The sequence below is a fragment of the Narcine bancroftii genome, chromosome 4 (genome assembly GCF_036971445.1).
Source record: "Narcine bancroftii isolate sNarBan1 chromosome 4, sNarBan1.hap1, whole genome shotgun sequence".
Lineage (NCBI taxonomy): Eukaryota > Metazoa > Chordata > Chondrichthyes > Torpediniformes > Narcinidae > Narcine > Narcine bancroftii.
In genome coordinates this window covers 250,379,469-250,667,826 of record NC_091472.1, presented here as the reverse complement: position 1 = coordinate 250,667,826, position 288,358 = coordinate 250,379,469, and the positions used below count along the sequence as shown (strand labels likewise).

At 39.5% G+C, this 288,358-nt stretch overlaps 4 protein-coding genes and 1 long non-coding RNA gene across 12 annotated transcripts; 3 read left to right on the top strand and 2 right to left on the bottom strand.

Moving 5' to 3' along the window:
- Positions 1–17,499: 17,499 nt before the first annotated feature.
- Positions 17,500–63,945, bottom strand: slc40a1 (solute carrier family 40 member 1). Of its 3 annotated transcripts, XM_069934725.1 has the most exons (9): positions 63,469–63,945; positions 63,226–63,293; positions 44,168–44,327; positions 36,336–36,451; positions 34,144–34,270; positions 28,508–28,564; positions 25,683–25,928; positions 23,322–23,984; positions 17,500–19,365 (listed from the first exon to the last, which is right to left on the bottom strand). In XM_069934725.1, exons 1-9 carry the CDS (start codon positions 63,512–63,514, stop codon positions 19,031–19,033), a joined length of 1,818 nt encoding a protein of 605 aa, XP_069790826.1. In that variant the 5' UTR covers positions 63,515–63,945; the 3' UTR covers positions 17,500–19,030. The 3 variants fall into 3 exon arrangements, with proteins under 3 accessions (XP_069790826.1, XP_069790827.1, XP_069790828.1); XM_069934726.1 differs by lacking the exon at positions 28,508–28,564 and having other exon boundaries at positions 63,469–63,940; XM_069934727.1 differs by lacking the exons at positions 63,226–63,293; positions 63,469–63,945 and adding an exon at positions 60,748–60,835.
- Positions 63,946–104,934: 40,989 nt separating this feature from the next.
- On the top strand, positions 104,935–135,637 carry LOC138760093 (uncharacterized). Its single transcript, XR_011355395.1, has 5 exons — positions 104,935–105,029; positions 107,093–107,184; positions 126,678–126,785; positions 131,888–132,872; positions 135,078–135,637. It is a non-coding gene; the product is annotated as an uncharacterized lncRNA (long non-coding RNA).
- Positions 135,638–142,386: 6,749 nt separating this feature from the next.
- On the top strand, positions 142,387–160,853 carry asnsd1 (asparagine synthetase domain containing 1). Of its 2 annotated transcripts, XM_069934724.1 has the most exons (6): positions 142,387–142,483; positions 146,020–146,073; positions 149,988–150,063; positions 154,965–155,572; positions 156,537–156,718; positions 157,909–160,853. In XM_069934724.1, the coding sequence occupies exons 1-6, from the start codon at positions 142,448–142,450 to the stop codon at positions 158,162–158,164; spliced, it is 1,212 nt and encodes a 403-aa protein (XP_069790825.1). In that variant the 5' UTR covers positions 142,387–142,447; the 3' UTR covers positions 158,165–160,853. The 2 variants fall into 2 exon arrangements, with proteins under 2 accessions (XP_069790825.1, XP_069790823.1); XM_069934722.1 differs by lacking the exons at positions 142,387–142,483; positions 146,020–146,073 and having other exon boundaries at positions 154,047–155,572.
- Positions 160,854–163,701: 2,848 nt separating this feature from the next.
- Positions 163,702–172,368, bottom strand: LOC138761849 (glucose-1-phosphate adenylyltransferase). Of its 3 annotated transcripts, none has more exons than XM_069934720.1 (9): positions 172,226–172,368; positions 171,507–171,715; positions 169,996–170,085; positions 167,257–167,336; positions 164,968–165,083; positions 164,787–164,887; positions 164,497–164,565; positions 163,983–164,041; positions 163,702–163,912 (listed from the first exon to the last, which is right to left on the bottom strand). In XM_069934720.1, exons 2-9 carry the CDS (start codon positions 171,696–171,698, stop codon positions 163,819–163,821), a joined length of 801 nt encoding a protein of 266 aa, XP_069790821.1. In that variant the 5' UTR covers positions 171,699–171,715; positions 172,226–172,368; the 3' UTR covers positions 163,702–163,818. The 3 variants fall into 3 exon arrangements, with proteins under 3 accessions (XP_069790821.1, XP_069790820.1, XP_069790822.1); XM_069934719.1 differs by lacking the exon at positions 172,226–172,368 and adding an exon at positions 171,914–172,219; XM_069934721.1 differs by lacking the exon at positions 172,226–172,368 and adding an exon at positions 171,914–172,219 and having other exon boundaries at positions 164,787–164,884.
- Positions 172,277–281,689, top strand: ankar (ankyrin and armadillo repeat containing). Of its 3 annotated transcripts, XM_069934716.1 has the most exons (24): positions 172,277–172,627; positions 173,337–173,388; positions 179,887–180,499; positions 186,344–186,781; positions 190,505–190,668; positions 197,826–197,941; positions 206,574–206,751; positions 215,172–215,394; positions 224,073–224,274; positions 225,140–225,348; positions 235,447–235,551; positions 238,794–239,038; positions 240,803–240,971; positions 248,672–248,913; positions 252,291–252,444; positions 253,782–253,943; positions 258,450–258,556; positions 262,653–262,775; positions 263,709–263,867; positions 266,017–266,134; positions 267,876–267,985; positions 279,320–279,516; positions 279,621–279,670; positions 281,351–281,689. In XM_069934716.1, the coding sequence occupies exons 3-24, from the start codon at positions 179,983–179,985 to the stop codon at positions 281,425–281,427; spliced, it is 4,065 nt and encodes a 1,354-aa protein (XP_069790817.1). In that variant the 5' UTR covers positions 172,277–172,627; positions 173,337–173,388; positions 179,887–179,982; the 3' UTR covers positions 281,428–281,689. The 3 variants fall into 3 exon arrangements, with proteins under 3 accessions (XP_069790817.1, XP_069790819.1, XP_069790818.1); XM_069934718.1 differs by lacking the exons at positions 172,277–172,627; positions 173,337–173,388; positions 179,887–180,499; positions 186,344–186,781; positions 190,505–190,668 and adding an exon at positions 191,057–191,328 and having other exon boundaries at positions 206,594–206,751; XM_069934717.1 differs by lacking the exons at positions 172,277–172,627; positions 173,337–173,388; positions 179,887–180,499; positions 186,344–186,781; positions 190,505–190,668 and adding an exon at positions 191,058–191,328.
- The last annotated feature ends 6,669 nt before the right edge of the window (positions 281,690–288,358 follow it).

Here is a 288,358-nt window from a genome sequence, read left to right as displayed (position 1 = left end):
CATAAGAGAAATGTAGCCCTTTTTAGGCATAGAAGAAATCAAAGACTCGAACTCCGACAATACGGGTAAAATCATCTCTCTACCATACTTTTTTTTCACCAGCGACCGAAGTTGATAATAAACAAATAAAGAAGCTTCAGCAATATCAAAACACTCTTTCAATTGAGTAAAAAAAAGAAATTGACCTATAAAAGAATCCTGCAATATTTTTATACCCTTAAAGTCCCAATTCTTTAAATGACTATTAAATAATGAAAAAGGAATAAGCTGATTATTATATAATGGCATTAAAATAGATAATTTATCTTTTGGTCCTATAATTTTATTCTTTTTTGTCCATAACATCAATAGATGTTTTAATATCAGCACATTATACTTCTGTAATAAATCTATATTCCACAAAAATATAAATTGATGTACTACAGTTTCAGAAATACATGCCTTCTCAACTTTAGCCTAGCTTGGAGGTTGATCCAAATCCATCAAACCACTAATAAATTGAAGTTGGGCTGCTTCATAATAATTCTGAAAATTAGGTCATTGCAATCCACCTAATGCATACTTCCAAGTAAGCTTATTTAATGCTAATTTACCTTTCCATAAAAATTCCCTAGTGACTTTATTTAAATCCTGGAAAAAGTTTCTTGTAAGAAAACATGTTATTGATTGAAACAAATACTGGATACGTGGAAATATATTCATTTTAATACAATTAACCTGGCCAATTAAAGTTAATGGAAGGTCTTTCCACTTAATTAAGTCTGCTTTTATCTTTTTCAACAATGGTACATAATGTAATTTATATAAAGATTGATACTTAGTATTCACAATTATTCCTAAATATTTAATTTTATCCGTCCATTTCAAATTAATAACATTTTTATAAACTAAATAATCTCATTCACCTACCGGTAAAATTTCACTTTTATCCCAATTAACTTTATACCCAGATAATGATCCATACTATAATAAACATTCCTGTAAAGGCAGCAAAGATTGTTCCAGATTTGTTAAATATATCAAAACATCATCTGCAAATAAATTAATCTTGTACTCTTCGTCCAGAACTCTCATCCTTTGTATCTGCTTATTTTGCCGTATTAATTGAGCTAACAGTTCAATAACCAACGCAAACAGGGCTGGTGACAATGGACAACCCTGTTGAGTAGAAAGTGTTAATTTAAATGACGATGAAACCTGTCCATTTGTCACCACCCTTGCAGTCAGGTTTGTCTATAAAGCTTTAACCCAGCCAATAAAAAAGGGGCCAAATTTAAACTTTTCCAAGACCTTAAATAAAAAATTCAATTCGACCCTATGAAAAGCTTTTTCCGCATCAAGTGCAACCACCATTGGATGGTTGGGCTGTCGTCAGTATGCATTGATAAAACGAATTAATTGAAGAATGTTATCTGAAGCGTGTCTATTTTTAATAAAACTTGTTTGATCTACATATATCAATTTAGGTAAATATTTAGTAAGCCGATTTGCTAATAATTTAGCTATTATTTTATAGTCCACATTCAACAAAGAAATAGATCTATACGAAGACACCTTTAGTGGATCTCTATCTTTCTTTGGAATTACAGTAATTAAAGCACTAAAACAAAATTCTGGTAACTCATAATGTTCAGTCACTTGTTGTAATACCTCCCCAAACACCGAGGATAAATCTTCATAAAAAACTTTATAAAATTCCACCGAAAACCCGTTATCGCCTGACCACGTAGATCCGGTAACGAATTAGCAAAAACCAATGCATCATGGTCATTCTCAAAAAACGGAGTGATAATTGCCATAAAAAACCTTCAACACTGCAGGGTATCGAAAAGCAAATTTATATCCTTTCCACCACAGCTCATCCTTAGGCGAATTAAACTCACGCTGACGTCTGAAAATTTCTTGACTCAAATCAGCATAGAAGAAAACTCTATTATTCTGAATAATCATTAGGGCTTGATTTTGTCTTGCCTCTGTAACACCAACCACAAAATCGTTTCTCTATCCTGATAATTCAAGCACCGAATTAAAACTGCTCATGATGGTTGATCCAGTAACGGTTTCCTCCTCAACGCTCCATGTGCCCTTTCCAATACCAAACGACCCGGAAAGACTCTTTAACCAACATCTCAGCAATTCAATCCTTAAAAAATTTTATTGGATCCGCACCTTACATATCTTCCGGAAGGCCCACAATTTTCACGTTACTTCTCCGGCTTTGATTTTCCAATGAATCAATTTTTTTTTTAAACTTTATTTAAAATTTTATGACATGAATAAAATAAAAATTACATTTAAAGAAACAATAAAAAATAAGATAATAAAAATTAGAATACTACATCATTAAACTGCACAAATTAACCCCCCCCCCAATAACTATAACACAACATTAATCATCTAATTTAAAATTAGTCCAACCCTCCCCCCAAAATAAAGAGTGAAGAATTAATTAACAATGTTGTAAATAAAATAGAAAAAACCCAACTTACAAAAAAAGGATAAAACTTAACAACAAAAAATTACTAGCAACAAAAAAAATATCGATACTAAAATAATACCCTTAAACATATATTTAAATCAAACATAATACATGTATTTAACAAATGAAATCCACTTTAAAACTAAGTTCAAATATTAAAATCATATATCAACCACATATCTGTTATACAAAAAATCATAATTAATAATACATAAATACAGAATTTCCATTAATACCAAGTTTTCTTTATAATTCATCGAGAGAACAAAAACATCCCTTAGAAAAACAATCAGATAAACTTTTTATTCCCTTCCCCTCCCCTTATATAAAAAAAAGAAAAAAAATGTTCAAACATAAAATTCTCCATATTCTTCATTTATAACATCTTCAAAATTCTCTATTGAAATTAAGTTAATTTTATTAAACTCTTCTCCCTCAATGTATTTGAACTTAATTTTCTTCTTTTTCTTCTTATCACCTTCCCCTCATCTTCCTCTTCATCTAATTCAACATCCTCAATTTTTGACTTATTATCTTCTGTGACATCATCCTCTTAAAAAAGAAAGAAAAAAGAGAAAAAAAACCCCAAAAAAGAGAAAAAAAAACCTTCTAATTCCCTCTCAATTACAATCAGAAAACAAAAAGAGTTAAAAAAAATTATTTATTTAAAAAAAAATAATTTAAAAAAAAACCTTCACTTCTTAACCCAAAAATTAAAAAGAAAAAAAAACAGGTCAGAGGTCACAACTACCTCCTCCTGTTTAAACTGCCCAAAGCGGTAACTCCCCCAAAATATTGGGTGTGAGATAACTCACAAGTAGCTGATGACTTCTGGAAACTAGTGCCCACCCAGTTCCCTTTCCCAACTCCCATTTCATTAAACTATCATCATTATTTAAACTATTTAAACTCTTCTAAAAAAAAAAGATAAAAGATTTATTTTTTTAAATCAACGTTACCACTTCGGTCACCATTGCTTCCATTTCTTTTAAAAATCTGGATCCCACCTTACATCTCTACTCTCTTTGGAGACCTTGAAGGACTACATCGTTCCTGAAACTGCATGATTGGTAGAGACTGAGCAAAGTCCATAACCTCTTTAGGATTGTCAAAGAACTTTGGCTAATTTCCATCCTAAAAAATCTTCAGTACCGCAGAATACCTGAATGTTGCCTTATGTCTTTTTTTCCACAACCGTTCTTTCACAGAATTAAATTTGCGTCATTGAAACATAATTTCTTGACTCAAATCTTGATAGAAGAAAACAGGATTATTCTGAACCATCAAAGGAGATCTATTTTGCTGGGCATTTCTAGTAACCGTACCTAAAATTGTCTCTCTGTCACAATAGTTTAAACAACGGATCAAAACAGATCTTGGATTCTGTCCTGAAAAAGATTTTCTTCTTAAAACTCTATAAGCACATTCCAGTATTAAATCTTCAGGGAATTTATCCTGTCCTAACACTCGTGGAATCCATTCAGTAAAAAATTTTCTTGGATCTGGTCCTTCTATGCCTTCTGGCAAACCAACAATTTTCACGTTCCGTCTAGATTGATTCTCCAAATAATCAACCTTTTTTGCTAATTTTTTATTTTGGATCTGCAATGTTTCAATTATTCTATTTTCATCTTGCAGTTGATCCTGTGCATCGACTAAACCTTGATCACACATTTCAAATCTTTCAATGGTTTCAAGCTTAAAAGCTCCATTAATGACTTCCGCCATCGCATTAGTCTTGGAAATAAACAGGTTCACAAAATTAGCTAAGTGACTCGATACAGAATATATCTTATCTTCAAGATCCTTAACAGACATTTCAACAGAAGTAGATTCAGGCATAATGGGGTCTTGCTGTTCCTTGGAGACCACAGGATCTTCTGTCCCTTCCCTTAATTTAGTATCTTTTCTAGCAGTTTGACTTCGTATAAAAATCCCTCTCAAAGTCCCCCCCAGCAATGCCAGGAGACTGAAGATCAGTTATCTTTAAGCCAAATCTCTTTAATCATCTTCACTGAATCGATGTCTGGAAAAACCGTTGTAATTGAAGATGCATTTTGCAGCGCCACCACTGTAGCAGTCGAATGACAGCTCTTTAACTCTCCAGCTGGTGGCGCCCCAGCTGATTCAACTGTCAAAGACTGAGTAACAGCACTCACAGTGGCCGTTGTGTGAAATACTGGCACCCGTCCAGCTCCTTGGTCTGAAAGCTGTTGAATGCGACCTTCAAAGAGCCTCACCGGCTTAAAACAGAGCTTCAATGCCAAACTCTGCACGTCCTCCTCTGGATCCATTCTGCGCTGAGTCCTGGCTTCTTGTAAACAAGTAGGCTCAGACAATTTTGGAAAATGTAGTTTTTTAACAGTCTGTTGATATTTTCTTTTACCTCATTTTTTGCATATAAACCATTAGGCACTAATCCAACACCTCTTATTATTTATAAACTTTTAAAAGAACTTTAACGGGCACTTAAAGACAAAACAATAAATCAGAGTCAGGAGAGGTCTGGAAGGCACGTCTGTTCCCTACGCCATCTTGCCACGCCCTCCCCCCCATGAATCAATTTTTAAAAATAATTCTCTCTTCTGAATTTGCCAATCCACAAACGAATTTTCCACTTTTTCTATTTTTTCTTTATTACGTTGAACTTGCTCTTTACATTCAAAAAAAGCTGTCTCAATTTTTTTTAAATTCTCCTGTACCATATTGACTGAATTAAGGCATTTATTAACATCTCTCTTAAGCATAGATAAATCTTCAGACATTGTAGATTGCATATGGGTCATTTGATGAGACATAGTATCCATATAATAGGCAATCCCTTCCAGCACAGTAAAAATAGAGTTCAGTCCGGATTCCAATTCCACATCTTGAGACCCACCTTCTACAGGCTCCTCCTCCAGTTGTTCCTAGGAACTAGCTGTGTAAGGTAAGTCCTCTTCTTGCTCCCTCATTGTCAAGACTTGCCCCGTGCGACTGCGGGTTTGGACGCCCGACGACGGCACCCTGACCACATCGTGGCACCCCACCCCCCCAAACAGACCATACACGTTCCATCAGATCACGGACCCTGGAAGCACCGCGCATGCCCGGCAGAGCCAGGGGCTGCACAGATGTAGTCTCCAGCATCTTCCTGCGTGCCCCCGACTCCCCAGTTGGCAGTGCTCTTTGTTCTTTCAGATCACCTGCGTGCCCAACTTCGCGAATGCATGGGTCATCAGTTGGTTTCTTCAACAAGCCGGCACCATCTTGCGGGGAAAAGACAAGCGCCGGCGTAATATTCAACCTGGCTGGAGTTCTCTGTGGCTTGGAGGCACCCGACGGCAGCTCTGTGGTTCCATCTGGACAGGTAGGCCTCAGTTCTTCAGTAATTTTAAAAAGTAGTTTTTTCTGTAGTTGAACCTTAGGTTTTTTAATATTAGCCGCCATTATAGACAACTAATATACTTAAAAACAGAATTAAAGCGTTTATATACTTAATTTAAAGTTTAAAAACAGGTACTTAAAAAAACTGGCTGGGGAGGATTAGGATCGCACATCTGTCCTCTACGCCATCTTGCCACACACCCCATCTTTGAGATTTTTGTAATGTGTGAGGCTGGAGACAGCAGATGAGATTTATTGAAAAGGAGAGATGTGACGATATGTGACATTATCTTTGCAACCTGGGATTTATGTGGCAAAAGTGGTAATTTTTAGATTATTCTTTTATCACCCAGCTACCATTGCATGCAGTGGTGATAGCTGGGCTGTGGTTCCCAACTCAGCCACTTCTGTTAATTCATCCAAATAGAAGTGCTGGCGATTACTGGAACACACACAGATAACTTTGCTGCAGAAAGGTTTACATGCAAAGTGTTTTCCTCTGATAGACACAATAAAACACAGAATGTTTGCTGGACTTTTGCAGAATGCTTTTTTCAAAGAGAGCAACAAAGTTGCAGAATACAACTTGCCTGGGAGAGCATGTGATTTTTGCGGGCAGGAACAGAACAGCTTTGCTCTCAGAGAGGGAGGGAGTGACACAGAGAGAGAAGGAGTCACAGAAATCAGTTCCAAAGGGACAAGCTGGCAAACTTTGCCTGGTCAAAGGAGAAGACTGGCGATCAGAAAGGTGACCTGAAAGAAAGAGGATCATCAGGAGAACCCAGAAGGGGGCAAGTTTCATCAGCAAGTCTGATTGAGAAGAAATCAGTTGTGGATGTCCTGGAAAAGGAATCTCTCTCTCTGAAAGCCAACAAGAACCCTCTTGAGTGGTAACCATTTGCCTGTTAAACACCAAAGCCTGGTGAACTTCATTAATGCTAACTTCTGTGTACAGTGCAAGAATTGCCTGCAACCAGTGAGATTGGACTGTGATCCAAAGAACTTTTCTAATCTTAAATATACATTACACACACCTGCACTTAGTATTAGAGGGGGATTAAGTAGGTTAAGTAATAAGTTAAAGTTTAATTCTGTTTTCTTGTTCAAATATAATTAAAAACTACTTTTGTTTAAGTAACCCTGTGTTGTGGTGCATATCTATTGCTGTTGCTTTTTGGGGTCCTCTGGACTCAATAACAATACACCAGGCAGGTTCCAGGAATAGTCAGTTTGCTGAAATCAAATCGGCTTGAGGTGCTGTGGCCCTGCACTCATGGACAGAGCTGAAACAAATAAAAATAGGGCATTAAATTGTAAAACTGAGTCCATCTCATCCTTGTATCTGCATTACACAGGCCACAGACAGGTAGAAACTTCAACTCCACATTCCATTTTACACCTGATGGCCTTCCCACCGACTGGTTTTTAAACTGGAGGAATTAATCCTCTGATCCATAAACTGAAAGTAGATGCAATGAAATAACCTTTATTATAATTTTATTCTCCTATATTTTTGTAGAGATGTTTCTTGCAAGGGAGGTTTGTGGTTATAAGACATTTACCTATCTGTTAAGATGTAATGGCTCTTGTTGCCTCACACTGTTCAAAATTTACTGGGGGTGTAGGTTAATTGGGTGTAAATTGGGCCGCAAAGACTTGAGGGCTGAAATGGCTTGTTACCGTGCTGTATGTATGGCTAAAAAAAAAATTTAAGTGGCCTTATGCATTCCAAGCTGGTGAAGAATTGTATTTGTTTTTAGCACATGACTGCAACATTATTTGGCTGTGCACAAAGGTCAAAACTGTCCATTTATCTCCCCAAGTGTGTAAACAGAAAGACTTGGAAAAACCAAATATTACAGCTGAATACATAGCCACTCTCTGCAAGAACATGAGTTTCATTTTGTAATAAATTCTCAAATACTGCTGTAGAAATTGGGCTTTTAAATCATCAGTATTCAAATACCTAGGTGTCAATACCAGTGTAAAGATAATTCACCTAAGTAAAATCAGTTCATACGGCGATGTCTGTTGTCTGCATGACTCAGCTCATTGCAATTTTTCCTCGTGATTGTTTTGTGATGATTTTTTTTAAGGTCAGAACTTCTGTTTCCTTCTGCAAATTCATATTTAGATTTATTGCTCCGCATGACAGTTTATTAAAGCTGAAAAATCTTACTTTCTTAAATTGAAAAGAGTTTTTCTGTAGCTTAAAATATTTATTTTTTATAGACAACTGAACCACGTTCCATCACTTTCTTGGTGTCTTCAGGACTGAAAATTGGTTTTCATTGTGTTGCAACAATGCAGAAATTGGATTTTTTTATAATGTAAGGAGGATGTGAAAGATAAATTGCAACACTAATCTCTGACATGATTTCTACACTAGTGGAATCCATTTTTTAAGTTCCTAATTTTTGAAATAATAAGAAATGCAACTGATTGTTCTTGAAAAATGCAAGTTCCAAGGCCTGAGAACAGGGCCAATAGAAGATTATCTTTCATCAACATTATAAGAACACTTTGAACTTAGTACCACTGCAATTTAGCTTTGATGCAATGTCTCAAACTTGTTCTGGCACTAAGATGGCTTTTCTTTATTTGGCTAAATATGAACTAAGATACAATAACACAATTCACACAAGAATTATTATATTGAAAACATTTTTTTTTCCAAGGTCTTAAACGTTAGTTATGTATCTTTATGTTTGCTATTTAAAGTATGCTGTGTGACCTGCTGAGTTTCTCCAGCATTGTATTTTTACTACGTCTATTTGAATTGAAAATCATTGTGTGCCATTATCGTATTTAATGTAGTGGAAGTTGGAAGAAACTGTGAGAGAGGGAAGCCAAATTTTCCGAGGTGACAGTGGAAGCTTTGGCCAGAGGGGAGGGGGAGATGGTCATTCATTGGACAATTCTCACCTCTCAACAAGTGCCTCACAGGCTGCACCTACTGCTTTGCGCTATGTGAGCATCTGAATCGGGAGCAGGAGTAGGCCACTTGGCTCCTTGAGCTACTTCACCATTTAATAAGATTGTGGCTGCTTTGTTTACCTTCAACTTCATATTCTAGTGCGCACCTCATAACCTTTCACCTTACCTTGCTTATCCAGCATCTGTCTATCCCTGCCTTTAAAGTATTCAGAGACTGCTTTCACTTGCTCTTGAGGATGAATGTTCCACAGCCCTAACGACTCTCTTGGAGCAAGAAAATCCCTTTTGCTCTGTCTTAAATGGGAAGTCTGTTATTTTTAAACTGTGACCTGGGTTCTAGATTCTCCCTTGATAGGAACTACATTTTCTCTCCATCCCACACCCCTTGGAATTTATATATTTCAGCCCATTTTCTCTTGTTCTGAGCAGTGGGATAAACCTAGGCTCTCCAACCTCTCATCATAAAACACACCAATTGCAGATATTAGTCTAACAAATCTCTCAACTGCTTCCACTGTACAACATTCTTTCTTACAAGAGGGAAACTTTTTTTTAATTAGGAGATACAGCATGGTAACAGGCCCTTCTGGCCCATAAGCCCATCCTGCTCAACTGCACCCAATTAACCTACCATTCATGTGCATCTTTGGAAGGTGGGAGTAAACTGTAGCGCCCAGGAAAAACCCATGCAGTCAAGGATAAAATGTACAAACTTACAGACAACGTCGGATTTGAACCTGGATCACTGGTGCTGTATAGCGTTTCACTAATTACTTTGCTAATCGTATGTGGAATATTCCAGACAGATTCTTATCAAATACCATAAATAACAGCCATAACCTCCCTTATTTCAAGATTCCTTCATTGTCATGCAATAAATGCACAAAATTTGTCAACCTTTGCTTGCAATTCAAACACACAAAGAGGCATCACCAGCTTAGCCCAGGCTCCCAATTCTGAATCTCCAATACAATCAGTAAGCTGTCAGCACCCAAATCCTGGTCCAGATATCTGGTTCCCTCAGTCGTCAGTATCCAGTAGCCCTGAGTGGGTCATTCAGCCGCTGAGTCCCTCACTGGTCACATTCACTGTAGGCCAGTCCCAGACTTCTCCTCACAATCCCATGTCTGTTGGTAAGCATAGACACTGCAATTTTGGGGTATGGACCTCTGTGGTTTCACAGATTTTAAAAAAAATACCATCTACCCCCTTCTATGGGCTGTTTAAAACCTGTATGGGGGCATCAGCATAACAACTGGGCAGTAGGATCCTGGGGAGAGAGCACTGAGACTTCACTCCCCACTCTCCCGGGTACACACCAGGGGCAGCGCTTCCATTACAGCAGTTCCAGTAAAACTTTTTTTTAAGTCTTATTTTCAATCCCCTCAACAATAAATGATAACATTCTGTTAGTTTTCCTAGTTACTTGCTTCCTGCTTGTAAATCATGGACTCATCAAGCAACAGTGTCCTTCAGTTATCACTCCTTCTGAGCATTCATATGTCTCACCAGTCTCAACACCCAAACCTCACCCACATTTCACAACTTCCCCTGACTGCCAACTATTAAACTGCAGAAAGTGCATCACTAACAATTACTAACTTGCTGCTCTTGTGCTTTCAGGGGAAAATTGTTCAAAGTTGGCATTATGTGTAAAGTTGGCCTGATAGAATATATTACTGTTTTAAACATGGTTTGGAAATTTGATTCAATTTGATCTTTTATTTATGTACTCTGGTCAAATCTATTCTAACACAGAAGGGAGATGAAGGCATATGGGGAAAAGGCAGGTAAGTGGAGATGACCCTATCATCAGATCAGCCATGATCTCACTGGATGGCCGAGCAGGCTGGATGACCTCTTCCTGCTCCTATTGCTTATGTTCTAATGGGTGTGAGAAAGGGAAAATTTAGATTGCTGTGGAACAGATTTACATAGGTTGGCAGAACGTCAAGGGCTGAAGGGCCTATAGCGGGTTGGCCAAACCGCGGCTCGCAGGCCACATGCGGCTCTTTGACCTCACTGCTGGTCTCCCCCCATTCGACCGCCCGACTCGCGCTGCCAGTCTCTCCCCCCTTGCCCACCCGACTCGCGCTGCCGGTCTCCTGCGCTCGCCCGCCCGACTCGCGCTGCCAGTTTCTCCCCCTCGCCTGCCTGACTCGCGTCTTTAATAGCCTGATATTTGTAGTATTGTATTTTAGTCATAAAAATATGATTATAATAAGACTAATTTTGTAAGGTGAAATCTGATTAAAATATATCTATTTTTTAACATATTTGTGCCTTTGTGATTACTGAAACTAATACAAATTAACAGTTTAAAAACTGCATGCATTAATAAAATTCATGAATATCCATTTCTTAAAATTTATATAATTTTTTTGTTACAAAATGTGTATGTAACAATAAAAACGTATGGGTGAATTTTGTTCTTGTCCTGCAGCTCTCAAGCATCTGAGCTTTATCATTTGTGGCTCTTACCTTAAGCAAGTTTGGCCACCCCTGGCCTATACACAGTGTTGTAATTATGTAAGATTCAAATTGGAATGATGAGCAACTTGGAGGAAAACTTGTGTTGGCGTACCAATGTCAATGATCCTCTGGTTGCAAGTCAGGAGGCTTTGGTGAGATATTGCTGTCCTTTCTGTAGATGGTATGCACTGCACCCAAGAAAGTGATGGAGCTGCAGCCTGCAGGTGGGTGATAAGAATTTTTTTGAAGTCTTTATGAATTGTGAAAAGGATTGGAATTAATTGGTTTATTCGCAGGGTGGAAGAGTGGTGTAAGCAATAAAACAGTGGCCTCACAGCACTAAAGGCACAGGTTCAATCCTGTCCACGGGTACTTGCACATTCTCTCTGTGAATACGAGGGTTTCCTCCAGGTATTGTGGTTTCCTCCCGTGTTCCAGATATATGGATCAGGAGGTGAATTGATCACTGTAAATTGTCCCTAGTTTGCAGTTGAGTGGGAAGATCTGATAATGTGTGGAGGATGAATGTAAGTATATGGTTGATGCCTGATTCTATGCTGTATCTCTCTACTTGTTAGATAATAGCCAATCCCTGACTTGCTCTTGTGGCCGCAGTGTTTATGTGGCTGGTCCAGTTAACTTTCTGGTCAATGGAAGACCTCAGGAGAATGTCAGGATCTATAATGTTGGAGACCCTCTGTGATGTAGATGAGGGAAAACACAAGAGAAGTAAAAATAATCTGCTGGAGGAACTCAGCAGGATGAGCAACATAGGAAGTAGGAACAGGAGTAGGCCAAAAATGGCCCATCGAGCCTGCTCCGCCATTCAATACGATCATGGCTGATCTAATTTATGACCTAACTCCACCTACCTGCCTTCTCCCCATCTCCCCTAATTCATCAGTGGGAGAAAAAGAATGATCAAATTTAGGGCCAGAACCCTTTATCAAGACTGAGAGTGATAGCCAATATAATGAAGACTGAGTGGATGGGGTTGGACAGGGGTCAGTACGGATTGGTGAATCAGGGAGGGGTGAAAGGTAATGGACAGATGGTGAGGTGGAGACAGTTGATTGGCAGGTGCCAGACAAAGAGAGGAGGTAAGGGAAAAAAAGGAGTCATGTGAAGGATGATGAGTCATTCAGAGTGGAATAGAACATGACTGGGGGCAGTGACAAGTGAAAGTTAACAGTGCTAGTTACTGTAAATAAGAAAATCTGCAGTTGCTGGGGTTGAGTGCAATACCTGTACACAGAAGCTGCAGAAACACAGCATCCATGGGAAGTAAAGGGTAATCAATGTTTCAGGCTTGACCCCTTCCTCAGGAATGTGTAAAAACAGGCAGATAACTGAATTGAAAAAAGAAGAGGAGGAAGGATGGGGGGGGGGGGGGGGTGCACAGGCTAAAAAAAACAAAGAAAATTGGTGGATACAGATGGAAGGATAGAAGGGAAAGCTGAAAAGTGATGGGGAAAAGGCTAAGAAGGGTAGGCCTCTTCCCCTCCCCTATCACTTCTCAACTTCTTTGTCTTCTCTCCTCCCACTTGTATCTACATAGTACCTCTTACCTATTAGCTGGTTCTCCCTTCCCCTCCTCTTCTCCTCTCACACCTCCATAACCCCCCCCCCCCACCCCCCCCCACCACCACCTTTTTGTTCTGTTGTCTACCTGCTTTTCCACATTCCAGAGTAAGGAGTCAGGCCCAAAATATTGTTTATCTTTCATGTCTGATGGATGCTACGTGACCTACTGAGTTTCTCCACCACTTTTGTATAATGCACCGACAGTGCTGGAATCTGATAAACAGAGCGACAATGTTTGTATGATGGAAGGCATTAGAATAGAGGCGAAGGACAGATGGTACCGGTGGATCCAAATGTTGGGGGGAGTTCTTCTTGGTGAAATATGGGTGGCTGAGGTTGAAACCAGTGAGGGAGGGGAATGAGTCTAGTGTGAGCAAATAGGGAAGTGGACAAAAATGAGGGATGGAGGGAAAAGAGAAGTAACTTAGAAGAAGAGAAAGGGATTTGTTACCTGAAAAAACACATGAGAGACATCTGCAGTGTCTCGTGTGCCTGGTCTGGAGAGCATTAGTCAAGTTTGCTATACTCTTTCTTGTGGAAGCACTCATTGTTTTGGGACTATAATGAGGTGAATGTCACTTGCCACTAATCAGGCTAAGTCTGAATGCTCTGTGTATTGCTGCATGTGGACACTGGTGAGATCTGCCCTGCCTTCCCTTCACTGAAATTGTAGTGCAACCTGCCTCTTGTTGACTGTGTGACTGGAAAGACCATCTCACTGTTTTCCTACTACTTTTCCCACTCTTGCCATCCACCTTCTTCTCACAAGCAGCTTTACCATTCAACTCAACCCTAATCTTTGGCAGCAAGTTGCACATTCTCACTCTTCAATTAGTAGAGAAGTCACCATGGAATTCCTGGTTGTGATAGTACAGATTCTATCACCAATGTGTACAGATAGTAGTGTAGGATGACTGTGATTGGCTGAGAGTGTAGCCACACCTACTGGCAGGTCTTAAAGGATTGCTCCTAGCCAGACCAGGTCATTCTGGACTGGTCGACCTACTTGTGATATGCTCCAGTCTTTTAGTTAATAAAAGCCTTGGTTTGGATCAACAAGTCTTTGGTTCTTTTGATGCGCTCTACACTGGTGCCATCTCATTATGCCAGTGCATCATTTCTCTACCAATGATATCCACAATGAATTAGGAATCCAAATGAATTAGGATTCCCATCCTATGTTGGTTCAGAGGCAGATATTCCAGTGAAATACTGGGAAATTCTAGCCCTTTCCTGCTCCTGGGTGTGGCAAAGTACTTTAATGATCATGTATGTCTGAGATTAAATTCATGATCATGAAGGGTATAGAACAGATTATATAAGTAAATAGCAGGGAACATTTAGTAGAAAATTAGATGGATATAGGTTGACTGACCTCTGTCGATAATCTTTCTCATCGGAAGACCACAGACGGTTTGAATTGGAAACAATCTCTCCTCCTCACTGACTATCAATACAGGTGCACCTCAAGGATGAATGCTTAGTCCACTGCTCCATCCACTCTACACCCATAATTGTCTGGTGAGGCACAATTCTAATGCTATCTGCAAATTTGTCTATGACCCCACTGTTGTTGACAGAATCACAGACGTCAATGAGAAAGTGTACAGGAGGGAGATAGATTAGTTAGTTGAGTGGTGTCACAACAACCTTGCACTCAATGTTAGCAAAACCAAGGAGATGAATATAGACTTCAGGAGGAAATCAGAAGAACATGGATCAGTCCTCATCAAGGGAGAACTTCAAATTCCTGGGTGTCCTCATCTTTGAGGATCTGTCCTGGAGCCTCCATGTCGATGCCATCATGAAGAAGTCTCGGCAGTGGCTATACTTTGCGAGGAGCTTCAATATGTCACCAAAGAACTCTCGAAAACCTCTATAGGTGTATCGTGGAGAGACAGAGCATTCTGACTGGTTGCATTACTGTCCGGAACGGAGGTGCCAGCAATCAGGACAGGAAAAAAAAACTTCAGAGGGTCGTTAAATCGGTCTGCAACATCACAGGCTTCGCTCCGTAGAGGACATCTACAAGAGCTCGTGTCTGAAGAAAGCAGCGTCCATCTTCATGGTCCTCTTCACTCTGCTACCATTGGGGGAATAAAAGGTACAGGAGCCTAAAGCCAAGCACCCAGCAGCACAAGGACAGCTTTTTCCCCTCTGCCATCAGATTCCCTAATGAACCATAGACACTGCCTTACTTTGACTGCTTCTTTCTCTTGCCCTATTTTATCATTTTGTCAGGTGCTTTAAAGAAAATATTTGCACAATGAGAACACTGCTGCAAAACACTGAATTTCATGATATGTTTCATGACAATAAATTCTGATTCTAATTTGGACCAAGAAATTGAACTGTAGGTTTAGGGTCACCTCTGCATATTATTTTCTTGCCTGGTTCTTTGTAGTAGATGTGCTGGCTATACTCCAGTTGGCATTTTGCAACAACTGTAATTGATTCTTGCCCAGGAACTTCATGTGAGCTGCTGTAATTTTGCCAGAAATGTGTCCAAAACCCAATGTAAACCCGCAACTGAGTATCCCCCATCAATCTGAAATCCTCAACGGACATTCCTGGAGTGCTTTTGTTGGGTATAATGAGTTAAAATACCGTCTTTTAATTTCTGGGACCAGGTCAGGTTGATGAAATAAAAGAAAGTTTTGTCTTTGGTGACGAATTTGGTGCTATTCTTGGTGATAAATGACAAGAGTTCAGTCAGGTTCATGAAAATTCCTGGTAGACAAGTCAACAGCATAATATTGCCCAAGATTCAATATTTTTATTCATTGCATAAGGTAGTAAAACCCTGATGAAATTTACGGTGCACGTCAGCTGGAGAGCTTGCTTCTCGCTCCGAGATCTGGTGCAATCCAGAATATTGACTGAGCTGGCTGTTCTCTGCTGAGAAAGCATCAGAAGTACTTCAACTGAGTTCAGTGTGCCTGTGATAGGAAGGCAAAAATACATCCACCAGATTCACACGGTGATTGCTATCGAATGGCTTCTGCTGGACCCTTGATGAATGTGTATTTACTGCCCACATTTACATGATTTTGAGAGCCTGGTAACATTCACCATTCCTGTCTACTCTGAAAGAGTGGTCATGGGGTTGAGGAACTCGATATCCAGCAACACCCTTGGAAATGTATCCAAGTATGTTAATGTCAGCAAAGAGAGGAGATTGCAGTGTAAAATCATAAATATTTCCAAAACCCATCATACTTTAGTGAAAGGCACAGCTGCTTTTTCTTTCTGGCATTATTTTCCTTGCTGATGGAGTCAGAGTTATAGAGCTACACTGCATGGGAACAGATCCTTTGGCCAACTCAATAATGCTGATTGTGACATGAATGGTTATACCAATTGCCTTCATTTATTTCCAATGCAAATAGCTATCTAAAGGTAGTATCTCATTGGCGGAGACGTCGCCGCGACCAAAACGTGGCTTGCGTTCTCACCAAGGCATTGTCTCCATCAGTTACGGCAACTAATCTTGTCCATGACTGGGGAGACGTCTCCGCGACCTCTCTGCAGCATTGCCGCGACCTCTCCTCGGTCTCCAGCAGGTCATGGTGACGTCACGGAGAGGTTGCGGATATGTCGCGGAGACATCTCCCCAGTCGCGGACAACATTAGTCACCGCAACTGATGGAGACGTCACGGAGACTTGCTGGAGACTGGAAAAAGTCTCCAGAAAAAATTGAACATGTTCCATTTTCCGGCGACTCCCCGGAGACCCGGCTAGTCTCCAGGAGACGTCACGGAGACTCGAGTCGCCAGCAGGTCTCCACCTAGTCTCCAGGCCAGTGAGATATGCCCTTTTGTGCCTTTTAAACACTTCATGTTTCTGGCTCTATCACTTCCTCTTGCAGCTCTTTCCATACAACTACCACTCTCTAGGCAGGAACCCCTACTGCTCAGATCTTCTTTAATGTTCTCACCTCTCCGAAACAACCTCTCCTTGTAACTAAAACCCTACATTCCAGGCAACACACTGACAAGTCTCTTCCACACCATTCTACTGCTATCACATTCTTCCAGTATTGTGTAACCAGAACTGCACACAAAAGAGTTAGCTCTCAATCTACTTTTGTAGCTTTTAAAACCACTGATTTCAGATGAAATTCTGGCATTCAAAAACAATAAATATTAAACAGTTAATATAGTTTAATAAAAATAAGTTGTAGCAGTTAAAACCTCTTCACTTTGCTAGTGGGGAAACAGATACAGGAGCCGCATGACGAGCACTCAATGGCCCAAGGGCAGCTTCTTCCCCTCTGCCATCAGATTCCTGAATGAACCGGAGACACTGACCTTTTCTTGCATTATTTTCACTTATTTTGCAAGTTGATTTATATAAATATTTGCTACTGCAAAACAACAAATTTCATGGCATGTTCATGACAATCAATTCTGCTTCTGATTCTGACCTCAAAAATGCTAAAAAAAACAATTGAAAGTGTTTATTTAATCAGCTGTGAAGAGCAACAAGTAACGGAATTCCAAGTGTGACCCAAAAAGGTAAATCTATTGGACCTACTGATGAGAATTGCTCTCACTTTTCCACATGAACTCACCAGTCTGTTGCTGTTCCACACAAGATAGGGAATTTATTTTTGTTAAATTTAACAGGAAAACTGCAAAAATAACCACCACCAAAAAAATTTGTTATTTTAGCAACATTTATTTAGCAGCACTTTAAATTTTAGATACTAAGACTTTGGAGTGTTTATTTTCATAATTTTTACAATTTTCAACCAGACTGATAAAAGAATTACAAATGGATTTTATAATCCATAAATTGTATTTCAAACTTTAATAAAACATAAATATTAAGCATAAAGATTTTTCTAAAAGTATATAATAAAAATTAGGAGACCCAAGTTCAAATCCATTGGCAATGATTAAGTTCTCACGGTTCACATCAAATGATTACAATTGCAACTGTTCCCTGTTCTTTGCATCGCAGGCTTGATGTTAATTTCTTACATCTAGATTAGCCTGCACTAATGTTAAAATATCCACCTTCAAACAAGGAAAAATGTAGTTTTTTTTTGCCATTTACATATTGTGACCTTCAATACTTCAAACTTCCATTGGACTAGTTAATATGCTACGGCTGAGTGCTGTGTCTAGTATTCCACAGTCATAAGTGATATTATTCTGTTCACTGCGCAGTGACATTCTTCTTTACAATTCCTTATGTAATAATGACTAGAGGGCACCCTGTTGAACATAATGCCATGTGAAAAACAGAACAATCCTCCTCCTGCCTTGACCAACACCAAGGTTCCACAAGGTCATGTCGCTGCCTGATTAACAATTTCATAAATATAAAATGCCTGTTTTCCAATCGTTCCAATGACTTCTAATCTATGTCATGAGAAGATGTTAAAATATGGAACAACATTTCTTGGAAATGCACAATTATTTCTACCCTTTTGTTAATCAAGGAAAGTGGGGTTATTAAACACGCTTTCCAGCCAACAGATTTTATTATCATATGTTGATCAAGTTCCTATTCCCTGCACATTTCAAACCTCACTCCCATCTATTTATTTACAGTATGATAGTATTTGCTTATTTCAGCATTTTATAAATTTAATGTCAAGGCACAATTTAGTGGGAAATGCTCCTTTTTATCGAGATGTCTATTACAATGTTATTTGCAGATTGGCAAACAGTTCCTTTAATAATATTAGCAGGAAGGAGGAGAAAATATACTGGAGAAGATCAAATATACTGGTAATACCATTCTCGAGCTTAAAATTATAAAGAGACAATATCCCCTTTGTTAGTAGCTATTTGATGAAACAGCATTTAAAAGTTAACCTCATCTACATCTCATCTAACATATGGTAATATGAGTACAACCGTGCAGCATTTTTACTTAAAACCTTTGTATTACTTTTTTTTCTGACCCAACTAACATCAGCTACTGCACTAATTCAATGATGCCACAATGTTCCCTGACCCATAATGCAAATGACTCCATTAAGATTTGAATAAATCAATTGGAGATCTCCAATTGAGCCATACTTGCAAAATTTTTGTTTGAGTATGAAGCAGAAAAAAATATGCAGGCACTAAAAATGTGGCCTATTTTATATAATATTACTATTTGAGATGTCCAAGCTACTTGAAAAATACATATCTTAAAAATGTAAAGTATAGGTTAGAATTAGGATTACTTCTTTAGTCATTACTTGTGCTAACTGACACACAATCAGATATTTTGGGATTGTTGACCTGAGTTTCGGAGTCTTTGGAGCCACAGGCAAAGAGTTGACTTCCCAATAAGTTGTAAGCATACTTGAAATACATCAAGTGCCCCATGGCAACAAAGGAGGTTGAAATTATTACGAGAACACCAAATGCTTCTGGATTTGGAGCTAATATTACCATGATGAAATGCAATAGGTCGAGAAGATAATTCATGGAATTCTGTACACCGTTAATCTTGCCCCGTTCTGATTCATCCACATTTTCTTGAATGAGTTGCGTGACAGTTAAATCAAATGACCAGAGCCCTAAGGGAAGATAATTGAATGTCACAGTTAGTTTGACTAAACAAAGTAGGTGGTCAAATCTACACAAAGGAGCTTGGTAGGTTGTGGAAAGGTTATGCAACTTAAGTTTCAGCTCAGCAGACAACATGTAGCTTCTACAGTTGATAACACTGAATCAATTATCACCTATTTTCTATCTACAATTCACTCATAAACCTATCCAAAGAATTGGTTCCAGATGATATCACTGCCTTTGGGTAACTGGGTGACGCCTGGCATTTATTCAATGTAACACATTCACATAGTGACATCACTACTCCACAGGACGCACGGTTCCACAATTACCAACTTAAAAGTGCTCCTGAAAGGTGGGACTATGACCTTTGTGGAACAATCACAAATGAAAACAAGGAGCACTTCGTGCTGAATTCCAAATGGTTCATGAAAATTCTGCTGTGCCTGCAGGAAAAAGGAATCTCAGGGTTGTAGGTGATGTCATGTGTGTACTCTGACAATAAATCTGAAAATGGGTTTCCATTTTGAGTTTGACATACTAATCAAAACATCAGTATACAAAATCATGAGACGAATAGACCAAGTGAACGCAGAGGGTTTTGCTCAGAGTAGAGGAATTGGTAACCAGAGTTCATGAGTCTAAGGTAAGGGGAGTTAGTGGGGGGGGGGGGGGGGAAGAAGAGATTTAACAAGAACCTGATGGCTAACTCTTTTTATACAGAGGATGGTGGGTGTATGGAACAGGCTGCCAGAGAAGGTGAATGAAACAGATACTGAGGGCAATATATGATTTAAAAATTGACAGATACATTGATGGAATGGGTTGAGAGGGATATGGGCAAATGAAGGAAGGTGGGACTAGTGTTGGTGTAACAATTTGGTTAGCTTGGGCAAGTTGGGCTGTAGGGCCTGTTACACACTGTATGTCTCGATCTGCTTGTCACATTCTCCGTGGGTCAAAATATTTTCCCAATCATTTTTCCTTGTTCGTCGTCTTTTAATCATACCCTCTCCCAGGTATCATGTCATGATCTCTGACTCACTGATCATCCAGAATCCTTTTGACAGTGCAGGGCCGCTTTTGCCACTGGACTATCAAGACACTGGATGGTGGGAACTGGAATTGATGATAATCAATACATCCCTTCTTCACCTCATTTTCCTTCAGCAGGTATGTAGCTGCTGTGGGAATAGGTGTGTTTAGCTCTGAGCCCTGACAACCCTGCCTTTGCACTGCTCCCCAAAGACACAGGGATGGTAATGCACCTTTGCAGCTCAACCTGCCAGTGGCACAAGCTCTGTTTCACCGGCACTCTCAGAACGTGATCAACTACCCTGTTTCCACAAGCTCTGTTTCACTGGGCACTCTCAGAACGTGATCAACTACCCTGTTTCCACAAGCTCTGTTTCACTGGGCACTCTCAGAACGTGATCAACTACCCTGTTTCCACAAGCTCTGTTTCACTGGGCACTCTCAGAACGTGATCAACTACCCTGTTTCCACAAGCTCTGTTTCACTGGGCACTCTCAGAACGTGATCAACTACCCTGTTTCCACAAGCTCTGTTTCACTGGGCACTCTCAGAACGTGATCAACTACCCTGTTTCCACAAGCTCTGTTTCACTGGGCACTCTCAGAACGTGATCAACTACCCTGTTTCCAGTTTCATTTTGGCCATTTTGTTTTACAGGAGAAATTAGCACAGTGATGTTAAACTGAGAATAGGTGAATGCCAACCTTTAGATTTACACATTCATACAGCTTCTCTTTGTCAATATTTTCTATCCATTCTGATTAAATTGTTATTCAACAAGGACAATTTTATTTGTTCTATGAAAATCTGAAATAAAATTATAGTCACACAACAGAAAAAGACAGAAGAAATGTGCTGGGGGTTGTAGGTTAATTGGGTGTATTTGAGCAGCACAGTCTTGTGGCCCAGAAGGGCCTGTTACTGTGCTGTATGTCTAAATTTTACATGTAAATTTAAGCCAGTTGACCTTGCTTCTCACTATAACTTGGCTTTTGTCAACCTACCTCACAGACTTTTTGTACAGATGCATTTGAACATGTCATCATTTCAACTACATTTCCAGAAAAGTTGTTCCAGAACTCCTAATATTTTAGTTTAAGAGAGTTCTATGGCACCTAAACCCTTCAACTTACTGTATCAAGTTTCTCAGTTCCCCTCAGTCAAATTGCCTGAGACGTGTTAATGCAGGGGTTAATTTACTGGACCACTAATCAAAAGGCTGAATTAGCAGTCCAAACACTTGAGTTCAAAATTTAAATCCAGATCATTAAATAATGTGAATTTAAAGAAAATTAATCTAATTAATGGTGATCACAAGCTATTGTTTTGTCATAAAAACTGACCTAATTTACTGACACATTTCAAGCATGCTAAATTGGATTTTCATATCTGTTTATGTTAAGTATCAGGAAGCAAATCAATGCTAAGGAATATTAAGGCTTGTTTTGAACAATATTTTGTACTCCTATTTAGTACTCAGGGTTATTTTGATCCATCATTCCCAAATTTATAGAGATCCATTATTTTGCACATGTTCATATTGCATCTGCCACTGGCATTGCCAGATGGAATATTTAAATCCATCTGAATATGGATGTATTTTTCTTTCTCGCTTTATTATGACAATCTGAAATAATGCTGCATATTGGAAGGCTAAGATGAAACTTTGTTACAAGTATTTCTTGACAGTAAGCTATAAAGTTTGAATTTTTCCTTCTATTTCTTAATGAAGGTTGCTTGTCTCAGGTAGTTGAGTTCCAAGTTCTCATTTAGTGCCAATTCATTGCATGAAATCGCACCTTAAAACAATGTTACAAAGGAGTTTTGCACCAATTTAAAGCAAAACTCAGATTCAACTGCACAAGCTCCATTATCTGATAGAATAGAAGCACAAAATATACCATTATAGAGATTAATGTGGAGGTCAGAGGGAGATTAGTGGGAAAAATGAAAGGTGAGGATGTGGTAGGAAATATTCCCTAGGGGAGCATGGTTCTCAACCTTTTTTTTCCCACTCACATGCCACCTTAAGTAATCCATTGTCATAGGTGCTCTGTAGTTAATAAGGCATTGTTAAGGTGGTATGTGAGTGAGAAAAAAGGTGGAGAGGATGAAGAACTGTAATGATTAGGAGGATTAGGGGTTAGAGGATGAAGGGAGTGTGAAGATAGGCACCCAGACCACTTGCCAGTGATCTGAATAGAGTCAGCTCCATTAGTTAATACCAAAGCTAGCCTCAAATACAATCTGCATCAATGTCCATTGTTATGATGCACAGTGGAATTTGCTACAAAGGTTGCTAATTGAACAATATATGCTGACTCATTGACCTCTGTGCATCATATGGATTAACATTCCTGAAGTGTGGGATACACTCAAAGGACTCAAGTATATTTTATTGGGTTTTGATAAAATGTATTTATCTAGTGCAGTGGTTCTCAACCTTTTTCTTTCCACTTACATACCACCTTAAGTAATCCCTTACTAACCAAAGAGCACCTATGGCATCTAAGAATAAGTTGCAGGGTTTCAGGGAAATGAGAAGAGGACTGATGGGATTGCTGTGATAGGAATTTGCATGACCCACTGGGCATGACCCCATAATGCCATGGGTGCTCTGTGGTAAGGGATCACTTAGAGTGGTATGGGAGTGGAAAAAAAGATTGAAAACCACTAATCTAGTGCATACAAATGTTTAATCCAGTGCCATAGGTGCTCTGTGGTCATTACGGGATTACTTGAACCACTGGTTTAATCACAAAGAAAACTGATCCAACCTATGTTAGTTTCTTTTCTCTGAATACAGTGCAAACCCTAAAATGTCCCCAGTTTCGATGCCCACAGTATCCTCAGGCATGTTAAAAGGACGATCAGTTTGATAAGTTTTTGATAAGCTCTTGATAAGTTTTGATCTGAGTTTAACACTTACCGATTCTTGCAGCAATGATGCCAGCAAAGAGCAGACTAACGGAGATGTAAGATTTTGGTTGAAATTCCTCACTATCTGTGGATTCAGTCGTTGAATTGTATCCAAATGTGGTGATTAGCTGTGGTTCTGATGTTGGTAAAACAGGTTTCATCAAGGAATTTTGTCCCATAAATCTGCTGGTGATCTCCGTAAAAGGGGATACGGATAGATCCAAAGAACTTCCAGGCATGAACACAGAAATCACGCACAAAATCAGACATGAAAACTGAGTTGTACCAGAAATGAAACCTGCACGAATCAGGCCACACTTTCGGCGAATTTGCGTAAAGGCAATAGTGCCCAGAATTCCAGCGATAGCAGAGGCCCCCATCAGCAAGCTCAACAGAGACCCACTCAAACCTTGGGTGTAAGCATATCCTGTTGTAATGCAGTCAAAGCCCAGCACGGTCATGTAGAGGAATGCCAGGCCCATGCCAGCCCAGAATATAGGCTGGTTGTAATAAGCTACCCATCCATCCCTTAATGTGATGATAGGCTCAAGAATTTTATTACAGCAATTTTGCTTTTTCTCTTTTTCCAATTCCACATTCATTAGATGTACACCTTCGGATGCTTGACCCAATCCTGATTTTTCTCCAGTCTTTGATTGGCCATCCTCAATATCTGGAAACACATAACATCACCAATCAATAGCCAGATGCATTACCACAGCAACTAATTCATTTTCTAAAGGTACTTTTGGGAAATCCTTAACAGGATGCAAAATCCACCACATAAATACACATCTTCTTTGTTATTTTAGTAATCGTTACAGACATCTTTTCCTCTGGTTATGCATACCAACATCTTTTGAACAATGACATTTAATGGTCCAAACGATATCAAGAGCAGTACCTCAGGCTTTTCACTGATTTAACTTGCTTGTTAAGACACAGGAAGAAACCATTCAGCCCAGTGGATCATGCAAATTTCCATCAGAGCAATCCCATCAGTCCTCATTTCCCTGAAACCCTACAACGTATTCTTAGATGGCCATCAACTCTCCTTTGATTTTTTTTTCACTGCTGTAGTTCACTGGAGTTAATTAATTTATCAGAATGTTCGGGTGGAATTCAAACCACCTAGGGAAGACCACACTATCACATAGTAATATGTGTAAACTGCTGAGAGAATGCCTGATGTCAGGATCAACCTGTGTGGGTTGCCTGACCTTAGTTTTCTTTCAAGTGCAATCTTGATTCCAAAACAATCCTAAATGATTTTTATATGAAGGAAGGGTCTTATCTAACATTGCCATCCATTGGGTGAATTTGAACAAGACCAGTCCACAGCACAGCTGAAAAGCTTTGACTGGCAAACCATTTTTGGACATTTACACAGAAGTCCCTGACTTGCTGAACTACGGGGTGGAGGGGGTGAGACGGTGTTGGCTACATGCCTGTTATTCAACACAGAACTGCTGGGATTTCTCAGTTTCAGCCCAATAAATGTATACATGAACATGAAGCACGGTGAGATTTCAGGAAATTTTTACAGCATACAGCATTTACATTCCAATATAATTTCTCAGGATTAGAAATCCCTTGAGTAAACAAAGAGAAGATGGAGGAACTCAGCAGGTCAGATAGCACCTACAGTTAGTCAGTTTCAGGTTGGGATCCTTTATCTTGTGTTTCTCTCACTGTTATAAATTACTCTGTTTATGTTAACCCACTGAGAATATACAACTGCTAATAGCTAATTGGAGGATGAATTTGTTTCCGAAAAGGTAATTATACCTTTGTATGACAAATGTAATCAAAAAAATTGCCATACTTGCAAATAAAATAATTAAAATCAATCAAATCAATAAAGGACGGATTCTTAGTTGTACATCTATGATGTTAAATGTTTCTCTTTCAGATTTTCTTTCATTTGGGGAGAACCAACATAATATAACAAATATGCCACTCGGCCCCGAGGAAGATCAGACAGGATTTGAATGGCTGAGACTCATTAATGCAGGAACACTTTTCACAAAGTCATTACTTATGACATTTCAGAGATCATCCTTGTGTTTTGTATAATTAAGAGTTGGGGGTCACCCTTTACATATTTTACACATTTTTATATATTGATTTCAAGACTAATAATCTAATAATTCCCATCTTAAAAATGTTAATTTAAACAACTTAAATTGGAACTACTTTCTTTTTATATCATTTGTAACATAAATGACTAGGACTGAACAATGGATTGGAGCTTCGTGTGAATAAAATAAATTAGCTTGGGTTAGTGCATATTCTGCTTGCCCCCAAAGCAGAGTTGAATGTTGTCTGACAAGCTAACTGGTCACTAGTCACAGGCAAAGTTGTTGAATACCTTTTTGTTTGTTCAGTGGCTTCATTTCCTGGTCGTCCACCTTCTGACTTGCTTTGATTGCCAGTGCAGGTGTTCTTTGGTAGATTTTAAACAGCATATAATATTCAAAGCACATGGAGAAAAGGTTCCAACCAGAGATAAAACCACAACCAACTACAGAGGAGCCAAATGTCATTATTTGTCCAACTGCCATTGGAGCTAAAATATTTGTCACCTGATCAATTCTGCGAACTGTCGCATTCATATCTGTAGAGACAGAGAAAACATGGTGAATGTAATTTCTGGACTAATTGTACACTTAACTCATTTATAACAAAAAGATAAGATATTTGTTTGTTGAAAGTAATGTTAATGAAGCCATTCATAATCATATTTGACAACATTATTTCTGCCGATTATGAGAAATTGAACTTTATAAATGCTATTAACTAATAGCATTGGTTTGGTGTTGCTCAAGAATAACTGTACAGTTATGAATCTGTATAAAACTTTTTAATAAGGAAGCCTTTTGTGACAACACCATGAATTTTATTACCATAGATACTTAAATTATAGTAGCAGCCATCTAACTTGAGAATATAAAAATAATTTTACCATAATTAACCCATATTTTAGAAAACAAAGGGATTTTATTGATTTTAAACTAGAGTTTGTGTGCTGACCTTAAGCCTGTGAAATATGTTAGAAGTTAAAATATTTACTTCTCATACCAAAAATTTTCATTTTCTCACAGTATCACAGATAAGATTGTGACCAAAATAAATGTGAACTTTAACTATCCAGGGTCCCATTCTCAACCCTTGAAGACCATGATCACGTAACAGACCTCACTCTTCCACCCCTTAGCCAACATCAAATGCACGAAAATAATCCAGCAAACTGGATGAAAATTAACTGCAACACATGACCTTCAAAACTGCTTCTTGACACCAGTATAGATAGGTTAGTGTACAGACTTTCACATATTTGGGCAACACCATTAGGCAAAGGAAAAAAAAACTGTTCTTCAACCTAGAGATCCTATACCTCCTGCCTGAAGGTAGCAGCAAGAAGAGAGCATGGCCAGGATGATCGGGATACTTTATTCTGTTGGCAGCACCTCCTGTACATGTTTTCAGTGGATGAGAGGTCAATGCACTTAATTAGATTTGCCACTTTCTGCAACCTCTTGCCTTCCAGGGCACTCAAGTTTCCAAACCAGACAGTATGTTTACAGAAGTCCAGTAGAGTATTCAACAAGGTGCCAAATCTCCTCAGACTTCTTAGAAGGTAGAGGAATTGGAATACTTCCTTCACAGTTGCATCAATGTGCTGGCTCTAGGAGAGGGCCTCCAATATGTGAATGCTCTGGAACTGACCCTCCATCACCGTCCTGCCAACGAAGAAAAGTATAAGGTCGACTGATCTCCCCTTCCGACATCCACAATGAGCTCCTTGTCCTTGGTCTTGCTGACATTGAAAGCAAGATTGTTGTTCTAGCACCACACAAGCAAATTCTTGATCTCTATCCTAAATTCTGACTAATTGTTACCTGTTATTCTGCCAACTCTTTCTGTGTGAAAAACTTGCTCCTCGGGTCCATTTTAAGTCTTGCCTCTCCCCGTTAACTTCTGCCCTCCAGTTTTAAACTCAATTTGTAACATTACTGAGGGACACAAATGCTTGGGAAAATTGGAGTTCAGAGAAAAGGGGTGATGAAAGATGCACAGGAATCACAAGAGTGTTGGTAAGCGCGACAAACAAAAACTGGCAAGTGGAAGACAAGGATGTAGGCCATCCTCAGCAGTCAACACAGGATTTAAATGCACACGGCAGAAACAAAATGTTACAAAATAGCTGATATCCCAGGAAACAGGAAACCTTATGTTTATTCTTGTTTACGAGAAGGAATTGCTGAAAGGGAACACAATGAAAGACCGATCAAAATATGCAGTTATTTCACCTGAAACATCTTGTTCATCTGTCAAAGATGATGCAACCAGGGCTGAGAGTGGTTGGATTACACCATCCGCAGCTAACACGTGAGTTTTTTTTTAAACATAAATAAACATTTTGAGGTATTCCAGATGGACTGAACATTCTCTTGAAATTCTTACCTTCACTTTGCTGACTTTTAATGTGAGAACCAGTTTTATGTTTGGCACCGTTTTATTGAACTTTCCTGTGATATTTCAACCCCGTACACAAACATAGTTGAGTCATTCTCTCAAAGGTCTCTCAATAAACCACGCATTCAAATAGGACTCCTGTTATTGATGATATGTCCATTAACTAAGAAACTTCATCTATGGCTAACTGTTTATGATTGGAATATTTACAACTTTTATGGCAGCTACATTCCCTTGCAATGCAATTCTATCCTGTTGCAAAGAAACGCCGATCATTGAGGAAATAGTGAGCTTACTCAAATATGAAGGAATCACCCTGTAGGAGAAGCTTGGCATCCTTCCCTCTCAATTATGGTTGTCTCCAAAAAACAATAATAGGCAGATTGAGTTAAATTCAATCAGTCGTAAGCTCAAGAATTAGGAGCTCACAAAAATGATGTGCATCTCATCTTGATCAACAGCTTTGGAGGAAACCTCCACTGAAATTTATTTTTTTAACTTAAGGTGAAATTATTTGAGCTGCCTCCATGTGCTCTCTACTTTGAAAGAAAACAATACTCTGGGAATGCCTTTGAAGCTGCAAGCAGCTTCACACTTAAGCGGTAGTATGCAGTGCTCTCTGGTATATTTGCCACAGCAAGAGGTTTTCATTGGGCAGATTCTAAGCTAACATTAGTTCTGAGGGGTAAGTGCCAGAAACCTCAATTCAATCCTGACCTTGAGTGCTGTCTGTGCGGAGTTTGCATGTTCTTCCCATGGCTGCATAAATTTCTTCTGTAAAGTTGAAAGTTGGAGACCATGGCATTACAATGAATTGTTTTAAAAACAGATGCTAATTAATATGATATAAATATCAACTGGTGACATTCTGTTGGTGGCTGAAGCTGTATTGGGCTTAACTAATATTTTAACAGTTCTTACAGTTGATTAGAAGGAGATCAGCCCTGAGACACTAGAAGCTGATTATCTGGTAGAGGACAACAGAACAAGGCTTCTTCAGCGGCTCTGCCTCAACCCTGAACCTCTATCATCCATAACAAAGCATTAAAATCTCCATGTCCTTTCCAAATCAACACATCATCCTGTCTGGTAAATACACTGCATTTCCTTTGTAAATGGAGAGTCAAATTCCTGAGACACCCTACCTGTCAGAGAGTCTCACTGCACAAAGCACAACAATCCAAGAAGTTGGTTGGCCACCACATTCACAAGAGAAATATAACATGGCTTCAGAAATGAAAAACAATGCCCTCATTTTACAATTAAATAAAGAAAATGAAACTAGTATATTTAAAATGTATTTGGCTGACTACTTCATAGTCCTTAGCTTGAAAGGCTGCAAATCATAATTTATAAAGTGGGATTCGACTCAATGGCTCATTCTTGACCAGCATGAGCACAATGAGATGAACAGCTTCTTCTGGAAATTCATTAGATAGTGTTGCAAAGAAATGAAATTATATTTATTTTATCTTGATTGTCCCTAAGAGTTTTTTGCCATGAGACAGAACAAAATGTAGCTGAGCCACAGATTTGTTACAGGGGAGAAAGAAGTGATTGGTTGACTCCATTGTACAAACTTGCTTGTATGTTGGACCCAAATGGGATGAGCTAACCATATTGTTAAAAGCCCAGAGGACCCATAACCCAGCAGCAATAGATATTCACTAAGATAAATAGTTACTTAAATAAAAGTTTATTTTAATTATCTTTAAACATGAAAACAGAATTACACTTTAACTTATCACTATTAACTTACTTTATCTAATAACCCCCTTCTAATTCTAAGCATGTGTATGTAATGTGTGTGTAAGTTCAGAAAAGTTCCTTGGTTCACAGTCCGATCTCACTTCTCATTCCTCCAAGTTCACTGGTTGCAGGCAATTCTTATACTGTGCACAGAATTTAACATATATAAAGTTCATCAGACTTTGGTGTTCAAAAGGTAAATGGTTACCACTCAGGAAGTTTCTTGTTGGTTTTCAAAGAGAGATGCATTGTTCCAGGACATCCACAACTGATGTACTTCCATCAGTCACCTCAGTGTCTTGCTGACAAAACTTGCCCCATGGTTCTCTGGATGATAACCTCTTTCTTTCAGGTCACCACAAAGCTCCTTTATGTTTCTCTTATTTGAAGTAAAACATTAGACAGCCAGTTCTCTCCTCTTGCATGAATCACAAGGGCTTCCAAAAGCTTGGCCTGTTTCAGTCCCAGCAACATCTGCTGGCTGACACTGTCAATTGATCTCTGCTTTTCTCTCTCTCACACACTGAGACTGAGAGAAAGTCTGTTTGACTCTCTCTGCTTGCAAAACCACATTAGCCTCTTACAACAGCAAAACTCTCCTGCAGACAATAGTGGCTCCAGCCTGCTCTTTCATCTGTTGCCTTGATAAACAATAATCCATTAGTGACATCTCTGGAGCACTCTTCAAATCTCTTGCAAAAAGGTGCGAGAAGCCACTATGTCTCCAGTATTTCAAATAAGATCTGTTTTAAAGTGTTTGCATGCGACCGACTCTAACAAACCTTTCCCAATTTATTTCCCAAAAACATTTCTATATACTCCGTTACAATATCAACAAACAGACGCTAAGATTCTCCTTGTTCAAAACTGAAGTTTAACATGGCCTCAGTGTCCTCCATGGTCAATGTTTAGATTGGGACTCTAACATCACTTTACCCATGTTAATTTTATTTTGTGTGATATTCAACAGACTACCAATCACAGATTCATACGGTCACATGTTCATCAAATTATACAGTGTAGAAAGAGGATTTCACCCATTGAGCCTGTCCTAATCATAAAGCACTTGTTTCCGCTGATCTCATTTTTATTCTTTCTATTGTCCCATTAATTCCTCCCCCCTATTCTGCCATTCTCCCACTCACAATGGACAATTTACAGTTGCCAATTAACCTGCCAACTCACGTCTTTGGAATGAGGGAGGAAACTCCGGCAGTCACGTGGAGAGTGTGCAAACTCCACACAGACAGTACCAGAGATCAGGATTGAAGTCAAGTAGCTGAGGCCTTGCAGCAGCATCACTACTTGCTGCATCATTGCACACCTGAAATTTAACTTGCCATCATTCAATGACACCAGGCAGCTGATAGACGCCCTTAAGCTGTCTATGTGGAGATCTTTCAGGTCATTTCTGTGTCATATAAGAACACCAACTCCATGGATACAGATGTGTCATCATACAGTCTTTCATCTCTTGTTAATGGCTATCTGAAGGGGTCACAACTGAAAGAGAACCTTCTATTCAGTCTTTCTCTCCTCTCAAACAATGATGTAACATAAAGGTATATTAAATTCTGTCAGGACACCCTGTGTACCAGCTGGCACATTCAGTTTCAGGTCGGATACACAAGACTAGGATTAAGCAAAGATCTCTCTGGCCTATAGAGGAACAATCTGAAGGCTGGCATTCTTTAATCTGACATTCACCTTTGCATTTTCCTAAATGTATCTTAAATGTAAGACAATAAAGCTGGAGTAGGTCATCAGGACCTTTGACTGTGCCCTAGCAATTAATATGATCATGGCTGATCTATACTGGCCTTTCCTGTGTTACTTCTCCACACCCTTCTATTCTTATATTTTTAAAATATTTATCGACATTCATTTTAGTTCTTCTAATGATCCAGCCTCCACCACACATTGAGGCTGAGAATTTCAGAGATGCATCAACCGCAGTGAGAAGAAATCTCAATGTCCTCAATTTTAAAGATGGACTCCAAATCGTGTCATCTTCGTCAAGACTGGGACTAGTTAGGTTTAAAGGATTATCAGATTTCTTTTATCTATTTAGCTTTAGCTGTGGCCAAGAAATGTATAGCACTTACTTGGAAAGATAGAAATATATTAAATTTAGATAGGTGGCATTTGGAGATGAAATCCTGTTTGACTATGGAAAGGAGATCTTTTTCAATTCAGGATAGGATGTCTTTTTATAGGTTGAAGTGGACTCCGTTTGCTAAATATATGCATTTAAGTTTGCTTTAAATATGTTTTTAAGTGTGATATTTTAGTATTGATAACTTTTTTTTGTTAGTATCTTTACTTGTTATGTTTTATCTTTTTTTTTGTAAGTGGGCTTTTTTTTCTCTTATATATAATATTGTTCATTTTATTAACTCTTCACTCTTTATTTTGGGGGGTTAGACTAATTTTAAGTTAGGTTATTAATGTTGTGTCATAATCATTGCGGGGGATTAGTTTATTTAGTTCACTGATGTGGTACTGTAATTTTATTATCTTACTTTTATTCTTTTATTTTATTCATGTTATAAAATCTTAAATAAAGTTTTTAAAAAAAAGACTGGGACTAGTAAAAATGTTGGCCAAGTATTGCCTCAATCCTGATTCATAAGACTGTAGGAAACTGATCTCTCTCTCAACACTTGCTCTTCCTGTATTTCTGTATTAAAGAAGGACCTACACTGCTAAATGTGTGGCAACAACTTATGACTTCACTTATGTTACAGTAAAATATAGGTATTTTGTAAAGTTGGAAACTTTTAAACTCAAGAAAACTCAATTTATAACTAATTTGCCAATTACTGTCTGTTTCCCTCCCTTCATTTCTGACAATGCCAACTTTTCCTGTGCAACGGGATATGGCAGTTCCAGGATATTTATCAGAACTGAATCCTGCCTTACGGACAATAAAATCCATTTTATCAGAAATTCAAGTAACCAGCAGCCTCAAGCAACTGCCAGAAAGATAGTAGAAAATAAATAGGTAAAAAAATATGGAAGTTTAAAATTGGTGCAGTCAGTTCACCAATCCACACAACACAATCTCAAGCAACCAGCAAATTCACGTATCCAGCATCTAACAATCTCCATAGCTACTGGATACTGAGGGTTTTACTCTCTATACAAGTAGATAACACCAACTGTGATAGTACAGATTCAATCACCAATGTGTATATGTACAGATAGTAGTGTAGGATGACTGATTTGCTGAGAGTGTAGCCACACCTACTGGGAGGTCTTAAAGGATTGCTCCTAGCCAGACCACGTCATTCTGGACTGGTCGACCTACTTGTGATATGCTCCAGTCTTTTAGTTAATAAAAGCATTGGTTTGGATCAACAAGTCTTTGGTTCTTTCGACACGCACTATGTACAAAACCAACAATCACAACCAAATTTTATCATCCTTAGCCCAAGAGCAGTAAAACCAATTTAGCTGCTATTTCAGCTACCAGATTAATCAGGATGAAATTTTTTTTTTAATTATTTAACGGGCTTTTTCGGTCCATGAGTCTGTGGCACCCAATTAACCTACAACATCTGGAATGTTTTGAACAATGGGAGGAAACCGGAGACCTCTGAGAAAACCCATGCAGGCACAGGAGAACATACAAATTCCTCACAGACAATGTGGGCTCGAACCCAGGTCCTGATTGCTAGAGCTATAACAGCATTGTGATAACTGCTAGACCAACCATGCCGCCTCTCTGTGACCTGTGAAAGTTCTTTACATTTGGACTTGCCCCATCTGAGTATTGCAGAGTTGAAGTGGTTAAAAGTGGTCTGTCCTATAACTATCATCTCCCAAACAAATAAATCAATGGCCTTTTTTGTACATTGTATACATAGGACACCTGATACAACAAGCTGACACTTTTAACAAATCTAGAAATAAATTCATTAATGATTATCCTTGAGTAAATCTATTGGGAAAGCATAAGGCCTTGACATGCAGTCCAACACTGTTTGATTCTTACCAAAGGGTGCAAGATAAAAAGTAGAAGGGCCTTAAAAAGAACATGATATCAGAGTGCTGCACGTAACTTTTTTTTTTGCATAAGGATCGGTTACTTATTAACAAATGATCAGATATATATTCATTGCAAAAATATATTCTGTTAGCATTAAAATAATTGTCCAATTCATGTGCACTAAATTAGCAAATTTTTTTTTTTAATTTAGACATTTTGGCCCAAAAGTCCATGCCGCCAAATGTACACCCAATTAAACTACATCTCAGTATGTTTAAAACAGTAGGAGGAAACCAAAGCCCCTGGGGAAAATCTATGCAGACATGGGGGGAACGTACCAACTCCTTACAGACAGCACAGGATTCAAATCCCCATCCTGCTACGCCAACTGTACCGTTGACCTTTATTTGTCATTTGATATGTATAGGACAGAGTACCATGATCTGCCCACATGCTGCAATATAACCTGGAAAGTAGTTCTCACACCACATCAGTCAAGATTCTAGGCAAAGAATGCATTAATCAACAGATTAATCAGAAATTATCAACTGATTCTGTGCTGATCTGGGCTGAATACTCTACAACAGGATTGGAATATAACATTGATTTGTACCTGCCAGTTTACTTCGGTCTTCCCCTGCAACAACAATAATCCAATCTCTCTGAATTGAGATTCCCATAGCAGTGCTTGCCAGATTTGCAATGTTTGCGAAGGTGATGACCAAAATATAGCAGCCAGTCTACAAAAAAGTTCAACAAAGATAACTCTTTAGAAGCAGTTGAATGAAAGAGCCATATTAATATTTTTAAAAAGGTATCAATATTATATTTTGGTTTACTTCATGGGATGATAACTTGGTTTAAATGAATGAATGGTGCATGGTTAAGATCCTGTGAGAATGGGAAAGATTAATTCAGAAAATTTCATGCAACTCAGATAAGTGCCTCTATGTAAATTAATCTGAGCTGACAAAACCCAGTCTTGGGTAAGCTACTTCAGTCAGGTCAGACTGATGGCCAATGTCTGCAATCCCATCCAGCAATAAACTGGGGATTCTCCCCTGCAATCCTACTCTTGTTAAATCTAATAAAGGATTAGAATTTCCATCAGGAGGTTAAAAGATATTTATTTTGATTTAGTTTAATGTTTTTTTTATATAATTTAGCACCATTTCAATGTGTAACCATATTTTTGTTTTTCATATTTGTAAGTTTTTAAAAAATTATAACAATTGTATTTTTTTTAATATACATGTCTGATAGTCCTTTTAAAAACTCCAACTCTCAGCTTTGTTTCCTATCGAGGGCTGCATTTCAGGGGTGGGGCCTCAGCAAAACAGAACTCTGCATGTTAGGCCCAGTTAAAGTGCCCACTTGCTATCTCTTGTAATGGCCTTGCTACCGTCTCTCTGACAATTGGCCCCAGTTTAGAAGGCTGCATGTCATCCTAAAGAATGGCATCAAAAAGTCTGATCTATTAGATTAGATCTGCTCAGTTAAAGAAACCAGCCTAGGTTCAGATGAATAAAAACAAAACAATGTTTGTGTTATAATTTTCTTCCAAAGCTCATCATACCTTGTTTCCTCCTCCCATTCTTACAACCCTACCTGCATAATTTGAAAATATCCCCAAAAATAATCTGACAATGTATAATCTAAAATTCGAACAAAGCAAACTGGGCTGACTCTTGTATGTGAATATAACTTCTTTCATGATCTCTGTAACAGCATTTTGTAATTACTTAGAAAAGTGCTTAATTGCTATAATTCTGGACAATGGGTAATAAATCCACAGGGCAATAAATGCTCTCCTGTGCTTGAATTTACTATATTGTTAAGCAATACAATGGATGTTATTTCAAAAACAGAAAAGAAAAAAAGCACTTTGGAAATTACCTGAAAATTTTACTTCCATCTCTGAATAGCAATGGAAGCAAAAATGATGGGCCCCATTTTATTACAAGTCACCACAACTCATGAGATCGTATTCAAAGCTGGTGGTGATGGGATGGAGGCCATGGGACACAAAAATGAATCACACCACTGTAGATCCAATCAAACCAGTCTCAATACGTTGGGTGACAGTGGGGATTTTTACAGCAATTTCTGGCCTACAAGTCCGCACTGCCCAATTATACCATATGACTAATTAATCTACTCACTCCCGCCACCGTAGATCTTTGGTACATGGTAGGAAACCGGAGCTCCCAGAGAAAACCCATGCAGCAAACAAGGGGAGAACATTCAAACTCCTTACAGATAGTGATGGATTCAAATCCTGGTTACTGGTGATATAATAGTATTGCGCTAACCAGCGCATTAGCCATACCACCATGGTTTGAGTTTGCTACAATATGGTGGGATGAGGGGAACTGAATTAAAGTTTTATGGGAATAATAGTGTACCACTAGTCCATAAGAAAATGTTCACACAAAATTTTCAGCAGAATCTGGCAACTTCTGGACTAAGCCCAGTTCATACAATCTTGAGTGAAATTTTCATCAGGGCAGGAATTACATCAGAGAAGGATGACCCTCTCTAAAACACAGGATTTAAAATGGTGAGTGGGGAGGTGAGGTGGACATTATGTGCAAATACCATGGGAAAGCAGCAGGTAGCCATTTTTTTTTTTAAAACCGCCTTTCCAGTGTCATTCCTGTTCAACTGGTGTTATGTCGTCAAGCCTTGCATTGTCTGACACAGCATTTTGATAAACGTTCCATATTCACATAATTACAGGCATGGTGTAACTGAATCAAAAAATCCAAATCAGAACCACTGAAAAGCTAATAAATGATGACTTACGAGTGTCCATCCTTTGAGCATAGTGCTAAGAGAAGGTTTAAACAGATAAACCATCATCAAGATGACACCACAAATGATGACAGAGACATTCTGAACAATCAAGGATATTTGGGCAACTATCATGGGAGAGAGAAAATAATTAGTTATATTGAAATGAACCACAATTATTTTCAAAATATTTTCACAACTAAAAGAAAATAGATAAGTTTGATAATGCTGTTCACAATTTACATTAGTTATTATATGTCCAATATTTTACAATTTTTAGACATCAACAAGTTTAAATATGATAGGTCTTCAGAAGGAATGCCACATCCAAACTCTGGAAGTGAAGAGCCACTGGTAATAATTTTACTGGAAAAGCTTGAAACAGAATGGAATTTCAGTCAAATTATCAGCAGGTGGAATTTTGTCTCAAATAGGATTATTTGCACTACAGTTAACTGAAATCATGCAGCCAGAAGATGTTAGAATATCCCAACCTGGCAGAATATCATTCAGCCTCCTCAAGGCCAGATTTGCACTCATGAATCAATGTTGACAATTCATTGATGTGCATTTCAAGTAGGTGAGGTTCTTTTCAAGCAGGTCAATCTAAGTTAGGTTTTGTTTATCCTTTTTCTCTTTCAACTATACGGCATGTAGTATCACATTTTTTTTAAATTTTTTTTATGTAACAAAAATGTTTAAATGTTATTTTGTCAACTGGGAGATAGTGGGTTCATGAAAGACAAATGTAGCCATGTAACAAAATGCAGAGCTTGATTTGAAATTTTACAGTGCAGAGAATTGCCATTCCCAGAGAGGCTTCCTCAACCAATTTCTATTGATTGACTTATAGACATCATGTTCTTATCTTCTAAATTCCAAATGTCATAGACCCTCTAATGATTCAACTGGAATAATACATCCTTTCAGTTTCTGCCATATATCCTTCTGCTCTCTGGACTCAAAGTTCAGGAATACTCTCTCCTTATCTACCCTTCTATATCCCTAAGCTGCATTCATTTGAGCTGTGCTTAAGCCATAGAATTTTAGAATACTGGAGTAACAGGCCATTAAGACCATTTAGACCACATGGATCTATTTTGCACCTAGTCCTATTGATCTGCACCCAGATCATAGTCCACCATACCCTATCCATCCATGTACCTATCCCAATTTCTTTAAAATGTTGAAATCAAAACTACCTCCATAAATTATGCTGGCAACTCGTTCCAACCTCTGAGTGAAAAATGTCCCCCTAAGATTCTTCTTACACATTTCACTTTTTACCCTAAAACCATGGTCTATAGTTCTTGTCTCAACTAGCCATCAGTAGAAAAAGCCTGCTTGTATTTACCCTGTTTCCACCCTCAATTTTGTATGGCTCTATCAAATCACCCTTCATTCTCCAATGCTCCAGGGAATAAAATCCCAACTATTCAACCTCAGTTCCACGTCCCACCAATGTCCTTATAAAGTTTCTCTGCATTCTTTTCAAACTTATTGATATCTTTCCTCTCGATAAATGACCAAAACTACATATTTAGCTTCACCAATATCTTATGCAAGTTCAAAATAACATCCAAACTTCTGTACTAAGTACTTTGATTTTATAAAGGCAATATGCTGAAAGCTCCCTTTATGACCATATCCACATGTAATGCCACTTTCAGGGAATTATGTATCAGTGTTCTCATATTCCCCCTGTTCTATCGCACTCCAAAGTGGCCTACCATTTATTATGTAAGTACTACCCTGGTTCATCCTCCTAAAGAGCAACACCTCACACTTGGCCACATTAAATTCCATCTGCCATTTTCCAGTCCTTTTTTTTTCCCCCCAGGTAGTAGAGATCCCGCTACAAGCTTTGAAAGCCTTCTTCCCTGTCCACTACATCCCCAATCTTAGGTCATCTGCAAATTTGATAATTTGCCACATTATTATCCTGATCATTGATATGGATGACAAACACCAGTTCAGCCAGCACCAAACCCTGATGCATACCACTAGTCTCAGACCTCCAGTCAGAGAGGCAATCATCCACTACCACTCTCTGGCTTTTTCCACAGAGTTAATGTCTAATCCAGTTTACTACCTCATCCCAGATACTGAACAAATGAGCCTTCTCGACAAATCTCCTATGAGGTACATTGTCAAAAACCTGTCTAAAGTCCACGTAGACAACATCCACTGCCCTTCCTTTATCAACTATTCTAGTCATCTCCTCAAACTCTATTAGATTTGTTTTGCATGACCTATCATCTATAAAGCCTAATTGACTATCCCTGATCAGACCCTGACTATCAAAATATTAATACATCCAGTCCCTTAAGATACCTTCTAATAACTTACCTCTTACTGATGTCAGGCTCACCGGCCTATAACTATTATTATTAATTATTCTTAGAGTCTTTCTTAAATAACAACAATATTGGCACCTCACCTATGGCTCAGGATGTAGGACCTCTGCAAATTGTAAACTATCCTCCCTCAATGTCTGAGGGAATATATTATCAGGCTCTTCAGATTTCTCCACCATTAAGACAGCAAAAACCTCCTCCTCTGTAATTTGTATAGGGTCCATGACTGTTATTTTGCCTCACTTTAATAGACTCTGTGTAAATACAGATGCAAAATCCTTCCCCTACCAGCCCCCCCCCCCCCCCCATCTCTTTTGGCTCCATGCATAATTGAATACGATCAATTTTGTCCCTTGCTATGCTTTTCCTCTTTGCATATCTGTGGAAGCCCTTGGAATTATCCATCACAATGTCTTCAAGAGCCACCTCATGCCTCCCCCCCCCCCACTTCTGATTTTCTGCTTAAGTGTTTTCTTGCATCTCTTATATTTCCTTTCTAGCATCTCCTTGGGTGTGTCTGTCTTAAATTATATTTACACACTCCAATACTATGATAAAGAAACCATGTAAATAAGTAAATTATAAATGTTTTAAGAAAACAAAAAACCTCATATTCGATTGGGCAAGTACCATAAAAGAAAATAAGAAAAAACAAATTCAAGGAAGAGAATCAAAGCAAAAGAGACTCTGAGGTCAAACAGGAAAGAGATCTCAAGTGACAGGGAATTAGAGGAAGAGAAATTTTAAAGATCCAAAATAGTTATAGTATTTAGAATTTAAATAGGAACTAAACTATTTTATTCTCTACTTTTTGAACTCTTGAATACATTACTTTGCACACAACAAGGCCCCACAAACAATGAAGTTGCGACCACATTATCTATTGTAGTTGGTTTGAAAGGCACATATTGGCCAGATCATTTGGGGAGTATTTCCCTGGTGTTTTCTGAAACATTAACATTGGATCTTTAAAGCCTTTACTACTTTACGGCCTGAATTTAAAGTTTTGTTCAAAAGGTATCTTTGTCAGTGCAGAATTTCATGTGACTTCACCATAGAATCTGTTAACTGTGAATGCTACTCCCTCTGCTACAGATACTATTTAGCTTGGGTTTTATTGAGCCATCTCATGGTTTGACTGATCTGATCTTGTGATGTGAACAGCACCAATCTCCAGTTGTCTTGTGGAAGTTGCATTGGACCATAAATTTCCTACAATATGTGGGTGATGGCCACCGCAAAATGGTGGGCTCTCAAAGCTTGAACTAAGATTCTCAGCACTCTCAATATCTACTTCTAACAGCACAATTCACAGGAGCTGTAAAGCAATCATGTCACAAGAGTTGGTGTCTTCAATTAAGAAAGGCTTGCATTTATTTTGCCTCACATCCTTAGCAGATCCCAAGGCTCTGGAATAGCCAATGAATCTTTATATAAATGTAATAAATGTTGCAGACAGACACAGAAACTGATAAATTTTTAAAAATTCATTCACAGGTTGTGGGTATTACTATCAACAATGATATTTATTGTCTGTACACAATGGTTGGTGAAGGAGGCTGTCAACCATATTGGACAAATTGGGCAAGGACAGTCAATGTCTATCCTAAGGACATTAGTTAACCTGATGGGGTTTTTCATCATTCTTATGCTTACGCAATTATGATTATTGAAGATGTTTTAAAAACTCTAAATTTATTTATTTGTCTATAAATTGGTGAGATTTGACCCTATATCTCCTGCTGTTGGCCCTGCAACAATCCTGAGTGTTTGAACTCGAATTCATGATCAGCAGTGATGGTGGAAACACTCAGGGCTTCAGAGAAGGAAATGGACAGATGCACGCAGAGTTATGGAGAAAGTGCAGGGAAGTGAGATTTATGGGATAGCTCTACATTGAGCTTGGACAAATTCAATCAAACACCTCCTTCTCTGTCATAATGATTTATTCTATACCGTGAAGTTTAACCCTGTCAGCTTTCAACCTAGAGCTGAGAGCTCCACAACCGAGTTGCAGTGTCATTTCAAATTTATTGTCAGAGTACGTACATGGCATCACATACAACCCTGAGATTTTTTTTTCCTATGGGCAAGGCAGAATTGCCACTTATTTAAAGTGCAAAAATAATGTACACATGTAAACAAATAAAGAAATGTAAACAAATGACTGTGTAATACAGAGAGGAAAAAAAGTACACAAGTAAGAGTCCTTAAATGGGTCCCTGATTGAGTTCATTGTTGAGAAGTCTGATGGTGGAGGGGGAGCAGCTGTTCCTGAACCTGGTGGCGCAAGTCTTGTGGCACCTATACCTCTTTCCTGATGGTAGCAGCGAGGTACAGGTGCCACAAGACTCGCACTATTAGACTCCTCAGTTGGTTGAATGATTGTTTATTAGGTTGGAAAAGTCCAGTTAAAAATAAATTTAGACATCTAGGAATGAATTTAAGTGAAAGTCTGGTAAACTTTTTATCATCCTCTAACCCTATCCAATCCAAGTCCTCAATTCCTGCAATATTTCTTTAAAGCCACAGCACAGCATATAAAATACAGACTTAAAACCAAGAATGTGAAATTTTTCACAAAACTCTCATGTTATGTTTGGATTTGCCAAACACATTAACATCAGCAAGTCTTTTAAGATGTACCAAACCTAATAGGAAATTGAGGAACATGTTAATCTTCTGGCAATGAACATTTGTTTTTATTCATTCAAAGGATGTGGGTTTTCCAGGCCAAGACAGTATTTAATTGCTTGCCCTAATTCCCCTTGAGAAGATGCTATGAACCTTTGCAGTCTTTGAAGAGTAGGTACACTCACAAGGCTGCATGGGAGAGATTTCCAGGATTTTGACCCATTAATGGTGAAGGAAGGGCCACATATTTCCAGGTCAAGATGGTGTGTGATATCAATTTACAGTGCAATAATGCATTTAATTCATCTGTTAACTAAAGCACACTGGGGAATTTTATCTCCATTAAGACTGACCTGTCTAACTATAAAGGCAAACTAAAGAAATAAATAGAGAAGTCAAAAGTTGGTTCACTGAAGATGAAGACGAAAATAAGAGAAAAAAAATAAATGGAGGGCACACAAGAGAATGGCAGCAATTATGAGGTAATGATATGTTTATCTTCCGAGTTAGCTATCACATTTCGTACATGGTTCCAATACCATTGCTCTCTCTGCCAAATACAACAGGTATGCTGGTACCAGATAAAAATCACAAACATTCTTACGATTTTTGAGTTCTTGGTTAAGAATAATGCATCAAACCATGAACTCCTATAAAGCAAGATAGCACAACTGGTTGTGATGAATTTGAATCTTCTTGTCGTAGAAATTTCACATTCTTGTGAACATTGCAGAAGGATGTCACACAGGTTGATAGGCTAGTTAAGAAGGCCTATGGGATGCTGAGCTTCATTAATTGGGGGATTGAGTTCAAGAGGTCATGTTACAACTCTACAAATCTCTGGTGAGACCAGTTAAAATATTGTGTTCAGTTTTGGTCACCTCATTACAGGAAGGATGTGGAAGTTATGGAGAGGGTGCAGAAGAGATTTACCAGGACGTTACCTGGATTGGAAAACATGTCTTATGAGGCAGGTTAGCAGAGTTGGGACTTTTCTCTTTGGAGCTTAGAAGGATGAGAGGACACTTTAATAGAGATCTATAAGATTATGAGTGGTGTAGATAAGATGGACAGCCAGCCCCTGTTTTCCAGGGCAAGAATAGAAAACACCAGAGAACATATGTACAAAGTGAAGGGAAGGAAGTTTAGGGGAGGCATCAGGGATAAGTTTTTTTAAAATGTACAAGGAGTTGTGGGTGCATGGAATGCCTTAGCGGTGAAGGATGAAACATTAGGGGCATTTAAGAGACTTTTACACAGTCACATGAATGAAATAAAAATAGAGGGTTACAGGGTGGGGGGGTTTAAGGGCCTGTACTGTGCTGTAGTGTTCTATCTTTTAAGCTGACTAACTAAAAGAGATTGTTAAACATACATGTAACGCATGCCATTATTGAACATGCTGGATAATCTCCTAGCATATGATGGACATTTTAATTAATGATTTTGTTTAATAATTAAACAATACAATTGTTAAGTTAAAATATGAGAATGAACAGTAATAATTTTTGAGATCTTAATAAAGAGATCTTTAATCCTCACAAAATAAATTGGTTTACAAGTAAGAGGTGACCAACTTCAAATCCTTCATGATAAAAGATTTAGAGATAATTTGCAAGTTTGGCATTGTTAACTATCCAAGACTCAAAGACAGGTCCTAAATTAAAAGATGCACATTTTGCACAAGACCAAATAATGGTAAAGGCCTTGAAGCTTGTACTTGAAACAACTGCACATAGTGATTACCACTTAAATGCCCATTAAGGGGACCACACAGCATTAAGGTGGCTAGTATGAATCAACTGCCCTCTCCCAACAGTGACCTATTGACATGGTAATGAGTATCCCCTTTTCTATTCACACCATACAAAAGAGGATATTTATAATTTTATTTGGTGCTGGAGTTGAGAAAAGGGCATTAAGTATATTGGGAGATTGTCTGGTCAATACTTCAACACTTGAGCAATGGAAACTGGGACAAAAATGAATATCTGATTTTAACTCATTTACAATATAAAATCCTTTAACCCACCACCACTCAGGAACCATGGAGGAGAAAAAGCAATTTAAGTGCCCAGATACTAAAAATCGCCAAAAAGCCAGTAGACAGATACAAAAAAAATGTGGGGCTTTATCTCAATGGGATTGGACAAGTGTTGTGCAGAAGTATGGTCAGACACCCCCGGAGGACTTGTTCCAGATACAGGAATACAGGGAAAACTTACAAAGATGAGGTGAGTCTGGGTTTGCTTAAAGCATTAAAACATGACAGGTTTCATAAAGTTGCCTTGCATTTTTTAAATTAGATGGTTGGAGTTTAATTCAACAGAGTTTCTAAAATGTTGATGACATTTTAAATAATAGATTATCCAAAGGAAAGCCATTGGCATAATTTCAGATTTAGGGCATTTTGGAGTGAATTTGGGGATTTCTTTTCCATCACAGAACTGATGGAAAATAAATCCCCAAATTTCATCACATAAGTGTTGCAATAATCTGTATTCTGTACCTGACACCTCCAACCATAAACTGTTGGTGCAGTTGAAAGATGAAATCATTACATTTTGATTGAGGAAGGTTTGATCGAGGAAGGGAGTGAATGGAAGTAGACAAGAAAGCTAAAGCACTATTCAGCTATTTTATTTATGAATAGAGGAGCTGTTCCAATGGACTGAATGTCCTACACATATTTCTGTGTCTGTAACAGAATAGTAGGTGTTTATTTAAAGTTATCTGCTTTGTTGTAAAGCTTGCAAAGCACATTCCCATTGTAATTAAGTTTTTGTTCTTTTCAACCTTGTATATATAACGGGTTTGTACACAGAGGTAAACCTGCAGCACGCTAGCTCAGACCTTTAAGTCTAGGAGTTCTGTCCACCCAATCACCAATGATAGCTCCCAGCAAGAGGACGGACCCTGCCACGACCAATCCATAGACAGCCGTAAGAAGCAGATTGTTTCCATAAAGATCCACGAGAAATACTGACACAGCAAAGTGCCACATTCTGTCTCCCTGTAACAAAAACCAAATTCCATTTAGAACATATGAAAAATTAAAGTGTATGCATTTTAATTTTTTTAAAAATTAACTGCTGTATAAGTTGCACTAGACTGAAGATAGGCTGCAAGCAAACAATTTGTTCAGGCCATATAGTCAACCAGCCTCCATCATTTATGACGCACAGAGTTGGAGGAAATGAGGCCAGATCATTTAGAATGGTAGTATTTCCACTAAACTCAGTCTGGACTTGCAAGGGATGTACTAGTTCAAGTGCACTCCTTTCTGCATTTCAGTGTTAACACCAATGGGTAAACAAAAGTGCCTTTTTTTTTAAAAAAAAACATTATTTATTGAATTTACTACAGTTCTTTTAAATACTATGTTTCAAAGTAATGTTAAAGGCTACTAAATAAATAAAAGCTGTTAAATGGGGATTCAAATGGCAGCCTTCTGATGAAGAAAGCATTGCAGTATAATTGATTAAATCAAATGATAAACTTCCTTAAATAATAATCCCATTGGCCTTTAAGTGAGCAAGTTGAATTGTAAATCGAAAAGCAGAAACACCTCTGCCTTATTCACTGATAGTTGATTTAATTATTTTGATTAGAAATGGGATAGATTAAGTACTGATGGAATGATATCAATTATGATTAATGATCTCACAGGTACAGCAACTCTTCTCAGAGACTGTTTTTTGATACAACTTCTGGAAAGAAGCAAATATAAAAGTGTGGTTCCCAAAACCTTTGAATTACACATGCAGAATTTTGGTCAACATATCAACAGTCCACTTTTTCACTTCTTCTAAGTGCCAGCTTGGTATATAATTAGTGAATAAAAATAAGACTACACCATTTAGCTTCTTTAACCTGTTCTGCTACTCATTGAAATCATGGCTGATAAGAGATATCATCCCAAATGTCACCTTTAGTTAACAAAAGTTTTAGTTGTAATGTTAACAACTAACCAAGCATTAGATGTCATTTGTACAAAGGAGCTCCAGACTTTGTCCATGTAAAAGTATTCCCTGACTTTTCATTAAAGATTCCACCCCTAAACTATAAACAAAGTGCCTACAACATAGATCCAACAATGAAAGGCTGACCAATTAACCAATATACATGCTAGGTGTTTCAGCTCTTTCTTTCCAGTGTCACAGTTCTGCTGTCCACATACATTGCACATATTACTCGCTCATATTAGAAAATGGAGTTTTGTTCATGGCCTTTTACACAGTGAAGAATCTTTATCAATGCACACAATTCATGGGATTTTTTTTTTAAATGAACAAATCCAAATCCCAAACTGTTTTTCAGCATCTTTCATATCTCTTAATACTTTCGGCTAATTTAATTTTGAATCTGAAGGAAGCTTCAGCTTATCAGACTGGCCTGGATCCAACTCAGACGCAACTTTGTAAAACATGTGGTTAGCCATCTAGACTTGAGTAGTCATTTGACCACAATGAAAACTTGGTTTCGCAAACCTCGCTTATGATTACTACCTCCCACTTGTGAGACCTTAACTTCCTAAGGGAGCCGAAAACAAACAATGCTTGTTTTGCTTGAATTTGCATTTTTTTCACTAGTGTTGCAGAAACACCTTTGATTTAACCACTTCTCTTCAGAGACAACCATAACTAGCTTTTCTAACACAAAGGGAAGAAATAGAAATGTAGTGTAATGCATGGACATACTTGTTCTATAGAATGTGTGTGGGCATTCAAGAGGACAGCAGTGGAAGTAAAGTTTTGATGAAAAAAGCTCAAGTGCATTCTCAATCTTCCTAACATAGAATTCTGCAAATGTATATTGTAGGGTAGTTTTCAAAGATGCTTGCACTTCAGAAAGAAATTAGCCAGCTGATGCTTCATGCTGAGGTATGGCTCTCCCTTAACATTTGCTTCTTGAATGCCTCCTCATCTATTCTGACTGGCTGCTCAGTTGCTCCATTTGAAGCAAATTGATTTGAAGAAACAAGACTATGTTTTATTCTATTACATGAAGTTTGCAAATAGATCTATTGTCATTTAAAGGCATTGTCAAAAACAAGTTTGTTGGGAAAACAATGATACATACATATAAACCTTTTGACTCATTTACAGCATGTTCAGTAGTGATATATTAAGCCACATTTTTTTAAACCTAATCTGAGTTCTTATCAATTATTATCAGAAAACTATTATATCCCTTTATTCATAAACACTCTCTTTAATGGTACTGTATCATAATTGCTGAGATTACTTTGAAAGCTTGTTCTAGTGTTTTGACAAATACTGCATTTGCTTCATAATTTAAGGCTGGTTCATGAAAGTTTATTTCATTCTCTTTCTGTGTGAAGTATGGTTTTCACTTTTCAACTGCTCACATGGCAACTTGATTTCAGATCTTGCTGCAAATGGTTCATTTCTGTCCATCCATGTGATGACAGTTCCTGGACCCTTTTCAACATTTTAGTCTTTGGAGATTTCTTTCAGTGATTTCAACCTGATCACTGTAAAATCCTTATTGGACACATTTAGCATGTAGATTCCACTTCAAAAAGAGGTGTCATACTGTATCTCCTTCAGAGAATCCACAATGATATTCTACTTGGATCTCCAGTGCTCAACTGCACAGAGATACAGTTGAGTACTACCCACTTTTGCATCCTTGATACCACCATAATATTTTCTTCCAATTTGGTACACAATATCAGCAATAGAGCTCATGATCTATTACTTGAGCAAAACCTATGGAATGTTTGGATACCACACACTATTCCAAGGGCTTCTTTCCTGGTAAGCATAATTGCACGCTCCTTATGGAGAGTAATGCGTGAAAGCAATGGATTTCACTTGCCGATTAGTCATCATGTGACTTATTATGACATCTAAACTTGGTACATTTCACGCTAACTTTAGCACATGTGTAGTATTGTAATGAACAAGAACAGTTTCTCTTGTCTAACTCTTCTTACATTCATGATATGACTGCTTGTTCCATATGAGTAAAGATGCGAGCATCATCCCAAAATCTCAAAGGAGCGTGCATAGTCTAATTATCACCTTTTGTCTGTTGATCTGTGCTCCTCCCCCTGCCTTTTCTTGCTTTCTCCCCAGTATTTTCATTCAGGTGCCTGCCTGCTTTTTGCTCATACTTTGAAAAAGGGCTCAGACCTGAAACATCAGTTATACTATACATCTTTACCTCTGATGGATGCTGCTGAATTCCTCAAGTATTTTTCTGTGTTTTCACTGCAATCACAGTATCTGCAGACTTTTGTGTTTCACTTCATAGATCTGCATCTTCCCAGATAAAATCTTAGCTCTAATCTATAGTAGCGCTTTGGCACACGGCGATGACTTCAAGGATTGTAGTGTGTCCATCAAACCGAGGAACACTGCTTCTCATTGTGAAAATGCATGCTTACTTTGTTTCAATTTTGCATCATGGTAATTTATTTTCTTCTGCACCAATCATTCTGATTACACACAATCTGCTCCTTGCAAGATCCATTGTGGCCATGAAAAATTTGGGTGGAGACTTGACTCCATAGGGTAACCTCATCTATGTCCCTTTGTACACTGAATCAATTCCCAATAAGACTGGACAACAATTTTTTTTTCCCCCCAAAAGGTTTGCTTCCTGAAAAGAAATTGGGGATTATGATAGACAACTTCAAACTGAACATAAATAGAATTTCAGATTTGATTTATCACGTAGGAAGTTGGAGAAACATTAGTTACTGAATTTAGCATGTTTAATCAGAAAATGATGCCGACACATTGCATTAATGCAACTGACCAAAAAATGTTTTTCTTCTTATTTTCATTTGTACTCAGCATCTAAAGCCTCTCGTGTCCATAATCTAACAATAGTCAGCCAGTATTGATGGAGTTCAGTTGCCCTGATACCGCTTTTCCATGGTCACAATGTCCTGGTGAAACCCTTCACCGTGTTCGTCATTGACTGCACCAAGATCAGCAGAAAAGAAGTCCAAGTGTGAATGCAAAAAAAGAATTTTCAATGGTGTGTTGTGTTTCATGGTTTTGTATGATTGAAGCATGCCATCAATAAGCTGGATGTAGTTTGGTGCTCTGTGGTTGCCAAGAAATCTACATCTATCCTGAATAAGCATGCCCAGGCTTAAGACTGTAACGGTTTTGATTTACCACAGCTTACAAATAAAGAAAATACACTCACTCATTTCTTTCAGCACACCGTGAAACATTAAAGTTATTGAATTTAGCATGTTTAATCGCAAAACGATGTGCGGGTGTGTTAAGCGTCAGTATAGGGGTGGTGGATTTCGGATGTAGGAAGAAGAGAGTGAGAGCATCAGGATCAACTGTGTGGCTAATGAGAAAGTCAGAGGAGTTTGGCTGAGTGGTGTTTGAGAAATTGAAGAATGGAATGTTGTGTCTAGGGAATAATAATGTGCATCATTTTGTGATTAAATATGCTAAATTCAAAAGGACCATTGTAAACGGGCTGAAGTGGTGAGCAAACAGCATCATGCTGAAGGAACACATGAACACAGTGTTGTAAATCATTCGGCACATACAATGAAAGTGATGCTTGCTGCATAAGAGAAGGTCTGGGTAACCTCATATTTTCCCATAGATGATCAACATAACTAGCTTGATCATAGAGAGTTGTGCTTGGACTTGGATTCACAAACTCACCTGGCAAGGTTAACGTGCTAGCTCTGCCACTGAACTTCCAAGATTTGCCTTGACTGGAGAACTGTGGGCAAACGTTCACTTCACATGTATGCATCATCACCTGCTGTTAATGCTGCCTTCAATTGTCGCTGAAAACGCTCAATGAGGCCATTAGCCTTTGGATGGTAAGCCGTAGTGCGAATATGGGTAGTGCCCAGAAGATCAATGAGAACTCAGAACACGCGGACTTGAACAGAGTCCCTTGATCTGTTGTAATAATGACTGGAACACCGCTCCTGATAAAAGTAAGTATGTGAACGCAACAACATTTGCATAGCACCTGCACTGAGTGCATGCCCAGGCATGTTAAAGCTGACCAAAACAACATGCTTTGTGGGCAATATACTGGCAGACTTAAAATATGACAGGAAATCACAAAAATAGGTTATACCTAAAAATGGTAGGAGATGGGAAAATGTTAAGGCAATTTTTGTGACCGGCAGCCCAAAATACATAAAATATACCGAAAAGTTTTCAGGAAGCAAAATCTTTGTTGTCCAGCGTAATCCTTGTTAACATTCAGTTGTGTGCAAGTGTAGATAAAGGTCCAACTTTGATCCTGCTAATTCCATGTACAAAGTAGGTAATGGATATTACTCATCATCTGCAGCATGGTTTAGAGAGACTTTTTGTGATCTCGATATAGTCACATAGTTTCATCTGTTTCAAGCACAAACACTATAAGTAAATTACTAGCATTTCACAAACACACCACTCTGTTTAATTCATTCAGTTCCTACTTCATTTGATTCTGAGAAAGACATGGGACTGTTCTCAGTTAGCAATAGGATGACTTTGTATCTGGACAGATGCAAATGCGCACATTCAATCCTATTACACAATTGGCTTAGATGGCTCTTAGCTGTCAAGACTGAGAAGGCTATGCTGAGCAACAGCCACATCAACAATGGCTTCAGATTGATGTGATCTCACTAGTAGGCGTCTTGAGTGTAAAATGCAGCTTTTCTAGTTTCTTGTATCGAAAATGGTTTTCAGCATTCTTGCATTCCATTTCCAGAACAACTTCTCATGCAAGTTCAAATATCAACCATTACACGCTTAGCACTGAATTCCAACAAAACAAAAATATTATAGGGGAGATAGGTTAAAGTCTTACAAACACAGAGAGGAAGGGAGGAAATTTTTTTTTAAAATTTGCTTTATGATTTGCAACCAAATGAGGGTGATCAACTAAACATGACATCAAAAAATGAGAACAGAAATTATGTAAAATCATTTAAAATAGAGGAGGAAAAAAAATTACATTTTGCATATAAGTAATATAAAGTCCAAATGACTTCATTGCACTCATAAAAAGAATAGATGAATTAGCAGCCAAGTGCCAGAGTGCAGGTGATTAGTTGATGTGATAATCATTTAAAGGAGAAAATAAAAAATACTTTGGCTTCAGCACAAGGAAAAATAATAGAATCCCTGGCAAAGGAGGAAATAAAAACAAAACATCTTTTAGAAGAAAAAGCTTATTTGAACAACGAGATTTATGCTAAGAGGTGCAGAGATCAAAGAGGGACCTGACAAATGTAAGGTAAAACATCATGAGATGGGAATGTGTAGGGAGTTACCCTGTACAGGGCAGTAACAAGAAGGGGAGGTGTCCTTGTACTCCTGTTAGGTAAAACATCATGAGATGGGACCGGAGAAGGAGTCACCCAGTACTAAGGAGTAACAGAATGCATCCTTGTACTTACAAGATAAGAGAGACATTGATGGATTGAGAGGCAGGAAGCTAGCAGGGAAAGGAAAGCAACAGTTTAAGAGAGACATTGATGGATTGAGAGGCAGGAAGCTAGCAGGGAAAGGATAGCAACAGTTTTAGTCATTGGACAAGTAATGATATGATGATGTTCTAAGCATGTATCCAAGGGTATAAAGAATCACCATTTTGCTGATAACGGCAGAATGCATTCTCCGGCTAACATCGTTAGTCGCAAGTGTTACAATCCGGTAATAAAGAACAAAGAACCCTGATTTCGACTCAGCCTGGTGTTTGTCTCACTCATTCATGAACAAAGCAGACCTAACAATTTGGTGACCCCGACGTGATGGGTGAGTGAACACTGGACGACGGTTTCTGTTTTTTCTGACAATCATCTCAGCCGGCTGATAAAAAGGTCCAGAGAAGCCTGTTTTAACAAAATTCTCTTTTTTTTTTTAAAATCTTTATGATTGTCAGTAAGAACTGGAGATCGGACAAATTAGACGACCACAATTGAAGGTCGCATGCCAGGATTGTAACACGTAAGTGATTACAGACAAGATAAAAGTCCTTAAGGTGTTTGAATGACATTTATTAAGTGCTTCGCAAGAAACTACTAGAGTTTAAAAGTCTTTATTGTGTCGTTGCAAAGTCCAATAGAGTGAGAAGGTGGTCTATAAACAATTGAGGACCTGAGTTTTCTGCCCTAAACTGGTTATTAAGAGGAGAAATCTCCCACGTGAAGGTTGGGCTTTGAAAGAAAACAAAGGTTCAGGCTTATTGGCCTCAATTGTATCTGAGAGACTGACTTATAAATGTCCGGTAGGTATGATAATGTCTGTACACTTGAGAAGTTAAGAATTTATTTCCCCAATTCGCCGTGGTGGAATACCACAGCAGACACTAGAGACCTTGAGACAACAAAAAAAGTACTCTGGGACGCCTGCCTGGTGAACAAGAACGACGACAGAAGGCTGCGACAGCTGTGTCCGGATCAGGTAGGAGATATTAATGAAAAAGTTGACAAACTCCTAAGAGACACCCAGTTTATTCGAAATACTTTTGATAAGTTAAATGAGGGTATTCCCAACATCACCAAGGAGATAAAGTTACGTAAATTCATAGATTGGTACAGGGAAACAGGACAAAAGTATAGCCCAAATATTTGGTTTTCTAGTTGTAATTTAACTTTCAGACCCCTTTGGGAAAACAGAGAGTGGAAAACGAGCAATCAGAGTATACAGGACAGTCTGAAGTCAATTGGAGGACAAGACTTAGAGACTGTTCTTTTAAAAGATATTAGTCATCCAGCTTGCAAGGAGACATTTTTAAAAGCAATTTTCGTTGACATAGATCCCCTAAACGGACAAGAACCTAAATTAAAACAGGCATTAGAAAGCGGTCCCGCAGCTATGGCTGTACAGTTGCCTGCTAAGACTTTTGACCAAGTTATTAAGGAAATTAATCAGGAATTAGAGGAGCGAAATACCAGTAATGCGGCATTGGAAAAACAAAAAATGCTCCGAAAATGTGTAGACCGCTGGAGGAAGAGGGGTTGGTTACCCGGGGGCACTGAGATGTTCCTGACAGGTGAGGAAAAAAATTTTAAAACGTAGAGGCTTAGATAAGCTGGAAGAAACAAAACACAGAAGGGAAAGGAAAAGTGCCTGTTTCCAGTTTCCAGCCACGAAGTGTCCGGGTTTGCTCTCTCCCTCCCTCCTTTCACCCTCCCCCCTCTCTCTTCTCTCCCCCTCTCTCTCTTCTCCCCCCCCCTCCTCTCTCACCCACTCCCCCTCCCAATCCCAATCTGTGGTGGTGCTGCCCTGAAATCCCCAGGTTGGGCAGGGCGGAGAAATACAATTTGGTTTTAATTTTGTGCCCACAATTCCAGCTCCGCATCAAATGGGATCCTGTTTTATCCTCTCTCCCTCCCTTTTTCCCGCACCCCCACCATTGCGGGATCAGGGCAGACATTGTGGGCTGACGTGTAGCTCACTCGAGGTGGGAGGGAAGGAAGGAGTGATAGTTTCCAGTGGTGGGAGACCCAATCTGATCCAGACCAGTGATCACAGGATGAGAACCTTTTAAAACCTTTGAAACGAAAGTGTTAATCTGAAGACTTTTCTCCCAGTGGGGCCAGTGCAAGGCATTTTCTCTCTCTATCTCTTGTGCTCTGTGTATCTGCCTCTCTATCTCTTTCTCTCGCTATGCTCTCTCTCTCTCTCTCTCTCTGGCACCCCAGATGGGATCCTGGAGTCACGTCCCTTATATCCAGATATTGAGACACTGGGGTGTGACAAGAACCTCGGGAATAGGGACACATCAGACGAGGTACAGGCCCCTTTAATAAAAATAGAAGGGGGAGTAATAGATGTAGAGACCCCTCTGGAGTCCAAGAAAATAGAAAAGGAGTTAGAGATACAGAAATGGAACATGAAAAAGGTTCAGGATAACATTAAAAACTTAAACAGAGATATTAATGTGCTGGGGCAGATCAGTGAGGATCAAAAAGAATTAATGGTAGGTGTATTGAAGGAAGTGGAAAATATAACTACAACACTGTCAGGAGAAATTAAAGCTGAAGGAATGGTAATAGGAGTAAAGGACGAAAAGTGTAGTACAGATGAGGAAACGAGATACGATCCACCATGGGAGGAAAGTAAAAGGAAAAGACTCGGGAGGGAGAAAAATAGACATGCCTACCTGGACATAGTTAGGACAAAAGAGAAAGATGTGAAACAACTAAACTATGGCCGAAAAGATTATCTTAGAGATGAACGTGACCAATATACCTTTGACCCTGAGACATTGGAAACTGATAGGGACAGTGACAGTGACGAAGAAGAGTCAGAACAAGGTGGGATAAATAAATGCATGCCAAGAGTAAAGAAGGAGCAGAAATCCCCAAAATTGAGATATCAATGCCCATTACTGATCACGGGACGGGGAACTCAAAAATATGTACCCTGGTCACGAATGGACTTAGAGAGTTTAATGAAAAAACTACCTCCGTTGAGTAATGGGGCTAGTCCATGGATTTCTTGTTTTGAGCGAGAAACCTGCCAAGAACAATTAGCACTCGCAGATGTCAGAACTATCATGATAAAATTAAAGGCAGAAGGGGCCCTGAAGCAAATAGAGAAAATTGTAAGAAGCAGTAAATTGGGGGATGAAATAGAATTTAACCCACTTCGGAATAAATTTTGGGAAGCACTTAGAGAAACATTTCCTACACCCTATAGTTTGGATGCCTTGGTAACCCTTCAACTAAGGAAGGAGAGACTGCACACGAGTATTTCACTCGAGCATGGGACTTATGGGAAACAGGGACTGGAGAAAGACCCGACCACAGCCCCTTAGGAAGGGCTCACTTTCGTAATGGGATAATAAACGGACTACCTGCTACGGTTCAAGCAAAATTAAGGGACATTGTGGGATTAGAGACAATGTCAGAGGATTTGTGGAAAAGACACCTGACACATGCAATCAAACGACATCGTCAATCAGAGCATGCTAAGTCAGAAAGTGCGTCCCAGAAGGAGGTGGACAAAACAACCGATAAATTGGTGAGAGCCATAGAACATATAGGGGTTAAATTAGCGGCCCAACAGATAGTCCCACAGGTCATGGGGCCAGTGATAAATCCGGGACCCCAAGTAAGAAATGGTTGGGAAAGACAGCTAGGTACAATGTATAGAGGGGAACATGCAGTATGCTGGTACTGCCAAAATCCTGGACACTACCAGCGGAACTGTCCGGAGGCTGGGAGAGCAAGGGGAAAAAGATTACCCTCTATGAGAGGCTATCGGGGAAGAGGAGGAAACTTAAGAGGACAAGCAAGGGGTAGGGATGGACACATTGATGGGCCCCAGAGAATCGGGGGGTGGCAGAGTGATCAACAAGTCCAGGCACCTCAGTGTAATGACTATATTGAGGAAGGTGCTGAATTTGATTATTGACGGTGCCCAGGAGAATCAAAAATCACGCCTCCCTGGGAGCCACCAAAAATTTGGGGGATGGTAAATGGAGAAAAAATTGAATTTATGGTTGACACAGGGGCAGCAGTTACGACAGTGATTAAAAAACCCCCAGGGAGCACATTTTCGGGCAAAACATTATCTACAATAGGATTCTCCGGGATAAGGGAAACACAGCCCTATACAGATAACATCGACATGACATTTGGACGACAAAGGGTTAAAACGCCTGTCCTGGTTGTGCCAAGTTGCCCCATTAATTTATTAGCAAGGGACATTCTTACCAAACTAGGAATAACCATACAATGTTCTGAGAAGGGCCTTCGGTTAACATACCCAGGGGATACAATAAGAAGGGGAGGACAGTTTATAGTAATGACCCCATCTAACGCTTCAGAAGACTCTGTGGAGGTTAGTATTTTCTGGAGTCGGCTACTGTATGATGAACCAGGCCCAGGGCTGATTAAACAGTTTTTTGAGTGGAGGGCCAGTATTCCTCGGTATGGGGATTACCTTTATCCACTAGATCCTATGCATGTTACATTAAACTACACCATCCACCCGGACCAGGAATATGAGGAGAGGTGGGACTCTCTAAAAGAAGGGAAGACAGAAACGATACATTGTCCATTTATCTTTGTAGGTAAGGAGGGAATAGCTGCTATGGTTGTCATGACAGAAGAACAAATGGAGTGGTTCTGCTTAGGAGTAGAAAGTGTGCCTCATGTGACCTTGGGTATTGCCAAAGATCATCACGCTCGACAGCTGGGTCCGATGGTAAAGGAAGCGATAGGGTGTGAATACAGGCAGACAGAAATCCCGGGATATTCCACCTCGGAGGGAGGAAAATTTGTCAGACTGAATATTGAAGCATGGGACCAGGTTGTGAATGAGAAAGTAGAAAGAGACCGAGCCATAGAAGGAGAAAATATTGATCACAGAGACTCAGACAAATATCTTTCTAATCTGAGTCCACATATATGGACAACGGGGCCCTATGATGTGGGAGTAATAAAAGGAGAGGTATTTCTAGAATTGGCCAACCCCGGGCAGAAACCAATATGGAGAAAACAATACCGCTTGTCGCCCAGTCAGGAGGAGGGTATTAAAGGAACGATAGAAGGGTTAATGGAGTCAGGGGTTTTTAGGGCGGCACCTGACAGTATGTGGAACACGCCCATCATGCCTGTTCCCAAACAGGGTAGAAAAGACTGGAGGATGGTACACGACCTCCGGGAGATTAACTTGGCTACCAAGACCATCGGGAGACCAGTCCCAGACCCATATGTAGCACTTAGGGCTCTGAGTCCGGAGCACGAATACTATACTGTCATTGATCTGGCAAACGCATTCTTCTGCTTGAAATTAGCTGAGGAATGCCAAGACTGGTTCACTTTCACTTACCAAGCACATCGGTACACATACACTAGATTACCTCAGGGTTATAAGGACAGTCCAGGACTGTTCAATCAGGCCCTTAGCGAAATCCTAATGAAATTAAAGCTCCCGGAAGATGTTACACTGATTCAGTATGTAGACGACCTACTATTAGCAGGGAAAACGCCACATGGGTGCCTGACAGGGCAGCCAAACAGGTTACTGGTTATCATGAACATATACAGGGGATGATTTTGAGGTCCCATAACAAAAAAAATGAATCTGAAACTAAGGAGACTTGTAGCAGATTGAATGACTACACAGATGAGTTTTGTGGAGGAAGAGTGCTGTACAACTGGCTCCCTGCTAACTGGGATGGTCGGTGTGCTCTAGTAACCCTTAATGCGCCAGTGCTGATTGTCAAAAGGCAGGAGGGAGACGAGGATTCCCTAGAATTGCGCCACACAGAGAGTTGGCTGTGGAGAAAAAGGAGGAGTGTTGGACTCTTGGGGCCGGGAGGAAGGAACCCTGATGGGGTATGGATTGATGCCATTGGCCAAGCCCGGAATATTCCGGACGAATTTAAATTAGCCGATGAGATTGCAGCTGGGTTTGAAAGCTTTCCTGTTTTTAGTGCAATATTTCCCATCACTGTAAATAAGAATATTAATAGGATCAACCTTATTCACTATAATGTCCAGCGCCTTGCAAATTTGACCAGGGACGTTGTTGAGGCAATACATCAACAACTGTCAGAAACTTCCCTTATGACACTTCAGAATAGGATAGCGATTGATATGGTCCTGGCAGAGAAAGGTGGAGTGTGTGCTATGTTTGGAGATCTATGCTGCACTTCTATCTCTAATAACACAGGGCCAGATGGATCACTCACTAAGGGGTTAACGAAACTTAGGGCATTGGCGAAAGAATTAAAAGCCCAGTCTGGAGTCTCCAATCCTGTTTTATCCTGGTTACAGGGAGTGTTTGGGAGATGGAGCACATTGTTAGGACAACTTTTGCTGGGTTTGTTCATTTCTGTATCAATTTTTATCACTTGTGGCTGTTGTTGTATTCCATGCATTCGAACGCTGGTCACGAGGACCATAGAGACAGCCCTTGCTGACCGTGATGAACTGCCTCCGAAATATCAAGCTGTGCAGGCTGTGGAGCAAGACTATCTCACATTACAGGAGACGGAGAAAGTTGCTGAGATCGATCTGGAGTCTGAAGGGGAATGTGATGGGAAGGAGGGATTGTGAATTAGATTGTTACACATATAATTTTAACCTTGCTTGTAACCTAAATATTATAACCTTGATTGTAGAACAAATATTATAACATTGATTGTAACACAAACATTATTAATCAGATTGTAGAACAAGTATTATGAATTAGATTGTAGACCATATGTTAACTTGGGAATTTACTAATGTACGGGGGGTTAGCTAGTTTTTTGCTTGGGGGCAAATGGGATGAAACTTGTAAACGGGCAATGGGATCGGGGTGACGGATGGGGGGTGTACGCAAAGGAGGGTTGGGGGAGCCCTCGCCCACCAGCCGAACTACCCTGTGAACAGAACCCGTATAGAGCTTGGCAATAATAGGCGAAATAATGTAACGCGGTGGTAGCATAGTCAGGGCGAGATTGTCCTCTAAAGAGGACAAAGGAGGGATTGTAAGGTAAAACATCATGAGATGGGAATGTGTAGGGAGTTACCCTGTACAGGGCAGTAACAAGAAGGGGAGGTGTCCTTGTACTCCTGTTAGGTAAAACATCATGAGATGGGACCGGAGAAGGAGTCACCCAGTACTAAGGAGTAACAGAATGCATCCTTGTACTTACAAGATAAGAGAGACATTGATGGATTGAGAGGCAGGAAGCTAGCAGGGAAAGGATAGCAACAGTTTAAGAGAGACATTGATGGATTGAGAGGCAGGAAGCTAGCAGGGAAAGGATAGCAACAGTTTTAGTCATTGGACAAGTAATGATATGATGATGTTCTAAGCATGTATCCAAGGGTATAAAGAATCACCATTTTGCTGATAACGGCAGAATGCATTCTCCGGCTAACATCGTTAGTCGCAAGTGTTACAATCCGGTAATAAAGAACAAAGAACCCTGATTTCGACTCAGCCTGGTGTTTGTCTCACTCATTCATGAACAAAGCAGACCTAACACAAATGAATGACCATCAGTCCCTGAACACAGCAGGATAAATAGATGCAAAGGGATGAATTTGGCTGAAACTTAATGGTCTTTTAGTGAAATAAATGTCCAAAAGGGAATGATGCCACCTGGAAGGGGCATCTGGTGAAAAGGGCCTCCCTGTCAGATCCTTCCTATACATCAAAATTTTGCCCTCAGTACATACTTTTGTCAAGATGGTTGTGATGAAGATAAGGCAATTGTCCACCTCTTCACGGACTGTAATTTGACAATAGAAGTCCGGAAAAGGATGCAATGGTCCTTGTCCAGATTCATCCCAAGCAGCTGCATAACAAGGGACTCTTTCATCTCTAGACTGTTCTCTAGATCTCTAGACGGAGACAAATATCATGTAGCTCAATTTCATGAAAATCACACTTTAGTCTGCTTGAAGTTTGTTGGCCTTCCAGCATAAGGAGATATCAGGAAGCAAATACCACCCAATTGACATAGTCCAAGGACCTGGAATACATGCTGAGGGAGGCATTGAACCTTGGTATAGCCACTGCAATGATTCATTGAGGAAAGACCAGTGTTTCAGATTCTATCATCTATTGATGCAGAAGGTCTGGGCCCTGAGAAGAAACCTCTCAAATGCTTCATGAGAGCATTCTCCAAGGAGGAAAATTAAGTGGAGTTAATACATTACAAGAGAATGTAATGAATTGATAGTACAATGAAGACATTATATTCATTGTATTTTTATTAATAATGTATATTTTTGGTGGAAAAATGGATATGAGATTGTTTCTTATGCTGGATGAAGGTGCATAATTTGAAAGCATGGAGATTTTCCTAGGCTTGTGTAAAACATCAATCATACCACAGTTTAGGTACTCCATCCAGTTTTAGTCACCACTTCAGGGGATGGATATGAAACCACAAAACTGGACATTTCTTTTGTATTTATTGTCTCTTTTTAATTCATTTAAGCATACTACTGTATAGTAGCTGCTTTTATTCAACAAAGTACCTGTTTGGCTGCAGAAAGCAGGAATTTTGGTACCTATTTTACAATGTATATTAGATTTTCAAAGATTGTTTGTAAGGTAACATATAATAAATGGAAGGAGAGCATAGAGAGTCAATAGGCTGTTCAAAAGAAATGAAGCAGAGAGCCAAGGTAACTGATCTCCGTACAGAGTAGAGGAGAATGTGAATGGGACTGTGCGTGGATCAGGCCCAATAAAATAAAAGTATGTTTTCTATGGAGGCAGATTTCAAGAAAAGAATTGAAGATGCGCATTTAAAACAAGATAGCAAAAAGCCTTAGTCTCCCGATTTGTAAATTTGTGGATGAAAGCAGAAGTACGGGGAGGTGGAGGTGACAGGGAAGGTCAACATGGAAGAACTACAACAAATGACAGGAACCAAAGTTAAACTTAGAGAAGCAGCATTTGACGGGCCAATTAAGTTCAATGCTGGTTAAATGCGCTTTGGTATGAATATTAACAGTGTCTTACTTTGAAAATAATCTAAATTATTTAGATTTGCAAAGAAATCTGAGAGTACAAATATGCAACCCAATAAAAGCTGTAAGACAGTTCAGGATAGCCATAGAAATGGACCCCATTTGTTAAACTACACATAGAGAAAACAAAAGACAGAAGCAGTAGTTGGCCTGTAATCAGTCTTTTAGTGAAATAAATGTCCAAAAGACTGATACTTCTCTGCCCATTAATAAATTCACAGCTGATCATGCACCCAAGTCCATTTTCTGTTCCAAAACTCGTAATTTCTGATTCTCCTAATGTTCAAAATTCCATTGCTCTCAGCACGGAAAATACCATTTGACTGACCTTAGAACCCTATAGTAGAAAATTATAATCTTCGCTTTTGTCATAAATTTTGATCCTTTATCCTGGGAGAACATAGGGAGACTTCTTTATCCAAGAAATGAGAACAGCATTTGCCCTCATCACTCTGCAGAAAATAGAAACATCCACGCAGAACCTGGCCTGCCAATCCCCGTCAGTGTGATCATTTCTCATACTTCTAAACTCCAATTAATTCCATTTCTACTTTCTCTCCTCAAAGAACAATCATCCCAACCCAAGAATCAATCTCATCAATCTGCACTGGACTCTCTCCTTTGTATTCAGAGCCCAGATCTCCTAATTACCACTGTGCAACCTCAGCACATTTTCTTTGCTTTTGTACTCCAACCTCCTTGAAATAAAGGTCAACGTGCCATTTGTCTTCCTAATCACCGGATACCTGCTTGTTTATAATCCATAATGTCCTGGTTGATATTAATTGCTCAATCAATTATTTTAAAACAGAATGTTTGCATAATATTTAGACTTTAACACAAATAAGAAAGCTAAATATTCATGCCATTATCTTATTAATGATTATTGATATCAAGACTAAGCAAAAAATATATAATTTGAATACCATTACATTATTACAGTAAAATATATACTTTAGTCAGAAATACTCCTCACAGAGTCATGAATTTTGCTTCCAGGGCCGAGAAGTCAGGTATTCTGGAAGTTATGCTTCACTGGCGACACAGAGAAGCAAAATGGTTATTCTCCTTAAGTAAACCAGAAGACTGTTAGTCCTGAGAGATTAGGCTCATTTTTTTTTTAAAACAGACTAGAACACATGAATGCCTAAACCCAAAAATGTAACATCCAGAACACTCTTGGACCACAAATGGTGTGAATTGTCTCTCATGTGAATTTAAAGTCTAACAAGAGTACCACCAAACATCTGCAATTGCAAAACTTTCTGAGCAAGAGTCCAACTAGTTACATAGCACAGACAACAGTTTTAATCAAAAGCCCACCATACAGTCTTTGGGGAGAAAGGGAACACACAACTTATTTCAATAGAATTAAAAGCTTTTCTCTTGCTCTCCAAGGCTAATTTTATCCTCTATAATGTGCCTACAGCACAAAAAAGACTGCAATTTTTCCCAGCACGACCAAACCATCTCCAGGTAACTAAAGAGGCAGAAATAAACTGTGCCAAACAGCCAGAAGACTTGAAATTCAGCAAAAATAAGATCAAAGTAAAATCAGGATAAAGAAGCAAAATATTTAAGGGAGAAATTATATTGAATCACAACTCAAAATTATCTGAAATCAGAAGAAACTGGAAATAGTTTTGATAAAAATGAAAGGCAAACTTGAGGGAGTCTTTGATGTGACATGTGTTTTTTTCTATGCCTTACCTTTAAGGTTTGATTATAGAATTAAAATACCTGAGTGTCTACAAAGGCAAATAATTTTTTCCTTCAGTATAATAACTTGAAATAACATGGACTTTTTCTTGTCCAGGAATTCCCAAAATTCTTTAAAATTATATTTGCAATTTGCTCTCAGCTGTTATACATGTAAATACAGTAACCACTTTAAGCACTGCTGAATTCTACAAATAGCAATAAAATAAATAGCCTATTGAACTTATTATAGGCACGTTAATAGAATGAGGAATGTTGTCCAGGATGTGAGTATTTGCTGCACTTTAAAAAATTTATTTATTGTCACATGTACTGAAGGAGAGTGAAAAACAATGTTTTGTATGCTATTCCAGGTTAGTTTACTTGTGTAACAGGTAGAGCTGACATCAAAGAAAAGTGCAGAGTATAATTCATGAGATCAAAAAGCTCCCTTTTACTCATGAGAAGTTCATTCACTTGTCTGAAAGCAGCAGAAATAAAACTGTCCTTGAGAGTATCCCTGAGAGTGTGTGTTTTCAAACTCATGCATGTTCTGGTGGGAGGGTGAAAAAAGTGTGCGACCAGGATGGGATGTCTGTTGATATATTGGCTGCTTTACTAAATACGATGCTTTGTGCGAGCCCAAGCCAATAATTGTTGGAGTGCATAAAAATTGCTGAGTAGGTGGAGTGTGGTAGACTGCCTGGGGAGCTTTCAAGAAGAGAGACTGCCCTGCTAAGATGGATGGGCCAGGCTGAGACTTGCCTACCCGGTTCTTGTGTGAAAAAGAGAGAGAAAAGCAGTCTTACTGGCCTGACCCAGGCCATTACTGCTGTTCCTGCTCACGGATCAGTGCTCACTAAGGAAGATTGTGAAGGACACCACAGTTTCACATCATGGACCATCGAGCCACATCATTATAAACAAGCATTATAATGCATAGATGAAAATAGCGAGGACCCTGCCAGATCTGCTGAAATGGCAGCACTGCCACTGGTGTGGAACCACAGGGAGCAGAGTCATAGCGCTTTTGCGGGGTCCATCCGCCTCATCTGACTACTGTCAGCTCCATACTGGCTTTAAATGGCCAGCTGCCTGACAGTGTGGTATGGTGGCTGCAGAAAAATGGATTGGAGGTCAATCTACAGGACCATAAGAGTGACATCAAGGATCACTGGCGTCTCCTTCTCACCACCAACCCCCCACCCCATTAAATGTGATCTACTGGGATGGTTGTCTGAAGAGGGCACACAAACTCATTGAGGACTTCTTCCACCCTGCACACAGCATCTTTCAGCTGTTCCTGTCAGGAAAGGCATACAGGAGTATCAGAGCCAGGCTGAGGAACAGCTTCTTCCCGCGGGCAGTGAGAATGCTGATCAACCAAAGGAACTGCTCACACTAACCAGCTGTGGCTCGCATATTCATTAAGAAATATTTATTTATTTGTATCTATCTGCAAACTTGTCCTGGATCTGTATGTGTGCTCTGTCTGGTAGTGTGCAAGCTTCGCCCTGAGGACGAGAGAACTCTGTTTCATCAGGTTATACTTGTGTAGACAATGAACTTGACAACGACAATTTATTCAACAGGGCATCCTCTTGACACAATTTCAGACACCGTTTCCAAAATAAGCACATTGTCTGGCAGTGGAAACTTCAACCAAATCTGGGGCTGAGGAATGACAGATGAATCCCAACCCGGGTCACATGAGAAGAGAGCACCACAGGAGTTGGAGCTTCAGAGCCTCACTTACCCATGAAGACAGTCCGTGACACAGATAAATGAGAAAGCGAGTGGTCTTGAAGAAACCCACAAAAGACGCTGCAATTTAAAGAACGAAAGATTATTTTCAAATGACATCAACTGAACAGACATCACTCGTATCGCCAAAGCAATATTGAGGCTTAAGGATTGAATATATTAAATTATATTACAAAACCATAAGTGGTTTTCGAGACAGAAGTCTGAGAGTGCCCAAATGTGGGTGCGAACTTACCACAGCACCCCTTCTTGTTTCTATCCCCTCTTTCCGGCTTCTCCATGTTTAAAGGTAGGTTATGATTTTTGTCCCTTTATTTGCAGTCTGATTCCAGCGGGTTTTCACACACACACATTAAAAAACAATTTAAATTTAAAAAAAGACACCTCTCCACAAATAAAAGGACAGTTTTCTGGAAAATAAAGCGGGCGTCCGGCTCCTTTGGTTTCCAGACTTAGCTAGCACTGTAGCTGAAGTCTGAAAAGATTCGCGGCTAAACGAGGAGGATGAGTCCGAGCGCCTCCACTCTCATCAGACCAGTTGCACCGTCCGGCTCCCGAATCCGCGACGTTCACATCATTTGGTCGTTTTGAGAGCTTTGATCAGAGGGGTTTTTTTCCCCCTGAGGGGGGGAACGTCCGGCCCCCTGACGTACTGAAAACCTCCGCTCGGTCAGGAAACGAGGGCCGCCCACAGCGCGAAGCAAGTCCGACGTGCGGCCAACGTATCGGATTCGCTCCGCCCCGAGCGGAGACCCAACCTCCCCGCTCCGCCCCGAGCGGAGACCCAACCTCCCCGCTCCGCCCCGAGCGGAGACCCAACCTCCCCGCTCCGCCCCGTGCGGAGACCCAACCTCCCCGCTCCGCCCCGAGCGGAGACCCAACCTCCCCGCTCCGCCCCGAGCGGAGACCCAACCTCCCCGCTCCGCCCCGTGCGGAGACCCAACCTCCCCGCTCCGCCCCGTGCGGAGACCCAACCTCCCCGCTCCGCCCCGAGCGGAGACCCAACCTCCCCGCTCCGCCCCGAGCGGAGACCCAACCTCCCCGCTCCGCCCCGAGCGGAGACCCAACCTCCCCGCTCCGCCCCGTGCGGAGACCCAACCTCCCCGCTCCGCCCCGAGCGGAGACCCAACCTCCCCGCTCCTCTCCATATGCCACTGTTTTGTTTTCTCCCCTCACCCCAGAATAAAAAAAAATAAACAGGATTAACAATTCCTATAGTTGAGCGCATCGAGGTATAAATAATCGTTCAGGGAATGAGGAGGTGGGAAATATCATAATCCCCTCTAACCGATTCAAAGAAGCCACCGCATTTGCTGCTGTGAGGAACATTCAGGAGAAATCCCCTGTTTGAAAGGTCCATCTTTGGAGAAAGGTCTGAAAGGTGAATTCTCCACATCCTTCCCGGGGCCGCTCGAACACCCAGCTCCAGGGCGATGGAGTGAAGGGGTGCCCGTCATTTGCACGGCCCTCTCCAAGTCGCCTTTCCTTCCTTCCTTCCTTCCGTCTTGGCCAAAGTCCTGGAATTCCCCAGAGGTTCTTCTGTGGGGCTGGACAGTGAAGCGATCAACAAGATGGTTCTGAGGTGGGAAATACAAAAGTCTGCAGGCGCCCACTGTAAATGCTGGAGGAACTCCGCCAGTCCATAGGAGGTAAGGATATATTACCCACGTTTCAGGCCTGAGCCCTTCTTCAAGGTAGAAGAAAAAGCAAGCAGGCATCTTCATTAAAGACTGGAGAGCAAAGGGGAGGAATAGTAGTGGGAGGAGTCCAGACCAACAGCCAAATGGTGTTGTCTGGGTATGATAAGGAGAAAGGTGAGAATTAATTTTGGCTCTGTGAAAGGGCCACAGAGAGAAACAGAACTAAAGTGAAGGAGATGCGGAAAGGGTGGGGGAGGAGGTTCTTATTGGAAACCAGAGAAGTTGCTGTTAATGTCATCCAGCTGGAGAGTGCCCAGACCAAAGATGAAGTATTGATGAAATTTGCAGGCAGTCTCGCTCTGGTAGAGCATGAGACCATCGACACTCATGACAGCAAGGGAATGGGGCAGGGAATTAAAATGGGTGGCTACTGAGAGATCCACGCTATTGCAGCAGACAGAGCTGAGGTGCTCCATGAAGTGATCTCCCGGTCTGCGCCCAGTCTCTCCAATAGAGAGGAGACCACAACAGAAACATCGGATACTGTGGTGACACCCGCAAATTCACAAGTAAAATGTTGCTTTACTTGGAAAGACTGTTTGGGGCCCCGAATGGTGATGAGGGAGGAATTATGGATGTAAGTGAAATATCTCCTGCAATCACAGGGTTAGGTGCCAAGGGGACCAATAGTGGGCAGGGAGGACAAGTAAGTCATGAAGGGAGTGGTCCCTGTGGAAGGTGGAGAGGGAAAAATGTGTCTAGCGGTGGGATCATGTAGTAGATGGTGGAAATGGTGGAGGAGGAATATGTTGAACACAGAGGCTGGTGGGGTGTTAGGTGAGGACAAGGGGAATCGTGCCCTTGTTGCACATGGGGCCAGAGGGGGCCAGAGCATATGTGCGGATAATAGAGCATTTACAGTTGAGGGCTGAGTTGATGGTGGAAGATTTGAAGGGGATCTTCTGCATAAGTTTTTTCCACCAAGATCAGTTGATATCCAGAATGAACTGCTGGAGGAGATGGTGGAATCAGTTACAATCACTATGTTCAAGAGGCTTTTAACAGATTCTTAAATAGGAAAGGTATAGGATACACTCTCATGTGGACAAATGAGATTAGTGTAGATGGGCAAAATGGTCAGCATGGATGCAGTGGGCTGTGCTGTGCAACTCTATAACCCTATTACTTAATGCATTATTTAACTAAATATTCTTTATTGAAGTGATTGGTATAATGTTGTATCAAAAGTAATTCCACTCAATGACTTTTGGCATGGTTGTTGAAAGATAGGTTCATAATCAATATACATTAAACCTGATAATCCAGCACCCTTCGGAATTTGGTGTGATTGGAACAGCAGATTTTCCAGATTTATTTAATATTAAATTCTATTAATACCGAACCTCTTGAGGTTTTATAAGGCACTGGTGAGACCTCACTAGGATTATTGTGAGCAGTTTTGAGCTCCTCATTTAAGAAAGGATTTGCTGATGTTGGAGAGGGTTCAGAGGAGGTGTACGAGGATGATTTCAAGGAATGAAAGGATTTTCATAGGAGAAGTGTTTGACGGCTCTTGGCATGCAGCAATTGCAATTTAGAAGAATGAGGAGGGATCTCATTGAAACATTTCAAATGTTGAAAGGCATGAACAGATTAGATGTAGAAAACCACTGGTGGGAGACTAGGACAAGATGGTGCAGCTTCAGGATGGAAAGGTATCTGTTTAGAAGAGAGATGTGGAGGACTTTCTTTAGCAAAAGGGTAGTAAATGTGTGGAATTTGTTGCCACAGAAGGTTGTGGAAGCCAAGTCATTGGGTGTATTTAAGGCAAAGACTGATAGGTTCTTGATTAGCCAGGCCATCAAAGGTTATGAGGAGAAGCTGGGCATAGGGGCTGAGTGAGAAAAAGGATCGGCTCATTATTAAATGGTGGGGCAGATTCAATGGGCTGAATAACCTATTGTTGCTCTGTGTATTCTGGTATTATGGCCTTTATAATTCACCTTTAAATGTTCAAGTTATTATCATTCAATTGTACAAGTACAACCCAATGAAACTGCATTCTCTGGTCCTTGGTGCAAAAACATACGAACACCCATTCATACAAATGATACACATGCAGTATGTACATACATATATAAAAATAAATATTAATAATTGTTATGAACAATCCATTGCCCATGGAAAGAAGTTGTTTCTCAGCCTGGTGTTTCTAGCACTTTTATTCCTGTATCTCTTTCCAGATGGAAGTATCTGAAAGATGCTCTGTGCAAGGGTGCCCCATCGATTTTGTGCATGCTCTTCAAAGATATATCTTGTCGATGGGAGGGAGGGAGATCCTCTCTGCCGCTCTTATGATCCTGTGGATTATCCTCCATCCTCCTGTGATGCAGCCAGCCAGAATGCTCTTAATAGAGTTCCCGCAAAAGGTTGACATGATGGTGGCTGGTAGCCTTGCTCTCCTCAGTCAGCTGTTGCATCCTCCTGACAAGTGAGGAGATGTTGTATGGCCAGGATAAGATGCTTCTTAAGTGGACTCTGAGAAAAAACATTATACAGTATGAATTTCTAAATGAATACTGTGAGTTTAAAGGGACCAGAGGAAACTTTATCATGATCAATAAGAGAAATAGAGCTTCATTGAATTAAATGGGAGCACAGGAATTGGTGCCGTGGTTAGGGTTAGGTTTCAAAGGAAGCACAAGATCAGGAAGTGCGGTTAGGATGTTTAAAGGGAGTGTAGGAACCAGGGCCCCAGTAAGTAGAAAGGTGTATGGAAACTCCTTGGGCCCCAGTGAGTGAAATGAAGTGGAAAGGAGAGGAGAGGGAGTAGAAGGCATAAAGCAGGGGAAAGGAAGTAGGAGGGAGGGGAGAGAGAGGGTGGGGGGAGGGGTGGAGAGGGACCCTAGCAAGTTAAAAGAGAATGTGGGACCCTCACAATTTAAAAGGGAGTGTGGGTGTTGTGATGAAACTAGTGGAGATGAAGCACAGGAACCAGTTCCCCAGTGAGCAGGATGGGAATTAAGGAACATGGGGCCTTGGTGAATGGAACATATGTGTGGGAACTGGAGCCCCAGTGAATGTGAATCAGGGCCTTGAGTGGAAAGGTAACATAGGATCTGGAGCCTAGCAAGTCAGAAAGAGCATCACGTAGTTTACCTGGTAAGCTGGAGACAGATCCATCAGAAATTTTGGATAGTGTGATAGCAGATTATTGGAAATTTACTCCACACTGAAGGAACATCTTCACTGGAAGATCACAATAGTTCAAGAGACAGTTCACCATTGTCTTCTCAAGAAAAATTAAAGTCCAATTACGATGTTCTGTGTCAGTAATGCTCAAGTCCTGGAGAATTGCCATTTGAAATAGCCCTAGAATGTTGAAAACCCCTAGAATGTTCCACTGATTACAAAATCTGCCACCTACAGTGTTTTGCTTTTGTGTTTTTCAAACTACAGCTGAAGCCTAAAATAGGAGTTTGACATGACAAATACGTTATCATTTCTGACACACCGTGTTGTCTGTCCTCTTGGAAAGAAGTAAAGAGATCACTCTGGACTTCAGAGAGAAGCAGGGGTGTTCTCCTCAGTTCTCAACATAGATAACCAAGCTAGTGAAATATTTTTCTGTTTGAAGAGAAAAGTATGTTCACAAGAATTATATATGAGGCAGGCTGAAAGGTTTAGAGTGACACTGTTCAACATTCATAAACTAATATCTAGTTCCACTTTGAATGTTCATAATTGAACAGTACAGCACACGAGCAGACCTTTTGGCCCATGATGGCTCTGCTAACCATGAAACTAAAATAATCCTACCACCTTGCACCTCAAGTCAAGTCGAGTCACCTTTATTTGTCGTTCATACCATTGAAGCACGATCATTACACAAAGACTGAAGTTACTGAGACTGAAGGCTTTTATTTACAAGAGATGGACAGCATCCCTGTGTTGGTCGCTCACACTGACCCGGACTTGAACTGGGGGCAGGCTTGTGGCATGACTGCTTTTATGGAGAAGAAAGGGGGAGGAGACATGAGCTGGCCAGTTAGAGCAAGGTCAATCAGGAAAGGTCATGACATTTACATTTGGCAAATAAATACAATAGTCTTTTCGTCACATTCAGCCGCTCTTTTTAAAAAGAACATCCTGGGGGAGTGGGGTATGGTATGGTATGGTTAACCGCCCCTCATAAATTCAGTCTGTTGGGCGGTCTTCTTTGGTGTTGTGACCGGCTAGCCCCCATCCAAGTGTCCATGGAGGTCTCTGCTGGTTTTGGTTGGTCCATCCTGGTTGGCCTGGCTGGAATGCTTGGCTGGGTTGAAGGGGTGGGGGTGTGTGCATCAATCGTCAGCTTGACAGGAGTGGTGAGCTTTGGGAAGGTAGGCCCTGGAGAGCTGGGTGGGGGGGGGGGGGGTATACCTGTCAGCTGGTTGGGAGGGGGCCAGATACTCCTGCATGTACCAGGTCATGGATAGACACTGTGTCCTCATGCCAGTCTGGGAATGCCACGTAGGTGCACTGTGGTTTGCGTGGAGCAACTGGTCCTTCTCGACCAGAGAGTCGAACTTGTATGTCCTCATGTGCCTACAGAGTAATACTGGCCCAGGGGAAGTCAGCCAGATAGGTAAGGTGGTTCCTGTCGCCAATCTCTGGGGGGAATGTAAACAGTCTCTCATGAGGTATCTCGTTGGTGGCCGTACACAGGAGGGACTGGATAGCATGGAGCACCTCTGTGAGAACCTTTTGTCAGTGGGGAATGGGGAGGCCCTTGGACTTTAAGACAGTGGTACTGTCTTCCAGTCCGTGCTGTTCTCCTGCTCCACCTGGCCATTCCCTTTGGGGTTATAGCTGGTGGTCTGGCTAGAGGCAATGTCCTTGGACTGCAAATATTTACGCAGCTCATCGCTCATGAAGGATGAACCCCTATCACTGTGGACATAGCAGGGGTATCTGAAAATGGTGAACAGATTGTTCAGAGCCTTTATGATGGTAGCAGGGATGGCAAAGGGGAACCTCGAGTTATCATTGATGATGTTGATTAAGTACACATTGTGGTTCATGGAGGGTAGGGGTTATTTTAAGTCCATGCTTACACATTAAAAGGGTGAGTGGCCTTAATCAGGTATGACCAGTCAGGCTGGTAGAACTACGGTTTGCACTCCGCGCAGATCAGGCAATTTCTGGTCACTGTCCTGACGTCCTCAATGGAGTAGGGGAGAATACGGGCTTTGATGAAATTTTAAAAAAACAGGTGATCCCAGGGTGGCAGAGGCCATCGTGCAGTGCCTGCAGGTGGTCCATCTGTGCACTGGCACGTCCTCCAAGACAGGGCATCTGAAGGCTCGTTGAGCTTTCCGGGCAAGTACAGAATATTGTAATTTTAGATGGAGAACTCAATTCTCCATCTCAGGATTTTATCATTGTTGATTTTATCCTGCTGCTGATTGTTGAACATGAAAGTGACTGTTGTTGGTCAGTCAGCAGGGTAAAATACTTACTAGTGAGATATTGTCTCCAGTGCTGTATTGCTTCAACAATAGCCTGGGCCTCTTTCTCATTGAAGGAGTGCCAGATCTCAGGGCCCTGGAGGGTGCATGAAAAAAATGCTACGGGCCTGCCCGCCTGGTTAAGTGTGGTAGCCAGGGCAAAGTCGGACGCATCACTCTCCACCTGGAACGGGATGATTTGTCCACTGCGTGCATTGCGGCCTTTGCAATGTTGGCTTTGATAAGGTCAAATGTCTCGTGGGCTTCTGTTGACGGGGAAAAGAGTGGCCCTATGAAGGGTCGAGCCTTCAACTCTTAGCTGGAGACCCACTAAGCGAAATAAAAGAAAAAGCCCAGGCACCTTTTTAAGGCCTTGAGGCAGTGGGGTGGGGTGGGGGATGGGAGTTCTATCAGAGGACACATGCAGTCAGGTCAGGGCTGATTACTCCATTCTCCACAACACAGCCCAGTATAACTAGGCGACGTGTGCTGAAGACACATTTTCCTGTGTTATACATCAGATTTAGACATGTTGCAGTAAATTGAGGAATTTCTGAAGGTTCCTAACATGGTTCTGCTCGTTGTGGCCTCAGATGGTGACATTGTCAAGGTATGGGAAAGTGATCTGCAGGGTGTTCACCCACCATCCGATCCATTTTGATCTGAAAGACTGAAACTCCATTCGTGACTCCAAGGGGACCCTCAGGAAGTGGTAAAGCTAGCCATCTGTCTCAAAGGTGGTATACTAGCAGTCTTCAGGTCGAATGAGTTGCTGGAGGTAGGTGGATTTAAGGTCTATGATGGAGAACACCTTGTACTGTGCGATCTGGTTCACCATGTCGGCTATGCGGGGCAGGGGGTATTGCATCCAGCCGGGTTAACCTATTGATGGTCTGGGAGTAATCAATGACCATCCAGTGTTTCTCCACACTCTTCACCACCACTACCACTCTCTAAGGGTTCATATTCTGTTCTATAACCCCCTCAGTGAGGAGGTGTCTCACTTCTGACTTAGTAAATGTCCTGTCCCTGGCATTATATCACCGACCTTTAGTGGGTGAGGTTGGTGAAGGGGGTGGGGGATAGATCCAGAGCATAGAAAGACCGCATGTTGAATGCGATGATTGGGTTTGGGACTGATGGTCAGCCATGTGCTGAGAGGATGGCAGGCAGTTTAAAAACTGTGCATTGAAGACTGTGAAGGAGAGGGATAGAGCCTGTCATACTCCATGGTGATGCTCTTCGCGTTACACTGGAAGTCTAATCCAAGTAGGATGGGTGGGTGCACAAAGCTATGGTAGTATGAGGAGTTTAAGTCCCAGTATACTATGCCCTGGACAGTCAGTGTTAATGTGCAACTGCCATGAATCTCTGCCAAGTGAGATTTGGATGCCATGGAGATATGGTGGCTCACAGACTTCACCCCAAGGAAGTAGCGCTGTACAGTGTCCAGGTAAATGAAGCTTTCAGTGCTTCCATTGTTGAATAGGCAAGCAGTGGGATGGCGGTTTACCTGGTTGTGCATCATGGACTTGGAGAGTTGATGGGGTCTGTCCTGATTGAGGGTTACTGATGCCAGTGTCAACTCATCGTCTGAGGAGTTCCGTTGGCTGCGGGCGGTCTGGTTAGATGGCACCCAAGATAGTGCCCCCCCCACCCATGGTGCACAGGTGGCCCCGTCATAGTTTACTGGAAGAGAAGGGAAGAAGGTGAAGGTGACAGCATTGAAGATGGTGGTCTCCTTGGTGCATGTGTGTGGCTGTCCCATGTCCCCGAAAGTGATGGTATTGAAATTGGCTGACCTCACTCGCATGCAGCGCTGATGGAGCTCAGAATTGGTTTGGACTTACAAACCTTTGCGAAGTATCCTTTCTTCTCGCAGCTGGAGCAGACAGCATCCTTGGCAGGGCAGTGTTTCCTCAGATGCTTAGCCTGTCTGCAGAAGTAGCACTTCGGGTGGTTGCTAATGGCAGCAACGGCCAGTTCAGAGCGGGAGGTGGCTTGCAATGCTACCTCCCAGATGGCAGCCCCTGTGTTCCCCAGGAGGCGGCTGTGTGTTTGCTGGAGAATGATTCAACATTGTGGATGTCTACCTCAAGAGTGTTTGCCATTTCGATAGTCTGAGGTAAGCTTAACCATCTCGGTTCAAGTAGCCTCTGCCTCACGTAGTCGGAGCAGATGCCTATTACGCAGGCATCTCTGTTCAGCAGCTATGTGTGCTGTTCTGGACTCACAGCCTGGCATTTACAGTCCCTTGCAAGCTTCTGAAGAGCTCTGACGAAGTCGTTGAAGGTTTCTTCTGGTTGCTGCCTGCATGAGTGGAGTACATGCCGGGCATAGACCTCGTTCACCTGAACGTTATACTGGTCCTTCAGGATGTCCATTGCGGCTCCATATGCCTGGCAGTCCCGGACCATCCTGTAGACCCGGAACTGTCCTTTGCCATCTTGGATAGCAGCTGCAGAGGGTGTGAAGAGCATTTTGAAGCAGTGGCGCCAGAGTGCAAACTTGTTGGCTGTCTCGGGTTCTCTCAGGTCATTTTCCAGGTGATTCAAATTCATGTACTTGTCCATGTTTTTAAAAAAAATCTTGTAAATAAAAGTGAAGCACGATCAATTACTCAAAGACTGAAGTTGTCGAGACTGAAGGCTTTTATTTACAAGAGATGGACAGCATCCCTGTGTTGGACGCTCACACTGACCCAGACTCAAATTGGGGGCAGGCTTGTGGCATGACAGCCTTTATGGGGAAGCAAGGGGGAGGAGTCAGGAGCGAGTGAGAGCAGGGTCAACCAGAAAAAGTCATGATATTTACATATGGCAAATAAATACAATAATGGTTTCGCCCCAACCATGCATTGCACTGTAAAGACAAGATAGCATTTCTCCAGGACCACAGAGCAGATGATGCAATTGCTCAGAATGCTCTCAATACAGCCTCTGTAGAATGTAGTGAGGATAGAGGGTAGGAGATGAACTTTTCTCAGCCTTCACAGGATGTAGAGCCACTACTGGGCTTTCTTGGATATGGACCTGGTGTTAAGAAACCAGGTGAGATTCTCCACCAAGTGCACTCCAAGGAACTTGATAACCTCAATATCTGTCTGTCCCCTGCCTGTTTATGTGCATGTCTCAATGCCTCTTAATATTTTGCATACACCATTATGCAGATCCATCTTGCTGTATTAAATTAAAAGTTATTTTTCATATTTATCCATGAAATTTGCTAAGAAAATATATGGAGAAGTTATGTGGCTTCTTTATGAAATATTAAAGTTGTGCCTCAAAATTTAAACATTGGGTCAAATTTTCAATTGAATGGAAAAAAGAATACAGTACATAACATCTGGCCGGCATCTTGGGATTGATGATGTAGGCCAATTTAGTATGTTACAGAAGAAGCTTTGGAGGATTTTCACTTGTCTGTTAATGCAATGCCTGATTGCTTATGAAGACGGAAAGTCTCTGTAGTAATGAGATGGCTTAGTTATAGAAAAGATAGGGTTTAGTAAAGAGAGGGTTTTGGAGCTTCTAGGGTCAGTAAAAGTGGATAAGTCTCCTGGTCCTGATGGGTTTTTCCCCAGGACCTTAAGGGAGGTCAGGGAGCAAATAGCGGAGGCACTGTCAGTGATTTTTCAATGATAACTGGAAGAGGGTGTGTGGCCGCAGGATTGGAGGATAGCTAATGTTCTGCTGTTTTAAAAAGGCATGAGGTGTTGGCCAAGTAATTATAGGCCTGTAAGTTTGACTTTGGTGGTAGGGAAAGTTACAGAGGGTATTCTTAGAGATGGTGTATATGAATATCTAGATAAGCAGGGATTGATCAGGAGCACCCAGCATGGGTTTGTGAAGAAGTCATGTTTGACGAACCTTGTTGAGTTTTTCAAAGAAGTGACAAGAAAGGTGGATGAAGGTAGAGCAGTTGATGTAGTCTATCTGGATTTTAGCAAAACTTTTGATAAGGTTCCACATGAAAGGTTAGTAAGGAAGGTTCAGTCATTAGGGATTAATAGAGAAATAGTAAGATGGGTTCAGAGGTGGCTGGAGGAGAGACAGCAGAGGGTCATGGTTGACAATGGTGTGTCAAGATGGAAGCCTGTGACGAGGGGCATGCTAGGTCCGCTTTTGTTCATAATTTATATTAACGATTTATAGGAAGGATATAGATAAGGTGGAAAGGGTGCAGACAAAATTTACAAGGATGTTGCCTGGCTTAAAATACCTAGAGTACAGAGAAAGATTGAAGAGGTTAGGACCTTATTCCTTGGAACGTAGACGGTTGAGAGGGGATTTGATAGAGGTGTTTAAACTTATGAAGGGAATAGATAGACTAGATGCAAGTAGACTCTTCCCCCTGAGAGCAGGGAAGGTTGAAATAAGAGAACACAAGTTGAGGGTAAGGGGGCAAAATTTTAGGAGAAAAATTAGAGGTTGCTACTTCACTCAGAGAGTGGTGGCTGAATGGAATAATCTTCCGGAGGAAATAGTTGAGGCAGAGTCAATTCTGTCATTTAAGAGGAGGCTGGATATATAAATGGATAAGAGGGGGTTAGAGGGTTATGGGCAGAGAATAGGCAGGGGGATCTAGCGGAGTTGTTTGAGTGAATCGGTGTGGACTTGTAGGGCTAAGATGGTCTGTTTCCATGCCATAAATGGTTATATATGGTTAAGCATCCACTCTGCTTTTAGGACGAGACTGCTCAGAGTAACAATGGGCAGAATAACACTGGAAAGGGCAGAAAGAATTTCTTGCTCACAACTATATTTGAGAAGATCATCTAGAACATTATTGAGCAAAAATATTGAGAAAATAAATGGGAGAGGATTCTTCGTGGAATGAATTAAAACCATCCTGATCTGAATGTCTCTGTTCCTTTTTTACATCCCATTGCAGGGAATAAATTAAATATATTTTGCAAAAACTCATGGAAGGTGTTTTTTGGAGGTAACCTATAATATATGTTGCCTTTCTGAATACATGAACCAATAAAATACAGCAGGGTTTAATCATTATGCATGAATAAAAGGCACATGGTAACTAGGCATTTCCAGGTAATGTGAGCACAGGTTCAGATTTATTGTCAGAGTACGTACATGATATCACATGCAACCCTAAGATTCCTTTTTTCCTGTGGGCACAGCAGAATTATCACTAACGGTAGTGTAAAAATAAACAAATAAAAGAACTGTAAACAGATGACAAATGTGCAATACAGAGAGAACAAAAGAAAATCAATTAAGTGCACAAGAGTCCTTAAATGAATCTCTGATTGAGTTTGTCATTGAGGAGTCTGATGGTGATGGTAGCAGCTGTTCCTGAACCTGGTGGTGTGAGTCTTGTGGCACCTATACCTCTTTGCTGATGGTAGCAATGAGGACAGAGCATGTGCTGGGTCGGGTGGGTCTTTGATGATTGCTAGTGTCCACCGACAGCAGTGTTCCCTGTGGATGTACTCAATAGTGGGGAGGGTTTTTCCTGTTATGTCTTGGGCTGTGTCCACTATCGTTTGGAGGGCTTCACATTCAGAGGTATTGGTGTGCCCATACTAGACCATGATGGAGCCAGTCAGCACACTTCCACCATTCTTCTGCAGAAATTTGCCAGGGTTTCTGGTGTCATACCAAACCTCTATAAACTCCTGAGGAAGTAGAGGTGATGACATTCTTTCTTCACAATGCCATTGGTGTGTTCAATCCAGGAAAGATACTCCAAGATAGTGATTCCCAAGAACCTAAATGTGCTCACCCTTTCCACCTCTGATCCCCCAATGATCGCTGGATTGTATACCTCTGGCTTTCCTTTCCTGTAGTCAACAATCAGCTCCTTAATTTTTGTGACATTGAGTGCAAGGTTGTTGTTGGTGCACCATTCAGCCAAGTTTTCAATCTCCATGCTGTATGCTGATTCATTCCCTTCCTTGATACAACCCACTATTGTTGTACAGAGCTACACAGTCGTAGATGTAAAGTGAGTAGAGCAGGGGTCTAAGAACACAGCCCTGTGGTGATCCAGTACTGATGGAGATTGTGGAGGAGAAGTTCTTTCAAAATGTGGTGGTACTCCACCGGCCTACTGCAGGGGGCAATCTCTGTACCTGCAGGAGTGTTTTTTTTCCAAACTTTATATAAAAGATAACAGAAACATAACATACAATATAAAAATAGTCAAGGAAGATTTTTCATTAATACCCATACCCCCTCCCACCCCTACAGCCAGTTCCCTAAAGGGGAGAAAAAAAATATTGATTATATATATTAAAAAATTATAAATGTTAACAACATTTCAAAGTATATCTAAATGCATATATTTCAAATAAGGAGACCACTTACTCACAAAAGAAGAATAACAATCATGTAAAGTATAAGTAATTTTTTTCCATAACAACACAATTTCAATTCATTATGCCAATGTGCTATATTAATTTCAGTATCATCTTTCCAAGTACTAGCCACACATTTACATGCTAGTGATAACACCAAAAATACAAAAGCAATTTAAATTTTATCCAATCCCATTCCCCTTAACAAATATATATTTCCCAACAAGAAAATCGTTGGATCTAACGGTAGTATAAAATTTCTCCAAAACTACTTTAATTCCTTGCCAAAATGATTGAACTTTAACACAATTCCATACAGCATGTGAAAAAGTTCCAATACATGAACCACATCTAAAACAAGAATCCGAATTACTAAACCCATATTTTTTTTAAACTTTTCTGGCGTCAAATATAATTGATATAAAAAATTATAATTAACCATTCCATATCGCACATTAGTCAATTTAATTATATTGTCTTGACACATATTCACCCAATCTTCTTCAGGGAAAATAAATACTAAATCACTCTCCCATTTAAATCTAGATTTCTCCCAATCTGGTTTATCCATACTTCTTCTTTGGCTTGGCTTCGTGGATGAAGATTTATGGAGGGGTATGTCCACGTCTGCTGCAGGCTCGTTGGTGACTGACAAGTCCGATGTGGGACAGGCAGGCATGGTTGCAAGGGAAAATTGGTTGGTTGGGGTTGGGTTTTTCCTCCTTTGTCTTTTGTCAGTGAGGTGGGCTCTGCGGTCTTCTTCAAAGGAGATTGCAGCCCACTGAACTGTGAGGCGCCAAGATGCACAGTTGGAGGCGATATCAGCCCACTGGCAGTGGTCAATGTGGCAGGCACCAAGAGATTTCTTTAAGCAATCCTTGTACCTTTTCTTTGGTGCACCTCTGTCTCAGTGGCCAGTGGAGAGCTCGCCATAGAACACAATCTTGGGAAGGTATTAGTCCTCCATTGACCCACCCAGCGCAGTTATCCTTATCCATACTATCTTGTAACAAATTAACAAAATATAACCCTTTTTTGGTATAGAGGAAATCAAAGATTCAAATCTCGACAAAGTAGGTAAAATCATCTCTCTACCATAATTATCTTTTATCAAAGCCCTAAGTTGATAATACGCAAGCAAAGAATTTACAGGTATATCAAATTTTTCTCTCAATTGGTTAAAAGAACGAAATTTCCCCTCTACAAAACAATCTTGTATTGTCTTTATACCTTTAGAATCCCAAATTTTTAAATGATTATTAAACATTGAAAAAGGAATAAGCTGATTGTTATACAATGAGTTAAAATAGATAATTTATCCTTCGACCCTAAAACCCTATTTTTTTTAAACCAAATCTTTAATAAATGCTTCAATATCATCATATTGCTGTAACAAATTCAAATTCCAACAAAATATAAATTCACGTATTTCAACCCTAGGAATACACACCATCTCCACTTTAGCCCAGCTGGGAGGCTGACCCAAGTCCATCAATCTACTAATAAACTTCAACTGGGCTGCTTCATAATTTTGAAAATGTGGTAGTTGTAGACCACTCAACGTATACTTCCATGTAAGTCTATGCAATGCCATTTGAGCTAATCTACCTTTCCATAAAATCTCTGCACTGCTTTATTCAAATCTTGAAAAAAGCCCTTAGAAAGTAAACAAGGTAGTGACTGGAATAAATATTGAATTCGAAGAAAAATATTCATTTTAATACAATTAACCCGTCCAATCAAAGTTAATGGAAGATCTTTCCACTTAATCAAATCTGCTTTAATCCATCTTAATATAGGTACATAATTTAATTGATATAATGATTGATAATTCATATCCATAAACACACCTAAATATTTAATTTTACTTGTCCACCTTAATTTTGTAATGGTTTTAAATTCAGAATAATCTCCCACTCTAACTGGGAGAATTTCACTTTTATTTTAATTAACTTTATATCCCGATAATTCTCCAAATTTCAACAAACACTCTTGCAATTATTTCAACAACCATTCCGGTTCCGTCAAATATACCAACACATCGTCCGCAAACAAATTAATTTTATATTCTTCATTCTTAACCCTCATCCCTCTAATTTCATCATTTTGTCTAATAACCTGAGCCAACGGTTCAATAACCAGTGCAAATAGGGCTGGTGATAATGGGCAGCCCTGTCAAGTTGAATGAGCTAATTTAAATAGTAAAGAAATCTGCTCATTTGTCATCACCCTAGCAATCGGGTTCATATATAAAGCCTTAATCCAACCAATTAAAAAAAGGGCCAAATTTAAATTTCTCTAACACTTTAAATTTAAAAAAAAATCCCACTCAACCCTATCAAAAGTTTTTTCTGCATCTAATGCAACCTAATGGTTAGGTTGCTTTCGACATGCTTTGACCGAAGTAATTAATCGAGATATATTGTCTGATGCATTTCTATTCTTAATAAAACCTGTTTGATCAATATGTACCAATTTAGGCAAATATTTAGCAAGTCTGTTAGCTAATACTTTCACTATAATTTTATAATCCACATTTAATAAAGAAATAGGTCTATTCGAAGACACTTTAAATGGATTTTTTTTGGAATGACAGTTATTAAAGCACTGGAACATGATTCTGGTAACTTCTGATCTTCAGTAACTTGATTCAACACTTCTCCAAATTCATTAGAAAAATCATCATTAAAATGTATATAAAATTCCACAGGGAATCCATCGTCCCCTGGGGTCTTTCTGTTTGGCATTTCCTGAATAGCTTCCTTAATTTCAAAATTCATAAATGGAAATTCCAATTCCTGAACATCATTTCCATCTAATACCAGTAAATTTAATTTAGATAAGTAAGAATCAATAGAACCATTATCCTGTTTCCCCTCAGAAGAATATAATTTTTGATAAAATTAATAAAACTAGTCATTAATTTCCTGAGGCTTATGTTATTATTGAATTCTTCTTAACAGCATTAAAGGTCTGAGACACTTGTTCAGCTTTCAATTGCCAAGCAAGTATCTTATGAGCTCTTTCCCCGAACTCATAATAACATTGTTTAGATTGATTAATTAAGCGCTCAAACTGATAAGTTTGTAAAGTATTATAATGCAATTTCCACTTCTCTAATGCAATTTTTTAAATCTTCTGTTACACCTTTCTGAAAATCCTTCTCTAACTCAACAATCTTATTTTCTAACTCTAAACTTTCTGCCATATATTGTTTCTTAACTTTTGTAGAATAACTAATGATCTGCCCTCTCAAATAAGCTTTTAAAGCATCCATATTACAAAATGACTATTCACAGAATTAACATTTTCAGTCAAAAATATAGAAATCTGCTCTTTAACAAAAGTAACAAACTCTGGTTTCTTCAATAACATTACATTAAACCTCCAAACGATGAACAAACTATCTCCGAACTTCCGCAAGAAAAAAGTAATAGTGAATGATCTGATATAACTCTACTTTTATATTCAGCTCATAATACTCTACTTTGTAAATGTACTGATACCAAAAATAAATCAATTCTAGAAAATGAATCATGTCTCAAAGAATAAAAAGAAAAATCTTTCTCTGTAGGGTTAACTTTTCTCCAAGTATCCACCAAATTTAAATCTTTAATTAACACATTAATTTGTGTTGCCATCTTTGATTTCCTTATACCTTTTGGATTTCTATCCAATAATGGGTCAAGAACACAGTTAAAATCACCACCAACTAAAACATTTTCATTAGCTTGAGTTAACAATAAAAAAGCTTCTGAAATAAACCACTCATCATCTATATTAGGGGCATAAAGATTCAACAAAGTCCACAATTCAGCAAAAATTTTACAATTCACTCTTAATACTCTGCCAGCATACCCCTCTGAAGATTTCAATTCAAAGGGTAAATTTGAAAGAATCAAAATCACTACTCCTCTTGCCTTAGAATTAAAAGAAAAAGAAAACAAACATGACCAACCCAATCCCTTTTCAATTTCAAATGTTCTTTCTCAGTCAAATGTGTTTCGTATAAAAAAGCAATATCAATTTTAATTTTTTTATTTATTTAAGCCAATATTCTTTTTCTCTTAATTGGATTATTTAACCCCTGCACATTAAAAGTTGCAAAATTCAATTGAGACATCTTTTTAACTACACACTATAAAATAATGCTCCCCTCTACAATTCTTTTATCTGTGTGTGACCTACACTAAGAAACCTGCTACAATTTATCTCCTTTAAAACATATCTATATACAACATAAAATATAACATAATCTGTCACAATACACTTATCTACTACTTTTTCAGTACTATCCAGTATCCCCCATTCCAACGAATGGAGCCAAAGGATCTATTCTTGTTCTAGCTCATGTAAGGTTAAGCAGCCAGATTCAGTGTTTCAATTTAGTCCATCAATTCAGGATAAATGAAGTCTGATGGAGGTCTGAAAAGAGTTGACCTATGGTGAGGATATCACCAGTGGTAAAACACAGGATTCTGTTGATCATTTACCAGCAGTAGTGAGGAAACATGGCACAGCCCATTATTTGTTAAAATTTATTGAACAGGAGTTGAATCCACAAAGCCCAAGTTTGGAGGCAAGATTGCCACCAATGAGCAAAGGCAGACTTCTCTGAGAGAAACATATGTTTAGCATTAAAAATCTCAAGAAAAATTGTCGAAAAGAGATAAATTTGTGAACTAATGGACAAGAGGGAATTGATTCAAATCAATTTGCAACCAGCTTAGAACCAAGTTTTATGACCCAGAAACAGGCCCTTTGTTCCAACTTTTCATGCCAACCAAGTTGTCCACCTGAGCTCATCTCATATGCCTGTGTTTGTCTCATATCCCTCAAACCCTTTCATATCCATGTACCTGTACAAATATCTTTTAAATGTAGTAAATGTACACTCCTCTACTGCTTCCTCTTGCAGCTCATTCCATGTACACACCACTCTCTGTATGGAAAAACTTGTGCCTCAGATCCTTTTTAAATCTTTCCTTTCACCTTAAACCTATGACCTCTTGTTTTAGACTCCTCTAGCCTGGAGAGAAAAAAAGATGACCTTGTCTATTTATGCTTTATGGTTTTTAAACCTTGATAAGTTCACCCCTCAGCCTCCTACACTGCAAGGAAAAAAATCCCATCTTATCTAAGTTCTCCTAATAACTCAAACCTTTCTGCCCCAGTAACATGCTTGGGAATCTTGTTTTTGCATTCTTTCAACTTCACTGATGTCCTGCCTTTAACAGGGTGACAAGAACTGCAGACAATATTCCCAGATCAAAGGTAATAGACATAGAGGGATAGGCCTTTCCCATCTCTGGCATTTTTCTGGGAATGAAATTAACGTAATGGGAAAGGGCAGCAAGGCTAGCACAAAGGGTTCAATCATTTCTTCATCGACTTAATAAATTTTTGTTTCAGTGTTTATGAGATTAGGGTTCATTTCATAATAAAAGCAGTTTAATAATTTTATTATGATATTAATCCCAAGCTAATAAACACCATCAAGAAGATGAATAAATTATTTACTGGTTTTATGATTATGTATTAACTTCTCAGTACATACTCAACCAATGATAAGATTTTCCATGATCTCACTTAACACTGATCCTTGAACTTTCCACCAGTTCCTGGTAATGTCTACAAATTTCTTGAACTCAAGTGTGTGCTTTCAGGTTCCTGTTCCTCCTTCCTGATGGTAGCAGTGAGAAAAGGGTAGTGAGCGTTCTTGATGATAGAAACTGTTTTCTTGAGGCATCACCTCTTAAAACCCTTTGTAAGATTGGCACCTCCACACCAGAAAGGCACTGCCTTACTTTTTGTGCACTATTATTTTTATTTATATTTATTTTTGTAAGATGGTTTATTATATGCTGCATACACCGAATTTCATGACTGTGGAATAACAGCCGGAGAAGTGAACAAAGAACATGACCTGCTCGTATGAGAAATCATATGACTTCCTAAGCACTCTAAATAAGGCAATGTGTCTTTTCTTCACTTCCTTGATAAAATTATTGCCGAATCATCTTACGTTGCTATTTCTTATTGCTTCATACTGAATCCAGCTGACATTACAAAAAGAATGTGGTGTACGAAAGCCATAACATAGCATCCCTGGAAGAAGATGTCAATAATCTTTTAGTTTTTTTGTGGAAATATTTGGGTTGAGTGGCCTTTTATACACCAGGTGCCACTGGTGTATAAATGATGAAGGCGCTCAACAGCTGGTTCGAGGATTCTTTGTTCAAAGTTCAGATTTATTGACAGAGTACATGCCAGTTCCTGATATTCTTTTTCCTGCAGGCCTGGCAGAATTTCTTATCGGTTGTGCAAAAAACTGTACCTCAATATATACTGTTTATATAAAAGAGGTAAACAAAATTATTGTAATACAGAACAAAACCAAATATTCAGCAATAAATAAGGTGCAAAGTAAGAGTCCTTAAATCAGTTAAATTTAAATTTAGATTTAAAAAATTAAATTAAATTTATATTTAGACATTGAAGTGCCAGTTGATGAAGTAGACAAAGATGATGTGGTAAAACAATAATCATGGCTTTTATTAGCAGAAACTCATGGTACAATAATGAAAGACAATAGATGCATATAGGTTTATATCCAAGGGGAGTGTCCTTAACAGTAGAGATAATGCACAGCCAATGTTAGTACAGCAAGGCTCGCCAGAGTGGTGGGGAGACAGGCAGCTTGGCAGACATTCACCACAGTCTCCTGCCGGCAGAAGGAGGGGTTAAAATCAAAAGGACAGCTGCTAGGAAAGTCTGAAGCAAGCAATACATGGATACCATGTTTGGCCTTGAGATACTCTAACAGCCAAAATACCCCATTATCTAGCAAGCAATTGAAATATACTGAGATGTTTTATGAATATGTTAGCCTATCAGGTTGTTTATGAATTCTGGTGCTTCATCTCAAAACAGGAGGCTCCTTTGCAACCTTGGGAACGGGTACAGGTCCTGGGTCTGTCGTGTGGGAAGGACTGGCTTCTGGACCCACTCCAGAATCACCAGCATGAGGCAGTGGAGCCTCAGCATGGCCATCTGAAAGCTTACTAGGGGTCACAGGCTGGTGGGGGGGGGGTGATTCCAACCTCTCAGCCTCACTCTGAGTAGGGGTGCGAGGAAGGGGCGAACCAGGCGAGGCCAGATCTCTTTGGGGGTACAGTGTCAGTACTCCCATCTGGGAATTTAACATGAGCGTAGTTGGGGTTAGTGTGCAGTAGCTGAACTGGTTGGACTAGGGGGTCTGTTTTACATGCCCGAGCGTGGCTCTTCAGCAGCACGGTTCCAGGCTCAGATAACAAGGTGGCCAGTCCATCACAGTTCCTGATTTCCTAGGAAAGGCAAACATATGTTCATGAGGTGTTTGATTTGTTGCAGTACACAATAAAGACTGGATAGAATGTAATGCCTCAGGCAGCACCTCCTGCCACAAGGTAACAGGGTAACCATGTGTTTTTAAAGCAAGATTAACAGTCTTCCAGACTGTAGCATTAGCCCTTTCAACCTGCCCATTGCCCTGCGGGTTGTAGCTCGTGGTACGGCTGGTGGCAATCCCCTCTCGTAGCAGGCCTCGCCGCAGTTCAGCGCTCATGAATGCTGAGCCTCTATCGATATGAATGTAATTGGGAAAACCAAAATGCTGAAAATTCTGTCAAGTGACTTAATGACAGACGCTGAAGAGATGTCAGGGCATCGCAAGGGGAAACCTGGAATATTCATCGATTACAGTAAGGAAATATACATTTTTGTTGTTGGAAGGTAACGGCCCTTTAAAATCTAAGCTAATCCTTTCAAAAGATCGGGTTGCCTTGATTAGAGTGGCCTCTGGAGCTTTGAAGTATTGCAGTTTGCATTCTGCGCAAACAGGACAGCTTTTAGTCAGTTTCCGGACTTCTTCCAGAGAGTAAGGAAGGTTGTTAGCCCTTATGTAGTGGAAGAATCTCGTGACTCCTGGGTGGCACAGTCTGCTGTGGATCTCTTTTAGCCCCTCCAGCTGAGCACCAGCAGCAGATCGTGACAATGCCTCAGAGGAATCATTTAATCTTCCCGGTCTGTACTGGATCTCAATTATAAGTTGAGAGTTCCATTCGCCAGCGTGTCATCTTATCGTTCTTGATTTTACTTTTGTGTTTAGTACTGAACATGTAGGCTACAGATTTCTGATCAGTGACAAGAGTAAATTTTCTGCCAGCTAGAAAGTGTCTCCAGTAACAAACAGCTTCATTAATAGCCTGGGTTTCTTTTTCAATGGCAGGATGTTTAAGTTCAGGTCTGCGTAACGTGTGGGAGAAGAATGCCACAGGTCTGCTCTTTTGATTAAGAGTTCCTGCCAAGGCACAATCTGAAGCATCATTTTCCACTTGGAATGGGACATCTTCATCAATGGACGAGAGTGCATTTGGCAATATCAGCTTTAATTCTCTCGAAAGCCTTCAAGGCCATTGGAGAGAGAGGAAAAGATTTAGTGTCAAACAGAGGGCGTGCCTTCGTTGCATAGTCCCAAACTTATTTGCAGTAGTAGGAAAAGAATCCCATACACCTTTTAAGGGCTTTTGCTGAGTTTGGGGGGGTGATAACTTTTTAAGGGGGGCCATTCTTTCTGGGTCGGGGCGGATTTCGCCCTTGCGGACAATGAAGCCCAAAATGGGTAGCTCTGTCGTGTTGAACACATATTTGCCCTCGTTAAATGTAAGGTTGAGTTCTTTAGCTGTTGCTAAAAATTTCTTTAAGTTGTTGTTGTGCTCAGCCTCTTTTCACCTTACATGCTTTAGCAAAGTGGCCAAGTTTCCCACAATAGCTGCAGGTAGCAAATCGAGCCGGGCACTTCTATCTGGGGTGCCAGCTCTTATCACAGAAGTAGCACTTTTCAGGAGTTTGCTTTTTTCTTTCTTTCAGGGTTCCAGCACTCCTGGATGTTTCCTTTTCGGTTTCTAGCATTTCACTGGACTAAATGGCACTTCTTAGTGTTTTGAGTAGAGTGACTGCCCAGTCGTAGGTTAAGGGCTCCATCTCCAGCAACCTCTGTCAGATGTAACTGAAGTCAATCCCATTGAATAAAGCATCCAACTTCAAGGCATTGCAGTGTTGTTGCACATTGACTGCCCTGACATCACATTCATTTGCCAGTGCATAGACAGCATCACTTTCCCCGGGTTTCTGGTGTCTAGTCAGCAACTGGTATCGAGCAAGCACCACTTTCCGTGGCGCTGCATAGTAACCAGTCAGAAGTTCCTGGGCTATAGCCAGAGTGGTAGCTCCTTGCGTTACAGTGAAAGGGACCTCACTCAGCAGAGAGTTCAGATGGCCCCACTGTATCACTTCATCGACCACGTTGTTTTGAGCCATGTAGTAATCGAAATAAGCAATCCAGTGGTTGAAAATTTCTCTGGCCCTCAGGGCAGACTGGTCGATTATCAGCCGCTCTGGCTTGAGTGCTGCATCCATTTCTGCTAATAAAATTGAAGTGCCAGTTGATGAAGTAGACAAAGACGACGTGGTCAAACAATAATCATGGCTTTTATTAGTAGAAACTCGTGGTACAATAATGAAAGACAATAGATGCATGTACAATTATATCCAAGGGGAGAGTGTCCTGAACAGTAGAGATAATGCACAGCCCATGTTAGTACAGCAAGGCTCACTAGAGTGGTGGGGGGGGGGAAGGAGAGAGACAGGCAGCTTGACAGACATACAGTGCGGTATCAGGCCATTTCAGCCCGTGTGTCCATGCCACCCAATTTACACCAAATTAACCTATGCTCCTGGTACGTTTCAAATGGTGGGAGGAAACTGGAGCCCAAGCAGACATGGGGAGAATGTATGAACTCCTTAAAGACAGCACAGGATTCGAACCCCAGTCTCGATCACTGGTGCATAAAGGCATTGCACTAACCACTATGCCAACCATAATGCCCTGCCTCTGAAGTCACTGAATTTGTTGTTTCAGAGTGGAGGGGTAGCAACTCTTCCTGGACCTGATGGAACAAGTCTTGTGGCACCAAAACCTCTACCGATGGCAGCAGCAAGAACAGACCATGTCCTGGGCGGAGTGGATCCTTGACAATTGCTGCTGCTCACCAACAGCAGCATTCATATTTTCTTGATGGTGGGGAGAGTTTTGCCTGTGATGTAGTGGGCTGTGTCACCGAAGACTCTCATAAGCTTCTACAGATGTACCGTGGAGAGCATTCTGGCTGCTTGCATCGCTGCCTGGTATAGAGGCACCAACTCTTAGGACAAGAACAAACTTCAGAGGGTTGTTAACTCAGCCTGCAACACCACAAGCATCAGACTTCATTCCACTGAAGATATCTAAATGAGGTAGTGTCTTAAAAAAGCAGCCTCTATCCTCAAAGACCCCCACCGCCCAGCCATGCCCTCCTCACTCTGCTACTATTGGGGAAAAGGTACAGGACTCTAAATATGACCACTCAGTGGCTCAGCTTCTTCCCCTCTGCTATCAGATTCCTGAATAATTAATGAACCAAAGACACTTCCTTACTCTTCATGCACCATTATTATTATTCTTTTTAAAATTAGTAATGCTGTAAGAGGGTTTTAATATGAACATTTCCCCTATAATGAGGCTGCTGCAAAACACTTGAATTTCATTACTTATTCATGACTATAAATCCTAATTCTGTTTTTTATATCTCCAGAAAAAAAACCCAGAATTTTCAGTTTTTAAGTCATTGTGGGAAAATTTTGTCAACCTTTTAAAATAAAAAAATATGGATTGCATATTAACCCATATTTTTCAGCGCATCAGGAGGCCATTGCATGGAAACCTGGCTCCCAAAAAGTTCTTTGGCAAAGGTTCTATTTTCCTACAGCGCCACCTATGGAGCATCTGCAGTATCCAATAACCATGAAGTAACCAGACTCTGAACAAACAGCCCATTGCACTGATGAATTCTAATTGCTGGTAAACCAAAAAAATGAAGAATGTGAAAATTGTTTAGCTCTTTAAACAGTTTCTATAAATTGAAATAAATATTAAGGGCATTAAAGTAGAAGCTAAAGTGTCATAAATAAATAAAGTTTCACTATTTCTAAAACCATAGAATGTGAATGTTATTCAAAGGAATCAAGAAATTTACATATATTAAGTTTTTTTTTCATCAGGAGAGGTATTTTATCAGTAATTTTATTTTCATAAGCTATTAAATATTCTGTTAGACAGGTTGATTCTGGAAGCAAAGGGAATTGTATGTTAAGTGAGATGTAATAGCCTGGAACTATACTCATTGGAGATTAGACACATGGGGTGGTGGGGGGGAGGGTGGACGTCTTAAAGAAACATAAAATTATGAAAGAAATAGATGTTAGAAGCAGGTGAGACTACACTCGAGGATATATTCTCAAGATAAGTGGGAATATCTTAAGACGAAGATGAGTAAGAACTGCTTCTCCCAGAAAGCAGTGGAATTCTCTGCCCATTGAAGCAGTGGAGCTGCCTCATCAATTCTATTTAAGAAACAGATAAATACATATTAAAATAACAGGAATTAAAGTAAAGAGTAGTAGGTTGAGCCCACAGCCATATTAACCATGATCTTATTGAATGGCAGAGCAGATTCTATGGCCAAATGGCATGCTCCCACTTCTAACCCTTATGTTATAACCATTGTACATAGCAGCACAGAAACAGGCCTTTGGCCCACCTAACTATAATTCAACAGAGTCCCATCAACCTGCAAATGGACCATTTCCCTCCATACTCCTCCCATTCAGGTACCTATCCAAATTTCTCCTAAATATTGAAATTAAACCCACATCCACCACTTTCACTGACAGCTAGTTCCACATTCTCACTACCCTCTAACTGAAGAAATTCCCCTAACTTTCTGTTCCTAGTGTCTCTTGCATTTTTAGTAGGGTCTTTCGATTCCTCCTAAGTATTTGACCTTCCTCTATTCTGACATGGTAGGATCTTGGATTTACCTCCTCCAGAACAGTGGCCTTTTTGTTCCAAGTCTCACAGTGTCATATTGTGTCAGTGGCCCTAACTTTCTAGCTGATGTCATCATTTGCTTTTTGTCTCCCTTGCAGGTACTTTTATTTTCCTTTGATTTCTTGGACATCTCTTGTTTGGGTCTGCAGAGTAGGGAAGTTTGGTGCATAGTCTATGTCCCCTCAGAAGCTCAGCAGGTGACATGTTACATACCAGACCAGTAGCAATAGAAATTCACCAAGACAATGGTATCTTCAAAACAGTAGGTTTTATTAAAAATAGAAGATTTCTTATTTAAATCTAACTGTGTGGGTGTGGCTGTGGGGGTGGTGGGGGATCCCAAAACTATTTCAGTGCAGGCAATTTTTAAAGTTCAGTCAGTTTTGTGTTGAACCTCTGATTCTTTAAATTGATGTTCAAAAGTAATTATGGAGTAGGTACAAGTCTGACAAAGTATCCATCACAATGGTTATGATCCAGAAACAAGAATGATCTTGCTTTCTTTTACCCAGAATTGGGTCAGTCACAAGTGACTATTTAAAATGCCACTACAGCACTGCTCCCTCTCTGGACCAAGAGAAGCAGCAGAGGCCATCCTTTCCGAAGCCACTGCAACTCTGTGTTCCTCCCTTGACAAGGAGAACACAAGCAATTCTTTCCTCACAGAATGTTACTGCATTTCTGACCTCAGATGAAAACTATTGTAATATTAAAGACATCTCCTTGAAGTGACTTCAATATCATGACATCACCTCACTGCTGATTTTGTTAGAAGTTCATTCAAGCCAATTCAAAATTATAATTCAAAAGCAAATGACTCCCCATATGCTGGCCACTGAATCAAAAGTAGTCTTTGTGTACCCAGGTGCTTCTCCTTAGCAAACACTATTGTCTTCAACATTTCAATGGACTAGCATTTCAGGCTTTAAGGCTGTTTACACAGCTTCAGCCAACAATGGTTTAGCAGACATTTTGACTTTCAAAATTATTTCTGTACGTAAGGGTCTGTGGGCCTGTCCACTCACAAAATACCTTTACTAAGAAATATAATAATTAAAGATTAATAACACAATTCTGTCATACATGGCATATTCAAGTGAAGCTCTGTAAATCAATAGAGCTACACAGATCTGAGCCATGTTCTTGAGCAACTGTTTAATTGTGTGAACTCCTTTTTCTGCTTTACCATTTCACTGTGAATGCAGTGGGCTTGAAGTCACATGTTGAAAATTATACTCTTCTGCAAAGTTCTGGAATTCTTTTCTGTCCATTGTCACTGTGGACAATTTGAGAAATTCCATGTCTTGCAAAGATCAATTTCATATATTTGATCACATAAGCAGCAGACATATCAAGCAGCAGCATAATCTCTGGATGGTTTGATAGATAATCAATAACCAGCAAGTAATTCTTTCCTTCCATGTGGAACAGATCAGTCCCAACTTTCTGCCATGGTTCTGCAGTTATTATCATTGAAACCACACAAAACAGACAAAGGAACCAAACAGGTCTCACAGCTTTCAACCATCCTGTCAATGTCAGTATTTAATAAATAGCAGTTCTAGCAAGGTACTCCTCATGCACCAGTTTCAGCATCTCTTGTCACAGTGATTGAGGAATGACAATTCTGCTCTGCCTGAGTAGAAGCCCATTGACAACACTCAGCTCAGATCTTGTAGTATGGATGACATTCACCTGTCGGCCATCCTTCATTCAGATTCTTGATAATCTTCTGTAGAACTGTGTCCTTTTCAGTTTCAGCTGTGATCTGCTTGGATTTCATATCAGACACAGGAAGAGATTCAGTGATCAGATTCATGTGGAGATTCACATCCATCTCTGTGGAACTCTCATTGTGTGCTTCACTCTGCATCATTGCCCTGGATAACACATCAGCTAACACAATAAGTTTCCCTGGTGTGTACACCAATTCAAAGTCATAATATTGTAGCTTCATCATCGGTCTTTGGATTCACACTGACATTTCACTGAGATTTTTCTTGATTTTCACTATTAATGGCTTTTGGTCCGTCTCTGCCACAAATGTTGCACATAACTGTGGAATTTCTCAAGTCCATAGACCAGACCTAGATACTCATTCTCAGTTTGTGCATATTGACATTCAGATGTTGATATTATCCTTGATGCATATGCTACTGGCCTCCAATCTTCTTCTACAGCCTATAGTGTGACACTTATTCCATCTTTTGAAGCGTCTGTACCTATTTTCATTCTTCTGGATGTGTAAAAGAACATCAAAAGTACTGGTTCTGTAATTAGAATTGTCTTCAGTCATCCCCATTCTTCCTCATGGTTGGCTTGAATTCACATGTGTCCTGTATCAAATTCTTTAGGTATATTGTTTTGGAAGACAGGTTTGGCATGAATTTACCAATGATATTGATAATACCCAGCACTCTCTATATGCCTTTTTTGTCAGTGTGTCTGGGCATCTCTGGAATTGCTTTCATTTGCTCTTGTCTGGCTCCACATCTGCCTGACAGTTTATCTCCCAGAAAGGTGATTTCCTTCACACCAAACTGGTATTTTTCTCTGGTTAACTTTAATCCATGTTTCTGGAAACATTGTATCACTTTGATGAGCCTTTTGTGTTCTTGTGTGGATTCCCATAGGATCATGACATCCATATACACACATGCCCCACTTTTGTCTTCTATGATGTGCTCCATTGTCCTGTGAACACTTCTGGAGCTGAGGAAATTCCAAAAAGTGTCCTCAGACAGGATTAAATGTATAGTATTTTGTGCTATCATGATGCAGTTTTCTTTGCCAGAAGCCCTGGGAATAATCCAATTTAGTGAAAAACTTTGCACCAGCTATCTCGCTTGTAATTTCATTGTTTGGTCAGAATCTGATAATGCGCCTTTTTTATATTAGCATTTGAGTCTTTTGGATTCATGAACACATGTAGGTAACTGTTCATTTTGACACACACCCTTTCTGTGGGCTCCTCTACTTTCTTTATGACTCCTACTGATTTCTCCTGTTTCAGCTTTTCTTTTAGTGATGCTGGAACCTGCCTTGGGGCAGCACTACTGGCTGTGCCTTCTCTTTTAACTGCATCTTATAGGTGAATAATAGAACTCCAAACCCCTTGAAGATGTCTGGAAATTGATCCAGTATTTCCCCTATGCTGTTCTGTGCATGCTCACTGATAATGTGATACACCCTCTTGACTAGGTTAAGTTTTCACATGCTTTGTCACCAACCAGTGATTAATATCTATCTGGGACTTCTGTGAACATGAGGTGGTGTTCTTTATCTTTCACCTTGAGTTTACATGTACCTTTTGTGTCAAGGCTCTGTCCATTGTATGCTTTAAGCAGTACAGGATTTGCATGGATGTATGGCTTTATCTTCATTGCCCTGATGTCAGACTCACAGATAAAATTGACACTTGCCCGTGTCCAGCTTGAAAGGAATATTTCTTCCATTTGTATGTAAATGACACAGTCCACTTATCCTACTCAACTCTTTTCATGCTTGTCTGTTGGTTTATAATCTTCCTGGACGACCACGCCAATGAAAGGTGTATCAGTAAGGGCAGTTTCTTCTATAGTGTGCACATTTTCACTTCTGTTTTGTTTCCCTTTGGAAAAACATTGTCTAGTAATTCTGCCCTTTGCACTTACTACAGACTTTTCCATAGGCTGGGCATCATTTTGGTGCATATTGAGTGCCACATCATTTGTAATTGAAAGTCTCTCCATCTTTTAGTTGTTTCCTATATCTCTTTTGTTTTTGGTGTGTGTGTCCTGACATTGTGGCTATGACTATGTCTTCATTTTCACCAGCTTTTGCACTCTCACTGAGCTTTTTCACATGCTTCAGAGCTAATTCACTGCCATGGCATATCTTCACAGCTCTAGCTAAGCTCTGTCTCTCACAGCAACATCTCTTCCACTTGCTTATCAATAATCCTGAACACAATTTGATCATGGATCATTGAATCTTGCAGTGATCTAAAATTGCATGTTCTTGCTTTTAATTTCAAGTCTTTTACAAAAGTATCAAAGCTCCCTCCCTGCAGCTGCGTGCATGAGTGAAATGTACCTCTCGAATGTTTCATTTTTCTCTGGTGAACAGTATTCATCAAATATCTCGATAACCTTGTCAAACTTGCCCTGGTCAGCTGCCTTGGCAAAAATGAATGTGCTTGAGTTCCTATCACAGTAAGCAGCAGCAAACCAGATGCATGTAAGATTGCACTATCGAGCCCAATGGCTTGCAGATACTATGTCAATCGTTGCTTAAACAACCGCCACTTGTGGTTGATGTTCTCAGTCCAATTCACAGCATCAAGAGTCTTCACACTCTCCACATTTCATGCTGATTGATACACACTCCTGGTACCACATGATGTTTATTTTAAGCAATAAAGAAACTTAGGTTCTTTTATATTAACAATATTGTATTAACAACTCATGACCACATGGTGCAGTTATTTTTTGTATCTAACCTGATGTGCAGCATTCATCTCCGACTCCCTCTAGTGGTCAGGAGTATCACTAGCACTATCACCACAAACATGACCCATATGTCTTGTTCCTCTATTCACAGTTGTCTGACTCACGCATGTCAATGGTTGTGTGATTATGTGTTGGTAACAACGGATCCAAAATGACAGGGCTGCTGTCAAATCAACATGGCATACTTCTTAACCTCAGTCTGCTTGGTCTGTATCTTTCCAGCTAGCATTGGTGTTGGAAATACTATTATCCATCCTCAATTATTTTGTTGCACTTTTGACTCCAATCTGGAACTGAAGCCCTTGGAAAATGCACTCAATACATTTGTTTTTTGCAACCGGCATTAGCATGAAGAATGTCAGATTAGCATGCAATCCATGAACACCGACAATGAGTTTTTAGACACTCCACTGTAACTTCTTCATTTGTCGCTTTAATACTAATATTACTGAATAATCATTGTTTTTATAATTACATAATGACAGAAAATGATTAAGCCCTTTTTCTTCAATCAGATTCCAAGAACTGATACACAACTTTAAAAATGCACTGCCATAGCCCATGAGCAGGTTCTGTGGAGCCCCTTCCCATTCAGCACCACTTGCTTCAAACCCCCACCATCTCCTGCCACACTATACCCACACCTAACACCATTTTACCAGGTACATGTTTCAATATTAATATTAATAAGAAATCTACAGCTTATTACAAAAATGTCAATGAACCTTGATCTTTATGTCTACACAAAATAATTGAGGTATCTTGTTCAACTATAATGAACTACTCATTTAGAAGCTTCACAGAAATCACATACATGCTGTTGTCATTTCATATCTGCTAAATAACTGAGTACATAAATCCAGGCTGACATTGCTAGTGTGACGATCGAGGGAGTGTTCTATTGTCATGTTTCATGTTAAAAGTTAAAGTGAGCCCCCGTCAATTCTCTAAAATGGACCATGGTCATGTCTCAAAGCAAGATCTTAAATTATGTCTATTGTCCTGTTGAATATTTATTTCCCAACTAATGTCATTAAAACCTGATATCTGATTCTACAAGTTTGATAAATGTTGAAACTTGTTCAGCACCAAGTGGCTATTATGTTCTATGCAGCACAACAGGCACTCCACCATAACATAACTTGAGATGTGGTGAAAAGTGGATTAAAAAGTGCTGTTATTTAGCATTTTATCCCCAGTGCTCGATGTGCTGTTCTACCTCCATGGATTTTTGTAGGAATGAATATTGGCAGCAGTCTACAACCCTCTTCCACTATCAGAAACCATGTTCAACCCAGGCTGAATTTATAAGTAACATTAAGTCAGCCTGACTTACCTTGTTTTTTTTTTAAATATTATTCTAATTTTCTTCTTTCTTTCTGTGATTACAAGCACCAATCATGATTTTCCAGCAGAAATTATCAACTTATTGCCAGCCTATGAAATATAGATAATGGAAGAAACTGTAGCCAGAATATAGCATACTGAAAAATTCATCAGCATGAAGGGTATAATGCACTCGGATACTTACCATAGGACACTGCTCTTTATTAAGAACATCTTGAGTTTGTTAATATAAAGCTAACGATACCAGATTGTAATTGCAATTAAAACCGTCTTATACTCCCACTGCTGATGTGGTTATTGTCAGTACAATTTAATAAACTAATATGTACACTAAGAGGTCTTGTCTCTGCAAGACGAACCTGGAAGGCTAGACCGTAGCTCTGGACTGTTTTATATACAAGGTCACTGGGATGACCCCTGTGACCTAGTGGTGTATTTACACATCACCTTTTACCTCTTACTTGTTAGCCTATGCTCCCACTTCTCCTTCCTCCCCCTTCCCTCACATTTTTATTCAGGGGTCTGTCTGATTTTTGACATTCCTGAGGAAAGGCTCAAGTACAAAACATTGATGGCCTTTTACTTCTATGGATCCTGCATGACTTGTTGAGTATTTTGTGTATTTTGATTCAGCTCAATCACAATCTGGATTGATCAATATAATTTCTTGAAATCATCTTAAATTCCATTGTATCAGATTAATTTGAATCCTAATTTAAAGATCAAAAACAAAATGACAATATTATAATCTGGATTTGTCATCCATGTTCAAGTATAATTGGTTCCTTGTGAAATATGCAATTAAAATGTGATTATATTGAGTTATTCCTATTTTCATGCAAGGAAACACTGGTTGGGGGGGGGGGTCAATCGATACCACCATTTCTTTGTCATTTTTATGAGTTAGATAAAAACAGCAAGGTAAATGGAAGTTGAGCCTGTCATGATAATGAATATGTATGAGATGTACCGGAAGTCAGGTGGTATGAGAGAGATAAGAACACAAGCAGGAGAACAAAGGAAAACTGGAGAATAAAGACACTCAGAAGTTTACCTGATAAGACTTGTGTTTAATGTTTTATTAACTTCACATTTCAGGCCACAAATGTGACATTGGCGACGAGGATGGAAGAAGCTTGAAGAAAATTAAAGACTAAACAAGATTACAGAGGATTACAGACAACTTCAAGGTGATAAGAATTTTCTCTGTGGCTCAGTACTTTTGGGGCTGAAATATTTCCTCATGGCTGGTGCAAACAGTGACTTTCTAACACATAGTGGAATTGCTCATTTTGACCCGACTGGTGATGCAAGCACTGTAAGTGTGAAGTGGAAAGCATGGCTGGAAGAATTTGAATCCTACGCCGACAGTCGTGGCCTATTTCTAGATACCGGTACAGTTGAACAAAAAGCGCAGAGAAGGGCGTTACTTCTTTTCACTGCAGGACCCTCAGTTCGGGAAACATTTAAGACACTTTTGAATACTGGAAGAAAGGATGAGTACCGGAAAGCGGTAGATGCATTAAATGCACACTATGTAGTGACACCGAATGCTACATTTCAACGCCATTTGTTTCGGAGAACGAGACAAGAAGATGGCCAGACAATTGCTCAGTACGTGACGAGACTACGCCAGCTAGCTGTTGGATGCAATTACATGCCAGCTGATTTGGACAACCAATTATTGGATCAAGTCGTACAGCACTGCAGATCAGATAAATTCAGAAAACGTCTACTGGAAAGAGGGAGTGAGTTGGAACTCACTGATGCTTTAACCATTGCTGCTGCATTAGAGGCTGTTGAAGGGCAATTTCATACCATGACCCTGAAAGACAACTGAAGCCAGCAAATTAAGAGGCTCTCACATCACCATAATCAGCCAAGATATACGCCGACACATGACGTGGAGTGTTATCGATGTGGAAACCGAGGTCACTTTGGAAAAGACCCATATTGCCCGGCCAAAGGCAAAGTTTGCAGAAAGTGTGGAGGCAAGGACCACTTTGCAAAGAAGTGCAAAAGCAAGTCCAATGCAGACCAGAAGAGGAAGAGTACAACTTCCAAAGGCAAAGCTTGGGGGAAAGGAAAGTATCCTGAAAAGAAAGATACCATTCGCCAGATAGACGGTGACGATGCTAATACCCAGGAGGAACAGAGTTGTTACCAATTTACGTTGAATGAAGGACATCATGAGAAGGTCCCAGTGATCATTGGTGGAGTGACAGTGCAGGTCATTGTAGACTCAGGCAGTGACAGTAATGTGATTGATCGACATTTATGGGAGAAGTTGAAAAGGAAAAAGATCATCTGTACCTCAAAGAAGTGTTCCAAGAAACTGTATCCATACACAGCAACAAAGCCATTGCAGACCATTGGATGTTTTACTGCAACTGTTGAAGCTGGAGATAAGTACACCGAAGCAGAGTTTATGGTCATAGAAGAGAGGGGAGAACCATTGTTGAGTAGAAGCACAGCGCAAGACCTGGCAATACTTCATATTGGAGCTTGTGTCAATTCAATTCAGTCATATGAGGATATGAAGCATGAATTCCCCGCAATCTTCCAAGGAGTAGGAAAGCTGAAAGGTCGACAATTGAAGCTAGCGGTAGACGAAACGGTCAAACCCAAGGCACAACCAATGCGCCGAACTCCGTTTGGACTTCGTGGGAAAGTCGAAGCCAAAATTAAAGAATTGATCGAACAAGACATTATTGAACCGGTGGAACATTCGACACAATGGGTCAGTCCAGTAGTGATTGTGCCCAAACCAAAGGGTGACATAAGACTATGTGTTGACATGAGAATGGCCAATGAAGCTATAATTAGAGAACGACATCCTATACCAACAGTGGAGGAAATACTTCAAGAACTAACTACCAGCAAGGTATTCTCAAAAATTCATCTGAAATGGGACTATCATCAATTAGAGCTGGATCCAGGTTCCCGAGATGTAACTACATTTGTGACTCACTGTGGATTGTATCGTTACAAGAGACTATCATTTGGAATTAATGCAGCTTCGGAGATCTACCAGTATGAAATCCATCGAGTGATTCAAGGCATTCCTGGAGTTGCCAACATTTCTGACGACATCATAGTCCATGCACCAACGAAGGAAGAGCATGACAAACAGTTGAGGCGTGTACTATCTAGACTACAGGAGGCAGGCCTTACCATGAATGGAAACAAGTGCTAGTTCAGTGTGTCAGAAATGGACTTCATGGGACACAGACTTACACGGGAAGGACTAAACCCTGCAGAGGCCAAGGTGAAAGCTATTGCAGAGGCACGTGCACCTCAGAACGCAACAGAGGTGAGGAGTTTCCTGGGATTGGTCAATTTTTGTGCAAAGTTCATTCCTAATCTCGCTACAGTGGCAGAACCACTAAGGAAACTAACCAGGAAAGGTGTACCATTTCATTTTGGATCTGAGCAGAAGAAAGCGTTCACAGCGCTGAAGCAAAGCCTGACAGATGCAAAAACTCTTGGATATTACGATCCGGCGGCATCAACCAAAGTCATAGCGGATGCCAGCCCGGTTGGTTTAGGAGCCGTGTTGGTCCAGATGCATGATGGAGGACCAAGAATCATTGCCTATGCCAGCAGATCGTTATCAGATGTGGAAAGAAGATACTCTCAGACAGAGAAAGAAGCACTCGGACTTGTATGGGCCTGTGAGAGGTTCCATGCATATTTATACGGCATTGAATTTGAACTCATCACAGATCATAAGCCATTAAAGGTGATCTATGCACCTAGATCCAAACCATGTGCCAGAATAGAGAGATGGGTACTCAAACTACAACCCTACAAATATAAAGTAACCCACATTGCAGGGAAAGCAAACATTGCAGATCCGCTGTCCAGATTGGTGAAGGTTAGTGGTCCACAATCCAAGTCAGAATTGGGAACAGAAACAGAGAGCTTTGTACGCTTCGTAGCTATTCAGGCGACACCGAAAGCTGTGACTACGAAGGAGGTCGAGAGAGAATCCGAACGTGATCCAGAACTCAGGGAAGTAAGAGAATGCATACAGAGTGGACAATGGGACAAGTGTACTCACAAGGCTTACATTCCCATTAGAGACGAACTTTGTTGCATCGGACAGTGTGTATTAAGAGGTTGCAGATTGGTGATACCACAAAGATTGAGACCGAAGATCATATCCTTAGCGCATGAAGGACACCTAGGCATTGTTGGTACCAAGCAAAACCTCAGGACCACAGGTATCCACCATCATAAAGTAACTCCAAAATGGCCGCAAGCCAATGGAGAAGTAGAGAGACAAAATCAATCCATTGAAAAACGATTGAGGATTGCACACGCAGAAGGACAAAATTGGCGAGAAGCATTGCTATCTTATGTGGCTGTCTATCGAGCAACGCCTCAAGCAACCACTGGAAAAAGTCCTGGAGAAGCATTTTTTGGGAGAAAAATCCGCAGAAAAATGCCAGAAATAAAGGAAATCCAAGACGACCAGGAGATGAGGGACCACGATGCTGAAAAGAAAGGTGCAGCAAAGCTGTACACAGATTCGAAACGTGGAGTCAAGTACTCAGACATCATGCCAGGAGATAATGTTCTAGTGAGGCATGAAACTGGTGGTAAGCTAGACACACCTTATTACCATCAACCCTATACTGTCGTATCCAGAAGTGGCAGTATGGTGACAGTCAAGTCTCCGACTGGAGTCCTGTATAAGAGAAATGTATCAAGTGTAAAAAGGTACCAGTCCAGAGATACATCGAGCGAAGAGGTTGAAAGACCAATACGAGATGCTGAAACTGAGAGACATGATGATGTTCCAGAGGCAGTTACCAGCACTCCTGATGAAGTGACTAGAGCGCCAGAAACACCCGAAGCCGTGGCAAGCAGTATTTCCGACGCTGAGAGTGAACAACCGAGAAGCGACGACAATATCGCAGGCAGGCCGAAACGAAACCGGAAAGTGCCCAAACGATACGAAGACTTTGTGCCATAGTTTTGATAAGAACTTTGGGACAGTATTTTAATCTTATATCATAAAGTACATGTATGAGTGCTGTAGGAAGTAAATTTTATGTAGTTGAGTTATAGTATTACCATTAGTTACGATGTTTGTAGGTTTCCGAGGGATATTGGTAAGTGAAGGTAAAGTTTATTTCTGATTAAAGGAGGGATGTCATGATAATGAATATGTATGAGATGTACCGGAAGTCACGTGGTATGAGAGAGATAAGAACACAAGCAGGAGAACAAAGGAAAACCGGAGAATAAAGACACTCAGAAGTTTACCTAATAAGACTTGTGTTTAATGTTTTATTAACTTCACATTTCGGGCCACAAATGTGACAGAGCCTGACTGTGACCTTGATTTTCATAGTTAAACATTCAGATATTTACCTGAAGGAGCTACCTAGGCTGCAGATGCAAAGACTTGAAATCACAGGCTGCCAAGTCATGGGAATCAAAGATCAAAGACTAGTTTGGGATCATTTTATCATTGCTGCTTCTATGGCTTTAAATTGTTCCCCCCCCCCCCCCACACCAAAAAAAACATTCGTATATGAAGAGCAGTAGGGTTATCAGAGCTGTTAGCACAATGCTGTTACAACACCATAGGTTCAAATCCAGCACTCTCTGCAAGGAATTTGTATGTTCTCCCCATGTCTGCCCAAGTTTCCTCCAGGTGCTCCAGTTTCCTCCCACCATTCAAAATGATCCAGGGTTGTAGGTAAATTGGGTGTAATTGGGCAGCATGGGCTCATGGCCTGAAAGGCCCTGTCACCATGCTGTATGTAACATGAATGATTGTTCTCCTGATGCTGACCCACTAGGCAATGGTTCCATAGTAGGAGCACAGAGGTTGAGTGCTTGCAATATATGGTATAATGTTCACCCTCATTTCTATCCATTCAAAAACACTTAAAAGCACTGAAAACCATTCGTAAACACTCTAGGAGTGCAAACCTCTCCCCTCCAGCACCGCCACTGCACCCCTCCTCTCCAGCATCACAGCCAACAACCCTCTTTCCCCCCAATGCCCTCATCCCCTCCCCATCTTTATTTGTAAGCTGATCATTACTTTACCTTTTTCCCCCTCTTAATGATGTGAAGTGACCATTGTCTCACCCTGAACCTCTTTTCAAAATTTTCATAAAAACTATGATTTTTTTTTTAATTTTTATTTTTCACACTATGAACCATACTGACCAAAATACACATAGACATTTCCCTCTTGGATATACACAGTGTCTTTTTCCCCCCTCCCTTCACTCCCTCCTTCACCCCCCCCCCTCCCCACTCACTCAATGTTCAACATATATGATACATTAAACCCATTAGACAATCTCGTCACACAATGAAAATAAACAAGAAATTTGTGTCTTCAACTTTTACATACTGGGTCAGTTCATTTCATCTTCTCCTTGTGTCATTTTAGGTGGTGGAGATCCACGGTAGGACTTCTCTATTGTGTTCCATGTACGGTTCCCAAATTTGTTCGAATACTGTGATGTTATTTCTTAAATTATGTTATTTTTTCCAATGGAATACATTTATTCATTTCTATGTACCATTGCTGTATTCTCAGGCTATCTTCTAATTTCCAGGTTGACATAATACATTTTTTTGCTTCAGCTAAGGCTATCATAATAATTTTTTTTGTGCTCCATCGAAATCGAGTCCAAGTTCTTTACTTATATTATTTAGAAGAAAGATCTCTGGGTTTTTTGGTATGTTGCTTTTTGTGATTTTATTTAATACCTGGTTTAGATCTTCCCAAAACTTTTCCACTTTCTCACATGCCCAAATTGCATGTACTGTTGTTCCTGTTTTCTTCTTACAGCGAAAACATCTGTCTGATACTGTTGGGTCCCATTTATTTAATTTTTGGGGCGTGTTGTATAGCCTGTGTAACCAATTATATTGTATCATGCGTAACCTCGTGTTTATTGTATTTCTCATAGTTCTGGAGCATAGCTTTTCCCATGTTTTATTCTTTATCTTTATGTTTAGATCTTGTTCCCATTTTTGTTTAGGTTTACAGCTTGTTTCCTCGTTCTCTTTCTCTTGCAGTTTGATGTACATGTTTGTTATAAATCTTTTAATTATCATTGTGTCTGTAATCACATATTCAAAATTGCTTCCTTCTGGTAACCTCAGTCTGCTTCCCAATTTGTCCTTCAAGTAGGTTTTCAGTTGGTGGTATGCAAACATTGTACCGTGAGTTATACCATATTTGTCCTTCATTTGTTCAAAAGATAATAATTTATTTCCCAAAAAACAATTTTCTATTCTTTTGATCCCTTTTCTCTCCCATTCTCTTAAGGTTATCTATTGTGAAAGGGATTAGTTGATTTTGCGCAATATTAATTTTGGTAGTTGACAATTTGTTTTATTCCTTTCTACGTGAATCTTCTTCCAAATGTTGAGCAGATGGTGCAGTACTGGTGAATTCCTATGTTGCACCAGCTTTTCATCCCACTTATATAGTATATGTTCAGGTACCTTCTCCCCTATTTTATCTAGCTCTAATCTGATCCAATCTGGTTTTTCCCTTGTTTGATAAAAATCTGATAGGTATCTTAATTGTGCTGCTCTATAATAATTCTTAAAGTTTGGTAGCTGTAAGCCCCCTTGTTTGTATCATTCTGTTAATTTATCTAGTGCTATCCTCGGTTTCCCCACTTTCAATAAGAATTTCCTTATTATTTTCTTTAGCTCCGTGAAGAATTTCTCTGTTAGGTGAATTGGTAATGATTGAAATAGGTATTGTATCCTTGGGAAGATATTCATTTTAATACAATTTACCCTTCATATCAGTGTTAGTGGTAAGTCTTTCCAATGCTCTAAGTCATCTTGTAATTTCTTCATTAATGGCTGATAATTTAGTTTGTATAGATGGCCTAGATTATTATCTAGTTGTATACCTGGGTATCGAATTGCTTGTGTTTGTGATCTAAGTGGTGATTCTTTCTTAAACTTTGTGAAATCCGCATTATTCATTGGCATTGCTTCACTTTTATTTGCATTGATCTTGTACCCCGATACTTCTCCATATTCCTTCAATTTCTTATGTAATTCTTTTATTGATATTTCTGGTTCTGTTAAGTATACTATGACATCATCTGCAAATAGACTGATTTTATATTCCTTCTCTTTTATTTTTATCCCTCATTTTATTTTCTGTTTTTATCAGTTCTGCCAGTGGTTCTATAGCTAACACGAACAGTGAGGGAGATCGTGGATATCCCTGCCTAGTTGATCTGCTTAATTTAAATTGGTTTGATATGTATCCATTCACTGTCACCTTTGCCAATGGTCCCTTATATAATGCTGTAATCCAATTAATATATTTCTCTGGTAGGTTGAACCTCTGTAGTACTTTGAATAAATAATTCCATTCTACTCTGTCAAAGGCTTTTGCCACTGTTGGTGTCTTGTTTCCTTGTACTGCATGGATTAAGTTAATGAACTTACAGATATTGTCCGTTGTTCGTCTTTTCTTAATAAATCCAGTTTTACTATTTTTGGTACACAGTCGGCCAATCTGTTTGCTAATAGTTTAGCTATTATCTTATAATCTGTGTTAAGTAGAGATATTGGTCTATACGATGCTGGTGTTAGTGGATCTTTCCCCGTCTTTGATATTACTGTAATTATTGCTGTTTTGCATGAATCTGGCATGTTTTGTGTTTCTTCAATCTGGTTCATTACTTCCAAGAGAGAAGGAATTAATAAGTCTTTCAATGTTTCATAGAATTCTATAGGGACTCCATCCTTTCCTGGCGTTTTATTGTTCGGTAGTTTTTTCTTAATATATCCTGTATTTCCTCTATTTCAAATGGTTTTATTAATTTATTTTGCTCCTCTTCTTGCAATTTCAGTATTCAATTTTAGCTAGAAATTCATCTATTTTGTCTTCTTTCCCTTAGTTCTCAGTTCAATATAGTTGCTTGTAGAATTCCTTGAAGTTTTCATTGATCTCCGTTGGGTTATATGTAATTTGTTTGTCCTTTTTCCTTGATGCCAATACCTTCTTTTAGTTTGTTCTGTCTTAAGCTGCCAAGCTAGTATTTTGTGTGTTTTTTCTCCTAGCTCATAATACTTCTGTTTTGTCTTCATTATGTTCTTCTCCACCTTATATGTTTGTAGTGTTTCATATTTTATTTTTTGTCTGCCAATTCTCTTCTTTTTGTTGTATCTTCCCTTTTTGCTAATTCTTTTTCTGTACTTACTATTTCCCTTTCCAACTGTTCTATTTCCAGATTGTAGTCCTTCTTCATCTTAGTTACATAACTTGTTATCTGCCCTCTGATGAATGCTTTCATTGCATCTCATAGTATAAACAAAACCATGATCTTTAGTTGTGAGTTTCTCAGATCAGCATTGTTGGATTTCCTGTGCAAGTCCATATTTGTGTGAGACTTAATGGTAGCCACCCAAATGATCAATTGCAAGATCTTGCAGCTGTTGGGACATGGCCTGGCAGCTGCAGTCTCAGCACCAATCCTTGTCAGACCACATGAATATCACAGGCAGCCCTAGTGGAGAGCACTCCAGCTTCAAGCAATGGAAAGAAGGAACGAGAAAGGAAATGGTGTTCCAAGATGTATCAAGTGGATGGGAGATCCGAGCCTGTGATGGACCTGGCAATGTTTGCTATCTTCTGCCGCCTTGTATTCCTGATCATTTGAATTACCAAATCAGGCTGTGATATACCCAGTAAGTATATTTTCCACAGTATAAAATATATATTAGAAGTTGATAGAGTATTTGATCCAATGCCAAATATGCTCAGACTCCTTTGCTTTCTTCATGGTTGTCTCATTGTACTAATTACAAGAGAGATCTGAAAGATGGACACCCAGGAATTTGAAGTTTCTCACCCTCTCTACCTCCATCCCATAAATGAGGATAGGTGCACGGCCCCCTTCCTAAAAATCAATAAGCTCCTGGGTTTTAATGTTGTTGAGAGCAAGATTATTGTTCTGGAACCACATAGACAGATTCTCCTTCCCCACACTGTATTTTGACCCAATTTCTAGCAACTCATCCAACAACAGTAGTGTCATTGGTACATTTGTAAACTGAGTGGTCTCAATGAGTGCAATTTCAACTGTGCTGTAATGGATTATTTTCATTCAAGACAATGCAGCCAACTAGAATGCTCTCCCCATCAACCAGCATGAAACTATAAACTCATGGTCAAATCCATAAGTTTCTAGTGTGTGCCATCTATAAAATTTCTGGTACCATTTCACCAAAGCTTCATCAGCAGCATCTAGTAAACTTGTGATCTCTATCAAGCTGAAGAAATGACATTAATAGCATTTACAGGGTAGTTGTCTCCAAATCACACACCATTCTATCTTGGAAATAATGCCAAATGTCCTCAGAGCAACATAGTTCACAATGGTACTGATCCTCTATCATTAATCATCTTATTGTCTGCTTATTACAGAATGAACATCAAGCACAATAACTAAATGTAGCAATGAATCAAAATTACCCTAGAACCAGGGAATGAGCTGCTCGGAGGATCACAAACATTTTTTGGATGGTAAATTGCTTTAAATTTAAAATTTAAATTGTTGGTTATTTGGAAATTAACCCTTTGTCTACTGAATGTGATCATTTATCAATTTCACATAAATGAAAACAAAATCTCTTCCGGGTCATTTAGGTTGGAGTTCCAGGACCTTAAAGCAAGTTGCACGCAAAAATCCTCGCACATCTGTGGTATAACCAAATCCCAGTGCAGAGACAAATCTTGAAAGTTTGATTGGAGGCCTGGCAATTCCTTTTTAAAATTGGAAGAGTGTCAATAAAAGTCTACTTATTCCTTGAAGAAAGGTACAAGCCCAAAACATGAGTAATATACTTTTTTCTCCTACGGATGCTAAAAGACCAGCAGAGTTCCTCCAGCATTTCAGTGTGTTTTACAATAAAAGTCATGGGTTAGGCTTCAGGAGACAGGTTGGGTAGTTGGCTTGCTGAATCACAGGGCCAAGATGAAGATTGATAGGTTAGTAGGGCTGAATACTACATTGGGTAAGGGATGGGGGGGGGGGGGGGGGAAGGGCATGAAGAGGTCAAGAGGAATAGAAGGAGCTTAACTAACAGATATCCCAGTCCCACACTGCATTTGTAAAACATGGTTGACTCAGGAGTTCCTGCCATTGCCAGGGCAACTCAGACCAAGATCTCCCACAATACTCTGGAATTAGCATTGCATAAGTAATAATATCACCCATGCATGGTTGAGTTGGAATCAGCTAGTGGAATCAATGAATGGATCAGTCACTCAAGGCTATTTCATCACTCTGGTTAAAGTCAATTTTTAATTACCCAATGTTGATAAGAGAGATTATCATTATTGCATTCCACCCACATAAAGTAAATTTCCAATTGTGCTATGATGACAAGAATGGATTGAATTTTTATATATCATGGTGTTTTCAATAGACAGAGTCAGAGAGACATGCAGTATAGAAACAGGTCATTTGGCCCATCATATTCACACTAATCCCATCTCCCAGCAATTGGCCCACACTTTCTATGCTTCAGTAATTCCATTACTCACCTGGAGACTTCTTAAATATCCTCAGTGATGCTGAGACCTCTGCAACCTTTCTCTCCAGCAGTGGATTCCAGGTACTCACCACTCCCTGCATGAGAGATTCCGTTCATATACCTTCTGAATCTCTTCCCCCTTATCCTAAATCTCAGTACTCTCTGCATAAAACCAATTGCCTTAATTTCCCCTCTGAATCTCTTCACTTTTATCCTAAAATCTAGGTCCCCACCTCTGATTATGGGGTAAATCATCATTAATTAATGAGCATTAATCAAAATGCTGATCACCTGAACCGACAATATTCTTCTCTGTTCCTGAGCCAATAAGCAAAGCAGTGACCATACTACTCTGGTCTTCCAGTCTTTATTTATATAGGATGGTCTAAGTATGCAAACAAGTGGTTAACCCATTTCAAGGTTTTTTTTTACAGCTACAAAACAAATATCTTTGGTTTTTCTCAGGGAGACTAGTTTATGCTGAAACTGTTAAACAGTAGCTCATGCTGGATTAGGAAAATGGCACAAGCTTTTAATTTCTCTCTAATTAGCTGTACAACTGTAACTCACAATGAACTAAATCTCTACTCTGAGATTTATTTTGGATTATTAATGTGGAACCTTAGGATTTCAGGAATGTGTAAGTACATATAAAATCTTTCCTTACCACACAGGTTTAGATAAATATACTACGTATTTGCTGCCTTGAAAGAAAATTAAGACAGTATTTTTAGAGAATTAAAATGAATTATTTCTGATACATTGTTATGATGTGGGCATTGTTGGCAGAACCTCAATTCATTGACCAGATGCTCTTCAGAAGTCAGTAGAGAGCCATGCATCGTTCATTGAGATAGGAGTAGACATCGGGCTGAATCAAGCAGAGACTACTCCCACATCCTCACCCCAATAAATATTGCACCTGAAACACACAAGTGTAAGAGTAAAAGTGTTCAACAGCTCCATTTCAAATATGTCCCCAAAACTAATCAAATTTAAATTCCTGTGAAAGCTCTTGATCAATTCAGATACTTTTTGCGTCACCTCCAGGGGCAGCGAAGAATAAGCCGCATTCCTATGGATTTGAAGTTGCATGTAGACCAGAAAAGTAAAGATGACAAGTTTTACTTTGGAAATGGCATGTGAGTCAAGTAAACTTTAAGATATTTATTGCTTTCATGACAACAACCACTGATATCAGTATTTCATTCCAGATTTAACTAATGAACTATATCCATTTTTGCCAACTGTGAATGGATTTTAACTCATTTCTCAAAGACCGTTAAACCAGGTTTCTGGATTACTCTCATTATCTTATAACCACTATTCTATCATAACCCCAAGCATAATTGTAAAATAATTTATTAAATGTGTTGGTTTGATGAGCCTTTACTTATTTAAAGTTAACTGTATAGCTCCCCAGTGATTAAGTTTCTAAAATTGATTACTGTACCATACACATCAGAAATGTTTCAGCATCATTCACTTCTTCGTGTTAAGCGCTTAACGCTGCTCAAGATAGTTAAGTTTAAGATAGTTTGCTCTAGTGCAATAAAATGGCTGAAGCTTTTCTTTCTCAATACTCAATCTTCTGCTTGATGATAAAAAGTGATTAATAATTAAGTTACCACAAAGTGTTAGTTATAGATTCACATAGGAGCATCAGAATTTATTGGAAGTTGTTTTTAAACATCTTAAGGTTGCTAAGTTCTTCTAAAGTGTAGCCCTAATTGTCATGTGTAATTTGATGCATTCACATTTGTACTGTATAATCTCCCACAATAATATGATAATAAACAGTTAATTTGTTTTGGTGAAGTTGAATTAACAATTAAATATTGTCTGGGTCACTGGAGATGATTCTTCTCCCCTCTTTCAAATTGAGTCATAGAATTTCTTGTCCTCAGCTGAGCATGTAGAAGAGCCTCATTCAAAAGACAAGCGAACCTTCAATGTTGCACTCGAATGTTCAGCTACACCTTAATACTAAGTTTTGGGAATCACGATTGAATTTACATTCTTCTGACTCGGAGATGAAAAGTCTCAGTGGTGCAGAGGATAGACATTCTGAATCTTTTTCCAATATCAGATAATCAAGATGATGCGATTATTGTCATATGCATTGTATAACGTAGATATTATTTGCTGCAGCAGAACGGGGTGGGGGGGGGGGTGTAACTCATAAAGACAATCTATAACAGTAAACTAATTGAATCACATTAAAAGAGATAATAAATACATAACCAAGATAGATTTTACATATTCACAGTAATCCTTGGGTTAAAAAAAAAGTGACTTGCAATAGTGCAGACAGTCATTTTGGGTCTGACAGCTGTTAGAAATAAACTGTTCTTGAACCGAGAGATGCTGGTTTTCAGGCTACTGCACTGTATCTTCTGCCCAAAGGTAGAAGTTTAAGTCAAAAGGGGTGCAGCTGAAAGGAGATGTGCAGGGGCATTTTTTTTTGACACTGACAAATGTGGGCCTGAAACATAGAGCACATTGGAGGTAGACATGATTATAAACATTTAAGAAGCTTTTAATTAGAGACATAATATGCAGGGAATGGAGGAATATGGATCATGTGCAGGCAAAAGAGATTTGGTTTAATTTGACATCATGTTTCGTGCAGACATCATGGGCTGAAGTGTTGTACTGCTCCATGTTCTGGATTCTATTTAAAGTGAGACAGTCTACACCAGCTACTCTCACCCTTTGTTTAGTTATCGGCCCATTTGGATTCTGCTCAAAGTTTATGGGCCCCCTTCCCTGTGAAGCTGTTAAGTTTAGTTGGTTTCTTCTATACTTCTCTCCCTCTGAAGGGCATTAGAACAAAAGAGGAAAAATACGTGGAAGGCAATTCATAGCTGAAGCTGCTTCCATGTCATTCAAACCTAATCACATTGAAACAAACAACACTGAAAACATTGTTAATTTTTTTGCACTTATCCAGGTCATTCAAGGCTGTCTCCAAATTTCTCCGAACTTGGAAAAAAAATCTTGCATTGCTTGGCAACTATATAGCAAAGCTTAGCAGCAAAGTCCTTTCCTTCCTCCAAAATATTTAATCTATTCAGTTTCCAAGCCTTGCTATATATCTTAGGCAACTGTGGAAGTGAGGTTGTTGGGTATTTTTAAGGCAGAGATTATTAAGGATTTCAGTCCATGGCACCCCTTAATTGTGCTGCGATATGGCCCCCATTGAGAATGGCTGATCTACATCATAGCTGTGACACAGATCACAAATGTCCAGAAAAGGTTCCCTTTGTTCCTACTCTCTGTTTCCTGTGATCAACCAATACTCTACCCATGCAAGTATCTTCCCTTAATTCCAAGGGGTCTCTTTTTTTTAATAGCCTTATGTGTGGCACCTTGTCAAAGGCCCTTTCAAACTCCAAATACACAACATCTTAATAGACATCACATAAATACATCAGAACATTTGTGACTCCACCGTGGCAATGGGTATGCATTTTCCTGCTGTGGTGGGGCTACAGGCATCTTCTGCCAGATGGGAACAAGGTATTTCTATTTCTGCAAGCCTTCCTTCTCTACCCATCCATGGTGAGCCATTGGGATCAGCGCTGAGCAGAGCTGGAAACGCAGAGCAGACTTTCTCACTCACTAACTGCATCAGTAAGACTGGCTAGTCTGCCTGTATCTGCTCCCAGATGTCACAGATGTTTCTGTGGTCCTCTCCCACTCACTATTTTGTTTATTTCTGACTGAGAACTGTTTGGGTTATGAACAGTTCTCAGGAATAAAACTGTTGAGCCTGTGGACTTCCATTGGGTCCGAATCAGAGTAAGATAGATTATGTTTTTCATTGATTAGTTTGCTGACACCTGCTATTGTCATCAAAAGTGTTTCATGAGGTTATAGGTCAGGCTTCATAAAACAGTGTAACAAATATTTTGGATCAATCTTCATTGTGGAATATATTAGTAGCAAATTAGACTCTCAAGGTGCTCTCTGAAGAAAAGTGAATTCAGTCAAGACCACAAGAGAAAAGGTAATTGGAAAGCTAAATGGGCAAAGGGTAGATAAGTCTCCCGGACCAGATGGAATGCACCCTTGGGTTCTGAAGGAGGTAACTGTAGAAATTGTGGAGGTATTGGTTATGGTCTTCCAGGAATCAATGGATTCTGGCATGGTTCTGGTGAACTGGAGGGTTGTGAATGTCACTCCACTGTTTAAGAAGAAAGCGAGGCAGCAGAAAGGAACTTATAGACCTATTAGCCTGACATTGGTGGTTGGGAAGCTGTTGGAATATTTTGTCAAGGAAAAGGTTATGGAATATCCAGAGGTGCTTGAAAAGATAGGCCCAAGTCATTATGGTTTCCTTAAAGGAAAATCATGCCTGATAAATCTGTTGCAGGTTTTCAAAGAGATTACAAGCAGTATAGACAGGGGAGGTTCAGTGGATGTTGTGTATTTGGAGTTTGAAAAGGCCTTTGACAAGGTGCCACACATAAGGTTATTTAAAAAAAAAAGATGAGAGCCCTTGGAATTAAGGGAAGATACTTGCATGGGTAGAGTATTGGTTGATCACAGGAAACAGAGAGTAGGAACAAAGGGAACCTTTTCTGGTTGGCTATCGCTTATCTGTGTTGTTCTGCAGGGGTCGGTGTAGGGGCTGATCCTTTTTAAATTGTATATAAATGATTTTGTTATGAAATAGATGGCTTTGTGGCTAAATTTGCAGGTGATATCCTTATAGGTGATAGGGCGGGTGGTAGGAGGATTTTGAAAGGCTGCAGAGAGACTTGGATAGATTAGGAGAATAGGAAAAGAGGTGGCAGATGAAATACAATGTTTGAAAGTGTACAATCATGCATTTTGGTAGAAGAAATAGATGGGCAGACTATTATTTAGATGGGGAGAAAATTCAAAATTCTGAGATGCAAAGGTACTTGGGAGTCCTCATGCAGGATACCCTAAATGTTAACCTCCAGGTGGTGAAGAAAGCCAATGTAATGTTGGCAGTCATTTCTAGAGGAATAGCATACAAGAGGAAGAATGTAATGTCGAGACTCTAAAAAGCACTGGTGAGCCCTCACTTGGAATACTGATATAGGTTTAAGTGCCTTATTTGAGAAAAGACACACTGGCATTGGAGAGGATTGATAGAAGATTTAAAGAATGAATCCAGGAATGAAAGGATTAGCATATGAGGAACATTTGAGGGCTCTTGGGCTGTACTTGTTGGAGTACAGAAGAATGAGGGGGGAACCTCATAGAGGCATTTCGAATGCTGAAAGGCCTGGACAGAGAAGATGTGGCAAGGATGTTTCCCATGGTAGGGGATTTGAGGACAAGAGGGCATAAATTCAGGATAAAAGGACATTTCTTTAAATGTGGAAAATGTTCTTGTCAGAGGGTCGTGTGTCTGTAGTTCTTGTTGCCACAGGCGACTGTGGAAGCGAGGTTGTTGGGTATTTTTAAGGCAGAGATTGACAAATATTTGATTAGTCAGGGCATCAAGGGTTACAGGGAGAAAGCTGGGGAGTGGTGCTGAGTGGAAGGATTGATCAGCTTCTGATTAGAATGGTGGAACAGACTCAGTGGGCCTCCTACTGCTCTTAAATCTTGTGATCTTGTGTTAGTGGTCAGGAATTTCATTGGTTGAAGGACAGCCCTAAGTAAACGTGTAGGCAAGAGGGCAAAAGTGACTTAACACTAAAACTTTGTATTGGAATGATATTTAGGTTAAATCTGTGCAATATTCCAATACACTGCAAAGTAGTGTAAAGCCCCTGGTATCCAGAATTCAATCAACCCACAGCTTCAAGCAACCAGCAAAAAAAGCAAGGAAATTAATTTTTAATAAATAAATAAATAGATAGATAAATAGAAATAACAGGTTAAAAAATATGTATGTTTAAAATTGTTAAATGTTCTCTGAAGTAACACATGAACTTTTGGCAAAGATGGGAGCAAATATTCAACCAGTGAAGTGTCCTGGTCATTCTTTGCTTATACCACCTGTTTGAATAAAGTTGTGTGAAATAGCAATGGTGTCACCCAAGATGAAGAGCTGGTTGATGGGTGTCTTAAAGTGTCTCCTTTTCCCTGCTTATTAAGAGTCACCCCAGTCAGAGGCTTTATCTGTAAACTCGGGGGAAAGAGGGTTAATTATCTATAATGTTATTATTTGTCTTTTGTATGGCTCTGTGGAGGGGGAAGAACTTGCAGATGCAGTGACAGTTAAATGTTTTCAAAGACTGAAAATAAAGTAAAATGTTTTAAGGTTTATGTATTCATGCAAGTGAAATTTGTTCAGTCTAAGTATTTTTATTTTTTAAACTGTTTATTCTTAATGCAGGTGGATTAGGCATTGAAGAGTAAGTGTCAAATATCCAGAAAATGCACTTATCTGGTATTAACCAATCTCCATAGTTACCAGGGTACAGTACATCTTTGGTAAACTGTGTTAGCAGAGAGGTCTGCACAGAGAGCATTTCAGCACAGTACCGTCTCTTGTACCCACAAAGTTGTGCAAGCAACATAAACCTACTCCACAATCTAAACCTTCCCTACCTCACACCTATAACCCTGTAGCAGATGATGTTTGTGCCCATAAGCCATCATGTTGAAATAACAAGACCCCATCTGAAGTTGTCAGGCAGTGAAGAGAGAAGCATTTATTACAGTGTTATCAGGCTTAATATAGACACACAACATGTGACCTGGCGTCATTGACATCTGAAGTGCTAACGACTTCATGACTTAGCTATATTGAGTAGGTCAGGGCTTCTCAGTAAACCTACGAGTGCTACTGAGTCACTATTGCCTCGTAGCTGTAGTGGCTAGTTGCCAGTAGATAGGAGGCTGTTGTGTCTAGTTGTCACAGGACAGGAGCTGTTAGCACTGGTTCTGCCCACTCCCTCCAAGCGTACCACTACACAGCTCCCCCCAGAACCAGAGGTAAGTGACCAACTGGCTCAGCAGTTCCAAATTAGTGCAGACGTTCCACCATTAGAACCGAGCAGGGAGAGCGAAATTGACCTGCCATTCGTGGTGCTGTGCCGGAGCATCGTGTATGAAGGCTGCAGGGGGAGGAAGTGATAGGTACTGTACATCCTAACAGGGCTTAATCAGATTGAAAGCCACAAACAATTATTGACAACATAAATAAATACAGTAGGAATCATGTGAGGCACTTAACATATGCAAAAGGTAATCAGACAGTTGCAAAAAGAACTGATTACAGATAATTACAGTTAAAGCACATGAGAAATCCAGAACAGTATGAAACATTTGAGATGCATTACCAAAACTGAAAGTCCATACTGTAAGCAGGTTGTTGGTGATTGTGAGAGTCTATAGTTCTAATCTCAAAGTCTGGTAGGAAAGGGATAACTGTAGAAAGTCAAGTAGCAGCTAGCGTCTGCAATGACACACAGGAGCAGGTAGGCAGCGCTCTGCAGAGCGACTATCCATTGATGCTTAATGTCTGTCGTGTCATACAGGAGTTGACAGGTGGCGCTGTGCTGAGTGACTGTTCATTGCTGCTGAAAGTCTGCTTGCTGGCCACTAAGCTGTGCTCTACTGAGCAGTGTTGGGCTGGGACTAAAAAACCTGTACTGTCTACCTGGTCGGCAGGAAAAGTCCTCAGCAGCATCAACGACAGACAATGTTGTACTGAGCGAGTGACTGAAAATCTATCACAATCTGCCATTTCAGCGGGAAAAGGTCTCAGTGGCATCATCGACAGGCGGCTTTTTTTAAATATATGCTTTAGCTCGCAGGTTAATACCTGGGTCACAGAATCTTTCATCAGGCGAGGGGGGGGTGGCTGGCTGTCCCCTGGATTGCATGATCTTGCCTCGTGGGAGTAAGTGGTCATCCCCTAGATCGTGGACCTCTCTCGAGGAGAGGTTGTTGGTCATTCCCAGGTCGAGTGGCCTTCTTTGGGGGAGGTTGGTGAAACGTGGGGGATGTTCCCTCCGGTCACAGCTGCTGAGATGCAATCCTCCTGCAGATTGAACAAGTTTTAAATTTCTGTGCTTCCGGCTGCAGACAACTTGCTCATAAACAACCACTTCAGCGTAATGGAGTGTGGGGTGCGGTGTGTGGTAACATTCTGGAAAAATTGAGACTCTAATGCTATGCTGTGTCAAGCAAAAACACGCAGCCTTTTGATGTCTGCAAACAGTTTAAAATTTTGCTGATAAGCATTCCCCTGTGACCTTTCAACTTCTTGGCCAGACTTTTTGAGCAGTTCATGAAGCACACAAAACAACTGCTCGGCCTACTCTGAGTCACCCAAGTGAGTGAGTAGGTTGTAAAACAGTCTTTCAAACAGTTACCTTCTACGGCGCCCCATGCTGTTCATTCAGTCAACCGTGAAGGGAAGAACAACCGGCCTCCTGGTCATTTACTTGCTGACCTATGATATGACACTGATTGATTTGCAGTCATTCATAGCTACAGTTGACTGGAGCAATGCAAAGTAGGTTCAGCTAGGTCAAGCGGTCCATTATTTGTTCCTTGCTCATTGGAGGGTTAATGCAAGCAAGCTGCTTGTTGCTGCAAGTGATTTGAGCTTGGCCTTGCAGAGTGTCCGTCAAGCGTGTCCGTTATTTATTGTTGGCTCGTTGGTGTAGCAAATTAATTTGAGTTTGGTCGCTGAGTGAGTCCATTATTTAAGGCTGACTCGTTGGCGTGTTGCTGTTGAGCATCCGTTGGTGTCACCAATGTGGTGGACAATGTTTGTCCTCACATCATCATGTTGAAATAATGAGAGCACACCTGAAGTTGTCTGACAGTGAAGAGAGAAGCATTTATTAAAGTGTTATCAGGCTTAATATAGATGCATGACATCTGAAGTGCTAATGACCTCATAACATAGCTTCTCATTAGCCCTACGGGTGCTGCTGAGTCACTATGCCTCATGGCTGTAGTGATTAGTTGCCAGTAGATAGGAGGCTGTTGTGTCCATCTGTCACAAGACAGGAGGTGTTAGCACTGGTTCTGCTCACTCCCTCCAAGGTACCACGACAGCCCTCTAATTTGTTTGCATCCATATGCCTGGATTAAGATTCTTCTAAATATCCTTATTTTACCAGTTTTCACCTTCGCCCTTGGCAATGAATTCCAGGAACCCACTAAACTATTTGTATCAAAACTTACCCCTGACATCTCCTATAAAGATTCCTCCCCTCACCTATGGATGTTGTTGTGTTGAGAAGAGTATCATGTTCGGTGGGATCTCAGAGAGATGAGTCTGGACACGTGTGTTACAATCACACATACCTTTTATTAACACAAGGGAATCAAACAGGAGAGAATTAATTGGTACACAATTACTAATTCATGTAAGCGATGATACAGACATTCACTTCAGACATTAGTTAGACTCCAACAATGGTAAACCTATATTTGACCCTGCTCACACACAACACACACTGTTTCACTTAAGTGGCAATATAGACATTGACTTCAGACATCAGTTGGACTCTGACAACAGTACCTATATTCAACCCTGCTCACAGACTATTAAAAAAACTCTTACACATGCTCCCAGTTACCTGATTAACAGTGGTGTGGCTCTATTGCAAGTACTGATCTATAGCAGTACTACAGCTCAGCTTCAGTTTAGTGCACACCTGACCCACGACTCTTTCAACAACCCTTCCAGTAGTGATCTGGCTTGGAACAGTGTCCAGGGTTTGGACCATGAGGCAGAGAGAGCTCTGTGTTGGTGCTGAATCCTGTGCTAATCTGTGCTGCAAGCCAATGATGACCGTAGGTGATTTAAATTGGCCAATGGCAAGGGGTGCACTAATTAGTGGCCAGAGTCCAACCTTGACTGACAGGTGATATGACTTCTTAAATACTTTTATTGAGTTTAACGTATAAACGGATGCAAGATTTTAAGGAAAACACATAACAAATCTTGTTAAAAATGGATGGAACTACATTAGACAGTTTCTTGATCCACATAAGAAATAAGAAACAAGAAACGTTATTGAATTAATCTATGATAACCATGTTAAACCTATATTTGCCAAGTTAAGCCAAATAAAATTGATAAAAAGAAAAAGAAAACAAAAAATAACCTAAAACCTAAATCTACTCTATGCCCTCCCTCTAATCAAGGTTACATTGTTTTTAAAAAAAGGGAAATTGTGGATCTGATAGCGACCTCCAGACATGGGACGGAGAATCTCTGGAACATTCAAAATCCTTAATCCTTCCAATCATGATAGTATTCTATGAATGGGCCCCACATCTTTACAAATTGAAACTTTCTATCTTTAATGTTGTATCTAATTTTCTCCAAGCTTAAATAGGACATTTCATGTGTATGACTAGGTGGAAAGTTATCTTTCCATTGCTCATCTGGCTATCAACATGGTAAAGGATAAAACTTTCTTATGAGCTTCAGACAAAAGGATGTCTGGTTTACGTGAAAAACCAAACAAAACAATTAATGGACAAGGTTCAATATTAATCTTAAAAATCGTTGATCAAGTTTGGAAAATGTCTTTCCAAAATCTCTCTAAATTTGGGCACTCCCAAAACATATGACTCAATAAAGCTTCAAAAATTTTACACTTCTCACATTGTGGATCAATATCTGCATAAAAATGAGTTAATTTCAGTTTGGACATATGTGTTCTATGTTCGACCTTAAATGTGACTTCTGAACAAGTTTCAGACAGGGAGGTCACATAACCATCCACAATACACACATTTCAGACAGGCAGGGAGGCCATGCTTCCTCCACACACAACAGATGTCCTCCAGTGTTTGGTACTCTTGCCCTGGTGAAAAGGTGCTGGCTGTCCACCCTAACTATGCCTCAGGTATCTTGTAGACCTCAATTAAGTCATCTCTCCAAAGAGAAAAGCCCTAACTTGCCTCATAATTCACATTATCTAATAAAGGCAACATCCAGGTAAATCTCCTCTGCCACCCCTCCAAAGCTTTCACATCCTTGTAATGAGGTAACCAGAACTGATCACAGTATTTCAAGTGTGGTCTAACCAGAGTTTTGCTGAGCTGCAACATTTCCTCATGACTCTTGAACTGAATCCCCTGACTAATGAAGGCCAGCACACCATAACCCTTCTTAAAAACCCCCATCAACCTGCGTAGCAACCTTAAGAGATAAATGGATTTGGATCCCAAGGTTCCTCTGTTCTTCCACTGTTAAGAATCCTGCCATTAAACATGTAAGGTCAAGTTTGACCTTTAAAAATGCATCACCTCACATGTATTTGGTTTGAACTCCATCTGCCATTTTTCTTCCCAACTCTGAACCTGTCATAACCAAAGAGAACTTTCTATACTATCCACAGCACTTCCAACCTTGGTGTCATTACAAACTTGCTGACCTATCCCCTGCTTCTTCATCCAGATCATTGATAAAACTCATAAAAAGCAGGGTCCCAGAACAGATCCCTGCGGAAAACCACTAGTTACTGACCTCCAGGCGGAATACGTTGCATATATCACTACCCCCTGCTTTCTGCAGGCATCAATTCTGAATCCATACAGCCAAGGTTCCATGAATCCCAGACCTCATGAGTTTTTGAATAAGTCGAAATGGGGGACCTTGTCGAATGCTTTGCTAAAAACCATACACACCTGCCTTCACCAATTTCTTTTGTTGCTTTTGCAAAAAAAAAATCAATTAGGCTTGTGAGGCACAACCTTGCCCTCACGAATCCATGCTGACTATACCTGATAAGACTACTCCAAATCCTCATAAATCCTGATGCTAAGAATCCTTTCCAATAGTTTTCCCACCACTGACACAAGATTGACTGGTCGATAATTCCCAGGATTCTCCCTATTACCTTTTTAAAACAAGGGGCTACATTTGCTGTTCTCCAACACTTTGGTACCTCCCCTTTGGCCAGGGAGGATACAAAGATCATTGCCAATGCCCCAGCAATCTCTTTCCTTGCTTCCTGTAGTGACCTGGAGTATGCAAGCAAACCCCGCTTTACACGATTAATTCATTCCAATTTTACTCGTGTAAGATTAATTCGCGTTAAGCGATTAATAGAATCAATGGGAATAATTACAATGAATCCCTGTCCTTTCAGATCATCCATCAAGACATAAAAATGTGTTTTAAAAACAACTTGTAATGCCAAAACTGTTAAGGTTAATAAAAACTAATTATGATACTTTCATTAATATCACAATTACATCATAACTTTCTTCTTTGGCTTGGCCTCGCGGACGAAGATTTATGGAGGGGGTAAAAGTCCACGTCAGCTGCAGGCTCGTTTGTGGCTGACAAGTCCGATGCGGGACAGGCAGACACGGTTGCAGCGGCTGCAGGGGAAAATTGGTTGGTTGGGGTTGGGTGTTGGGTTTTTCCTCCTTTGCCTTTTGTCAGTGAGGTGGGCTCTGCGGTCTTCTTCAAAGGAGGTTGCTGCCCGCCGAACTGTGAGGTGCCAAGATGCACGGTTTGAAGCGATATCAGCCCACTGGCGGTGGTCAATGTGGCAGGCACCAAGAGATTTTTTAGGCAGTCCTTGTACCTTTTCTTTGGTGCACCTCTGTCACGGTGGCCAGTGGAGAGCTCGCCATATAACACGATCTTGGGAAGGCGATGGTCCTCCATTCTGGAGACGTGACCCACCCAGCGCAGCTGGATCTTCAGCAGCGTGGACTCGATGCTGTCGACCTCTGCCATCTCGAGTACTTCGACGTTAGGGATGAAAGCGCTCCAATGGATGTTGAGGATGGAGCGGAGACAACGCTGGTGGAAGCGTTCTAGGAGCCGTAGGTGATGCCGGTAGAGGACTAAACTAATATTTGTCCAATGGCATTGATACCAATATAGTTTTCAATATTTTTTATTGGTTTTTATAATAAATACAGTGCAAAGAAGAAAACTGAAAATACAATATCACATATGTATATTTATCTAGATAAAACTTCAAACAGTATAAACTTGGTTCCCCCCCCCCCCCCCCCCACTGCACTGGATGAAGACACAAAAGACACCAAAAATATTATATATTATAAAAACCACCTAACTTACTCTATTAAAAAAAAATCTAGCCAAAAGAAAACACCTGACCAGCTTATCCTGAGGATTACACATATTTTGTAGCTTTTAATTCAATGTAGAGAAGGCCACCTGTTGTGCAGGTACAGAAAAACTCCCTATGTTTGGTTCAATATCCCCAAAAAGAGCAGTTATTGGATTGTGTCGTAGCTCCACCTGAACGACAGTTGAAAAGATATTAAAAATTTCTTTCCAATAGATTTCTAAAGATGGACAGGACCAAAACATTGGTGTCATCGTAGAAATACCAGATTTGCATCTGTCACAATCGCGTTGAAACAAAGAACACTGAAAAAATTGTGAATTTTCCGCATTTATCCAAGTAATTCAAGGCATTGATATCAATATTTATAACCTCTGGTTGCTCACCCTGGCACCTGGGAAGCAACAAACCAACTGGGTATCTCTTTTGTGTCTGTAGAATCTCCTGTCTGCTCCTCTTAACTCCCATCCCTACTGTTCTCCTTTTCTCCCTCCTTCCCTTCTGAGCCACAGCCTGAGACCCAGTCACTGTGGTTTTGTCCTGGTGGCAGTTTCACCACCCCCAACAATATCCAAAGCAGTATACTGTACTTTATTAGGCCAGAGGGGTACCTTGCACAATCTGCCTGTTTGCCTTACCTTTCCCTCTCCTGACAGTCACCCAGCTATCTCCCACCAAGGAAGGAGCTATTGAAACACCAGTTTACTAAGGAATAAAAGAGGAGGAATGAAGACAAGTAAATTCATCTCCAGTGACTGGCGGCACATCATATAGTCAGAGGCAGACATCATGAGTCGGCATTTTAGAGGCTGGGTTTACTTGGCACTAAAATAAAGCAGTAATATACAGGTAGTCCCTGACTTATGGCCGTAATGGGGATGGAAGGATTAGTTGTAACTCGGGTTTGGTTATAAGTCAGGGAATGGGGACCTTGGGCGGCTGTGGGGAACGGGGACATCAAGCTGCTGCCAGGACCGGGGACCTCTGTATACAGTACAAAACATGAACGTACAGTAGTTTTAATAAAGATTTTTAAAATCTTGGTCTTATGTGTTGGTGGACATAACTTGTAGGAAGTAGAGTGGAGGTCTAAGTGAAGTAGAGTAGAGGACTAAGTGAAGTAGAGGACTACCTGCAAGCCATTTTACTTCTTAAGCCTGCCTGCCATTCAATAAAACCACAACCGATCTGTGCTGGCCTAATTTCCTCTTCTGTGCCCGTTTCCCTTGACTCTCAGTTCTCTAATTTTTTTTTTAAAAAGTTAATGAACTTCATCTTGTATACTTCTGAAATACAAGGGAACTTGGGACCTGCAGTAGCTTATGAGTCATCAGACCCAGACCACATGACAATATATGAAGGAAAGAGAACTTTAATGAAGGGCGAGGTCATCAACCTCTGGTTAAGCCTTGCTCCGACATTCAAGATCCTTACCATTTGCAAAGTGCATATGTTCACAATAGTTTTGTGATAGCTCATGCTTGGCACACTGACAAACGTCACTGCTGAGTGGCCAAATATAAAGGGAACAAAATATAATGTCCCAAAACACAACCATATGTCCAAGGTGATACCATTCAAAATAGATCTATTTCAGGTAAAATATATCACGACAGAATTTTCCCAAAGTGTTTATAACGGAAGACAGGGAAAATGTTAGAGAAAGTTGGAACATTATGTAGTATAAATAGACCATTGAATTTGAATTCATCTTTTGACTGCAGCCCTTGCATTGGAATTTGCAGTTTAAATTTGAGGAATTGATTTCATCCATCAAAACATGACAGTAAATACTTGCAGATGCCAAAAGGATTCCTTGGGGTTTCATAAATAGTTAAAGTATTTTTTGATAGTAGCATTGGCTAGTTTTGAGGGTACCATATGGTTCACATTTTCATATTGACGCAAAAGCCAATACAAATCAGTTTGAAATGTAGATCATAGAACCATACAGTATAGAAGCAGGCTCTTCGGTCCTTCTAGTCCATGCCAAACTATTATTTTCCCAAATCCCACTAACTTGTGCCCAGAGCACAGCCCTTCATACATCTCCCATCCATGTACCTGTCCAAATTCTTCTTAAAAATTAAAATCAAGCCTGCATCACCACTTCAGCTGGCCTTCCGCTTGAGCAACGCCCTCCGATCACAAACAAGGCCGAGCTCATGGACATGTACCCTGATAGCTTTGGTTGCACAGTTGGGTGCTTTGGAAATTTCGAACACCACATAACCATAGACCGAGAATGCAGACCAATAATCCATACTCCACAGAAGGTACCAGTGGAACTGAAATAAAGGCTAGAGCAGGAGCTCGAAGAAATGAAAGAAGAACGAGTGATAGCAAAAGTGGTTGAGTTAACTGACTGGGTGAACTCCATTGTAATAAAGGATAAAATGAATGGCCACCTGAAGATATATCTGAACCCCCAAAGACTTAAACAAAGTAATCAAAAGGGGTCAATATTCAACACCAACACTAGAAGACATCACTTCTAAACTAGTGGGATGCAAAATCTTTATCAAACTAGATGCAAAGAATGGATATCACAACATTCAATACTCCATTCGGCTGGTACAAGTTCCTGCAACTACCCTTTAGCCAAAAGGTGAGCCAAGACGTCTTTCAGAAAAAGATGAGACCTACTGGGGATGCAAGGGCGCTGTCGGCATTGCAGACAACATCCAGGTCTTTGGTGGAGCTGGGAAAGCCCATGACCTTCACCTACACGAAGCCATGGAGAGAACAAGAGGGGCCAGCATCAAACCTAATGCAGACAAATACATCAATAAGGAGGAGTGCCAATTATTCTGAATGGTGTACACACCTGAAGGGGTCAGGCCAAGCCCAGAGAAGGTAGCAGCCATTGCTGAAATGGACCACGCAAAGGACATATAGGAAGTAAGAAGCTTCCTGGGCCTGGTCTAGTACATCAGTTCCTTCACCCCACACATGACAGACCAAACAGCCAACCTCAGAGAGTTGCTGAAAGAGGATGTGGTCACCATTACATCAATGAAATTTCAACAAGCTTAAGGAAGTGGTCTGCAGATATTAGAATTGAGCTACTATGACAGAAAAAAAGCTGACACATTACAAGTAGATGCTTCCATCAGAGGCCTCAGGGCAGCATTGGTGCAGGAAGGAAATCCGATGGCATTTGCCTCAAGAGCCCTGGCAACAGCAGAGACCCAATATGCCAATATCAAAAGGATGCTGTTGACAGTCGTATATGGATGTGAAAAATTCCACAAATTTCTCTTTGGGAGACAGTTTGTGGTAGAGAGTGATCATCACCTGCTGGAACACATCCAGAAAAAGAACCTCACCAAGGCATCAGCCAGACTACAGAGGCTATTCCTCCGGCTCCAATGTTATGATTTCACCTTGAAATACAGGCCAGGAAAGGAAATGGGGATTGCCAATGCCTTGTCACATCTTTCCTCAATCGAAAAATACGAAATAAAAGACATGGATATCAAGGTACATCACCTTGTCAGTGTGACCAGTAACAAACTAAACCTGATTAAAGAAGAAACTACAGAGGACAAGGTGCTACAGATACAGAGATGGCCAGAAAAGATAAAACATGTGCAGCCTACAAATACATCAATATTGGTCTATCAGGGATAACATATCCCTGGAGAATGGCCTGCGACTTCTTCAGCTCTGTACCAGCTTTGATCTAAGTTTCCCCTCCACATTCTTTGCAGAACCCTCTAACTCCAAGGCCACATGGATGCATCCACGTTCATGCCACTGGCATCATCATAAGAAGGCAACTAGGTGTTGTCACCCACTGTCGCAGCATGCACTCAGTTGACTGTAACACTGACCACTCCCTCGTACAATGCAGAATTAAGCTGCAACCCAAAAAATTCCACAGGGGCACCTCAAAACCATAGCCCTGACTTGACCCCACCGCCTTTAAAAACTCTACTCCTCCGCAGCCACCCTGCACTGTGCACAGTTGATGAACACCCTAACAACAACTGGATGAGTCTGAAAAGTTCTGTTTCTGCTCATGCAAAAACCGCTTTCGGAATCCAGAAACGAAACCAGCCTGCTTGGTTTCATGCAAGTGCGGACAAGTTTGTTTCAAAATTGTCCAAGAAAAGAGCAGCCTACCAAGCACTACAGCAGGACAAGTTTGCCTCAATGCTGGAAGCTTACCAGTCTGGTAAGCAGAAAGTTCAAAGAGCCATCAGGACTGCGATGGAGGAATACTGGAGATATTTCAGCGAGCGCATCAAGAACAGCACAAATTGCAGGATGTACAGCGGAATTAAAGAAGCTCTAGGTCCAGTACCTAAGAAAACTGCTCTACTCCGTGCTCTCGACAGGAGTCTCCTCACAGACCTTGACTCTCAACTACACCGCTGGGTTGAACATTACAGCTCTCTCTATGCAACACCAGTTGATGTGGATCCTGACATCATCAACAACACCCTGCCACAACTACCTGTCCTAGCGGAGCTAAATGCTGAATTTACCATCAATGATGTCATAAAAACAGTCCACTGCATGAAAAATAACAAATCACCTGGAATCGATGGTATCCCCTCTGAGATCTTGAAGCTTGGTGGTGAAGTGCTCGTCTCCGAGCTCACAATACTATTCAAAACATGCTGGCTCCACCGCTGCATCTCCAAAGATCTGCATGATGCGAACATTGTGACCCTTTATAAGAACAAAGGTGACTGCAACAACTACCATGGCATCTCATTGTTCAGTCCTGTAGGCAAGATACTCTCTCATGCAATCCTCATTCGCTTGCAAACCATCGCCAACAGAATACTGCCTGAAAGCCAATGTGGCTTTCGATCATCTCGATCAACTATCGATATGGTCTTCACCTTCTGCCAACTGCAAGAGAGATGCATCGAACAATGCAAAACCCTCTATGTGTGCTTCATCGACCTCACCAAGATCTTTGACTATGCTAGTCGCTCAGGCCTATTCCATGTCTTAAAACGTCTTGACTGCCCTGACACAGTACTGTCCATCATCGTCCAGTTTCACAACAATATGCAGGCCACTACCCAATTCGATGCCTCAAGAACAAGAGTTCCCAATCTGCTGCGGCGTAAAACAGGGCTGCGTACTCGCTCCAGTTCTATTTGGCATTTTCTTCTCTGTCCTTCTGAGCCGTGCCTTTCCAGAAGCTTCAGGCATAGCCCTGCACACAAAGAGCTCCGGAAAACTTTTTAATCTGTTACGGCTCCGGGCCAAGACCAAAATCAGAAGAGTTATGATTTCAAGAACTGCTCTATGCAGATGATGCTGCCTTCGTGGCTCACTCCCAGCCAGAGCTTCAAGTGTTGTGCGACACATTTGCATCTGCCTGCTCTGAATTTGGTCTGAAAATCAGCCTGGGCAAGACAGTCATCTTTAGCCAACAAACCCACGACACTTCATCAATTACCATCAATGGGTCAGTGCTCGACAACAGAGAAATTCTGCTCCTTGGGCTCCACCATGACAACAATGAACTCACTCGACGCAGAACTGGACACACACCTGGGAAAAGCATTCACTACCTTCGGATGCCTCCGTGCTCGCGTGTGGGATAACTGCCACCTCTCCACCAAGTTGAAGATCCGAGTCTATGAAGCCTGAGTGCTGAGTACTCTTCTCTATGGCTGTGAATCCTGGGTCACATACAGAAAGCAAGAACACTGCCTTAATGCATTCAATTTTTGCTGCCTCAGATCCATCCTAGGCTACTCATGGCACAACAGAATCACAAACGTCCAAGTCCTGGAGAAGACTGGAAGTATGGACCGCTACACAATCATCCACGCTCGCCACCTGCGGTAGGCTGGCCACATTGTCCGAATAGAGCACGGCCGATTGCCCAAAGATGTCCTCTATGGTGGGCTACCAGATGCTACCCCCACTGTTGGCCACCCACGTCTTCACTACAAAAACGCAATCAATCGTGATCTCCAGTCATTCCATGTCAACCATGCTGACTGGGAGGACCTCGCAAAAAATCACACTGCATGGATTCCACGATTCGCAGTGACTCAGCACAATGTGCCAACAACTATGAAAAGTTCTGTGAGGGCAGAAGAGCTAAAAGGCACCGTTTTCATCTCCGCTCACAAAGGGATGGGCCATGATAATCACTGGACACAAATATTCCCTTACACATACTTGTCACCTGTCTTCCCTTGTTCCCTTACAGGAGATTTGGTAATGCACTCTCTCTAGTTGGTTCCTCTATATACTGGTTTAGAAAACTCCAAGGCATCCAGCCCTTTTACAGTTTGGGAGTCCCAGTGAATATGTGGAAAGTCAAAAACTCCGACTATTACAACTTTGTTTTCTGCAGCTGTCTGCTATCTCTCTACAGATTTGCTCCTCCAATTCCCACTGTCTATTGGGAGATCTATAATACAACCCTGTGAGTGTGGTCATACATTTCCCATTCTTCAATTCCACCCATATAGCTTCAGTAAATGAGCCCTGTGATGTGTTCTGCCTGAGCGGAGCTGTGATATTTTCCCAGATGAACAATGCCACTTCTCCCCCTTTCATTCCCTCAATTCTATCACATCTGAAGCAACGGAAGCCCAGAACATTGAGCTCCCAGTCCTGCCCCTCTCTCAAGCAATTTTCACTAATGGCCACAATTTCATAATTCCACACGCCAACCCATTCTCTAAGCTCATCTGCTTTTGCTACAATACTTGCATTGAAATAGATGTGCCTGAGAAAATTGCCATCATGTACAACCCTCTGACTTACTTTCAATCTTCACCATCTTTTTCCTCATTCACTCCTTTATCTACTCTGGTACTCTGGTTCCCAGCACCCTGCAAATCTAGTTTAACACTGCCTCCCCCTCCCCACCACTGGATTAGCGCAAGCAAACCTTCCTGCAAGGATATTGGTGCCCCTCCAGTTCGGGTGCATCAGAACAAGTCCCACTGGAACAGGTCCCACCTTCCCTGGAAGAGAGCCCAATGAGCTTGAAACCTGAAACCCTCCCTCCTGCACCATCTCTTTGGCCACATGTTAAGCTGTATAATCCTCCTATTTCTAACCTCTCTAGCACATGGCACAGGTAGCAATCCTGAGATCAACCCTGGAAATCCTGTCCTTCAGCCTAGTGCCTAACTCCCTGAATTCTCCATACAGGACCTCCTCACCCTTCATACCCACATCATTGGTCCCTACATGGACCATGACATCTAGCTGCTCACCCTCCCTTCTCAGAATGCCGTGAACTTGATGAGATATCTTGGAACCTGGCACCAGGAAGGCAACATAATACCCAGGATACTCAACCTCTTCCACAGAATTTCTTATCTGTCCCCCTAACCATGAAATCCCCTATATCACTACAGCTTGTCTCTTCTCTTCCCTTCCCTTTTGAGCCACAGGAGCAGACTCTGTACCAGAGACCTGACCTTTAGCTTGTTCCTGATAGGTTATTCCCCCCTCAACAGTATCCAAAACTATATACGTGCTATTGAGGGGAATGGCCACATGGGTGCCCTGGACTTTTGGTTTCCTTTCCCTCTCCTGACTGTCACCCACTTACCTTCCTCCTGCCTCCTAGATGACAGCATCCCTCTAACTCCTGTCTATCTCCCCTTCTGCAGTTAACATTGAAGATCCAAGGCTACATATTCCAAATATCAGCATGTAGTGTTTGGAAGAATGGTGCTTTTACAGAGAGACGAGACTGGACACAAGTGTTACAATCACAGGTAATTTCAATTAACATACGGAAGGCAAAGAAAGGAGAATGTCAAATGATATTTAATTCATGGCTTGGCTTCATGAATGAAGATTTAGGAAGGATCTTAGACATGGGCATGTCCGAGCCTGCTCAATGGATTTTTTTTTAGGTGTACTGTAATGTGTGCAGTATTGGCCCCATCCTTTACAAACCAAGTGTTTATATGCCATGGCCTAGCAAGCTTGGATGGTGACAGCCAGGTCCTTGGGTCATAGTGTCCTTTTCTTCGAAGAATGGCTTGACGAGGCTAATGAGCCCCATCTGCCTGGGTTTGAAATCAGTTTTCCTTCTCTTAGGCTGACTGCCAAACAAGGGTAATGAGTCCAGCCTACCCATCCAGTTATACCACCAGACACTCAGTAACACCATGACGTAGCAAACTCAGTGAAAACAAGGGACACCAACGAGAAGGTGTTGCTATGAACGCAATAATGTAGGGGAAGCCATTTGCAGTGATCTCCTGCCTGGCAAGCCAGACAGTGGCCAGGTGGTGATCACTACACTGAGAAAGGTATTATGCATGCACTTTCTCTGAGTGAGCGGGACATCAGGCCCAGACATCACCCACTCCCCTAGATACTTAATTACTCTACTACTTAACAACTATAGACATGACACTGATACCAGTGACTGCCTATCTACACCCTTCCGCATGTGTACACACTCACAGACAGGGATTTCAGCAGACACTCCTGATCCCTATACCTTGGGGTGTGGCTCATTGTTAAGTAATATAGGGTTACTAACACACTCTAACAAGATGGGCTTCAGCAGACACTCCCGATCCCTGTACCTCGAAGTGCAGCTCAGTTGTTAAGTAATATATGGTTACTAACACTCTCCAATAAAACAGGGACTTAAATGTACACTCCTGGTTCCCTGTACCAACTTGGGGGGGGGTGGGGTGGTGGAGTGGGTGGCTCTCTGCAAGCACTGATCTATTGCAGTACTAGGGCTCAGATTAAATGTAGTGCACACTTTATCTTACCCGTCACATTTCCAGCAATGTCTACAGTAGCAGCCTGACATGGACTGATGTCTTGAGCTTTGACTATGAGGCAAAGAGAAAGATATGTGCTATGCATTTATGTTATATACAGTTCTGATCTGGGCACCTCGCCAATAATGACCCTAGGTAATTTAAATGAGCCAATAGCAAGGTGTGCACTAATGGGTGACCAGAGTCCAACCGTCACAACAAGTCATGTGATTTCTGAAGAAGTTTCAGACGGAGAGGAGACATGACCACCCGCAAACCACAATATTCCAGGCAGGCAGGGAGGCCATGTGTTTCTCCACAATTTACATATCACACAGCATTAAGCTAAAAGCAAAATAATTCAGCAATATTCAGATGATCTACAACACCCAAATCATAGATTATCATTAAAAAAATTCCAGAAAACAAAATTAAAAGTATGTCCCTCATTCACTCTCTAATATATTAGAAATAGTCGGCAATTTAAATTGTCAACAGAATTAACATGATCAATGTCCAGTGAAAGCTGGCATTCTTCAGCTGCTTTTTGTTCAAACAGCTCTTATTTATGCTTCTCCACTTTATACCCTCAATCCTGATCCAAAACCTCAACTCAAAAATCTCAACCATGCTGCCTGATTTGCTGGGATCTTCCAGCAGTTTGTTTTTTGCTTCAGATTTCAACATCTGCAGTTACTTGTGTCTCCATTATACTGTTCCATGTGAAGACCCTTGAGATATAGAAGATGCAAAGCACTGAACTAGAAGTCAAAACAGAGGAATCATTAAAATGGCTAAGATGATCTCTGAGGTCTCCCTTTCCTCGATTGACGATGTTCACAGGGAGTGATGCTGAAATAGGGTCCAAGAAATGATTGGGGACCCACTACCATCCAGCCCACAGTATATTTGACCTACTACCATCAGGAAGGAGGTTCAGGAGCATCAAAATCAGGACTGCCAGGCTGGGCTGTAGCTTCTTCCTGCAGGCTGAGAGAATGACGAATGGCATCTTGTATCCTTGGTTCTCTATAAATGAAGTGAGGAAATTATTCCAAAATATTTCTATATTTATTTTAAATTATATCTTTACGTATGTTCTGTATGTGACTATTATGTGCCATTTATTGTGTTTATGTGTGTGCACTGTGATCTGGAGGAATGCTATTTCATCTGGAGTATATGTACAGTCAGATGATAAACGAAGATATGCCCACTTTGAAAGAGTATTCCTCCTCCCCCCTTCAATGGGAGTTCTTTGACACCCTATCTCACTACTCCTCCTCTGTGATTTTGAATGCCACTTTTAGTTTATCAACTCCTGACACTCCCCTTTGCCTCATCTTTTTATTCTATCTCCCCATCTCAGTCCCGATGCAGGATCTTAACCCAAAATACCAGCCATCCCCTTGCCTTTATGTATGGTTTTACTTGCTCAAATTTTCTGTCTATTACAACTCTAAGCAGGAGTTGGTAAGATGAATCAATCCTTAAAAGAATGGCCCATAGTAAGGGAATGTTCAATGCCTATGTTCTGATAGTGCAAAAGCCACTTGTCTTACAATGTCCAAGCTCAAGCCATAAATACCTAGAAGGATAATTTTCATGGTAGAATTATATGAGCTATTAATCTGACAATCTAAATTAAATCCTCTTGTATAATGAAAACTAAAACCTGTCAAGGCATGCTTACTTACAATACAGTTATTTGTTATAGAATTGAAATATTCTATGATCAAACTATGCAGATTAGTTGCATGCTACTTGGATTATGTTCAATCTCATTTTCACTGCAGTAAAATCCCCCTAGTATCTGTCACTTATGGGGATTGGTAGATGCCAGATGAGTTAATTTTCCGCTTGCTTGAGATTGTGTGTTGTGTGATTGGCAAACTGACCACTAGGGGTGCCAATTTTAAACCTTTGTATTTTTTACCTATTATTTTCTGCTTTTTTTTTGCCAGTTGCTTGAGTCTGCTGCTTGCTTGAATTCCAGATAATGGAGATTTTACTATATTTTCTTTCAATTCATTTTGCATATGTCCATTGTTAATTTCAAGCAAAAATTTATTCAGTTTTTCAGTGATCGATTTATTGCAACATAAAGTTTTAAATTACATGCTGTTTTTGTAAGGTTTTATTCATATTAAGAGACTGAACATAATCCAGGTAGCACATTTAACGAGTGTTAAATGTTACGTGATAGAATTTTTGAGGGTAAGCTGCTGTGATCTGCTGCATATTTTGACAATTGAATATTTCAATGCTCCAACATAAACAATAGAGTGGATTAAAATCTGCAACAGCCAAAACTGGTATTTTTTAGCATGTGTTTTTTAATCCCCCTTGATAATATGTTGCATTGTTCAAAATATTTTGATCTCATCTGCTGGCCGAATAGCTCAAATAATTCTTAAATAAAACCATGATATTTTGTTTCAGCTCTTGAGTTTAGTCTTTCTAACATATGTGTGATATTAGTCCATGGACAATAATTAAGTTCCAAATTTGCAGAATAATGAAGTTTGGCAACTGCCACAGCAGAAACTCATCAAATTACCTCTCACATGCTTGAATCACTTTTACTCTTTCAGGCACATGCACCACTCCTTATGATGAACTTAACCTTGTAATATTACAAAAAGATTACATATATAAATACAAATGAAAAAATACTGCAGATACTGGAAATCTAAAAAAATACAGAAAATATGACAATGCTCAGCAGATCTGGCCTCTCCTATGCACAGGAAAACGAGCAGTATTTCGGGTTCATGATCTTTTATTTATTTGCACAGTTCTGATGAAGGTTCATTGACTTGAAAAGTTATCTGTCTCTCTTCTCATTTGAATTAATATCCAAATTACTTTAATTCCACTTGTTGCTTAGCTCTCCAATATCCTACTAGGTTTCCCTTTTCCTGGTGCTAAGACTGACCATTTCTGTCTCCTGCTCCAACTCACTCCTTCCTCAAAATTATGGGACTATATAAATCTCTTAGCTTTTCATTGATATATTAACCTTTTTTTAAAAACATGTTTGAATTCAAGTTTATTGTCTCATGTCTCAAGATTCAGAGAGGGGTTGTTTTGTGAGCAGATTGATTAAACATTTCAAAAATAGTGAACACTGAACAGACGTGTAGAGTTACACAGATAAATCAGATGGTACAGAGCAAAGGCAACACAATTTTACTATTTTGAGGTTCATTCAGGAGTCTGATAACAGTGGGAAAGAAATGAATCTGGCAGTGCGTGAACTCACACTAATGAATCTTTGACCTGATGGGAAGAGAATGTAGGTGGGATGGGATGAGTCTTTTAATGTATTGACCGGGAATGTTATAGATTGAGTCGATGGAAGGGAAGAGAGTGTATGTGATGGCCTGAGTTGTGTTCACAGCCCCCTGAAGTTTTTTGTAATCTTGAGTGGACAGTTCCTGTACCCTGCAGTGATGCACCCTTATAGAATGTTTTTATTGATGCACCTGTAGAAGTGGTCAGGAATGCTGGTAACATCACCAAATGTCCTCAGGCTTCTGGGGAAGTACATGCACTGAAAAGATTTCTTGGCCATTGCATGAACATGGGTGGACCAGGACAATTCATTGGAGAGGTTTACACCTAGGGACTTAAAGCTGTTGACAATCTCTACCTCATTCCTGTTGATGTAGACCAGGGAGTGATCTCCAGCACTCTTTCAGGGGTTGACCAGCTCCTTGGTCTTACTGACCTTGAGGGAGAGATTGGTGTCCTGGGACAAGGCCTCTATCTCCCTTTTGTTATTGAAGCTCCTATCCATGACGGTGGTGTCATCCTCAAATTTATAGATGGAGTTGGAGCAGTGTTTGGCCACACATATAGAGGTGCATAGTTGGGTGCTGAGCACACAGAGTTGTACACCCCAGATGTTGAGGATGACCATGGAGAAGATGCAGCCTGCGGGATAGGAAGTCATGGCTCCAACTGTAGAAATGTGTGCTGAGACCAAGGTCATGTAGTTTGAAGATGAGTCTATTTGGGATGAATATGCTGAAGGCAGCCCTATAGTCAGTGAAACATCATCTGATGTAGGTGTCCTTGTTTTCCAGGTGTTCTTGGATGAGTGCAAGGCCATGGAGATGGAATCTTCTGTTGACCTGGTGTGTGTCGAGGGTGGCTGGAGGGCTGGAGTTAATGTGAGCCATGACTAACCACGTGAAGCCCTTCATGATGGTGGATGTTAGAACTACCACCCCTGAGTTATTTAGGCCCATCACTTCATTCCTCCGGCATCAGGATAATAATGGCCTTCCTATAGCAGGTGGGTACTTCAGCCACTTGGAGAGAGAGGTTGAAGATATCGGTGAACACTCCACCCAGCTTCCCATTAATTTGTCTTTCGTCAATAGCACTGAGCAAAATGACTGTATCAGCAACTGGTTGTGTTCGCTTCTGCTCATTCACTATTGTCTGAGTTAATGGAACTGTATGTATGAAATTGAGTGAAGCGAGTGGTCTCTTCTCAAGCATGGATTTAATGTTGGCATCCAGGGACAAAATAATCCCTTTAAACATTTTGTGTATAGTTACTTGTTTCAACCAGAAACAATATGTACTTTGAGACATTTACTATTTAAGAAATGGGAAAGTTTTAAAGTTTTTAATGAATATTTATTTTGCCAATAATTCGTACTGGTGCTGCCTGTGGTGATATGTAATTACACCACTAGGTCACTAGGGGTCATCCCGGTGACCTTGTATATAAAGTATCCAGAGCTACAGTCTAGCCTTCCAGGTTCATCTTGCAGAAAGACAAGACCTCTTCGTGTGCATATTAGTTTATTAAAGCTGTCTTATACTCACACTGCTGGTGTGGTTATTGTCAGTACAATTTAATAAACTAATATGATAGCTATTAGGATGGAAGCTGCTTCTGCTCCAATGTGCATTCCCGACCACCTGGAGACTCTTCCCGAGGAATGGAAACCGGTGACGACTAGCATGCACGTGCATCTGAGGACAAAGATGGCGAGGGACTGCTGTACTGGAATCGTGGTGGAATGCGGGGAAGACCACAGAAGTATGATAGGGCAGGTAAGAAACAGCCAAGAGCCCTGTCTGCCCTTGGGTTTGTCGGTACAGGCGCCGCCAACCCTAAACCCCGAACCAATCAGAAAGGGGCCTCTACAAGCGTGGGTGGAAGGATCTCCACAAGTCGTGCTCCCGATCGCCACGTATGTGCAGGATTCCCGACCACTCCAGGGCCAGATAGAAAGCATTACAATAGTGCACAATGGGCCTCACCCCCCACTACGCCTTATGAAGCAACAACACTGCAGCCTGTCTGTCCTGAACATAGAACCCCCTCCGCTGTTCACACACCTGACCCCAGAATGCACACCAATAGCCACAAAGAGCAGGAGGTACAGCCCGAGGGACAGAGCCTTCATTAGAGGTTTGCAGGCTACTACAGGAGGGCATCGTAGAGCAGAACACCAGCCCCTGGAGAGCCCAGGTGGTTGTAGTAAAGTCAGGAGAAAAACTGCGCATGGTAGTGGATTACAGCCAATCAACAAATTTACACAACTAGATGCCTACTCCCTGCCACGCATAGCAGACATGATCAACAACATTGCACACTATAAGGTGTTCTCCACCATAGACCTGAAGGCAGCATACCACCAACTGCCCATGAGAAACAACGATCGCATTTACACGGCATTTGAGGCAGATGGCAGGCTGTCTCAATTTCTGCGACTCCCCTTTGGTGTCACCTGTTTCAGAGAGAAATGGACTGAATAGTAGATGAGTTCCAACTGAAAGCGTTGTTCCCCTACTTAGACAAAGTGACAATCTGTGGCCACACTCAGGAGGATCATGACATGAATTTAAAATGCTTCTTCCAGGCAGCCGAGGAAAGAACCTAACATACAACAGAGACAAATGCGTCTCTAGTACCAGGAAGTTGCCAGTCCTGGGTTACATAGTCCAGAATGGGGAAATCAGCCCAGACCCAGCCCGTATGTGCCATCTCCTAGACCTCCCAGTGCCACACACGCTGAAAGCACTAAAAAGGTGTTTGGGACTGTTCGCTTACTATGCCCAATGGGTCCCCAACTACGCTGACAGGGCCTGCCCACTTATAAAAGCTTCAGTTTTCCCACTGTGCCCAGCAGCTACCAGAGCATTAAAGGACATTAGGGACCATATCGCTAAAGCTACCATGCAGTCCATAGATGAGTCAATCTCATTTCAAGTAGAAACGGATGCAACCGATGTGGCTCTGGCACCCACCCTAAACCAAGATGGATGACCGGTGGCCTTTTACTCGCGAACTCTACAGGGGTCAGAGGTAAGACACTCAGCAGTAGAGAAGGAGGCCCTAGCCATTATGGAAGCAGTAAGGCACTGGCGACATTATCTGGCGTGCAAACACTTCACCCTCGTCACGGACCAATGGTCTGTGGCTTTTATGTTCGATAACCAGAACAGCGGGAGAATTAAGAATGACAAAATCCTGCGCTGGCAGATAGAATTGTCTACATTTAACTACGGCATTCTATACCGCCCCGGGAGACTCAACGAGTCCCCGGACGTGCTGTCCAGGGCCACTTGTGCCATCCTTAATCACACGTCCCAGTTGCAGACCTTACACAATGAGCTGGGCCACCCGGGGGTCACTAGACTGTTTCACTCCATTAAAACCCAAAACCTCCCATTTTCGGTAGAGGAAGTGAGGTCAGTGAACAAGAACTTCCCCATCTGTGCGGAATGCAAACTGCAGTTTTACCAGCCAGACAAAGCCACCCTGATAAAAGCTACCAAACCTTTTGAGCACCTCAGCCTCGATTTTAAAGGCCTGCTCCCGTCCAATAATAGAAATGTCTATTTCCTAAACTTAATAGATGAATATTCCCATTTCCCCTTCGCAATCCCGTGTTCTGATGTATCAGCAGCCACTGTTATAAAATGCCTCCAACCCATCTTCAGCATATTTGGGTACCTGAACTACATACACACAGTCAGGGGTGCTACACTCATGAGTGCAGAAGTACAGCAGTATCTGCACGAGAGAGGGATTGCTACCAGCCACACTACAAGTTAAAATCCCAGGGGGAATGGACAAGTCGAAAGGGAAAATGCAACTATCTGGAAAACGGTCCTCTTGACCTTAAAAGCAAAAGACCTGCCTATTACTATATGGCAAGAAATGTTGCCAGAAGCCCTACACTCTATACGTTCTTTGTTGTGTACTCCCACTAACATGACCACACATGAACATATCTTTTCTTTCACAAGGAAAGCCATGACAGGCACAGTGCTGCCTAAATGGATGATGACACCGGGACCTGTTCTCCTCCGGAAGCACTGCAGATCCAACAAAGCCGACCCGCTGGTGGATCAAGTGGAGTTGAGGTACCCGAACCCTCAGTACGCCTTCATCACATTTCCAGATGGAAGAGAAGACTCGGTGGCCACCAGGGATCTCGCGCCGGTCGGTTGTGTGAACAATGTGGAGGAAACTCAGATGTCTATGGATCAACAAGGAGTACAGCAGCAGTCACTAGAACAGTCGTCCATCAAGTCACCCCAGAGGACTATACCACCCACCCCAGAAATCAGGACCCTGGGTACACCCACCCCACAAAATATCACCACCCTAGACTTGATGGCAGGACCTAATCCCAATCAAGAGGATCCCCAGCCCACACAGCCACATGGCCATTTAGTACTTCCCACTCCCACACCTCCACCGAGAAAGGCCGAAAGGCAGACTGCACTCCCCACCCCTATACCACTACCAAGGAGGTCCAGAAGGCAACAGAAACCATGAAAAATTTTGGACTTATGAACTTACAAACAAGGGAAGGAGGGGGGGGGTGGCGGGGGGATAACAATTTTTTTAAGGGGGGGTGAATGTGGTGATATGTAATTACACCACTAGGTCACCAGGGGTCATCCCAGTGACCTTGTATATAAAGCAGTCCAGAGCTACATTCTAGCCTTCCAGGTTCGTCTTGCAGAGAGACAAGACCTCTTAGTGTACATATTAGTTTATTAAAGCTGTCTTGTACACACTCTGCTGGTGTGGTTATTGTCAGTACACTGCCTTTTCTAATTACATCTGGAATGCCTTTGCATAACTTAATTTCTAATGTTTACATTTCTTTTTGCTCTGATAACTGGGGTTTTCTCTCAAAGAAGCCAATTCTTGAAAGTTCAGGAAACACTCAGTAATTCAGGCAGAGTGGAAAGGGAAATGTTCAGGTCAAACATTAGGATGCAGGATACCAAGTTAGTATTAAGTTGGAGAGAGGATGGAGATGAATAGGACAAAGAGAATGTCTATCCTAGTCTGCAGTCCACATTATTCTTCATTGTATATGGTGCTGCAATAGATTACCCTTTTTCTTCCTACAAATAGTAAAGATTGCAAACTTTTGAATTCCAGTAACTCTCAAGATCTTTCTTTTCTTTCATTCTCTGATCCCCACCTCTCCCCCAGTCTCACTCCTTGCTGTATTTTCACCATGCCTTTTGTTTATCCCTCTTTGATCCTAAGCAATCAGTTCTCAGCAGAAATCCTGACCCAAAATGTTAACTATTTCTCTCCATGGATTTCTCTCAGCCTGACACAGTCCCTCCAGCTATTCATTGTTTGCTTGAGTTAGTATCACATGTGGACAACTGATAAAGACAGATATTAAGTTATAGAATTCAATATTGAATCCAAACAGCTGCAACTTGTCCATGCGGAACTTGAGATGCTGTTCCTCAAGCTTGTACTGGACTGATAGGTCAGATTAAAAGTGGGATTGAGAATTAAAGTAGTAGATAGTGGGAAGCTCAGACAACATACAAGTGTTCCACAAGACTCTTGCCAAAGATCCATGAGGGGTTGTCTGAGGATACATTTTTTTTTCAGCCTGTTCTTATAATTGAAACACTTCTTCCTGCTTTGACTTCATCTTTTCTCCTTGTTTCATTCCCCTGCTTTCACTTTCATATGATCAATCTCTGGCTGTCCCTTCCCTTTCTTAATGTCTCCATCTCAGTGAACATGGAAGAAACCAACATTTCTTACAAGATAAGTCATCCATTAGTAATATTTGTTGAGGTTTTTTTCTCTTTTCAATTCGCACAGCCTGAATCTTTGGGCATGTCCTAAAGCTCTGGACTTCATAACTTTTACATTCTTTTCTCTGCCCAGCTGCATTCATTTTAGGAATGTAGTCAATGTTTTCTCTCCATAACTGCTCCCATTTAAACAACCAACCAATTACCTAATTTACAGTTATCCACAGAGCAAACCTGGCCTCACTCCATCAGAGACATTCTCTTTGTTCGATCCATCCTTTCCCCTGTCTTTGAAAATTAAAACCAAATTGTTTTCTGTTACTACCAGTTCTGATGAAGTCTGTTGGACCTGAAACATCAACAGTTTTCCTTTTAACAGATGTTACCTGACCTGCTGTGTGTTTCCTACATTTCCAATTTTTTTATTTGTTTTCCAGCATCTGCTGATTTTAAAAATTTTTATTTAAATGAATGTTAGTTTTTCCAAGTTTTGATTCTTATTCAAATAAGACAGAAATTCATGCAATTAACTTTGTACATTGAGCAAAATTTAATTTTTAGTGGTTTTTTTCATAGATACAAGCAATAATGATTAATGAATCAGTTTCAAGAAAATGATTGACAAGTATTTTTGTAGACAAGATGAACATATAGTCACATAACACAAAGAACAGCCCCTTTGGCCTAACTTGTTCATGCTGACCAAATTGACATTCTGGTCTAGAACCATTTGCCTGCATTAGATCCATGTCCTTTTCCAATCCACATATCCATCAAAACATCTTTTGAGCATGTACTGATGTGGGAATTGTGCAATTTTGTAAACCAGTGGGCCTATTACACTCAAGAGCAAATGCAAATGCAGGAAACTTGGGGGGGGGGGGGGGGGAAACCTGCTCAAAGATCTCAGCAGGGAGAGCAGGCATCTTTTTATTTAAAACTTTATTTAAAGGTTTTATCACAGGAATAAAAAGAAAGATTACATTTAAAGAAAAGATATAAAATAAAATAATATAATTACAATACAACATTAATAACCTAACTTAATTCAATCTAAACCCCCCCTACATATACAAGAACTAAAAATCTATATATATAAAAAAAACCACCCTTCCCCTCCCCCAAAATAAAGAGTGAAGAATTAGTAAAATTAATAATATTATGTATTAAAAAAACACACAAAAAAAAGAAAAAATATGACAAATAAAAATAATTAAAAAAAAGATTTATCAGATCTAAAATATCACATCTAAGAGCATACTTAAATCAAACTTAATTGCATATACTTAACAAATGGAGTCCACTTCAACTTATAAAAAGACATCTTATAATTAAACAAGACTTCATCTCTAAATACCACCTGTCCAAAGTTAGTATATTTTTATCTTTCCAAGTAGACGCTATACATTTCTTGGCCACTGCTAAAGCTAAATAGATAAAAGAAATCTGATAATTATTTAATCCTAAATCAATTAATGATTGCATATTCCCTAATAAAAATATATCAGGATCTAATACAACACAAATATTATATAATCTATTAAATATAGATTGAATACCTTTCCAAAACTGTTGTAATCGGTCACAGGACCAGACAGTATGTAAAAAAGTACTGGCTGTCTGGTCACAACGAAAACAACAATCTGACTTACTAAGACCAAATTTTTTTAATTTTTCTGGTGTTAAGTATAATTGATGTATAAAATTATAATTAATCATCGGTAATCTAGCATTAATCAATTTCCGAATACTGTTTTGACAAATTTCCATCCAAGCTTCTTCAGCTATTGTAGAACCTAAATCTTTTTCCCCATTTTCAACTTATCTTTATCCCAATCTTTCTTACTTTCATTTTCTTGTAAAATACAATACAAATCAGATATATACCCCTTTTCTGGTACTGAAAGTAAATATTTCTCAAAGCTAGTTTCGGGTAATAAAGTCATTTGCCGTCCACATATCTGTTTTACAAATGATCTTAACTGATAGTACACAAATACAGAATTTCCACTAATACCAAATTTCCTTTGTAATTCCTCAAAAGAACAAAAACATCCTTCAAAAAAACAATCAGATAAGCTTTTGATTCCTTTCCTTTCCCATTGTTTCAAAGTGATATTGGAGACCGTAAAAGGAACAAGTTGATTATTATATAATGGCAATCGCCCAGACCATTTATTTTTAAGCCCCATTTTGTCAAGTTTACTCTTCCATAGATTCAATAAATGTTTCAATATTGGTACATCATAAGTTCGTAACAAATTTTTATTCCATTGAAACAAAAATTCACGTGGAGATTTTTCTAAAATAACTGCCAGTTCTATCTTTGCCCAACTGGGCGGATCCTCCATATTCATTAGTGCACTAAGAAATTTAAATTGAGCTGCCTCATAATATTGAAAATTAGGTCATCTCAAACCTCCAAATTGAAAGTCCCACATCAATTTTTTCATTGCTACCCTCAGAAATTTTCCCTTCCATAAAAATTCTCTAACTGCTTTGTATAAATCCTTAAAAAAAGGAATTGATTGAAATAAATATTACATCCGAGGAAAAATATTCATTTTTATAGTATTAATCCTCCCCAATAAACCTAAAGGTAAGTCCTTCCACCTAATCAAGTCTAGTTTAATCTTTTTTATTAAAGGAAGGTAATTAATTGAATATAAATCTTGATATTCTGTATTGACATTAATTCCCAAATATTTAATTTGTTTTGTCCACTTCAATTTCGTAATATTTTTATATATTGAATAATCATCTTTACAAATTGACAAAATTTCACTTTTAGCCCAATTTACCTTTTTTTCTTTGGCTTGGCTTCGCGGACGAAGATTTATGGAGGGGGTAAAAAAGTCCACGTCAGCTGCAGGCTCGTTTGTGGCTGACCAGTCCGATGCGGGACAGGCAGACACGATTGCAGCGGTTGCAAGGGAAAATTGGTTGGTTGGGGTTGGGTGTTGGGTTTTTCCTCCTTTGCCTTTTGTCAGTGAGGTGGGCTCTGCGGTCTTCTTCAAAGGAGGCTGCTGCCCGCCAAACTGTGAGGCGCCAAGATGCACGGTTTGAGGCGTTATCAGCCCACTGGCGGTGGTCAATGTGGCAGGCACCAAGAGATTTCTTTAGGCAGTCCTTGTACCTTTTCTTTGGTGCACCTCTGTCACGGTGGCCAGTGGAGAGCTCGCCATATAATACGATCTTGGGAAGGCGATGGTCCTCCATTCTGGAGACGTGACCCATCCAGCGCAGCTGGATCTTCAGCAGCGTGGACTCGATGCTGTCGACCTCTGCCATCTCGAGTACCTCGACGTTAGGGGTGTGAGCGCTCCAATGGATGTTGAGGATGGAGCGGAGACAACGCTGGTGGAAGCGTTCTAGGAGCCGTAGGTGGTGCCGGTAGAGGACCCATGATTCGGAGCCGAACAGGAGTGTGGGTATGACAACGGCTCTGTATACGCTTATCTTTGTGAGGTTTTTCAGTTGGTTGTTTTTCCAGACTCTTTTGTGTAGTCTTCCAAAGGCGCTATTTGCCTTGGCGAGTCTGTTGTCTATCTCATTGTCGATCCTTGCATCTGATGAAATGGTGCAGCCGAGATAGGTAAACTGGTTGACCGTTTTGAGTTTTGTGTGCCCGATGGAGATGTGGGGGGGCTGGTAGTCATGGTGGGGAGCTGGCTGATGGAGGACCTCAGTTTTCTTCAGGCTGACTTCCAGGCCAAACATTTTGGCAGTTTCCGCAAAGCAGGACGTCAAGCGCTGAAGAGCTGGCTCTGAATGGGCAACTAAAGCGGCATCATCTGCAAAGAGTAGTTCACGGACAAGTTTCTCTTGTGTCTTGGTGTGAGCTTGCAGGCGCCTCAGATTGAAGAGACTGCCATCCGTGCGGTACCGGATGTAAACAGCGTCTTCATTGTTGGGGTCTTTCATGGCTTGGTTCAGCATCATGCTGAAGAAGATTGAAAAGAGGGTTGGTGCGAGAACACAGCCTTGCTTCACGCCATTGTTAATGGAGAAGGGTTCAGAGAGCTCATTGCTGTATCTGACCCGACCTTGTTGGTTTTCGTGCAGTTGGATAATCATGTTGAGGAACTTTGGGGGACATCCGATGCGCTCTAGTATTTGCCAAAGCCCTTTCCTGCTCACGGTGTCGAAGGCTTTGGTGAGGTCAACAAAGGTGATGTAGAGTCCTTTGTTTTGTTCTCTGCACTTTTCTTGGAGCTGTCTGAGGGCAAAGACCATGTCAGTGGTTCCTCTGTTTGCGCGAAAGCCGCACTGTGATTCTGGGAGAATATTCTCAGCGACACTAGGTATTATTCTATTTAGTAGAATCCTAGCGAAGATTTTGCCTGCGTGATTCCCCTGTAGTTTGAGCAGTCTGATTTCTCGCCTTTGTTTTTGTACAGGGTGATGATGGTGGCATCACGAAGATCCTGAGGCAGTTTACCTTGGTCCCAACAAAGCTTGAAAAACTCATGCAGTTTGGCATGCAGAGTTTTGCCGCCAGCCTTCCAGACTTCTGGGGGGATTCCATCCATACCTGCTGCTTTGCCACTTTTCAGTTGTTCGATTGCCTTATATGTCTCATCCAGGGTGGGAACCTCATCCAGCTCTAGCCTTAGGGGCTGTTGAGGGAGCTGGAGCAGGGCGGAATCTTGGACTGAGCGGTTGGTACTGAAAAGAGATTGGAAGTGTTCTGACCATCGGTTGAGGATGGAGATCTTGTCGCTGAGGAGGACTTTGCCGTCTGAGCTGCGCAGCGGGCTTTGGACTTGGGGTGAGGGGCCGTACACAGCCTTTAGAGCCTCGTAGAAACCCCTGAAGTCGCCAATGTCCGCGCTGAGCTGTGTTCGTTTGGCGAGGCTAGTCCACCACTCATTTTGGATCTCCCGGAGTTTGCGCTGAAGATGGCTGCATGCGCGACGGAAGGCGAGCTGCCCACCAGGCTCACCTTACAAAGCCGTCCTGTCCAGAGAAGAAACAAGCCTTCCGTCGCGCATGCAGCCATCTTCAGCGCAAACTCCGGGAGATCCAATTTACCTTATAGCCAGATAATTGACCATAATTTTCTAAAGATTCTTGAATTGCTGGTAAAGAAATATCAGGGTCCAGAGAGCAGCATCTGATGATAACGAGTTTATTGTCATACACATTATACAATGTACATATATGCACAAATTCAGTCAAACAGGTACATAAAGAAAATCTACAATAGTAAACTAATTGCATTAAATTAAAAGAGACATAAATTTCACATTGCTCAAATGGCTTGCAATAGCACAACCAGTCCTATGTGCAGCCCAGGGCCTCCTTCGCCCGCTGAGTTCCTTTTATGATCCCTTACACAACTCAGTTTCCCCTTTTCGATAAACAGAATTTGGTAGTGTGCATGAACTGTGATGAACATTCTCTGTTGGCCTGGGATCCTCTACTGCTTCAGCTCGTCCCTCCCATCCTGTTCATCGCCGATGGCGCTGTTGCGGTAAAGCTCCCCTCATCCACTCCACTGCGCTTGCTCGCAGCGACTTGACACACTTCCGGGAGTCTCACATGGACTCAATTTGTAGGCAGTGGAGCTGTTTGTTTGGCCTCGATGAATGGAGCCGTCTAGGAAGGAAATGTTGAATAAGCAGGTATGGCTCTTGGTCAGTATAATTCCTCTCTGGGAAGCTTGTTATTTCACCATTATGTTTTGACAGCCACAAGCAACCGCAGAAGCGGGTCATTTTAAATAAAAGCAGAAAACACTGATCAGGCGGCATCAGATTAAATTTTCAAAGGTAAAACCCTGCATTGGAAATTTGTTTCTGAATTTATCATTGTTAAAATTGGTCTAAAGTAGAAAAACAAGAATACTGGACGAACTCAGCAGATCTCGCAGCCTCCGTAGGAGGTAAAGATATACAACCGACGTTTCGGGCCTGAGCCCTTCTTCAAAACATAGAGAGCATCAAGGATTGGGGAGGGGGAAAGAAAGGGGTGGGGGTGGGAGAAGCACAATTCAACAGACGAAAGGTGATAATTGGACAATAGATAGGGGGAATAGGAGAGGAAAGGACAGCATTGATTGGGGGAGAGGATGTCTCTGTGAATACAGAGCAGAAGGAAAGGAGACGAGGGGAAGAAAAAAGCTGGACGAATACAGAAATAGAGAAGAGGAAACAGGAGGACAATGTTAGTGGAATCCAGTGGAAAGTTCAGATTTATTGTCAGTACATACATGACATCCTATGCTACCCTGAGATTATTTTTCCTGTGCACCAGGCAGAATTTCTACTTATTGATGGTGCAAAAAACCTACATAGAACATTACAGCACTTTGGCCCATGATGTTATGCTGACCCATATATACCTTTTTTCAAAAAAAACCCTCCATACTTCATGATCCTCTATTTTCCTTTCATTCATGCACCTATCTTAAATGCTCCTATTTTTCCAACCTCTACACCAACTGCAGCAAGGCATCCTCATCTCTGGGTGCATTAAAAAAAAAATTTTAACTTACCTCTTCACTTTGTACAGATGTCCTCTGGTGTTTGCTCTTCCTGCCCTGGGGAAAAAAAAGTGCTATCTACCTTAGGCCTCTCATGATTTTGTAGACCTCTATTAAGTCACCTCATTCTTTGCTCCAAGGGGAGCTAACCTTGCCTCATAAGACATATTTTCCAATCCAGACAACATCATGGTAAAATCTCCTCTGTACCCTCTCCATAGCTTCCAATCTTTCCTGTAATGAGGTGACCAGAACTGAACACAATATTCTAACTGGTCTCACCAAAGATTTATAGAGCTGCAATATTTTCACAAACCCTGAACTCAATTCCCTGATTAATGAAGCCCAGCATACCATAACGAAGCTCAGCGTACTCGAGTAAAGATGCATATACAAAAGAGGGAAATGTAAACAAACAGCAATACAGAAGAAAAAAATAATGTATAGTCCTTAATTTTAATTTATTCATACAGCACAGTAATGGGCCATTTCAGCCCATGAGTCCATGCCATCCAATTAACCTTCACCCACGGTATGTTTTGAACTGTGTGAGAAAACTGGACCCCCGGAGAAAACCCATGCATACATGGGGATAATATACAAACTCCTTACAGTGCAGGACTCAAATCTCAATTGCTAGCACTGTAAAGGTGTGGCACTAACCGCTACGCTCTGCTACATCGATGACTGCTTTGCTGTGTCATGTATTTGATGTTCAGAAACCACTGTTCATGGAGACATGATGCTTCATTCATTGTTTAATATAGATCTAAAAGTAGTTCCCCCAGTACACAGTGCATATGAGTGACAAAGGCCGCCCGCACATCATCCTCAGATATTGACAGTAGAGGATTATCACAGGACATAGGGTTGTGTAATGGTTCTTCCTTGTTCTGGTGGTTACATCAGGTGTAGAAGGCATTAAGTGCATCTGGGAGTGAAGCTTGACTGTTTCCTACTACACTGGATTTGGTTTTGCAGCAGGTTATGTCATTTAGGCCCTGCTGCAGCTGACAGGTATCCTTGATTGTTTCCATTCTCATCCAGAATTTCCCAGGAGATGGCTTTTCTTTATTTTTGAAAATTTTATTTAAATTTCATACATATTAGTGTCCAAATACAGAAAAATCCTACATTATTATATAAACAATAACAATACATAGTATTTTTTGTTCCCCCATATCCTCCCCCAAAATAATAATAAGCCCAATAACATAAAGAGAAAGAATTATAGAAAGAAAGAAAAAGTAAGAAAAAAAAGAAAGATATCTGGTTACAAAAATTACAGTAAATTCAATCAAATTCACAAAGAAGTTGATAAGGTTTGAGGTTTAGGGAATATTTTCAAAGTGTAATATCTACAGTGTGTAAGTATAGGCACCAAATATTTTTAAAATTACCATATTTATTTCTTAAATTGTATGTAATTTTTTTCAAGAGGTATACAACTATGAATTTCATCATGCCAGCTATCTATTCCCAAATTTAAATTAATTTCCATGAGACTGCTATAGGTTTCCTTGCAACTGGCAATGCAATTTTCAGAAATTTCTTTTGAAACATGTTAAGTTTTAATTTTGGCCTAATCTCAGAAACGTTTTCTAGCAAGAAAATCATTGGATCTTGAGGAAATTTGACTTTCATAACCTAGTCTAAAAATGCTAATTCTATCCAAAAGGGTGGGAGATGGCTTTTCATAGGACGTACCTGCTCCTGGTGTAGTGTTAGGAATCTCGGGAATTAAATGCTTGTATTTGGTTCTCAGCAAGGTCCAGATTTCATTGTTCATCCTGGACTTGTAGTTAGGGAAAACCTTAAATGATTTTGTGGATGCACAGTCGTCTACATTGTTTTGATAAAGTCTGCATGGAGTAATCATTCAGATCCTCAGCTGAGTTCTTGATCCCTCCCTAATCCACTGACTCAAGGCAGTCCTGTAACTGTTTTTCTGCCTCCCACGACCACCTTCTGTATGTCCTGATCTCTGGCACCTCTCTTTTTAAGCTCTGTCTTGACTGATAGAGGGTGCCCAGATGAAATATGAGGTGTTGTTCATCCAACGTAATCGACGTAGCTATGGGAGTTGGTGGGTTTGTTTAAAAAAAAGTCTGTCAAGAGTTTGTTTCCCGAGATGGAGACTTGAGAAATCGAGAAGGGAAACGAATGTTCCTGGAAATGGTCCAGGAGAATTTGCGGTGGGATGGAAGTTGGCAGCAAAGTAGATAAATTTATCAAGCTCATAATGATATATGGGGCAGCACCTAAGCAGTTATTAATGAAGCAGAGGAATTGTTGAGGAGCCTTACCTTGTAGGCTTGTAGGTAGTTAATGAAGCAGAGGACAAATTGGTTTCTCAGGTTTAGGATATTGCATGAATATTTGTGTTTAAAATATAAGCATAATATGTTGCAGAAATTCCACCTTTTAAATGGAGATGAAATCCTTTTAGGAAGAGAGAAGAATTTCACATACCGTAACTTAGTATTTTGACAATTCGGTTAATTGTGCCACAAGTGGGTTATTGCTGCTATGAAATTCTGGGCCATTGTGTCTTTGCCAAATATTATTAGGCAAACAAGCTCCTTTTAAATTACCCAAGATAAATCATAAAAAACAGACAACTTCAATTTGTTTATATTTGCCATTCCAGTGTCCAATGTAATTTTGTTTTTACAGATAAAAGAACAAGTTATTCTCATTGATGAACTTTCCAATCTGAAGAAAAATCGGGTAAGTTAATGTGATGCAAATCTTGGGTTTATACTTGAAGAGCAGCACGGTTAGTGGTTAGCGCAATGTAGTTGCAGCGCCAGCGATCGGGGTTCGAAGCCTGCGCTGTCTGGAAGGAGTTTGTACATTCTCCCTGTGTCTCTGTGAGTTTATTCCGGGTGCTCTGGTTTCCTCCCACCCTTCAAAATGTACCAGGATTGTAGGCCAATAGAATATAATTGGGTGGCATAGGATGGAAGGGCCTGTTACCATTGCTGTAAGTTATTTTTTAAAAAAGATTCTATTATAATCATGATGACACTCCACAGTTTTTTATAAATTGATAGTACTGTTCAGAAAAATGGAATACAATATATTTCTCAAAGATAAAATTTAGAAGACGCAATATGAAAATTCTACTTAAGAATTTGAACCTCAGATTCCTTCAGAACATGGTTCTTTTTCCAAAGATAGAGGAGTCTCTAGGGGATATATGTTTAAAGTAAGAAGAAAAATATTTAAAAGGAGTCTCTTTTTTCATAAGGTATATGGAGAGAGTTGCCAAAGGGGATGGTACTGCAGGTAAAATGGACCAAATGCTGGAAAATAGGTCTCAGTCAGCATGAACAGATGGCCGAAGGGCTTGTTTCTTTGCTGTCTGTTCTGACTTTGATCTGTTACAATTTTATTTTACTCTTCCTAATATCTTTAATTCTTCACTGACCAATAGATTCCTTTATTTCCAGGATGTTTTCTGTCTTTTGTGGAACCAGACACAAAATATTTGTTCGATTTCATTGCCATTTGTGTATTCTTCACACAACTTTTCCCTCTCCAGTTTGTGACAATCCACATTTTTAAAATTCAGACATGTAGCACAGTAGCAGGTCATTTTGTGCTGTCCAATTACGCCCAATTAACCTACGACCCCCAGTACATTTCGACCAGTGGAAGGAAACCGGAGCCTGCAGGGAAAACCCAAGCAGACACTGGGAGAATGTACAAACTCCTTACAGACAGCGCGGGATTCAAACCCTGGTCCTGATTGCTGGCATGGTAATGATGTTGTGCTAAACACTATGCCAACCATGCTACCCTAATTAATCCTGGATATTCATTGTGCTTTCTATATATTTGTTGAAGCTTTTGTACTTTCTCTTTTCTTATCAAAGTCAATCATTTTCCCAATTCTCAGATTTTCTCTTTCTTTTGGCAACATTATAAACCCTAACATAAGAACACAAATAGCAGGAGCATGGGCATCAGGCTTTACAAGCATATTCTGATACTGAGTATAGTTATGGCTGATACGCCCTTGGCCTCATTGCCTCATTGGCCTTAATTCTCCAAGTGTCCAAGAATTATTCTTAATCTTTAAGCATCTCCAGTGATCTAACATCCAAAATCATCTGTGTAAATGCAAAACCACCATCTGTGAGAAACAATTCATATGCACCTCAGTTTTAAATTACTGCTCTTTCTTGTAACCATCTCCCCATTTGAGATTCTCCCACTAATGGAAAATATCTCCCCTGTCATGCTTCCTTCGAATTTTAATAAGATTGTCCTTTATTTATTTAAACTAAAATGAATAAAGCTCCAACTATTTTGGCTCGTGTGCTAGGATAAATATCCCATCCCAAAATTAACCTTGTGAATCTTTTCTAGACTACTAGTGCTGTGTTCCTTAAATAAAAGGCTTGTAATACTTCAGGGTGACTTACCACATTCTGTTCCAAATTCTAATCCTTTTGCAATAAGGACAGATATGTTAGACCACCTTTCTTGTGTTTTTTTTTTGCTTTAAAGTATTGCAAACTTTATATTAAATATTTGAAAAGTTACCCTAGCTAGATTATTATTGTATCTTTTAAGTTCCCTTATCTACCATAATCAATGCATTGTTTTTGTAGCTTTATTTAGGTTTCATTCTGGATTCAGATTAAACTAAATCACGTTCTTTTATGTTGTACTCTACTACCATTACCATATTATACTCAACTCTATTACAGCTGATTTGGTTTGGCCATTCTATATATAGACTGAAGTCACCCATGATTATATTACCTTTGTTATATGGATCTCTAATTTATTTTCCTTCACTTTTTTTTATCCTGCTGTTAATAAACTCTTGAATGCACCTCTTATTGCTAAAAATATGATGTCCTTGGACTGTGTACCAATACTTTCCTCTATATCCTGCACTTGTCTTAGTAACACAATACCCTACACTGTGTTTTATTATTGCTCTATCTGCTGTACTTGATGCCTGGTTACCATGCAAAATTGCTTTCTTAGTACACGTGACAATAAACAATTCCATTGGATCCTAATTTGGATTATGATCTGGATTATGATCTGTTGAGGCTGTAATACAACAACCAGAACTATTTGGTGGCTTTTGATCTTCCTTATCTCCAACTAAATTGGTACTGAAAATCAATAAGTAGAATCAAAATCCTTCTTTTCTAAAGCTTTTATGCACCTAATAGCCTGAATATGCCTGGGATTATCTGATCTTGGAAGCTAAGCAGGCACATTACTTGGAGGGGAGACTGCCTGGGAACACCAGGGCACTGGACATGGTGGCGACTCTCTGTCTGCCTTGCGGTAGACAAATGTTAAAGAATTTCATGTACGTTACATTCTAAATGTAGTGTTATGTGATAATAATGGAACCTTCACCTTTATTCCATTCTTTAATTTTGATTTGTAAAGCATCTCAGAAAATGTAATTGCCAGCCCTGGTCACTTAAAAGCTACATCTCTGAAATGGTTATTAGATCATACTCATTTATTTCTACTTGTGTTAATTCACATATGAGTTTTATAATGTTGTATTCATTCATTTGCACATTCTACTATTTTCAGTTCACCTTTTACCCCTTGCTTCAATTCAGTGAATAATTACTTCTTCATTTGTATGCACAGCCCTTCACTGACAGGTTTGTGTTAACATTACCCATTTTTCAGTTTCATATTTATTGTCAGAGTACATACATGACATCACATATAATCCTGAGATGCTTTTTCCTGCTGACAAGGCAGAATTACCACTTATTGGTAGTGCAAAACAAAACTGTACACACTGTGTATATATAAACAAATAAAGAAATTTAAATAAATTGTGCAATACAGAGAGAGAAAAAAATCAATGGAGTGCCAAAAGCAAGAGTCCTTAAATGAGTCCCTGCACCATATTTTTGTCCTTTCTTTTCAGCTTTCTAAATTTCCCCTCACCAGAATCTGGACTTTCTCCGACATAAAACTAAAGCCTGGGGATAGTGGATGATTTGCTTGTCATGCAAGTTGGTCCAGGATAGTATCCAGTTTCTTGAGTGGTTTTTGAACTCTACTTCTCATTAGTGGAGAGAATTTCATTATGTCTGTGCCTTATCATTGATGAATAAAGTTTAGGGAGTTAGAAATTTCTCACCTTCTGTGGATTACCTGGATAGAGTTTGGTATTTTTGTCATGGTTTGGATTTGTATCAATGATGACTCGCCTCCCCTTTCCCCTTATTAATGTATTTATTCTACTGGCTTGAATGCCAGATGTAAGTAGTAAAACTATCTCATTGAGTATTATTATTGCAAAACAGTTGTGTCCTTCAACTGTTTCTTCTCACTTGGCAGACCAAAGACTGGCTACTTACAGGTTTGGATTCTAATGCAGGGATTTGTAAATAGAATTGAAAATTCCCAACTTTATTGAATATCTCCTTGTGATGGTGGAATGTTTATTGGCTTTGAACATTCAGCATATGAAATTTCCTTCAGAAATGGTTGAGGGCGGGGCAGATTTCATAACAATAAGTGCTTAATATAAAACTCCTAAGAGATAAGCTGCATTCATGGAGCTTATTTATTTTAAAGTGATTCTGTGATTAATTTTGGTTTTCTTTGACAATAATTGTTCCCACTCTTTTTTCTAGAGAGTTTATAAGCAGCAGCCCAACAGCAATATATTTTTCATAGCAGATCGAACACAGACACTAAGTGAATGTAAATGTAAGTTATTTATTTTGAGCATATTTTGTCAAATGAGGATGTACAAATTTGAAAGGTAGAAAATATTTTTCATGGGTATTTTTTCTTTGATTTTTATATTATATCTATTGAGATTTTGGTTGTGCTTTTCTGCCACTTTTAATTTCCTTTCTTTCACACATTCATAAGATGCTTTTCCTTTTGTTTGATCCCTTAACTCACGTTCACTTTTGGGCACCTTCAGGAGTGGCCATTATATCTTCTCAACAGTGGAATAAGGTCATTTAATGCAAACAAAACTGCTGGAGAAATTCATCAGATCACACACCATCAACCGGAAGCAAAGGGTAGCCAATATTTCAGGCCTGAGCCCTTTGTCAAGGAATGAGCAGAAAGCAGGCATGGGCCTGAATTAAAAATATGAGGGAAGGAGAGGAAGGATGGAAGAATAGGAGAAAGAATGCAGGCCAACTCAAAAGATAGATATGAGTGGGAGGGCAGAAGAGGAAAAAATGTTGAGAAGTGATGGGGAGGGGTTTGATCTCTGAATGGAGAGCAAGGTGGGTGGGGAACTGGAGGAAAGGTGACAGGGGTAGGGAAAGAAATGGGAGAGGGGCCTAATGAAAATGGAGGTCAATGTTAATGCCATCTGGTTGGAGAGTTGCCAGACAGAATATTGTTCCGCCAACTGTTTCTGAACCTGGTGGTTCAAGTCTTGTGATACATATACCTCTTTCCTGATGGCAGCAGCGAGGACAGAGCATGTCCTGGGTGGTGTGGATCCTTGATGTTTGCTCACCCTCTCCACTTCTGATCCCCCAATGATCAACTTTTCAGTGGAGGTTTAATGCAATGTTATTGAAAAAAACCGGAATTTGTAAAATTCATTAAGGATCAAATCATTTCTTTTTTGGATTTGAATAGGAATACAGTTCAGAATGATTTTACTTTATGGGATGCTTTTTTTTTTAAATTTTTTATTTTTCACACCATAAACCACATTGACCATGATACATACATTTTCCTTTTCAAATATATACAGTGTCATTTTCTCCCCCCCCCCTCCCATCCCACCCTCCCCACCTCCCCTCCCCATCCATTTAAAGTACAAAATCTAAGATATATTAAACCAGTCAAACAATGTTGTCATTCAATAAAAATAAACAAGAAATTCCACTGAGTCAATTCTTTTAATTTCCTTCTCCTTTCGTTAATTTAGGTGGTAAATGTCCCCGGTAGGTTTTCTCTATTGTGTTTCATTTATGGCTCCCATATTTGTTCAAATATTTCAATATTATTTCTTAAACTATATGTTATTTTTTCTAATGGAATACATTTATTCATTTCTATATACCATTGTTGTATTCTCAAATTATCTTCCAATTTCCAGGTTGACATAATACATTTTTTTGCTACGGCTAGAACTATCTTAACAAATCTTTTTTGTGCACCATCCAAATCAAGTCCAAATTCTTTGTTACTTAGGAAGAAGATCTCTGGGTTTTTTGGTATATTTTGAAGGCATTTTTACATGGTCAAATTATTAGCTATGCATCAAAGGAAAAGAAGAAATTTTTGGCAGAGACTCGGTCATTGGAAAAACAGATAGCTGATTTGGAAAAGGAATTTCAGAGGAGTTGTGCGGAGGTTAATAAGGCAGTTTTGACTAAATTGAACTCACAATATAATACACTACAAACATATCAATTTGAATGTTTGATTCAAAGATCTAAACAATGTTATTATGAGTTAGGGGACAGAGCCCATAAAGTTTTAGCGTGACAACTGAAAACAGAAAAAGCATCAGGAACTATTAATGCTGTGAGGAAGGATAACTCAGTTACTTTTAAACCTCAGGAAGTCAATGACCAATTTTTATCAGAAATTATATGTTTCTGAGGGAGTTCGAGATGATGGTTCCATTGAATCTTTTTTGTCAGAACTAAATTTGTCAATATTAGGGGAAGATGATGTGAGGAAACTGGATTCTCCTTTTACAGATTTAGAAATAAAGGATGTTATTCAACAAATGCCTAACGGGAAGTCTCCAGGAGATGATGGGTTCACTGTTGAATTTTATAGTTTTTTATGATGAGCTGTCCTCTTTATTTATGGATGTTCTTCATCAAGTAACGCAGGAATAAGCTCTACCAGATTTATGTTTAAGTGCAATAATAATGGTTATACCAAAAAAAAGATAGAGATCATTTGAATGTAGCTTCATATCGGTGGTATATATCCTTGATGTTTGCTTACCCTCTCCACTTCTGATCCCCCAATGATCACTGGATCATACACATTTGGTTTTCCCCTCCTAAAGTCCACAATCAGCTTCTTGGTTTTGATGACATTATGTGAGGTTGTAGTTAGTACAGCATTTAGCCAAGTTTTCAATCTCCCTCCTGTATGCTGACTCATCGCCCCTTTTTGTGTGGTATCGTCAGCATATGTGTTGATGGTGGTAGTGTCGTACTGAGCCTCACACTCATAGGTGTAAAGTGAGCAGAGTGGGGGATAAGTACACAGCCCTGTTGTGTTCCAGTACTTATGGAGATGTTCTTACCAATCCTCACTGATTGTGGTGTGGAGGTGAGGAATTCCAGGATCCAATTGCACAATGGGGTATTGAGGTCAAGGACTTAGAGTTTGCTGATCAGTTTTGAGGAATGATCGTGTTGATTGCAAAACTTGTCGACAAAAAGCATCCTAATATATGCATCTTTGCTGTCCAGCTGCTCCAGGGCTTTGTGTAGAGCCAGTGAAAAGGCATCTACTGTAGACCTGTGGCTGCATTAGGCAAATTAGAAAGGATTCACGTTGTTGCTCCGACAGGAGTTGATATACTTCAACACCAACCTCTCAAAACACTTCATCACGCTGGATGTGAGTGCCACTGGTCATTTATGTGGGTTACTGCACTCTTCTTGGGCACTGGTACAATTGAGGCCTGTTTGAAACAAGTGGGTACCTCACCCTGCCGAAGTGAGATGTTGAAGGTATCTATGAATACATTAGCAAGTTGTTCAGCACAACATTTTAGTACCCAGCTGAGTATTCCATCCAGAGTGTACCCTCAGATACTGACAGTTGAGTATCATCAGGGGACATTGGGGTGCGCAGTGTTTCTTCCTTGTTCTGGTGGTCAAATCAGGCATCAAAGTCATTGAGTTCATCTGGGAGTGATGCTCTACTGTCTCCTACTACACTGGATTTGGTTTTGCAGCAGGCTATGTCACCACTTTACCCAGTACTTTTTTGTAAGGTGGTTTATATAAATATTTGCACTGTGACACAAAACAACAGATTTCGTGAGAATAAATTCTGATTCATTGTGTAGTGTTGTAGATCTCTGCATTTAAATGCCTGTGATCTGGCTCTCAGCACGCTCCAGATTTCATTGTACAAGCAGGGCTTCTGGTTGGGGAAAACACTGAACTATTTTGTGGGGGGGCCACTTGTCCACAGCTGTTTGATAAAGTCTGTGACAGCTGTGGTGTAATCATTCAGATCCTCAGTTGAGTTCTTGAACACTGTTCAATCCCACTGACTGTTCTTCAACCTCAAATGCGTCAAATTAAACCGTTAATGGCATATTTTACAGACAATCTGTAATAGATACAATATTTGTGAAATTGTATTGGATGTTTTAAAGGAAGAATATGTTTCAATATCTAAATCTATGGAAAGAGCTGAGAAAGTACTAAAATCTTTTATAAAAGGCACTTCTGTTGAATTTGTTCATATTGATTATAGTACTTTTATCCTGACTGGATGTTAAATCTGTTTATTATACTTTTGCCTTGAAGAGAAATTGTTTGTTCTTTGTGTTAATCTTAAATTTAATCAGATGCTGCTTTCTATTTTCACAATTTTTTTGAACTGTATAGATGTTCTTAAAAACAAAAGTACTAGATCAATTTGGTTCTGTGAAAATTACAGATGCTACAGGGTATTGCATTTCCAGCTAAGGTTAAGAAATCTTTGCAAACTTTGTAATTTTATAGGTTCCCTTGATGAGATGAGAAAAGAACACCAGGAATTGGAAAATACTAAGAAAATGAAGAAGTAATCAAAAATGTCAAAGTGTCTGCATATTTGATTGGATGGATAAATTAAAAAACACAAAATGTGTGGAATTTGTTGCATGTTAGTTTTAGTTCCCCAAGATGATCCTGTTATTTTGGGAAAGGATATGCTTGAAAACCTTCAACGGAGAGGTCCTCACTGCAGTCAACAATTATCAAGAGTGGTGCCTGAGCTGGGTTATAATTGTTGTTTCTCTGGTCATGTGCTGCACATGAGAGGGTGCTTAAATCCACAGCCCATGCAGGATGGTCAAGGAAATGTCTTCCTTTGGAATGGGGAGGTGTTTGGAGGTATCGAAATTAATCCTGAAGATAATGACACTCAGATTATTCTTCAGCATCTGTCTTCATGTAACAGTGAAGAAGCCATTTTATCTGTCTTTTCATCTATTCGGGGACCATGGGCTTTTATATACTACCAACCATCCACTCACTGCTTGTGGTTTGGTCGAGACTATTTTGGTCGGCGGAGTTTATTATGGCAGTTTAAAAATCCCTGCCTGACTCTTGCATCAGTGGGTGCTCTCTCAAAGTATATAAATGCCCCTTGGCATGAGGTGCCAGCAAAAGGACTTTATAAAATTGACCTTCAGAAACAATGCAATGCCACCTCACTGGCAATAACATGGTATCCATGGAAACCTATGTCAAGTGATGATGAATCTGTTTCTCACAGAGAAGCTCAGTTCATTGAAGATCTTCCTCATTTTGTTTCTGTGTTTTTGAATGAATCAAAGCTTTACCTCACAGCCCCCATAATTCCTATGAATTGCTGTATTCCAGATCCAAGTATCGATCAGAAATATTCTGTGACAAATCTTGACATTTGTCTTTCAGATGAAAACAGGAAAAAACTTGTTCATCGATTTATTGGTGTTTTAAGTGACTCTGTCAGACAACGAGTGCTCTTTTTACCAAGAAACCAAAATCCATCTGATTCTGCAGCTCGGGTAGTAAATTCTAACCAAGCAAAAGTAGCAATTCTCTTTTCTGGGGGTGTTGATTCTATGGTTCTGTCTGCCTTGGCTGACCGTCATGTTCCACCAAATGAACCTATTGACTTGTTGAATGTAGCCTTTGAGCAGCAAGAGAGGAAAGGGCAGAGGATCTCAAAGAAAAAGCAGAAGCAAAGCAATACCTCTGGAGCACCAGAAAAGGAGTGTATTGAAGAGAAGACTGCTTTTAACGTGCCTGACCGGATCACTGGCCATTGTGGTTTAAAAGAATTGCAAATTATAAACCCTTCCAGACATTGGAATTTTATAGAAATCAATATCACATTAGAAGAGCTAAAAGAAATGAGACAACTCCGGATTAGCCAGTTAGTACAACCTCTGGACACTGTTTTGGATGACAGCATTGGCTGTGCAGTATGGTTTGCTGCAAGAGGTACTGGTATCAACATCATTAATGGAGAAATGCAGCCATACATCAGTAATGCAAAGGTGAGGAGTTGAATTCTTTTCTTTTAAATAAAAGGTTGCCCATCATTTGGAATACAAACATTGATATGATGCACATTTTAATGAAGAATTCATGTCACACATTGTGTGTGGCTTCTTATCTCAGTATTTAAAGAGAATTTACATTTTATTCAAATCTATTTCCAAGTAAGACAAGACTTGGCGTCTCTAAAATAATCCTAACCTCCAGTGGGGCCTGATGCACAAGAAGAATTGAAATAATTCAGCAGGTTTTGCCTTTATTCAATATTGTGAAGTGCTTTTTTCTGTCCAAAGCTTACTCTTAACTTTACCTTCCACGTGGTTGAGTTGACAAATTATGTCATGACTGTTGCTGCAAACCTAAGCACTTCTGATTTCTTGTCCCTATATATTCACTCATCGGTTATCTTCACTGGTCAGTTATCCTTGTTGTATTTTACCTTTTACTGTATCCCCCACCTATTACTTTCTTAAAGCAAATGCTGCATGCATTGAAGTTCTTTAAATATATTTTGAATTTTTAATTGAATTCTGCTTCCCCTGTTTTTCAAATGCCTCAAAGCTTGATCCACACCCAATTTTTGTCCATAACATCCAAAACCAAAAATTACAGATGGTAGAAATAGGAAATAACTGAAAATGGTATAAATATCATGTCAGGCATCCACTGCAGAAAACCTGAGCTAATGCTTCAGGTTAAGGATTGAAAAGTACTTCTAACATTTGGTTTTCAGCTTTTTACTCTGAACAGCCTTCCTGTATAATAATAGTTACAAATCCTAGACATTCCTGCTACTCCTATTGTCTAAATGTTTCCATATAATGTATAATACTGTATTATGTTACAGTTAACTTTTGGTTGAAAGGTAATATTTTGTAAAATAATAGTGGGCAATTCAGTTCCTCGTCATTTAACTAGTATTAAGATTTGCAGTGAAAGACTGTATAAATTTGTACTTTTTAGGTGGTATTAACCGGAATAGGTGCTGATGAACAACTTGCAGGTTATTCCCGTCACCGCATCTGTTACAAAACATCAGGTTTCAAAGGCCTTGTCAACGAACTAGAGATGGAACTTAGTCGCATCTCCTCACGGAACCTTGGAAGGGATGACCGAGTTATTGGTGATCATGGGAAAGAAGCAAGGTGAATTTTGCCAACTTTTCTGTATGTTGTTGGGTGTTTTTAAATGTAATGAAAATGCTGCAAAGACTCAGGTCAGGCAACATCTATGGATAGAGAAATATTTCAGGTTGATTCATTAAGATGAGAAAAAAGAGAAAGCGTGTTCATTTTCAACTGCAGAAGACGTGGGAGAGGATGGGCAAGACAGAGGGAATACGTGATAGTAAAGGCAGGGGTATAGGTTGTGTGGTCCTCTGGTCAAATGTGTTAATGGGAGTAGAGGGAGAGTGACAGTACAACAAAGAAGCTTAATAAATTGCAAATTGCAGGGCTATGTGACATTCAAAGGTCTGGTTGTTACTATAGGAGAGGAAAAAAATTATATATATGCATGTGATAGTCAATACCATGTCATAATTGATACTGTGTAAAGTCGACCCCCACACCCTGCCTGCCCAGGCCCCGGGCCACCAACCTATCTGAGCTTCATACGCCCCGAACAATGCAGGTGTGTGTGTGTGTGTGTGTGTGTGTGTGTGTGTGTGTGTGTGTGTGTGTGTGTGTGTGTGTGTGTGTGTGTGTGTGTGTGTGTGTGTACACATGGTAAGCCATTCTCAGACATGGGTGATTTGCACCAGAAGAGATCAGTTCTGAGGCAGGCAGAGAAAGCAACTTGCCTGAAAATATATATTTTTAAAAACTACAGATATTGGAAATCTGAAACAAGTTATTTGGACATGAAGTCAGAAGTCCATGACATTCCCAGACAAGGTGCAGTTCCTCAATCTTGCATTGGGCCTTGCTACAGAAGTGCAGTGATAGGCCACTATAATTCTCCATGCCACCCCAAATATGGGCTATCTGAGTACCCAACCTTGATCATCTTTTGTATTCGAGTACTAAATTAATTCAAGTTGCCAGTTCATAAACTAATGAACAAATGTCTGACAGCATAATTGGTAATTAGGTCTGGATAGACATATGATCACATTGCAGAAGTCCAGTAGTGCAAATAAGAAAAACTGGTTTGAACTGTCACACTGTGGGACTCAACTAGCATCTCCTGACAAATAATGACAGAGCTTTGGGGTCAGTGATATCATTGGCCCAGATAATCAATCGTAAACATATAGAAGTTACATAATTGTTGAGAACATTTTATCTGTGGCTATAGATAAAGTATATTATAATTATCATGTGTATCATTTCAGGTTTCCATTTCTGGATGAAGCGGTGGTGTCTTTTCTAAATTCACTTCCTGTGTGGGAAAAAGCAGACTTAACTCTACCCCGTGGAATTGGCGAAAAGCTGCTTCTTCGAATGGCTGCAAAAGAACTGGGTCTTTCTGCATCTGCTATTCTACCAAAGAGAGCAATGCAGTTTGGGTCTAGAATATCAAAGATGGAAAACCATAGAGAAAAGGCTTCTGATAAATGCATCAGATTATTACAAAACATGGTGCATTAGTTATTGTTTTTAGTAATGTTATTAGTGAAAGTAAAGAGCTAGCAGATTTAAGTGTTCCATGAATTCATGACAAAAAATGGATGACTAGTCACCTTTGCTCTGTAGATACTATAACTTGTGCAGTTAATTATGTAGTTAACTGAATGCTTTGGAAAATGATGAGACATTTTGAAGTAATTAAATGTAGACAAAAGGATAATTGTATTTTTAAGTTTCATTTTTTTTCTCTCAGTAAAGCAGCCAAAAAATATTAACTACTCCCGAAAGTGGCAACTTCAAACCAATTTGGACAGAAAATAATCACCTATGGTGATGAAAACTATGGGTATGTAGGCAAAATAATTAGTCTTGAATTTCAATAAGTCATGTATTTATGAAGTCTGACGTTTGGATTAAACTGGATCAAGGTACTTCAACATTTTGATACATTAAAAGCATGAATCTCCCAGTGAATTTGTATTATAGAACTGGAATATAGTTTTGGTAACTCGATTGAAAATGGGAAATTGCTATCTTCGAACTTGACATCAATTAATTAGGTGACAGAGTTTTATATTTCCAAAAAGTGATGTGTGCTAAAAATTGACATTTTGTGCTGGGAATTAAAGGTAGGATTGTCAGCACTTGTTGTTTGGCACATTAGTGAGGACAGTGTTAAATGCTGAATTTATTTTGCAACTATCAATGGCATTGCATAACAATATTAATACAGCTATCAGTTTAAAACGTGAACTATACAGATTTTGTAACAATAATCACGGCAAAACCTATTGGTGTTTGCTATGATTATACTGACATGCATACTTTAATGCAGGATATCCAAAGTAGTTGTCAGTAATCTGGCACACACTGCAATTTTCATCAACATGTTCTAAAATCGATAACTGGGACAGCACTGTTGGCATAGTAGTTAGCGGAACACCTTTACAGCGTCAGTAATTAGGACCAAGGTTCGATCCAGCTCTGTCTGTTTTTACGTTCTCCATGTCCTCATGGGTTTTCCCCAGGGACTCGTTTCCTCCCACCATTTGAAACATTCCGGGGTGTAGGTTAATTGGGTGGCATGGAGTTGTGGGCCTAAATGGCCTGTTACAATGCTTTATGTCTAAATTTTTTAAAACTGTCATAAATTCAAATGCCATATGAACTTACACCATTGTCATGTATCTGTAAAGATACAATTTTTGTAAATCTGTGTGCAACAATAAATGCAAAATTTAACTTTGCCTAACTCCTAGCTTCCATAAAATATGATCCACTACAATTAAAATATAGTGATTCCATAAACCGATCAGTGTTTGGAAAAGAAATGGAGGTAGGGATAGAATATTGTAGCCTCCATCTTTGAAGGTAACCATTAATTTTTAAGAAAAGCAAATGATATATGCAATCTCTTCTATATGTAATATAAGTGCAATATTTGAGATGGATGTTGACTTAGATGTAAGAAAAGCACTAAGTAATTATGATTTTATACCTAGAAATTTTAAAAATGTATAGTGTAGATAGTGCATTATTAGCAAGAGCTTTAGGTAAGAAATGAAAGATATAATTGGGTTTATCATGAGTTGATAAATTCATAAAATTAAAAACAAACTGATCAGCAAACTCCAAGTCCTAGGCCTCGATTGGATCCTGGATTTCCTCATCTCCAGACTACAATCAGTGGGGATTGATAAGAACATCTGCACAATCTCTATCAGTACCAGAGCACCACTGGGCTGCATTCTTATTCTCCTGCTCTACTTGCTTTACACCTATGACTGTGTGACTCGGTACAATAACACCATCTGCAAACTTGCCGATGATACTGTGGTAGTGGGTTTATAAAAAGGGGTGATGAGTCAGCATGAAGAATGAAAACATGGCTAATAACCTCACATCAATGAAACCAAAACCAAGGAGCTGATTGTGGACTTTAGGAGGGAAAAAGAGGTGCATGTTCCAGTGATCATTGGGGGATCATAGTGGAGAGGATGAGCGAATTTAAATTCCTGAGACTCACTATCTTGAAGGATCTTTCCTGGATCTAAAACATGAATGTCATAATGAAGAAAGCACATCAGTGCCTTTCTCAGGAGCTTGTGGAAATTTGGTATGACCACGAAACCTTGGCAAACTTTTACAGATGTGTTGTAGAAAGTGTGCTGACCAGCTACATCACAGCCTGGTATGGGGGCACCAATACCTTTGAGTTGAAAGCCCTGCAAAAAGTAGTGGATACAGCCCAGTATATAACAGGCAAAACTTTTCCAACCATTGAGAAAATCTACATGGAACACTGCTGTCAGAGAGCAGCAGCATTCATCAAGGATGCACACCATCCAGGACATGCTCTGTTCTCGCTACTGCCATTGGGAAAGAGGTATGGGTGCCACCAGACTCATATCACCAGGTTCAGGAAGAGTTGCCATCAGACTTCTAAACAAACTCAATCAGAGACTCATATAAGGACTCTGGACATTATTTATTATTGAATATTTATTTTCTGTCAGTTTGTTTACATTTCTCTCTTGTCAAGAATAATTTTTGCACTACCAATAAGTAGAAATTCTGCCTGGCCCACAGGAAAAAAAAATTTTCAGGGTTGTAATGTCGTATCATCTACGTTCTCTGACAATAAATTTGAATTTGTAATAACTCCATAATGTAGAGTTTTGGAAATAAATAAAATGACCTGTTTAAGATACTTTGCATGTATTTGTTTCGCTATACTGTAATTTTAAATGGCAATTGAAGATTAAGAGGGCAGACGTTATGAATATCAAGATACTATTTTATTTGATTGAAGAAACTTTGCATGAAACTTCATATTTCTAAGATTGGCCTAAACATTAAACATCCCTGCAACTAAAAGTATTTCTATTGCAGCAGTGGTAAGGTAAATGTGATTTAAATTGTTTTTAAAAAAACTGGATGGTTGAGCATGGTTATTTTGGATCTATTTAATTCCAGCAAAGTTTAACCTTTTGTATTAGATAAACCAATAGGATTTAATTGAAATTATTATCAATTAACCTCAGATCTGGACATCTTCCTGTCAATTCCACTCAAGAGTTTGCAAACAAGTATTCTGAATTTCATTTTTAAATATTACTGTTGATATGAAATCTGGTCCAAAATTATCACAGTTAAGTAACATTCTCCAATCAACTACAATAAACATTTGCAGTTATAAGCTTGTGCATAATGGGAGGTATTTCTCAGAAAGACCATTTAAGCTTTTTGCAGGAATGACAGATTAATTCTACTGTGGTCTTTTCATCCACATGAGCTCAGTATTTTTCAAATGTAATTGCAGGAATCCTGCCTTGATTGGAGTGAAATTTTCAAATATACTCAAGACGCATCATTCAAAAATAATAATATAATTTTGTGGAAATAATTTCATTTTACCTTTTTTTAAAAATTTTATTTATAATTAATAATAGATAATACATAAAAAATACAATGTGATATATTTTATTCCATAAAACCCTCCTTCCCCCCCCCCCATCCCTATCCCTCCCACCCAACCCCCCCACTAACCTACTCCGAAAGAAAAGAAAGATGGAGGAGAATAATTAAAGCAATACATTCGGATATGTGTCATGGTTTTGGACCACACCACCCATGTATGGGATAATATTTTAACAGTTAGAACACATCCAATCCATGTATGGGCTCCAAACCTTAACAAAAAAAATTGTTTTGTAAATTATGTTATCTTCTCTAAGGGAATACATGACCTCATTTCCATATGCCATGGTTGAATATTCAATTTAATCTCATTCTTCCACGTAACTGCAAGACATTTCCTAGCTACTGCTAAGACCAACCTCAAAAAGGCATTTGAGATTTATCCAATTCAACTCTAAACACAATGATTTAATGTTACCCAGTAAAAATATCATAGGGTCAAATGGAATTTAAATTTAAACATAACTTGCAAGAATTCTTTAATTTTATTCCAAAAAGGTTTAATTGTGTCACATAGCCAAACTGAGTGTAAGAAGGTTCCTACTTCCTTATGACATCTAAAGCATAAATCTGAAGTGACATATTTAAATTTATTTCAATTTCTAAGTATTTAAATATAATTGATGACTAAAATTATAATGAACCAATCTAAACCTCACATTCACAATTTTAGTCATACTATCTTCACATACCGATATCCAATCTTCCGGGGAGATAGATATTCCCAAGTCTTTCTCCCATTTCACTCTAGTCTTATCTGGCTTTGGGGTTTTAACCTGCAATAAATTATACATATTTGATATAAAACCCTTCCTAGCACCATCAATAATTAAACTCTCAAATTTAGATCTTCTAGGAAGTCACAAAGTATGCCCAAAATTATTTAATAGTAAAACTTTAACCTGATAATAAGTAAAAAGAGTACTCAAAGGTACTCATATTTCTCTCTCATTCTTTGAAAGAAAATAAAATGTCCTGCCTCATAACAATCTTCTACCAATTTCATTCCATTTTGTTCCCATAACTTCAATTTTGTTCATAACTTTGATTATTGATCGTAAATGGTAAAAGCTTATTTTGAAATAAAGGCATCTTAACCTAGATTTTACCTTCTGTACCTAAAAACTCATTCTTATTTATCCATGACTCAAGCAAATGTTTCAATACTGGTAACCTGTAACTACTTAACTGAGAATTCCATCAATAAATAAATTGGTCCATCCTCTTTTCACCAATCTGAGATAAATTTAATACCCCAAACCGAAGAGCTATCCTCTTGAAACATTCTATTTATAAATTTTAATTGAGATGATTCATAATAATGTTGAAAATTAGGTAGTTGTAAACCTCCCAATGCATATTTCCATGTTAATTTTTGTAATGAAACTTGCCATTTTGTCTTTCCACAAAAAATTTCTTATCAAAGAATTAATTTATAAGGTATCTTACATGGAACAGATTGAAACAAATACTGAATTCAAGGAAAAATATTCATTTTGATACAATTCACCCTTCCTACCAACATTATTGGTAGATTCTTCCACCTATTTAAATCATTTTTAATTCTAGTCAATAATGGTAAATAATCATAATTATTATCAATAATAATACCTAAATATCTAACTTCACAATCTGTCTACATGACGAATAATCCATCTCCACCAAAGGCATAATTTCACTCTTCTCCCAATTTACCTTATAACCAGATAACGCTCTATACTGTTGCAAATGTTCATGTAAGGTCTCCAAAGACCGTAAAGGATGAGTTAAATATATCAACACGTCATCTGCAAACAAATTTATCTTATATTCATTAGAATTCACCCTAATACCTGTTATCAAATTATCTTGCCTAATCATCTGTGCCAAAGTTCAATAACCAATGCAAACAGCTGGTGACAAAGGACAACCCTGTCTAGTTGATTCTCATCATTGTTGTTGATATAAGCTTGAAATTCTTTCAGCTGAAATAAATGCATATTTTCAACTAAAATTAGAAGTCCATGAAAGTTCATTTGTATTTGCTTAATACTACAATAAGAACATTCAAATTTAAAGAAAAAAACAGAAGGTGCAAACAGTTTTCATTTTCTTTGTTTTCATTGAGTAAATTTTTTAAATGTTAAAAGAAATTGTAGGTTTTTTGTTAAAGACTTCATTGGAATGGTTAACAGCTTTCCAATCAGATTATAGTTTCAAGACTTCTGGAAATATTTGGAACATTCAATGTATGATGGGAGATTCCCAACATCAAAACGGCCACGTATGTGATAGACAAACACTGGTTTCCTGCAATATAGAAAATAAAAATTAGAAAAATGGCATAAAATTTTAAAATAATTTATTGAGACACTCTCACCTTGAGTAGAGCCAAAGTAAAAAATTTCCAGGTGCATCTCTCTCTTCCAAGGGTGAATTCTATTGAAAAAGAACATTTCAAATAAGTATTTTATATAAACAACTAAAATAATTCTTATTTTATCAAGAAATTATTAAATGATAAATTGATTGAAAGGAAAAGTTTATTGGAACTTTTGGGTCATTTCAAACATTTGATCTGAGCATACAATTTAAATATAGTTTTCTAAATTGTAACAAAAGATATTTCATTTAACTAATTGACTTTAAAAGATTTACTGCCTATTTGAAGCATGTTGTGGAGTTGTTTATATGAAAATGGAGTACATGAAAGTGAAAATATTAAATACAAAGTTTTCAAAATACTGTATTAATTAATCTTTTACAGGCAATATAGAATACTGTTTGCACAAAATGTATTAATACTTAATTCATCAACTTGATAACTGCCCGATATTTATCCAGTTATAAAATGATCTAAAAATTAATAGAATGGATTTACTCCCAACACTTACCCATTTGTCTTGAAGAAATTTTGCAATTAATGGAACTGTATTTTTTGAGTATATGTAAAAGCATGGGCACTGGAAGATAGAAAATTTAAATAGATAAACTTGAGTCAATATTCATCCAGACATATTGTGCTGAAGTGCCAAATGTTTTAACTGAAAGAAATTAAAGATGAAAATGTTAATGAGCTCCGCAAGAATGCACTAGCATGAACTGATGCTTTTAAAATTACTTTTTCCAAATAGACTTTTTAAAGAGAAGAAATGGCCAATAAATATAAGACCAAAAATCTTACTGCTCTGCGCGATGCTGTTTCAGTGGAGCTGGGTTTTTCTTTAAATCCAGTGACTTGAAAATTTTCATTTATTTCTAAAATGCCAAACTTTGCAGTTTCTGCTAAGAAGATGATGTGTTAGTTTTACCCAAATATTGGTTCAAAGAAAAAAATAAAATTTGTAATAATTTATTGGATTGACCTTCATTTTGGCATAGGTATGACAAAACCAAACTGTTATCGTAGTTAATATTCTGCAGCTCATCAAATTTTGCAAGGACATCTGAAAGATTGAAGTCCTCGTAGAACAATGTATCCCTGGGGAAAAATAAATAGTCAAAATGAAGGCCAGAACAATTTTGAACAGTCTGAAGCCCACTGCAGTAGATTTTCCCACATTCTTTTATAAATTGCGTGGGTATATCTCATGAATTGTGCATGTTTTTCCCACTTTTATACATTGTGCGCATATGTCTTATTAAATTGTGCATGTTTTTTTTCCCCACTCTTTCATAAACTGTGCGCATATGTGCTTTATTCCCGCTACTATTTCACTACCCTGTGTGTACGTAATGAGTCACTTAAGATGTCAACACTGGAGCTTGGGCTCTCCCCCACTTTGATCTGTAATACTGGATATTTAAGGTTAAAAGACAAATGGCCCTCCCGGTATTTCAACAAAGGTCGTTCACATGCCAGTTTAGCAGGTTGCCAATGTGAAAAGGACTATTGTTTCAGAGGTAGATTCAAACAAAAAATGTATAGTAATGTGATAATAAAACAGGAAGATTGATAATGATAGTAATCAAGTTGTCTTCAAGTAATGTTTGCACAGGTTAAGTGGACTTAGTCTTTCTGAGTTTAGAAATTTGAATGATAATATTTAAAGATCAACCAGATCATTTCAAAAGTTAAGACATATGAGAGACTGCAGATGTTGGAATATGGAGGAATAAACAATCTGCTAAAGGAATTCTGGTAGGCGAGCCTCATCATTGGAAGGAAAAGAATGCTCAATGTTTTGTGAAGACTTAAGAGTGCAGAGTGGTGAGAGCCAATATAATGAGGATAGAGTGGGAGAGGTTGAACAGGCCAGTAGGAGATTGATGAACTAAGGAAGGGTAAAGGATGACAGCTAGATGGTGAAGGGAGGGTTAGATGATTGATAAGTGTCTGATGAAGAAAGAAGCTTAAGGAAAACAATTATTCAGGATGGGATTAGAGATGGCTGGAAGGGTTGGAAAGAAAAGAGATTGATGTTGAATCTGGTAAGTCACATTCACTCAATGTGGAAACAACCCCCTTTGACCCAACTCTCCCATGATGACCAAAATTCTGCACCTGCCTGTTACCCCTTTATTATCTCAAACTATCCTATCCATATATAGTGTGTGTGTGTAATATATATCTATATTGGTTTCTATTATATCTCCCCCCCCCCCACCCCCAGTCTCCAACCAACCTGAAACCTGTGTCCTCTCATTGCTGATTTTCCCTATTCTGGGCAAAAGGCTGTGCAGTTACCTGCTCTATTCCTCTCATTCCGTGTGAAACTTTGAATGCTTTGCTGAAATCCATATATATGTCTACAGCTCTGCCCTCTCAACATTGTTGGTCCCATCTTCAAACTCAGATTTCTAAGTCATGACTATCCCGAATCAGCTGGTGTCCATTTAAGTGCATGTATATCTTCTCCCTCAGAATACACTCAACCTACAGATGTTCAGTTCATCAGATTCCACCACTAGTAGCCTTTATCTCCATTTATCACTGACCTCTAGCTGACTCCAATTCCACGTGAGATGACTTGTATTTGTCCACCCCATTATTCCCATTTTTCTCTCACCTCCCCTTTGTTAGGCATCTGCCTCCCATGACTCAACTCTCCCTGGTTCACCAATCTCCTAACCCTCATCCAACCCTCCCACTCTGTTCTCTTTATACTGACCATCTCCCCTCTGCATTCTCTCTTGAAGGGTTCCAGCCTCAAGTGTGAATTATTTTCCCTCCTACCAAAATGATGACTAACTTATTTTGTTCTTTGAATTATTTATCGTAGGGTACTATTATTATTAGCCAATGCTACAGAATAATTAAAGCTACAGAATTTATTTTAACTTTCAATGCCTAGTAAAAACCCCCATTAACCGGCACCTATAGGGGTTGGTAGATGCTGGTAAGTGAATTTGCAGTTGTTTAAGATTGCGTCTTGCGAGGGTTTTGTGAACTGACTGTTGGTGGGGGGGGGGGGGCTGAATGGAGAGGAGGGGTGAAGGTGCCAATTTTAAACTTTCAATTTTTTTACCTATTTATTTTGTGGGGATTTTTTTGCCAGTTCTTTGAAGCTGCTGGCTGCTTGAATTCCAGATGATAGGGGGTTTACTGTAGTCTCAAAAGTGTGTTATTAAAGAATGTTAAATATTCCATATTTTAAGTAATTTGCATTGATTTAAATTATTCAATAGCTCTTCACTTCTGTATTGTTGCTTACCCGCCTAGAATCAATACATGATCATTGATGTCAAATTGAGTAATGGCAAGCTGAAGACAAGCAATAGCACCCAGACGTTCCTATGAAGAGAAGAAACTTGTGTAAAAAAAAGGCAAGATAACTGTTCATTAAAGTTGTAAATTTAAAGATGAATATAGTAACAACATTTTAGTCAGTGTTAAATACAGTACTTACAAGTTAATAAATTAAAATAATATAAAGATAGGGACAATCCTTTTATTTATTTCTTTGGCATTTCAAGAAAAGCTTCCTTGCAGAATGGAGTTTTGCAAAATTCCTTTATGAATTGGATGTTACTTTTATTACAATGTTAATCTCCAATCAAAAATATACTTTCCATGTTCATAATTACCACATTTGGTCAGGTGGAATCAGTCTATACTCCTCTGGTTTGAGTGTTTAGAATAAGGATCCTGTCTTATATCAAGGAGATGGCCTTTCAGGTCAAGAACTGAGAAGTAACGACTTGAAGGGCAGTGAGTCTTCGGAAGGCCAAGGTAACTCAGTTATTCAATACTTTATTATTTTATATTTTTATTAAGTATTTTGTTATTGCATGTTTAAGACCAAAGAAATTATTTTTCGATATCAAGCGGAATGGGATTAGTGCTGAAAAGTGTCAATGAAGTAGCAAATCAATTGTGATCTTCTGGAAATGATGCAATAAGCATGAGGAGCCAAAGCCATATTTTGTATGCATGAATTTACTGACCATCATAGGAAGTTACAGCATTTTGAATCAGCTCAAGTTCATCAAGTATGAACCTGAGGTTCAACCTCAATACATACAGTATACAGGAGGGAGATTGAAAACTTAGCTGAATGGTGAACTAACAACAACCTCCCACTCAATGTCACCAAAACCAAGGAGCTGGTTTAGGAAGGGAAACCAGAGTTGTACGATCCAGTGATCATTGGGGGATTCGAGGTAAAGAAGCTGAGCAAATTTAAATTCCTGGGAGTCAATCTTGGAGGACCTTTCCTGGACCCATCACACAAATGAAATTGTGAAGAAAGCACATCAGCACCTCTACTTTCTTAGGAGTTTGCAGAGATTTGGTATGACTTTTGAAAAAAGGGTAAACTTCTACAAATGTGTAGTGGAAAGTGTGCTGACTGGCTGCATCACTGCCTGGTATGGAGGAACCAATACCTGAGACCTGCAAAAAAATAGTGGACACAGCCCAGTATATCACAGGCAAAAATCTCCCCACCATTGGGAACGTCTACATGGAATGCTGCCGTCAGACACTAGCGCCGATCATCAAGGATCCATACCACCCAGGAGATGCTCTGTTCTCAGTGCTGCCATCAGGAAAGAAGTGTAGGTGCCATAAGGCTCATACTATCAGGTTCAGGAACAGTTGCTACCCCTCCATCATCAGACTCAGCCACAACATACTCAATCAGAAGCTCATTTAAGGACTCTTACTTTGCACAATATTTATAACTGAATATTTTTTTCTGTATTGAACAGTTTGTTCACATTTGTTTCTTTGTTTACTTTTCTCTTTTTTTTATATCCATCTTTCTTTTTTTTAATTTTTTTTTTCACACTACGAACCATACTGACCAAAATACACACAAACATTTACCTCTTGAATATACACAGTGTCATTTTCTCCCCTTTTTCCCCCTCTCCCCACTCACTCAACGTTCAATTTTTTTCACTACTATTAGTAGAAATTCTGCCTGGCCCACAGGAAAAAAGAATCTCAGGGTTGTATGGGATGATATGTATGAGCTCTCACAATAAATCTGAACTTTGAACCTTAATTATAACCTAACCTAATCTAAACATAGATAAGGGTGGCACTGGTGCCAGTGATCTGGGTTTAAATGCAGTAGTGTTAGTTATGAGTTTTTGCATGGGTTTCCTCCCATCCTTCAAAACGTATGGGGGTTGTAGGTTAATTGCGGTATTTGGGCGGCACAGGCTCGTGGCCAGTAGGGCTTGTTATCGTGCTGTATGTCTAAATATAAATTTTTAAATGTTACGACTTTCTAATGTTCTATACAAGCACTATCTATATGTAAAAGGGAAGAACATTTGGAAACTAATACAGTACAACTCCGATGATCCAAAATGATTGGGATTGGGCCCATTTCGAATAAACAATATTTTCGGCTAACTGGACATTTTTTTAAAACAGCAAATCACTTGTAACAGTCTTTAAACATCATAGGAAGGCTTTTTAAGTATGAAATAATGTTTAATTCTCGCCAAAAAAATAACCTGAACAAAATAAGATAAATCCAACACAAAAAAACTCAAATAAATGAGGATTTCTGTTTATTTCGGATATCCTCATTTATCCAAAAATTTTCAGAGGCAAAATGAGGATTTCTGATTTTTATGAAATCCTAAATTATCCAAAAAAAAACATTTCAGAGCTAAAAAGGACGTCACTTCTGGGTCCAAAAAACTTTGGATAACTGAGAATTTTGGATAGTCTAATTTTGGATAATCAGAGTTGTACTGTAATTTAATTCACCAATCATTCATAAATGAATCATCACCATCATTGCTGATAAATACTCATTTTCTGAACAAGTATTTCTCTTACTTTTTGGAAAAGAATTAAAGTAAAATAATAATCGATTTGAGGTTTAATTTCATCCAAAAAGTGTATATAATTTCATTGGTTATCCAATGTTTTTGAAGATCAATAGCCCCAAATCATTGATTGAAGATCCTGGATATAACAGAATACCCACCTCGTTACTTCTTGTACCATCATTTAAGACTTTAACATTTTGAAACTCCTTTGCCCAATCTTCAAATTTTGCATAATAGAGATCATTTGTCTGCAAAGATCATTAGCAATTAGCATATTTGCATTAATCAATAAGGCTATAGGAATTAAAGTTTCATTTGACCCCAAATATAAATGTAAAAATACTGAAAATAAATTCAATTTTCAAGCATGATTTCTCCATAATATTCAGATAATTGACCCATGATAAACGACGAACTAAACTGGGAATTAAAATGATGACTTGGCATTTGGAATATGCAAATGGAGCATGAGGAAAATAAATCAATTACTTCCTCATTATTCCCATCTATAATTTAAAATTACCATCTATTTCCAATTCTGTGCTGAAATTCATGCAATGAACAATTTGTGGTTTTAAAAAAGATCAAATGTGTTTAATTTTTTTAATATCTCTAGTACTGATTTGGACCCTGGTATTTTTGATCAACAATTTCTTTGGCTGATACCTTCAAATAATACATCACCTTGGCAGGCAATGTGGAAGTCTTTGATTTTACTTTTAAAAAGACGTGCCTTTTTGAAATAAAAAAAAAGCACTGAAAATCTACCTTCTGTTTAAATAAATTTCCTAAGGGCAAAATGATTTTGTAAACAGGTCAAATAACCATGTTTTCATACCAATTTGAAATATAGAAATTAGGAAAATAATTTCATAATGGCTTTCAGAAAGTTCCAACTTAAACCCAGTAAGGCAGTTGGCTCATTGGTCAATTTGGAGCTAATTTATCCCACTCACTTCATCTCTTTTTTTTCTGGTTGAGTTGACTTTCCACTTCACTTTGGGAAGCTACTAAATCTGCTTCCAACACCTAGAGATTATAACAAATCATAACATCAATTTGTTTTTGTCACCTCTGCTTCTTTTACTGACACCTTAAATCTGTATATGACTATGAAATCTGTTATTTACTGTGTTATCTTCATTAGAATTCATAAAGAATTGTTTTTAAAATCAGCATCAAAACTTCTTTCAGCTTTATCTACTTAAAGGATAAAAATCCCTTTATTTTTCATCCTTCCTTGACGTCCTTTTTTAAAAAAAAAATCTGATATCCAGCATGGAAATGTATTCCAACTGAGGCCTAAGTTGTGTTTTTCATATTTTGTATAAACTTTAATTTTGGCTCTATTCCACTTAATTATAGAGCCAAATCCACATTTTTAGCAGCCTTTCAGTGCACACAGGCTTCCTGTTTGCGTCACCTAAAATTGTAGCCATCTGTTCAAACAGTCTCTACTTATGCTTTTACCAAAGTATTAATGTACCCTTTTTTTGCAATAAACCATCTATCTGCCCATATCATTATATTATTATATTCCTTGAAGTTTACTGCATTTCCAAGTTTTATGTCTTCTGCACAGGATGAAATTATTCCTTGTCATAATTATAGCTGTGATCGTTCAAACAGGTCTCTTTTTCGGGGGGAAAAAATCAATATATCAACGTACAACGACATAAACTGTATCAATAGAGTTGATCTTGCTTATCGTTGACAGCCAATGACTTATAAGTGGCTGATGCCCTACTGGGAGAAGGGGCTTCGGGATGCCAAGGAGATGCTTGAAATCTCCGCTGTCGTCACTCTGTAGATCACGGTTCAACCTTGTGCCGTAGCCGGCGGCTAGAATAAGAGCTTTCATGGTATCTGCAGTGTATCCTGCCGGAAGAGATCAACAACACAGAGCTTACGTGCTATCACCAATTTTTTTTTAACATATCACCACTATTTTTTGAAGCTATTTCCCATTGAAGTTCGAGGATTTTATTCGATAAAGTTTCTTTTTGCTACTCATCTCAATAATAAAATGCACGAGAACCCCCTTCCCATTCCTCCTCCAACACTTGGCGCACGTACTGGAGCTGTGCGAGAATTGACCCGGTTCTGGTGACACCCCAGGACCAAGGGGTGGTGTGGACAAGCTGCAAAGAGCTGACACTGGCTGGCGAATTCCTATCCGAAGTCCCAGGTGACCCAGTCAGACCAAGCCTTTCCTAAAATGCAGATGAGCGTTTAATCGGCGTGGCGGCTTTCTATTCAAGACTGGCCGCAAGTGGAACAGAAAGCTTGCAGATGGAAAGAGAAGGCCATGAAACAGCCGGAGCCGTCCGATTCGCAATGGGGGGGGGTCCACGGAACGCAGGGCCCAGTCAACGCACAGAGCTTTACCTGGCACGTCGGCGGTTGCGCGGGGCAGCAGCGGAAACCGGAAGAGGCAACATTCCGCGCAGAGGCTCGTGGTTGGGCCGGCGGCGTTGCCCGGGAGACGCCGCGCGAGGTTCAACTGCCCACGGGCAGGCGAAGGAGCTGACCGCGCTTGGGGCATGCGCGATCCAGCAGCTCGGGAACAGCCCACCGGGTCCAGCGACACGACCTCCTCCCCTCGCTCCAGGGACTAGCCTCACTGTAGTTTCACCCACCTCAGTGTGCCAACTCCAGCTGCGGTCTCACCACTGAGGTGCTGTCACTTTCAGGTCGAGTTGGCTTGCCCCAGCGACAGGCTGTCATCTCTAGCCCCCTTCCCTCAGTGACGATCGTCTAACTCCAGCAGTGTGGGGGACAACCTCACCCGTATATTTTATTTTTATCTATTATAACTTGAACTCTACAAACCTTAAGTGATATTTTCCAGTTTCATATCATTGTCAGTACCAGCTTGGCATTTTCAATAAGCTTTACCATCAACAGGACTCCACCAATCTTCAGTTTGATAATTCACTGACAATCTCCAGTAATATTCTCCTAACACTATTGCCAACTCCCTACAAACCTTCCCATTTCTTTATTGGCCTCAGCATTGCTACATCTGCTTAAGTAACCCAATCATTCTCAATGGAATTGTGCTAACTGCAGTAACACGACTGACCTCAGTACAACTCCACGGTCCTGTCGACACTTCCAATTTTAACATTGTAACTTCAATGATGTTATCAATCACAACAAAAATATATCAGTTCTCAAATCAGAACTTCTTTATCCTCATTGACCTTCCTCCAGTTCAGCTCATCAGCAATCTACCCTCGACTGAAAACATTCCGTCACAGGAAAATGTTGCCAACCTCAACAAAATCTAAGAGCACTACTTAGAACAGTATTAAAAGGGTAACACTTGTATCAGTTTCAAAGGGCTTTGGCTGCTCTTAAAGTTAATGAGAACTGTAAATGACCAAAACTATTTCCCTTAATCTGTATATTAATTTGCTATCTTCTGAGAATTGCTGTTTTAGCAAACTAATTTATTTATCCTGATATATTAACTCTTAGTGTCTCCTTATCAAAGGAAATTTCGTGACCAACTCACAACAAACTGTCATTCAAAGTTCATTTCAGTGGTATGTATTTTTGTATAATATGAAGAATATTATTTATGAACTAAACTGATATAACTAGTTGGACCAGATAGGATTCTGGGCTTTAACAACTCTTTTAGTAATTTGAGAAAATAGCTGATTTATCCTGTTGATGAAAATATGTTTCTTATTCTTGTAGAGAAAACTATAATTTTATACAGGTTTAATGAACCAACAGTTTAACATTTATTTTCACTTTCGATAGTTGTGCTTTCAAATGCAATAGAATTGATTTTTTTGATGTTATTTATGGAATGCAATCTGATGAGGAATATTAAAAGCAATAAGAATCAGAATCCTGGAAGCACACAGCAAGCCAAGTAGTATCAATAAGGAAAGAAACAGTAATCAGAATTGGAAAAGTGGAAAAAACAAGTGTATGAAGTTGCCTTGATGGAAAGGAGTGGAGAGTGAGGGGATGCATTTTTCTCATTTGAAATACCCACAGTACAACATCTGTACAGTCCTTGGTGACAGAGCTGAATGTGATAAGACATCAGGGAACAGAAAACTATAACTAGATGAGATGTAATGAGTGGATTATATACCAGTTCAGTTTAAAGCAAAATCACAGATCAGTTGTGTTTCAGAGAACTGATATAAGGATTTAAACTGAACATGCACAAGATATTTGGGATATTGGACAGCACAAAAGTCCAGGAAATATGTCTATAGGAGCATGAAATTATCAGTGCAATCTGGTTTTAACTTTATGACCTAGAACTAATCTTTTCAGTTCTGTCACTGAAACAGAACCATATCAGTATAAATGAATTGTATTGTCTTACACTTGCTTTTCTCCTAAATCTCCCCAGTCTTGATAAAAGGTTTTGCCTCAGAACATTAACCATTCTTTTTCTCCCACTTCACATGTGATGATACACTATGGTACATCACTTGGCCAACAGGTGGCCTAGAGACAACGGCACCCTGCCTAATGACATCCGACCACCAGGTGGGCCCAAAGGGCCCATGGTATAAAGCCAAGGTCCTGACCATGTGCTCTCTCTCTCTCTCTCTCTCTCTCTCTCTCTCTCTCTCTCTCTCTCTCTCTCTCTCTCTCTCTCTCTTTCGGGATCACTGTAAGCACAGCTAGCAGCCAACTAAACATTTATGTGAGTGGAATAAAGTTGTGTTTCCCCAAACTATACTGTGCCTGTGTTTTCCTTTGGTGCAGCTTGCCACACCACAAACGACTACAGTGGTGACTCTGACAATCCAAAACAGCCTCTTTTGGATTGCAAAATGCAGAAGGAGACAATTCAGGTCTACAGGATGCAGTTTCACTCAAACTGCCCAACTTCTGGGCATCACAACCGCAAGTATGGTTTGAACAGGCTGAAGCTCTATTCCACATACACCAGATAACTGTCGATGCTGCAAAGTACTTCTATGTGGTCAGTGCACTGGACCAGGAAAGCACTGGGTGCATCATCAATTACCTTCACCAACCACTAGCCATTAATAAGAAAGAAGGGATCAAAATGCTCCTCAAGCATACATTCGCTCTCTCCCCCGTTTCAGAGTGGCAAAACCGCTGCACATGGATGGCCTAGGCAACTGCAAATCATCTATGCTCATGAATGAAATGCTCACCCTGATGGATGGACATAGGACCTGTCTCCTCTTTGAACAGGCTCTTTCAAATGCCTGAGGACATCTGCCTGCTCCTCTCAGATGATGACTTCACTCATCCCTGATGACTGGCAGCTCGTGCAGATATACTATAGCAAGCTGGAGGAGGCAACCATCAACCAGATGGTGTTTGTACTTCACCAAGAGATACAGACAGCCCAGCCTCCACAGAAAGGGCAACAGTGACACCAGCCTCAAACAGTGCTAGCAAGGACAAGTAGTGCTATTGCCACCAAAGATATGGCTCTGTGGCCCACTAATGCTGACTACCCTGCACGCATCTTGCAAATGCCTCGGCGGGCTGTCGGTCAAGACAACAGTGGCCAGCCAAAAAGATCGACTCCTCTACAAATGGGATTGTCATTTGGGGTGGCATTTTCTCGTTGACACGAGAGCGGAGGTCAGTGTGCTGCACTCCTTGAGAAATGACACTGATTCTAAAAAGAAGGGGCATCCTCTGACCACCGCTAACAGGAGCAGCATCAAGATGTACAGGGTCTGCATGATCCTGCTCAACTTCAACTCCTGCCATTTCAAGTTGTCCTTTATCATCGCTGATGTCTCACAAATGCTTCTGGGCACCGATTTCCTCTGGGTGCAGTTGCTGCTGGTCAATTTGAAAGGACAACATCTCATCAATTCCAAGACATTCACCTTCACCAATCACCTTGCACCATGCCAAAATGACTACACCCACTTTGGTTCGGTGACCTTCTCTGACAACGAATATGCCAGGATCCCAGCTGATTTCCCAGATATCATAACTCCTCTGTTCACAACAGCCAGCCCCAAGCATGGGGTGCAGCACCATATCTCCCCCCCCACCGGATTGCCACTCCATGCATGTGGATGCAGGCTGCCCCCCCCCCCCCCCCACCGCCCTCCTAACAAGCACCAACTGGCCAAAGACAAGTTCTTCAGGATGGAGGAAATGGGCACAGTTCGCTGCTCACATAGTCCCCAAAACTTCTGGGGGCTGAAGACCCTGTGGAGACTACTGCCTTATTAGCAAGGTCACAACAGCTGATCGGTACCCTATCCCTCACATCTGGGACTTTAAGGAAAATCTGGATGGTGACAGGGTATTTTCAAAGATCAGCCTGGTACGTGGCTGCCATCAGATTTTTGTCACCCAGACGACATCCCCAAGACGGCTCTCATCTCCCTATTCAGGCTCTTTACTTCCTGTGCATGCCTTTCAGCCTTAAGAATGCTGCCCAAGCTTTCAATAGGCTTATGGACATGGTAGGCTGCAAACTCAACTTTGTATTATCTACCTTAATGACATCCTCATTGCCAGCTGCTCTCGCCAAGAACACAGTGCACACCTCTGACAGCTCTGCCAGAGGCTTGATAAGCATGGCCTGGAGATCAACCTTGCTAAGTTTCAGTTTGGCCTCACTTTCATCAACTTCCTCAGCCACCACATCAATCAGCACAGAGTGGTCCCACTCCCGTACAAGGTTGAGGCCATTTGCAACTTTCCCAAATGCTCTACTGTGAAAGGACTCCAAGAGTTTGTTGGCATGATCAATTTCTATCACTGTTTCTTGCCAGCAACAGCCAGGAATATGCAACCACTTTTCAAGGTCCTGGCCACAAACCGAAAGAGCACTTTTGGGACAATGTGACCACAACTGCATTCAACAATGCTAAGGAAGCGCTGGCAAAGGCACTTAGTCTGGTACATCCATGGCCCAATGCACCAACCGTCCTCCTGGTTGACACATCTGGTATAGCTGTGGGCAGTGTGCTGGAGCAACTGATCAATGATACCTGGCAGTCCCTCACCTTTTTCATCATCACCTGAGATGCCCCGAGCAGCAATACAGTGCTTTCTACTGGGAGATCCGCACTTTCTGGCATTTGTGCTATTTTCTCGAGGGCATGGATTTCTTGGCTTTCATGGACCAAAAACCATTCAGGATGGCCTTTGTCTGATCTTTGGTCAGCCTGACAGCAACGCCAACTGACCCACATGTCGGTATATAAGACTTCTATCCAGCACATCGCAGGCAAGAGCAACCAGGTCGCAGATGCTTATCCCGTACGACTATCAATGCCATCCACACTCTGGCCCAGGTGTTGACTACACAGCCATGGCAGCCATCCAACGAGAAGATAAAGAGATGCTTGCCTACCGCACTGCCATCTCAAATCTAAAGTTAGAGAATGTGAGATTTGGGCCTGCTGACACCACACTCCTCTGCAATATGTCTACAGGGCAGCCAAGACCATCAACCTGCTGCCTGGCGACGCCAGGTCTTCGACATGATTCATGACCTTGCTCACCCTTCCCTTCGGGCAACAAAGAAACTTATTACAGCCAAGTTCATGTGGCACGGGTTGCACAAACATGTTGGCAACTGAGCAAGAGCGTACATCCCCTTTCAAACCTCCAAGATTCAGTGACACATCAAGGCGCTGCAGCAGAACTTCGCCCTGACACACTGACATTTCGACATTGTGGGACTGCTACCCCCATCTGAGGTTTCACTCACTTTTTCACCATTGTGGACAGATTCACAAGGTGGCCAGAGACCATCCCACTCTGGAACACCTCCACTGTGACCTGTCTCCTCACCATCCAATGGATAGCCCATTTTGGCTTGCTGGCAGACATTTCCTCTGTCAGAGGTGCGCAGTTCATCTCTGGGCTGTGTCAGCAATGGCCTGGTTGCTTGGCACTAAGCTGCACCACACAATGGCCTACCACCAGCAAGCAAACAGCATAGTGGAATGTTTTCACTGGCACATGAAGGGATCCCTCAAAGCACGGCTTACGGGCCTAGATGGGATGGATGAATTTCCATGGGCCATGCTCAGCATACGTACTGCCCCAAAGGAGGACCTGGCAACTTCCTTGGCTGAGCTGGTGAACAGCGCCCCACTTATGGTACCAGGGACCTCATTCCAGCAGCACAAGGACATCAAGAACCACCCACGACCATGCTGATGTGCCTCCATGAGAAAGTGGGCATGCTTTCTCTAGTCCCATCGTGGTGTCACAACCATATATGTCCTACCCGACCTCCAGGATCCCAGTACATTTTCCTTCGCTGAGATTTCCACCATACACCTCTGCAAAAGCCATATGAGGGGGCCATCAACATACTACTATGCCAGGGTTTTCTTCATTGACATGGGCAGCAGACCCGAGACTGTCTCTGTGGACTGTCTCACATTGGCACACTTGGACATTGACCAACCAGTGCAAGCAGCACAACTTTTCCGCAGAGGGTATCCACCATCACAACCAACCCCACCCTCAATTCAACAACCTAACCATCTCCAATACTCTGGTTCTGGGGATGTGGTTCATGTGGTGGATCACACTACTTAGTTTTCGAAACATCGTTTGGAGGTTCGGGGTCTCATAAGAGCGGGTGCCCGACGTGTGATGGGCTGGGAGAAGCAGACTGGTAGCACAAGGCTGGGTGGTTGCTTTTCCTCTCTCTGAGTCGGCAGGTTGACTCACATTTTTGACCATGGATAATGACATTTGAATTGAACTGTTGAATTATTAAACTTGATGTTTGAACTGAATTGTTAAGCAATTAAACTCAAACAAATGACTACATTTTTAAAATGTTATGCTTTTATTCACAAAGGCCTATTACAGTCTGCAATAAATAGCAAAATAATGCTTGAGGAAATGTATGTGTTAGGAACACAGATTATATGATCTAGACAGATATTATGCTGTACAAGAGTTGATATGATGTAACTCAATTGGTTTCTATCCAGAATTATTTTTAAGAAATAATGATAAATCAACAATTATGGATGGATTTTTTGAATTATATTAATGATCTAACTGCGCTGGGTAGGTCATGTCTCCAGAATGGAGGACCATCACCTTCCCAAGATCGTGTTATATGGCAAGCTCTCCATTGGCCACCGTGACAGAGGTGCACCAAAGAAGAGGTACAAGGACTGCTTAAAGAAATCTCTTGGTGCCTGCCACATTGACCACCGCCAGTGGGCTGATATCGCCTCAAACCGTGCATCTTGGCGCCTCACAGTTCGGCGGGCAGCAACCTCCTTTGAAGAAGACCACAGAGCCCACCTCACTGACAAAAGACAAAGGAGAAAAAACCCAACACCCAACCCCAACCAACCAATTTTCCCTTGCAACCGCTGCAACCGTGTCTGCCTGTCCGCATCGGACTTGTCAGCCACAAACGAGCCTGCAGCTGACGTGGACATTACCCCTCCATAAATCTTCGTCCGTGAAGCCAAGCCAAAGAAGAAGATATGGTATAACATGGTTTATGTTATATTAGTAAACTTTGTATGTAGGATTATTAAGTTAAACTCATAAAAATATTTTCAAAAGAAAAGGAACACATTAATTATAAGAAAGGTAAACTTAAGAACTAACACATCACATTCCTCTTGAACAACCTTAAACCCAATGGCATAAACATCAATTTTTCTCATCTTGGATAAACCCCACCTCTATCTAGTTCCACTGTTTCCATCTCTTCTTTACTACTCCTGTTCTTACTTTCTCTTTAACTCCACCCCCTTCAACAGTGCTCCCACCTCTACCTGTTTCTCCACCTTTCCCATCTCCTGTCCAAATACCCCAGCACCTCTTAGCCTCTACCCAGCTTCATCCCCCAAGCCCTTTGTACTTCCTTGATATACATGATATAATTTTTAATCTTGATAAAGGGTCCTGATTTGAAATATTTACTGACCATTTCTATCATTGATGTTGCTTGACCCACCTAGTTTCTCCATCTTCTCATTGTTTTCTCAAGATGCAATTATCCGCAGTTTTTGTGTTTATCTTCAGAAATGTTTTAAACCAGTGAACTAAAACTATCTCTTTTGCAGGAGGAGGCTCATAGAAAACAGAAACTTTGCATTCTTGCTTCCTCTAAACTAAAACCAGGCAATCAAAAGAGTGAAGAGGCCAATTTGGCTGCACAGATGAATACAAGTGCTACCCTTGGCAAATATAATCTGCATGATCTACAAGAATTGCTCACCACAGCCACCTGCAGCTGGCTTCAGCCGACTGAAGAATTTCAGTATCCAGTGGAGTTCCCGAATGGATTGTCAAGCCAAATGAAAGACTTCAATTATTCCAATGCTATTATTCTAGCTCCAGTGGTACCAGATGCCCCATTTAATTATAAAGAATTCCAACAAATTTTGAGGGAATTGGTGGTGGGTATTTATGTTATGAACCAAGTTCCATCTATTTATATAGATGGTCATTATGATTGTAGTTCTGCATGCCTTCTCTCACCTGCTTACCATGACACATTTATTGGGCAAATTTTGATAAATGTTGACTACACAATGAAAGCCCTTTGGCATGGAGCCTACATGTCAAAGGAGAAAAGGATGCGATTTTCAGAATTGTGGCGCTCCAATATCGATATAGGTGTTCATGGAACTTCTAAAACAGAGAAAGATATAGTCTCTGAATTTCTTAAAGCAGGTAATTAACATTTGCTGATTAATATCATAATTTATAAAGCACTGATAATATGAAGCAGTAAACATGGAACTATCTATTGCTTTGGATAAAGCATGCATACACTAATTGTGTAATTAACATTTTAGAAAATATAGAAATGTTTTGGTTCATGTCCTTTTATTTTTTAGATTGGGTGAAATCCTGCATTGTTGAATGGTTTTCCTTTGTCTGCTAACTGCAAGTGTGCAATGGAAAACATGTTGAGAACATCAAGTAAATACTCTCACTGAAGTTCACATGAAAATTAACATGGAAGTCCACATCGACAGATTATTTATTATTTTCTAGTATGATAGGGTTAAATGCTGAGCTGTTCTTCTGGTCCAGATGATTGGCAAGAGTGCAGGGCTAGCAAGATGGCATCACTGTTGAGCTATTGTGAAGATCAGTGAATTGAAGTGGGTCCACATTTGTCCTGAGACAGGAGTTGATTTGCTCTATAATGAGCCTCTCAAGGCATTTCATCACAGTAGACATAATTTCCGCTGGCTGATAGTTGTTGAGGCAGGTCCCCCTGCTCTTCTTGGACAGTGTTATGATGAATGTCCTTTTGAAGCAGATGGGAACCTCAGACTGTAGCTGCAAGAGGTTGAAAATGTCTGCAAACCTTCAGCCAGTTGGTTCGCGCAGGTTTTAAGCATGTTGCCGGGTATACCATCTGGATTGGATGCTTTTTGAGGATTCATCCTCCAAAAGATTCTTTTCATGTCAGTGTCAGAAAATGGGAGAAAACAATAAGGATGAGGGTTTGTAAAAGTGCATTATTATTTTCCTTTTCAAAGTAAGCATAGAAAGTGTTGAACTCATCTGGAAGAGATATTTTGCAGTTTATGATACCACCTCGTTTCATCTTATTGCACGTGATGATGTGCAAGCCCTACTGCAGCTGCCAAATGTTTTTCTGAGAGTTCTGAGAATCTAAAATTGTCTTTTTGCATTGGTAATAGCCTTCCAGAGGTTGTACCTGCATTTATTGTATATCTCTGAGTCGCCTACTTGAAATGCCAAGGATCTGGTTTTCCACAGGTTGCAGATCTCTTGGGTCATCCATAGCTTCTGGATAGGATACACTAAGATAGTCTTTGTAGGAATTCATCCATGCATTTTCTGATAAAGTTGCTAACAACTGTGGCATATTCATTCAGTACAGTACTGCCACTGTCCTTGAACATGGCCCAGTCTACCGACTTGAAATAGTCTCAAAGATGCTCTCCTGCCTCCCCAGATCAGCTTTGTATCATCTTCCCTACCTGTGCAGTACTCTTCAGTTTCTGTCTGACACAGAAAGGAGAAGCATAGCCAAGTGGTCTAACAATACCAAGTGCACATATAAGATGGAGCGGTAGGATTTCTTATATGGTAGAATAACAGTAGTTAAGAGAGTTCAATCCTCTGATATTGCAGATGTGCTGATGACAGCTTGGAAGTAATTTCTTTAAGCTAGAGTGATCCCTAATCTAACACCAGGAACTCTTGCTAAACAATATTCTGCTTTATATATCCTACCAAAGTGGGTCATTTCACATTTCCCTGCATATTAATACATTTTTCCACTTGCTTAACATATCTATATTTCTTTGTGGGCACCGTTACTTTCAAATAATTTGCTCTCCCATCTACCTTTGTATTGTCAGACTATTTTCTAGAATATTGTATAAAGAATGGGCAGCCCTGGAAAATGGCAAATATGATGGTTTAGTAATTTTACATGTTCCCTTAATATATTGGTCATAGAATTTGAGAACATTCAGATTTAAGTTCTTTCTCATTGCAGGAGCACAGTCAGCAAGGTTGTGGGGTTATGATTCTGTGGTGGTTCAAATCATTCTATGGTTTTCCCCTCTTATTAACAGATCTGGATACATGTGATAAATCTTGTGCTAAATCAATGGTCTTTGAAAAATATTTCACTCTGCATTGTACCTACCACTGTATGTTTAATTTTCTCTCCCATAAAATCAACTAATTCCATATAAGTACAGTACTTGATTAATGAGAATTACCTTTACCCTTCTGCATAAATTTAGCCACATGATCAGGTAAAACAAGATAAGTTGAGCAACCAACAGTGAAGTTTTTAAATAGTTTCTGTAATGTGCTGATTCTAACAATTTACATTATTTATAACAGATTATATTTTCTGTCGAATATAAATCCACATTCCATTTAAAACTTCTTCATTATTGCAAGCCCATAAGAAACATCTTTCCGTTAGTGAGGATTATTTGATGCACCATCAATAACTCCAAAGACCTGAAGTTGCCAAAACAATAAACTTTTAATTGCTTAAAACTAAATATACGCTCATGTTGCTTGGTCCGAGTCCAGAGCTCATACTGGGGTAGGGGTCAGGGTGTAACAGCCTTTATTAGGGGGTTCCAAGGGAGGAGCCACTGGTACAGTCAGCACGGAGGTGGGCGAGCCATACACACAGAGATAGTAACCAATCATAATGCAGTGGTATCAACACATCCAGTCAACTGTTGTCAGCTCCACACAGGCTTTGAATGGCCTGTGGGGTCTGCACTGAAGATGGCAGCATCTTTGATCGGCAGCAGCCACAAGAGGTTGCAGACTCCGGGAGAGCAGAGGACTGGTGCAGGGCACCAGAAAATGTGGAGACCATCCCATGGAGAGACAACCCACGGGTACGCTGACCACGCCAGTGGACCAGTGAGGGGGCACTGAGGCTGAAAGATTCATACATGCTGCGGGCTGCTGGCGACTTGAGGTGAGGATCCCATGGAGGCTGTGGAGTGCCAGTGACTGCTGCCAGGGGACTCACATCAGGCTGCGGACTGCCGGAGACTGGCTTGAAACTGGTTGAAGGGGTATCAGAACTAGGATGCGAGGGGTGCCAAGGCACTGAAGGGTTCCTGACAATTTTGGAGTTTGGATCTGGAGCTCAGGTTGTTACTGGTTTGGACTAGACTCTGTGTGGCTGCGGAAGCACTGGAGGAGAATCTTTGGACACTCCGTGATTCTGAAGGACTCGCTTTTGCTTCTTCTTCTCTGACTTTAAGAGGTGCTTCAGGCAATTTCTGCTGGTGACGAATCAGTCTGCCTTACAGCAGGCAAAAGCAATTTCATGTGATGTGACACTGTTTTATTACAATGACAATAAATTGAATTTTGAATAAATAGGCTAGAACCATGTAAAATATTTGCCATTGTGCAGTTGACTAAATATTCAGGCAACAAACATCTTCTCTCCAATCACTCTGGCAGCAGAAAATAACTTTTTAACTTTTTTTAAATTTTGACATTGCTAAATAATTAGCAATACAAAATGAGCTGAAAATAATTTTTGATGATGTTTTAATTATTTTGTTTCATCTACACAATGCTGTCCCAGTTCACTTGTTTTGTTGTTCACGGTCTATTATTTCAGTCTCTTTTTCCACTGGAAATTTTTTTTCAAAAGGTTTGCTTCCAGAAAAAAAAACTGTTAAACACAAAGATAATTTCAGATTTACTGTATCATGTAGGAAGTTAGAGAAAAATTAAATTAATTTTTATTAAATTTAGCATGTTTAATTGCATAATGATGGTGACACTGAGCTCTTGGGTTGACTACACATATTGCACCACAAATGCAAGGAACCCGGAGTTTGTCTTGGTCACTAATTTTGCAACTGATGTAGAGCTCATAGGCTTTCTTAATAAATGTAGTCATGTTGTGTCTTTGAGCCTTAACCATACATTTGCCACAAATGTAATTTAATGTATTACAGCTGTTACAACATTGGCGAGATATTTCTGAAAACATTAAATGATATTGTTAAGTGCACTCACTATGCAATTGCCTGGAGAACATTCATTCTATAATCAATGTAATGCACAGCATCTCCATATGTGAGCTGCTTTTACAGCCAGTCTACATCTATCCTGAGTAAGCATGCCAAGGCCTAAGACAATATTTGCATGGCACCTGCCCTGAGTGCATGCTCAGGTATGCTTGGACTGACTAAAACAGCTTGTTCTGTGGGCAATATACTAGAAGACTTAAAATGTGGCAAGAAATCACAAAAATAGGTTATACAGGTATACCACGCTTTATGAATACTCAAATTATGAAAATTTGCTTTTACAAAGAATGCCGTGTTCACTTTTATGAAAGGATTTGAATGGGTTTTCATTTTGATGAAAATAGCCTTCAATAATAGTGTACTGTGCTGGGTAGGTCACGACTCCAGAATGGAGGACCATCGCCTTCCCAAGATCGTGTTATATGGTGAGCTCTCCACTGGCCACCGAGACAGAGGTGCACCAAAGAAGAGGTACAAGGACTGCCTAAAGAAATCTCTTGGTGCCTGCCACATTGACCACCGCCAGTAGGCTGATATCGCCTCAAACCGTGCATCTTGGCGCCTCACAGTTTGGCGGGCAGCAACCTCCTTTGAAGAAGACCGCAGAGCCCACCTCACTGACAAAAGACAAAGGAGGAAAAACCCAACACCCAACCCCAACCAACCAATTTTCGCTTGCAACCGCTGCAACCATGTCTGCCTGTCCCGCATCGGACTTGTCAGCCACAAACGAGCTTGCAGCTGACGTGGACATTACCCCTCCATAAATCTTCGTCCGCAAAGCCAAGCCAAAGAAAAGAAGAAAAGAAGAATAGTGAATGGGTCTTTGCTTTACTCCATTTGGCTTATGAAAGATTTCCTAGGAACACTCTAGTTTTGTAAAGTGGGGTATACCTATTTCTAAAACTATGGTATGCGATAGGAACATTTTCAGGTGATTTTCATGATCACCTGCCCACAATCCATAAAATACACCCAAAAGTGTTCAGGAAGCAATGTCTTAGTTGTCCAATGTTTTTGGCCTACTTTGTGAGTAGAGTCATACAGCACAGAAACAATTCCTTCAGCTAAATGAGTCCATGCTGACCATCAAGTGCCTATCTATACTAATAAAGTAGAACTGTAATCTTCATAGTCCGATTTTTCACTCATTTTTGAAATAATGGACCATTGTTGGTATCCTTTGAAGCAAAGAGCAGCTTTAACTTGCTTTACACTACATCTTAAGTAATTCCAATCCATACTGGATGATTGTTGCCAAAAATACTAATATTGTAACTTATGGCATGTAGAAGGAATATATATTAATCAGATAACATAAGTAGAGAAAAACTACTTTCTAAGCTGATTGTATGAAGCACTCTCATCACAGTTTATGCCACATGCTTTGAATGATGTAATAATTTACAACTACATACCTTCTAACCAACCCCCAGTGAAAAGACCAAGCTGAAAACAGAATACTGTGGGCTTATTTCAGACGTGTGGATGTATTTGGTCAAGTATTTGGTCAAATAGGGGTCTTGGTTAAGTCTGTCGCCAGATCTCTGCCCCTTCAGCTGCTGCTCTGGTAAAGCAGTTTTTTAAAAAAATTATGTCCCCTTGTGGCCTGTACATTATATGCTTATGAGGAAAATGGAAGTTTTATGTAGATATGTTAGAGGAACATTTTCTAATTTAGGACAGAGTGGGAAAAACCTTACTTCGATCCATTTCATATAATATGCTTCAATCATGAAAATAATCAAATTATTAAAATATCCTGTAATGCCATGTATCAAATGAGAAATAATTACATGATTGTTGTGGAAACTATTAAACTGAATTATAATATAAATAATGAAAGATTTGCTTCTACAAAACTCACATTCTGGAACACTAAACGTTACACATGAACTGAACAATGCACTTCTGTACAGTAATTTCTATACATTCTTATAAATACATAATTCAGGCAATAGTATTTCTAATGAAATATTTATCCTTTGTAAAATAGGTCTTAAAGATATTTCAACTGATCCTGATTTTGAAGGAATCTATAATGCTGAGGTATACATTGATCCAACATATGATCCCAACAGCTGTGAAGAAATTGAGTTATTTATGAAATATGTGAACAATATTTTACTTCAAATCCATCTTTACATGACAAGTGTTAAGCAGCATCAAAATTTGTTCACATATGATGCAGCTTATGTTCTTAGTGATGCAGTTAGACTTACCGAAGAAGAAATTGATTTAGTAAAATATCAGAGACTGCAGCAGAGATTGATTCTTCACCAGAAACTTGTTGAGAAGTATCTGTCAAGGAAAGCAGAGATCCACAGAGACATTACTCTCCTCAAGTTAATTGCCTTCCTGATACCACTTCTTATTGCACTAAGGCGGAAAAAGAAAATTCCAGATTTAAGCAGACTCCTACCTTCATTTTCTGGTAAATATTTCCATTAATATCATGTTTGATACATTTGAAAACTGTATAAGAAACATGAAAGATTGACAAAGGATATGTGTGTGTGTGTGTGTGTGTGTGTGTGTGCGCGCGCTAAACAGTGGTTTTCCTCCCATTATCTGCAGATTCACTTTCCACAGTTTCAGTTACCCGCAGTCCAAAAAATACAGTACTGCATGCTTGTGTTCAAGTAAATCTTTTAATATTGATATAATTTTTTTTGAAGACTTTATTTAAAATTTTATAACATGAATACAATAAAGAATTACATTTAAAGAAAAATAGAAAAAAAATTTAAAAAGGTATGATTACAATATTACATCAGAAAACTACACAAAATAACCCCCCCCGTTAATTGTAACACAATATTAATAGTCTAACTTAAAATTAGTCCAACCCTCCCCCCCAAAATAAAGAGTGAAGAGTTAATAAAATTGATAATATTATATATGAAAAAAAAATACCCACTTACAAAAAAGAGATAAAACTTAACCTAAAAAAATTCTAACAACAACAAAAAAAATTGTCAATACTAAAATATCACACTTAAACATATATTTAAATCAAACTTAAATGCATATAATTAGCAAACAGAGTCCACTTTAACTTATAAAAAGACATCTTATCCTGAATTGAAAAAGATATCCTTTCCATAGTCAAACAAAATTTCATTTCCAAATACCACTTATCTAAAGTTAGTATATTTCTATCTTTCCAAGTAAGTGGCATACATTTCTTAAATATTGTTATAATTTCAAACTGATTTCTTTTAAAGAGGCACTCCACTGAGATTGTTTTTCTGACAATTTATCAGTAGTATCCTGTCAACATTTATATTTTTGAAGCTTCCCCATGCTAAAAGCAGCATGTTTATCTATTAAGATCATTAAGATCATTAATCCTAAATATGAATGGGCAGTCATTCTAGAGGGAGTGCAGCTTCCACCATCCTCCATGTTTTTCTGAGAGATTTGATAGTCATGGAAACTCCATTTAGTCAATACATGATTATCTTTAAAGGAATAAAGTGCTGTGCACACATGCTTTGAAAGCATGAAAGTACAATTTTTTTAAAGAAAGTGTTTTGGGTCTCCCCAAAATTATATGCACCAAATACTGTTTTTTACAGTATTTTACAGTATTGTTGCAAAGGAGACAGTTTCTTTTCACAGATGAACTATGTTTACTGCCCAAAACCTTCATCACTACATCCACCATAACCAGCCACAATAAAAGTATATTTGCTTGATTTTTCTGTAAGTGTGAGAACAGGCACTTGAGGCCAAAAGGATAAAGCTGCACCCAAAGGCATAGCTATGAAAAATTAATTTCTTGAACTGAAAACAATGCATAACATCACAGATATTTACCACCTTATAGAGTTTATGTAACTTTCAATTTATTATGCAAATTTGACTGACATTCATGATGTATGTAAATTTGATCTGAATAGGATATGTTACTGTGAAATTGCAGAAAATTGACTAATTTGGTGAGAATAATGGATTAGAAATTGTTGTGTGTCTACACCACCAAATTTTCTTAGGTTAATCTCTAAAGCTTCCAATTTGGCAGGTGGGAAGCACAACTACAATTGCAGCTGTTCATATTGGATTGGCTGTTTCCAATGGCCTTGAGGATTTGGCTGAAAGTTTTTAAATAAAGAGATAATAATTAAACTAGAATCATGCAAATCTTGTAATGTCCATTCTGAATTTTGACGACACAAGTAGCATTTTTATTCATTCACAAAATCAGGGCAAAGGCAAGCATCAAATGGAAATGCACTGTTAAGAAGGTGGATTGGACCAAGTATGACAAATTGAATTCAATTAATGTAATTTGGGAAATGTGGAACACCAAATAAAGTGGAAAAGAAGGAAATTTAAGTTTTCAAGTGCAGCAAAACTATCATTTTACAGCTGTACAAGATGTTGTTCATCCTATTTGCAGCTGTATGATACAGCTGTCTCACCTCAACTCAGGCATTTCTCTGTTTGGAAAGAAGATGGTGAGGATGATGCAATGTGATTGTTGACTAGTAGCTACCACCTCAAAAACATAATATTACATAAAAATCATAAAAGTGCTGAAAAAAAACTCAACGGATCAGGCAGCACTGGGGAAGATGAACAGTTAACATTTTAGGTCTGCAGCTCTTAGACATAACTGGGAGAGAGATAAGATGTTGGTCTTAGTAGGAAAGAAGATCAGAGAGGGATGTGTAGATTAAATGGACATGTTGTAGGATGAGTTGAAATGGCTTAAGGGTGGCAGTTACCAGCACATTAAACTTCTTGATATATGTGATGTATTGTTAATGAAAAGTTGTGGGACCTGCCCAACAACCAGATGAAGGTTTGCAGCATTCTCTTTTTTTTAAGTTCAGATATCTTGCATCTACAGTTTTCTCATAATATACAGATTGGTTATTAGTCAGTGTCTGTGTGTAGTGAGACACTAACATAGGTGGCCTGTAACTTGGTAGGAGCCATGAGTAATTTGGGTGCCAGATGGCATGACCCCATGTAGGTTCTGGTACAAAGGATTCAGATGAGGACATCAGTGCACCAGGCCACAGAAGATAACTAGCAAATGTGCACATGAAAATGAATGGAACATTGCAATACTGCCAGAAATAAAATATTCAATGCCAAAAACATGGGGAGTAGAGAAAATAGTTACAGGGTGCACATATGACAAATGCCCAGCCATTTTATCAAATTTACTGAGTAGCATAAGTCATGATAAAAAATATTGTTACCACTCACAATTAACATTAAGAGAAGCAGTGATGCACAACCCAATTTCTATACTCATGTTCCTCTATTTTTGTCATGTCAAGCCCCTACACTTGTAGCTCAGGCATGTAACTCTGCACCTACTCCAGTACGTGAATGTATCCTTTTATTTTTGACAACCAAAACTGAAAGCAATCAAGGTGCAATCTGACTAAATTCTGAGTGATTGTAAAATACCCAAAGCTAAGAACACAAGTGAACTGTGTGAATGATTAAAAATGGCCAATAAGGGTTCATTTCACATCAATAAATTAAATAATCTCTAATGAAGGAATGTGTGAAATTATAGGTTAATTAATATCATTCAAGTTCAAGTTTGTTTCTTTATCATCTGATTGTGCCAGCGCAACCTGTTGAAACAGGGTATAATTCCAGATATAGGTAATGCTGAAACTCAACATTATGCTAAACTTTAGAGTAAAACAAAACTAGTAAAAAAAAAGTTAGGAACACATATCAGTCATTTTTCTTCATAATGAGTGATCAATATTTGGATTAAATTTTCTGAATCAATAGTGAAGGCATGACTCTCAGGAGAATTTGAAAAACAGCTTATTGCCATATTGGAGGTTATTTTTGTGTTTAAATGGATGAATTAAAATAGACAAGTATTTTTTCAACTAATAATTATTTGATCTTGTAAATCCTATGACTAAGAACTTAATTAACATTTTGGCAGTTGCAAAATTGAATGGTTTAAAAGAATGAAGAATTAAAAATAAATTATTCATGTGTAACTAACAAAATGATTTTTTTTAAATTTCATTTAACAATATAGGGAAAACTTAAATTCAAGATGCCAATTTAACCCTGCAATATTATACATAGGTTTTTTCCACCATCTCCATTTGAATAACATGTTTGAAGTAGTATTATTATTCACAATATCTCCTCTCAATGACAGATGAAAAGTTAAAAACTGAACATGAGTTTCCGCCCCTACTTCTGGGCCCAGACTTCAAATGTAAACATTTTCAGTACAAAACAAATGAGTACTTCCATTTGCATGGTGGAATTGAATTTGACATCGGAACTCCTGCAGTTGAGGATATGGATAATACTATGAAGGTACTTCTATATAACTGTGGTGTCTTTTCTTCAAGTAAAGAAAATAACACTTGACAACAAACTTTTTCAAAAGGTTTGCTTCCTGACAAAAAATTGAGGATTATGATGGACAATTTCAAGCTAAATACCAAGATAATTTCAAATTTGCTGTATCATGTAGGAGAAACATTAAATGAACTTTTATTAAATTCAGCATGTTTGATTGCATAATGATGCTGACATATTGTGTTAGTTCAGCTGGTTTAAAAATGTTTTACTGCTGATTTTCATTTTTTAAAAATATTTTATTTTGATATTTCATTATTAAACAGGAGAGCACATCATTGGTTGTTACGGAGCATATCAATGTTATTCAGTGGTTTACTTACATATGATGCCTCTCCCTCCCACGTTCCTCCCCCACCACTCGGGAGAAAAGAAAAGGTAAAGATGACATGAAGAAAGAAAGAGGAGAAAAATAGGAAAAAAGAAGAAACGAGAGGCTGGGTGTGGCGTCGGTGCTTCCAGTGTGTGTCCATGGAGATCATGAGGCCACCCCCCTGTGTAGCCACTTTTCTTAATCTATCTGTTAGTGACTCTCTATAAACCATTTTGTCGGGGAATGGTTACAGTCGTGCTCCCGTGTATTCCAGAAATAGCTGCCATATTCCAACAAAGGAGGTGAGTCAGTTCCTTGGGAATACAGCTATGCATCTTGGTAGTCTATTTGCTGATGAGAAGAGGGGAATCAGACTTCCAGGTCATCGCTATGCATTTTTTTGCTATAGCCAGAGATAGAAATATAAATTGAATTTGGAATTTGGTTAATTTGCAGCCTATATCCATAAGGTTCCCTAGTAGATATAACATTGGGTCTGACGGGAAGGCTACCTTCGTTATTTTGGTTAGTATGTTGGCCAATTCCTGCTAGAATAACTTTATGAAGGACCAGGTTGCATGAAGAAATATTCCTTGCTCCACTCCACATCTGAAGCATGTTTCTGGTTTTGCTTTGTGGATTTTTTGTGGTGTGAGGAAGAGAGCTGGTACAAACAATTGTACTGAACCAATCTGTATCTAGAGTTGATAACTGTTGTGACACTGTCTTTGCACCAGTCTGACCAAAGTCTTTCACCAATTGTAATGCCCAGGTCTAACTCCCATCTTTCCTTTGATCTGTATAGTTCTTGTTTTGGGCTTTCAGCTTGTGGTACGGAGTACTTTCTTGATAAAAATTTGGGCTCATTTCTCTATCGAAGCAACCTTTCAACCTCACTAGGCGCAGGCAGGGTCATTGAGGGGCCCTACCTGTCCCTCAGGAATGATCTTAATTGGAGGAAACAGTGAAAGATTCCGTAAGACAAATTGTATTTGCCCCTTAGCTGCTCAAAAGATATGTTGTCTTGCTTCATAGCAGTCCTTTATATATCGAATCCCCTGTCAGAGCCAAATCTCTAAGATTTTATTGCCCTTGTTCATGAGAATCAATTCATTTTGAATCAGTGGTGTGTTAGGCGATATTTCCACTTTTTTTCCCTAGTTCATTCGTTAATGTCATGCAAAATTTTAATCAGGTGTTTCAGTATGGGGTTGTCTGGTTTTTTTGGGTCCCATTTGTATATGGAAATCCTTCAATGTGTCCTCTCCCCCAGTGCATGCACTCCCATTTGCACCCAGGTGGGCGGTTCCCCCTCCTCAAAGAAGGACGCAAGGAACCTCGACTGAGGTGCAAGATAGTATTTCTTACAATCAAGTAATCCTAGCCCTCCCAAACTGTAGTCAGTTTTTTAGGGCTATTCTGGGTTCTTTCCCATTCCAAATAAATTTCCTTATATTGCCATCCAGTGCTTTAAAAAAGGATTGTGAGAGTAGAATTGGCAAGGACTGGGAGAGATATTGAAGTCCTGGCATCGCTTTCATCTTTATTCAGTTGACCCTTCCCATTAAAGTGATGGGCAGATCCCTCCACCTCATCAAGTCTCCCTCAATCTTCTCAAGAATAGAGGGTAGTTAAGTTTTTATAGGTTTTCCAGATTATGATCAATCTTGATACCTAAATACTTTATAGCTCCTGTCTGCCAACTGAAATTACTGGGTTTCTTTTGGTGTTCTTCATGGTCAAATTTATTCAGTGGCACAATGTTACTTTTTTCTATATTGGCTTTGTTGCCTGATATTGTACCATAGTCCTCTAGTGTGGTGAGCAACTTTGGCAAGGACCCGGACAGGTCTGTTAGATACAACAACGCAACATCTGCCATTAAATTTATTTTGTGCTCACATTGACCCACTTTGAATCTTTTATCAATGGATCTTTCCTAATAGCCTCTGCCAATGGTTCAATTGCTAGAACAAACAGCCCTGGAGACAGAGGACTTCCCTGCCTACTGGATCTACTAAGGGGAAATATTGGGGATGTTTGTCCATTTGTACTGACTTTTACCCGTGGTTTATCGTACAATGTTTTTATGCAGTTAACAAATGTTTGACCAATTCCAAATGTTTCCATTCTAGGCAATCAAAGGTCTTTTCTGCATCTAGTGAGACTATTATGCTTGGATCTTGCTTTGTCTATTTAAGTTATTGGCAGAGTGTCTTTTCCTAATGAAGCCCATTGGGTCTGGATCTATCAGTTTAGGGACATATCGACACAACCTGTTGGCCAGTGCCTTGACCATTATTTTGTAATCTGCATTTAATAGTGATATGGATCTGTATGAGGATGGTTTTGTTGGGGCCCTGGTTATTTTTTATTTATCACCACAATGATGGCTGTTGAGAAAGACTCTGGGAGAGTCCACATCTCCGCTGCCTGGCTCATTATCCCCATCAACAATCATATCAATAAATCTTTAAATTTCTTATAGAAGTCAGGGGGAAGCCATCCTCACTGTGTTTGCAAGGTTCCCAAGGCCTGTTCAATTTCCTCATTATAGAGTGGGGCATCTAATTCCATCTGGTCCTCTTGGATCAGTCTCGGCAGCTCAATCCTCACCAGGAACTCCTCAATTTTATTCATATCTCTTGGTACCTCTGATTTATACAATTTCTCATAATAGATTTTTAAAGACGTCATTCATTTCTCTTGCATTGTGTGTAATCGAGTCCGGCCTGGACTGAACTGCATTAACCATCCTTAGAGTTTTCTCTGTTCTCAGTTGCCAAGCCAGTATTTTATGCGTTTTTTTTTTCACTTAATTCATGATATCTTTGCTTGGAACGCAACAGCGTTTTTTTTTCCACTTTGTATGTTTGCAGAATATTATATTTGAGTTTCTTATTTTCCAATTCCAGATATTTCTCATTTGATCCCAAATTTAGGTATTTTTTTTCCAATTTTGTGATTTCCCATTCCAGTGTCTCCAACTCCCTTCGGTGTTTTTTTTAAATATACTATTGTATTTTGAGATTATTTCCCCCTTAGGTAGGACTTTAGTGTATCCCAGAGTAAAAATTTGTTATCCATTGAAGGGCAGTTCATTTCACAGAACAGGGCAATTTGTCCTCTTACAAAGGAGAAGAAGTCTGGATTTCTCAACAATGTAGCATTAAAGCGTCATCTATATGCATTAGCTTGCTTTTCAGGCATTGTTATCTGTAGAATTAGCAGTGAGTGACCTGATACTAGCCTTGCTAAGTATTCCAACTCAAGGACTCTGCCCTCCAACCAGGCAGACATTAAAAAGTAGTCAATTCTCGTGTGACAGTCATGAGATTTCAAGTAAAAGGCCTGTGGGTTCCTCTGTCTCCATTAAAAAAATCGCTGTATATCAATGTTAACAAACAAAACATTCAAAATATTCCCATCTTCTGTTTTGGCACTTCTCCTATTTATTCCTGTGCCATTTTCCCTCCTATTATGAGTCTACTCGTGTACCATCTTCTTTCTTGCTCAATTTGCACTTCAGCCTTGCGAAGTCTATCCACCTCAAATTCCCATTAACAGATTTTTTTTTAAAAACAAGGAAAAGTAAAAATATATAATTCCCCATCCCCTCCAATCATTACAGAACTTTATCAAACTCTGGTTACTCTGTCCAGCAATGTCCACAATTGTTTTGTTTTTTATGAGTCAATAGTTGTAGAACTGTAGTGGCTGTAATAAGCCCCCTTTGCCTCATAGTTGCTTAGGCATTCTGTCCATAGTTTCTTCAGAGGGTTCAATTTAGCCTGTATTTTGTAGGCTTACACATTTTCCGGTAGCTCTCTGGCACATCGCATACCTTACCGTGGTTCCTTGAACTGCTTCGTCTCCCCTCCAGGCAGCATGACTTTTAGGGTGGCCAGGAACAGCATTGCGTATTCAATTTTTTTGTCTCTCAGTATTTTCTTGACCTGGTCAAACTCTTTTCTTTGTTTTAGCAGTGCAGAGCTTAGGTCAGGGAAGAACATCAATCTTCCCCCCTGAATTTCCACCAGCTTCCCTGTATCCCTTGATCGCGTCATCGCTGCCCTTAGCATCGTTTCCCAGTCCTGGCTACTGATAAACTGCATCAGAACTGGCCTTGGTTGTTGATTTGGGGTGGGGTGGGGGCCAAATATTCAACAGCCCATTTTTATGGCTGGGGTCCTCTGAATCATTCGCTCCCTAACACTTCTGGGATCCAATGTTGGAAGAATTCCACCGGGTCCTTCCCTTCCTCCTCCTCTTTCAGGCCCAGTAGTCTAATATTATTGCACCAATTATAATTTTCGAGATATTTCAACTTATCTGTCAGTTGTTTTTTCAACAACCCACATGTTGGCTGTGTTCTCCAGTCTTTCTTGACCGTCCTGGATGTCCTCCATCTTCTCTTCCAAGACCCCGACTTGATTTTTCAGGGTCCCGATTGAGGTTCGCAGGTTGAGTAGGTCCTCTGAGACTTCTATTAGTCACTGTTCCAGACCTCCAATCTGGGTCATAGGTATCTTGGTTGGGCGAGCCCAATGTCACAGGCTTAGGCTTTGCCTTTGCACCTTCCGCACTAGGCCCTGCTGGTAGCACGAGAGCCTGCAGGTTGCCAGAGTTGAGTGAATTTTCACTCGATGTTTCCATCATTTCTGGCTGGTCTCAATCTTCAGTCGTCTGCTTCTTGCTCTTCCTGCCCATATTGCTTCAGCATGGGTAAGTTGGTTTTCTTTTGTGGATGATATTTTCCTTGTTTTAGAGACTTTTAAAATGGAGCTCTCAGGGCATGTCTTTTCAGCCTCACAGCATCATTTGACTCCTGATTTTCATTTGTACTCAGCGTCTGATGCCTCTTATGTCAGGGTCCAACAATAGTTGTCCAGCATTGATGGATTCAAGTTGCTCTGATACTGCTTTCCCATGGTCACAATGTCCTGGTGAAACCTTTCACCATGTTCATCACTGACTATCACAAGATCAGCATTTCTGCTGTATTGAATCTTCCTGAAGACAATCCTATTGTTATGTTTGCTCACTATGCTATTGCTTGAAGAACCTTTGTCTTAACATGCACTCAATCTATATCAATGTAATTCAAAGCATCTGTATATGTGATCTGCTTTTATAGCCTGTCTGTATCTATCCTGACTAAGCCTGCCCAGGCTTAAGACAATATTGGCAATGCACCTGCACTGAATGCAGGCCCAGGTATGACTGGACTGAGCAAAACAGCTTGCTCTGTGGGCAATAAACTCATAGGCTTAAATTACGACAATTAATCACCAACACAGTTATATCTAAAAAATAGTACAGTGATAGGAAAATGTTAAGGCGATTTTCATGATCAGCAGCTCAAAATCTATAAAATACACCCAAACATGTTCAGGAAGCAAAATCTTGGTTGTCCAGTGTAATTAGTAGCACATGACATGGAAAATAAGTGGATGTATTGAATTTCCTGATATTTGGTAAGTACATCATTTGGTTGATACAATGCTGTAGAAAATCTAGGCTTATTCCAGCTTCAAATGGTGATTCGTGCTCATTTAAACTGATCTCATGTTGAGCTCTGGGGCTTTCCCTTGGAGAAAAGAGTGAGAACCCAAACATGATTCATTGATCCTTGGTGTGATTCAATAGACTATGATTATCAAATGCGAAGACAGGCAATTTAAGGTGTGTTGACCTTTCCATTCAAAATGCCTGCTAATTTTGCCCATGATGTCAAAAGAGAAAGTATTTTTTTGGTGTCAGGAGTAAAAAAAATGGAACCTTTTCCTTTTTGTATGAAAAATGTAATTAGTTGCAAAATTTCCCAGAGAGTTTTGTTTTTTAATGTAACTCAAGAAGGAATTCCAGATGTGTCAATGGAATAACCTATCACATCATGAATGTTAGAAACACAAATTCTCACAAATGAGTCTCTTTAAGATCGGTGACACGACAAGCTTTATTCACAAGTCTGCAGAGTTGGACTCAACCGGCTTCTTGCCAAGTCAAGCCCTGATACATACAGTGCATTGTTTTTTATACAATTTGCTTGTCCTTCGGCATCTCCACTACACTGCTTTAATTGGTTAGTTTTTGCAGAATCATCCTGATTACTGTTAGTCACGCACACCACGATCATTCATGACCTCTGCTCACACCAAATTCTGTTTTTCACTCTTTATAAATCTTTGGCTCCTGCATGTCTCTCTGTAGTTAAATCTGTTTTAGTCTGTTGTAACATTTTCCAGCTAAACTCTAGTGGTTAGCCCCCTTTTATGACTAATCATCACATTTTAACTTAAACCCTTTTTAACCCAAATTCTCTATCTATAACAATGAAGCCATTGCATATATGAAGGCCTAAAAGGTCAAAAGCCTAACAAATTGACTTTTTTTAAAACTTGCATGAGGCTTATCTCTTTTTCAACTAGTTCATTCCAGCTAGTGTCAGAATGTGCCTTACCAAATAGTTTACTTTTCATGGGCTTGGAAGGGTAAAATTTTAAAAAAAGCCTTTGGATAGATTGAAAATAACTGCCCTGGTTCTGGTCATTGTCCACTCTAATTATGACTATTTAACACCAGGTTTTCTACAAATGAAGAATGAATTTGAGTGGGAAACCAAAGAATCACTGCCAAATTGAATCTATTTAAGTACGTAACTACTATCAATAGAAATGGAAAGGGCAAGGATAAGAGCAGATAATTATGTACAGAAATGTGACAGGTTTTTTTTAATGTTTAGAATACTACAAATAAAATTTGGATAAATTATATAATTATTGCTGTTTGGTTACAGTTTGCCTTTGATGACATCCATTCCCAAGCTGTGCACCATTTAAAACAATTGTTTAATCCTGACCTGTTACTCAGAGGCCAATATACCATACCTATGATGCAGTTGGATGGGAAAAGGTAGGGAGAAAACTCACAAAAAAAGCTAATTTTATTATAAAAACTATTGTGTTTACAAATGTTAATCATTTTTATTTCGGCTTTCTTTTACTTTATTTTCTCAAGCTCATTAATTTCTCTGAACAACATATCCTGATCTTGTGGTTTTGCTTTTATAGTCATTGAATATAAATTTTGTTCTGATATTGTGGCACACAATTAAAGATAACGTACTTTGTGTCATTTCTTTAGGTTAGACAAATTAATGCAAAAGATTATTCTTTGAAAATACGAAAAATGAAATGTATTCCTTAATGCGTGACATTTTCAAATATAAATTTGACTTATTTATTTCTGTTTTGTTGCATTGATTATGCATGATAGCACAATTTTAATGGTCAATATTTAACAAAATTATTACTGATAAAACAAGTGCGCAACTTTGTTTGATAAGAGTATTTATTATTTGTTGTTTATTAATTGCATCTGTTGTTGTCTAATCCTAATTGTTCCTTGGAATTAACACATTAAACCAAACTATGTCATTTTCCATTCAATAGGAAATTCCACAGAAGATTTAATTATTTATAATCCATCACAGTTAGCTAAATTTAATTAGTTCTAATCAGTGTAATTGTTAGTATATTGCAATTTAGCTTTCCAGCTGATTCAAAGTACTTTTACTTTGAGGAAGTGCAAGGAACAGATGATAATAATTTCTTCAAATATTATTTTCCCTCACAAATAATAGCTTTCAAAAATGAATATTTCCACCACCACCAAAGATGTGATCAGTGGTGTTGGGATCCCTGTTGTTTGCGATGTATAAAAATGACTTGGATGAAAAGGCGGGTAGATAGGTTAGCGAGCTTGCAGATGACACAAAGACTAGTGGAGTTGTGGACAGATTAGAGGGTTATCAAAGAATACAAGTAGATATAGATCAGCTCTTGATATGGGCAGATAGAATTTAATCTGAGCAAGTGTAAGGTATTGCACTTTAAGAGGCTAAATTCAAGATGAAGGCATATATTAAAGACAGTACCCTTAACAGCAATGATGTACATAAGGATCTTGGGGTCCAAGTTGATAACTCCCTGAAAGTGATGATACAAGTAGATAGGGTGGTAAAGAAGGCAAACAACATGCTTGCTGTCATTAGGTGGGACATTGAGTGTCAAAGTAAGAAAGTCATGTGGCAGATTTCTAAAGCTTTGGAGCATTGTGTACAATTCTTATCGCCCCATTACAGGAATGGTGTGGAGGCTTTGGAAAAGGGTACAGAAGATATTTACCAGGATATTGCCTGCATTCAAGGCTGTGGGCTATGAGGAGAGGTTGGACAAACTTGGGTTGTTTTCTCTAGAGCATCAGAGGCTGAGGGGACCTCTGATAGAAGTTTAGAAAATCATGAGAGGAATTGATAGGATAGACAGACAGAATCTTTTTACCCCCAAGATAAAAATGTCAAATTTTAGAGGAATGTGTTTAAGTTGAAAGGGGTAAAGTTTGAAGGAGATAAACAAGTCAAATGTTTTATGCAGAGATTGGTAGGTGCCTGGATCTTGCCAGGAGTAGTGATGGAAGTAAATACAGTAGATATGTTTAAGAGGCATTTAAATAAAGACTTGAATATTCAAGTCATATAGGTAATGTGCAACCTGCAGATTTTGTTTATTTTGGGCATCATATTCGGCATAGATACAAGAGCCAGAGAACTTGTGCTGTAGTGTTATATGTTCCATATAATTGTCTTCTGGTAAAGTATTTGCATTTGTGAAAATTACTCTTTGGCCAATCTACTAGGACAGTCAGATTGCTAATTAAATTACTTCATAAATGATGCTTCTGATGACATCAGAGTATGGTCTAACAATGTTTGTTCCAGACATTTTTACATTGTTTGTATATTTTCCTGAGAACCCAATTCACACTCATTTTCATTTTGATCAATGATCAATTATTTGATCAATTATTATGGATTTTCATTACTCAAGAGAAAATCTTGAAAGTATTATAATGATACAACTGAGGATCCGAATGATTAAACCAAGGCTGTTATGGACTTTATTAGAACTGCTGTGGACGAGTGTGCAACCATCAAATTGTTCAGGGTTTCTCCCAACCAAATGCCCTGGATGAACAATGAAATCTGGAACATGCTGAGAGATAGATCACAGTACATTCAAGTACAGAGATCAAGAACCCTTCACAAGAAAGCAATCTGCCAGGTGAATTGGAAATTCTGGACAAGAATGGAAACAATGAAGATACTCGTCAGCTGCGGCAGGGGCTAAATGATATAACAAGCTACAAAACCAAATCCAGTGTAATAGGAAACTGCAAATCTTCACTCCCAGATGAGCTCAATGCCTTCTATTCCTGATTTGACCACCAAAACAGGAAAGAACCATTGCGCACCCCCATGTCCCCGATGATGCTTTACTGAAGGTATCTGAAGATGACAGGATGGGTGCCTTCAGGAGAGTGAATCCAAGGAAAGCATCCATTCCAGAAGAGGACCAACTGAGTACTGAAAATCTGTGCCAACCAATTGGTAAGTGTATTCACTGACATCTTCAACATCACACTCTGAAAAGGTGTGGAAACCCCTGTTTCAAACAGGCTTCAATTGCTCTGTATGGTAACGTACCTAAATACCTACCAACCAATGGCACTCATATCTACAGTGATGAAATGTTTTTTGGGATGTTGGTGTTGAAGCATATCAGCTCTTGTCTGAGTGGCTAGGTGAATTTTGTAGCAATTTTCCTACCAAAGCCACAGGTCTATGGCAGATGCCATCTTAGTGGCTCTACACAAATCCATGGAACACCTAAACAGTATAGATGCATACATCAGGATGCTCTTTATTGACTGCAGTCAACACCATCATCCTCTTTAAACTAATCAACAAACTCCAAGACCTCGGCCTCAATAACCCACTATGCAATTAGGAGATTTCCTCACCCCTAATCAGTGTGGTTTGTCAAGAACACCTCTAACAAAATCTCCATTCAGTACCCCAGCACACAGGCTCCACTTACTCAATAGCTATGAATGTGTACCTCAGCATAATAACAACTCCATTTACATATTTGTCGAAGATACCATCGTAGTAGGCTGTATAAAAAGGGGTGATGAGTCAGCACACAGGAAAGAGATTGAAAACTTGGTTGAATGGTGTTCTAACAACAACAACGCCTCACTTAATGCCACCAAAACCAAAGGGATGGTTGTTTACTTTTGGAAAGGAAAACCAGAGGTGTACAATCCAGAGATCATTTTCCTTTCTTCCCACCTTCTACCTAAGCAATTTCCACTTACAGTGGATCATTCTTTCTAATTTCTTCCACTTTCAACTTCAAGTCACTACCAAGCACATCTTCCCCTACATTCTGAAGACACTATTCCCTCTATAACTCACTGGCTTTGTCTTCTTTCTGCACCAAAAACTTCTCTTTTATTCACAGATATATTTATGTGACTGCTGCATTTCCCTCAGCTATTCTTTTATCGCTTCTCCTGCCCTCCAGAGACCCAAATGTTCTTCCTGGTAAAGCAATGATTTACTTGTATATCTTTAATTTAGTGCCCTGTAATTGAGACTTACAATGGAGAAGCCAAATGCAAATTAGGTGACCACCGTACTAGACTATAATGGAGACCCTGAGCTTGCAATTACCTGTCACTTTAATTCTACATCATACACTGACAATAATGGTATTCCAATGAGGCTCAATGTAAATTGAGGAACATCTCACCTTCTATCTAGGCATATTACAACCCTGAATTTTGAATTCAACCACTTCAAATATCCACCTTTCAAGTCTGAATCAGAACTACCAATTCTGATGAAAGATCATAAACCTCTAGAACACAGCAACATAAGAATACAGATATGCAGGAAAAAGAATAGGCCCCCTCAAGAAGTTATCACCCTCCACTTTCTGATGAACTGCCCTCCACAAATGTTGGGTAGAGAATTTCACAGATTCACTATCTCTGTGAGAAAAAAAAATTCAAATCTTTTTTTATAATGACCAGCTCCTTATCTTGAAATACTCTCATCAAGTCATCATTTTATTTGCCATTCATACCATGAATTGCATGGTAAAGATGAGATAGTGTTTCTCCAGGACCATGGAGCAGATTTACATAAATACCAGTTAAAATAGAAATTAAAATATTAAGACATATACAATAAAAGTCCATGGTACATTATCCACATATGTTCTGGGAATTCAGGAGCCTGATGGCTTGATGAAAATACCTGTTGCCCAATCTGGATGTAAAGGTCCTAGTGCCATGATACCTCCTACCAGATGGCAGAAAGCAGAAAAGTTTACATGAGGGTCCTTCACAATGTTTCCTTCCATGTGCATCGTGTGTTGTAGATGTCCATCATGGCAGGAAGAGCGCCTCCAATGATCTTTTCTGCTGACTTCACTATCCTCTGTAGGGTCTTATGGTATGAGGTGGTACAACTTCCAAAACAGGTAGTGATGCACTTGCTCAGAATGGTCTCAATATATCCTCTGTAGAATGTGGTGAAGATGGAGGGTGGGAGGTGTACATTCCTCAGCCTTCATAGGAAGTAAAAGCGCTGCTAGGCTTTCTTGGCTCTGGAGCTGGTGTTGAGGGACTAGGTGAGATTCTCTGCCAAGTGCACACCAAGGAACTTGATGTGCACTTGACACCCTCAACGGTAGAACTGTCAATGGTCAGTGGAGAGTAATCCCCCTCGGTCCTCCTGAAGTCAACAACCATCTCTTTTGTTTCATTAATGTTCAGATACAGGTTGTTGGCTCTGCACCAGTACATTAGTGACTGCACATCATCTCTGTATGCTGACTCATCATTCTTACAAATAAGGCCCACCACGATTGTGTTGTCAGCGAACTGTGTTTTGCTGCACAGTCGTGAGTGAACAGCAGTGGACTAAGCACGCAGCCCTGGGGTGGGGGGGGGGGGGGGGTCGTCCCTGTGTTCAGTGTGATGGTCCTGGAAGTGTTGTTTCTGATCCACACTGCCTGAGGTCTCCCTGACAGGAAGTCAAGAATCCTATTGCAGAGGGAGGTGTTTAGACCCAGCAGGTTCAACTTACCTATTAGGTACAGAGGTGGAATGCTGAACTGAAGTCAATAAATGGCATTCCAGGTGAGTGAGGGCTAGAGAGAGGGTGGTGGTAATGCATCATCCATAGAGCGGTTGAATCTATATGCAAACTGCAGGGTGTCCAGTGACGGGTGCAACAGGAGCTTGATGTGCCCCATAATGGGCCTCTCAAAGCACTTCATGACAGTAGATATGAGTGCAACAGGGCGGTAGTCATTGAGACAGGATACAGATGATTTCTTCAGCATGGGGACAATGGTGGTGGCTTTGAAGCATGTGGGGACCATGACACTTCTCAGTGAGATGTTAAAGATGTCGGTGAGAACATCTGCCAGCTGAGCAGCACATCCCCTGAACACTCTACCGGGAATGTTATCTGGTCAAACAGCTTTCTGTGGGTTGTTCTTGCTCACATTGGCCACTGTAAGAGAAAGCACCTGATCATTTTGAGGAAAAGTGGTCTTCTTCGCCGCCACCTTGTTTTTTTGCCTCAAAATGCGCGTAGAAGTTGTTTAGTGCATCTGGGAGGGAAGCATTATCAGCACAGGCAAATAGTGTAGTCTTGTGGTTGGTGATATCCTGGATGCCCTTCCACATGCATCGTGTGCCGTTGCTGTCCAGGAAGTGACAATGAATGCTCTGGTCATGCACACACTTTGCTTCCTTGATAGCCTTAGTCAGCCTGGCTCTTGTAATAGCAATTGCAATCTCCTCTTGTTTAAGACTTTCTCATAAGTGAAAACATAAGACATAGGAGCAGAAATAGGCTATTCAGCCCATCGAGTCTGTCCCATCATTTAATCATGAGCTGACCCATTTTCCCACTCAGCTCCACTGCTTGGACTTCTCTTCATAATCTTTGATATCCTGGTTAATCAAGAACCTATCCATTTCTGCCTCAAATACACCCAATGACCTAGCCTGCACAACTGCTGGTGGCAACGAATTTTAAGCTGATGCCCTTCAATACTGAAGTGGTGCCCTCTTGTCCTAGACTCTCCCACCATGGGAAATAATCTTTCAACTCTGTGCACCCCTTTCAACATTTGAAATATTTCAATGAAATCTCCCTTCATTTTCATAAATTCCAATGAGTACAGGCCAAGAGCTGTCAAATGGTCCTCATATGATAACCCTTTCATTCCCGGAATCATCCTTGTGAACCTCCCCTGAACCCTCTCCAACGTCAGCATATTCTTTCTTAAATGAGGAGCCTAAAACTGCTCACAGTACTCTGTGAAGTTTCACCAGTGCCTTATAAAATATCAACATCACATCCCTGTGGATTAATCCACCCTTATTTGCTTAAAGACAGCAAGGACTTCGTCCTCTTTCATCTGTATAGGTTCCATGACCTCACTGTTTGTTTCCTTACTTCCCACGATCGAAAGATGACTGAAAGAGTTCACAAAGGAATATGATTGAGTAACAAGGTAACAAATGGAAAATAATTTGGGAAAATGAAGGGTTATGCACTTTGGTGAACACAGAAAACCATTGTATTTTTTAAATATTGTGAAACTAATCAGCTGATATATGGAGGAAGCTTGTTGTGGTATTTGATGGGATGTAGAAAGTAGACATACAGGTACAATAAGCAATCAGAAATGCAAATGGTAGATGGGCGTTTATTGCAAGGGGGCTGGAGTACAAAAGTAAGTCTTGCTAAAATCTTTGATGATATTTAGTTTGGAGTACCGAAAGAATGATATATTTAGCTAGGCCAAACTGTCTGCATGTTGTTTCTTGGGATTATACTATCAATTAAAATATAAAAAATTGATAGCAGAATTGAAAAACAGAAAATGCTGAAGCATTCTATATGTCAGTCAGTATCTTTAGAAAAAGAAACAGAATTAACATTTCAGATTTAAGACTGGTTTTCAAAACTGGTTTCTGGTTTTATAATCACCAGTAGTTCTAGTGTGAACTTATGATGGGTCTTCAGCTTGAGAATTTAATTCTGGAGTGAGTGGATATAATTTCAAGATAAAGAATCAATCATTTGGAAATGAGAGAAGAAATTTATTTATGCAGTGTATTATAAACTGTGGTTATTTTTAATTGGAGGTGTTTAGTTATTGAATATGTTCATTTTCAGATCAATAGATTTTTGAGCATTAAGGCGATTGTAGGACATGAGGAGCTTTTAGAAGAACTCAGCACATCCTGCAGTATCCATGGAGGCAAAGGGAAGGATGACATTTTGGGTCCACAGCCTGCATTAGGACATGGGTGCTCTTTTCTATAGATATATTTCCATGCATATTTTTCACAAAATTATTGAGAACAATTATCTGCTTCTGCTCAGCCCCAGTCTTGCTCTTGCCCATCAGCATGTGAATGCTTTGCCTTGCTCTTTTGGTTATCAGGAGAAGAAAAATATCTGTCAGTATTTCCACCTTGAATAAAGCTTAAAAGGTAACAATTGAGCTAAGCAATCTTTGGTGATGATACAGTATATAGAATAGGTCTTTTACAATCAGATTCTGTAGCTAATTGCCTTCCTACCTAAATAAGTGGTGTTCTTCATTTGTTGCAATAATTTGAAGGTGCACTGGATGATACAGTGGCAGAATTTCTTTAAGTTTATTTGCCACAAAATACCTAGTAGAGTGAGAAGGGTTCTCCTGCAAACAGACTAACAGGTTATCTCCAACATTCATACAGCTGAGTAAAAAGCATAATTACAGAGTATAGGATTACTATGTTCAATTAGCACCAGGCAAAGGCAGCAAGATAGCATCTATTTATTCAGAAGCCCAATGGCTATGTGGAGAAAAACAGTCTTTAAACAAGTTGGTGCCCACTTTCACACTTTCAAGTCTTCTCCCAATTGGAGGAGGGACAAGAGAGTGTGTCAGGAGTGTGATGGATCCTTTAGTATGTTGGCTGCCTTTCCTAAGAGTCCATGGAGGAGAGGGAAATTTGCTTTATGCTCTGAGTGTGCAATCTTAAACTGATCTTGAAATTTAATTGTGCCTGCAATGAAATTTGAAATCTAGGGCATACTTTTTTGATTTCATTCTCCTTTATTAAGTAAATGTCACAAAACTGTGAAGGATGCCTTCAATACAATGAACTACCACTAAATTTTATGAAATTATAATTTCTGATTCTTGATTGCTTGAAATTAAAGAATAGCTTACCTGGATAATAGATATAGTTCAATCATTACAGCTATTTTAAATTAGAATGCAACCTAATGTTGATTCTTTTCCTTCTTCTGTTGCCCAGACACTAAAGCTAAAAGTAGTTTTGTAATTTCTATTTTAGCAAAGATATTGTGACTCAAACCAAAGAATAAATGAGTGATTTTCTGACTAAGCTCATTTACCTGAAGCATTAACTCTGCTTCTCTCTCCACAGATGCTGTTTAACCTGTTGGGTGTTTCCAGTGCAGTCTGTTTCTATTTCAGATTAAAACCATGTGCACTGTTTTGCTCTTATTTCAGATTTTACTTTGGCTTATCCAAAATTTATATTTTAATTTTGTCCATGCTTCAAAATGTCTTGTTTAATGTTATTTTTACAGTTATTATGTAATCTGCATAGAATTAGAAAACTTACGGTCAACTCAGAAATTTCAGTGGTGGGGAGCCATGAGTGAAACAGTGCACATGTTCAAATCCATTAAGCTACCATTAAATGAAGACCAGATGAATGAACAATTAAAGAAAAAATTTGGTGCCATGAGAGCCACAAAATGCAAGGTGCTGAGACACTTCAATTATCCATATTCTCAGTAGATAGTTATAGAATCATGTCATACTTTAGAGGATTGAGCAGAAAAGACTGATTGACAAAACATTGTAGCATTCAAGTTCAAGTTTATTTATCATCCAATTGTACAAGTACAACCTGATGAAACAATGTTCTGTGGTCCTTGGTGCAAAGCACTGCAAACAAATGTACAGTCATAACATAGAAAAAAAACTATATATATATATATATACAGAGTACGTATATACAAATAATAAAATAAATACATTTTATTTTAAAATAAATAGTTAAGTTATGGAGGGTTTGCATGAAAAGTTTATCAGACTCAGTTTTCAGCAGACTCACTGATCATTGGAAGAAGCTGTTGCTCAGCCTGATGGCTCTAGTTCTGATAGTACTGTATTTCTTTCCCTAGAAGATGTTGCGTGTGGTGGTAGAGGTCCTCACTGATTTTGTGAGTCTGTTTTAAACAACGATCCTAGTAGATCACTTTGATGGTGGGGAGGGAGACCGGCCTAATCCTCTCTCTCTCTCCCTCCAATCCATTTCTCTGTAGTAACTATACTATACTGTGATGCAGCCAACCAGGACACTCTCAATAGAGCTCAGTCTTCTCAGTATAAGCAGTCAATATTGTGCCTTCCTTACAAGTGAGGAGATGTTGTGTGTCCAGGAAATTTCATTTCTTAAGTGGACTACGAGGAACTTGGTGCTGTCTACTCTCTCACTACTGAGCTATTGATGTGTAGTGGTGAATGGTCATCCCTGGTCCTTCTGAATTCCACAATCATCTCCTTCTGCTTGTCGGTGTTGAGACTTATTTTGTTGTTCTCACTCCATTTCATGAGATTTTCCATCTCTTCTCTGTATTATAAATCATTTATGTCACTGATGAGGCCAACTACTGTTGTGCCATCTGCAAACTTGATGACTCTGCTGGAACTGGATTTGGCAATAGAATCATGGGTCAGTAGCGTAAACAGGAACAGGCTGAGGACATAGCTCTGAGGTGTACCCATACTCAGCGTGATGGTGTTTCACATTTTCTGCCAACCCAGATAAATTTTAGTCTTTCTGTAAGGAAGTCCAGAATTCAGTTACAAAGAGTGCTGTGGCATTCCAGCAAAAAGAGCTTCTCCACTAGCCTCTGGGGAATGATTATATTAAATACTGAGCTGAAGTCAGTGAACATCAGCCTGGCGTATGAAGTGTCGTTCTCCAGATGGGTTGAGACGGAGTGGAGGGAAAAGGCTATAGCATCATCAGTGGAACAGTTCCATCTGCAAGTGAATTCAAATTGGTTCAGTATTTCAAGGAGATGTGATTTGATATATTCCATCACCAGACGCTTGAAGCATGGCATAATAGTGGAGGTCAGTGCCACTGGCAGTCATCAATGAGACCTGTTAAACCCATTTTGGATGGTAGTGGCTGTCTAGAAACCCGTGGGGATGATGGATTGTTGCAATGATGTGTTGAACATGTCTGTAAGGACATCTGTCAGTTGGTCTGTGCAGTTCTTCAGTACTTTACCAGGTTTGCTGCCTTGTGTAGCTTCACCTTGGATAGGGTTTCTGTACCTTGACTGAGGCAATGCAGTGGGTCTGTTCATTAGGGGGACATGGAGCTTTCTTCAGCATCAGCCTGTTCTTCTTGTTGAACCATGCAGAAAGTATATTCATTCTGTTAGGAAGGTTTGTCTTTGACTCGCAAGGCTGTCTTGTGGTCTGTTATAGTTTTGATCCCTTACTATATTGTTTGTTGTTGTTGTTCGTCCTTCATAGTCAAAGATGGCTTCAAAATCAAATTGGAGATTGGTGGCTGTGGGTCTGGAGGTGACTGGTGAGGCCAATTTGGGCCCTGAAGGCTCACCACAGGACGGACAGAAGTGGCTGCTGCTCGGGCCTTGTGCACAGCATGCTTTCGTTGTGCCTCGATGATGCGCCTGACTTCAGCTGCATGGGCTCCTGTGATGATCTTGCTGTACCAAGCTGGACGGTCGAGGACAAGGGTCTACCACGTATTGATGTCGACACTCAGGACTTTGAAGGACACTTTGAGGTAGTCTTTCTAACATTTCTTCTACCCCCCTCAACTGAGCGCTTGCCCTGACACAGTTCTCCATACAGCAGCTGCTTAGGCATTTGGCTGTCTGGCATTCTGACCGCATGTCCAGCCCACCAGGCTTGGGGTTTCAGCAGGAGGGTGTAGACGCTGCAGAGCCCAGCTCATTCCTGGATTTCTGTGTCTGGGACTTTGTCCTGCCACCTGATATAGAGGAGTCTGCGGAGGCATCTCAGGTGAAAGTGGTTGAGCTGTTTGGTGTGTCTACTGTAGACAATCCAGGTCTCGTTGGTGTAAAGGAGGGTGGTAAGGACCACTGCACAGTAGACCTTCAGCTTGGTGGTAAGGCTGAGTCCTCTCCACTCCCAGATGTTCTCATGGAGTCTCCCAAAGGTGGTGCTGGCTTTGGCAATCCTGTTGTTGACCTCAGGATCTATGTTCACTGCGCGAGAGAGTATGCTGCCCAGATTGGTGAAGTTGTCGGCTGCCTGGAGGTTCTGGCCCTTCACTATGATGCACGGCTCCTGGAATGTCTTTCCTGGGGCAGGCTGGTACATAACTTTGGCCTTTTTGGTGTTGATAGTGAGACCGAAGTTGTTGCAGGCTTGTGAGAAGCAGTCCATTTCTCGCTGCATCTTCTGCTCTGTGCTGGCATTGAATGCGCAGTTATCAGCAAACAAGAAGTCTCTGATGACAGTCTCTTGCACCTTTGTAAATGCCTGCAGATGCTTGAGGTTGAACAACCTGCCAACAGTCCTGTACCTGATGTGAATTCCTTCTTCGTAGTTACGGAAGGCATCTGTCAGCATGGCAGAGAATACCATACAGAACAGAGTCAGGGCAAGAACGCAGCCTTGTTTGACGCCATTTGTCACTGGGAAGGCCTTTGACTTGTCGCCATCATCCTGAACTTTCACCATCACACCGTCGTGGATGAACTTGCTGGGGCAGCCAGTCTTCTCCATGATATTCCACAAGGCTTCTCTGCTGACCGTATTGAAAGCCTTGGTTAGATTGACAAAGGTCATGAGGAGGTCGCTGTGTTGATGCTGGCATCTTTCAGCTGTTGCAGGACCTGTCCCTTTTTCCACATGGACTGGAAGAGTACAGTCAGCTTTTGCATCATGACAGGGCCTCCTGCTTTGGATACCTCAGCAGGGATTGCATCAGGTCCTGATGCTTTGCCACATAAGAGTTGCTTCTCTGCCTTCCTGACTTCATCTACTGTGGGGAGGGTGTTGAGGTTCTTGTTGATCTCTACCAGGGGCAGGCAGGCAATACCCTTGTCATTGATGTTGGCAGGGCGGTTAAAATGCTGAGCCCACTTCTTCTCTGTCAGCAGCTGTGACTCATCTGCATTGAGGAGGGGTGAGGAGCCAGAAGACTGGGGTCCGTATACAGCCATAAGCGCATCATAGAAGCGCTTTATGTTGTGGCTGTCTGCATAGCCCTGGATTTCATTGGCCTTCTTGCTGAGCCAGTTGTCCTGCATCTCGCGAAGATTTTTCTGCACCTTTCTTGTGCTGGCAAAGGCATCTTTCTTGGCTAGTGACGTGTGGTCATTCTGATGCACTCTGTACTGTTGATGTTTCTCCGTTAGTAGTGCCTGTATTTTTTCATCATTCTCATCGAATCAGTCTTGGTTTCTTCAGGTTGCTGGTCCAAGATGTTCGAGGGCAGTAGTGTAGACTGCGTCTCTGAAGGCCATCCACTGTTCCTCAACGCTGGTCCCGTCTTCTTGTGGTGTGTCTGGCAGTCTGCCTTCAAGGTCATCGGCAAATTCTTCTGTAACCCTGCTCCTTTTCAGCTTGGAGACATTCAGCCTCTTTGCAATCTTCTGCCCATGGGGTCTTCTCATGGGCAGAATGCGAAGCCTAAACTTGGACACAATGAGGCGGTGGTCAATCCAGCTGTCGGCACCACACATGGCTCTCATCACTCTGATATCCATCCTGTCCCTTTCCCTGGTGATGACATGGTCAATAAGATGCCAGTGCCTCGAGTGTGGTTGCATCCATGATGTCTTCTTATGGGTGGGTAGGCGGAACAGGGTGTTGGTGATGACAAGGTCATGTATGGCAGATGTCTTGAGGAGCAGCAAGTTGTTTGCTGTTACACTTGCCAGTGCCATGTCTTCCAATGATCCCTTCCCAGGTTTGGTAGTCTGTCCCTACTCTGGCACCTCGTGTCGCTGGTGTTTCAAAGCTGTCTATGGATCTTCTGTGTGTACCCATGCTTTGCTTTCCAGATTGCTCAGGACAGTTCAGCCCTAGCTGATCTTTGTGCTATTTTGTCTCCTGTCCTGAAGGCACCATCACAAGCTCTGAGAAGTGCCCAGACTTCTGCATCCAACCATAATTTCTGGTTAGCCATGTTTGTGAAGCATTTAATCTTGGTGCACTTTTTAATGTAGCCAGTCACTGAGCTTGTGTATTCCTCAATGTTTACATGACTGTTGTAGATGTCTGCTTCCATTAAACAGCTCCAGTCAGTGGTCTCACAACAGTCCTGTAGCACTGCTGTGCCCCTCTCCCCACCACTGCTGCAGCTCTCCCCCAGCCAATGTTGATCTCCCTGTCAATTATCTTCATTCATTTTGCCAATGGTCTGTATGCCAGGGTTAGCAAGACTGATATATAATCCAAGAATCCAAGGTGAAAGTAAGAGGCAACCTTACACACACCAGGAATGTTGGTGTACAAATGATTCAGGGTGCTCTCCCCTCTTGTGGAGAAATTGACAGGCTGTTAAAATCATGGTAGAACTGCTTTCAGGTTGGCGTAGTTGAAGTCACCCTCATTAGCCAAAGGCAGAATGCAACTGCTGCAATCAACATGACCAAGAATTCCCTGAGCAGGTAGGAGGGTCTCCATTTCACTATCAAGTATTCTATCTGCTAAGTGGAATATTTTTACAACAAAGACATTTGGACACAAGTTCTCACTGATGTAAATGCCTAGACCCTCTCCTTGAGTCTTGCCAGAAGCTGCAGCATCTCTGTCTGTCCTGAAAGAGATAAGGCCATCAAGCTGGATCATTTCAGGAATGGCAGGTGGGAAACACATTTCTGTAATCATAAGAGCACAGCAGGCCAGCAGTTTTTTCTAGTTCAGATGCACCCTCAGGTAATCCATTTTCTCCTCCAGTGATCTTACATTTGCAAGTAAGATCTTTGAAAATGTGGGTCTGAAGGAATTAACTCTCAGTCTAACCTCAATGCTAGCCCACTTGCCACGCTTTTGCTTCTCGCATAGAATCCAACAGCCTCCTCCGTGTCTCTAGTGATCTATTCCCCAGTTTTCTGCAGTCTGTGTTCCCTATAGAAAACACTTTCTATGTTCTAATATATCCTAATTTCAAAACGTGTCATCTTCAAAGAAATGTGAGGACAATATTCCAAATTACTCTCATTAATCCATAAACCAAACTTTGAAGATGCAGCTTTAAGAAGCTTTAATTCATTGATAAAAAAATAAACATTTTGAATAACTTCGCATTAAGACTTTCATAACAATGAATAAACAAAGCATATACTATATTAGTATTTAAAGATATAACAATATTCAACTTTAAACAGATATTCAAAAAGGAATAAGATGAAATAAGACGAATTCAAAGAAAAGTATCTCAAGCTCGCGTCTCTTTCATGGTTTGTCAAAGAATGAGATGTAAACTCTTTGTCTGCTTGGATATTACGACATATTACTTCATAGTCACTATGATAACACTACAAACAATACTTTTTCATAAAGGGATAGGCACAAAATTAACTAAGAATCAAAAACACAAGGTTTTAACCTTTACATTCCCTGCTTCCCTGTTAAAATTGATCAGTATCTTACCAATTCAATCTGCTAGTTTGAAAATCCAGTTAGTATTTCTTAGCTTCTCGAGTGTTTCACAATATGTAATGGGTTGGGGAGGAGCCGAAGTCTTTTGGGTTTACATGCTTATGTTCAAAGAGCAAAATTTCAGAGGATGAAATGTTCAAAGGACATGGTCACTGGGATCTCTCTCCCAGCTCAGCTGATCTTTGTACTCCTTCATAAACTGCTCTGCATATAGACATGTAGATTACAGTGGCCTTGAACTTCTTAGCTTCTCGATAATTTTAGTTAGTGGTAACTAATATATGCCATGCGGTGCAATCTGTAGAACATCATTGCATTGGTAATGTCATAAAGACTGTCCAATCATGGAGAAAATTAAATTCCTCCACTTTGAACAGAGACCAGCAGGCAGTGCATATTTCTGGATTCACCCCTGTAGCAGGCTTACCCAAATTTTTGGGAATGAATGACGCTGCATGTGTAGCCCTAAGTCTCCATATGAGAACCATCACCTATAACCAAGAAGGAATTGTGGAATGTGGAATAAATGGGATATGAGAAAGAGGATTATCTGAAAGCATTACTGTGGTTTTCCACCATTTCCACTCCATATGCTAGCAATTGCCTATAGGCCAGCTGATCCTATGATCAGCAGCATTCAACACACTTCTCAAAATTATTTACCCTATGGACATTGAAAGGGAAGTCTGTTACAATGTGTCTGAGCGATGTGCTTGCAATGAGTGAATTGCTGTGATTTTTGTTTGTGAGTACGGGCAGATCCCAAGTCATGATACTGTTCCTGGTTTTTCTAAGTCAGAAATGAACAAAAACAACATGTAGGTAATTATTAAGAACAGCTATGACAGGAAAGCAACCAGGCCAGGGAAGAGCAGCCACCAGCAGGCCTCACTGTCTCAGTGACCGAGCAGGTGAATCTGCTAGGTGGTCCCATCTCTGCTCAGTTCATCCTAGCCCTGTGGCATGATCAATGACCACCCACAGACAGAAGCAATAGTCAAAGGCTTTATTAATCAGAAAACATTGGCATACCTCGACATGCTGCTGGCTCACATCCAAGGCAGGTATGAGGGAGGAGACTAGGGGTCTCAGCCTTTTTAGGGATCTTACAGGGAGGAGCTACAGGTACAGAGGGCAGGCCAGCCTGTCCAGCCAGTGAGGTGATGCCTGCTTTGTAAACTGGGGACAACCTGTATAGGAGAGCTGCTAAGTATGTAAGAGAATTTTAGTGAATTTGAGAGTATCAGATGGAAATGATTGGTAGAGTTCTTAGATAAATATTGAAGGCATTCAATGTGTGAATCTATTTGTGCAGTCACAGATGAATAATTTTTTGTGTGCTCATTGAACTTCACCAACAGTGGAATCAGGTCTTGGAGTACAGAACTATGTAGGGAGAAGTCCAGCATCAACATAGGCTCTCCCAGAACCCTTCCCACTGGTAATGGTCACTCATATTCACACATATATTGTGTGTCTGTATAAATTTATGGTCAACTTTGGATTCTTGTTAATTCTTGCAGATGTATTGTTTGTCTGTATGTGTGTTATGTCTGGTTGTCTGTGTGCTTTGCACCAAGGACCGGAGAATACTGTTTTGTCGGGTTGTACTTGCACAATTAGATGACAGTCAACTTGACTTGATATCCCTGAATCCTGTCAGTCATCTCCCTCAATGTGGCTTCGTCTCTGATCTTGAAGACTTCCTAGCATGTTGAATGTTTTATCTGTTCAAACATTCAATGCAGAGATTGAGAATCAAAAGTTTTTGCATCTAATATTTTGAATGCTCCTGTGCTATCTATTGCCCTCCTGTGGTGGGTACAGTCAATGATCATTTCTCCTTTAAGCATATAGGCATGAATTCAATCAATTGATGTACAGGACAGGCATGATGATTTTAAAAACATGCTTTCCTCTGATTTAATACTTGGCATGACTTCCAAGTGTGAATAACAGAAAGTACTGGAGATTCCTATCAAGGTCATTTCAGCATAAATCTTCTTTCCAAAGGGATTTTAAATCTTTTGTGCTGGGCTTTAAGTACAGTTCTTAATTCTATCTTCAATATGTTGAACTGAACATGTAAAATACCTACCAGTTATTCATTGCTGCCTCCAAATCCAGAAATGGACTTTTTCCACAGAACTTCACAATCCTCCATTCCCAAACACACACATATTCTGAGACTTAGTGCTGTCCTATTCTTTGCCTGCCTCTGGTTTATTTTTTTGTGCTGCAATTCTATTTCAAAATTTTTTTAAACTCCTGATATAGATTCAAGTGGTCAGTTGCCCATTGGAATTCTTCAACATGGAGCATGAGCACAGAATTAAGCTATATATTAGCTTGACATTAGGATAACACATCAGCATTCATGGGATCTGATCTGTTTTAAAATAATTTCATAAACATTCAAAAATCTGGTTCATAAGAATGCTTTGCAAAAATGTAAATTTCATGAAATTGTGTTGCTTTCTTTTGTTTTTGTGCAGAATTTGCCATTTGGTCTAATATCTGTAACTGACAGTGGACTGGCTGCTGTCCTTTATTCATACTGTCAACAAAATCCAATGTCACAACTTGGAATTGTGGATGAAACTGGTTATGGACTTATTCATCATGCTGCAATACATAATCATGTGCCTATTATTTGCCAGCTGACCACAATACGTCTGAAAGTCAATCAACCTCGCAATGACAATTTTGAAAATTCAGGCAAGCTCCTAAAGCATGTTAAATACGTAAAAGATATAAAGGTATCAAATTTGGTATGAATAGGATCTTTCAATTAATTAAACCTTTCAAACAAATTTCTGTTTACATATTTGATTCTGATACATTATGTTGCTAATATTATTATAAATATAACCTAAATAACAAAGTATTCTATAGCATACAGTTAATGTACTTGGCATTTATATCATGGAATGGAGCATGACAAAGGGTCCCAGACCTGAAACTTTAACTTTTGTTCATTAATGACCTTCCTAATGAATTGCTGTATTGGCAAGTTCAGATTTAGTACTTGAGCCTCTGCATAACTTTGCTTTGCAGCATTTTGTCAACTCAATGTACTTGATTTTTTTTTTGCATTTCTTCATTTCAAAGTGGATAACCTTGCATTTTTCAATATTATATAGCCAGATTTTAACCTACTTACTTATCCACAACCTGCTGAGCCATCTAGTAAAAGTTATCAATATAGTCATAAATGGTTGAAGCAATGATCCTGATGGCACCTCACTGGTTTCTGATTTCCAATCCAGAAAATGCTCCATTTAATCCAACTCTTCATTTTCTAATGGTTAGGTGCTCCTCTATCCATGCCACAATCCTATTTAGCAATTGTACCCAAAGTCCTGTGTACCTTGTTTTGTGGATTTTTAAATTTAGATATATAGCGTGGTAAGAGGCAATTTTGGCCCATGAGTCCATGCTGCCCAATTTACCTACACCCTCAATGGGAGTAAACTGGAGCCCCTGGGGAAAACCCATGCAGACATGGGGAGAATATACAAACTCCTTACATACAGCGCAGGATTTGAACCCATGTCCCATTTGCTGGTGCTCTAACCGCTATGCAAACTATGCTGCTCATGAACTATATTTGTACTATAATGTTATCCAAGTTCTTTTTTTTAATTGTTTTAAAATTTTTCACAATGTGAACCATATCAATCAAAATGCATACAAACATTTCCCTCTTAAATATACACAGTGGCATTTTCTCCCCTTTTTTCCCCCCTACCTTCCCTCCCCCCTTCCCACCCCCTACAAACCCATTAAATGTTCAACATATACAATACAATAAAACCATTAAACAATGTCATCACACAATGAAAATAAACAAGAAAATGGTGTCATCTACTCTTACACACTGGATCAAGTCATTTTGTCTTCTTATCATTTTATCATTTTAGGGGGTGAAGGTCCGAGGCAAGCCCTCTCTGTTGTGTTCCATGTACGGTTCCCAAATTTGTTCAAATAATGAGACTTTATTTTTTAAATTATATGTTATTTTTTCCCAATGGAATACATTTATTCATTTCCATGTACCATGACACTAAGCTAGGAGGGGTTGTGTGCATGGAAGAGGGGGTCAGGAAGCTTCAGTGTGATTTGGATAAATTGAGGGACTGGGCAGATACATGGCAAATGCACTACAATGTGAATAAATGTGAGGTTATCCACTTTGGTAATACAAACCGGAGGGCAGATTACTATTTGAATGGCAATAGATTAAGAGATGGGGAAGTGCAGAGAGACCTAGGGGTACTTGTACATCAGTCTCTGAAGGCGAGCATGCAGGTACAGCAGGCGGTTAAAAAGGCAAATGGTATGTTGGCCTTCATATCAAGAGGGTTTGAGTATAGGAACAAGGATACCTTACTGCAGCTGTACAGGGCCTTGGTGAGACCCCACCTGGAGTATTGTGTGCAGTTTTGGTCACCTTATCTAAAGAAGGATGTTCTTGCAATGGAGGGAGTGCAGAGGCGATTCACCAGGCTGATACCTGGAATGGCAGGAATGACTTATGAGGAAAGATTGCGCAAATTGGGATTGTACTCGCTGGAGTTTAGAAGATTGAGAGGGGATCTCATAGAGACATATAAAATTCTGGCAGGACTGGACAGAATGGATGCAGATGGGATGTTTCCAATGATGGGAAAATCCAGAACCCAGGGCCATGGTTTGAGGATAATAGGCAAACCATTTAGGACCGAGATGAGGAGGAATTTCTATACCCAGAGGGTGGTGAATCTGTGGAATTCATTGCCACAGAGGGCAGTGGAGGCAGGTTCATTAAATATATTTAAGAAGGAATTAGATATATTTCTTCAGTATAAGGGTATTAAAGGTTACGGAGAGAAGGCGGGGATGGGGTACTGAACTTTAAGATCAACCATGATCTCGTTGAATGGCGGAGCAGGCTCGAAGGGTCGAATGATCTACTCCTGCTCCTATCTTCTATGTTTCTATGTTTCTATATTGCTGTACTCTCAGGCTCTCTTCTGATTTCCAAGTTGACATGATACATTTTTTTGCTACAGCTAAGGCTATCATAATAAATCTTTTTTGCGCTTCATCCAGTTTGAAGCCTAATTCTTTACTACTTATATTACTTAGAAGAAAGATCTCTGGATTTTTTGTAATTTTATTTAATACCTGATTTAAATCTTCCCAAAACTTTTTCACTTTCTCACATGCCCAAATTGCATGTACTGTTGTTCCCATTTCCTTCTTACAGCGAAAACATCTATCTAATAATGTTGGATCCCATTTTTTTAACTTTAGAGGCGTTATATATATGTCCTGTGTAACCAATTACACTGTATCATGCGTAACCTTGTGTTTATTATATTCTTCATAGTTCCAGAGAATAACTTTTCCCATATTTCATTCTTTATCTTTATGTTTAAATCTTTTTCCCACTTTTGTTTGGGTTTATAGCTTATTTCATCATTTTCCTTCTCTTGCAGCTTGATGTACATGTTCGTTATAAATCTTTTTATTATCATTGTTTCTGTAATCACTTATTCGAAGCTGCTTCCTTCTGGTAATCTCAGTCTACTTCCCAATTTGTCCTTTAAGTTGGCTTTCAGTTGATGGTATGCAAACATTGTACCATGAGTTATTCCATATTTGTACTTCATTTGTTCAAATGTTAATAAATGATTTCCCAAAAAACAATTTTCTATTCTTTTAATTCCTTTTCTCTACCATTCTCTAAATGAAACGTTATCTATTGTAAAAGGTATTAGTTGATTTTGCATCAATAATAATTTTGGTAGTTGGTAATTTGTTTTTTTTCCTTTCTAAGGGAATCTTCTTCCATATATTGAGTAAATGATGCAGTACTGGTGAGCTTTTATATTGCACCAGCTTTTCATCCCACTTATAAAGTATATGTTCCGGTACCTTCTCCCCTATTTTATCTAGCTCTATCTTAGTCCAATTTGGTTTTTCCCTTGTCTGATAAAAATCTGATAAATACCTTAATTGTTCTGCTCTATAATAATTTTTAAAGTTTGGTAACTGCAAAACATCTTGTTTGTACCACTCTGTTAATTTATCTTACGCTATCCAAGGTTTCCCCCCTTTCCATCAGATTTTCCTTATTATTCTCTTTAGTTCATTAAAGAATTTCTCTGTTAAGGGAATTGGTAATGATTGAAATAGGTATTGTATCCTTGGGAAGACATTCATTTTAATGCAATTTACCCTCCCTATCAATGTTAGTGGCAATTCTTTCCAATGTTCTAAGTCTTCCTGTAATTTCTTCATTAATGGCTGATAATTTAATTTGTATAGGTGGCTTAAATTATATAATCTAATACCTAGGTATTGGATTGCTTGTGTTTGCCATTTAAATGGTGATTCTTTTTAAAATTCTGTATAATCTGCATTACTCATTGGCATCACTTCACTTTAATTTGCATTGATCTTGTACCCCGATATTTCTCCATATTCCTTCAATTTCTTATGTAGTTCTTTTATTGATATTTCTGGTTCTGTTAAGTATACTATGATGTCATCTGCAAATAAACTTATTTTATACTCCTCTTTTATTTTATTTTCTGTTCTTATCAGTTCTGCCAATAGTTCTATTGCTAAAGCGAACAGTGAGGGAGATAGTGGACATCCCTACCTACTTGTCCTACTTAATTTAAATTGGTTCGATACATATCCATTTACTGTCACCTTCACCAATGGTCCATTATATAATGCTTTAATCCAATTAATGTATTTTTATGGTAGGTTGAACCTCTGTAATACTTTGAATAAATAATTCCATTCTACCCTATCAAATGGCCCTTGCGTCTAAAGCAACAACCATTGTTGGCTTCTTATTTCCTTGAACTGCATGAATTAAATTAATAAATTTACAGACATTATCCGCTGTTCGTCTTTTCTTAATTAATCCAGTTTGATCTTGTTTTACTATTTTTGGTACACAGTCAGACAATCTGTTTGCTAATAATTTTGGTATTATCTTATAATCTGAATTAAGTAGAGATATTGGTCTATATGATACTGGTGTTAGTGGATCCTTCCCTGTCTTTGGTATTACTGTAATTATTGCAGTCTTACATGAATCTGGCAAGTTTTGTGTTTCTTTTATCTAATTCATTACTTCCAGGAGAGGAAGAATGAATAACTCTTTAAATGTTTTATAGAATTCTATTGGGAATCCATCCTCTCCAGGCATTTTATTGTTTGGCAGCTTTTTTAATATATCCTGTTTTTCCTCTATTTCAAATGGTTTTATCAGCTTGTTTTGCTCCTCTTCTTACAATTTCAGCAGTTCAATTTTAGCTAGAAACTCTTCTATTTTGTCTTCTTTCCCCTTTTTCTCAGTTTGGTATAATTGTTCATAAAATTCTTTAAAGTTCTCATTAATCTCCATTGGATTATATGTAATTTGTTTGTCCTTTTTCCTTGGTCCCAATACAGTTCTTTTAGTTTGTTCTGTTTTAAGTTGCCAGGCTAATATTTTGCGTGTTTTTTCTCCTAGCTCATAATACTTTTTCTTTATTTTCAATATGTTCTTCTCCACCTTATATGTTTGTAATGTTTCGTATTTTATTTTTTTGTCTGCCAATTCTCTTTTTGTTATATCTTCCCTTGTTGCTAGTTCTTTTTCTGTACTTACTATCTCCCTTTCCAACTGTTCTATTTCCCAATTGTAGTCCTTTTTCATCTTAGTTACATAACTTATTATTTGCCCTCTAATGAAGGCTTTCATTGCATCCCATAATATAAATTTGTCTTTCATTGATTCCGTATTTATTTCAAAGTACATTTTAATTTGGCATTCAATAAATTCTCTAAATTCCTGTCTTTTAAGTAGCATGGAGTTTAATCTCCATCTATATGTTCTTGGTGGGATGTCCTCCAGTTCTATTGCTAATAACAGGGGTGAGTGATCAGATATCAATCTAGCTTTATATTCAGTTTTCTTGACTCTCCCTTGAATATGGGTTGACAACAAAAAACATATCAATCCTTGAATATGTTTTATGCCTACTCAATTAATATGACCATTCCTTCCCTCTTGGGTTTAATTTCCTGCATTGATTTAACCATAAATTTGGCCACTTTATTCTTTTTGCTAGTCTTTTGTCCAGTTTTATCCAACTTTGGGTCCAAATTAAGGTTAAAATCCTCTCCTATCAATATATTCCCCTGCGTATCTACAATCTTCAAAAAAATATCTTGCATAAACTTTTGATCCTCTTCATTAGGTGCATATATATTGATCAAATTCCAGAATTCTGAATATATCTGACACTTTATCATTACATACCTCCCTGCTGGATCTATTATTTCCTCCTCTATTTTGATTGGTACATTTTTATTGATTAATATAACTACATCTCTGGCTTTTGAATTATATGATGCTGCTGCTATGAGCCCTATCCAGTCTCTCCTTAATTTATTATGTTCCACTTCAGTTAGATGTGTTTCCTGCACAAATGTTATGTCTATTTTTTATTTTTTCAGGAAATTTAATAGGCTTTTTTGTTTAATTTGGTTATGTATTCCATTAATATTTATAGTCATATAGTTCAACATGGCCATCTCATATTCTGTTTACACCTCATTTCCGCTTCCTCACCTTTTCCCCATTTTCATCTCTCAGTTTCCCCTTTTTGAACTCAATGTATGACAACACTTTTAAAACATAAAATACTTCAACAACTCCCACATCTAAAATTCCCTTAACCCCAAATGTCCCCCCCCCCCCCCCACTGAGTTGCCTCTTGTCCCTTACCGGGCATCCACAATTCCCCTCTCCATTTGGATTGCTAACCCGCTCGCAATCATCAACTGATTTCAGTGACTGTTATTCTCTCCCACCCAACCCACTCCAGAAAAGACTTTTATCTTCACATACAACAAAGCTCACCCTCTTTCCCCCCTTACTTCTTTTCTTTCCCTTCTTTAGTTCTTACTTATTCATTATTTTTACATCTTTATATGTAGTTTGTCATCGTTCTTCGTTCTTGTTACATCTCTTCATCTCTCCTTCTGTCCTGCAGACATTCTGCAAATTCTTGTGCTTTCTCCGGATCTGAGAACAGTCTGTTTTGCTCCCCCGGGATAAATATTTTAAGCACAGCTGAATATCTCAACATAAATTTATAGCCTTTTTTCCATAGGATCAATTTTGCTGTGTTAAACTCCTTCCCCTTCTTTAGGAGTTCAAAACTTATGTCTGGTAAAAAAAATATTTTTTGACCCTTGTATTCCAATGGTTTTTTGTCTTCTCTAATTTTATTCCTTGCCCTCTCCAGTATATTTTCTCTTGTCGTGTATCTCAGAAATTTTACTAAAACGATCTTGGTTTTTATTGTGTCTGTGGTTTCGGGGCTAGTGTTCTGTGTGCTCTTTCTATTTCCATTCCTTCCTGTATTTATAGCATTCCCAGGACCTTTGGGATCCATTCTTTTACAAATTCTTTCATATTTGTGCCTTCTTCATCTTCCTTTAGGCCCACTATCTTTATGTTGTTTCGCCTACTATAGTTTTCCATTATATCAATCTTCTGAGCTAACAACTCTTGTGACTCTTTAACTTTTTTGTCACTGTCTTCCAATTTTCTTTTTAAGTCATTCACTTCCATTTCTACAGCCATTTCTCGTTCTTCCACATTTTCTAATCTTTTCCCTATTTCTGTCATGACCAGCAATATTCTGCTCATTTTTTCTTCTGTACTTTTCATTTTTCTTTTCATTTCACTAAATTCTAATGTCAACCATTCTTTTAATGCTCTCATTTGTTCTTGAAAAGTTTTTTTTATCTATATATTGTCCATCTATTTTACCTTCTATTCCTCTGTGCAGAGCTTGGTTTTCTTCTTCCTCTTCTTCTGTGTCTCCACCTGTGTTTGTGTCTTCTACTTCTCTTCCTTGTATCTGTGTCTCTTCTGACTTTCTTGTTGAGCTGCTTGCCTCACTTTGCTGGGCATTTTTTTGCATGGCTTCTTACTGTTGGTCCTCTTCTTCTGGGCTAGTTATCTGTTGGGCCTCCTGTTGCTGTTCTTCTTTCCTATCACTCCCTTTCCTGTCGCTTTCCTCTTCTTCCAGCTGAGAGCCCTGAATCGGGTATCCCTCAGCTAGTCACGCTGTGTTAGTTCGCTCCTCAGCTGGGCCCCCTCCCGTCAATGTTTTCTTTTTCCTTAGTGTGCGCATGTGCAGTTGTGCACTTCTGTTTGGCTCAGAGAGCCATTTTTGCAGTCCAGCGGTCAGGAGGTCGCGACTCTGTGGGGTCGTCACCAACCTTGGGGAGCGGGCTCTTTTCTCCACGATGGCTCCCTGTTTCTTCATGCAAGTAAGGCCTTCTCCTTTCTCTTCCAGCGTCTTTTTTTTCTTTTTTTCCCCTTTGTTTTTACTTTTTCCTTCTTGGGTGCCATTTTCTTTATTTTCTCCACAATTTTATCTTTTATTTGTTGTGTTTTATGTTTCTTGAACTTTGTGTTTTCTTCACTTTATTTCTTCTTTTCTGGAGAGGGCTGGTATTCTCCTACCGGCCACTACTCCATCACATGACTCCTCCCTCATGTTATCCAAGTTCTTGTATTATCTTTTATCTGTTTCTATGTAATCCAGTAAAATTTTGTTCTCTGGTGTTTGGTGTTCTTTTAATGCTTTATGCACATTTCCCTTCTTTCTAATTGTACTTTCTGATTGCAAGCCTATGCCAAATTAGTTTACATCCTCCCCATTAGGAAATCTTGATATAAAGATATTGTTCCACTTGCTTTATAATGTAACCTGCCCAGCTTAAAACAGGTTTAAACACAGTGCCTTTAACTTTGCATCATCTATCCATCACTACCCTCCTGTTCAGTACAGTACCATGTACTACAGAATATGGTACTGATAACTGAACAACCTAAGCACAAAAACAGGTGCATGTTCTGCTTGTAAGGAATTTCACCCTGAATAGCAAATAAATTTCAGGTGATGGTTTTGATTTTGATTTAATGCCAATTATAAGGCATGATACTAGAAACGGGAGTAGATAGACAGCAGTGCCTAGACTTGAGGAGGTCATTCTTGCAATTTTTTTCAAAGCCATCCTCAGTCTAAGTGATATCTAGTCAAAGCATGACCAACAAAGATTGACCATGCATTTTCAACAAAGTTTGCCTTAGAGGCCATGTTGATAGTTATATATGCCCAAGAGGAATGCAAATGCCTTTCTGAAGTGTGGACACTGTATTCTGCAAATACCTCCAAGTAGAGTTAAGACTACTTTGAGAAAAATTATGCCTGTTCAGGTCAGAAGTCAGTTTGGATACAGATTGTGTTGGGATTTGATTTATACCCCCAAAACCTCTCAACAAGTTTATTTTCTATTTTAACTTGTAATTGTTTTGCTTGTAGGTCAAACAGCTTTGCATATGGCTGCGAAGTGTGGGTCACTTGGTGCCCTGAACTGCCTCCTCGCCTTACAGGCAGATCAAACGAAGACTGATGCACGGGGCTGGACACCAATGCATTTTGCTGCATTTTTTAACAATGTTTCCTGTGTCAGAGCTCTGCATAGAAAGGATCCCAAACTGTTAGAGTTAGAGACATCAGCTCAGTAAGTTTTTTTTTCCTATTTATTGTAATTATATAATTTAAAAGAAACAAAAATGTGACAAATAATTTGGAATTTCTTGTGCCTTTCTATAAGTTACATCGACCAAGGAGAGTAAAAAAGTATCATGAAAAAAAAATTGACTATGAGCCACATTTAGAAATATTTAGAAAGACAGCTAAGAACTTAAAGGGGTAGATTTTAAGAATTATTTCAGATGTAAAAATTGAAGTAGAAAGGCAGATAGATTAAAAGAAGAGAATTCCAGAGTGGAGAGCTGGACAGCTACAAACAAACTTAATGATGGTGAAGCAATTTAATATTAGGATGTGCAAGAGTCCACAATCAGATGAATGCAGATATCATAGAAGATCAGGGGAATTTGTGGGGAGATTACAGATATAGGAAAAGAAAATATTTATAGGAATTTTAAAACTGAAGACTAAATCAAATTTAGGTTAGGGAGCTTGGGAGAAACACATATTATAAATTAGTATATGGTTGGTAGGTTTTGATGAGGTGATTTATAGAGTGTCAACAAAAAGAAAGCCAGCCAGGAAAGTTAGCAGAACAGTCTTTTGGAGCTAATAAAGCAGCAGATGTGGTAAGGCAGGAATAGAAGCAGGTGATATTATTGAGGTGGAAGGAAGTAATCTTGTTCATTATTAAATGGGAGCTCATCTCAAAGTCAACTACAATGAGTTTGCAAACATGGCAAATGAAAGCTAGATTGAAAATATTTGTCCTGCTAAGAAAGTAATAAAAATATCAACCTTGATAATGATATCTGCAAATTAAATTATATTTTTTTATTATATTTCTTTAATACACATTTCATGAATGCATTCTAATTTTATTTTTGGCTTAGATATCAAGCATCTCCATTACTACTTGCTGCAATGGCTGGTGCATTCGATACACTTCAATATTTATTATCTCTTGGAGCAAGTATGCTAAAAACTGACAGTGAAGGGAACAATATTGTTCATTTAGCAGCACTCTACTTCCACATAAATATTCTGAAGTTCATCATTGAGCAGAACATACCAGAACTCCAGGTCTGGAATCTTCTTAAAGGCATGGTGCTGCTGCTTTTTCTAAGAATTTCTATATATTATGTAGCATAATAATATAACTGGATTTTCATTATGTTTTGTAAAGATGATATAACCACCAGTGAAGTTTTTGTTTATCCAAGCCATGAGCAATGTTAGTAGTCAATAATACAAACATTTTGGAGGACCATGACCATCACAGAATCTCCCAATCATACTTATGACTCATCAGCTCCCCACAGACCTGAGCAATGTCATTGTTTTCTGACCTTACAAACAGTTCAATGAAAGAAATGGACAATGGTGGTGGATTTGAATTGATCAAAGTCAATCAGGAAACAATCTTGCAGAGAACCTTTGCCTATAATAGCACTTAGACCAGTAGATCTTACTGAAATGCCGAACTGGCTAAAGGGACCCTCTAATAATCTAATGATAGATTGAAATCATTAAAGATTTTGTAAATTTTACAAAGATGAATAAAGCTAAATTCTTGGTTGAGAACTACAATGTAAACACATTGGTTTCTCAGTGTTAATCAAAGCAGGAAGACTTTCAAATCATTGATGTTTTATTCAATGACTAATGTGTAGGACTTCCTACTGTTTCCCTGTGATCTAGCAGTGAGTAATGAAAACCTCTGTTTTCTTCTTTGGTTAAGTCTTCTATTCTGGAGAACAGGTCCTAATTCCTGGCACTTTGGGCCTGTTGTGTTGTCTTGTCATAACTCCCGATTAAAGTTGTAACATTCAGCTGTCAAGTGCATGGATCTCTAAGAAATATCCTCACACTGAATCCCCACAGGGATCTCCATTGTCTTCTCTCATTTACAACCTTGAATACATGCCTGTTTACACAGCATTTTGCTTCTTTAAAGTTGTCTTACATTGCTCAACCATGCCAAAATTTATTTTCCTCGCTTAATCTCGCTCAGCACAAGCAGATGTCAACTTATTGTGTCAGAACTTACAATTATTTCAATGCATTATTCAAGTGTATGCTTCTAAGGGAAGTTTCAAAACTGTGTTGATCTGTTACTGAATACTGGTAATACAAAACAACATGCCATATCTGCTTTTGTCATAACAGAAAGTATTGTTGTAGTGAAGGTCCAACATTGTTTCCTATTTGAGCTGAAATCATGAGCTGTCATTTGCTATCTCTTGAATTTTAAAAGATACTGATTGCAATGTCTTGGGATGCTTTTGATAAATCTACTTAGTGACACGAAAAATAGAATTTTCTTTCATCAAGTTCCAAAGTAGTTGTTAAATTAACACTTGTAAAGAGGAAGTAAATGGCATCTCTTTAATGGAAAATAAAGTGGATATAATCCCTCTAACAGGGTTGATACTATGTAGTGATTTGCTTGCACTTTGACGTTCATTGCTGTCCATCTGCAGAACCATCAAGTGGATCTGGAAGGGGGCTTTCCTGAAACGTGATACCTGACTAAACACCATAAAGTGCTTCATTCCTTCTTAGTACTTCCTCATTACACTTGCTACATATTTAATACCTGGAGTACATAATGATAACATTGATCAAAATTTATGAGAATTAAAATTAATGAAATCCTATAATCTTAACGACGATAACAGGAAATTTAAGTATTCTGTGCAGTTCCACCCTGTGGTGTTAGCCTCGTTTGCAGGAGGTTATTCATTTTCATTGGGTGGAGCACTGGCTGGCCCTGAAGGTTGACTGGAACTGGCTCTGGGTTTAGATAGTTCCAAATGCATTATCTCAAGGTGAAAGACAATGGTCTGGCCTAGCATGTGGGGGCATTGTTTGAGTGCCAGTGGTGGGAGCACAGATAGTGATATTTGAGGAGGAGGTTGGCTGGCCACTTGGAATCTCCTGAATTCCTGCAGTGACAAAGGTAAAATACCACAGTTATGGTAAAGTCAATATGTTTTACTTTGATAGGTCATTCAAAAGGAGCCATATAAAAGTGCAGGATAACTACTTTAATACTTTTATTTTTGTATTCTGCAAGCTTTGTATGCTCTGTAAACAAGGCCTCCACCATCCGTTCCCCCATTTCCAGGAAAAGATTTTCATTATTGCTACATACTCTGAGAAATACTGCCTGTCACAATGTGTAATGCAGTATAATGTAATTATCACAAATCTTCATAGAAGTTGATTAAAAGTGGGAACTTATACACCAAAAAAAACTGCTCTGCTTAATCAGATTTCTACCCTATAGTTCTGCAGTTTCCTAAAGGAGTGAGTACAGGTACATAAGCTCATTAACATGTTTTGCCTTGTGTAAAGGGACATAGATACCAGGAATAAATTTCTGAAGCTATGTTTTGGCCACATTCGATATTGTATATTCAGACACTAGGAAATATGCAGCATAAATTCACTTGTGATTACCAAATAGTAAATCTATAAAAATAGGAAGGAGATAATGAATTTGTTTCTATTAGTGCAAGGAAGGGGTTTGGGAGACATTTACATTTTAAGATGTATTGAAAGAATAAATAAATCTGTCAGGGTCTCAGTGACTAAGGGTTAATTTAAAATTAATGAGGAAACACGGGAGATTTTTTTTTTAAGGGGTTTATTAAAATGGAATCCTTTGCCAAAAGGAATGATTGAAATATATTTTAAGGGAGTATTTAATATTTGAACCAATAATAGATAAAAATAATTTGTATAACTTTACACCCAATGATAAAATATTGTGTGGTCAGTGTTTAATATAAGGGAAAAGCAGTAACATACTGAATGGGCCCATTACTGATAATAGAATAAACAACCAGAATACATATTTTCAGATGGACAGTCCTTTTCTTTTGTTCAAATAATAGCAAAGGATGTTTAGCATTGTACAAGGATGAATCTCAATGTAAAATTTTACCTGAAATCACAATGTAAATTTTTTTCTCTGCTATCACAATGAAAGGCAGGTCCAAAGAAACAAGGCTACAAAAATGTTCTGCTTTTCAAGTCAAGTTCATTATTATCTGATTGTACATGTACAACACAATGAAGCAGTGTCTTTCCAGACCAGAGCACGCACATAACCACACAATACACAGCACATAAAGATCACGTAACTAGTCAAAATAAATTAATGTAAATATTTGAGATGATTTTCATGGTTATAGGATTACACTATAACTTCCTGTAGTTTCGGCTCTCAATGTTGATCAGCTCCGATTTAAATTTACACCAGACAAAAAAATAGTAGAAATACATTAATTGAACCATTCAATCGTTCAATGTATCATTAAGTGAGACCTTTTCTTATCAGCATCCATAAAAATCATATCAGACAAGAAGCTTCTTCAAATATGTAAGGATACAAAAAGCTTCTTCAGTATAAGAGAGGTGAGAGTAGATATTAGCACAACTGGAAAATGACTTTGGAGAAATAATAATGGGAGACAAGGAGATGGCAGAGGAGTGAAATGATTACTTTTGCATCACTATGGAAGGCATTAGCAATGTGCTGGATGTCCAAAGATAACAGGGAAGGGAAATTAGTACAATTAGTATTTCAAGGGAGAAGGTGCTCAGAAAACTGAGTGGTCTAATGGTAGATAAGACCAGATGAATTGCACCATTGGTTTCTGAAGGAAGTAGCAGTAGAGATTGTGAAGACATTGGTAAAGATCTTTCAGGAATTATTAGATTCTGGCTTCGGCCCGGAGGAATGGAAAATCACAAATGTCACCCCACTATTAAAGAAGGAAGGGAGGCAGTAGTAAGGAAATTAAAGACCAGTTAGCCTGACATCAGAGGTTGGGAAGATGTTGGAGATTGTCACGAATGAGATTACAGTGTACTTGGAGGTACCTGACAAGATAAGCCAAAGCCAGTATAGTTTCCTTAAGGAAAAATCTTGCTTGGAGTTCTTTGAAGAAGTGACAAGCAGGCTAGATAAAGGAGATGCAGTGGATGTTTAGAAGGTCTTTGACAAGGTGCCACACGTGAGACTACTTCAAAAGATAAGAGCGCATAGTATAACAGAAAAGATACCAGCCTGGGTAGAGCATTGGTTGATTGTCAAAAAGCAGAGGATTGGAATGCAAGGATCATATTCTTGGATCACTAGCAGCCAGTTGCTCTTGGTGTTCTATGGGATCGGTGTTGGGGCCCCTTTTTATGTTATATATCAATGATTAAGATTATGCAATAAATAGCTGTGTGGCCAAGTTTGCAGATGATGTGAAGGTAAGTGGAGGAGCTGGTAGTGTTGAAAAAACAGGAAGGCTGCAGAAAGACATACAGATTAGGACAGGAGTGGACAAACCATGGCTTGCGAGTCACATGCGACTCTTTGACATGTAATGTGTGGCTTGCAGAAATATATTGGGTGGGGGAGATATCAGTGCTCCTGAAGCCACCCTGGAACACTCCAAACCCCTGCAGTCAGACCAAGGAGTCCTGAGATGGTCTCAGCCCAGAGTGCTTGACAAGGAGAGGGAAGAAGGAGTGAGTACTTGAGGAATAGCCCTTGCAGAGGAGTAGAACAAACAGTGCATGCTAGAGTCAGGTTCTCCTCGCTCATCCCAGGCCACACCACAGCAGAGCATCACCAATGTGGGGTGTGCGGTAGGAGGGTTGGGAATAACTGAGGGTCCTCTGCAGGGAGCGACTGTACTCAGGAAGCCAGGGCTGGGCCAGGAGAGCTCTGATGAGGCATGGCCTGCCCCAAAGGTGGAGTGTATGTCCAGGTATCCTGTCAGGGAGGAAGCAAGATGACGGAGATGGGAAGAAAAAGCTGAAGGGGGCTCCAATGAGGAACTTATCCAGGTGCCAAGCCAGGATAGAGCTGGAGCTGGAGCTGACAACAGCAGTGAAGGTCCTGTCAGTGGATGGAGAGTCAGCACCAGACAGCACAGAGGTTAAATGGCTCCATACCATAGCCTCCACTCCCAGCAGCCTCAACTCCCAACCCACGGGATTGGGAGGACCAAAACTATGTTCCCCCTGGCCTTAACCTGCCACAGGAGGCAGCTTTGCATCAGGTCACTTCCCATGTGTTTGGCTGTAGATATTGCAATGGTGCACATATCTCCAGAGACCAGTGGCAGGAGTGTTCCAGAAAAGAAGTCAGAAATAAGAGCAGGAGTCTATCTATCCAGCCTATTGAGCCTGCTTCCTCATTCAGTGACATCAAAGCAGATCTGGCTGGGTACCATAATGTTTGGGACATTTGGGCTTCACAAGTATTTGTAATTACTCAGGTATGTTTAATTGCTTCATTGGTGCATATATAAACGTTGGTGATGTATCTTCACCTTTGCTACATAAAGGCACTCTTTGACCTGCTAAGTTTCTCCATCATTTGGGTGTTTTTTTCACTTAACCACAGCGTCAACAAAATCCTGTGTTTTACCTATAAGAGAGCTAGGCTTGCTTCTAAGCTTTTGATCACTTTTGGAATCTGTAGTTACCATTTTTCAACATGAGGACCAGAGTTGTGCCAATGAAAATCACAGAAAAACAGGAATAACACAGTAAGAGACATCACCCAAACATTAGGATGACCAAACTCAACAGTTTGGAACATCATTAAGAAGAAAGAGCATACTGGTGAGCTCAGTAATCACAAAGGGACTGGTAGGCCAAAGAAGATCTCTACTGCTCTTCTTCTTTGGCTTGGCTTCGCGGACGAAGATTTATGGAGGGGGTAAAAGTCCACGTCAGCTGCAGGCTCGTTGGCAGGCAGACACGGTTGCAGCGGCTGCAGGGGAAAATTGGTTGGTTGGGGTTGGGTGTTGGGTTTTTCCTCCTTTGCCTTTTGTCAGTGAGGTGGGCTCTGCGGTCTTCTTCAAAGGAGGTTGCTGCCCGCCAAACTGTGAGGCGCCAAGATGCACGGTTTGAGGCGATATCAGCCCACTGGCGGTGGTCAATGTGGCAGGCACCAAGAGATTTCTTTAGGCAGTCCTTGTACCTTTTCATTGGTGCACCTCTGTCACGGTGGCCAGTGGAGAGCTCGCCATATAACACGATCTTGGGAAGGCGATGGTCCTCCATTCTGGAGACGTGACCCACCCAGCGCAGCTGGATCTTCAGCAGCGTGGACTCGATGCTGTCGACCTCTGCCATCTCGAGTACTTCAACGTTAGGGATGAAAGCGCTCCAATGGATGTTGAGGATGGAGCGGAGACAATGCTGGTGGAAGCGTTCTAGGAGCCATAGGTGGTGCCGGTAGAGGACCCATGATTCGGAGCCGAACAGGAGTGTGGGTATGACAACGGCTCTGTATACGCTTATCTTTGTGAGGTTTTTCAGTTGGTTGTTTTTCCAGACTCTTTTGTGTAGTCTTCCAAAGGCGCTATTTGCCTTGGCGAGTCTGTTGTCTATCTCATTGTCGATCCTTGCATCTGATGAAATGGTGCAGCCGAGATAGGTAAACTGGTTGACCGTTTTGAGTTTTGTGTGCCCGATGGAGATGTGGGGGGGCTGGTAGTCATGGTGGGGAGCTGGCTGATGGAGGACCTCAGTTTTCTTCAGGCTGACTTCCAGGCCAAACATTTTGGCAGTTTCCGCAAAGCAGGACGTCAAGCGCTGAAGAGCTGGCTCTGAATGGGCAACTAAAGCGGCATCGTCTGCAAAGAGTAGTTCACGGACAAGTTTCTCTTGTGTCCTGGTGTGAGCTTGCAGGAGCCTCAGATTGAAGAGACTGCCATCCGTGCGGTACCGGATGTAAACAGCGTCTTCATTGTTGGGGTCTTTCATGGCTTGGTTCAGCATCATGCTGAAGAAGATTGAAAAGAGGGTTGGTGCGAGAACACAGCCTTGCTTCACGCCATTGTTAATGGAGAAGGGTTCAGAGAGCTCATTTCTGTATCTGACCCGACCTTGTTGGTTTTCGTGCAGTTGGATAATCATATTGAGGAACTTTGGGGGACATCCGATGCGCTCTAGTGAGGGCAAAGACCATGTCAGTAGTTCCTCTGTTTGCTAGTGACAGAAGAATTCTCATCATGATGAAAAATCCCCAAACGCTATCCTTCAGATCAGAAACACTCTTCAAGAGGCATATGTGGATGTGTCAATCACTATTGTCCGCAGAAGACTTCATGCACAAATACAGAGGCTACACAGCAAAATGCAAGCTACTAGTTAGCCACAGAAATAGAATGGTCTGAATACAGTTTGCCAAGAAGAATTTTAAAATGCCTGCATAATTCTGGAAAAGGTTAATGTGGACAGATGTGACCAAGATTATTGTGTATCAGAGTTATGGCAAGAGCAGTGTGCAGGCGTAAAGGAACTACTCAAGATCCAAAGCAAACCACCTCATTTGTGAAAAATGTTATGGCCTGGGCATGTATGGTCGCCATAGGTACTGGCACACTTATCTTCAATGATGATGTAACTGCTGACGGCAGTATCAAAATGAATTCTGAGGTGTATAGAAATATCTGCTCAAGTTCAAGCAAATGCCTCCAAACTCATTGGATGGTTCTTCATCGTACAGCAACACAATGATCCCAAAAATGATGCTAAAGCAACAAAGAAGCTAAAAACTGGAAAACTCTTGAATGTCCAAGTCAGTCACATGGACTAAATCCAATGTAGCATGTCATCCACATGCTGAAGAGAAAACTTAAGGAGACAAGCCCCCAAAACAAGCAAGAGCTGAAGATGGTTGCAGTAGACGCCTGGCAGAGCATCACCAGAGAAGATTATCAGCACCTAGTGATGATTATAAATCATAGACTTCAAGCAGTCATTGCATGCAAGGAATTTGCAAAAAAGTACTAAACATGACTACTTGGTATGTCCCAAATATTATGGTGCCTTGAAATGAGGGGACTATGTATAAAAAGTGCTGTAATTTCTACTGGTCAAACCAAAATATATGCAAATAACCTTGAATAAATTCTGGAATGTGCACTTTAATCACATGTGAATTGTTTGATTGCAAATTTAAAATTGTGGAGCACAGGGGCAAATAAAGGAAAAAATGTCTTTGTCCCAAACAGCATGGAGGGAACCATACATGTGTACTTTTTGATTATTGGAACTAATACAAATTAGCAGTTTAAAAACTACATACATGAATAATTATTATAAACAATTATTATGTCCATGTATTTCATAATATTTGCATAAATTCATTTGTAACAAAATTTGCATGTGAGTTAAAATGTGTACTGTATTTGATGGCATATAGGACCTACTGGCATGTAGGACCTCCCTTCCCCATTTTAAGCGTGATATTTCAGGAAAATGTTGTTTTAGTGTATTTACCTCATTCCAATTTGCTCGGGGGTCCCTTTACTCACTCACTCCCATTGCTTGCTTTCTCCCACAGTGCTTTGAGGGTATTGCTGGTGTGGTGCACTTTTACCCAGAATCAGACACACACAAGGTAAAGACTGTACAATGGGCTTTAATCCACAAAGACTTCCACAGAGCCATGCTGGCTGTGGCTGCAGCAACTCTGAGTGAGGCCTCGGGAGGCCGGCGCAGGCTTATATCCTGGAGAGTGATTGACACCCGACCAGATGGGGCTTGATCCATTCAGGCCGACTGATTGACAGCCGGCCAGGTGTTGTCCTGTCCCCTTACACTCCTGCAGGTACAGAGGTTGACCCTGCAGTAGGCTGGTGGTGTACCACCACAGCTGGACCTTGATAATCAGGTTTAGTTTGACAAGTCTGATCATTGAGGCCCAGCGCTCCCCTCAAAGCACTTGGGAGGGAGTGAGCGAAAGGACCCCAAGCAAATTGAATGAGACATGGGGCAGGTGGCAGTGAGTGAGCAACCACCCACCCCCGTGCCTCATTCAATCTGTTCGGGGAGCTGTGCTTGTCGAACAAAGCCTGATCATCAAGGCCCAGCTGTCCCCTCAAAGCACTGTGGGAGGGAGTGACAGGAGAGAGAGAGAGAGAGAGAGAGAGAGAGAGAGGAGCAAGTGAGCATTGGCAGGCAGGCAGGAGGGAGAGAGCAAGCCTTCTTACCAGGGGAAGTGAGTGGTGGCAGCAACGACTCCAGAAAGCGCGGGTGAGTAGTTTGAGCACTTTCCTCCTGTTGCCATCTTGCAAAATGGTGACACCAAAATGTTACCTTCACATTTAGGACCCGGAGTGGTTTTTGAGGCGATTTTTGTGGGGAGAAAAGGAGGGGGGTCCTATATGCTGATAAATACAGAATGTAATTGTTTTAATCTCTTGTGGCTTTCAAACTTCTGAAGTTTATCTTATGTGATTCTTACGTTAAGCAAGTTTGGCCATCCCTGGATTAGGAAAATGGGCAGAAAAGAGGTAAATGAAAAACAATGCCAGAAAATGTATGGTCATGCACTTTGGTAGAAAAAATAAATGGGCAGATTATTTTCTAAATGGGTAGAAAATTGAAAATTCAGATGCAAAGGAACTTGGGAGTCCTCTTGCCGGATACCCTGAAGGGAAACTTTCAGGATGAGTTGGTGGTGAAGAATACAAATGCAATGCTGACATTCATTTCAAGAGGAATAGAATATAAGAGCATAGTGTTATGTTGAGGCTTTATAAGGCACTAGTGAGACCTCATGGGGTATTGTGAGCAGTTTGGGCTCCTCATTGAGGAACGGATATGCTGCCATTCATGAAGGTTCAGAGGGAGTTCTCAAGAATGATTCCAGGAATGAAAGGGTTATTATATGAGGATAATTTGACAGCTCTTGACCTGTACTCGTTGGAATTAGAGAGAATGAAAGGGGGTTTCAGTGAAACATTTCAAATGTTGAAAGGCAAGATCAAAGTAGATGTAGAAAGGTTATTTCCAATGGTGGGAGAGTCTAGGACAAAAGGGCACAACTTCAGGCTTAAGGGACATCCATTGAGAACAGAGAGGCAGAAGAATTTCTTTAGCCAGGGGAGGAGAATCAGTGGAATTCTTTGTCACAGTGGTGGTGGAAGCCTAGCTATTGGGTGTATTTAAGGGAAAAATTGATACTTGATGAGCCCATGCGTCAAAAGTTATGGAGAGGCCATGTTGTGGGACTAAATGGGAAAATGGATCAGCTCATGATTGAATGGGGCACAAAGTTGATGGGCTGAATAGCCCATTTCTGCCCCTATGTCTTATGGCCTTATAATCTTCACTACAATGTACACTGTGATTAAAAATAAGGTTCATCATTTCATTGTTACTTTTCTAGAGATGTTGCAGTGCAAAGATTATCAAAAACAGGAAATGGGAGTGAGATCACTTGAAGTTCTAAGTGTGATGAAAAAACAGTATTGGAAAGCAATTCTTGATGCAGGTGAGAATGTAAAAAAATTATAAGTAGCAATCCAAGACAATCAATACAATAATGTCTAAATCATTGTCCCCATTTACAATACACACAGAATAACTAAACAAAGGAAGAGTGCCAAACATAATGCCAAATTAAACAAAATCTTTACTGTTTGCAAATCATACATATCCCTATATTCCCTGTATATTTATGTGTCTGTCTAAAATCCTCTTAAACACATCTGGTCAAATCTGCTTCCATCACTACTGTCAGTTCTAGGCACCAACAACTCTCAGTGTAAAAAAACTTGCCCTGCTTATCTCTCCTAAATGTTCCTCTGCCACTTTAAATGTATGCCTCTAATATTTGACAACATCTGTTACCACCTTTCACCCTTCTGGTTTTTTTTTGTAAACTATAGCCCTCCAAACTATTAGAATGAGTCTTCATTCATCATAACTGCACTGTGTATCTTTCTAAAGCCTTTGTTTTGTCATTTTTCTAACAAACTAGAAGAATGAGAGGAGATCTTATAGAAACATATAGGATTATGAAGGGTATGGATAGGATAGATGTAGGAAGGTTTTTTGAGCTGGCCAGGGAAACTAAAACGAGAGGACACAGTCTCAAGATTCGGGGGAGTAGATTTAGGACAGAGATGAGGAAAAATAGTTTTTCCCAGAGAGTAGTGAATGTTTGAAATTCTCTAACCAGGGAAGTGGTTGAGGCTGCCTCATTAAACATATTTAAAATTTGGTTAGATAATTTTTTACATGATAGAGGAATTAGGGGATATGGGGAGAAGGCAGGTAGGTGGAGTTAGGTCATAAATTAGATCAGCCATGATTGTATTGAATGGCGGAGCAAGCTCGATGGGCCATATTTGGCCTACTCCTGTTCCTACTTCCTATGTTCCTATGTTCCTAAACTTAAAAGCTACCCTTGATCCATATAATGTTCTTTCTAGCTTGCTGTTTGTCAAGATTCAAGAGAAACATTTTGATCCATTTTGTCAGAAATGCACCAAAAATGGAAATTATTGAGATGCATCTAGTTTGTTCTGTTGCCTGGGATTTTGTTGACTAGGCCCCAAACCTATTTCAATGTGGAGAACTGAGAACTTCCAGGACTCAGTCAGTGATGCTCTTCCTAAAACTAGATGTATGATATAATGACATCATGTGGTCTTAACTATTAAGCCCATGAGACACTTCTAATTCACAGCAAAGGCTTCCGTTCCTATCCCCATCCCTGTGCTCAATATTTGTTAATACTGTCATGCTATTTGTATGATTTTGAATATCCTTTATATTCAAAGGTAATCAAGAATGTTTAAAATGAAATTACATAAATAATTAAAAAGTAAACCTATCTCAAAGCATTTTAAAACATCTTTGAATAATTCAAAAAGATTATTTTAATTTAAAAATATTTTTTTCAATTGTAACTTTGCCTTTTTTTTGTAACTGTCAGGTCTCTATTAAAACAATTGAATCACAGATCTTATGCAGATATAATCCAACGCAAAACTCAGGATTTCTGTGTTTAGATGCGCATGTGCTGAAATCCTGAAATTGCTGTAAATTTACAGGTTGTCACTTGTTCTGACTGTTGCAACCCAGTCAAATATTTACAACTCATCAGCTACAGAAATCTGAAAATTCATCTCTTTCTGGCCTTGCAAAGGATTCTGTCTATGAAACAGGATACAAAGGTGATGGATTTGTGTTGATTAAAGTTAATCAGGAAACAGATTTATGCGAAACACCTTGCCTATAATAGCACTTAAACCAATATATTTTATTGAAGGGGAGAATACACCAAAGGATCCTTCTACTTTTTAAAAATAATTTAATGATGCCTTGAAAGTTTATTAAGGATTTTATAAACATTACGCAGATCAATAAAGCTAAAATTCTTGTCAGAGAACTGGCATCTAAACAGTGGTATTTCTCAGTGCTAATCAAAGTAGGGAGACTTTAAAGTAATTGATATTTCATTCAGTGACTTTCTTCTGCACCGCTACACCACTTTGGTTCATCACTGACTCATAAAAAATTTCAATCTCTACAAGCACTATACAGTAGTCACTTCTTCTTTTGTTATCATAGGAAGATGTACTGCTCCAGGTGCAGCAGTGAAGACAAGGAAAAGTAGTTTTATCCCATTTACTTACTACCTACTGCATACCCAAACTGCCAACAAAGTTCTCAACCAGCTTGGTCAGTGGTGGTGCTACTCTATTTCTCTTGGTGATTGATATTAAAGTCTCTCAACTAGAGCGCACTTTATGCCCTTGCTGCTTTCAATTATTTTCACGTATTGTTCAACATAAATGATCACTGATCAACAATTGAGTAGAGGACATTTCTTTCCTTACGTTTGACCTTGTGGCATGATGCCAGGTCGAAATGTTGAAGGTTCTCTGAGCTATTTCCCGCCATCTGTACTTCTTTCACAGATTGGTATGTACCAGAGATTGCTATGGAGGAATATGGATGCAAGGTAGGATTCTCTGAATATGACTATGTGACAGTTTGTGCTTGACTAGGCTGTGGGACAGCTGTCCCAATTTATACACCAATCCCCAGACATTTTTTAAGAAACACTTTGCAAATCAAAGGGGCTGAGAGTATCTTTGCTGTGTTTAAAGTTGGTGCCTAGGTCATTGCTAGGCTCCCCATATGAGTGTTTCCTTTCTCTGTTTGAACATTGCTGTTTGGTTATGATACAATCGAGTGTCTTGATAGGCTATTTCAGAGGGCACTTACATATCAACCATGTATACAATAATTCACAGAGCTTGTGAAAAGGTCAGATATTACTAATATTTGGAAGATGTAAATATAATGTGCTGTTAGTGTCGGAGTCAGGTAACACTCTGACCCCTACAGATAGCCATTGAATAAACAATACAAACTCCATATATCTGACACTTAAAATATATAAGGGTCAGAAGACATTAAAGGTCACAGTTTTTTATGTCAGTGATATTTTATTGGAATCCTAGGAGCGAAGCTGACAGTACCTTAAACTGTATGAAAGCAATGTCATGTTTTGCTGTGCTGAGTTGATTATAAATTTTTTAGCGTAAGAGATGGCTATTTGACACTTCTTGTCTGTCTGGAATATAACTGTCATTTGAGAATTGATTTAATCCTTTCCTATTTTCATGATTTCCTCACAAACATTGAAGAAATATTACAAATTGCTTTCATTTTTTAGATTATGCCATGTTTAACACAGTTTCAATTTTTTATATATAGGTAGCATCCCTCCTCTTATAGATCTGTTAAACAGTAACCACGAGACACTTCAATGTATTGCTGCTGCTGTGCTGTGCAATCTCTCCATCTATCTGCCAGCCTGTGAATCAGTTATTAATTCTGGGACCATCCCAGTGCTCATTTCATTACTGTACAGTCAACAGCCGGAGCTTCAGTCACGTTGTTCTGTCATTCTGTGTGACATTGCCCAAATTGAGAATAATGCCAGTCTAATTGCTTCCCTTGTAAGTAATATTTAATTATTGTATTCCAATGTAGTAAAAAGTAGAGTTCACTGTATTACCAAAAAATGAAACATCAGACAACTTGGCTATTCAGCTAAATCATAAACACTAAATAGTACAATTTAGCATTTAGCTGGATAGCCACACTTTTAAAATTATTTCCTCTCTTTAATACTATTGAAGACAAGTCAAAGTAGTTTCCACAAAGCTGTGATTGGCTAATAGAGTAAAGAATTTCAACTGCATGTTATCTCCAGACCAAAATGAGTGTCACTAGCTTGTATGCTGATCCTAATAAAAGTCTTTGCTGACCCTATCCTCTCCCTTAGACAAATTTATCACAACATTCCATTTTTCTAATTGTTTCATTTGAGGACCTTCTAAAATTTAAGGTTTTTCTGCTCTGTGAAACAACTGAGCTGAGATCTGGCAGGTATAATTTTATTTAGAGACCATTTTTGGCCAAAATAGATGCAATGTGCTGCATAGTCTCTCTTCTGTGACTTTGTTTTTCAACCTCGGCTAATCTCTGTTTCAAGCAAGATTCTGTGGGGAATCCATGATTCCCCACAGTTATCTCTGTAGAGCAACACATTAACACATAATTCCGAGCCACTTCCAACAAAAATAATTTTATAATAATCATTCTCAATTGGCACAGAACATTAACAACCATTCAGTTCCCAGATATCTAGCACAAATGGGTATTTTAATAATTAGTGGTCACTATTCAGACAAATAACTCATCATCTGAGTAATTTCTGCTCCTTTGGTCCCTATTTTCTACCATTAACTGTCCATTATGATAATGCTAATTATAAAACTCATGGCAACCAACATCTGGGAACTGGGAACTCTACAGCAGGAACGAAAAAAGTCAAAAGAGCTACCTTTTAACTCAGTTAAAGTCAGCTTTCTCTGCACAGATTGAGAACCAAATGCAGATGCTGTATTTCAATCAGCATTTGGTGGTTAAGGTTGTGATTAAAGAGGTAGCCACTAGAGTCCAGTGGTTCTCAACCTTTCCACTCACATACCACTTTAAGTAATCCCTATGCATCGGTGCTCTGTGATTAGTAAGGGATTGCTTAAGTATTATGTGAAAGGGAAGGGAAGGTTGAGAATCACTGCTCTAGACCCAATTGTTACTGAAATATTTTGCTTGAAAAAAATTGTCATTGGCCCATTTCCTTTGGAGTTATGAAATGGTACACATAATGAGTCAATTAGATATAATTAAAACAGTGGTTTTCAACCTTTTTCTTTCCACCTTAAGCAATCCCTCACAGAGCACCTATGGTATAGGGAATGCTTAAAGTGGTATGTGAGTGGAAAGAAAAAGGAGAACCACTGCACTAGACAGTGGTAATTAATTATAAATAGAATTAAATTCATACATTTTGAACTTGAGTTTAACCACTCAAACATTAACCCCATTGAATCGGTCAGTGCCCAGTCATGATGGAACATCCAAGTTAGTTTTTGGTTTCATCTGAAATCTGATCATAGAATTCGCTTGATCTACAAGATAAATTGTGCAAATTAGGTGCACCTTGGCACAGGATAGTAAGAGAAAGATTTGAACAAACTGTGGAAGATGCTTGAAAAACTATCAAAAAATATCAAATATAATATTATTTTATTAATGCATAGGTATATATAAGTTCTGCTCTTATTTTAATTTTACCTTAGTAGATACTCTGAAGCTTCTTGGAACTATGAATGATTAACTATTCTGGAACATCCATCATTTTTATTTCCTAGGGTGCAATTCCTCCTCTAGTGAAGATCTTAAATTCTGAAGTTGAAAACGTTCTTATCAATGCAATTAAATTCATTCAGATATTATGCACAAACAACCCAGTCAATCAGACCATAATAGCTAAGGAAGGAGCAATTCCTCTCTTGGTGGAGCTTTTAAGTGCACCGTCAGGTAGGTAATCATCTTGAAAATGTTCTTCCAATATTTGTAGTTTTACTCCACATGGACAAAATGTCAGCTGCAAGCAAAGGGTGGGGATGGAAGGGAGGAAGAGAGACACAATCTCTGAATTCTCAGTCCCAATGAAGGGTTCCAGCATGCAACATTAACACATGGTCCCCTCTTCCACTGATTCTGTTCGACCTACTTTGTTCCTCCAGCAAATTGTGTTCAGTTTCATATTCTAGCATCTGCAGTCTCCTGTGTCTCTCCTGAACATATCCCACATTGCTTTCTATTGGTAGCCTAATTACAGTTCTTAATTCACAGATGTTATAGATTCCTTTGAAGACAAAAAGTATTTAAAGTTGACATCAGATAACCACCAAGGGTCTTTATCTTAAGAATGCTTAAGTGACCCATGTTTTCATGGGATCCTGAATAACCAGATTCATTGAAAAAGATGAAAAGTTGCTTCTGTATAATATCAGGCAGAGGAAGGAGGTGTTATTGGGCAGAAGGGCCTGTTTCCATGCTGTATATCTCTATGACTGTAGGACTATTTGGCAGGGAATTATGCCAATTCTCAAAAGTAGTGAAAAATGAGATGGCCAATTTGAATCTGGTGCTGTCTGTAAGGAATTTGTATGTTCTCCCCTTGTCTGTGTGAGTTTTCTCTTAGTGCTCCAGTTTCCTCCCACCCTTCAGGGATGTAGGTTAATTGGAGTATTTAAGCAGCACAGGCTTGTGGGCCAGATGGGCCTGTTACTGTGCTGTATGTCTAAATTTTAAAACATTTAAATTTAAAGCTCAGCAGGTCAAGCAGATCTGAGGAGTCAAATCAAGTTTAAGATTGAGACCCTGCATCAGGGTTGAGAGCAATACTGAGGTGGTGGGATAGAAGCTAAAAATTTTCAACCAAACTGAGAAAAAAAATGAATAAAAGGAAGAGAAAATGAGGTAGACAGGCAGACGTGTGGGGGAGGAGAGCTCATTGTCTTTTGCCTATTCCATTTTGTCAACAGCTTTCTGATGGATGAAATAAAAACTGCTGGGGATAATCTTATAAATCTTATAAACCTCTATTAGATAATCTCTCACCCTTGTTCACTCCAAGGAGAAAAGCCCTAGATCTGTTAACTGTGCTGGGGATAGCTCACTTGCTGTAACTGTAATATGTTGTGTTTAACTCAAAATTCAGTAACCTCACATGGACAGTGTAGGTTTGAAGGGATCCCCACCATTCCAGCTAAGTTCTAATTATTCCAGTCAAGTCTATCATGAATTAGAGAACTATGACAAAGAGTGACCTCCTCTCACCAAATATAATTTCTTGTCTGTTTCACTGTCAGAAAAAGTTGAGGAATCCTAACTATAGCAAGTAAGTGATAGTTTCAATTTTGCAAGATTTTCTTCATCTAATTTGATTTTACCCAATATTGCAGCTGCAAGTTTTCACCATGGTATCAGAATCCTCAGTAGTTCAAGGAACAGGAAATACAGGGGATCCATGGGTTATAAGTGAAATGACATGAAAATCTGATTTTTATCCTATTTTAAGGCATTTTTCAAGCTATTAGTAACAATAAAACATTTCACTGTATTTATTAAAACAACAATTTAATTATGGCAAAACTCGGATGATTATTCAATGAAAAGAAAGGATTATAGTAAGTGTACATAGAGCAATGTAATATTGGTTGTTACAGAAAATGGACAAAGAACAGAGCATTACAGCACAGTATTGGCCCTTCAGTTCATGATGTTATGCTGACCTATATACTACTCAACAATTCAATGTGCATCAATGTGCGTGCCTAAGTATCTTTTAAATGTCCAGATTGTACCACTCAGTTCTGTGTTTTTAAAAAAAAACTTACCCCTGATGTTTCCCTTAAACTTTCCACCCCTCACCTTATACAGGCATCCTCAGGTATTTTCTACCTGGGAAAAAGGTGCTGGCTGTCCATCCTATCTCTCTCTCTCTCATAATCTTATAAACCTCTATTAGATAATCTCTCACCCTTGTTCACTCCAAGGAGAAAAGCCCTAGATCTGTTAACTGTGCTTCATAAAACACATTCTTCAATTCAGGCAACATCCTGGTGAATCTCTTCTGCACCCTTCCAAAACTTCCATATCCTTCCTGTAATGAGGAGACCAGATTTGACAATACTCCAGTGTGGTCCAACCAGAGATTTAGAGAACTGCAACATTGCCTCAAAGTTCTTGAACTCAACTCCCAGCATACCATAAGCATTCTTAACTACCCTATAAACCTATATGGAAGACTTGAGTGATCTATTGATTGGACCCCAAGGGCCCTCTGTTCTTCCACACTGTTAAGAATCCTTCCATTAACCATTCACTCCAACTTCAGGTTCGACCTTCCAAAAATCCATCACTTCATACTTATCTGGATTGGACTCCCTCTGCAACAGCTCCACCCAACTCTACGTCCTGTCGTAACCTACGACAACTTACTATGCTATTCACAACACCTCTAACTTTCGTGTCATCTGCAAACTTACTGACCCATTCTTCCACTTCTTTGTCCAGGACATTTATAAAAATCGCGAAGAGCAGGGGTTCTAAATCATATCCCTGTGAAGCTCCACTAGTTACTGCCCCCCAGGCAGAATATGATCCATCTACTGCTACCCTCCACTCTCTGCAGGCAAACCATTTCTGAATCCACACAGCCAAGGTTAGATGGATTCTATGCCTCATGACTTTCTGAATGAGTCTACCATGGAGTACCTTGTCAAATGCCTTACTAAAATCTATGTACACCATATCTACCACCCTATCTTCATCAATTTCTTTTGTTGCTTCCTCAAAAAACTCAGTTAGACTCATGAGGCATAACTGTCCCTCTCAAAGCTATGTTGACTATCCCTGATAAGAAAATGCTTATCCAAATGTTCATAAATCAAATCCTGTTCATAAGAATCCTCTCCAATGGTTTGCCGACCATTGAGGCAAGACTCACTGATCAATAATTTTCAGGATTCTCCCGATTACCTTTTTTAAAGAAAGGAACTACATTTTCCATTCTCCAATCCTCCAGTACCTCCCTGTGGCCAGGAAGGATCATTGCTAATGCCTCAGCAGTCTCTTCCCTTGCTTCCTTTATAAACAGGGGTGTAAATCATCTGGTCCTGGGGACTCTGCAGCAGTGATACTCTGCAGCAATGCTCCCTTCCTATCCCTTTTGAAACATCTAAACCCCAGTACCTGCATCAGCAAAGTTTTTGTCACAGCTACAACTTAATACTTCCAAGAACCTATCCATGATCTTACAGTGGTTTTCAAGCTGCCCTCCTAAACTCACACTCCACCTTAAGTAATCCCTATGCCATAAGTGTTCTGTGATTAATAAGGGATTGCTTAAGGTGGTATGTGAGTTTAGGGGGGCAGTTTGAAAACCACTGTAAGATCATGGATAGGTACTTGGAAGTATTAAGTTGTAGCTCTGACAAAGACTTGAGTAGAAAGAAAAAGTTCAAAAACCACTGTTTTAATTGTACCTGATTGACTCATTATGTGTAGCATTTCATAACTCCAAAGGAAATGGACCAATTACAATTTTTTTTCAAGAAAAATATTTCAGTAACTATTGGGTCTAGAGCAGTTGTTCTCAACTTTCCCTTCCCATTCACATACCACCTTAAGCAATCCCCTACTAATCACAGAGCACCTATGGCATGAGATTGTTTAAGGTGGAATGAAAGTTTAGAGAGGGGCAGTTTGAAAACCACTGCTCTAACTTCATCTTCCATATTCCTAATACTTCTTGCATTGAAGTAAACACATTTCAATCCTTTCAACTAATTACATTTATGCTTCTTCCACTGCCCGACATTCCTCACAATCACACAATTGCATCAACCTTTTCTACCACCTGCCCTATCATTCTGGTTCACATCACCCTGACATTTCTAACTTCCAAATATTTTTCGGGAACTGAATCTTTACATAACCCGGGGACTATCTATATAACTAGAAAAAAAATTGGTTAATTAATAGTGGAAGGAGAAAAAGCAATTTGACTTTCAAATTGTTTCATTAAGCTGCTATTTATTTCCAGCACTGGATAATTTCAGTTTTTTATCCAAGCCAGAGAAAAAAGAGGCAGCAAATACTGGAATATGGATCAAAAATCAAACTGCTGGAGGAACAACTCTTTTGATTGAAAACAACAGAGTTTTGGGTCAAGACACCACATCAAGACTTTTTTACACTGGCTATTGTTTCATCTTGTTTTAGTACTTGTGAGTTCTTAGGCAACAAATGGATGAATGAAAAGGTTATTTTCTTTAAAGTTGATGTCACAGCACATGAGGCATGCCATGAGGCTGCAAGCCTCCATTACAGATCTTACATGCTTCAGTCTCTTGCTCTGTGTCAGCCCCTGCTGACAGTCAAGAATAATCAAACAGGAACTATATCCTTAAGACCTTGCTAGTTGCCCTGCAACCATGATCACTACTATCATTACATCTTCCTTTCTTAAAACAAAAGTAGCTTACTTTTAACTAAAATTTTTGTTTGTATACCTGCAATTTTAACTTTATCACCAGGAACTTATATTTTCATTATTATCAACATTGTTGACATTTTTAAGCTTGTTTTTTTTGTGTTCACATTTACATAAAATAAAACTTGAAGAGTGAATAAGATAGAACTACCATTCTATAACAGGAGCCTTTAAATTTACTCAATGAGTCTCTTAGGAGGATTTACATGTCTTGACAATTTCCTGATTAATTGTCCTTGAATCTGAGTTGTTGCCTCAGATGATGTCTTCTCAGCTGTGTATTCAGATTATTCTATTGTAGCTGGTACCATTTCAAGATCTCGACAATTTTTTCACAGAACAGCACCTTCATCTGTCTGAATGATGTATGATCTTGGTTGGACTTCACTAAGGACAGTTCCCTTCTGAGTCCATAAGTTTGTTTTGTCTTTTAGCCTTACTTGGTTACCAGTGTAGAGTTCTGGTAGGTTTTTTATTCCTCTGTCAAAGTAATACTTTTGCTTTTCTTTCTGTTGTTATTTGAATTTCTCCCCCTCTTTTGTTTTTAGGAGGTTCTCCTGAATGGGTATGCTTGATCTTAGCCTACGTCCAATAATGAGTTGTGCTGGTGACCTATCACACTCAAGCAGCATTGTGTGGTATAGTAGCATGCTCTGATAGAAGTCCGTTCCACTGTCTTTTGCCTTGTACATCAATCTTTTCACTGTCTGTACTAATTTTTCCACTAGATCATTGGACTGTGGAAAATGAGGACTTGAGGTAGTGTGTACAAAGTCCACTCTTTGGCAAACTGTCAGAACTTTGAATGGTAAAACTGGGGTCCATTGTCTGTTAAGATCTCGCTTGCCACACCATGGAGAATATGGCCTTCATACCAGTTATTACAGCATCTGTGGTGGTGTTAAGTTTACACACCTCTGGATACAGGGAGTACTAGTCTGTGACTACAAGATAGTCCTTCCCCTGACATTCAAATAGGTCAACGCCTACCTTCTGGTAAGGTCTGTATGGTGCTGGGTGTGGCTTTAGTGGTTCTGCAGGATTGCTTGCTTGATATTTTTGGCATATTGTACAGTTTTACACTTCATTTGTTATATCATTGTTGATTCTTAGCCAGTACATCACTTCTCGTGCTTTTTTCTTACACTTTCGATTCCGAGATGTCCTCCATGGATCCTTTTTAGCATCTCTTTTCTCAGACTCTTTGGGATAAGGATTTTGCTTTCTTTGTAGATGATGTCTTCATCCACTGATAGTTCCATCCTGCAGTTTCAGTACTCTGCAACGTCAGGTGAGCAGTCCTGCTTCATGTTGGGCCATCCATCCAAGATGTTTTTTCTCAATTGTCTCAGTGTTTCATCTTTGTTTGTCTCTGACTTTATGAACTCTATTTTTGCATCTGATATGGGCAGTGCACTTGTGATATGTCCACAAAGGCATTCACGTCTTCATCCATTTTGGTATTTGCGGGCTTTCTCGTGCCAACAGCTCTAGGCAACATGTCTGCTGTGTACATTAGCTTACCCGGAGTGTACGCTACATTCAGTGTATAGTGTTGCAGCCTAATCATCATTCTTTGTATTCTAAGTGGACATTCATTTAATGGCTTTTGGAACAATGCAATCAAAGGCTTATGGTCAGTCTCTACACTGATTGCTTGTCCTGACACAAACTGATGAAATCTTTCACGGGTGTATGTGATGCTGAGCAGCTCCTTCTCAATTTGAGCGTATTGTGTCTCCGCGTCTGTCATTGAGCGTGATGCATACGCAGTGGGTTACCAGTCATCATATTTTTGAAGAAGAACTGCACCGAGCCCACTATGTGATGTGTCTGATGATATCTTGATGGGTCTCACTGGGTTGTAAAACCTCAGATCTGGTTCCTCTGTGAGCAGTTTCTTTAGTTCGCTCCATGACTTCATGCTCGTGATTCCACTCCCATTCAATGTTCTTTTCTGTTAGTCTCAATGGAGCCATCTTTTCTGAGAGGTTGGAGATGAATTTACCCATATAGTTGACCATTCCATTAAACCTCTGTAAGTCCTTTTTGCATTGTGGCCTTGGCAAGTTCCCAATGGCAGACACCTTTCTGGGAACTAAAGAAACTGCTCACAGAGGAACCAGATCTGAGGTTTTACAACCCAGCGAAACCTATCCTTAAGACCTTGCTAATAGCAAATGCAACCATGATCACTATCATTACAGCTCCATTCCAATTTCATTCTCTATCCTGATGTGGTTCTTAGTCTCAACCCAAAATGTCAACTATCCCTCTGCTTCCAGGGATGCAGCCATTCTTGCTGAGTTTATTTAATTTAATTTAGACACAGTATCAGGCCCTTTTGGCCCACAAGTCCACACTGCCCAATCACACACCCGGTTAACCTAAACCCCCAGTACATTTTTTTGAATGATGGGAGGGAACTGAGTACCTAGAGGAAACCCACACAGACACAGGGAGAATGTACAAACTCATTAGAGTCAGTGCCAGCTTCAAATCCCGGTCCCGGTTGCTGGCGCTGTATCTGCTACACTAACTGTGCCCCCCTCCAATAGTTTAATTTTCTTTTTGCTCTTCATTGAAAATCCTAATCCCAAATGGAATCTGGTTGTGAGGTGGCAGAACAATATCTTGTTCTCGATGTCAAGGGCAAGGAACTTACTGTGGACAATATCCTAAAGGATTTCCCTGGCTATGCTCTCTTGGCATTGCTACCTTCAATCAAAAAGTACAGAAGCCTGAAGTCCAGCACCTCTAAGCTCAAGAACAATTTCTTGTTCCCAAAAACTATCAGGTTTTTGGTTCTCCCCATACTACCTGAACCATAAAACTGCTACAGGAGCACCTAAGATCTGCTGCACTCCTATAACATCACATTTTTGTTGCACTAACTGCAACTGTGAATATTTATCTATCCTTTTGTATAAATTATCCTTTATTATCTTCTTGTGTGGTAATTTAATTTATACTTATTGTTTGTTAGTACATATTATATTCCTGTGTAGCAGCAAGAATTTTAATATATCTGTACATTGTATGAAAATAAACCCTCATTATCATCAACTTTAGCCCATTGGATGTATTGCCAATATTCTTTAGGTAAATGAGTCAGAATGTGTAGTGACAACTACCTTCCTAATCTTTTTCATGGAATTGTTATCTGATATAGAAGTTCTGAGGGGCTATGCGTCGGTTGCTTTGGCTGAAGTTGCTCGTGGACATAGTTTGAACCAGGATGCAATTGCAGCTGAAGGTGCAATTCTCCCTCTGATAAAACTTCTCAGTGGACGGAAAATACAGATGCAACTAAAAGCTGTAGCAGCAGTGGAAGTTCTAGCTGACAGAAATTCTGCGACACAAAAAGAATTTCTTGAATTGTCTGCCGACAAACATATTTTGAAACTTCTTGAGGTATTTCATAACCAAAATTTCATGTGTATAATTTATTTAAATTCAGTAAAGTTTGTTCATTGTGCACCAACAGGTGATCCTGAAAAATTGAAAAGTTTGAAGATTTTGTAAATGTGTAATGATTTTCAGATCATTAATTACCGCTTCTAATTCACTGTAGAGAGAATTCTGTTCAATGTACACAGGTTTACTGCCTTCCAATTATTTGAACAGAAGTTCACTTTAATTAAATCCAGTCAGAGCATCATCTATTCTTTTCTCCAGTGATGTAGCTGGTAAAACCTTTCTCTCTTAGCTCCAGCAACCCAGGCTCAATCCCGACTGTTAATGCTGCCTGAATGGAGTTTGCATAGTCTCTCTGTCACCATTTTGTTTTCCACAGTTGTTCCAGTTTCCTCCTACATCCCAAAGATGTGCTGGTTGCTAGGTTAATTGGTTCCTATATATATTGCCTCTTGGGCAAGGTACCCAATAGAACTCGGAGGCGGTTGTTGGGAAGAAGTTACTGGAAAATTAGTAGGAGAATGGGATTGCTCTGTGAGGTAATATATAGTTGATTACCTGAGTGGGGCTTCCTTCCTTGTCAATACAAAACATAAAATATTCTTTATCCTAAATTTATCCATTTTGTGCATTTACCTTATCTTCTCAAAATGATGGCCAGTCTCATGTTTTTGCCAAGATTTGGTAAAATAAATGTTTAAATATTCTGTTAGGTGTATTAGTGACTATTAATGTTAACAAGGTACATCATCTCCATGCTATATGATAATATACATGTTTGCTTATACTTTGAAATGCTATTTCTTAATATAGCTTGCATTTAAAAATATTAACTTAGAGTGTATGAGCATTTTTATGATTTATTGCCCATCTCTAACTGCCTTGTGATGATGGTGGCCTCATTATGTCACTAGATTTTGATCCTCAAATTTAGACCCAACAACAATGAAGGAACATCAATATATGCCAGTAAAGTGTTATTTAGATTGGATGGAAGTCAATGGGTCAATAATAAACCTCAGAATATTGATGGACTCAGCATCAATAATGTTGAATGTCAAGGATGACAATGAAACTTAATTTTGATGAAGGTCGTATTGCTGAATACTTTAAAAAAGTGAATAATCATTTTTTTAATAGTAATCTGAATGTTGTCATCTTGAGAAACTCTTGAAGCAATGTTTTCCCTTTTCTATAATTGTCCTCAAACAACAATAATCATCTTCCCTCGAGTTAAGTCTAATCTTTGGGCATTTTCATTTTAATTCTCATGATTTCAAACTCATGGAGTTCCTTTTGGTACAACAATCATATGTTGCCAAATAATCACCAGCAATTAATTGTCAGGCTTTATATCAAACTCACATGACATAATGCACAATCGTGGCGGAGCTTCCACATAGTGTTAGGTGTGGAGTCGTGCTGATTTGGTAGCTGTCAGAGTACTGAATAATGGAAGAACGTGGGATATTGGCTGAAGATTTGATTTTGAATTGAACATGTCATGTTTGTTGCATGGGTAGTTCACTTCTCTTGATGTCAGCATATCTCCAGATGTTCTTGTGAACATTACTGCAGTGACTAAACTTCGAGATTTTTCTGATGCATCTAAATCAAGAATCTAAGATGATGTCAGGTGATCCAATCATTTTAATTTCATTAGTTTAGAACTACTTTCTTGATCAGCTGTACCAAATGCAAAAGCAGCATTTGTGCCTGAAATAAATTTCAAGTAGCGTTCAACATTATGTAATGCGTCAACATTAGAACTTCCAACTGCAATTAATTTCTCAGCAAATGTGTAGTTTTTTTCTCAAAAATATCATTTCATTCATAAACTTTATATTAAATATAATAAAGGGAATGAGCTACCAGGTAGAGGTAAAAACTGGGACAATTGTAATGTTAAACAGACATTTGGACAGGCACATGGACAGGAAAGGTTTAGAGCAGTGGTTCTCAACCTTTTGTCCTGCTCACATACCACCTTAATTAATCCCTTATTAACCACAGAACATCTATGTGAGCGGGGAAAAAGGATGAGAACCACTGGTTTACAGGGATATAGGCTGAGTACAGGCAAATGGGATGAACTTGGTCAGCATGGACAAGTTGGGCTGAAGGGCGAGTTTCTTTGCTGTAGAGCTGTATGACTTTAAATTCACAGATAAGTAATACAATGCATTCATATGGCATCATTCCTAATAAATTACATTTCAATTTTCCTTTACATACATTCCTTGAACATGAGTCTCAAATTGTGGACTATTACCAATGAACCTTTTCAGCAGATGCAACAAACATCACCACATTCTTCAGCACATAGCCATGAACCACAAAAAATTGTTATGTCTGCAATACTCCATCTTGGACAGCTTCTAATGGAAGGCCGATAGGTTTCGGGGAGACCAGAGAGCATCTTTAACCAAGGCAATGAACTCCAGCAACCTGATGTTTGTTTCAGTGTACATGTTTGGGAACAGCCATTTGTAGGTTAGAGTTTTTCTTTGCACATTTGCTGGGGATTAATTTAAATAAAGATTATTGCATCTGTTGGTAGACCTTGGCAAACATACATTACAGAAGTTTATGGATGATGTGTAATCCCCAGCACGATTACTCTAATAGCAGCATGCAGTAGTGACAAGATTCTGGCTCTACATTAAACAGGTAGAGCCTTTCTCTCCACCATGCTAGCAAATTTTTGACCTTTATTTAGTCCTTTATACAGTCCCTGGCTTACTAAACTACTTTAATGACAGTTAAGAGTTTACTTTATTGCTGTAAGCTGGGAGTCTCATATAAGTCACAGTGAGCAAAGACAACTGACTTTTTCCATAAGAAGGCACCAGCAAATACAAAAGGTTTTAATGACAACCTTTTGTTTCAGTTTCATGATTAATGAAATAAGAAGCAAAGTGTTGATGAGCTCATGGGGAGGGGGGGGTGGGGGCTAAAAGAGGTTATCAGCCAGGAAAGCACCAAAACAATCAAATCTATTGGTAATAAAAGCATTCTGTAGATGAGGTAGAAGGTCCTCCTCCCTCCACTCTAACCAAGTACTTTCAACAGGGGTAAAACACAGGATTCTGTTGACACTGTGGTTAAGTGAAAAAACGTTGGTGATGTATCTTCACCTTTGCGATATAAAGGCACTGTTTGACCTGCTGAATTCTCCAGCATTTGTGTATTTTTTCAAGTATTTTCAACACTTCAGCAGTGGTGATTCAAGAGGAAAGTTCACTGCCATCTATCTGAGGGTAGTACAGTAGGTTTAATTAATAAATTGTAGTCTTGCTTTTATGCACTGAAGTGTAGAGATGTACATCATGCAGGAATACTTAACCACTGCCATTCAGTAATATTTTCTTCAGGTGTTTGAAATAGAGATCAGAGAGAAGGCTGCAACAGCTATTTGGGCTCTGGCAGGACAGACTCTGACACAACGAAAACATATGGCCAAGGAAATTGGTTATAATTTGGTCATTGATCTTTTATTATCATCATCTGATAAAATGCACTATGTTGGTAAGTTGTTCTTTTCTAGTAAATTTAATATTTTACATATTGAAATGTGTAACTCTGAGCATTTACAGAAACTTGGTTACAATTTGTCCAAGTGTTCAGCCTGCTCCAGATGATGCACTTTGGTGCACCAAGTGGGGGCAGGGAGAGATTTCAAATGTTTCAAATTTATGTGTAAAGTTTTTTTCATTCAAGTATCCGCGTTGAAGAGCTGATTCCTACTTCCTGGATACTTTCATTTTAAACCATTATGATTACACACAAAATATATGAGATTTGTTCTTGCAACAAATGGAAAATGGAAATTTGAAATGTACTGAAAACTTTTTCTGTTAAGATGAATAAGAAGAAACTTTCTATTATCAGATTATAAGTTGAGATACAGCTATAAGATAACAGGTAAAAGAATTGGGGAGGTGAATAGAATTCATTTCATGCATTAAGATTTAAAAATTTACTGTGCAAGTACAGATTGAATTGTATCATTCAAAAGAAAATTAGGTTTACATTTGGAAAGGGTACATTTGTGAGCCTCCAGAACAAGAGCAGGGCCTCTGCCCTCCTGCTCTGGTGTGTTATTCATAGACAGCATAACTGTAGATCAGTCAAATAAATGATAATAAAGTTATAATGAAAATTGAAGTATCGCCTCTATCTAAATGATAGTAATTAACTTGAATTAGTTACCTATAGAAACCTATTTGCCAAATATCTATATTTATTAGTTTATATAATAGTCTGTAGAACATTCAAAAAGATAAATTAATTTGATCATTTCATCAAATGGGATCAATAAACCCAAATTATTTGCTTTCTAATGTAGGAAATTTTGTTTATTCTACAGGTTTACTCAGAGTATAACTAAATAAAATTTATTTATATTCAGGTTTATTATACATAAACATATTATTTAATTTTGGACTCCTGTAAGTTCTTGAGAAAGTAAATATATGTAGGTTCAGTAAGCATAATGGTTAATTGTAGAAACCTAATTTTCTAAATATTTGGGTTACCAATTGTACTCCTTAAATTAGTCATATGATCTTTATATCTGTTGATCATGGTTTTTCCTTTTCTTGAACATTTTATTCAATATACTGTGACTTGGATGGTATCAATACTTCAATATTTTTCATACATTAGGTATATGGAACAACATGACAAAATACAGTTAATGAAACTACATTTTTTTAACTTTCTGCTATTAAATCAGGATTTTTATGAATGATTTTGATTTGTATTATGTTCTAATATGTAAATTAGACAGTTTTTTAAAGAACTAGACCCTTCACTCTCCTTACTGCAGGCAATTTAAATAACACAGTTGCGTATTTACTTAGCTTGTCAGGCTTTGATTGCACTGAGTGAACTCAACAGGGAACAACAGAACAAGATTTGTGCAGAAAATGGAATCCCTCCCTTGATTCGACTTTTACGGAGCTCAGAAGTTTCTTCACGTACATTGTTGAGTGGCATTACTGCCTTGGGCACTATGTGCATTGGTTAGTATACTCCTGTCATGAGATGTTATATCAAAGACACTTGGATACTTATATCTGCTAATGTCATAAGAGTTCATCTTTTAGCAAAAATTATTCTTCTTTTACCATCAGTTTCCTCAAAACTCCTTCCAAAAATAATTGGTTCATGCAAGAGTACTTGGTGTCTTTTTATTTAATTACGAGCCTGTACAGAGAGGGTCTGACATTGATCAATTTGTTAAAAAAATGTGAGGGATCAATATATAAATGGCAAAAGAGAAAAATTATTGACACATCTACATTAATAATCAGACATAATAGAAAGCTACTTAATTCCTATGCATTTTGAAAATCAGTATTTAGTCAATATAAAAGGAAAGGATATGTAGTTAAGGAGAAGAAGACACATTTGCTATGAGCAGCTGTACTCACTATCTTCTCAGTTTCACTGAGCCCCATTTGCCTGCTGGCCTGAGAATCTTATTTTCCAGTAAGCTGTTTCATATTTTCAATAGAACGCATTATCAGATAGCCTGATGATGCTGACTGGGGTAGCAGCAGTCAGTTATATTTCAATCACTTGCTGACCACTTTTGATATTGAATTTTCCATCTATAAATTTTGCAGTAACTCAAGGTGGCATTAGCTTTCCACCTGATTGAGAAGACTTCGGGTGTCTCCACCCCAAAATTTATTTCTTCCCTTATCATTCTTTTGCATATGTATCCTTTTACAAACTGATCCCAGGCATCTGAACCAAACTCAAGTCATTTATATCTGTTTTTCAGCTGATCTGACAGGATGCCCTTTCCAATTAATGAACTATGGGAGAGGTTGCCCAGAATTTAGGAACTGAGAGGGAAAAGTTAAACAGGTTAGGAAGGCATAAGTTTAAGGTGAGAGGGAAAAGTTTAAGAGATTTGTGAAACAAGCTTTTTACACAGGGAGTAATAGATGTTTGGGGCACATTGCCAGGGGAGGAGTTAGAAGCCAATACAATAGTAATGTTTAAGAGGCATTTGCACAGATACATGAATAGGCAGGGAATAGAGGGACACAGATCATGTGTGGGCAGAACAGGAGAGCATAATACAGTTAAGACTAAGTTTTTAAGGACTAAAATTAGGAAGCCTGTTTTGCCAAATGGAAATTGGAACATGCATTGGATGTGAAGACAAATCAGGATATTGTTGTTCATTGGCTTGTCAAGGGATGTTGAGTATGCACTGGGAATTTGAATTGAGGTGAAAATTAGTTATTATATAATAAAAGCAAAAAGGTGAATAACCTGATCCTATTCCAATGTTCCTTAGATACCTTTTGGGGAATAAAAACCATTTTCAATTGTAGACACATTCCTTCATTGAAATTTTTGTGTGAGAATAATGCCTCGGGTTTGTTCAATGAGCATTAAGAAAGAAATCTATATATTTCTTCAGAATTGGTACCTTGAATGCTCCTCAAAAATAAAATAATAACTTCATATCAAAGTTGCCATAATATGCCCAGTCTCCAAATTGAAAGAAAACTATATTTCACCCATATTAAAAACACCTTATAAAGATTTCATATCTTGGAGATTCTGCAAGATCACTCCACTACACCTAAATCAAAAGATCCACTCTGATCAAAGGTTTTGTCAATGAAACAGATGCTAAATTTCTCTATTAATTTTACAAAATGCAGCAACATATCTAATTTTTGAAAAGATCTATTAACTACCTCCATACATTTGCCCTAAAAACAAAATCTCATAGATTAGATTCATGGAATTATATAGTACAGAATCAGGCCCTTCAGCCAGTCATCTATGGCGACCAAGATGCCTCACTAACCTAATCCCATTTGTTTGTATTTGGTCCATATACCTCCAAACATTTTATATTCATGTACCTGTCAAAATGTTTTTTTAATATTGGAATTTTACCTGCTTTGACCAACTCCTCTTCTATGCCACCTTGTCCAAATATACCCATTACCCTCAGTATGGATAAACTTGCCACTCAGATCCCTTTTGAATCTTTCCCTCTCATCTTAAAACAATGTCCTGAGGTATTACACTCATCTACCTTGGGAAAATGACTGTGACAATCCACCTGATATATCCATAATTTTATAAACCTATTTGAAGGTCACACATCAGGCTTCTTTGCTCAGAGAAAAAATGCCCAGTCTATCCAATTTTCATTATAACTCAACTCTCCACTCCAGGCAATGCCCTTGTGAAACTTTTTTATAGACAATAGACAATAGACAATAGGAGCTGGAGTAAGCCCTTCGGCCCGTCGAGCCAGCACCGCCATTTTACAGATCATGGCTGATCAGTACCCCTTTCCAGCCTTATCCCACTGAACTCCTTTGCCCACTAGAGTCTTATCTATCTCTCTTTTGAACATAATCAGCGAATCTGCCTCTACCACCCTCTGTGGCAGAGCATTCCACAGATTCACACTTCTCTGGGTAAAAAAATGTTTTCTCATCTCCGTCCTAAAGGGCCTACCCTGTATTCTTAAACTATGCCCTCTAGTCCTCGTCTCCCCCATCATTGGGAACAAGTAATCCGACTTCACCCTGTCTATCCCCCTGATAATTTTGTATACCTCAATCATGTCCCCCCTCATCCTTCTAAACTCCATCGGATACAAGTCCAGTTTTTCTAGCCTTTCAGCATATGTCAACCCCGCCATCCCTGGAACTAACCTTGTAAATCTGCGCTGCACACCCTCTATAGCTAGTATGTCCTTCCTCAAAATTGGAGACCAGAACTGGACGCAAGAACTCTCTTGTTTAATCACATCCTTCCTTGTGCATGGTGACCAGGACCATGCACAATACTCCACATGTGTGCTTTAACAATGTTTTGTTGAACTAATGTCACATAAAACTCTGGACTAAAATCCCATTACCATTTTATCTTAAGAACAAGAAAGAAATTGTAAAAATCATCGATGCTGGAAATAGGAACTTAAAAACAAAAAATGCTTGAAACATTTAGCAGGTCAGGTAGTACCTGTGGAAAGGGCAACTGCTAATGTTTCTATGTCAAAAATGGGAAAGAGAAAACATTAGTTTAAGCTGCAGTAAGAGTTGGGGGTGGAATACATTGGACAAAGGGAATATCTGTTAGGTGAGGCTATGGTTCCCTCTGGGATTAATAATGGTGGATAGCTTACTGGTAGCAGAGAGAGAGTGATTATATAGACAAAAGAGTCTGAAATGTTACAAAATACAGGGCTGTGCCACATGCCCATCAGATCAGGCTTTGTTAAACAGAACCAATCTCACAGATAGATGGCTTATAGTATGTGGCAGGCTGCGCCATAGGAAAACACAGGCACAATTCTGTTGGGGGCAACACAGTTTATTCCACTCACATAAATATCTAGTTGGCTGCTAGCTGTGCTTACTGTGATCCCAGGGAAGAAAGAGAGAGCACACGGTCGGGACCTCGGCTTTATACCATGGTGGTCAGATGTCATTAGGCAGGGTGCCATGTCTCTAGGCCACCTGTTGGCCGAGTGATGTACTGCAGCGTATCATCACATTCACCCTCCTTTAAAAAAATCATGGTATTGCTCACAAGTCCAGGCGTAATGTTGGTTTCTGCACCCTCTGGGACCTCCTAGGGAGGGTGCGTGGTTTGGGTTGGGGGGGTTGGTTGTTTAGCTGGGTGTTGTGGGTCTACAGTCTCCAGCCCCAATGCAATCAGAGCGCCTAGAAATGAATCAATGGCAGCACTTCTCAATGATGCTATGACCAGAATGCCTGGAACTAGACCCCCAGGCCCCTGGCACACGCATGCACTTCAGCCACTGGAGACATTGTTTCCTGAACTACGCTCTGGAGACAATGGAAGAGCAGACCAGGAGTCACAAAGGAAATAGTTCTTGTCAAAATGGTGAAATGGGAGGTGAAAGGCATGCTCTGGTGGTAGAATTCTTTTGAAGTTGGTCAAAGTTATAAGATGATCCATTGATTGTGGAGGCGGATGGTGTGGAAGGTGATGAGCAGGGTGGTTCCATAATTGCCTTGTCTAGGAGGAGAGGGGGGGATGAAAGCAGATGTGTAAGAAATAGTTGAAATGTAGTCAGTGCTCTGTCAGCATTGATAGATGGGCAATCATATTGCAGGAATATGGAGGATATATCAATTGCGCCAGTGTGTTAAATCTCATCATTGGAGTAAGTACGGTGGAGATAGAGGAGCTGGGAAAATGGAATGGAGTTTGTACAGGAGGCAAGATAGGAGGATGATTGTGAGAGTCTTTAGGATATATTTATTCCTCATATTTTCCCTGAGAAGTAGTTGTAGAGATTCAAACAGGGAAAGGAAGAGCCTGAGAGGAACCATGTGAAATGTAGATGATAATCTCCACCCTTCTTTCACTTATGCATGGTCCATCTCTGGCTCTTACTTGGAAATCACAAACTTATTGATATACAATATATATATATATATATATATATATATATAGTAATGTCTGTAAGTCCTGCATGTAAGCAACTATAACAAATGTTTGTTTTGTAGGTGTGGCACATAAAAATAATCCAATTAGTCAACGGAAAATTACAGAAGAGGGTGGCATGGATGTACTTCTTTATTTGCTTTTTTCTACACGTTCTCCTCAAGTTCAGGTATCAGTCAAGAATTAGTACAATTGCAAGATTGCATTTTCTTGCATTAACTGGAGCAGAAAGAGAAGAAAAATGTCTTCTTACCAACTTCTTTGTATGCTTAGATTATTGCATATATGGCTCTCTTAGCAGGAGGCACAACGCTTTTACAACACCAGTGAACCAGGTTAGAATCTGTAAGGAATTTGTACGTTCTCCCTGTGACCTGAGAGGGTTTTCTCCAGATGCCCTGAATTCCTCCCATCCTTCAAAATGCATGGGGTTGGTAGATTAATTGGGTGTATTTGGTCGGCATGGGTTTCATGGGCCAGAAGGGTCTTCTATCATGCTCTATCATTAAAATTTAAAAATTTACATGCCAAACATCAGATTTTTAAGATGATGCTGTTTTGAACTGCTCTTGTTGTATCAGGAGAAAATATCAGTAGTTTTCACTTAAATCAGATGTTGTTTGTATGAAGACTAAGAATAAAATACAGAATCAGAAGAGATCAATATGAAGCAATAAACTTCAATTGTCAGTTTAGCACAAATATGATATAAGGGGTTCAACTTACCTAAGTTTAAGGCAGTGTTACGAGCCCAGAGGACCTCAAAACCCAGCAGCAATAGATGTTCACCAAGACAAGTGGTTACTTAAACAAAAGTTGCTTTTAATTATCTTTAAACATGAAAACAGAATCAAACTTTAACTTATTAGTATTAACTTAACTAACCTAACTTAATCCCCTTCTAATTCTAAGCGCACGTGTATGTAATTTTAGAAAAGTTCTTTGATTCACAGTCCAATCTCCTCATTCCTCCAAGTTCACTCATTGCAGGCAATTCTTATACTGTGCACAGAATTTAACATTTATGAAGTTAACCAGGCTTTGGTGCTTGAAAGATAAATGGTTACCGTGCAGGAAGGTTCTTGTTGGTTTTCAGAGAGAGATTTGTTGTTCCTGATTTGTTGTTCCTGGACACAAACTGATCCCTTTAATCAGCCACATCAGTGTCTGGCTGAAGAAACTTGCTTGCCCCATCAAGGTTTTCCAGATGATAATCTCTTTTTTTCAGGTCACCACAGAGTTCATTTTTATTTCCCTTATTTCAAGTGAAACATTAGGCAGCCATTCCTCTCCTCTTGCATGAGCCACAAGGGCTTTGACCAGGCTAAACTAAGCACTCACAGCCCGTCTTTCAAATGGGGTTTTTCCACAAGCTTGCTAGCTTGCCCTGTTCCAGTCCCTGCTACTGATGCTGGCTGTAGCACTGTAGAACTAATCTTTCTCTCTCTCAGTGAAAAAGCTGTTCAACTTTCTCTGCTTGCAAAAACCACATGACCCTCTTAGAACAGCAAGCTGCACTCCCAGACAGCGTGCGGCTCTGAACTTCTCCTCTGATCTCTTTCATCTGTTGCTTTTCAAAAGAACAATTCACTCATGAAGTCTCTTGGGCACCCTCCAAAGTCTTTGCCACCCTTGCTGGTGAACAGAGTTCCAGTATTTTAAATGAGGTGTATTTGAAGTATTTATATGTAACCTACACTAAAGAAAAACCTGCCCCAATTTATCTCCCTAAAAACATATCTACATACAATACAAACACAACATAATCTGTCACAGTAGGTACACAGATCTATTTAATTTTTCAGTGGAGTAGCCAATGTCAAATTAAGTCAAATCAAGTCAAAGTTATTGTCATCTGATTGTACAAATATAACTTGATGAAACAGCATTCTCCAGTCCTCGGTAAAAAACATGCAGACACACAACCAGACATATTACACATACAAATAAACAATGCAGGACAGGTAATTCATCTATACAAATAAATAAATAAATATTGCTTTGTACATATGAGAGTCTCAGTTGTTTAGTGTGAGCAAGTCCTTTGACTGTTCAGCATTCTCACTGCCCATGGGAAGAAGCTGTTCCTCAGCCTGTAGGTGCGAGCTCTAATATTCTCTTCCCCAATGGGAGCAGCTGAAACATGCTGTGTGCAGGGAGGAAGGGGTCCTTAATTATTTTGCACACCCTCTTCAGACAACAATCCTAGTAGATCACATTGATGGGGAAGAGAGTGAGGGGAAGGGAGACTCCAGTGATCCTCTCTGCCACTCCTATGGTCCTGTGGATTGACCTCCAATCCACTTCTCTGCGGCAACTGTACCACACTGTGTTGCATCCAGCCAGGACACTCTTGATGTTGCTGCTGTAGAAAGTTGATATAATGGTGGTCGGTAACCTTGCATTCTTCAGTCTTCTCAGGAAGTGCTGTCACAGTTTTGCTTTCCTGGCAAGTGAGGAGATGTTGAGTTTTCACAATAGATCATATGTTAAGAGAACTCCAAGGAACATGGTGCTCTCTTCACTCTCTACTCCAGAGTGATTGATTTGTAGTGGAGTGTGGTTGTTCCTGGTGTCCACCATCATCTCCTTCATCTTGTACACGCTGAGACACAGGGTGTTACTCTCACACCATTTCACGAGATTTTCCACCTCTTCTTTATAGTGTTGCTCATTATAGTTGCTGATGAGGCCAACTACTGTTGTGTCATCTACATACTTGATGACACTGTTGTAACTGGAACTGGCAATGCATTCGTGGGTCAGTAGAGTGAACAGGAGTGGGCTGAGCGCACAGCCCTGAGGTGCGCCAATGCTCAGCGTGATGGTGTTCAATGTTCTACTACCGACTTGGACAGACTGTGGTCTTTCTGTTACAAACTCCAGGTTACCGAGAGGGGTGTTGAGTTCCAGCCAGGATCTACAGAGGATTATTGACACATTGGATAACTCATTTTATTTAGTGGTTCTGAAATGAGTGTTGTATTTCAATATTAAAGTGAGGCATCTATGTTCAATTAACCCAACTCAAATTAATTTACTTGAACCAGAAATTCCTATTATAAAGCTCTGATTGTTACTTTTACTTTTCAAGCAGCCATCTGGCATTCCTTAAAAGAAAACCATCCAAAAAGAGCCAAGAACTAGGAAAATGTTTTACAATTTGAGAAGTCTGAAATAGAAAGCACCAAAGGCATTAACATTCTGCTGCATATTGTCCACTCCCTCCTGTACATCCTTATCCTTTGTGGATGTAATCCTGGACCTCTGCATTGTTTGAAATTCATTTAGCCTGTCAGGCGTACCTTGACTAACTCCTACAAGTTAATTAGTTTATCCTTCATCGTACCAAGCTTTAAGTTTGTTGTACTTATTTTGAAGAACAAAGAATTCACCCACAGCAAGAGTTGGCTATCAAAGACATTCATAGGTATTCATCTGTTTTGGGATGAATGGCCACGTCAAGTTTAATTCCTCATAAACATTTTGCAGGAGTTCATTTGGTAGTTAACACCAAAAGGAGGAGTCTGTAAGAAATTTGTGAAGTATGATCAGTTGTTATAATATGAAAATCATTCATTTTCTCAAAATTTAATGCAGTCATAATTATGGAATACATCCTCTGCTTCAATTACCTAGTTTTATTTGAGAATAACTGTAGCTACATATATAGATTGATCACAGCTTTGAAATAGTGCAATTGAAGTGGGAACAAGATTTTCTTTATTTCAACATGTTGAAATTCTCATGTCTAAGGTTTTGCCACAGTTAACTTACATGATGTTTAATGCAGACTGCTGCCTCAATTTGAATGTTAGTCAGAGGCCAGTTCTCTTTAGTAACTGTTTGAGAGGTTTTTTTTTTCAGTTTATTTTCATATATCTGATTAAGATTAATTTTTTGCAAGACATGGGAAAAACTACACTATGTTAGAGTAGAGGGAAATTTCAGGATAATATTTCTTAAATCTGAAAGGAAGAGCCTATAATTTCATCTGTAAGTCCATTTATCTGTACTAAACAGCTATTTTCACATTCTATCATTTACACATAATATGTAATATTAACAATTTTCAAATCTTTACTTTCCTGGGCTTTGCTTAGCAAATGGTTATGATGTGTTTTTGTATTGTTAGGCAGTAGTTTAATTAAATATAAAAATATGCCAAGTAAACTTCCCATAAATAATTAAATTAAGTGGAGTAATTAAAAAAATATTAATTGCAGTAACTACCAAATAACATAGCATTTTATTTTTGTGCATAGGTCGAAGTAATCTATAGCTTGGCTTGCATTGTGTTGGGAAATAATGAACTACTGAAGTTGTTAAAGGAGAAACAAGGCCTGACCTATAAGACTGTATTGAAACATATTAAACCTAATGATAAAGTAAGTTGTAGTAATTGGTATAATGTAAATATTTTTTGTAAGATTATGGACATTTTTGCATGATTCTCTTGGGAAAGAATGGAGTGGATATTCCACAACATTTGTCATGTTAAATTAATTATCTTATTTGTATTGTCATGTTTTAATATGGAAAATACTTGTAAAATAATTTTTATTTGCATAGTGTTAAAGGTTTGCTGCAAATTAAACAAAACAGTAACTGATATAAGAAACAGGACCTAAACTGTAGAGATTGGATCGGTCCCAAGTTAACTCCCTAGATTTTGCTTTGATACCTGACCTTAGTTAAATTGCTAGCGCAATGACACATCGTTTAATTTCAGACTTCTTCGTAGAGAAGAAAAAGAAAGTCTGATTAGTTGTTGAGAATAACTCCCTCTGTCAATATGCATAAATGACACAAAAATAGAATACAAACTTACCTAGGATATCTACAATTCTAGAATAAACCTTTTACTGTCTAGAGTGATAAATAAAAGTGGTCACTTAATGTTTCACTTGCCCTACTCCTGTATAAGGGACTACTATATATCCAAATGACTATATAAGGAGAACAATTTGTAAAAGATTAAATATAATCATTCATATAAAATAAAATATATTTGTAGAGTTTGAATTAAATTCACGTTCCTTTTTTTTTAAAATGGCACCCCTGGAAAAACAGAAGGAACTAGTGATCATTTCTTTACTAGTTCATCAGCCTTGACTCAAATTAAAAAGTGTGCAGCATTTCAATGGTGACACATATATTTCATAGGGTGTCATGTATCAGTATAGCTTTTATAACAGATTAAATAGATTTTAGATGCATATTTCCTTAATGTAACCAAAAGAAAATTCTTCACTTTTTGAACATGTTTTTCTGTAATCAGCAACATTCATTGCAGTTATTGTTTATCTGTCAAATTTCAGGATGTTTTTTTAAAAGCAGGAGGAGCTTTAGCCCTCTTTGCTTTCAATAATCCAAAACAACAGCTTATGATACGTGAATCTGGAGGCATTCATATGTCGGAGTACCAAAATTTTCTGCATACTAGAAAGGAGGTGGATCAGGCCAATGCTGCATTCCAGGTATTCTTCCGGTGGATCTACCCATAAAGACAACCAAATTAACATAACCCCATTATCAGTGGCATGGTTAGCATAGCAGTTAGCACAACACCTTTACAGTGCCAGCGATCAGGACCAGAATGGGGTTCATGTCATGTAAGGAGTTTGTATGTTTTCCCCGTGTCTGTGTGGGTGTTTTCCAGGGTCTCTGGTTTCCTCCCACTGTTCAAAAGGTACCGGTTAATAGGGTGTAAATTAGACGGGACAGACTCATGGGCCAAAATCACCTGTTATTGTGCTGTGTGTCTAAATTTAATTTTTTTTTAAAATCTCTACAATCTAAAAACTTCTATCCAGAATTTACCAACTACATTAGAGTCATGGAGTCGCATTACACAGAAATGGACCATTCATCCCACTACATCCTGTTGTCTGTTGTACCTACTAACACTAATCCATTTGCCCACATTAGGTCCATAGTCCCATGATCACTGAAGAACCAGGTTCAGGCCCATCCCTGGGTCCCAAGCTCAGACTGTCCCTGTTGCCTTATCTTGTTCCCTGTTGCCTTATCTTGTTCCCTGTTACCCCAGTCAAGACGATATCTATTGTCCCAGGCCCAGACCATTACTGGATGAAGATTATTTGGTGATATCTAAAGTGCATGAAAGTAGGAAAATGTGGTATTAGTTATTGAAAAGGACACCTGCAGTTCATGCAGGACACACTTGTGATTTTGCCCTTCCAACAGAATAACTCTGCACAATGAATTCAGCAACATATGGCACTAATTGGCAGGACAACGACTCATCAGGGCTATTTACACATCAAAATCTTGCAAAATTGTGTTTTCAGATTGCTGTTCAACACCTAGGCTTTTATTACTTGCCTTTTATAACTCTTGAACATTTACTTTCAATTCATAAGAATAAGATTTTGCCAGTATTTCGAATTAATACCTGATTAATTATCTGAATACTGCCATTGGTGATCTGGTAGGATCACCTCCAGAGCTGAAAGAGGAGAGAGATGAATAAGGAATTCAGCAGAAAGGAGTAACAGCTAAAATTGGAAGGGGGAGGGGTTGTAATGTGCAAAGGTCATATTGCAGCAGTCTATTAGGGAACAAAATTATTATATTAATTTTACTGAGAAGCAATGTCTGAGATGCCTTTGCTCATCAAGCTAGGTCACCTTTCATAGTCACAATTAATATTTTCCCACCACATATGTCTGCGATGGTCAAGATGATCACAATCCTGAATAGTGAGGTCTTTTCAATTAATTACATATTATAATTGCAGTTTATAATTGCAGTGCACCATTGCATTATGAAACTTATCAAAATCCTCTGTCCACTCTGTTTCCCCACTTCAGAGCAGAGCAAGAGGGTGCTAGATTTTACTCCTATAATACGTTTCCTCTGAGCAAACAGTGTTATCATTCTGCATCCACGTTAGCATATATCACTTATATTCTTGCAGGGTTTATTTTGTTAGCATCAGTGATTTTTTTTTCTATTAGTGAATTTGAAGTGTCTTTTATTGCAAATGGTAATACTCCTGGTGGCCTTAGCTCGAATGAAAAGAAGTGTATTGGTTTCATTAGGAAGCAATCTAATTAATGAAGGATGAGACACTACTCTCCAGACATCTAGTGGGCTATATTTTCTGAATTTAAAACATTTTTAAATACATTTTATTACTGAAATAATGATTTAATGTGCTATTTGAGACAAACCCCAAGTTCAAACAATTAAATATTTACAATGTAAAATATTGATACTGTAAAGATTAATAATAAATTAATAGCAGCTTTAGATAGGGAAAGACTATATGTAAATAAAAATGGCAAAACCTACATTAAGAAAAAATAAAAGGTTGGATAAAATTAAAAATGACCAGTGTGGTAAACCACTGTTATGCTAAGATTGACTGCTGCCGGATGGACACGCCTCCTGAGACCGATCCTACCCATAGCCCTCCTTTCCATATGCCTTGATTAGTCAATTAGGTTGATGGTGTTCCAGTCTATAGTTAATAAAAGCCTGTCAGTTTCACAACTTCAGACTTTTGTGATTATTGATGGTGCATCAACAGTTAGCCTATTGTTGTATAAAATACATGTCAAGATATCAAATAATAATTTATATCTTTTCAAATTGACACAGATAATAATACTAGCAAAAGTGATTGTAGATATGGATGAGGTCACATTAACAGCCAGAGGCATTGTAACTTTAGTTAATCTTCTGAAGTCAAAGAAGTCATCCACAATCATTGCAGTTGGTAAGATACATATTATACTAATCATATAATGATTAGTTTTTAAAATGTTCATTGCACACCTTAGTTATCAATAATCTAGTTAGTGGCATTTTAGATAATTCTCAATTTTTTTAAAGTATTCAAATGTGCAACAGATTTCATTAAAATTATTTTCCAGTAATCACAACATCCTTCTGAACTATTTGAAACATGCATTTTTTTTACATTAACACTACTATTTTCATCTATATAGTCCACTCTTCTTATGGAGCACAGCTTATTTTGCATGACTGAAAATATCATGCAGTACAAACAATAAGGTTTCATTACCTCATTCTTTGAGCATCTGTTGTCAGTTAAGAGTGATGATCTGATGGTCATGTTTACCTTTTAAGGGATGGATTACAAAGGGTAATGAAATCCAGAATTCAATTCACCCATTATCTCACAATTCATTAATCACTGCAAATATCTGTCACTTTTATGATCCTATGGTATCATTCCCATAAGGATTCTTTCTTCTCTAATGTTACTTTAAAAAAAACCAAGAAATTGAATAAGAAAAAGGAATAAAAATATATCATAAGTAAAAGACTAACAAGTCTAGCAATTGTGGGCCTCTTGAAAGGAGATTGGGAAATTTATCATTGGGGATAAGGAAATGGCAGAGGAATTAAACAAATACATTCTGCATGTCTTCACAGAAGACACAAGTCACATCCCAGAAATACAAAGAGAATGCAGAGAGAAAGTATAAGAAATTAGAATTAGTAAAGAAATATTGCAAAAGAAATTAATAAGCCTGATAACTGATAAATCCCAAGGACCAGAGATTCAACATCTCAGAGATATCGAGATAGATTACACTGGACAACAATTTTTTTCAAAAAGTTTATATCCTGAAAAAAATTGGGGATCATGATATGTGATCTATCCTTCTAGACAAGCCTACAATGTGGGACTTTGTCGAAGTGTTTAGTAAAGTACATGTGGACGACAACCACCTCCCTGGCCTTATCAGTTCTCTTTGTCACCTCTTCAAAACCCTACATCAAATTTGTGATACATGACCTTCTATACATAAAGCCATGCTGACCTATTATTAATTGGTTCTTGTTTTTCCAAATGCTGGTAGATTCTGTCCCTCAGAATAACCTTCAATAACCTTTGCACCAATGATGTTAGGCTTCCTGGTTTTAGTTTCCTGACATGTTCTTGCAGCCTTCTTAAATATTAAAAAATACTTTTTCCATCAATACTCTCCTTTGCTACCCTCAAGATATTGAATTTTCTTCAGTGTAATGCAATTAAAAATTGGATTTTGTTACCATCCTTAATAATCACAATCTGTCATTGCTTGACTCCCATGTCCCTCCCACCACTAGGCACAGAACAAAGTAATAAAATATTAAAAATATCATAAGTTCTCAGAATGAAGAAATTTCCATCAATTGCACTTATTTACTTACCCAGAGAGTATGAACCCAAGCTGTCTATTCTGTCCTCAAAATACAAATGGCCCCAGTTTTCTCCTCCACCCCAGAAACCAATCTGGTTGTGCTCCTTCTGTCATAGGCAGATAATATTTAGCATTCTTTGCAGTGCTATCTATAATTGTAGTTATTAATTTTTGATGATCCCTTAAGTTCATCTGAACATTTTTTTTTCCAAAATGTTTTATTGTTTAAACATGTTTTGCTTGTCTTTTCACTTCAGCATAAATGATTGAATTTATTCTGATATTTAATGGTTGTTCTTGCAGGTCAACTGATCTCTTCTCTTACTCAGACTCAAGCAGGTATTACCGATGCCATGATTACAATGGGAGCAGTGGAAAACCTTTGTCCACATTTATTTGCTGAGAGGGAAGAGGTAAAGGAAACACAAATGGAACTAAAGACTTTATAATTCAACATGTTACTCCATTGACATTAATGCTACAAAGAATAAGATGCCTTTTTTTGTATGTTTCATTACTTGAGGAATGATGTACTGGCTTTGGAGGTAGTGTAGAGGAGTTCACTAGGTTGATTCCAGGGATGAAGGGGTTGGCCTATGAGGAGAGAGATCTGGGACTGTACTCACTGGAATTTAGAAGAATGAGAGGGGATCTCATAGAAACATATAAAATTATGAAAGGCACTGCAGATGTTCATGTTTTACTAACAATAAGATTGAGGAAGGTAAGTTGTTTCCATTGGTAGGGGAGACCAGAACTAGGAGACAAGATTCAGGATAGTAAATTTAGGACAGAGTTGAGGAGGAACTACTTTTCACAGAGGGTGGTGATTCTGTGGGATTCACTGTCCATTGAAGCAGTGGAGCAACCTCGGCAAATATATTTAAGATAATGATTAATTGATTTTTGCATAGTAAGGGATTTAAGGGATATATGGAAAAGGCAGATAGTTGGAGATGAGTCTATCATCAAATCAACCATGATTACATTGAATGGTGGAGCAGGTGTGATGGGCCAGATGGCCTCCTCCTGTTCCTATTTCTTATGTTCTTGTGAAGTGCCTGATGGGGTGAAAAGCTGAATATTTGTATGGCCCTTTACCCAGAGTTTCTTTGTGCTCTTGATCCATGGTTCCTGAACTCAAGGTTTTCAGGTCTATTCCCAGTGGTGCTTCTCCATGATGAACAGACACAGGGCAGGGATTCCCAAGAATTAGTAGGAATGTTGTTTATTTTTGTAAGGGATGGGAACATCTTTGAACCTTTATATCTGTCCTCTGTGATAAAGCTAGGAAAAGAAAACCACAACAATAACATAGGTTTTGGGGTGTGACTGGCTATACAAATATTCCCATCTGTTTGGAATATGACAGTGAATACTAGGTGAGAAAGGCAATGTTAGTTCATTGCTAATTTCATGATAGGGATTTATGCTCATCTATTTGTTAGAAGAGATTGTTTATAGTATTTGTGCTGAGTGTTACTTTATGCAATTTGGTGAAGTTGTCTATATTCTGGAAATTCAGAAATCTGATCATTTTGAAGCTCTAATGTATAGCAGTATGGGTGTCACTCACTTTATGTTACATTGGACTTTAACAAGACCATGAACAGGACCAACACCAACCTTGTGTTCATATATGACACATCTTCATCTTCTCGCAGTCCCTCAAGATTGAGGATGACTTACCTCCTTCCATTTTTTGGGTTCTCAGGTGGCTAATGTCGGAATTGCAGACAGTTTCAAAGATGATGGTGATAGACCATGTAGTTTATGGGGTGATCTGCTTCTTCCAGGACTACTGTTTGTTCACAATGATTGGTCATAAGGTTTTCAATACTGTCCTGGAGTTCTGGATTAACATCAACACGTACACCAGGCTGCTTTTCATCAATTACAGCTCAGTTTTCCTCTCAGTACTAGTCAGCAAGCTCCAAAACCTGGCCCTTTGCACCTCCCTCTGCAACTGGATCCTTGACTCCCTCATCGGAAAACCACAGTCAGTGCAAATTGTTAACAACATCTCCTCCTCAGTGACAATCAACATAGGCACACCTCCAGGTTGTGTGCTTAACCCACTGTTCTACTCTCTCTACACCCATGATTCTGTGGCTCGGCACAATTCAAATACCATCTACAAATTTGCTGATAACACCACGATTGTCACCAGAATCACGGATAGCAGTAAGGAAGTGTACAGGAGGAAGATAGATAAGCTAGTTGAGTGGTGTCACATCAACAACCTTGTACTCAATATTAGAAAAATGAAGGAACTGATTGTGGACTTCAGGAGGAGAAAATCAGGAGAACACGAACCAGTCCTGACTCAACAGTGGCTTTATTTCATTAGGAGTTTGAGGCGATTTGATACATCACCAAAGACTCTTGCAAATTTCTGCACAGGTACCATAGAGAGCATTCTGACTGTTTGCATTGCTGTCTGGTATTGAGGTGCTAATGCACAGAACAGGGAGAGGCTGCACCATGGGCATTAGTCTTCACTCCATTAAGGATATCTACAAGAGGCAGTATCTTAAGAAAGCAGCCTCTATCATTAAGGAACTTCACCACCCAAGCCATGCCCTCTTCTCACTGCTACCATCAGGAAAGAGGAGCAGGAACCTGAAGACGAACACAGACATCACTTCACTTTTTCCCTTATTTTTCACCAAGGTGCTTATTTTTTGTAAACATAATTTATAGCAATGTTTGCTTCTGTAATGCAGCTGCAAAACAATGAATTTCACAACAATAAATTCTGATTCTGTTCTTTCTCATGGACAAGAGAACACCCTGGAATTAATCAAGATATTAAATTTTTTCAACACATTTTTGAATCTTCTCCTCTTTCTCCCTGGTAATGCCTTCCAACACTTGAGCTTGGAATAAAATGTTTGTTTTGTGGTGGGTGCAGGTGCATCAACCACATAACCTACCCAATGTAACTGACTAAGTAGAATGAGGGCCTCAGTATTAGGGATGTTTGCTGTCATTTTTATGCCTGTCCTTAATGGTGTTTTCTTAACATCCTTTATTCATTTCTTTAAGCTTTCAACCATCTGTTCATTGATCTTTACAGCCTTCTATGCCATCTTACATTAGTTATCTCTGGATAGTGCATCCTTCTCATGAAGTGTTTCTTTCACACCAGTATACACCCTGGGAGATATTTCAAAATTTCAGATAAATGTCTGTCACTGGATCTATTATTTTAACCTTTTTTTAAAAGAACTTTATTTTTCCATTTTTTCCATAAATATATTCATAGTCTTTAAGCTTTTATAAATTTCAAATATATGTTAAATGTTTACAAACAAAAAAAACAATTTCCCCCTTTTTCCCTCCCCCCTCCCGTCAGTGTTATTTTTGTCTTGCGCATCGCGCATGCGCGACTCCTCGCGCATGCACGGTTGCGCACTTTTGTTTGGCTCCGTGAGCCATTTTTGTAGTCCCGAGTTCGGGGCTTCAACTGACCTTAGGGAGCAGGCTTCTCTCTCCGCAGCGGGCCTCCTCGGACAGGTAAGGCCTTCACCTTCTTCTTCTGACGTCCTTTCTTCTTCTCTTCTTCCCGTTGCTTTTGGCTTTTCTTTTTTCGCTGCCATTTTCTCCACATCTTTATTTTCACTTTATTTTGATTTTTGTGTTTGTGCCTTTGTTTTTTCACTGTCTTTTTTTAACTTTTCTGGAGAGGGCTGGAGTTCCCCGACCGGCCACTACTCCATCACGTGACTCCTCCCAGTAGCCCTTCTTCATAGCAATCTTCAATATTCTTAATTCCTTTCTCATGCCAAATATTTAAAATTCTATTGCTCAAGTTATTGGGTTAGGGTTCATTCTGACACAATGGTGCTTTTGGTGATATCCCCACTGTTTTTCCAATACTTACATTAATCTCATTCAAAATTTTAATCATATGTATTAGATTGTGGTTATGTCTTTTTGTTATTAATTTGACATTACATTTATAAATGAAATCCTTTGATGCACTCTCTCTCACTGTATGTAATCCCATTTGGATCCATGAGGGAGAGTGCTCTTTGAAAAAGGATGTGAGGAACCTCGCCTGGGCTGCTAAATAATATTTTTTAAAATACAGTCATCTTAATCCTCCCATTTTATTCCCAGATCAGTTTTTTCATAGCAATCCTATGCATTTTATTATTCCAAAGACATGGTCTTATGTGACCATTAAGTATCTTTAAAAAGTTCTTAGGCAAAGAAATCGGCAATGAGTCAAAGAGGTATTGCAATCTCAGCATCACTTTCATTTTCACATAATTAATCCTTCCATCTTTGTAAGTCCATCTCTATCTTTCCAAGCAAGGGGTGATAGTTAAGTTTATATAAATTTTGAAGATTATTATCCACCATTATTCCTAAATATTTAATTCCATCCAGTTTCTATTTAAACCAGCTTCCTTTTTGATATCTTTCATAATAAAAATTTGTTAATGGCATAATTTTACTTTTTTCCAAATTAATTTTATAACCTGAAACTCTTCCATACTTTTCCAGTGTGTCCTGTAGTTTGGTCAAAGAGTCAGCTGGGTCTGGTAAGTATAGCAGCACATCATCTGCAAATAAATTGATTTTATGATCTTCCTGACATTACAAACCTTCCTTCTGGGTCAATGGATGCGTCTTTGACCAACACCAGTATATTTTTTTAAAGAAAATTGCTACCCCCTCACCTCACTTTGGTGTTAAAAGAGGAGGATATGACTTGTCCCATCCAGTTCCTTTTTAACTTATTGTTTTCCAATTTTATAAGGTTTGTTTCTTGTAGAAAAACTTTATCTGTCTTTAATTTTTTTTTTAAGTGTGCCAAAACTCTTTTCCTCTTTATGGGTCTGTTTAACCTGTTAATAATGTATAAATTTTAACATTCTATTCTTATTAACATTTGTACATATTTAAATCTGTCATTAAACCCTTTAGCTAATTTAAACAGTAAAGTAATTTTCCCCTGTTATTAAACACATGTATAGCCCCTGCTCTGATGGCAATGTAATCAAGAAACCCTGGAAGCCCACGAAAAAAGCCCACGGTAATGTCCGAGTAAGAACCCCTTCCCTTAGCTTCAGTGCCATTTTGAAAAAGTTCTCCCTTTCCAGTGCCATTAACCCACTTTAGTCAGAGTACCCATCCTGCTACTATTTTGCGGACTATTTACTCTCTGTTAAACTCTCCGTATACTTTTCAAAATTACTTTAAACATAACCAATAATAGACAGTTCAAAAATATAACTATTATTTTACTTTTTACCTGATTTTTAACATTTATAGTTCACTTTGATTTTGTTCTTCTTTCTTCTCTTTCTTCTTTCTGGCATCGATTTTTGGGTCCCCTTTACAGTTCTTGTCGAAATTTCAACTTCTTTTACTATTTTATAAAATCTTCAGGGTCACTCTGTTACATCGATCCTGAGTGTTGCTGGGTACAGCATTGCATATTTATATTGTGCTTTTAATTGTCTTTTAACCATCAAATTATTTTCTTTTTTTACCAAATAAGCGCTCAGGTCCTGAAAGAATAGTACCTTTCCTCCTTCCTTCTCAACTGGGCCACTGTTTTCCCTGCCATACTCCACTGCTGCTCTCAATGTTGCCCTCCAATCCCGGTAATTCAAAAATCTTACCAGGACTGGTCGTGGACTTTGGTCATCTGCTCTCCTGTGGCCGGGTCCACTGGGCTCTCTCTCTATAAGTAGTTTTTCCTTGAATTTTCCAACTCCCAGCACTTGTGGAATGCACTCTTCAAAGAAATTCACCAGGTCCTTCCCCATGGTACCTTCTCTCAGTCTAACAATTCAGTCATTATTTCTGCTGAAATTTTCTATGTGGTTAATTTTATCCAGCAGCAGTTGTTTGTCTGCTTTCCACTTTTTTGAATTTTCCTCCAGTGTTTCTAATTATTTTTGTCATTATCAGGTTGTTTTCAACCTGCCCCACCTGAGTATTCAGATCTTCAATTGTCGTCTCCATTACTGTTCTATTTTTCTACTTCCTTGGAGAATTGTTCACTCAGAACCTCCATAGATTCTATCATTTTTTGGGAATCCCGAGTCAATCCCCCACTTCCTTGGGTTTGTGCTGATATCATGGCTGCACCTTCTTCACCACTCCCTTGTGGAATTTCTGTCGATGATCTCAGTGACTTTTGAGCTTCTTCAGTTTTATTTTTCTGGGTCTTGTTCTTCTTACCCATCAATCTTTTGTTTATAATATTTTTTTTTATTTTGATGACTTTAAATCAATCTTCACAGAGAGAGAGCTCTTCCAACCTACATCTGTCTAGGTCCTCAGTATGGCCACACTCCCTATTGTTTTAACCTTAAAAATATTTTCCAAGTTTGCTTTGACCCTCTGTCCACATATTCCCATCCTCAAATTATTTGATACTATGATCATTCTTTCCTAAGGAATCATTTAGGCTCAATCATGCAATTCAGTAGGGAACTGAATAAGTACAGTATATAAATGGAAAGTAAATTTCAGGGGAGTGGAACCAGCTGGATTTCATCCGACTAGTTTCACGGAAAATGATTTGCTTCCACCCTGGTTCAAAGGTAACTGATAATGCACTCTTCCACTGGTAGAGCAGGAAATCACTAGTTTTTGATGTGGTGTCTCCTTCCTTCATCTGTGCTTCTACGTGGACTTCAAACCTCACAAAAACAAAAGTTCTGCCAGGCTGCAGGGATCTCCTTCTCCTACATGGACTTAAGGTTCTTAATACCACCTCCTCCTCTAGTTTGAACAGTCATACGTCAGAGATTCCCAGCAGTCTGTGGAGATATTTCAATGTCAGTGTTCACTAGCAGACCAACCAGAGTGCATGCAGGCCACATCATTTACATGCCAAACACCAGAGTCCAGAAACAAACAGATAATTCTGAATACTGACATGGAAAGACATTACTGGCAGATAAAAGGGAGAAAAAAATCAACAGTGTGCTCAAAGCCTTCCTGAAAAAAATGTAGTATTTCCACTGATAAGTCCTGGCTCATAGTCGCTCAAATTAAAGAAGCAACATTACTGAGAACCTTGAGTTTATGTAATTGGAACATACAGAAGCTGTAAGTAACTTATCAAAGGATCACATCCACCTCACAAACCATTCATCTATTTGTACCATCAGGCATGCCATGCCACTTTGGTGGAAGGGTCTGCAGTTCTCACATTGGTCTCTTCAGTCATTTCTAAACCCACACTGGAGTGGATGCAATCATGAGTGAATGAGAATGTGGGAAATTTATTTTTATGAGAAATTAATGTGAATTTGGTTTTAACAGAGGTCAATAGAATGGGCTAGGTGTATGTATAAGTTATGACTCATCTACAATCTGGAAGATAAATCTGAAACAAAACCTCCCGGTTTTGTTTTCAATTTCCTTCACAATAAACAACATTTTTCCAAGTTCCTACATCTGACTACAAAGAACTTGCAAATTGAACCTCCCTCTTCTCTTCACATCTTAGAATTTCACAATCTCTCACTGGGGACCACACTGGAAGATTATAGCAACATCTATGGGTACAAGATAAATATGGATAAAAGTGAAATCATGCCCTTGACAAAGTGGGATTACAGACAGTACCAACAAGGGAGCCAGTTTAAATGGCTGCAAGAGAGCATTAAATATTTGGGGGTAAATGTAGATAAGGATTTGAGTAATTTACATAAACTCAATGATCTCCCTTTGCTCCAGAAGATTGAGGAGGATTTGGATAGATGAAAACACTGCCCATAACTTTGGTGGGCAGGGATAGTTGCATTAAAATGAAGGTGATGCCAAGGCTACAGAATCTATTTAAGTCCTTGCCCATTCCATTGCCCCAGGGGGTTTTAAGATGCTCAACGATGTGCCAGATAATTCTTATGGAATGGTAAAGTGGCTAGAATATCCATGGAAAAATTAACTTGGGACTATAAATTGGGAGGCCTGAAATTGCTGTATTTTTAAAAATATTATTGGGTGGCCCAGTTGAGGTTCATTTCCTCACTCTTTGAGGGAGGTGATATTCCCTCCTGGGCACAAATTGGACTACACATGAGGAGAAAAGATAGCAGGAGAGTTCATATATAAATGAAACATAAAAATGATATCAAAGAAAACAGATAACCCCATTTTAAAACATTTAATTCAGATATGGCAAAAAAATCAATATATTGGAATAAAGGTGGGGATATCTCCTAAAGCAACCTTGACCCAGAACAAATTAATGCCCATGACTCTGGATAATAAAATCCTGGAGACATGGTGCCAGAAGGGGATCAGGTGTATCGAGGATTGTTATGAGCAAGGGCAGCCTATGTCATTCAAACAACTAAGAAATAAATATAATTTGTCCAATAAAACTTTCTTCTGCTATCTCCACCTAAGATTTGACTTAAGGGATAATTTGGCCCTGCCCGTGGGTAGTAACATGGAGATTCTAATTCTAAAGGGGAATACACATAAGTTCATCTCTATGATGTACCTCTATTCCAAAGTGAGGGCCTGACTCAGGGCTTACACAAGTCGAGGGAAAGGTGGCAGATGGACTTTGGCAAAACAAACCAAGAGTGGTGCTGATCAGATTGTTGCAATACAACTTTTTGCATTAATTACACCTCACACCTCAAAAATTACATAAATCTAAAGCAGAAATTTTGGAAATGTGCTTCAGATGTGGTGTGGAGATTGGAAACTTTATCTACTTAACCTAGCTTTGTACAAAGATGAGATCCTTCTGGGAGGAATTGGGGGACATTCTGAAAAATCTTACTAAGGTGGATTTTCTACTGGATCCGGAATTGTACCTTCTGGAAAACATTATGGATATGAGTTTTAAACTGTCCAGATACCATATTCAGTTTATGAAGATTGCCTTGTCAATAACCAGGAAGTGTACAGCAGTCATGTGGAAGTCCAAATCCCATCTAAACATTACACGATGGAATACAGAGATAAAGAGTTATATTTCTCTGGAGAAAATTACATAGAATTTAAGGATAAAATATGACACATTCATTAGGGTATCTATATGTTACCTTATCTGCAACATATAGGTATGCAGGTATAATTACACCCCTTCTAAATAGAAGGTAAATAATCTGTACTAAAAGTGGAAAGATTGAGATAAATGAAATGGGTTGTTGCACAGATGACACGTTCTTGTTTCGTATCTTTTTCATTTTTATGTTACTTTGGGTTTATATTTGGTTCCTTTAAGGGCCTGTGACTATATATTTTTTGTTCTTCATGTTTGTTTATTTTACATAATTTCCTTGAATGGGAGGGAAGGGAGAGGGGTGAATGAGGGGGAAAATGAACTCTGAACGTGTTACAAGACCAAAGGACCCGAAAACCCAGCAGCAATATATATTCACCATGACAAATGGTTACTTAAACAAATGTTTTTAATTATCTTTAAACATGAAAACAGAATCAAACTTTAATTTATTTCTATTTTTAACTTACTTAACTTAACACAACTTAACCTAACTCCCTTCTAATTCTAAGTGCACGTGTATGTAATGTGTGTGTGAATTTAAGACAGTTCTTTGGTTCACAGTCCAATCTCATTTCTCAGTCTTCCAAGTTCTCTGGTTGCAGACAATTCTTATACTGTGTACAGAATTTAACATGTATAAAGTTCACCAGACTTTGGTGCTCAAAAGGTAAATGGTTACCATTCAGGAAGGTTCTTGTAGGTTTTGTAGAGAGAGATGTGTGGTTCCAGGATTTCCACAACTGAGGTACCACCATTAGTCACTCAATGTCTTGCTGATGAAACTTGCTCCATTAGGGTTCTCCAAATAATAACCTCTTTCTTTCAGGTTATCACAGAGTTCCTTTCTGTTTCCCTTATTCCAAGAGAAACACTAGACAGCTCATTTTCTCCTCTTGCATGATACACAAGAGTAGGACATCCTCCACTCTGGAGCTTCTGTTTCAGTTCCAACAGCTTCTTCTGGCTGCCACTGTTCTGTCTCCCTCTTTCTCTCTTTCTGAGACACTGAGACTCTCAAACTGCCAGAAAGCCCGTGTGACTCTCTCTCTTGCAAAAAAAATATCTGACCTTCTCCAGTAGACAATAGAAGTCAGTCTTCTGGTTCATCTGTTATTTTTAGGTAAACAGAACCCATTAGTGACCTTACTGTGATCACTCCAAAACTCTGCAGATATCATACCTCCTGCTTGTTGCTTTAAAGACAATAGTCCATTTATTTCCAGTTTCTGTAAAGCAGGGGTGTCAAACTCAAATTCACGGAGGGCCAAAATTAAAAACTTGGACTAAGTCGAGGGCCGAACTAAATATTTATTGAAAATTTTCAACAACATCTGCATGTTTTCTCTTCTTTCAACATATGTAATGTTAAACTTTAGGATATAACTTTAGGAGGATAATGTTACAGGTCAGGAGTAGGTAGCTCAAGTTCACCCTTTGCTTGACCTGAGGGAAACATATTTGGTCCCTGTGGAGATGTAGTCAGCATTCACAGGCTGTGTCCATTTTGGCCTGCATCAGGACTCAGCATTTCCTGCTCACTCCTCAGGCTCTAGGCCTCTATTCACCCTCGACCCACCATCCCTCTACCTGACCAGTCCTTTACCCAAACTTTACTCACCCCTCACTCCACTCGCTCTGCCTCTACCCACCCCATCCTATACACACCCCTCTACTGCCTCTCCCCTCAATCTGTTCCTCCCTCTACCCGTCTCTCACCCTCTAATCACCCCTCCCCTACTCGCCCTGTCCCTCCCCTTTTACCTCTTCCCTATCCACCCCTCCTTCTACTCATCCCTCCCTCTAACTGCCCCTCGCACCACCATAACTTCCCCTGCCCATTACTCCTCACCTACACCCTCTGCCCACCCCTGCTTACCCACCCACTCAGGCCCAGCACGCTGCCGATCAGCCTTTGTGGAACAGCGGGGGCCGTGCGCAGCCTGCCATGTCCGTCGCGCCGACAGGAAATCACAGGCGCTCGCCAATCCGCCGCACCGCTCGACAGGTGGGAGAAGTGACTGGTTGTGCGGGGAGCCTGCCAACTGGCTTTCCGGCTGATAACATCGACAGACTTCTCGTGTTACAATTTTGTTTTCCCCGTTCTCAAAGTTTGCACGGTCAACCTGCAACACTCTTGCTCCCTCCGCGTCCCGTGGATCTGATGCCCAGGTATTGTTAGGATTCCCAGCAGAAGGTTTGTGGAACTTTACCATTCTGGATTCCTTTTTGAGAATATTCTGGCCATCTTTTAAGGGGGGTGGTTTTAGGGGGAAAGGGATAGTTAGGGGATGGGGAAGGATGTGCAATGAAGGGGAGGATGGTGGGGGTGACATTACCAAAAAACAGCATCGGCTCTCGCTGCAGGGCGGGCCACCTCTAATACATTTTTGAAATGATCTTGCGGGCCAAATATAATTATATCGCAGGCCAAATTTGGCCCACGGGCCAGAGTTTGACATGTGTGCTGTAAAGTCACTCATAATATGAATTCTCCAGTATTTTCAAATAAGATCTGTTTTAAAATGTGTGTATGTAACCTACTCTACTTTTCCCAATTTATCTCCCATAAGTATTTCTATATATTGTCACAAATGTAATATATTATTGTTGAGAAAGATTTGTGAGTCTTGGAAAATAAAAAAAATATTTTTTTAAAAATGACCTGCTAACTATAACATCTTGTTTTTTTTAAATCATTTAATACCTTGTTCTGTGTTAAAAAGAATCAAATGTCTTGCTTTTGCAGGTCTGTGAGTCTTGTGCTACTGCTTTGGGATATTTAAGTTTTAATCAAACTGCTCATCGACACCTATTGGTGGAGTGCAGGAATCAGCCAGAATTATATGATCTTTTAATGTCTAACATAAGCCCTGATGGGAAAATCTGCCAAGAGTTTATAAATGAATTCAACATGCAAAAAGTAGTTGGTCTGCCATCAGAGAGGTATAAAATTCTGTTGTTGAAAAATATTAAAAATAATCAGCTGTCCTAAAAATACAGCTTTATAAGAATAATGAACTCTTAACATGTTTTTTTTTGGAACCCAGATTGCAATTAATTGAAGGACAGCTGGTTGTGATCAGGGCAGAAGAGAAAGGTAAATTTTTTCAATACTCTTGAATTCTACAATTCACACTTGCATTTATATCAAATGGATGCAATTCTTCCATTTATCAATTATATAATTGTGAATGAATGGAGGAATAATTGTGAAACAATGAAGACGCTGTTTACATCCGGTACCGCACGGATGGCAGTCTCTTCAATCTGAGGCGCCTGCAAGCTCACACCAAGACACAAGAGAAACTTGTCCGTGAACTACTCTTTGCAGATGATGCCGCTTTAGTTGCCCATTCAGAGCCAGCTCTTCAGCGCTTGACGTCCTGCTTTGCGGAAACTGCCAAAATGTTTGGCCTGGAAGTCAGCCTGAAGAAAACTGAGGTCCTCCATCAGCCAGCTCCCCACCATGACTACCAGCCCCCCCACATCTCCATCGGGCACACAAAACTCAAAACGGTCAACCAGTTTACCTATCTCGGCTGCACCATTTCATCAGATGCAAGGATCGACAATGAGATAGACAACAGACTCGCCAAGGCAAATAGCGCCTTTGGAAGACTACACAAAAGAGTCTGGAAAAACAACCAACTGAAAAACCTCACAAAGATAAGCGTATACAGAGCCATTGTCATACCCACACTCCTGTTCGGCTCCGAATCATGGGTCCTCTACCGGCACCACCTACGGCTCCTAGAACGCTTCCACCAGCGTTGTCTCCACTCCATCCTCAACATCCATTGGAGCGCTCACACCCCTAACGTCGAGGTACTCGAGATGGCAGAGGTCGACAGCATCGAGTCCACGCTGCTGAAGATCCAGCTGCGCTGGATGGGTCACGTCTCCAGAATGGAGGACCATCGCCTTCCCAAGATCGTATTATATGGCGAGCTCTCCACTGGCCACCGTGACAGAGGTGCACCAAAGAAAAGGTACAAGGACTGCCTAAAGAAATCTCTTGGTGCCTGCCACATTGACCACCGCCAGTGGGCTGATAACGCCTCAAACCGTGCATCTTGGCGCCTCACAGTTTGGCGGGCAGCAGCCTCCTTTGAAGAAGACCGCAGAGCCCACCTCACTGACAAAAGGCAAAGGAGGAAAAACCCAACACCCAACCCCAACCAACCAATTTTCCCTTGCAACCGCTGCAATCGTGTCTGCCTGTCCCGCATCGGACTGGTCAGCCACAAACGAGCCTGCAGCTGACGTGGACTTTTTACCCCCTCCATAAATCTTCGTCCGCGAAGCCAAGCCAAAGAAGAAAGAAGAAAGAAAGAAAAAAGAATTGTGAATGAATAATCTTCCCACCAGTTTAAAAAAATAGACAAAAATGTTATTCAACACTTACAAAGCAATTTGTAATTGATAAAGCAGAGAGATATTGAAGTCCACGTTAGACCAAGGCTCTTGTTTTTATTTAGCTCTGTTTGAAGGCTTCTCTCCTGTTCAGAGACAGAATTTATGCTCCTTGTCATCATTCTTTGTAGAACCAAGGCTTTATTATTTTGAGTATTTTCCGAAGAATGAAACATTTAATAAATCCTATCTGACTCAAAAATAGAACAAGTTCTGATATCCAAATCAATGCTATGTATACCAAATGATATACAAAAATTATGCTTCTCAACATATTAACTATTTGTTGTTTACCTATTGATTAATAATAACATCAAGGCAAGTTCTAAATTATTTAACTGATGTAAATTCTTGTTTTAATCAGAGAGATCAAAAACAGACACATGTCCACGTGAAAAGAAGAAAAGTTTGGCTTTACAAAGGAGATCTGCTCCTAAATGAAAATGTGGAATCTCAGATTGAAGATTTTGATTATGGTTTCTGCAACAAAACTTATTTATCTTCAAAAATGAAATCAAAGAAATTCATACTGAACTTCTGTCTTATTTCTTGCTCTAGAATATAAACAGAATGTAGACTTTCATGCCCTATTACTTACACTCACTATTCTATTTATTTCTATTATTTCTAATTGAGGAGAATGTCAGATAACTTGTCTTCCCTGGCTGGTTATTCTTCAGCAATTAAAATGCTGCGTCTCAAATGAATCTATTTATTTATTTTGGCAGATGATATTTCCTGGTATAACACAACATGCAAGACACCTAAATGCAGGTTGTTTCCCAAGTGTGTCACATGATCTCCAAGTACTTTGCATTTGGGAGAATCAAGCACCTTCACAATTTCCAGTGGTAATTTTACTATTACATTTGAACCTAAAATACTAATTTCCTTCAGAGCCAAGGTCAGAATATAGAACGGAGAAACCCTTTGCATCTCAATATCAATGTATTTAAAAGGGACTGAAAAAATAGCTAGAAAAGGTTAAGAATTAAACACCAATTCAAAATATATTTCTTTGCAAATAAAAAGCTACTTATATTGAAACACAACTCTAGGTGTTTGCAATGTTAACCTTTGAAAGTTTAAAATTTTAATTTGACATTATTTTTAAAATGTTGTACCCTACATTGCAATGAGAATTAGATTACAAACAATTTACAACATGGAAAAGAATAATTGAGATCAACCAGTACCATTCCTGTCCTATAATTCTCTTCATAACTGCTTCCAACTACTATCCTCTTAAGAAAATCTTAGATAGCCCCTGTTTCTGATAGGGAATTTCACACTCTGATTTCAGGGTAAAGAAGTTTCAGCTGAATTCTCCGTTGCACATATTTTATTGATCTGATTATCTATTCTTTTCCAGCACTTATTATTGTCTCCCTTTCTGCACAATTACTTCACTAAATATTCCTCAAAGTTCGTTATTAGTTTGCCTCAAGCCTTTTCTTACCTAGGTAAAAAAAGAAATAACTATCAGAAAACAATTGTTGAAAAAACTAACTTCAAAGTGCTTATATAATCCCAGTATTTTTGCAATGTGCTCAGTGCCCACCTTTATCTCAGAACTATAAATTGTTCAGTCTAACCATGAAGCAAAACTTTGCTAAATTTTCCCTGCCATCAATTCTATTCCTCTGGAAATGAATTGCAGCATTTTGCTTAACTGGCTTGTCATATTATTAATTATTATTATTCTAATCCCTTGGACTTGCTCCCTTACCTGTTGAGAACATGCTATCTATGTCTTCCGTAATCTTTCAACTAAAATGTGTCACTTCACACTGAATAGTACACCAATTAATTACCAATAAAATTATAGTACTTTTTGAATTTTCATTATACACTATAACTTATTCACCAATATAACCAATTAATACCCATTCTTTAGATTTACTTTCTAGTTTGTCACAATCTTTCTTGATTTTGAATGGATTAAAATTTGATATCACCTCAAATCTGCTTGTAATTGACAATTCAAAAATCCACACTATTTGTAGAATTAGTGAATAATAAAAATATTAGCATAAGTATTAAAGAGGTTGAAACATTGGAGGAATTTAAGAGACTTAGATGAATAAAAAAAATAAGGGGTTACAGGGTAGGGAGGGTATAGTACTTTATTTAAGGAAGGAATATATGGGTTGACACAATATCGAGGGTCGAGGGACCTGTACTGAGCTGTATTTTCTATGTTCTATATCCTTATGGAATCCAATCAACTCTCTGCCCATCTGGGTGACATTTTAACCTATATTATTTGTTTCCTGCAGCAGATTTCTATCCATTCTACTCCTTATCTTCCAAATCCGCATGTTCTAATCTTAGTAGAGACTATTTGCCAGGGCCTTATTGGAAATCCAACTATTACTTCTACTGTTTAAAATAATTCAATAAGTTTGGTCATATACGATTTTCTTCTGAAAATCCATTCATTAATTTTGGCACACACGGTAATTTCTAGTGTTCAACAAAATATTCAACAGATGAATGAACACTCAACAAACACCCATTTAATGGATTCTTTGGGGTAAAACATCACATCGCCTGTTTATCAAGTTGATTCAATTTGGTTTTCATCATATTCAGATTTGTATTCCTTTGGATTCATTCTTTGCAACAGAAATATCAACTGTGAAATCAGATCCTTGGTTGAAAATGTGCCAAGAAACTTTTAAAAAAGCATGATTGAGGTGAAAGGCAATATTTGTGAAACTCAATCTCACAATTTGTGATGTTCACTCACCTCCTTCATCTGACGAATTTTTGGATAAAAGAGTTTGAAATACATATCATCTTTGGAGAGAAGGAAATTGCTGCTGGCCTCTGATGTAATTAAGTGTTTTGTTCTTAACAAGTAATTCAGAGCTGAAGTTTAGATTTTTAAACTGAAAGAAGTTATAGGAATTGGACAGGAAAGTGAAATTGAGACCAAGAATAGAAGAACATTGATTTATGGAATGGTAGAGCAGGCTTGGAGCCAGGCACATTTCCTTCACCAGCTCATATTCCTAATATCTTGAACATTATCCTCAGTACACCAATGTAAAGAGCATAAAATATTAACCAGAGTTCATTCTCAAGATCCAGCCAACATTGTATTCAAAGTTGTTTGCTACTAATAGATATTCAGAGATGAAAAGTATATTTTGTAGATTGGAGGAATTATAAGACAGAGGTGAATACAGAAAATAGTTCCATATCTGTGGAAACATATCTGAGACATAATTGTAGCAAATGTACGATGACATTACAATTGTGTTAGATGCTTTTTTTTTTAAGATTTTTTTTTAAATTATACTAATAGTATTAATTCTTCACTCTTTATCGTAGGGGTGGGGAAGGGGGTTTAGGGGTTAAAAATGTTTTTTTTTAGTCTTAGTTTTTAGTTGTTAGGGGGAGATGCTGAGATTGGTATTGTATTAACTATGTTACTTTGTACTTGTATTACTTTATTTTGTATTTTTTCTGTACGTGAATTACTTACTTTCTTCATACGTTAAAATTAATAAATAAAGTTTCAAAAAAAAACCAATTGTGTTAGATGGGCATCACTGAAGACATTCCAACTGGGAATTTTAAAGTGCAACACCCAGAAGTAGTGGTAGGCAGTATCTGCAAACTTTCCTGTTAAAGGGACCTTCCAGTGGGCAGCCATTTCAATTCCACATCCCATTTCCATGCTGACAGGTCTGTCTATCAGCTCATGCACTAAGAAACTGAAGCCACCCGCAAACTGGAGGAATCTAATATTCTGGCTGGGCACTCTCCAACCAAATGGAATTACCATCAACTTCTCCAATTTTCATTAGGACATTCTTTTCATCAAGGTACGAGCAACAGAATTGGAAGATGAAAAAGATGATGTTAAGACTGCATATACAGGTAAAGACAGAAATCAAAGGGTTGTGTATGGTGGAAATTATGTTCTAAGTTACATCTATTTAAATGCAAGGAGTATTGTAGGAAAGGGAGACAAGCTTAGGAGTGTGGATTGGTAAATGGAATTTTGACATTGCGGCTATTAATGAAACTTGGTTGTAGGAGAGGCAGCTCATTGTTCTGGGGTTTGCTTGTTTCAGACATGATAGAGTAGGAGGGATGAAAGGGAGAGGAGTGGCATTGATCGTCAGTGAAAATATCATAGCTATGCGCAGACAAGACAGACTGGAGTGCTGACTGCTCCAGTATCCTCCCTGATCCCAGAATCATCGTTTTTATAGGTGAGTGGTACAATCTGGAGTGGTTGATGAGAATGGCAGAATAAAATGGAATCAGCGTGGATCACAAATAAGTGCTTGAAAGTGGGTAGACTTGCTGGGACAAAGGGCCTGTTTCCCTGTTGTACAACTCTTTTCTATCTCAGTCTAATTTGACACCTTTATGATGAAAGAAAACAGGGAAATAAATATAATTTTAAAATAAAATTTATTCCTGAATTTGAGTTTCAAAGCTTTTCCCTAAATATATAAAATAGCTCTCTCATTTTATGCAAATAATGAATCTAATATTGTTGGTGAAATAGATGCTCATTTATAATCTTAAGCAGTATCTTGAATCATTTTTGTTTACTATCAAATCAACTTTGAATATATTTACAAATCTTTGCTTATTAAAGAGGACATTTCAGGTTTGTTCACAGAATTAGACTTGCATTAAAACTGGTAATTTACTGTGGCAAAAAGAACTGTGATGTCGTGCTGGACACAGCCAAGACTCAGCCACCACACTGAAAGTCTATGACTTTTTATTCAAATTCAGCATGCCCCCTTTTAAGGGCAGCATGAGCTCAGTCACCTCGTGCATTGTGACATCATAATCGCTGCTCCAGGCGCGCGCTGGGCAGGAGACTTGAGGCAGGGAGAAAACCATGACAGCGCCATCTTCCCATGGCTGCCCCACCACGTGGCATTACACGCAGGGCCAGTTTGCCATGAAATATTGCGCCGCCACACAACCACGAGGTTCGGCAGGCAGCCCCGGCGTTTAGGCATGGCCGTCTACACCGGCCGTGATAGGTCTAAGTGCGCTGCCTTCAAACGGTCCACAGTGAAAAGTTTATCTTTACCCCCGATGTCCAAAGAGAAAGTCCTGCTGGACCGCTGGAGGACCTTGTATGGACCTTAGGCAACAAATACGAATTCCGTCGAGTCCAGCTCTTTGGGACGATGTGTCGGCCGGATGCCATGATGCGAAGGAGGCAGGGGGCTAGTGAGGATAGTTTCTTACGGAGATCTGCCAAAAGGTTTGTGTGCTCGGACGAGATGTTGAGCTCTAGGCCAAAGAACTCACCGGACAGCAAGAGCGGCACGCCGTAGACCAGTTCCACAGAAGACACCTGTAGGTCCTCCTTAGGTGCTGTTCTGATGCCGAGGAGGACCCAGGGCAGTTCTCTGACCGGTGAAGTGAGCCATGAGGGTGGATTTCATATGACAATGAAACTTCTCCACTAAACCATTTGCTTGCGGGTGGTAGGATGTGGTGTGGTGGAGTTTAACCCCAAGGAGGTTCGCCAGCTGAGCCCAGATCGCGGAAGTGAACTTGGCGCTCATCACTGATAATGTGTGCCAGGACTCCAAACTTAGCGTTCCAATGACTAACTAGGTTCCTGGAGCTCGTCTCTGCAGAAACCTCTTTGATGGGGACGGCCTCCAGCCATCTCATGGTCTGATTGACTATTGTGAGAAGATAGTGCACTTCTCTGGACTCCGGCAGGGGGCCTACAACGTCAACATGGATGTGCTGAAATCTCCACACCGCCAGGTCAAATTGCTGGATTGGGGTCTGCGTATGCCGGTGGACCTTGGAGGCCTGGCACCTAGTGCAGTTCCTCGTCATAATGGCCACCTCCTTTTTGAGCCCGTGCCAAACAAACCGCTCTACCACTATTCGCACCAAAGTCTTCATCGAGGGGTGGGCTAGGTCATGGACTAAGCTGAAAACCCTCGACCTCCACTGCGGTGGGACTACCGGGCACAGTGAGCTGGTGGAGACGTCGCAAAGCAGCGTGTCCGGGCTGTTGGGCAGCTAAAAGTCCTGGAGCTCGAGGCCAGAGATGGCGATCCGGAGAGCCTGCGTCTCTGTGTCCAGTTCTTGGCCTGTGCCAACTGTGTGTAGTCAAGGCCAGGGGCAAGAGGGTTGATCACCAGATGATAGAGCGCATCTGCCATGACAGTCTTTGCCTGCCCTGTGCCGGATGTCGGTGGTGAACTCCGACACGTGGGAGAGGTGGCGTTGCTGCAAGCCGACCACGGATCTTTGGCCATCGTGAGTGCCTGTGTGAGGGGCTTGTGGTCCATGAACACCATGAAGGGCCTGCCCTCCAGAAAGAATCAAATGTGCCGGATGGCCAGGTACAGCGCCAGGAGCTCCCGGTCAAAAGCACTGTTTTTGAGCTCCGGCGGGCACAGCTGTTTACTAAAGGCAGCCAGCGGGTGCCACTGTCCGTTGAGCCATTGCTTGAGTACGCCCCCTACTGCCATGGCTGAGGCATCCACCAAGAGTGCTGTGTGTGCCACCGGGCGTGGGTGCACCAATAGAGTTACACTGGCGAGGGCCTCCGACCAGGTCAAGATTTTCTCCTTATTGGCGATCAACGTGAATAGTGGTCGAATGGCGCGGGGAGGGCCAGGGATGAACTGATGATAAAAATTCACCATCCCCACGAACTCCTGCAGGCCCTTGAGGGTGATTGGCTTGGGGAACCACTGGATGGCCGCGACCTTCTCTGGCGCCAGGGCAGCATCTGCTGCCGAGATGGTGTGCCCCAGGAACTGCAGTATCTGCTTGCAGAACTGGCACTTGGCCACATTGACCGTGAGGCCAAACTCCACCAGATGAGCAACCAGGGTACGGAGGTAGGGCTTGTGCTCTTCGCGGTTGTGGCTGGCGATAAGGATATCGTCCAGGTAGATAAACACAAAGTCCAAGTCCCTACCCACTGCGTCCATGAGGCGCTGGAAAGTCTGAGCCGCATTTTTGAGGCCAAAAGACATACACAGTAATTCAGAGGCCAAAGGGGGTGATGATCACTGTCTTGCTGATATCCTCGGGGTGGACCGGGATCTGATGATACCCCCGCATCAGATCGACCTTGGAGAAGACTTGCGCACAGTGGAGATTGGCTGAGAAGTCTTGAATGTGTGGAACCGGGTATCTGTCCGGTGTGGTCGCATCGTTCAAATGCTGGTAATCACCATAGGATCTCCAGTCCCTGTTGGATTTGGGGACCATGTGGAGAGGGGAAGCTCAGGCACTATCCAAGCGACGGATGATCCCCAATGCCTGCAGCTGGGAAAACTCCTTCTTTGCCAGCTGCACCTTCTCGGGCGGAAGTCATCTGGGCTTGGTGTGCAGTGGGGGGCCC

Coding starts and splice junctions, on each gene's coding strand:
- slc40a1 (XM_069934725.1), bottom strand. CDS start 63,514: ATGGAGAAGCCGGAAAGAGGGGATAGAAACAAGAAGGGGTGCTGTG. Junction 36,452..44,167: donor CAGAACTCCTAGACTTAAAG/GTCTGAGCTAGC, acceptor CTCCCATGATAG/TTGCCCAAATATCCTTGATT. Junction 28,565..34,143: donor AGACCGAAGTAAACTGGCAG/GTACAAATCAAT, acceptor TCAACTTTACAG/AAGAAATTTATGCAGCCATG.
- asnsd1 (XM_069934722.1), top strand. CDS start 154,169: ATGTGTGGAATTTGTTGCATGTTAGTTTTAGTTCCCCAAGATGATCCT. Junction 155,573..156,536: donor CATACATCAGTAATGCAAAG/GTGAGGAGTTGA, acceptor TGTACTTTTTAG/GTGGTATTAACCGGAATAGG. Junction 156,719..157,908: donor GATCATGGGAAAGAAGCAAG/GTGAATTTTGCC, acceptor GTATCATTTCAG/GTTTCCATTTCTGGATGAAG.
- LOC138761849 (XM_069934720.1), bottom strand. CDS start 171,698: ATGAAAGCTCTTATTCTAGCCGCCGGCTACGGCACAAGGTTGAACCGT. Junction 165,084..167,256: donor CATGTATTGATTCTAGGCGG/GTAAGCAACAAT, acceptor ATTTTTCCCCAG/GGATACATTGTTCTACGAGG. Junction 163,913..163,982: donor TTACTTTGGCTCTACTCAAG/GTGAGAGTGTCT, acceptor TCTATATTGCAG/GAAACCAGTGTTTGTCTATC.
- ankar (XM_069934716.1), top strand. CDS start 179,983: ATGAATACAAGTGCTACCCTTGGCAAATATAATCTGCATGATCTACAA. Junction 224,275..225,139: donor GAGTTAGAGACATCAGCTCA/GTAAGTTTTTTT, acceptor TTTTTGGCTTAG/ATATCAAGCATCTCCATTAC. Junction 239,039..240,802: donor CCAGTCTAATTGCTTCCCTT/GTAAGTAATATT, acceptor TTTATTTCCTAG/GGTGCAATTCCTCCTCTAGT.